This window comes from Elephas maximus, chromosome 3, assembly GCF_024166365.1.
Source record: "Elephas maximus indicus isolate mEleMax1 chromosome 3, mEleMax1 primary haplotype, whole genome shotgun sequence".
In the NCBI taxonomy this organism is placed as follows: Eukaryota; Metazoa; Chordata; class Mammalia; order Proboscidea; family Elephantidae; genus Elephas; species Elephas maximus.
Window position 1 is genome coordinate 56164249 of NC_064821.1, and position 283255 is coordinate 56447503.

Consider the following 283255-nt stretch of genomic DNA (forward strand, 5'->3'; position numbering starts at 1 on the left):
CTCCCTATGTCTCTGCCATTCTGTCTCCTTAAGCATTCCTCTGTCTTCTGAGTAGTCCTGCGCTAGCGGCAAATGAGCTATGTGGGGAAAATCTCCTACCAGAACAGTCAGACACGCCCGCCATTGTCCTCTGTCTTCACCTCAGCTGCTCAGTCTCCACCTCAGAATGCTCAGGCCCCAATATTCCACAACCTAAAGTTTTAAAGGGATAGAGACCCCAGAGAGGATCCAGCCGTCTATCAGTCCCCAAGTAGAGCTGGTTAATTAAGAACCTGGACCAGAAGAGGAAGCCCCAACCCTAGAAGAGGAGCATGGACTCAAAGCACAGAATGGGGCTTGACAAACACAGACTATGTCCACCTTTCAGAGCACTGGGTGCCCCCTTTTTTTTAACAGATTTATTGAGCTATAGTTCATTTACTGTACAATTCACGCATTAAAAGTATATAGTTCAATGGCTTGTAGTATACTCACAGAGTTGAGCAATCATCATCACAATCAATTTTAGAACATTTTCATTACCCTAAAAAGAAACCCAGTGCCCTTTGGCCATCACCACCTCAATCCTGCCATCCCACTCCCACTCCCAACCCTAAAAACCCTAGGCAACCACTAATCTACTTTCTGTCTCTTTAGATTTGCCTATCCTGGACATTCCTATCAATGGAATCTTACAATATGTTGTCTTTGTGTCTGGTTACCGTAATGGTTACAAGGTCCATCCATGTTGTAGCATGTACCAGAACTTCTTTCCTCTTTATGGCTGAATAATTTTCCAATGTATGGTTACATCACCTTTTGTTTATCCATTCGTCTGTTGATGGACATTCAGTTTTTCTACTTTTTGGCCACTATGAATAATGTTATTATGAACATTCAAGTACAATTTGTAGGTGGACATATATTCTCATTTCTCTTGGGTATATTCCATTCATAGGTAAGAGTGGAATTGCTAGGTCATATGGCAACTCTATGTACTATGCCGGGTACGAAGCCAGACTTTTCCAAAATGGCCGCACCATTTTACGTTCCTACCAGCAGTGTAAGAGAGTTCCAATTTCTTTACATCTTCACCAAGACTTGATTTTATGTGTCTTTTTGATTCTAGCCATCAGAGTGGGTGTGAAGTGGTATCTCACTGTGATTTTGATTTGAATTTCCCTGATGGCTAATGGTGTTGAACGTCTTTTCATGTGCTTATTGGCTTTTTGTATATCTTCTGCTGAGAAATGTCTATTCAAAATCCAAATGTCCGTAAATTCTTTGCTCATTTTTAAATTGGCTTATTTGTTTTTTTATTACTGTGTTATAAAAATTCTTTATATATTCTGGGTACAAATCTTATCAGATACATGATTTGGAAATTTTTTCTCTCATTCTATGGATTGTTCTTCACTTTCTTTCTCTCTCTCTCTTTTTTTTTTTTGGTGAAAATATACACAACAAAAATACTCCAATTCAACAACTTCTTGCTGTACAATTCAGTGACATTGATTACATTCTTCAAGCTGTGCTACCTTTCTCAATATTCTTTTTCAAATCACTTCACCATCATTAACATAAACTTACTGCCCCTTAAGCTTCTCATCAAACCTTTCAAGTCGCTGTTGTCAATTTGATCACATATAGGTAATTCTTTTTAAAAGGGCACAATATTCAAGGAAAACATTCTTTACTAATTAAGCTATTGTTTGATTTAAAGGTGACTTCAGGAGATAGTTTTCAGTTTAGGTTTAAGATTTCATCTGGGCAATAATTTCAGGGGTCTTTTCACTTTCTTGTTCTTTGAAGCACAAAAGTTTTTAACTTTGATGAAATCGAATCCATCTATTGTTTTTTCTTTTGTTGCTTGTGGTTTTAGTGTCATCTCTAAGAAACCATTGCCTAATCCAAGGTCATAAAGATTTATGCCTATATTTTCTTATAAGAGTTGTATAGTTTTAGCTTTTATATGGTCCATTATGCATTTTGAGTTAATTTTTGTATGTGTAGTAGGGATCCAGCTTCATTCTTTTGCATGTGGCTACCCAGTTTTCAAGGAGCCCTAGTGGCACAGTGGTTAAGTGCTGGCTGCTAACAGAAAGGTCATTTGAACCAGCCACTCCATGGGAGAAAGGTGTGGCAGTCTGCTCCCACAAAGATTACAGCTTTGGAAACCCTATGGGGAAGTTCTACTCTGTCCCATAGTGTCACTATGAGTTGGAATTGACTTGAAGGCAGTGGGTTTACCCAGCTGTCCTGGCACCATTTGTTGAAGACTCTTCTTTCCCCCATTGAATTTTCTTACATCCTTTTCCTTGTGAAAAGTCATTTGACCATAAATGAGGCTTTATTTCTGGACTTTTAATTACATTCCATTGATCTATATGTCTATTCTTATGCCACACTGTCTTGCTTCCTGTATCTTTGTAGTAATCAGGAAGTGTTAGTCCTCCAACTTTGCTCTTGTTTTTCAAGATTGTTTTGATAGTAAAGGTCCTTTTATAAGTGATTTCCCCATCTGAGAAATGGGGGACATCTCTTATAGACAGGAATGTCTATGATGTTAGGAAAATACAAGAGACAAATATGCTAAGTGACCTATAAAATATATTTTAGGAGGCCACCAAGGAAATCCTCATGTGCAACCCCCACCTTGGCCCTGGACCTACCAGAAAGCAACTGGCTGAATCGCAGTGAGATTTTACATCCCTGCTCACATCCTCACACATAGTTTGGCTCTCTCTCTGAGCATATACTCTGTCCATTGGATTGAATTGAATCCATTAGCTACATAATATAGTTAAACTGGGATTAGATGGTAGTCCAATTATTCTCAGCAGCAGATGGTTTAGGGGTGCTTTTCAGAAATGCTGAGCCATGTGACCAGCATTTGACAATAGCTCAAAGGACTGTCTGGCCCCAAGGCAGTGTAGTTTCCCTGGCTTTGTCACTGCTTCAGTGACCTCCACAATGAGGATAACAATCTTTGCCCTGCCTACCTCACAGGGGTTATTGTGTCAAAGTACACCCTTCCAGAGAGCCTTCCCTGACTGTTCTCAGGCTGAATAAAGTCACTCTTCTCTTTGCTCCCAAAGTCCCCTGAGAATTTGCTCCATTCTAACACCTTTCACTCTGTAGTGTAAATGACTGTTTTCCTCTCTGTCTCCTACAATCTAGGAGCTCCATGAAGGCAGAAGCTGCCTCAGCCTCATCTCAGTGACCCTATCACCCAGCACCTGGCATATGGCAGGTGCTCAATGCTTGCCTTTTGTCATGAATTGAATTGTATCCTCCCAAAATATCTATCAACTTGCCTTAGGACATGATTTCCAGTATTGTATGACTGTCTACCAATTTATCATCTGATGTGATTTCCCTGCGTGTTGTAAATCCTATTACTATGATGTAATAAGATGGATTAGTGGCAGTTATATTGATGAGATCTACAAGATTAGATAGTGTCTTAACCCAATCTTTTTTGAGATATAAAAGAGAGAAGCAAGCAGGGAGACAGGGGACCTCATACCACCAAGAAAGCAGCGTCAGGAGCAGAGAGCTTCCTTTGGACCTGGGGTCCCTGTACGGAGAAACTCCTAGACTGGAGGATGATTAATGAGAAGGCTGACAGAAAGAGAAAGCCTTCCCCTGGAGCTGGCATCTTGAATTTGGGCTTGTAGCCTGCTAGGCTGTGAGAGAATAAAATTCTCTTTGTTAAAGCCATCCACTTGTAGTATTTCTCTGATAGCAGCACCAGGTAACTAGACAACTTTATTAGACTGAACTGAGTTGAAAGTGTTCTGAACACATTTTAAAACCTGGCTGCCCTCAAGCCTGGGCCTGGCACAATGTAATGACTCCCTTTGGGGCCCATGAGAGGGAAGGTATACCACCTGTGACAGCTGCATGAAATGGCCCCAAATACTTACAGTGGCCCGCCTTCATGCTGATTGTCTTCCAGAATGGAAGCGATGGAACTCATGCTGAGAGTAGACACTATCCCAAAGTTCAGTCCCTGAGAACTGGCTCTAGATGCTCTCCCAGCTGGAAGTTTTTCTGACTGAATGGGTCCATGTGATACTCTGGTATACTCTATTTTCCCTATGCTTATTCACCACACATTGGTGAATGGAGTCAGAACGTGAGAGAGAATATGGTGGCTTATACCCAAATTGCCACTTGGCTTTGGTACGTAGCCAGTTAAACACGCACACACATTCCTTTACTGAGCACTTATTTTGTCCTAGGTCCTGTGCTGTGAAACATGGGTTTCAAAGGTGAGTGGGACATGGTCTGCCCTTAAGAAGCTCACAATCTAGTAGGAGAGAAGACATAAACAGAGTAATGAGAATGTGAGGGGATAAAATTGCCAGTGTGGAAATTTACCCTCCCCTTCCCTCACGAGAACTCTCCTCCTTCACCCTCTAAGGGAAGTTCTGTCTTTGCCACTCCAGGACCTTAGGAAATAAGAGACAAGACCTGCAGTACAATAGTTTCTCTTTACGTATGGCCTTTCTGGCCTTGGGTTTATAATTCTGCCAGAAATAATTGGTTAGGCCACAGCTTGCCCTGAGATTGGCCTATTTTATGCACCTTGTAGGGACTGGTCAGTTTACTATACAAATAGGGTGCATAAAACCACCTAATAAGGATTAAATGGCTTTGCAGGGATTGGTCAGTTTGTGGCCTGGGTGGGAGGGCCATGCCTTGAAATTGATAAGGAGCTTGCTTATATAAGGGCCAATCCCACAGTGGGTTGGGGGGAGTTCTCAATACCATCAAGAAGAGTAGGGAGCAGAGCGCATCCTTTGGACCTGAGGTCTCTGTGCTGAGGACCTTCTAGACCCAGGAAAAAGACAAGCAGTGGGAGAGAGAAGGAACCTCCTAAAAGAGTTTAATCTGGGTTAGGAGCTGTAACACTGACGACGGTGTGAAACAGTCATGTGAGATGGCGCAATACAGCGGCAGCAGTACGGGTGGTAGAAACCATGGGACCAGCAGATGGCTGTAGTGGTGCTTGCCAATACAGAGAAAGAGAGAGAGAGAGCTGAATGTCTTCGGACAGGAGACTTACTGGCAGAACGGGGTGCCTCCAGGCACTTGTCATTGGAGCCAAAAGAGCTGTAACACTTGTCAGAGCAGGGCAGAGGCCCAGCAAGACCTAACAGCCAAGAGAAGGGCCTCCAGCTGGCACAACCAAGAGAAGAAGATGAGAGACCTGTCTTGGTTGGAAGTTGTACTAACAAGCTGTATCCTATCTTCTGAGTTGTATCCTGTTATTTCCAAGTTGATGCTGACCCCAAGTTGTACCCTGTTACTTCCGTAGTAAACCACATAATCATGAGTATGATCTGTGAGTTCTGTGTGGCCATTGCAATGAATTATTGAATCCAGCAGAGAAGTAGAGAGTGCCATGGGTGGGGACTGCCAGTGTTAGAAATGGTGAGATTTCCACCTCATAGGAACCAGCTTTGTGCTGATCCTGACTTTCATCTCTCCTGCTGAATTTAGACAGGCTCTGATGCTAGATTACAGGACCACAAAACTAGGTAGATTAATTCTGGTGTTCTGTGTCATTTCTCAATTTCTTCCTTGTTATGGAGAATCCAGGTAATGAGGAAAGCTGAAAGGAGAGTTTAAAGCAATCCACATAATGAAGAACTTACATAGGGTGAGTAAAGGTAGAGATTGGAGAGAGTTTGGGAGCATTCAGTGAATCCGAGATTTGAAATCAGCTGTGACCCACACAAGGCGCCCTGGTAGTGCAGTGGTTAAGTGCTTGGCTGCTAACCAAAGGTCCAGAGTTCGGACCCGCCAGACGTACAATGGGAGAAAGATGTGGCAGCCTGCTTCTGTAAAGATTACAGCCTAGGAAAGCCTATGGGGCAGTTCTGTCCTGTAGAGTCTCTATGAGTTGGAATCAACTCGATGGCAGTGAGTTTTGGTGGCCCATCCAGTGCCTGACACATTATGGGCACTCAATAAATATTTGTGGAGTGAATGAGAGAGTGGTAGGGGAGGAGAAAGTATTTTGAGAATTTGACCTTAGTTAGACATTGTCATTACCCAAAAAAACCTACTGCCATCAAGCCAATTTCAACTCATAGCGACCCTATAGGACAGAGTAGAACTACCCCATAGGGTTTCCAAGGTTGGAGGCTGACTGCTACATCTTTCTCCCACAGAGCAGCTGGTGGGTTGGAACTACCTACTCTTTTTTTTTGGTTAGTAGCTGAATGCTTTAACCACTGCATCACCAGGGCTCATTAGACATTGTCATTCCAAAACTCAAACCACACCCGTTGCCATGGAGTCAATCCCAACTCCACGAACCTATAGGACAGAACAGAACTGCCCCATAGGGTTTCCAAGGAGAGGCTCATGAATTCGAACTGCTGACCCTTTGGTTAGCAGCGGTAGCTCTTAACCACAGTGCATTAGTCTGTGAGAAATCTAAGACTGGAATTCTTTTTTAATTATTTATGTTGCTGAACTTTACTTCTTTAAATGCAACTCCTTGTTGAGTCTGGGGCACATAGGGCCCTGGGCATATAGGCAGGTAACGATAGCGAGGGTCCCATGGAGGGTACCATACTGGGTAGGGGCATCCCACTTAGCCTGGTGGGTCAAGCAAGAATTTCTCTAGGAGGGGAAAACCCAGTCAAGTCTTACAGATTCAGGAGAAGGGAGGGCATTTACGCAGAGCAAGGGCAGAGGCAAAGGCTGGTGGAGGGAGATGCTGCAGTGTGAGGTGTGTGGAGGGGCTACAGCTTTGAATGTCAGCCAACTGGGCCCCAGGGTAAGAGTCAGGAGACCCACAAACCAGACCACGGATTACGGTGAGGGTCCGTCCGCCACTTGTCTTGAGCCAGAGCTTCCAGCAGAGGGCGCGCGGGCGATGTTGCGATAAGACCCGCGAGCCACCGCTCTAGCCAGAGCCTGGTCACAGAGTCACGCCGCTTCCGGCCCCACGGCGGGGAAGAAGTCGGAAGTCCGGCGGGCTCCGGGAGTCGAGATGGAGGAGAGCGAGTACGAGTCGGTTCTCTGTGTCAAACCGGAGGTTCATGTCTACCGCATCCCGCCGCGGGCCACCAACCGTGGCTACAGGTGACCTCCTGCCTCCGGGCCGGGCTAGCCCTGACTTAATCCCTTCCCAGCCGCCCCGACACACCCACTGCGGGAACCGAGGACGGGTCGCGGCCAGTTTAAGGGCGAAGGGGGAGAGAATGTTGCAGCTTCTTCCAGTTCGAGGCCGGAGCAGGGAGGGAGACCCGGACTTTCGGCCGTCTCAGTCCGACTCACTGGCCTCCTGGCGGCGGGATAGGTGTTAAAGCTGTGTCTAGTGCGTGGGGACCCCGGTGGGCTGTCGGGCACCCTAAACTTCGCGGGCGGGAGGGAGGTGGTGTCATAGACTTTGTCTTTCTGCGCTAAACGATGGCCTTGAAAGGGTCCTTGAAAAGCCTTGAAAGAGGAAAGGATCCTATCACAGGCGGAAATCCCCGCAGGGAAAGGAGGGAGCGCAGAACCAGCTAAAAGGACTCGTCCCGGGGAGCTTTAAGCTGATGGCCGAACCCCAGGGACTCCCTCCTGCCCAGCTCCCTTCGCACGAGTTTCAAGCCTGATCACCATCTGTAAGAGGTGGAGAGAAACCCAACCGCACTGCTCTGGTGTAATGTTCACTTGAGGCTAATAAACGCATACATGGTTGTAAATGTATAGCCTATCTCTGGAAGGAATTCAGGAAACCGCCGGAGGGGAGAGAGAGGGGAGGGAAACGGGATTGAAAGGAGACTCCCGTTCATCCTATACCCATTTATTCTGTTTGCATTTTATTGCCATGTATATGTATTTTTTATATGTATTACTTTTGGAAAGAAATGGAAAATATTAAAACAAAGAGAGATATACCTGATACAGACAACCTGGCCTATGGCTATTTTGTGCCGCTAGGTGGTGGTGTGGGGGATGTTGATAATTTTGGGGGTGGGCAACGCTGATCATAGTGTTTGTCCAAGTAATTTAGAAATACAAGATTGGCCTGCACCACAGTAACAAGGGAGTGTCCCCCTTTCTGATCTCTTGTTAAGGTTGCTACATCCGTGATATAATTTAAAAATAGTATGAAGATAGCAATAGTAAAAACAACCAAAACACATTTGCTTTTTATACATCCTGGAGGTAATGCAGATGCCCTGGAGATGGGCCTCCAAACCACGGGTCATCATTTACCCCATCCATCACTGGGTCTTCAGTAGGATTGGTTGGGACCCTCTTGGTCCCCAGAGAGTCAGGTGACCAAGCAAGGGTCAGGGCTGGCTGGTGTGGCATAGAGGAAACTGCCAGCCTCTGCATTTCAGCCTCAGCTCTGCCTAGCCTGAATCTAAGGCCTGTTACCCCAGTAAGAGGAACTGAAACTCAGTTTGCTGAACTGGGATTTGAGAGTTTGCATTTGTATCTCTCAAAACAACCTGCGTCTGCAGTTAGAGTGTCTTGTGGGAGTTCTTGAGAGCTGACACATGCTTTGGAATTTCCAAGAAAAGCCTGCTGAAAACACCCAAGGTTCTTGCTATTTGGAGGTTTCACCAAGCTCCTTTTTAGAACTAAAATGTGAAGTTCTTTAAAAAAGCCAGAAGAGGCAGTTGCTGTAAGTCCCTGGTTTTCCGGGTTTCTTTCTGCCTAGGCTACCTTGGAGAGTGTATTTCTTGAGCACTCATTTGCTTTTCTCACATGTACTGTTGCTCTCCTTTTTTCCTTCCTATTATTGATTGCACCTCTCTGTGCTTTTCCTCCAAGATGGTCTCGGTGGTCCCAAGTGGTCGCTCTGACCACCGCAGCCTAGCAGTGTCTTAAAGCAGAAACGATAGGCCCAGGAGCTGCTTCTGTACAGAAAGGAAACTGGAAGCCGCATTCCAGAGAGAAGGTCTTCTGTAGTCTAGAACAGGGGTCGGCAAATTATGACCCACTGTGCTTTTGTATGGGCCTCAAGCTAAGAATGGTTTTTACATTTTTAAATGGTTGGATAAGATTTAAAACAATATTTCATGACATGTGAAAATTACGTGAAATTCAAACTTCACCACCCATAAAGTTTGTTTGTTTTGTTTTTTGCCCGTCAAGTTTTATTGAGATACAGCCATGCTCAGTAGAAAATATTTGGTTAAAATGACTCAAAGCATCAACACATTGACATATTGTCTGTGTCTGCTTTCACTCTACAAAACAATGGCAGAATTGAGGAGTAGGGACAGAAACCGTATGGCCCTTAAAGCCAAAAAGATTTACTTTCTGGCCCTTTACAGAAAAAATTAGCAACCCACATGCCCTGCCCATTCTCATCCCTGGCACTGGAGTAAGTGAACAGGAGCCTCTGGCGGCAGCTCAGTGATTTTTGTCCTCTTAGGGCTGCGGAGTGGCAGCTGGACCAGCCGTCATGGAGTGGCCGGCTGCGAATCACTGCAAAAGGGCAGGTGGCCTACATCAAGCTGGAGGACAAGACCTCAGGTAAAGGCAAGGGAGGCCTGCGGGGGCTGAGGTGCCACATCTCCCACTTTCAGAAGGGAGAGGCAGCCAGGGCCTGGCCAGGCCACTCGGGTCATGGGAACCTGTTCTGGAAATCACAAACCCGAGTGTACTTCCATCTCCATCTTCTTATTTTCGTTGTAGAGACCACTATCCCCATGTGTAAAAGGGAGTGTTTTCTATTAAGAAGCACCCATTTGTTTTGGAGTCCTGAGAGAAATATTAGTTTTAGAGGCCAAGGAAAGGAGGCCTGCAGATTGATCCCAAGTAGGAAGCCCTGGAGTCTGCCATGAAGACTGGGTGAAGATGTACAGCCCCCTCCTGCTGAGCCCTAGTTCTTACTAATGGTAACTCCCCCAGATCTGATCACACCTGCTAACTGAAGGAGCCGGAAACTCTCCTAGTCATTTCTTTCTCTCGTGAGAGAACAAGCAAATCTGGGCTGTGTTGGGTTCAGCTGGCAGACGTCTCCTTTAGGGAAATCTTTCCAGAAGTCCTGGATCACCAGCGCCTCTGGGTGAGCTATGAGGATAACACTACTGGGAGCATACCCAGCCCTGGGACCTAGGGAAGGGGTCAGGCACAGTGCCTGCTGGGTTTGGTCCGATGGCATTTGGTTATGAATATTTTTTTATTACGTAGAGATTTTCCTTTGTGAGGCAGAAGAAAGTGCAGGGATTTAGAGGCAGAACTGGCTGTCTCAGAACTGTGCTACTTCTGACTGAGCTGTGGGACCTTGGCCTCTTTTTTGTTGTAGTAGAGAGCACATTAATTCCTACTCCCCAAGGCTGCTGGAAACATTTAATGAGCAGATACTTGTCAAATTGCTTTGGGAACTGCAAGGTGGCCTGAAACATTGGTTTTGTTTTTCTGAAGCATGGGTTTGGCAGAGTGAGTACTGGGTGCTGAGGAGTTTGAAGAGGCAGCCACCATTGCTGGGACACAACTCTGGCCATGAGAATTGCCTATATCACAAGGAAATGGCAGCACCTCTTGTTCTCTGGGGGCCACAGTTCAATCTATAACATTCTACCCTTTGGTCCCCCAACATTCATGTACTTTAACATGACCACCTGGTGTCACAGCCATTGCTCAGGGCTGAGTCTCACCTGTAGGACCCACCCTTATTTGCTCTTATCTCAGGGTCATGCCTGCTAGGTCATGCTTGGCTTTCACTTTCCATTGAGATAATGAATATATCAGTCCAGGCCAGCGTTTCTCAGCCTCAGCACCATTGACATTTGGGGCCAGAGGAGTCTTTGTTGTGGTGGCTGTCCTGTGCATTGTAGGATATTTAGCAGCATCCATGGCCTCAACTCACTGGATGCCACTAGCACTCCCCCAAGTTGTGACAACCAAAAATGTCACCAGATGTTGCCAAATGTCCCAGAGAGGGAGGGGGAGTAAAATTCTCCATGGTTGAGAACTGCTGCTCTAGCCTGAAGGCAGCCAGGCACTCGGGGCCCTGGGCACCAAACTGGGGGCAGAGACATTGATCAGAAGCTGCAGGCTCTAGCCCGCCAGTTTTGATTCAGTTCAGCCTGGATTACACGGTCACCTCTGAACCACAGGATCCAGTAGAATATATTTGGTTAAACACTTAAAGCTCTAACAGGTCGGCATATGAGAAAATGATACCGATCACAGAAGCACACTTAGTTACCTAGTGCTCCTATAACAGAAGTACCACAAGCGGATGGCTTTAACAAACAGAAATTTATTCTTTCACAGTTAGGAGGTTGGAAGTCCAAATTCAGGGTGCCAGCTCTAGGGGAAGGCTTTCTCTCTGTTGGCTATGGGGGACGATCCTTGTCATCAATCTTCCCCTTGTCTAGGAGCTTCTCCATACAGGAATCCTGGGTCCAAAGGATATGGCTCTGCTCCTGAGGCTGCTTCCTTGGTGGTATGAGGTCCCCCGTTTCTGCTCACTGTATTTATATCTCAAAAGAGATTGATTTAAGGTACAACCTAATCTTGTAGATTGAGTCCTGCCTCATTAACATAACTGCCACTAATCCCACCTCATTAACATCATAGACGTAGGATTTACAACACATGAAAAAATCACATCAGATGGCAGAATGGTGGACAGTCACACAATACTGGGAATCATGGCCTAGCCAAGCTGAGACACATTTTGGGGGAGCACAGTTCAATCTATGACATTCTACCCTTTGGTCCCCCAACATTCATGTACTTTCCACATGTAAAACATATTGACCCAATCATGTTATAGCAAAAGTCTTAAGTCCAAGTCCAAAATCCAAAAATTCCTCTTCATCTGTGAAATCTAGACTACAAGTTATCTGCTTCCAAAGTACAATGGTAGAACAGGCACATGGTAGACATTTCCATTATAAATGGGAAAATTGGAGGGAAAGAAGGGATGACAGGTACTAAGCAAGTCAGCAGAACACATTACATTAGCCCTCAAGGCTTGAAAATATTCTTGTGTTTTCTGAGACCGTTTACACAGTGGCCCTGCCCTCCAGACTCTAGGTATTGACCACACTCCGAGTTCTGAGTGGAAGACCCTCTGCCCTGGGCTTCAGCTCTGCCTTTCGTGCCCGCTGGGACAGCTGCTCCGCTCCCTGGCATTTGGGTGGCTCCATTCTCCTAGTCCATCTGAGTGGCAGCTCCACCCTTTGAGACCCCAGAGTTCGTGGCCGTACCTTTTGAGGCTGAGGCAGCTCTGCTTCCTGTGTTCTTGTCTCTTCTGCTTCCTGGTTCCTTGGCCTCTCAGCCCCTTGGGCCACTCTGCCCACATCTGCCCTGCGGGGGCAAGTGTCCCAAAGCTCTGTAGCTCCACCGATAAGTGCCTGGAGGCACCCCACTCCTCCAGTAAACTTTGGCCAGAAGGCACTCAGCTCTCTTGCTCCGTGGGTTGGCTCCAGTGATGTCTTACTCTGGGTCTCCTGGTTCTGCTGCTGCCATTTCTCTGCTGCTGCTTCTGGCTGTCCGTGCCATCTCCAGTGTGACAGCTCTTCCTCACTTCCTTCTGAGTCCTCACCAGAATTGCCTTTGATGTCCGTAGTTCCACCAACAGTCTCTTCAAGGCGATCTGAGCTTTTACTATTAGAAAAAAAAATTTTTTTTTTCCTAATATTTAGACACTTTAAAATTCTTCCAGCCTCTATCCATTCAGTTTCACATTTTAGGCATCCGTTAGAGCAGCACCTTACTCTTGGTACCGGATTCTTAGGTTGGGTTCTCTAGAGAAGCAAAACCAAAACATATAAACATGTATATATAGAGAGATTTAGATCAAGGAAATGGCACACGTGGTTGTAGAGGCTGGAGTGGTTGTAGAGGCTGGAATGTCCCAAGTCTGTGGGTCAGGATAGAGGCATCTCCTGATTCATGTACCCGCAGGGGCTGGCAAACCCAAGATTGACGGGTCAAAGAGCAGGGCTCTTGCCCTCAGGCTTCAAAGATCGATGAATCCCAAGATTGGCAGGCAAGACCACAGGTACACTGCTAGCTCAAGTTCTGAGAACTGGAGGTCAGACAAACAGGAGCCAGCTGTGGGATCCAGAGTGAGCAAAAGCCCACAGGCCTTGCCAGAACGTCTACTTATATTTGATACAGGTTGCACACCCAAGGAAACTCCTTTTCAACTGATTAGCTGCTCACAACAGGTAATCATGGAGGTGATCACATTATATCAGACCTCATCGTGGATGTGATGGTTTCAGCCAGCCATTCTCACACGTGAGCCCAGGATTGGTAGAGCTTTGGATTTTTTTTTGAGAGAATGTATATAGGCCTAACTCCGTACCTGTAAATGTGTGTATGGTGTGTATAATATGTATATATGTTATAGATCGAATTGTGTCCCCCCAAAATATGTGTTGTAAATTCTAACCTCTATGCCTGTGGCTATAATCCCATATGGGAATGCGTAGTCTTTGATATGCTAATGAGGCAGGATTAGCATAGGGTGTATTTTGGGTCAATCTCTTTTGAGATATAAAAGAGATTAAACAAGCAAAGGAGAGAAGCAGGGATGGGGAAGAAAGATGCCTAACCACACGAAGATCACCCAGGAGCAGAAGCGCAAAAGAGACAAGGACCTTCCTTCTGAGCTGACAGAGAGAACCTTCCCCAGAGCTGGCACCCTGAATTCAGACTTCTAGTCTCCTAACTGTGAGAAAATAAATTTCTGTTTGTTAAAGCCACCCGCTTGTGGTATTTCTGTTACAGCAGCACTATATGACTAAGACAATGTATTTTAATAATTTAATGTTGTTGTTGAAAAGATACACAGCAGAACATACACTGGTTCAGTGGTTTCTCCATGTACAGTTCAGTGACATTGATCACATTCTTCAAGTTGTGTGCCCATTCTCACCCTCCTTTTCCGAATTGGTCCTCCCTCATTGACATAAACTCACTGCCCGCTAAGGTTCCTGCCTAATCTTCCAAGTTGCTGATGTCAGAGCTTTTGATTTTAAGAGAAGCCAGAAATCTGAATTATTTTACATGTAATCTATGTTGCAACGTTTGGCAATGAAAAAAAAAATCCAAACTGGGCTGGGTTTGACCACCTCCCAACGTAAACCTTTCTGTAGTTAGATTACCTGTGTCTTCCGTTCAGCAAGACTGGATTTGATTAGAAACCCAGACTGAGGTTTGCCTGTCCACCTCACTCAGAGGGCTGACGCCAGTAGCGGGATGAAGTGTCAGGCTACGGCTCCTGGCTCACCCTGCCTTGTGCTTCCAGGGGAGCTCTTTGCCCAGGCACCAGTGGATCAGTTTCCTGGCACAGCCGTGGAGAGTGTGACGGATTCCAGCAGGTACTTTGTCATCCGCATCGAAGATGGAAATGGTACGTGTGGGTCTTGGTGCTTCCTCCTCTTGAGAAAGGTGTGTTCCTCTGCCTCTGGAATGTGGGCTTGATCATGTGTTGTCCCCAGGGCGACGGGCATTTATTGGAGTTGGCTTCGGGGACCGAGGCGATGCCTTTGACTTCAATGTTGCACTACAGGACCATTTCAAGTGAGTGGGCCCTGGAGACACGTGCTTATGCCTCCTCCCTCTTTCCCTGGACAGAGTGATTTCCCAGGTTAGGATACTGGGTGGCTGTGTGTGATTTGTCTGCTAGCAGAGCCTCAGGAAAACTCAGGAGCTCTCCTTCAAGGCAGGCCCTTCTCTCAGCCAGTCCCCATCTCTGCTTTGAAGTCACCTGCTTTTCCTGAGGCCCATCTCTGCCATCCTAGTTAGTTGGCACTGTAGTCCTTTAAGAAGCTAAAAGATGGAGCTGAGAATATTGCTCCTCCCGTCTGTGTAGTACTCCCCTGGCTGCCAACAAGTGGGGGGGGGGTGCCCAGCCGCTCACATAGGTGGCTCTGGCTCTTCCCTGACCTGGTGTTCTGCTTGAGTGGCTGCTGGATTGGTGATTACATGGAGGGTGGGAGACCTTTGTGTTACTTCCTGCTATCTGGGCATTTCTCTGGTCTCACCATCTACCTTATGAGCTTTTGGGTGAGGGGATGATAGAGACCTGTTTTAGTTCCCATGCCAAGTGCTGGGCAGGGCCTGGTTTTCAAATCTCCTGCAGGCAGTAAGTGCCACGTGGTGTGCTTAGACCCCCTGCATAAGTGGTCTCATTGAATTCTCATTGCAGTTCTTAAGACACAGAGCTGTCATCTTATCTTACTGATGAGGAAGCTGAGGTGCATGAGCTCTCAGCACGAGGATTTGAGTTCAGGCCTAACTCGCTACCTGTGCCCTTTTACATCCCTGCCTCAATAAAAGCCTCAGCCTGGGCTGATGGCAGGTAGTGAGGGAGTGAGTGAGTGCAGGGCAGGTTGTCTTGTCCTTCCTCACCTTTCTTTTCTGGTTCTCTCCCCAGGTGGGTGAAACAGCAGTGTGAATTTGCAAAACAAGCCCAGAACCCAGACCAAGGCCCCAAATTGGACCTGGGCTTCAAGGAGGGCCAGACTATCAAGCTCAACATTGCGGTGAGTACTACCCTCTCTAACTGTGTCGGCCATGGTCACGTGATACTGTGGCCACTAAATGAAGCCCAGCCAGAACCCATCACTCCTTTCTCACAATTCAGTTCCACCAGTTCCACAGATGTTTATTGAGTACCTGCCTTGTGCCAGGTACTTCACCAAGGGGGAACAAGAGGCCTCTGTTCTTACAGAACTCAGAGTTGAGCTGAGACAGGCAAGGAAAGATGCAGTTACAACATGGCAGGAGAGCTTCTATGACCAAGGATGCCCTGGGTGCTCTGGGCTCCCAGAGGAGGAGCATGCAGCCCAGGGTTGGGGGAACCAAGGGAGGCTCCCTAGAAGAGTCGACCGGTAAACAAGCAACGGGTCAGCAGGTGGTTTGAGCAGTGGGAGTAGCACGTGCAAAGCCTCTGGGTTGAGAAGGAGCGTCAGTTACTTGTCCTGAGAGCTGGCATGTCTGGCTACTAACGTGGGTCGAGGGGGTCAGTGTGCTCACCCCAAGCTGCGTCTCGGGTGCGTGTTTAGGGTGTGAAAGAGTTTGGGAGTTCCAGGAAGAAGATATACAGGCGGGTGGTGGGTGACTGGCCTTCCTTCAGGGGACATCATGGGCAGAGCAGCTTCTGCTGGTAGTGTCAGTCAGGTTCCCTGTATGTTCGTTCTGAGCTGCCCTGTACCCGGCTTTCCCCTCTTTGCATCATGCATGCAGCAGCCAGTCCCTCTGAGATCAGGAAAAGGGTTGCTAAGACTTGGTCTTTATCTGGCTGCAGGGTTGGGGTTGAATCAGAGCCCTGATTTGGGGGAGCCAAGGATCCAATGGATTTGTTTTTTTGAAAAAACTGTAACCCTAAAATAACGCTCTTTCTCCTTACTTACTGTCTCTTTCTCCTCTTTTCTGCTTCATGCTGGTGATGACTTGGGACGTTTGAAGTTGGCCAGCTGGCTCTTAAGAGAAAATACAGGTCAAAGCCAGTGGACTGGTTGGAATATGATGCTTGGTCTTGCTGGAGGAAACTAACATTTAAATGAGCATCTGCTGTGGGCCAGGTAGTGTTTTTAGGCACTTCTCATGAAATAAATGTCCTACTGTTAGACGAAGAAATTGAGGCTCAGAGAGGTTAGAGAACTTGCCCAGGGTCATAGAGTTAGAAATAACTGGCATGGGTGGATTCACAGTGAGATCTTTGAGGTCTTTGGACTTCAGAGCTGTGGTCTTACCATATGATTAAGCTGCTGCTTCCCATACAAGCCATGCAAGTAGGGAACCATGTCATCTTCATCTTTGAAACTTGCTCTGGTTTCTTGCTCATACTTGGTTGGTTTGTTTATTTGTTTGTTTTTAACCTTTTATTGAAGTATAATAAAATGCATACAAAATGTACAGATCATAAATGCAGAACTGAGTGAATTTTTTAAAAAACAACTTACCCAAGTAAATCAGCACCCAGGTCAAGAACCAGAGCGTCAGCACGCTGGAAGCTCCTCTCCTGCTCTGCCTACCCCAAGTAACCACCATCTGGACAACCCTAGATGTTGCCTCTTTAATTTTTATGAATTGAACCATACACTTTATACTCTCTTGCATATGTCTTTTCTCTTTCACTCAGTATGATTTTTGTGAGATTCGTTCATGTTGTTGCATATAGTTATTTGTTCTCACTGTTGTACCATGTTCTGTGGCAAGAATATAGCCAATTTCCTTATCCATTTTACCAATGACGGCCATGAGGCAGTTTCCAGTTTGGAGCTATTACAGATAGCGCAGCTGTGGGCTCTGGAGTCCATGTCCTTTGATGCACATATGTGTGCATCTCTGTTGCAGGGCCATAGTTCAGTGTTTGGCTTTAGTAGATCTTTCCAGTTTTCAAAGTAGTTTTCCCAATTTACACTCCCTCCAGCAGGGTACGAATGTTCCGGGCTGCTCCATATCCTTGTCAGCACTGAGGGTTTTCGTCGTAGCCATTCTGGTGGGTGCATTCTGTTGGGTGCGGAATGGCCTATCAGTTTGATTTGCATTCCTTTGGTGATTGATGAAGTCAGGTGCTTGCTTTTTAAAACATTCCTGATGGCTTTAGAATGGCAGTGTGTCGAATACGGCTCAGAATAATCAAGGCGTAGGATGGCTCCTGACCATCCTTGGGTTATACAGGTGTTCGGGGACTGGGGGGTCACATTTTCCGTCTCCCTGTGAGGTTTTCTGATAGCAGGTGGGACTGTAGCAGAACTGACTGATTTCCATTCCTCTCGTCTCTTTAGAACATGAAGAAGAAGGAAGGAGTCGCCGGGGCTCCCCGAGCCCGGCCAGCCAGCACAGGAGGACTGAGCCTGCTTCCTCCTCCCCCAGGGGGAAAGGTCTCCACCCTCATCCCTCCCCCTGGAGAGCATCTGTCTGTGGGGGGACCCCCTGCCCAGCCAGCAGTCGCTTCCAGCTCAGGTCAGTGAACAGTAGTGACTGTAAACCACTTGCTGTCGAGTTGATTCCGACTCATGGCGACCCCATGTGTGCCAGAGCAGAACTGTGCTGCATAGGGTTTTCAATGGCTGATTTTGCAGAAGTAAACCACCAGGCCTTTCTTCCAAGGTACCTCTATGGATTCAAACCACCAGCTTTTTCGTCAACAGTAGAGTGCTTAACCATTTGGACCATCCAGGGACTCAGGTGGTGACTGTACTTTATTAAATCTGCCCCAGTGGGTTCCCCTCCTCTGGCAGCAGGGGCACCACGGCTTTCCCTCCTTCATCCAGTGATTCACTGTTAGTACCTGTATGTGTCAAACTCAGTCCGGCACACTCCAGGTAAAGGGTTCCTCTGCTCCCCTCGTACCTGCTACTTATCCCTTCTGGGTGTCTGCCCACCTGGCGGGGATTCCGACTCATATGTTACTGTGAAGTCATCGGCACGTAGGCTCCTGGTTCTCTGTGTCAGCTCGTGGGTGATGGATCCCCGGGCTCTGCTCACAGGGAGCTCATATCTAGTGGGAGGGATGAGTCACGGGCACGGAGACCCAGCGTGTGGGGAGGAGACTCACTTCTAGTCAGAGTGATCTGGGGAGGCTTCACAGAAGAGGTGGCGTTGAGCTGGGCCTTGAAAGAAGGATGTTGGAGCAGGGGCAGTTGGCATTCTAGGCAGAGAGAAGAGCATAAATAAAGGTCAGACTTGTAAACACCTGATGTGTATAGAGTGATGGCTGCAGCATAAGTATGTAAAGGTGAGTGGTGGGAAGGAAAAGTGGAAATAGTTTGGCGCCAGCTCCCCAGCGAGGGCTGGCTATTGGGCTGCTATGAAGCTGAGAGTTGGCTCCCCCACCAAGCTGTGCTGGTGCTTCCAGGGTCTAAGGAGAGCTCCTGGGGCTCCTGAGAAGTTAGTGTCCAGATGCCCGTCCCTTCTCTGTCTCCCCACCCTGCCTGGCCCAGCTTGATGCTCCCCAGGCTGGGTGATGGTCACCAGCCTGCTTTCTCTACACACCTCTCACCAGATCTTGAGTTCCTGATGTTGGCTCCGCTGTCGAGAGGTTGGACTTCCAGCCTCAGCCCTCTGGGCAATGCCCCACGGGAAGAGAAGCACCCCACTAGCCCCCACCCTGGTGTCAGGAGTTAATTTCTTTAAGCATTGTTTGTCATGGTTCGGTCATGGCACCACCCGCTTGGCATTGCTTGCAGAGACAGGAATCTGCATTCTTCCTGTGCTCCCTGTGTTATTTGGATGCTCCTTAATTGGTTGCTAGCTGGGGTCTGAGAGCCACTGCCTCAGGCCTCCTCTGTTGCTGGTGTATTTTTGTTTTTTTTAATAATTTATTATTGTTGTTACTGAGAAAACACACAACAAAAACATACACCAGTTCAAGTCTACGGATCCAATTTAGTGATATTGATTACATTCTTCCAGTTGTGCGACCATTCCCATCCCCCTTTTTCCGAGTTGTTCCTCCCTGCCAGTGCATTTTCACCACTAAGATGGAGTACCTGGCACTGGGGATCCCGCACCAAGTCCCTGCCCTCCAGAGCTTCTGTTGTCACGTGCAAGACAAGGCAGTCAGCATGTCTACAAACAAAAGGGCTTCAGATAATGAATCATGAATAGCTAACATTTATCAAACACTTACTATATCCTCCAAAACCAGACTGCCCGAGTTCAAATTTTAGCTCACCAGCTGTGTGATCTTCAGAAAATTACTCACTTCTCTGTGCCTCAGTTTCCTCATCTGTAGGATGGAGATAGTAATAAAACCTACAGTTTAGGTTTCTTGTGGGGATCAAATGAGCTAATCCAGGTAGAGCACTTAGAACAATAGCTACGATACTATAATGCTCACTAAACATTAGCTTGCCTTTTGTTAGTATTGTTGTCATTATCGGCACTATGTTTCTACTCTAAGCCCTCCGCATGTATTCACTCATTTAACCCTCCAATCCTATGAAGTAGTCCTGTTTTTGTCCCCATCTTAGAGATAAGGAAACTGAGATTTAAGTGACCTACACAAAGTCACACGGCTAGCCCTGTCTTTACCCAGGCCGGTGACGAGGTTCAAATGAGATAATGTATGTTGGGTACTTGGTGAACTGTAGAACTCTAATCTATTGAGGGTCCTCATTTTATCTGGCCTCCCAGCCCAGAGCAGATAAAAAATAGCAAACTGGTGGGAAGACAGAGGGTGGCAGGCGTGGGTGTTCAGAAGGGACAGTTGGCAGCACTGGGGGAGGTACCAGAAAAGCACAGAAGCAGGAGTATAGCCTCATTCTGCTGTCCACCATGGGAACAGGCACGCAGCGGTATCAGCTGCTGTCTCACCGCTTATGGAAGGCCCTCCCCAACCCCTAAACCAGATGTCTGGCACATAATGTGCACTCAGTAAGTATTGGTTGATCCAAACCCTGAACTGAGGGCCTTACATGAGATGACCTTATGGTTTTGATGGGTGTTCTCCATTGAAGAAGCCAGGACAGCGGATCGTAAGTTTTAGACAGATTTTCAACATCAGCATTTGAAAACACAGTCAGCTCCAGGTATGATGATGATGACGTGTGACTACCCTCACTGCCACGCCTCTGCTCTACCTTGTACGTGGCTTTCTGCCTTTTCTCCAGGAGCCTCCTGGGGCTTGTGAGAAGATGGTGGAAATGTGGCAGCTCATTGGTGCTCTGTTGTCCAAAAACATGTTTCACTGTGTGTCTTCTCAGCCACCTGGAATCATTGACTGATTTTGTGATCATTGAGACATCTGACAAAACTGATAAAAAAAGATCTTTGACTCCCTGTGTCTTTCTCTTCTTTCCCAACCCCTTGGGCATCAATAGGAGGTGCCACCACGTCCTGGCCGCAGCCCAAGCCTGCCCCCGCTGATGTCTGGGGAGACTTTACCAAATCCACAGGGTAAGGAGGGTCACGTTCTTGTGGTAGGACCAGGGTCAGGGCTGTTTCTCTAAAAACAGGCATGCTCCACACGCCTCCCTTATGACTGGTTTGTTTCTACACAACAGCTCTGATTTGCATGTTTTCAGGCTAGCCAGAGCACAGAGCCTCAGCACTGCCATGTGGGGTGGAACAGGTATCTCCAGGAAGGCTTTTGACTGCTCTCCACGTGGGACCACCTTTTGCAAATCTTTCCAGTCCCTTCAGCCACCTCACCAAATGCTTTGGCTTGTCCTCAGTTCTCTTCTCTCCCCGTCGCCCCAGCTGCCCCAGAACATTGGGCTGAGATTGAGAAGACCCATCCTCATAGGACTTCTGGTAGATCTCTTGCCCTTTCTGGCTCCATAAACTATGGGGTCAGGGTGAAAAGGTGCCAAATTCCTATTGCACCGTCGTATACTATATGTTCTAGGACAGGAATCATTTTCTGTAAACATTTTCTGTAAAGAACGAGATAGCAAATGTTTTGGGCTTTGCAGACCACATGGTCTCTGTTGCAACCAATCAGCTCTATTGTTGTAGCATGAATGTAGCCACAGATAATAAGTAAATGAATGAGTATGGGTGTGTACCAATAAAACTTTATTTACAAAAACAGGTAGAGGGCCCAATTTGGCCTGTGAAGCATGGTATACGGAACCTTAGTATATTCAGGGATTGACTTCTTGGAGCTCTTTCTGCAAAGGGAAGGTTACTTTTATCTGCTTTGTATTTTCATACATATGACCTCCCTCATCACCCTATCTTCCTTTTACAGGTCAACATCCAGCCAGGCACAGCCAGGCACAGGCTGGGTCCAATTCTGACCTGAGCATGCTCTTTTCCTCATACGACTTCTGGAAAGGAGCCACTTCATCTGGGCCAGAGGAAGGAGGACGAAGCACTCCCTCCTGGCCTCTGTGTTTGGAGCATGTCTCTCTCTCCTCCTTGCCTGGCTCCTTCGACAGACTGGGCGTGTTAGGCAGTCAATTGGCACCATGTCACACTGGTGCCTGGGATCCCAGTATGTGACCAGAACGCAGGAGAAGAAAAGCTGCGGAGCCCTATGCCCTTTCTGCCCTCTTGCCATGAGAGAGACTCTGAGGCTTGACTTCTACCATAATCACCCGTATTAAACACAAGCCCCAAAAGCAAAAGAAGGGGTTGCGTTTGCTACCTGGATTCAGACAGCCCTTCTCAGGGTTAACATATGTCATGTGGTCACTGTTCCTCCCTGACTTCTAACAGGCTTGTAGGCTGCAGCTTCATTAGCCAATTGGGAGGGCATCGGGAGTATTAAGCAGCTTTTTCTTTTTTTTTTTTTAATATTTGCTTTGCAAATGTGCTGATCTGCGCTAACTTCTTGTCTTTGCAAAAGGGACTGCTCCCACGACGTGCCCCAGCAGGGGCCTCTAAGACATTCCCCTGTCAGTGCAGGGCTGCCCTGGGCCTCAGGAAGCAGGGCGCATCTCCGCCAAGATGCCTGGTCTCCGTGTCTTCCAGGCCAGGTGGACAGTGCAGGGCCGAAGCAGGTGCTGGAAGAACGTGGAACTTTGTTTGATCAGAAGGTGGGAGCTAATCTCATGGAGGTGGGTCAGCATTCCTGTCTACTGGCAGCTCTCTGGGCTGGTGGCGCAGTTCCTTGGCTGCTTGGGTTTTCTCCTTCGAGGTTTCTGAAGTGCCTTGTCTGCAGACAACCTCTTAGTTTTTTTCTCCTTCAGGGCCTGTACTGACAGACAGAAGGAGCTCAGAGTGAACTGGAAGTCCAAGGTTGCCTGGATTACTGGTTCATCAGATATAATTTTATCTGAGCACACCTCTGAAAGTCCTTTTATTGACTCATTTTACCCCTCTCAGTTGAAAGATTTCTTTTGTGAAGGGGCAAGACCATGAACTGAAAAAAGTGTTGGCCTGTTTGTGGGACCAGATTTCTAAGATAAAGAAATAATAAATACTTCTACTTCTGTCAACATCTGTCAAAGATGAAAGTGTTTTTGGCAGCGTGACTGCTAAACCTTACTTCAGGATGCCCCAGCTAGACCGCAGCCACCTGTTTCACCACTGAGCACACATCAGATTTAAAGCTTGGGGCCAGGGTGTCAGCCTGGCCAAAGTGAGAGTTAGACCCTAATCCATGAGCTAACTGGACACTTCTTTCCTGTGCATTTAGAGGAGCGGTGTCTACCGTACGTGGGACAACTGGGAAAGTAGTTGCTCAAATCATTTTCTGTGGGGCTTAATTGCTTTGTGGAACTTTGGGTAGAAAAAGTTATGCTAGAGCATCTGGCTCCTTGCCTTCTGAAGTGAGGGGGGCCTGCCTCCCCCCAAGACCTCCCTGTGGAGGCATCTCCCTGAATAGGAAGGGTGTTCAGATGCACAGAGGTGAAAACAAAAATCCCCACACTCCTCTTGCCTGGGGATTCTGTAAGAAAGTTGCAGCTCTTATCATTGGTTTTGGAAATAGCCATTCTGGCTGATAAACAGTGCTGTTATTGTTAGCTGCTGTCAAGTTGGCCCCTGACTCATGGCGACCCTGAGCACAATGAAAGGAAATGCTGCCCGGCCTTGTGCCGTCCCTATGATTGGATGTGAATCGAATCATTGTGATTGTAGGGGAAGAGAAAGAAAATAAAAACAGAGGATTTTCTTGCCAGTGGAATAAGGACCAGGCAAGCATTAGAGGGTCCTCGGTAGGACACCTGCGTCTATTTCACATCACCTTACTTCCCGCTTGGACAAGCGTTACTTTTTTCTAAGTGCTCGGAGGTTGGAAACGAGAAAGCTTAGAGGAAATCCTTCGTTAGAAGTTACTATATGCCATGAAAGGTTCTGGACACAGACCTGAGCTTTGGAGCTAGACTGCCCTGGTTAGACATGTGACCACAGGCTCCTCCTTAACTTCTGAGCACCACTCAGGTGAGGCATACACAGTGTTAGCAGGTGCCCATTGGATAGTTTGGCCTTAATTACTGTTCTCTAGAATCAGGTTGCCGTGAGTTGGAATTGACTTGGTGGTAACTGATCGGTTGGTGATAGAGTCAAGATACCCAGGACTGAATTACGAGGAAGAGGAGGAGGCAGCTGATGAGAAAGCAGCCATCAAGGAACTAATTGAAAAGCACTTTGAGTCTGGGGCAAGGGACAGTTTGGTGCTCTCCATCACCAACAGGAAAACTCTTGATACAGGGCCAAGGTCCTCAGGAAAACGCCAGATATCCAACCAGGCACCCCTTCGTTACACTCCTGACTGGAGCTTGCAAATTGGTGGGGTGGGAGGTGGATAAAATGGATGGCAGGAGATAGACATTGGGTTTGGGGGTCTGTGAGACCTGAGCTGCTGTCGGCAAAGTAGGAGGATTTGGATACGCTGAAAGGTGTGGCAGACAGACTAAGGTGGCCCCAGGGGCAGGTTATCCAATAGGCAAGGTAAGCACAGTGCTTACCTTGCTTACCAGATCATCTGTAGTAAACAATTTCACATTTTACCACATCAGAGGTTCTGTTTCTAGGTATGGATGGCATCCATCTCCCAACCCCACAACACCTTCCTACAGAATCAAAGCCTCTTTTCAAATTTACAATCCCTGACAGGGGTGGATGACCCAGTAAGCAAGGTAAGCACGGGTTTACTTGTGCTTACCTTACCTATGGGGTAATCGGCCCTGGGTGGCCCCCATGACCTCTACTTCCTGGGATTCATATCCTTCTGTAATCCCCTCCCGTCAAGTGTGGGGAGAATCTGTGACTTGCTTCTGACCAATAGAACAATGCAAAGGTGATAAGATGTTACTTCCACAATTATATAAGGTTGCAATGTTTGTCTTGCTGAGAGACACTCTTGCTGACTTTGAAGAAGCCAGGTGCCATGTTGGGAGCTGCCCTAGGGAGAGGTCCATGTGGCAGCAAATGGTGACACCTGACTAACAGCCTACCAGGAGCTGAGGCCCTCAGTCCAGCAGCCCTCCAGGAACAATTCTGCCAGCAACCACGTGAGTGAACTTGAAAGTGGATCCTTTCCCAATGAAGCTAAGATGACACCACAGCCTCAGCCGACACCTTGATTGCAGCCTGTGAGAGAACCTGAACCGGAGGACCCAGAAACACTGCCCTGGATTCCTGACCCTCAGAAACTGAGAGGGTCAGTACATGTTGTCTTAAGCCTCTAAGTTTTGGGGTGATTTGTTACGCAGCAGTAGATAACTAATACATAGAACATTACCAGTCTTTTGCTATGCCAAGCAGTATTACAGGTGATTTTAATATTTTTTGTGTCTTTCTGTTTTTAAATTTACCTGCTTTGAATCTGTTGTGTGTTGTCGAGTCAATTCTAACTCATAGCGACCCCGTGTGACAGAGTAGAGCCACCCCATAAGGGTTTTCTTGGCTGTAGTCTTTACAGGAGCTGATCACCAAGTCTTTTCTCCCGTGGAGCTGCTGCTGGTGGAGTTGAACTGCTGACCTTTCAGTTAGCAGTCAAGCGCTTACCCATTGCGCCACCAGGGCTCCTCTTTGAATCTGTTAATAAGGAGAAAAATCCTAAACTTTAAAATATCTTTCGACATTCAAGCTGCCATGAGGAAAAGTTGGTCTTGTCCACCTCCAGCCCACTCTGCCCCCAAAGCCTGAGCTCGCCCTGCTCACTGTCTGCCCAGAGGCTTCCAAGCACCTATTCAGTGGCTGCTTACCACCTCTGTGACTTTGGTTACACGTCGCTGTGCTTCAGTCTCGTTTGTAAAATAGGAATGAGTACCTACCTCAGGGAGCCCTGGTAGCACAGTGGTTAAGCATTCAGCTGCTAACCCAAAGGTCAGCGGTTTGAACCCACCAGCCACTTCATGGTAGAAAGATGTGGCAGCCTGCTTCTGTAAAGATTACAGCTTTGGAAACCCCATGGGATGGTTCTGCTCCATCCTATAGGGTCGCTATGAGTCAAAATCAACTCCACAGCAACGGGTTTGGGTTTTGTTTTTTTTTAAATATCCACCTCATCATACTCTGGTGGCTCGCATGTTGCTGTGATGCAGGAAGCTGTGCCACCAGTATTTCAAATACCAGCAGGGTGACCTGTGGTGGACAGACTTCAGTGGCGCTCCCAAACTAAGACTAGGAAGAAAGACCTGGTGATCTTTTAAAAAATAGCCAATGAAAACCTTATTGATCACAACAGAACATTGTCCTACTCTCTTGCTTTGGACATGTCCTCAGGAAGGGTCAGTAATTAGAGAAGGACATCATGTTTGGTGAGGTAGAGGGCCAACAAGGGTGAAGGAAGCCCTCAGTGAGATGGACTGGCACCATAGCTGCAGTGATGGACTCCTTGAACATGCTGGTGATTATGAGGATGACAGGACTGGGCAACATTTTGTTCTGTTGTACGTAAGGTCGCTATGAGTCAGAGTCACCGGCAGCTGTCTATCTCCCTATCTGCCTCCCTCAGAGGGAAGGTGGTTGTAATGATGAAATATGTTGAGGTATTAAGAGCGTAGAACAGTGCCTAGCACAGGGCAAGCATTTCATAAGTGAGAGCTGCTACACTGGAAAGGGGGAAAGTAGGCCCAAAGGCGCCTGTTAGTGGGCTTCCAGGGCCGTACAGCCTGTAAATCCGTCCAGACTTTTCCACACCAATTCCCACTTCAAATACTCTTAGGTCTTCTCTTGTGTTATCTATTGCTGTGTAACTGTATTACCACAAAGTTAGTAGCTTAAAACAACACATTTATTATCTCACAGTGTCTGTGGGTCAGGAGTCTGGGCATACACAGCTGAGCCCTCTGCAAGGCTGCAGGAGCCCTGGTGGTGCAGTGGTTAAGTACCAGGCTGCTGACCAAAAGGTCAGCGGTGCGAACCCCCCCAGTGGCTCCAAGGGAGAAAGATGCGGCAGTCTGCTTTTGTAAAGATTCCGTTAAACCAAACCCATTGCTGTTGAGTCGATTCCAACTCATAATGACCCTATAGGACAGAGCAGAACTACCCCAAAGGGTTTCTAAATAGTGGTTGGTGGATTCAGACTGCTGGCCTTTTGGTTAGCAGCCGAGCTCTCAACCACTGTGCACCAGCACTTCCCGTAAAGGTTGCAGCCTAGGAGACCCTGTGGGGCAATTCTTCTCTGTCCTATAGGGTTGCTATGAGTTGGAATCGATTCGACTACAAGGCTGCAGTCATGGTGTAGGCCAGGGCTAGGGTCTCATCTGAAGGTTTACTGGGGAAGGATCTGCTCCAAGCTCACATGGTTGTGAGCAGCGTTCAGTTCCTTACTGACTTCCGGATTAAGAACTTCAGTTCTTGCGTGTCTTATTGATGGATGTAACAGGTTTTCCTGACTTTTTGCTTTTCAAGTCAGGCATTTTAGAAAGGCTTTCCAAGTTAGCCTTCAGATACCCAGCAAGTCCAGTTAACCAGAATGCCTGTCCTCTAAGCCTCCTGGTTAATGTGGTTTTGCTAATGGTGGACAGAGTCCAACCCAGCCTAGCACCAGGAGTTGGCAGACGTTTGGCCCTACCAACCTTGTTTCCCAGTTACCTGAGTTGCAGATTTAGAACCCTCCGCAGTGAGCAGGCGAGCACCTGGCATAACTCCCTTCTGGTTGCTGGTCTTGGGGTCACTGGGCTGGGTGGCAGCCCTGGGGATTCAAATGATCACAGGCCAGTCTGAGCTGAGTGACAGAGTCAGCACAGCAGGGGACCTAGGCACTTCACAGAGAAAGGAGCTAGAGGCCTCCCAAGGAAGCAGCTGTAAGTATATGCCTCCCTGCAGGAGGGAGACCCAGGGCTTCCTTGAGCTGGCTCCTGTGGCTTCCAGGTGTAAGAAGGAGAGAGGAGCTGTGTTTGCTGTCTCTCCGCAAAATCTCAAGTGAGGCAGCATGGTGTAGTGGAAAGGGCATGGGATTGGAAGCAACTAAGCTGTCAGCTGTGCATCTTTGACAAGTACCTCCACCTCTCTGAGCCTCAGTCTCTTGTATAAAATGAAGATAATCTTAGAACCTGCTTTACAGAAGTGTTCAGAGAGGACCCGGGACAGAATGAGAAAACATGAGAGGAAGCAGCCAGCACTGCACAGGGGCATGGCCAGCGTAGGCCACCAGGGAAGTGCAGGTACTGGTGGGGGGCCTGGGCAAGATAGGCAACAGGCTGGGTCCTCTGAAGGGAGGGGTGAGGGCCTGAGACCAGCCCCCGTGCTGGGAGGAGCACTCTGGAGTGAGTGAGTGAGGGCTCCAAAGGGACAGGCAGGATGAGAACTGGACTGATGGGGCCATGAGCCTGTCAGGGCCTGGGCAGAGACCCAGCAGGTCTGGGGACTCCAGGTGGGGTCACAAGCCAGCCATGCATGGTCACCTGAGGGTAGGCTATACTGCAGAGGTCAGCCCTTCCTCAGCTGGGCCAGGGGACCTCAGGGAGACTGGGCCCTTCTCCTCCCAACCTTGACCTCCCCCTCACCTTAGACTCCAGGGATTGACCCAAATCTCCCTTGATTCTCTTAGCCCTGGCCCAGGTCACAGCCTTGCCTGCACCATTAAAAAAACACCGCGGCATTAGCAGCCTGTAAAACCAGGTTTCCCTTTGATAAACATAAAGCTCCCCCTTGGGTCAATTCCAACTCATGGTGATCCCATGAGTGCAGAGTAGAACTGCTCCAAAGGGTTTTCAAGGCTGTGACCTTTCGGAAGCAGATTGCCAAACCCGTTTTCCTGGGTGCTTCTGGGTGTTTCGAACCACCAACCTTTCAGCTAGTAGTCCAGCCTAACTGTTGACACCAACCGGGTACTCCTCCTACCATCTTGGAAACAGAGAACTATCAGGGCCTGTGGGCGTTTCTTTCTGGGCATTTATTGTTCTTCAAACATAAAATTCTAAAAATTAAACATGCTTTTTCAAACAAACCACACCTCTTCCTCAGCCCTAAAGATTCAGACTCGCCTCCCTGTTTGAAAAGGACTGATTTGGTCCAGTGCCTTCAAGTACAGAGGGAAAGTGAGGCCCCTGGGGGATGGAAAGTAACGTTATTGCCGTAGCAATGAGCACGGGACATCCACAGCGCTGTCTTCATCTGAAACGCATGGTTTCCTCTATGGCTGTATCCAGGCCCATTGAGGGGAAGTGCGTGAGCTTGAGGGGGCACAGTGGTTAACAGCTCAGGCTGCTAACCAAAATGCTGGAAGTTTGAATCCACTAGCTGCTCCTTGGAAATTCTATGGGGCAGTTCTACTCTGTTCTATAGGGTGGCTCTGAGTCGCAATCCACTCTATAGCAACGGCTTCGGTTTGGTTTTTTTGGTTATGAGTCTTTGAGAAGGGATGGGCAGCAGATTTCACAGGTGGACAAACTGAGGCCCAGAGTGCCTTACGTACGTACGGTCGTAAGAAAATCAGTTTTCCCACGCGTTTAATATTTCAAGCCTCTTATTGCTACTGTGGGCTCTGGCTGGGCTGGAGGGAAATCCTTCCTCGGTATGGTTGGGGGCTGGGTCACTTATCCGAGAGCAGAGTTTAGGGATTTTACGAGTGGAAATCAACTCCACAGCACCTAACAACAAAGGCTGGGCCAGGGATTGCAGCCTGGCTGGGTTCCGATCCTGCGCTGCCCCCTTGCCGCAGCGTGACCTTGAGCCACTTGCCTAATCTGCCGTTTCCCGTTTATGTAAAAGGACTCAATAATCCTTCTCTGCTCGGCTGCCCAGAGCAGCCAACACGCTCCCGTACGCGAAGCCCCTCGGCACGATGTTTGCCGAACCGCTTTACGGACGGTGCCTCCCGGGTCCTTGCTCCCGCTTGCCCCGCCCCCAGCCCAGGGCGCGCACTCCGACCCCGGGAGACGCGGGAGCCCGGGCGGTTCCTGCGCCGGCTCCGCCCCCGACCCCCACCCCGCGGTGCGAGGCCGGCCCCGCCCAGCACTGCCGGCCCGGCCCGGGCGGCGGCGGCGGCGCGCAGAGGTAGGAGAGCGGGACCGCGCGCGCGCGCGTGGGGGACGGAGCGCGCTCCCGCAGGCCAGGGTCCAGGGCACGCGCGTCCCCGATGCGAGGAGGCCGCGGGCGCGTACGCCGGCCGTGGGGCTGAGGTTGCAGTGCGCGCCGGAGGCGGGAAGGCAGGCGGGCGCGCGCGAGGTGGGGGCGGGGACGCAGTCCCGGGGATCCCGGGGCGCTCAGGACAGTGTCGGCGCCCACCTCCGCCGCTCGCTGAGGCCGCGAGGAGAGAGCCTCGGCCGGGCTGTGCCGACATCCTGTTCCCCGCGCTTCCCCGGATCCTGCCCCGATCCTCGTGGGCTGGGAAGGGCAGGGGGAGCGGAGTCCTGCCCCGGCGCAGCGGCCTAGAGACGCCCACGGACCCCTCCGCTCTCGGGGTCCTCTGGCTCCACGAGCAGGAGCTCCCGGACTGCAGCCCCCCGTGCGCTCTTCTCGTGTGCGACATTGTTTCATCTTCTTTAAAACCCTGCGAGTCCAGTTTATCTACCGATGACGAAATTGAGGCCCAGAGTGGCCAGTTGAGTTGTCCAAGGTGGCACAGCCAGCAGGAGCCCGCCACCCCTTGGGTTTCTAAAATGAGGCCTGAACAAGCTCTACCCCCACCCTGTTCCATCCCGCCCCACTCAATCTGGGAACCGGACCGAGCTCTGGGAGGACGTCTGCCCCCTTGGTAACCACATCTCCCCAGCTGCCTCTCAGACCCCGACTTGTCGTAGGGGCTGGGACATTGAGGGAGGAGTACTGTCTGTTTACATCCCAGCTTTCCTGTTTTCCTCAGCTGAACTCCCAGCAGGTGCTTAAGAAGTCAGTCCTGTGGTGAGCAGAGACCAGAGGCTGAGGCCCAGCGGGGCCCCTCAGCCAGGAGTGGGGTACAAGAGGGCTCAGGAAGGAGCAGCTCAGGAACCCGAACTGGAGTTTAGGAGTTTCCCATCCACGCGGAAACCGGAGCCCTTGCCCCAGGCCACCCACTTCCCTTACTTAACTCCTCCCCTTCTCAATCTTCTTGTCAAGCCCTGGGCACGGGAGTCAGCACTTAGAGGCTACGCACTCTTCCAGCCCAGGAGTCCCAAATGGGGGACCAAACCCAGAACCAAACCCATTGCCGTCGATTCCGACTCAGAGCGACCCTATAGGACAGAGTAGAACTGCTCCATGAGGTTTCCAAGGAGCGGCTGGTGAATTCGAACTGCTGACCTTTTGGTTAGCAGCCGAGTTCTTAACCACTGTGACACCAGGGCTCCAAACTGGGCACACTGCCTGGTTTTCACTTTGAACTCCTGAAATCCTGTAGGTGCTTACTTAGGTCTCTCCAGTGATTGCCCATTTGTGGGTAATACCCATGGCCAAGACCTGCCCAATGCGACCCCAGCCACAGGAAATTGTTTTCTTTTTCTTTCCTTTTTTCTCCCCTTTAATTTCCCATATTATTACATGTCTGTTAGCATTCATTCATTCAACAACTGTTTACAGACCTTTGGGCCTTAGGCACTGTGGAGACAACAATGAACAAGGTTGACATGGTCCCTGCCCTTGGAGGAGACAGACAACATACATGTTAAGAAAACAGTGGCCAGGTACTGACAGGGAGGTCAGGGTTAGCTCTCTCAGAAGGTGACCTTTTTTGTTTTTGCCATTTTAATTATTTTAAGTGTACAGTTCACTGTGTTGTGCAGCCATCGCCCTGTTTCCAAAAGGTTTTCATCACTCCAAACAGAAAATACCTCTTAAGCAATAACTCCTCATTCACTCCTTCACTCCTCAAGGAAACCTATTGCCATCACGTCAATTCCAACTCACAGCAACCCCATAGGACAGAGTAGAACCGCCTGGTGGATTTGAACTGCTTGGTTAGCAGCCATAGCACTTCACCACTACACCACCGGGGTTTCACTCCTTCCCCTAATAAACTTTGGTCTCTATGCATTTGCCTACTCTACATATTTCATAAAAGGGAGATCATACAGTAAATATTTTTGTGTCTGACTTATTTCACTCTGCATGTTTTCAGAGTTCATCCAGGCTGTAGCATGTGTCAGAACTTCATTTCTCTTTATGACTGACATATCCCATTGTATACGTATTCTACATTTTGTTTTTCCATTTGTCTGTTGATGGACACTTGAGCACTTGAGTTGTTTCCACCTTTTGGCTATTGTGATTAATGCTGCAGTGGACGTTGGTGTACAAGTATCTGAGTTTCTGCTTTCAAGCCTTCTGGTTTGCTCTCAGCTGCTAACCTAAAGGTTGGGGTTCCAACCCACCCTGTGGCACTGTGGAAGAAAGGCCTGGCAATCTTCTTCTGTAAAGAGTATATCCAAGAAAACCCTTGGGGGCATTCTATTTTGTAACACATGGGGTCACCATGAGTTGGAATGGACTCGACAGCGACAGGTTTTGTTTTGTTTTTTGGATATATACCCAGGAGAAGAAGCTCTGTTGGTACAATGGTTAGGCACTCGGCTGCTTACTGCAAGGTCAGCAGTTCGAACCTACCAGTGGCTCTTTGAAAGAAAAGACCTGTCGATCTGTTCCTGTAAAGATTGTTCTTGTTGTTAGGTGCCATCAAGTTGTTTCCGACTCACAGTGACCCTGTGTACAACAGAATGAAACACTGCCTGTTTCTACGCCATCCTCACAATCGTTACTATGTTTGAGCCCATTGTTGCAGCCGTGTCTCAGTCCATCTCATTGAGGGTCTTCCTCTTTTTCACTGACCCTCTATGTAGTTTGCCAAGCATGATGTCCTTCTCTAGGGACTAGTCCCTCCTGATAATATGTCCAAAGTTCGTTAGATGAAGTCTTGCCATTCTTGCTTCCAAGGAGCACTCTGGCTGTACTTCTTCCAAAACAGATTTGTTCGTTCTTCTGGCAGTCCATGGTATTTTCAGTATTCTTCACCAACACCATAATTCAAAGGCGTCAATTCTTCTTCAGTCTTCCTTATTCACTGCCCAGCTTTCACATGCATTTATGGGTCAGGTGCACCTTAGTCCTCAAGGTGACATCTTTTCTTTTTAACACTTTCAAGAGGTCTTTTGCAGCAGATTTGCCCAGTGCAATATGTTGATTGATTTCTTGACTGCTGCTTCCATGGATGTTGCTGATTGGTCCAGTTGTGAGGATTTTTGTTTTCTTTATGTTGAGGTGTATTGAAGGGTGTAGTCATTGATCTTCATCAGTAAGTGCTTCAATTCCTCTTCACTTTCAGCAAGCAAGGTTGTGTCACCTGCATATCGCAGGTTGTTAATGACTCTTGCTCCAATCCGGATGCTGAGTTCTTCTTATAGTCCATCCATACAGCCTCCTGGCCACAGGGAAGGGACAGCGAGAGGCAGTGGATGGGCCTCTGAGCCCAGAGCCCTGGATTTTTAAATGTACTGCACACTGTTTGTTTTAACTCCCCAGGCAACTCCATGAGGTAGACACCAATATTATCCATATCTTACGCATGAGAACATTGATGCTCAGAGAGGCAAAGTCACCTTCCCAGGGGCGCACAGCCAGTGGTGGGATTCAATTCCTTGCCTGGTCTGGGCAGTTCCACAGCCTGCAACTGATGTGGGAAAACTTCTCTCCGTACCCTGTTAATACATTCTTAGCTAACCATGTGACCCCGGTTTTGTGTCAGAGAAGATGGTCATTAGACTTGGAACTCTGGCCTTTCCTGCCTCCTGGTCACTGACCACACTTTCTGGGTTTGGAGGGTTCTAGGATCCAGCAGCCTCTGAGGAGAGGGTCCCCACCTCCACTCCTTCCCTCCTTCTCCCCCGTCTCCACCCCTCCCTTCCTCTCCCTCTCATCTTTCCCCTCCTCATTCTTCTTCCTTCTTCCCTTGCTCCCCTCCCCTCTTCTTCCACCCCCTCCCTGCATCCCCCTACCTGGCTCCTCCCCCTCTATGGTCACATGGGCGAGCCGCCGGATTTAAGCCTAATCTGTCCAGTGCTCAGCACAGCAGCCTGGCCGAGGGGCAGACGGGCTTAGCTGGTCTCTGGGCCCAGGGGAAGGGGGCAGGAGTGGTGCCCACAGCACCCCCCCCCCCATGAACTTAGGGCTGGAGGGCTCACTAGAGGCTCAGCTGGCCCTGGAGACGGTTATCCAGGTGGGTCCTGGGGGCTGTGCCCACGATGTCCAGGGTGAGGGAGTGTGGCTTTAGCAAAAATGAGGAAGGGTGAGTACGTTGTGGGAGTTGAGGCTGGAAGAGGCTGTGGCAGTGGTGGGGTGAACAGGGACCCTGATACGCAGCTCCTGGCCAGACTGGGGGCAAAGAAATGGGCAGGGCTCAACTGCTGTGACTTCCTTATCCCAGGGCCCTGGGGGGTGCCTACGCCCAGATTTTTGGGGTGCAGTGACCTCTGTCAGCACAACAGGGCCTCCCTCATCTGGGGCCTGTGCTGGATTGAAGCCCCCAACACTCTGTGCTGACCTGAGGGGGTTTGCTAGTCGGTTATGGGGTTTGGTTTGCTTCTCTGGCCCTTCCGGGGCAGGGGCTCCTGAGACTCCCCTCCCATGGTGGTCTTTGCCAATTGGATTCTGATGTCCAGGCTTCCCCCACGGTGGGGATTTCCTAAGCAGGTCTCCTGGGCACCTGTGTCTTGGGCAGCAAGACTTTGCTCCTCTCCTACCCAGGCCAGGGAGCCGGGGGCCCAGATCCCCTACAGACCCTCTCTTTCCCCACAGACACTGGAAAGCAGCATCCTGGGGCTCAGCCAAGAGAAAGACCTGAGTGTGCAGGACCCTGCCCAGGACTCTCAGCCCGCCAGCCTGCAGGTCCGCATCCGGGAGATTATCACCCGCAACCTCTCCCAGCCTGAGAGCACAGGTACTACTGCCTCACCCCACCCTTCCACAGACACTGACCACATTCTACTTCTTCCCACATCACCCTCCTCAGCAGGCAGCATCGATGGTAATGATTACAGCTTCCATCTTCCGAAATCCCTACAATGGAGGGACCCTTAGACAGAGGCAGAAACAGAGGCTCAGAGCTGAGGTGTCCTTTACCCAGACTTGTGCCCCATGTGATGCGGCTAGAAGGAAAGGCTAAGCATCCCCTCCCTGCATGCCTGCAGCCTGCTGCAAAGACTTGAACCCCAGACACCATATTCCTGCCCAGGGAAGGTGTGAGCTGGCAGAGTCAGAGATGCAGGGGGAGGTCAACTCAGCTCAGACCAGGACTTTAAAGTAGAGTGAGGGCTGGTGCTGTCCTTTCCCCATACGTGCAGGAAGGCGGATGGGTCCCTGTCTTCCTGTGGCACCAGAGGCCACACTCAGGGGTAGCTGACATGTTTGCCTCGCTCCTTAATAGTGTGTTGGTGCTTCTGTTGCAGTCCCTGTCCTGCTGTTGGGTTGGGGATGGGCCTCTTCTTGGAGGACTAGGGATGTTAGGGCCCCCAGGATCCCCAGATAGGGAGAAACTTAGAGAGCCCTCGCTCCAGGCTGGAAGAGCATAGCAGGCTGCAGCTGCCTGTGGCCCATGGTATGTGTCCAGTTCTCCTGAGGTAGAGGGGAGCCCACAGGAGGGGCACCCCTGCTTCTCCTTCCTCTGGCCTTTCTTTTCTTCCTCCTCGTCTTCCTTCTCCTCACAACCTGACCTGCACTACCTTGCCCAGCTTCAGAAGCTTCATGAAACCCTTCCCTTGGGTGAAGCTTTTGGGCTTGCTTGGCAGGAACTAGATACTCTTCTACCAATTTTATAGATCAGCAAAACTGAGGTCAAAGAGTAGTAATTGGAGAAGGAAGGACTAGGACCGGAGGCCTCCTCTCCTGACTCCTAGACCAAGGCTCTCTCCTGCGCTTCCTGGGGCCTGCAGGGGTCACACTTCAACTGTAGTGGGGAATGCCCTTACTCTGGCTCTGGGCCCTTCTCTTTGCCCACCTTTCTGTTCATCAGCTGTGTTTGTACAGTCTAGTGCCACGTCCACTCCTACCCAGGCTGCCCTTTGGGACTTGGTAGATCTTCCTGCTCTAAGTGATGGGTGGGGCATTGGTGAAGGGAAGATGTCCCACTGGACCCAGAAGAAAGCCAACCATGTTCCCACTGTCCCTCACCAGCTCCGCTGCCAGCCACAGAGATGGCGTCACTGCTGTCACTGCAAGAAGAGAACCAGCTGCTGCAGCAGGAACTGTCCCGCGTGGAGGACCTGCTGGCCCAGAGCCGTGCCGAGCGTGATGAGCTTGCCATCAAATTCAACGCAGTCAGTGAGAGGGTAGGTGCTTCCCCGGGGACCTGGGGGCTGGGCCAGGGCTTCCCTGCTGCAAAGGCAGGAAGACAGCCAGGCCAGGCCTGCGCACTGGCCAGAAGGTTGGGCCCTCCGGTCAGGCAGGCCTGGGTTCAAATTCTGGCTCTGCCAACCTGTATGGCCTTGAGCAGATCACTTTCAGCTTCTGAGCAGTGAGGATGGTGATATGACATGGAGTTGGTGTGGGGAATCAAAGAGATAATGAAATAAAGTGCCTGACACAGGGCTGTTTCATTCGCTTCTGTTCCAGGCCTTATTGGGGTGGAGGGCACAGAGAACAAGAACCCTAATGGGCCTCCTGCCCCCCCCCGCCCAATTCTCTGGACCTCTCCCTGTGCTCTCATTTACATGGGCCTTGGAGTTAAGGCAAAGTCCCTGGTGGCACAAACTGTGCTCAGCTCCTAACTGAAAGGTTGGTGGTTCAAATCCACCCAGAGGCATCAAGGAGGAAAGTCCTGGTGATATACTTCTGTGAGATTGCAGCTGTTGAAAGCCCTATGGGGTGCAGCTCTGCTCTGACACATGTAGGGTTGCCATGCGTCAGAACTGACTTGACAGCAATGGTTTGGGTCTAGGTGACGGCTGGGCGCTGGGGCAGGGTGGCGTAGGCACAGGCAGCTTTCCTCAGGCTCGTCTGGGCAGCCATGAGACCTGCTGCCATTTCCCATGGGGGTGAGGCTCTGCCAGGGAGGGAAGGAGAAGCCAGGGCTGCCTGCAAGCCCAGACAGGACTCACATCCCCTAGCCCCTGCTGCAGGGCCCAGGTCAGGAGGTTGGTGTGGACCAGGGCCAGGAAGCAGGATTCTCTTGGTGCACTATCTCCTTTGAGCCCCTAGGCTCATGGGAGGGACCCTGGAGAGTTGATGGTGGCTGAAAGCTGGTGAGGGAGTTGCACGAGGGAGGGAATGTGTGTGTTGTGTGTGTGTGTGTGTGTGCGTGCGTGCATGCGCAGACGGGAGATGTGTGGGTGGTAGGAACAGTTGTAATTGTGGCTGCTGTTTACTGAGTGGCTACTATGTGCTAGGTGCTTTATATTTAAAACACCAAGGCTGGTGCCATTATGATACTCATTTAACAGAGGAAACTGAGGCTCAGGGAGAGTAAGCATTGTGCTCAGGGTCACATGGCCAGTTAAGGCTAGAACTCAGGGCTCCTAACTCCCAGCCTAGGGCTCTGCATTGTGGTTTTGGTTCCCGGATTTGCGAAGAGATGACTGGGCTGGGTGTTTTGTGGGGCAGCTGGCCCTTTGAAAGCTGGACGGGCCCTCGGTCACCAACCAGTGTGTCCCTCTGATGTTACAGGTGGGGAGATTGAGGACCAGAGTGGGCAGGGCCCGGCCCAGAGCCCCCTGTGTGATAGTTGCAGAACCAGGGTTAACCCCAGGCCCCCTGAACCAGGCCATTGCACACTGGGCCCTGTGTACTATGTTAGGAAGGGAGTGTGCATTTCTGTGTTTGGCTGTGTGTGCCTGCACCCTGGTGTGTGCCTGCCTGGACTGGCCCCCGACTTGTTGGGACACGCCGAGGAGCAGGGTGGGGGTCCATGGTGGCCCCTAGCATTTGGGACAATGCAGAGCTAGTTTTCCCAGGATTTGCAGGGAGTGTGGAGGATGGGCTGGCCCCAGCCCTGCATTGTTGGTAGTGACAGGGACTTGAGCCAGCCCCTTGGTTTAGACCTCTCTTCTTTTGGCCGCTGGCCCTGTGCTAGGCCCTAGAGATCACGTTATTACAGATGGGAAAACTGAAGCCTGGAAAGGGGGTGTGATAGGCCCAGGTGAGTGGTGGAGCTGGGAGGAGGACTCAGGTCACCTGGACCTCCGTCAAGAGCTCTGCTATCCTGTGGCACAATCTTTTCCTGCTGCCCACCTGTCCCAGTGCATAAAGGTGGCCAGGCCTGGCCTTGTGGTCACAAGAGTTACACGGTAGGCTGGATTGCGGGCGGTCAGGGAGGTCGTTCTGACCCTTTAAACCCCACAGCGTCCCTGGTATGGGGAGGGGCAGGGGGTAAAGATCTGTGTCCTTTTGACTACATGTAGGGGAACTGAGGCAAAGGCTCCCAAGGGGCACCTGCCAGGTCAGAGAGAGGACCTCGTTGCCCCTGTGGAGGACCCCCCATTTCTGCACCCGGGGAGCAGGTATAGGCGAGGCAGCTGGGAAAGGGAAGAAAGGATGGCCACGCCCCCTCAACTCCAGAGGAGGACTCCCTTGGCTCCCCCAGTGTCCATGGCAACCTGGACAGAGTGAATTGAATGGCGGGCACTAGGGCAGCGGTTGCCAGGGGAGACAGTAAACTTTCTTTATCCCCAGCTTAGTGGTGGCCTCCTCCACTTCTGAAATACAAGGAAAATTGAAAGGCCGTTTTGTGAGGGGCCAGGTTTGTGGAGGTTTGTGGAAAGGGGCGAGGTGTGGCCAGGAGTGGCCTGGGCCTGGCTCTGAGCACTGCGGAAGGGGCTGGAGCACCCGGCAACTGCCTGGACCTCTCTTAATCACAGAAGCAAATAGCACCCTGGTTCACACAGATGCACAAAATATACACAACACAGACCACAATCAGATCCTACCTGGTACACAAAAGCCCCATGCCACAGAGACACAAGCCCATCCCACTGACACACTCAGACTGATGGAGTGTGCACAGTACAGCATCACTCCTAATCAGACACCACACAGTTACACACAGACACACAGAACATGTCACTCACACAAATAGTGCCACCATCACAATGTACCCATAGTGCAGACAGCACAACTGTCTTCCGTCTCACGGATACACACAGACAGCAAAAAGCGTACGGCACCACACAGCCCCACAGTCAGCCCCACAGCTATGCACAGACGCACAAAGTGTATAGTTGGTGACACACACCACAGAGACACCTAGAACTCAAACCCACCCACTCACAGTCACCCCCATGCTCTGTAGGGGTTAAGAGGGCTCCCTGGCTAGTGGGGGCAGCCATGGTGGCCCCTAGCATTTGGGACAAGGCAGAGCTAGGGCAGGGCAGGGGTTGACCTGGAAGCCAGAGCTGGGCAGGCCCACCTGTGCCTGCAGGGGTTTGACGGTGAAGGGCTGCAAGCTGCATGGGTGGTGGAGGGGGGTGGTGGTTGAAGAGGCTTCCCATGCCGTCAGGGAGGGGTGGGGACTGAGAGGGCATTTAACAAGCACACGTTGTATATTAGAACATTTGCGTGCACTTCTTATGAATCTTCACCCTGTGTGTATTGGTGGGGTGTTCACCCGTGTCCCCTGTGCGTATTTGGGAATGCCTGTGTGCGTTATGCCTGTGCATGTCAATAAGCTCAGGTATCCACACGTGTGTTGATGCCTCTGTTATGAATGTGTTCACATGTGGTCATGCCATTCATTAATTATCTCAGCAAGCCACCCCCTTTCTAGGCACTAAGAGCCAAAGAGGAACAAAACCCCAGACTTTTCTGAGCTCATTGCAGGGGGGAGGTTGAGTGGGAGTGGGAGGTTGGAGGGGAGGGGCGACGTGATTCTAATAATCACTAATACGTATTCTGGAGGAGAGGCACAGGGTGCCTGAGGGCCTCTGAGGCTTACATCCAGATGCATCTGTGTGGTTGTGTGCATACATGTTTTTGCATGCACACGTTGGTGGACCCACCTACATGTGTACATGCGTGTGTGTATTTCCTGCATGCCCAGTCTGTGTGTTTATGCACAGCTGTATTAGCCTGTGCACGTGCACGTGCATGCTTGTGCATCCTGGGCTTGCCTGGATGTGCCTGCCTCCCCAGGGTGCCAGGCTAACAGCCTGCAAGGCATTGTGGGCCTGGGCCCAGCCTGGTGCCCCCCTGCAGAGACCTGTGCCTGCCTTCCCTGGAGGCCCAGGGCTCTCACCCAGGGCCCTTCCCTGCAGCTGGAGCAGGCTGTGCAGATGGAATCAGGGGAGCTGGAGACACTGGAGCCGAGGGGGCTGGTCCGGCAGAGTGTGGAGCTGCGGAGGCAGCTGCAGGAGGAGCAGGCCTCCTACCGGCGCAAGCTGCAGGCCTATCAGGAGGGTCAGCAGCGGCAGGCTCAACTTGTGCAGCGGCTGCAGGCCAAGGTCAGGGCCACCCACCCTGCTCCTACCCACCCAAGTGCTCATCTCATCCTGCTCCTGCCCCCACCCCCAGGCACTAGTGATCACTCCCCGCCCACCCCCAGATCCTCCAATACAAGAAGAAGTGCACGGAGCTGGAGCAGCAGCTACTGGAGCGGTCCACTGAGCTGGAGCAGCAGCAGCTGAGGGTGGGTGCCAGGTGAGGCAGGGCTAGCGCTGCCCTCTGTGTGCCCAACCTGATGCTTCCCTTCCCTCCCCTCCCCCAGGACACTGAGCACAGCCAGGACCTGGAGAGCGCCCTCATCAGGCTGGAGGAGGAGCAGCAGAGGTGGGGCTGCAGCAGGGGGTCTTCCTGGCATAAGTGGGGGGGTCCCAGGGTAGGGCTGGGTAGACTTCCCCCCCATCTCCTTTGTCCTGCTCAGGAGTGCCAGCCTGGTCCAGGTGAATGCTATGCTCCGAGAGCAACTGGACCAGGTGGGTTCGGCCAACCAGGCCCTGAGTGAGGACATACGCAAGGTGACCAGCGACTGGACACGCAGCCGCCAGGAGCTGGAGCAGCGGGAGGCAGCGTGGAGGCGCGAGGAGGAGGTGGGCATCATGGGGGCTGGGAGGCGAGTTGGCTGCGCTGGGTCCACCCTGACACAAAGGGAAGGGCCACGGTAGAGCAGTGAGGGAGGAGGGCCCTGCTAGCCAGGTGAGTGCTTTAGAAAAGGTAAATAATTGTCATCATAATAGCTGGCTTTGTACCCGGTACCAAATGCCAGTACACAGATTTATTCCTCCTTATTTTTTTATAAGCATATGTGGTAGGTGCTATCCTTATCCTCGTTTTAAAGAGAGGTCATGCAGCTGGTAGCTGGGGTGCAATCCTAGGTCCGCAGTACTTCCTGTCCTTCTTTGCTACCTCTGCTGGTGAAGGCCGTGAAACCCAGTTCCCTGTGCAAGAGAGAACCACTGAGGCTTGGAAACACGAGTGTGGCAGCTCTGAAGCACAGCGCTTGTGCAGGCCCTGAGCTGGTGCATGGGAAGTCCCACTCCCTGGGTGATCAGAGTTGGGGGAGCTTTGGGAGAGGAAGTAGATGGGCCCTCACTCCAGCCCCTCACCAGACACATCTTCCCTCCAGTCCTTCAACACCTACTTCAGCAACGAACACAGCCGCCTGCTTGTCCTCTGGAGGCAGGTTGTGGGGATGCGACGGCTGGTCAGTGAGGTGAAGATGGCCACCGAGAGGTAAGATGGCCACCCAGAGGTAAGATGGCCACTCAGAGGGGAGGCCTGGCAGGTGAAGGGGCTGATTTGAGGAGAGTACGGCAGCTGTGAGGCAACCCATTCTTTAAGTTGAACTCAACTCGGTTGAACTTCTGTTCAGCTCAACTATGCCAGACCCTGTGAAGATAGAGGCGACTTGTAGTAATTAAGTCACCATGATCATGGCAATCACCATTTTTTAGGCATTTACTCTGAGCTAGCAACTTTATTTCATACACTATTAACAGCATCTTTGTGAGGTAGGAACTGTAATAATCCCCATTTTATAGATAAGGACCCTGAGGCTCAGAGAGGTTGAGTAACCTTCCCCAGGTCACACAGCAGTCAGTAAATGGATGAGTCAGAATTTGAACCCAGGATTGTCTGGTTCTGGAGCTTCTGCTTTTAAGCCACTAGAATCTCTGGCTTCTGTACCCAAGGACCTTGAAACCTCTAGTGATGAAAAGACATAGACATTCAAAATTCTAGTCGTAGGAAGTGAATGTCCAGACTTATCAATGTCACAGATAGTTTGTTTTTTTTTAATTTTTATTGTACTTTAAGTGAAAGTTTACAAATCAAGTTAGTCTCTCGTACAAAAATTCATATACACCTTGCTATATACTCCTAGTTGCTCTCCCCCTAATGCAACAGCACACTCCTTCTCTCCACCCTGTATTCTCTGTGTCCATCCAGCCAGCTTCTGCCGCCCTCCAATGTCACAGAGAGTTTTGCTTCACTTTTTGTCTTTATGGTTTGTTTGAATCAGGATCCATAGACGTTCACAAAATGAAATCGGTTAATTTGGCTTTTAAGTGTCTTATGATGGGTTTGCCTCTCCTCTTTTTCCATTATAGTTTTTATTTTATTTTTGTTGTTGCTGAGAATATACATAGCAGAACGTAGACCAATTCAACAATTTCTACATGTACAATTCAGGGACATTGATTACATTCTTTGAGTTGGGCAACCATCCTCACGCTCCTTTTCTGAGTTGTTCCTCCTGCGTTAACATAATCTCACTGCCCTCTAAGTTTCCTCCCTAAACATTTGAGTTGCGGTTGTCAATGTGATCCCATGTAGATCGATCTTAAAAGAGCACGATGCTCAAGGCAGACATTCCCATTATAATTTATTTGTTCAGGAAGTGGGGACAGTTGTCCTTAGAGATTCCCAGTTTGGATTTTGCTGTTTGCACCCCTGTGGTGTCGTTTAACATGTTCCTCTGTCCCTTGTATTTGCTACAAATTGAGGGGTGCAGCTAAGGCTTGATCAGCTTCAGGTCTGGGTTTTTCTGGCAAGCCTGCCTCATAAGCGGTGGTGTGCACTTCCATGAGAAGGCACCTTTGATGCCTGGTTGTCTCTCTTTTTGTGATGTAATGATTTTGTGACCCTTTGATGCTCCCTGCCAAAAGCCAGACATTCAACAGAGGTTGCAGAATCATGCTATTCTCATTCTCTCACTTGTGCATGTATTAACTGTAATTCTTCTATAATGAGGCACTTCCCCTTGTTATTGTCGGACACTCAGTGGTATAGTTCATTCAGGAAAGGCAAGGATTTAACCAATTTGATATATTTAAAATAATTTTATTTTTAATTAGCACTTTAAAACTGTATATTTTACTTTTGAATATATCACATATTCACAAGGGCCAAATTTCAAAAGGCATGAATGCTGGATAGTGAAGTCTCCCTCCCGCTGCTGGCCCAGCTCATCCCCTCCCCTCCTCGGAGACAAGCAGTATTACCAGTTTCCTAAGTCACCTTCCAGGGTTATTTTATTCAAGCAAATACAGCAGGTCACACACACATACACCCCCTACACACACACACACACTCCTTCTTTTATACTCTTGGTGGGGTTTCATATGCATAGTTCTTGGAGATGCTTTCTTCACCTAATCGTGGAAATGGCTCCACATCAAGCCAGGAGAAGCTTCCTCATTCTTTTTTCTTGGCTTTTTTTTTTTTTTTTTTACAGAATATGCCATTGAGTGGTTGCACAATAGCGTATTTAACAGCAGTCCCCTTTTGATGGACATTTAGGTTGTCACCAGCATTTTTAACATAAGCAATGTTGCTTTGAATCACTTTCCACACAGATCATTTTCCTTGCATTGGAGTATATCTATAGAATAAATTCTTAGAGGTGGAATTAGTGGGTTAAAGGGTCTGTGCATTTATAATTTCAGAGTGTGTCCTAACTGCCCTCCATTGTGGTTGTACCAGTTATCTCCCTTGGTGGCACAGTCAGTTAAATGCTTGACTACTAACCGAAAGGTTGATGATTCGAACCCACCCTGAGGCACCTCAGCCTTAAAAACCCTATGGAGCAGTTCTACTCTGCACACATGGGGTGGCCATGAGTTGGAACTGACGTGATGACATTTGGTTTGGTTCAATGGTTGTACCCACTTACCCTCCTACCATACTGTATGAGAGGGCTTGTTTCCCCATAGCTTCACCCACACTGTGTATTACACAACTTTCTTTTTTCCCATCTGATAGTGGCAAATGGCATTCCAGTATAGTTTGCATTTGCACTTGGGAGCCCACGCCCCCTTCCCATCCCCATCCTGTGCCCTCTCCTTAGGGACCTGCTGCAGCTGGGAGGGGATCTGGCCAGGACTTCGCGGGCCATCCAGGAGGCAGGCCTGGGGCTGAGCGCAGGCCTGCGGCTGGCTGAGAGCCAGGCTGAGGCAGCTCTGGAGAAACAGGTTCTGCTGCAGACCCAGCTGGAGGAGCAGCTGCGGGACAAGGTGCTCCGTGAGAAGGACCTGGCCCAGCTGCAGGTGCAAAGTGACCTGGACAAGGCCAACCTCAGTGCCAGGTGGGTGCCTGGTGGGTACTGTGAGAGGCAGGCCACTCTGCAGAGGGTGTCCTTGGAGATGTTGGGAGGTGGGAGTGTCTGTTCAGTGGAGATGGGCCCAGCCCCCATGTGAGCTCAGCCACTCTTCCCAGGCAGCCCATTTAACAGAGGTGGAGACTGAGGTTCAGAGGCACTTGCCCAGGACACATCAAAAGCGGTTCAGCTTCTGATGCAGAACTTGTGCTCCTAACTCCTGCTACCTGGACAGACTTTGCCGTGAGATAAAGCAGATAGTAATGTCATTCCTATTTTATAGGTGAGAAGTCTGAGGCTCAGAGAGAAGTGACTTGCCCAAAATCACGCAGCTGGGGAGGTGGATTCTAGGGCGCCTGCCTTGGGTTTGCGGAAGCATGAAGAGTGCAGGAGCTGGTAGGCTTGGGGAGAAGATGGGGTGAGCCCCCATTCACCTCTGCTGCTCTTCCCACCTCCAGAGTGACAGAGCTAGCCCTGGCAGTGGAGCACCTTCAGAACCAGAGTCTGGAGAAGGATCAGGCCAACAAGGCCCTCACTGAGAAGCTCGAGGCCCTGGTGAGATGGGGCTTCTCTGAGGGTAGCAGGGCAGGGCGGGGGACCGACCAGAGCCATGGACCCAGGCTTAGGGCTGGGCTACTAGGGCCACTCCTGAGAATCCCACTCAGACTCAGACCCAGTCCTCATTAATTGAGTGCCTAGTGTATACCAGGAAAACCCTGGTGGCGTAGTGGTTAAGAGCCAAAAGATGGGCAGTTTGAATCCACCAGGCACTCCTTGGAAACCCTATGGGGCAGTTTCTACTCTGTCCTGTGGGGTTGCTATGAGTCAGAATCTTGGAATCGAATCGATGGCAAGGGGTTTGGTTTTTTTTTTTTTTGGTTAGTGTATACCAGACTTAGCAGTAAGCACATTCACCTTCTTTATCCCATTTTGTCCTACCAGCATCCTCCCTGTAGCATGAACCCATTACACAGATGAGAAAACTGAGTCATAGAGGGGAAATGCTTGTCCAGAGTCTCAGAAATGCTCGTCCAGTCTCAGAGGCAGTAGGCAGGGGAGTCAGGGCTTGAACTCATGCCTGCTCCCCCTCAGCCCAGGTCTCTTCCTCTTGGAACTCAGCTGTCCCCCACCAGAGGGGCAATCCTCAATGGTACCATCTGGGCTGGTTACCCTTCTGTGTGGGGCTTGGCCTAGGTTCTACGTCCAACTGTCCTTCAACGGGCTGTGTGACCTGGGGCAGGACACCGGCCTTCTCTGGGCCTTGTCTGTTCAGTGAGAGCAGTGGGGCTGCTGTGGGGTATTTCAGGCAGGGCCCTAGAGACTACCTGGTGTATGGTGGGCCAGGGAGGGAGAGGAAGGGGAGGGTTTCAGACTGGGGCAGAGACCCTGACCACCTTTTCTTTATCTCTCCTACCCCACTCCATGAATCCCTGCGGCTACAGGAGCAGGCGACTCTAGAGACAGAGGATGGAGAGGGGCTGCAGCAGACCCTGAGGGACCTGGCCCAGGTACGAGGCCTGAGGAGTGGAGAGGCCGGAAGGGGTGGGAGCCCAGTGCCAGCAAGGCCCAGCAGTCCTGGGCCATTCTGCCTCCTGTGGTGGCTGTGGGCTGACTTGCAGGTAGTTCTCGGCCTGGGGACCCAGGCAGCTGTTAGACACGTCTGCTGGAAGGGCGGGGCCTTTGTTCTGGGAGGAGCCCCCAGTCTGACAGCGGAGGCACAGCTCTTGCCCTGGGGGAGCAGGGCTCATCTGTGAGAGACACTGAATGATGTCTTCGCAGTCCATGTTTGGCAAAATAAATGGGAGACCTTACCTGGGGCTGGAGGGTTGTGACCTAGTGGAGGAGATGGAATCAGGAGGACTTCTCACAGGAAGGGAACCTTGGAATGTGCTGCAGAGCCTAGGATGACGGGATGTGGGGACCGGCGACCCCATTGCCTGCCTGGGTTTCTTTACCGACCTAACCCCAGCTCCCCTCCTCTTTTGCTCTCGCCCTCACTCCGCTCTTAGGCTGTCCTGTCGGACCCAGAGAGCGGTGTTCAGCTAAGCGGCTCCGAGCGCACGGCCGATGCATCAGATGGCAGCCTACGGGGACTCTCGGGCCCGCGGACCCCGTCCCCACCGCGGCGCTCTTCGCCCAGCCGCGGTCGTTCCCCCCGCCGAGGCCCGTCCCCCGCCTGCTCCGACTCCTCCACACTCGCCCTGATCCACTCAGCCCTGCACAAGCGCCAGCTGCAGGTTCAGGTAGGGTGAAGCCTGGATCCAGGGGCGGAGCCTAAGCATCCCGGGAGGGGAGCCATGGCCCTGGAAGGAGAGCCCTGAGTATCCTGGGATAGAACTGGAGCCCTGAGAAAGGGCATCTGAGAGTCCTGGACCCTGTCAGGAGCCAAGGAGAAGGCTGAGAGCTCTGGAGCAGAATCTGAGCCCAGAGTGGGCGGTGCTGGGCAATTGAGGGAGGAGCCTGGGGAGGGAGGAGCCTGGGGAGGGAGGAGCCTGGGGAGGGAGGAGCCTGGGGCAGGGGTAGAGCCCTGGTAGGCAGGTAGATGAGTATCCCCAGTTGTACAAAGCCAGGATTCTAGGAAAAGGTCTGGGAGGAGGCATAAGAGCCTAGGGAGAGAAGAGCTAGTCCCTCTAGAAGGAGCCAAGGTAGGAAGGAGTCTGAAGTGGAACCAGGGCGGAAAGCGGGGGAGCCTGCGGGGCTGCAGGGAGCCCTCTAGTGGGCACAGCTTCGTTCAGTGAGATGCTTGGTGCTTTGGGATGCTGGGGCCTTAGATTGGGGTTGCCGGGACCCCAGGGAGAGGGGCTTGGAGCTCAGCAAAGGGCTCAGAAGGGTGGCCAGGACACAGTGAAGGAAGTGGAAACTGAGGCCTTGGGGCTTCAGTTATTCCCCTGCCCCAGGCCAAGCCCCAGTGTAGGATGGTGAATACTCCTGGAACCAGCAGGGGTCAGGGCAAGCTCTGGGAGCCTCCTTGCTCTGAGTGATTCCCTGGCCATAGGACATGCGTGGGCGCTACGAGGCGAGCCAGGACCTCCTGGTCACCCTGCGGAAGCAGCTCAGTGACAGCGAGGGCGAGCGTCGGGCCCTCGAGGAACAGCTGCAGCGTCTGCGGGACAAGGCTGATGGAGTCACCCAGGCCCATGAGGATGCCCAGCGCGAGGCTCAGCGTCTGCGGAGCGCCAACGACCTCCTGAGCAGGTGTCTGGGAGGTCTGCGGTGGGGGGCCCGGAGAGTAAGTCAGAGTCTGGGCCTCACACTGCCCAAGCCTGTAAGATGTGCATCTGCACTGCCTACTGTGGCAGCCACTGTCCATTGCACTGGGCCTCCATGGGGGTAGGTCAGGGAGAGGACAGCCAGGTTCTCTCTGCTGGGAAGAGTCAGCTCCAGAGAGTCAGCAGGAGGGACTGGCCATGGGCAGGGTCAGGGAAGGCTTCCTGGTTGCAGGTCCTTAGAGGGTGGGAGAATGTGGCCCATGGCCAGGACAACAGCATGGCCATTGTCTTCCCTGGTGCCCCAGCCTCCCCTTCAGCTCCCCTTCCCCTTGCCTTGTAGGGAGAAGGACAGCCTGGCCAACAGCCTGCAGGCGGTGCGGCAGCAAGCCGAGGAACTACGGCAGGAGCGGGAGAAGCTGCAGGCAGCCCAGGAGGAGCTGCGGCGCCAGCGAGACCGCCTGGAGGAAGAGCGGGAGGATGCGGTGCAGGATGGCGCACAGGCACGCAGGGAACTCGAGCGCAGGTGAGCAGCTTCTGACCTTAGGGTGCTTGAGAGCACCCCTGGGGGTTAGTGAGCACATGCTGTGTCCTAAGAAGTCCCTGGGTGGTGCAGATGATTAATGCACTTGGCTACTAACCAAAAGGTTGGAGGTTCGAGTCCACCCAAAGACACCTTGGAAGAAATTCTTGGTGATCAACTTCTAAAAAATCAGCCATTGAAAACCCTGTGGAGTCTTTTCCAACCAATGGTCCCAGATAGAATGGGAGTAAAAAACGTAGAACAAAACTTAAATTCCTAAAGAAGACCAGACTTACTAGACCAGTAGAGACTAGAGGAACCCCAAGACTATTGCCTTGGGATACTCTTTAAACTTGGAACTCAAACCACTGCTGGTGGTCACCTATCAGCCAAAAGACCGAGTGGCTCATAAAATAAATAATATCACCTGTGAGTACTGTGCTTCTCTAAATAATCATCTATACAAAACCTAACAGTCAGCATTTACCCTAGACCAAAGATGAGATGGTAAGGGGGGCAAGGAAGCTAGATTAATGGAAACAGAACTACCAGAATGAAAGTAATGAGAATGCTGATACATTCTGAAAAGTTTAACCAATTTTACGGAATAATATATATAGAAATTGTGAAATGAGAGTCTAATTTGCTATGTAAATTTTCTCCAAAATCACAATTAAAAAAAAAAAAAGCCTGTGGAACAATGTTCTGCCCTGACACACATGGGATCTCCTCCATGAGTTAGAGTCAACTTGATGCAACTGTTTTTTTTTTTTTTTTTCTGTGTCCTTGACCTTGTACCATCTCAAGAAGTCCTCACAATACTCTTCATATGTAGGATCTTCTAACCAGCCCCCTGTTGGGAAACTGAGGCTCAGGGAGGTATAGTCACTGATCTGGGATCAGAGAACTGGTAGGAGGTAGAGCCTGGATAATGGTAACAACCATAATTAAAATAGCAGTAGTCATATTAACAATGTCAACATCATTTTTTACATTTAAAATTACAGTAATGCTATAATATTAATACTAATGTTAGTAAGTGCCAGATGCCATTTTAAGCACTTAGGTTCTCTCATTTAACCCTCATGGTAACTCTATTGTATAGAAGCTGTTATTATCCCCATTTTATAGATGGTGAGACTGAGGCACAGAAAGGTCATGTAACTTGCCTGAGGTCACATAGCTAGTTAGTGGAAGAGCCTGGATTTGAACCCAAACATTCTGCCTCCAGATTCCCGAATTAAGCTATTAACCACTGTACTGTTTACTCCTCCAAGACATATGTAACAATGATGTTTAGTCTGTGTGCTGATGGATATTATTCTTGTTTTTAAAGCCCTTAGGGAGCTGTGACAAGCACTGTTTTAAGCACTTCATGTAGGGCATGCATCCTTATAACAACTTCACGAAGCAGGTGTTACCCCATTTTGCACATGTGAAAAGTGAGGCCAAGAGTCATAAAGCCAGAAGGTGGTGGGGCCTGGCTGTCCTTGTGGATGAGGCTCTTGCCCCCATGGCACCTGCCTCAGGCCTGACCCCTGGCTTACCTCCCTGCTTGGCTCTTTGGCTATGGGAGGCTCAGGGCAGGAAGGTGACATGAGGCACCTGCACGCCTCTATCCCATAGTCACAGACAGCTGGAGCAGCTGGAAGGGAGGCGCTCAGGGCTGGCAAAGGAGCTGGTGGAGGTGAGGGAGGCGCTGAGCTGTGCCACACTGCAGCGGGACGTGCTGCAGGCCGAGAAGGCTGAGGTGGCTGAGGCACTGACCAAGGTGAGTCCTGCCTGCCATAAACCAGACTGACCAGTCCTCGGGCCAACCTCTGACCCCAACCACAAACCTATCTCAGGCCCTAAATCTCAAGCCTTCTCACTCTGGCTACAGACTGCCCCTATTTCAGGCTGACCACTGACCCTGGTCACAGACTGATCTCTTCCTTCTGGACACAGGCTAACCTTTGACCCAGGCCCCAGCCTGACCGCTGATTCCAGTCACAAGTGAATCGACCCTTATTGGTGGCCATAGCCCTGGTTTCCCAGAGCCTCCTGAGGCAGTCCTGGACACAGGCCCTGAGGTCTATAAGAGTTGGAACCACAGTGCAGAGAGTTCTTGGAGGGAGCCTACCCTGCCCCACTCCCTGCAACTGGACTCTGAGCAATGCCTCCCCTAGATCACACTCTGGGGGGGACCCTCCCGTGGCTTACTTCTGACCCTGCCGTGGCTTACTTCTGACCCTGCCGTGTGTCATGAGCTGGGGTTGATCTGAGCTTGCTCAGCTCGCCATGTGCGGCTTCTTTTAAATAGCTGCATAGGCAGCAGGCGCCTTGAGCAGTGGTTATTTTCTGTCTCATGTGTCTCCCTCCTTGTCTCCCCACCCTGTCTCTGAGGGTCCTGCCTCTCCCTGCCCCTCCCCACTTCCTACCGTCCTGCCTTTCCCAGTCTCTCCGCCTTTCTGCCCACCACTTCTCGTCTCTTCTGTCTCCACACATCCTTTCCTGTCTCTCCCCACTTCTCCTTGTCTGTCCTGTCTCTCCCTCCCTGACCGTCTCTGGTTTCCTGGTCCCAACCCCAACAGGCCGAGGCTGGCCGTGTGGAGCTTGAGCTCTCAATGACCAAGCTCAGGGCGGAGGAGGCCTCTCTGCGGGACTCCTTGTCCAAGCTGAGTGCCCTCAACGAGAGTCTGGCTCAGGACAAGCTGGGGCTGAACCGCCTTGTTGCCCAGGTACTGTGCACCACCCACCCCACCAAGCTGTCCTCCCCACTCAGGTGTCCAGCTCAGCTCTGTCACACCCCATTGCCTATCTCGCTGTCCATCTCGCTGTATGCTTCTGTCCCTATACATCTGCCTTAGCCCTGCCCCTTCTGCCTCTGTCCCTGTCTCTTTCTGTCTCTGTTGCTCTGTCTCTGACTGTCTAGCTTCTCTCTCTTGTGGTATCAGAGAAAAGGAGCCTCATGGGCCCGCCTCTCTTTCCTTCCCTCCTCAGTATCCACATGCCCAAGTACATAGCCCCTCATCCCCCGGGAGCTTCCCTGGGCTGGCTGTGATAGGTGGGTGGGAGTAGCTGCCCAGGTGGGATCGGGGTGGCTAGGCTGATCTGCTCAGTGGTTTCCACCCCACCCCAACCCCGGCCCCCACAGCTGGAGGAGGAAAAGGCAGCCCTCCTGGGGCGGCAGCGGCTGGCCGAGCAGGAGGCCACCTTGGTGAGGGAGGAGCTAGAGCGGCTGGAGCAGCTGCGTCTGGAGCAGGAGGTGGAGCGGCAGGGCCTGGAGGGCTCCCTGCGTGTGGCGGAGCAGGCCCGGGAGGCCCTGGACCACCAGCTCCCCACACTGAGCCAGGAGCGCAGCCGGCTGCAGGAGCAGCTGGCTCAGGTGGGCCCAAGCACTGTGTGTATGTTGGGGTGCACATGGTGGGGAGGGGCCCAGATGCCCAGCCTCCTGCATCCTGTCCTGGGATAAGTTACAGGCTCAGGAGCCTGATTCTGGGTTTAAATCCTAACCCCACCTCCACTAGCTAGTGACCTTGGACAAATTACTCAACGTCTCCCTGCCTCATTCACCCCATCTGTAACATGGGACTAATAGTTCTTATCACGAGGGGCTTGTTTAGGTGAGGAAACCCCTGTAAAGTGCTTAGTAGAGAAGGACCTGGCACCAAGTCATCACTCAGTAAAGATTAATTGTATGGTAATGAGTAGAGAATTTTAGAATTGGAATTTTAGATTCACTGGGGACTAGAAGGGACCTTAGGGGTTCAGGGATCCAGTGACTTTTATACACTCCCCGTCCCAGAGGGCCAGACTCCTGGGAGGGCCTCTAGGGAGCAGGGGGTCCCCTTCTATCTGTTGTATATATTTAGCTTCTCTGGAAGTGTTGGAAAGGGTTCTGTTGCTCCCAAAACTAAGAGTGAGCACCTTCATTTTTGTATGCATGTATATAATAGGCCCAGAGAAGGCTATGATTTGCCCAAATACACACAGCATGTCAGGACAGAGCCTGGGCTTGAACCCAGGTCCCTGGCTGCCATGCCAGGGCTGGGTCAAGCCCAGGATGTAGGGACTGTGTGATGAGCAGGCTGAGGGATTCCAGGAGTGGTGCTCATGGTCCCTGGCTGGGGGTAGCTCTCCCGGCAGCTGAGCGGACGGGAGCAGGAGCTGGAGCAGGCCCGGCGGGAATGGCAGCGGCAGGTGGAGGCGCTCGAGCGGGCAGCCCGGGAGAAGGAGGCGCTGGCCAAGGAGCGGGCCAGCCTGGCGGTGCAGCTGGCGGCCGCTGAGCGGGAAGGTCGGACCCTGTCCGAGGAGGCCACATGCCTACGGTAAGGCCTTGGGCTCTGGGCCTCTGCCTAGCCCACCCTGGGGGGGAGGTCTGCCTCGGGCCACAACTGGACCAGCCACACCCTGGCATCGGCTTCCAGGGGCAGTTACCTAGGAGCAGGGCTTGCTAACATGTCCTAACTATGGCTCAGGCTTCCCCAGGGAGTGTGTGCCCGGCTGGGCAGGTAGGCTGGCACCCAGCCCACAGCTGGCCACTCCCCCAGAGCCATGGCTTCCTGGGGCTAGGGAGGCTGAGTCCCAAGACCTTGGGGATTGTGTGTGCTGCAGCCTGGAGAAAGAGGCCCTGGAGAGCAGCCTGTTTGAAGTGCAGCGGCAGCTTGCCCAGCTCGAGGCCCGCCGGGAGCAGCTGGAAGCAGATGGGCAGGCCCTGCTGCTGGCCAAGGAGGCTCTGACTGGTACGGGGGTTGGGGACGGGAGTGGGCACACCGGGCTCCAGCCTAGACTGCAACCTGCTGAGTTCTGGGATCTCTTAGAAGCTGGGGGCACTGGCTTTGGAGTCTGGCTGACCTGGGTTCCGGTCCTGGGGCTGCCACTTAGATCTGAGCCTCCTTGAGCCTCCCCCTCCTGTCTCTGAGCTGCAGGTGCCTCGTTTGATACGTAGAGATGGTAATGCCTGCTTTCTGAGGCTGTTGCCAGGGTGAGGAGAGAGAAGCGTGTAAAAGGCTTGGCACAGTGCCTGGCTCATTCAACGGTGGCTGTGGCTTAGCATTACCAGGGCAGTTAGAGAGTTCCCAGCAGAGGTATCAGCCTTTCCAGGTGACTCTCTCTTGACTCTGCAATCCCAGCCCCGCTTCTGTCCACGTTCCCCACCTAGGCTCTGAGCTCTGGGATGCTTCTCGATCAATAAACATTTACTGTATACCTACCTGGCCTATGAAAATCAATTTTTCTGTTCATGTCTGCCTGAGCCCAACAGAGCTAGGAAGGGAAATGCTGGTGGAGTCACTGATGGGTTTCCAACCCAGGAGATGGTTTTCAGATGGTCCACAGTGGGGCCTGCCCTCTCCACTGCCACCTCCATTGGTGCTGACAGGTTAACACTCGGCCGGTGTGTGAACTGCAGTCAGCCGTAAAGGAGACACCTTAGGTAAAGCTGTGCAGCTTCGGGAAGTTACTCAATCGCCTCTGAGCCTCCATTTCCTCATCTGCAAATTGGGGATGAGGATAAACTACTTAGGCATGTTATGAAGATGAAGTGAGATTAGGTCTGTAAAGTGCTCAGCCAGGGGCCTGACCCGTAGTTAAAAACCAGACTAGTTGCCGTTGTGTTGTCTCTGACTCATGGCGACTCCGTATGTGTCAAAGTAGAACTGTGTCCCACAGGGTTTTTAGTAGCTGATTATTTGGAAGTAGATTGCCAGGCCTTTGTATGGAGGCATCTCTGGGTAGAGTCGAGCCTTCAACCTTTTGCTTAGCAGCTGAGAACTTTAACTTTTATACCACCCAGGGACTCCTGACCCATCAGTGTTCCATAAATAATGGAGGTTGTTATAGTTTTGTTATCCTCCCCATTTGGGGGGTGTCTTCATCAATAATTTTATCCTGTTAATGCCGTTTCAGATAGGCAGGGAGGGTACAGGCCCAGTGGGCCCATGCAGCAGGTGGGAAACAGGCCCAGAGAGGGTTTGCAGCTTCTTCAAGGAGACCCAGCCTAGATGCCAGGTGGGCCCTCTTCCCTGTGGGCTTTTGGCCACATGGCTCTGCTCGCCCAAGAAGAGGTTCCAACCCAAGGCTGTCCCTTCCCCCCATCCCTCCCGCTCAGGGGAGCTGGCGGGCCTGCGACAGCAGATGACAACTACAGAGGAGAAGGTGGCATTGGACAAAGAGCTGATGACCCAGAAGCTTGTGCAGGCTGAGCGGGAGGCCCAGGCCTGTCTGCGGGACCAGCGGGCAGCTCACGAGGAGGACTTGCAGCGGCTCCAGCGGGAGAAGGTATGGGCAATTGGGTCAGGTGGGCAGGGCTCCGAGCCAGTGTCTCCTCTGACCTCAGGCGAGTCATTCCTCACTCTGCCTCAATCTCCACACCTGTAAAATGGGGCTTCATCTCTACTCTGGAGGCCCTGGGGACAGCTGGGAGGGTCCATGAGGGCTCCTTATCAAACATGCAGAACTCAAGCCCCAAAGGTGATCCAACTCCGGTGATCCTGATGCAGGGGGTCCATAGCCACATTTGAGTAACAGGGACCTACCGTATAGCAAGAAAGCACTTTCATTTCCTAAGAATTACTGTTTGCCTATGCAGGATCACTCTGGGACCTGAACACTAGGAAAGGCAAGGGACGAGGGAGGTCACTAGAAGACAGAACGGAGAGGTGACTAAGAACATACTGACTCTGGGGTTACGTTGCCTGGGTTTGAATCTAACCTCAGTTGTGTACTGGCTCTGTTACCTAAGCTCTCTGTGCCTTCATTTCTCCATCTGTAAAATGGAGGTAATGATAATAGAAGGTATTATGAGGATGGGATGAGATAATCCATATACAGGGTTTAGCACAGTGACTTGGATTTAGTAACTGCTCCATAAAAGCTGGTTGTTATTATTACCGTTATTAGGATGATCTCCAGAGTGGGCCTCAGGACAGGGAGCCTAAGCCACCCATCTTGAACAGGGCTAGCTCCAGCAGGTTCAGGCTGTCACACAGCTCCAGGGGGCACCATTCACCCTGCAGCCTTCATGGATTTGTGTAGATGTTATCATCCTTCTCCAGCAGGTGGCAGCAAACCATTTTGATGAAGAGGTGCACCTCTACCTTTCATGAAGTTGCTAAAGGGTCAGTGCTGATGCACGCCCCAGCACTGGCCACCCCAAGTGGGCAGTTCTTTGCCCCTGGGCTCTACTCACCCACCTACCTACCTACTGCCCTGGGAGCCAAGCTCCTGAGCCCTTCCTTGCCCCTTGTTCTGCTGAACTCAGCCTCATTAATGTCTTCAAATCCACTCTTTCTCCCGCTCCTCTGCCACCCCCAATCCAGACCCCTTCGTTGCTCACAGCAACCCTAACTCCCCTTCAGTCCCCCTCCCCCAAACCCTGGTCCCTCTTCCACAGCTGTCTGGACAACCTCCTAGTCTCAAATTCAGATTGCTCCTTATTCCCCTGACTTGAGGCCCCCCGGTTCCCTGCTGCTTTCAGGATCAAGTCCGCTCCTCCCCACAAGGCCCTGCCTGGCCTGGTGGCTGCCTGCGGGTCTGGCCCCTCCTCTCCCCACATCCCTGGTCTTCTAAACTTAAAAAAAAAAATGTTGCCATCGAGTCAATTCTGACTCAACGGAGACCCCGTGTGTTAGAGTAGAATTGTACTGCATAGGATTTTCAGTGGAGCCTTGGCACAACAGTTAACTGCTCAGCTGCTAACTGAAAGGTTGGCCGTTCAAACCCACCAGCAGCTCCGTGGGAGAAATACCTGGCAACCTGCTCCCATAAAGATTACAGCCTAGGAAGCCCTATGGGGCAGTTCTGCTCTGTCACACGGGGTCTCTATGAGTTGAAAATCAACTCGACAGCAGCTAATAACAACAATATTAACACGATTTTCAATGGCTGATTTTTCTAAAGTAGGTCAGCAGGCCTTTGTTCCAAGGTGCCTCTGGGTGGGCTCCAACTTTCAGCCTTCTGGTTAGCAGCTGAGTGTGTTAACTGTTTATACCACCCAGGGACTCCAGAACTGGTTGCTGTGGAGTTGATTTCCACTCGCGGTGACCCTGTGTGTGTCAGAGTAGAATTTTACTCCATAAGGTTTTTAATCGTTGATGTTTTGGAAGTACATCGCCCTGCATTTCTTCCAAGGCACCTCTGGGTAGACTCAAATCTTCAACCGTCTGGTTAGCAGCTGAGTGCCTTAACCATCTGCGCCACCCTGGACTCCATTCAAAGCTCCAAACCAAAAACACTAAACCTATTGCCACTGAGTCGATTCTGACTGATAGTGACCTTATAGGACAGAGTAGAACTGCCTCATAGGGTTTCCATGGCTGTAATCTTTACAAGAGCAGACTGCCACATCTTTCTCCCGTGGAGTGGCTGGTGGATTCAAACCATTGACCTTTTTAGTTAGCAGCTGAGTGCTTAACCACTATGCAACCAGGACTCCTTTCTAAGCTCCAAAAAAAAAAAAAAACCCCAAACCCGTTGCTGTGGAGTCAATTTTGACTCATAGTGACCCTACAGGACAGCGTAGAACTTCTCCATAGGGTTTCCAAGGAGCAGCTGGTGGATTTGACCTGCTGACCTTTTGGTTAGCAGCTTGAGCTCTTAACCACTGCACACCAGGCCCAGTGACCCTTAGATACTGCAGTTGCCTACATAAGGCACGCTTCTCTTTCCGCCAGGACTTTGTGGGACTTTGTTCTATCTCTTCTCCCTCTTCCCCTGGCTGATTGCTGCTCGTCCCTCCTCCAGGAAACATTTTCTGACCCCCAGGCTAGGCTGCTGCTGTTCCTTGGGGCTCATCTGGCCGTGGCGTATGCCCCGTCACAGCAGTTACCTCTCAGCCTTGGAGTTACCAGGTCCCTCATCCTATCTCTCCGGTATGGGGCGAGATGGCCCTGGCTGCCCCGAGGTTTGTGAGGGCTGCGTGGGTCCAGTCTGGTGTATCACCATGCCTGGGCCTGGCTCCACAGGAGGAGGCTTGGAGGGAGCTGGAGGCCGAGCGGGCCCAGCTGCAGAGCCAGCTGCAGCGGGAGCGGGAGGAGCTGCTGGCCCGGCTGGAGGCTGAGAAGGAAGAGCTGAGCGAGGAGATTGCAGCCCTGCAGCAGGAGCGGGACGAGGGCCTCCTCCTGGCCGAGAGTGAGAAGCAACAGGTTTGCATGCCCTGGTGGGGCCTCCACACCCCCAAGGGCCTCCTGTCCTAGTGCTGGTCCCTGTTCAGCTGCCCAGCAACTAGGAGCCCTGGGGCAAGCTACTTCCCTCTCTGCACCTGTTTCCTCACCTGCAGATTGGGGGTATTAGAAGGATGTTTGTGAAGCATTGCTGAGACTGATGTTCCTAAAGCGTAGAGCCCATGCCTGGCACACAGTGGGAGCTTGTTCATAAAGCCACAAGTCCATGCCTGGCACACTTGGGAGCTTGCTAAAAGGCGGTAGCAGCCATGACTCCATGGCGTGGGTTCCAGGAAAGCTGACCTGTGTTCTAACCCTCTTCCCCACCTTGCCCTAGGCTGGGCATGGCATCCCTATGACTCTGCCTCCTGAGCTGTCCCCAGCAGTGTCCACATGCATTAGCTTACCTTCCTCCAAATGAACCATATATCTCCTGACTTCCCGTCTCCTCCTCTCACAAGCATGTCACCCTGGGCTCATCACTTTACCTCTTTGAGCCTCAGTTTTCTTATCTGTAAAATAGGAATAATGATAGATCCTGCCTCAAATTGTTGTGGCAAGTTGGTGAGAGAAGTCGTTCCATGTCTGGGGTTATTGTTATAGCTGTGGTACCCGCTGATGGGGCTGCTGGGGCGGGCAGGCACCTCTGCCCTGGGTTCACCTGTGGTGGCCCATTCAGGCCACCAGCCCCTGATGGGCACATTTCCCAGGGAAGTGCAGGGGAAGTGTCTGAGTGCCCCTAGGAAAAACTCCCTAAGCCTGCTTCCCTGCTTCTGCCCAGGCCCTGTCCCTGAAGGAGTCCGAGAAGACGGCACTGTCAGAGAAGCTGATGGGTACACGACACAGCCTGGCCACCATCTCCCTGGAGATGGAGCGGCAGAAGCGAGATGCTCAGAGCCGGCAGGAGCAGGACCGGGTAGGGTGGGCCAATCAGGTGGGCCTTAGTCTAAGTGGGGAGGGACAACGCTGCCTGGAAGAGCCCCTGTCTGAGGGGTAGGCATGGCCTTGCCCTGGGGAAGCTCCAGTGTGTGGGGTGAGGGTCAGCCTTTCCTTTGGGAGCCCTCAGTCTGAGGGAGGTTGCATAGGCCCTTCCTTAGGAGTTCCCAATCCGAGGGAGGTGGCACAGCCCTTTCCTTGGGAGTCACCAGTGTGAGGGAAGAAGCATAGCTCCTTCCTTGGGAGTCCTCAGTCTGAGGAGGTGGCACAGCCCCTTCCTTGGGACTCCCCAGTCTGAGGGAAGTGGTACAGCCCCTTCCTTGGGAGTCCCCAGTCTGAGGAGGTGGCACAGCCCCTTCCTTGGGAGTCCCTAGTCTGAGGAGGTGGCACAGCCCCTTCCTTGGGACTCCCCAGTCTGAGGGAAGTGGTACAGCCCCTTCCTTGGGAGTCCCCAGTCTGAGGAGGTGGCACAGCCCCTTCCTTGGGAGTCCCCAGTCTGAGGAGGTGGCACAGCCCCTTCCTTGGGAGTCTCCAGTCTGAGGAGGCGGCACAGCCCCTTCCTTGGGAGTCTCCAGTCTGAGGAGGTGGCACAGCCCCTTCCTTGGGGGTCTCCAGTCTGAGGGAAGTAGGACACAGCTCTGCCCTGGAGAGTTCCCTGGCCTGAGGGGGAGACCAGCTCCATGGGTAGTGCTTACCAGGCATTGAGGGATCAGCAGAGGATCTGGCAGGCCAGCAGGTGAGGCTGTATTTGGAGCTGAGAGTGGATGGTTCAGCTGGGGGAGGGGGAGATGAAACAGGACCAAGTCTGAGGTGCCCACCTGTCCCAGAGCACCATGAATGCCCTGACGTCTGAACTACGAGACCTACGGGCCCAGCTTGAGGAGGCTGCCGTGGCCCATGCCCATGAGGTGAAGAGGCTGCAAGAACAAGCCCGAGACCTGGGCAGGCAGAGGGAATCCTGCCTGCGTGAGGTGAGCAGCCCGCCCCACACTCTCCTGGGCAACACACACTAAGTGCTGCTGTGTGCCTGTTGGGGACTGGTCCTGTGGGGACCCCAAAAAGTGTAAGATTCAGCCCTCCGTTTAGGACAAATCAATGGCCAAGTTAGAAAGGAGACAGTAAGCACTTATTTTTATTTATGTATTTATATTGTTGTAAAAATATGTATAATGCAACATTTGCCAACTTAACATTTTTCACGTGTATAATTTAGTGGCATCGATTACGTTAACATGTTATGCGACCATCACTAATATCTGTTGACAAATTTTCCATCACCATAAACAGAAATACACTGAACAACGATTTCCTCTCTCCCCCTCCCTGTCACCCCAGTAACCACAAATAAACGTTGGTCTCTCTACATTTGCAGCAAGCATTTATTAAGCACCTGTTGTGTACCTAGCCCCTCAGGAGACTCAAGGAGCAGCTGGTGGGGTCCCTGCCCTATTGATATTCATCCACAGGACAACCCTGATTATTTCAGGCCCAAACAGGGCTGACTAAAATGGCAAATGTTTTGTTATATAAATTTTGTTATTAGTTGCCAGTCAATTCTAACTCATGGCGACCCCATGTGTTACAGAGTAGAACTGCTCCATAGGGTTTTCTTGGCTGCAATCTTAACAGAAGCAGATCACCAGTCCTTTTCTTCCATGGTACAACTGGGTGGGTTTGAACTGCCAAATTTTAGGTTAGCAGTCGAGCACAAGGGGGCCCTGGTGGTGCAGTGGTTAAGCATTTGGCTGTTAACCAAAAGGTCCACAGTTCATATCCACTAGCCGCTCCTTGGAAACCCTATGGGGCAATTCTACTCTGTCCTATAGGGTTGCTATGAGTTGGAACTGACTCGATGGCAATGGATTAGTCGAGCCACCAGTGACCTTATTATATAAATTTCAGCACAATAAAATAACAACAACAACAACAAAAAACAAAACACCACAGATTTCCAGCGTGACTTGGCCCACATCATACCTCACAGCCTTGGTCTGAGTTGCTGCCGAGGGACAAACAGGGCAGGTGCCCTGTGCCTAGGGAAATGGCTGCTTTCTGCCAGGGCCCAGCTTGAACGGCCCCCCTGGCCCTGTCCTGTGGATACCGCTCTGTCTTACAGGCAGAAGAGCTTCGGACCCAGCTGCGCCTGCTGGAGGATGCCCGTGATGGGCTACGGCGGGAGCTGCTGGAAGCCCAGCGCAAGGTGCGGGAAAGCCAGGAGGGCCGTGAGGCCCAGCGCCAGGAGGCGGGCGAGCTGCGGCGCAGCCTAAGCGAGGGGGCCAAGGAGCGTGAGGCCTTGCGGCGCTCCAACGAGGAGCTGCGGGCCGCTGTGAAGAAGGCTGAGAGTGAGCGAATCAGGTAGGGTGATGTGGGGACCAGCCCAAGCCCTGTCCTCCTCACCAGCCTCGTCCCTAGAACCTAATGCCACTCCCAAGTTTCTAGGGAAGTGCACAGACAGGGATTCTCTGCCCTCCGGCCACGGTGAAAGGATCAACAAGATCCCTGGGGATCTTTTCCTGCCTGTGGGAAGGGGAAAGGTGGCAGCAGGCAGGGTTGGTCCAGACTCCAACCCTACCTGCTGTCATCACTTTGGCAACCAGGCTCCCCCTGCCCTGGAGTCATGGATCGACACCTCCCAGCTGAGCTTAGGAGGGGCCACATAAGCAGGCAGCACCTGGGGCACCTCTAGGCCAAGGGCCAGCAGACCCACTCTGGGATTCGAGGCAAGGGACTTTTGTGTAGGGCTGTAGACTATAGTCTTCCCAGGACCCGGGGCAGCCTCTGACCTCTCCCCTCTTCCCCCTCCAGCCTGAAGCTCGCCAACGAAGACAAGGAGCAGAAGCTGGCGTTGCTGGAGGAGGCTCGAGCAGCCGCAGGCAAGGAGGCCGGGGAGCTGCGGGCTGGGCTTCAGGAGGTGGAGCGCTCCCGGCTGGAGGCTCGGAGGGAGCTGCAGGAGCTCCGGCGGCAGGTAGGCCTCTCCCACTCCATCTCCCACCCCTTGCTCTCTCCCCACCCCCACTATCCCCTGCCCTGGAGACTTGCCACATGCCCCTGGGCCAGCAGCAGCTCCTTTCTGGGGCTGGGTTTCTCCATATGCAAAACCAGGGGATTGAACTAAGACAAGGCTCTTACCTAACCTTGGCACTAATGGAGGGGCTTTGAGGAGTTCTCAAAGAACCCCTGAAACTCTGGAATGGGGTGTGTGTGTGTATGTGTGTGTGTGTGTCTGTGTGTGTCTGTGTGTGTGTCTGTGTGTGTGTGTGTGTGTGTGTGTGTGTGAACAAAAGGCTCTAGACTAAGGATTGGCAAACTATTTTTATAAAGAGCCAGATAGTAAATATATATTTTTCTAAATAATATTTTATTGTGTTTCTGCTGAAAGTTTACATAGTAAATTAAGTTCCCATTTGAAAATTTCTATACAGATTGTTCAGTGACATTAGTTACATTTTCACAGTGTGTTAGCATTCTCTTTCATTGTGTTCTGGTGGTTGTTTCCAGTACTTCCTGCCCTCTTATCTTCTCATCTTTGCTTTAGAGTAGATGTTGGCCTCTTGGACTCATACTGACGGTTTTTTACTAAAGCACTGATCTTACGAGTATTATCCTTTATTTTGTGTGCCACTCTGTTACTTTGCTAAAAAGTGATCTCAGGGAATACTTTCGGTTCCAGGTTTAAAGAGTATCTCAGGGCAATAATCTCAGGGAGTCCTCTGTTCTCAACTGGTCCTGCAAGTCTAGACTTTTTAATAATTTGAGTTCTGTTTCTGTGTTTTCTCCCTTCCTATCAAGGTCCATCTATTGTGGCCCTGATCAGAACGGTTGGTAGTGGTAGCCGGGCACCATCTAGTTCTTCTGGTCTCAGGGTTTCAGTGTAGGCTATTAGCCCCGTAGACTAGTATCTTGTCTGAGACTTTGGTTTCCTTCTTACTCTTTTGTTCCTGATGAGTAGAGACTGATAGTTGTATCTTAGATGGCTGCTCTCAACAGAAAGTAAATATTTTCAACTTTACAGGTCATAACAGTCTCTGTTGCAACTACTCAGCTCTGCTGTTGTAGTGCGGCAGCAGCCACAGACAATCCATAAACAAATGGGCATGTGTTCCAATGAAATTTTATTTATGGACACTGAAATTTGAATTTTATATAATTTTCAGGTGTCAAGAAATACTGTTTGATTTTTTTCCTCAACTATTTAAAAATGAACCGTTTTTAACCATTTAAAAATGGCAGAAACCATACTTAGCTCACACCCTTTACAAAAACAAGCAACCGGCCAGATTTGGCCTGTGGGCTGTAGTTTGCTGAGCCCTGAGCTAGATGATCTCCAAATCCATCAGCAACAGCCAGCATTTAACAAGTGTCTGCTGTATACTGGGCACTGGCCTGGACACTGTGAGCTCGGGCTTTCCTACTCTGGGAGACTCGAAGAATAGGAAACAGCCCCCATCGGCTCCTAAGCTTTACCCCACCCAGAGATAACACAGCCCAAAAAAGCAATCCTTTCCACCTCCCACCCAGGCTCCCTCTACCCAGGCCCCCTTCTGTTGGGCCGAAGTCCTGGGAAACCACAGGAGTCCTTGAAAGGCAACTCACTTTTGTGGGCCAGGCCCCTGCTGGGGCTTTGCACGGTATAGCACGGGCTTATGTTACACCGGCTGTAGCTGTAGCCATGTGGGGTAGGTAGGCTTTACCCTCTACCCATTTCTCCTTTACATTCCATGTGTCTGGGATTGAATCCCAATATGCTGCTTTCTGGCTGTGTGGCCTTGGGCAAGTCACTTCGCCTGTCTGAGCCTCAGTTTTCTCGTCTGTTAAATAGGGATAATGTTAGTACCCTACCCTATACGGTTGTGTGAGGTTTAGCGTTAATATGAGTGAAGTGCTTAGAACAGTGCCAGACACACAGTAAGCACTCCACGAAGGTTAGTCATCATTGTAGAGATGAAAGGTGACCCAGGGAGCTGTGGTTCTTGCCCTGCAAATCTTCAGGTCTGATAGGGGCTCAGCACTCCCTTTTTCCTCTCCCCCTCCCCCCATGAAAGGTAGTTATGAGCCCATTGATGAATTGGTAAACTGAGGTTGTTGGTGTCCAGGCATGGCTTGAGCTCAGCCGGGCTTACCTGGACTGGGGGTGATGTTCAATGCACGTGTTCCTAGAACAGTGGGTCCTGAGTGCCCCGTGAGACAGGCCCGGACTGGGTTGGGGTACAGAGGCAGAGTTGAATGGATTGTTGTCCAAGCCTGTGGGCAGGCTGGATGGAACCATGGGTACTGAGTGTGAACCCTAGGCTCTATCTGTGGCTGCCTTCTCTCTTGCAGATGAAGATGCTGGACAGTGAGAATGCCAGGCTGGCCAGGGAGTTGGCAGAGCTGCAGGGCCGACTGGCACTGGGCGAGCGGGCGGAGAAGGAGGGCCGGCGGGAGGCCCTGGGCCTCCGGCAGAGGCTGCTGAGAGGCGAGGCCAGCCTGGAGGCAGTTCGGCAAGAGGTAACTGGTTGGGTGGGTGGGCTGCCTGGAGGTGGAAGCCCCTAGGAGGTAGGTAGGCTATCCTCTCCTTCTCTGTTCCCTATGGTGGGAAATCAGATGGGGACCCCAATGCTGGAGCCGTTTTGAGAGACCCCCTAGGACTTGTCCCTGTCCGCTATTCCTTGAGACTCTTTCTTAGTTACAGTAATAGTAGCTATGAGGATTGGGGGCCTACTGTGTGCAGGCACCAACGGGGGTGCTCCGTAGACATCATGTTATTTGATCCTCCCAGCAGCCCCATAAGATAGGTATAATTAGTCTCATTGTATTGAGATAACCAGACACTGAGACTCCGAGAGGTCAAGGGATCTTTCCAAGGTCACACAGCCTCCCAGGTCTGTCTGTACTCTTTCTACTCTGTCTTCTCTAGCTATGTCACTGCTGCAAATCTGCTGTGTGACCTTGACCAAGTCACTTAACCTCTCTATGCTTCACAGTCCTCATGGGGTAGGGGATAGTACATTGAGGGATGTATGTAGAACAGGTCCTGGCATCCAGGTGGGGCTCATTAGATGGTAGTTTCCAATGAAACTGTGATGATCATCAGTTAGCTTCTCTAAACCCGAGAGTTTTTCTTTGATTGTAATCATGTATCCTTATCAGTAAATTTTTAGTACGTGCCCCATTGTTGCAGGGTTACTTATGAATTACATGCACTGAGAGGCACTGCGGCCTAATGGTTAAGAGGACAGCCTCTGGAGCCAGAGTGCCTGAGTTTGAATTCTACCTCTGTAGCTTATTAGCTTCGTGACCTTGGGCAAGTTACTTAACTGCCCTGTGCCTCAGTTAACTCATCTGTAAAATGGGGATGAGTCATAGAGTGGTAATTAAATTTTTTGGCACAGTGCCTGGCATGTGATAAGCCCTATTTCTATGTGTAAGCTGTTATTAAGTGTGTACATTGTAAGGCATATATACAAAGAAGGAAGAGAAAAAAAGCAAATTCTAATGGTTTCCTCACACACTCCTGTGATGTTCTTTTACCCCCGATTGGGTCGAAAACACTAAAGGAACAGGTGTTGTGCAAGCCATTTAGGGGGTGGGCTCCAGGCTGGGGCCTGGAGACGGGGCATCGGGTTGGGGGGCGACCCTGCTGATCCCTTGAGCTCTATCTCCCCTCACTGTCCCTACCCCAGCTCCAGGGGGCCCAGAGGAAGCTACATGATCAAGAGGGCGAGTTCCGGGCCCGCGAGCGAGGCCTGCTGGGCTCCCTGGAGGAGGCGCGCGGAGCCGAGAAGCAGCAGCTGGACCATGCTCGCAGCCTGGAGCTGAAGCTGGAGACCGCGCGGGCCGAGGCTGCGGAGCTAGGGCTGCGACTGAGCGCGGCCGAGGGCCGGGCGCAAGGCCTCGAGGCCGAGCTGGCCCGCGTGGAAGCGCAGCGGCGAGCGGTGGAGGCCCAGCTGGGAGGCCTGCGCTCGGCCCTACGCCGCGGCCTGGGCCTCGGCCGCACGCCCAGTCCCGCCCCGCGGCCACCGCCCGGCTCCCCGGTCCGAGGCGCACCAGCCGGAGGTGAGCTGAGTGCTGCTGGGAGGGGCGGAGGGGCGGAGGGCCGGTGAGCGGGCCCCTTCTTGCCGAGGCCCCGCCCCTCGCCCAGCTCGGCTCCACCAAGGAGCCCGCCCCCGGCAGGGCCGCGCCTCCTTCGAGGCTCTGGCCCCTAGTCCCGCCTACTTCGCTCAGTCTCCGCCTCCTCGCCGAAGCCCCGCCCCTCTGGGCCCCGCCCGCCGTCTAATTCTGTTCGGCCAAAGAGCACACCCTCGCGAGGCTACGTCGCCTCACTCTCTCCACCAGCATCCCATTTTCTGGCTCCCCAGCTCCACACACCAGGCCTGTGACCCTGATACCTCCTCCAGACACGCACCCAGGGCTTGACCACCCCTTTGCAGGAACGTCTGAAGAGATCCTCCCTGCCCCCAGTGCCCAGTGGTGGACCCCGGGGAAAACCAGCCGTGTGCCTCAGGGGGCCGGGAGAGCCTTTTAGGGAGCAGTCATCTTGTCTCCAGTCTGACTGAAATCTCATCGTGATTCCTAGGACCTAGAATTAGAACCTGTTGAACCCTGGAACTGCTGTAGGGTATTGACTATCAGGTGTTGAGTTGTAGCCTTATCAAATCCACAGATTTAGCGCCAGAATCATGTTTGTTCATTCACTCAGTCAACAATGTACCTGGGGAAACCCTGGTGGTGTAGTAGTTAAGAGCTAGGGCTGCTAACCAAAAGGTTGGCAGTTTGAATTCACCAGGCGCTCCTTGGAAACTCTATGGGGCAGTTCTACTCTGGCCTTTAGGGTCACTATGAGTCGGAATTGACTCGATGGCAATGGGTTTGGTTTTTGGCTTTTATGTGCCTGGTGGGAGCCTGGTGGCGCAGTGGTTAAGAGCTTGTTTGCTAACCAAAAGGTTGGCAGTTTGAATCCACCAGCTGCTCCTTGGAAACTGTATAGAGCAGTTCTATTCTGCTATGAGTTGGAATCTACTCAGCAGCAGTGGGATGTGCCTGGGGATGCTGTGGTTAAGCGTTCAGCTGCTAACTGAAAGGTCAGTGGTTCAAACTCATCTGGGGAAGAAAGGCCTGGAGATCTGCTTCCATAAAGATTACAGCCAAGAAAACCCTATGGACCAGTCCTACTCTGTAACACATGGGGTCACCATGAGTCAGAATCAGCTTGATGGCAATGGGTTTGTTTTTCTGTCTTTTTATGTGCCAGATAATGTTGAAATTCTGGGAACGGGCTAGTCAACAAAACTGTCAAGCATCCCTGCTTTTATGGAGCTTATAGTCTAGGTGGGGATAGCGGACAGAAAGCATCATGGGTAAATTGGGTATATATTATATTGGGCCATAAGCGCTGTAGAGAAAAACAAGCCAAAGGAGGGGGTAGGGTTGTTTGTGTGGGGACAGGAAGAGCCTCTCTGAGGAGTGGTTGGTCGGGAAAGGACTGAGTTTGTGTAGGAATTGGGGTGTGTGGCCCCTGGGGGAAGAGGCTCTGAGGACAAATGGAAAGGTCCTGAGTGGACACACCCGTCTGGTGAGCAGCTGGATTGTAGTAAGCAGGGTGGAGAGGACAAGAGCTGACGTCGTGGGGACAAGGAGCCTCCCCATGTCGTCCTTGCAGGCCACTATAAGGGTGCTGGCTTTTGCTCTGAGAAGGATGGGGTCTTTCAGGAGGCCCTGGGTGAGGGATGGACATCCTGCTCTGGGGGCCTTCGGATGCTGAAGGAACTCATGTCTGCAGAGTTGCTTAGTTGTCACTTGGCAAAGTCAGGAGGATGGTAAGGGCAGGCTGATCCCTCCTGCAGTTCCAATGCTGACCTCCAGGTGCTGCCCTGTCCCTATCTGCCCTGCCTTTTCCTGCCTCCCCATTGCCCATCATCTGCCAAGCTGTAGTCAAGGTTTTCACTCTGGGAGCTGGGTTTTGTTGTTATTAGTTGCTGTTGAGTCAATTCCAACTTATGGCAACCTCAAGGAGCCTCTGGGTGGGTTTGAATGGCTAACCTTTCAGTTAGTACTCAAGTGCCTAACTGTTTGCGCTTGCTACCCAGGGACTCTGGGAGTTGGGCTGCCTGGGTTCAGATCCTGCCCCTAGAACTTCCCAGTTTTGAAACTCAGCAAATCACTTAACTGGTTTGAGCCTGCCTTGTCTGTGAGGTGGGGAAACTGGTACTTAAATGTCCTGGGGAATTACTGTGAAAATGAAATTAGTTGGCCCATGGAAAGCATGGGCCCAGTGCCTGGCACCTAGTAAACCACTCAGTACGAGGGAGGTGTTGAGGGGTGGAGTGTCCACCCCTGCACTGGGCTCTGGGGGGCACTGTGGTGGACAGGAGAGATGAGGCCCAAGCCCTCATGGTGCTCCTGGTGTGGGCAGGGAAGCAGACATCAGACCCCCACTAGGTGGGGTAAGCTCACCCCAACCCAACCTGGGGTCAGGGAGGCTCAGAGGAGGTGACATTTACATTTAGGCCTAAAGGATAGGTCCCACAAATAGGAGCCATGGGAGGCCAGGGAACAGTGTGTACAAAGGCCATGAGGCTGGAACAGAGAATGCTCTAGAACACTGGAGCTGAAGGTGGTGGAATGTGGCCAGGCTGTTAAGGGCAAGAAGGTGATGCTGGGATGGGCAGCAAGACCTCTAAGTGGGAACAAAGTTGGGCTTGATTCTGAGGGCTGTGGGGGCTGGTGGAGGGTTTTAAGCAAGAGGGTGATATGGTCTAGTTTGTGCTATGGAAAGCTCCACAGGCTGCTGGAGGTGGGAGGGATGGGAGTGAATAAGATGCCTGAGGAGCCTGCAGCCACCATCCAGGCAGAAGGGGCCGGTGGTCCCTGCCTCCCTGAGCAGATCTCTCCTTCTAGGAAGCGGGGAGGGGCTCAGCAGCCCCAGCTCCTTAGAATGTACCCCTGGGTCTGAGCCACCATCCCCTGGACCTGCCACCTCCCCAGCACCTCCAGACCTAGACCCAGAGGCGGTACGGGGGGCCCTCCGGGAATTCCTGCAGGAGCTGCGGAGTGCCCAGAGAGAGCGGGTGAGGCTGGGTGTGAGTGGCTGGATAGAGAACTGGGTAGCCAAAGGCCCTGTGAGGGCTGCAGGTTTTTCAGAGCAGGGGTCTGCCCCTTTTCCCCATGTTGGGGCTGCAGGATGAGCTTCGAGCCCAGACTAGTACCCTGAGTCGCCAGCTGGCTGAGGTGGAGGCCGAGAGGGACAACTTGACCTCACGGGCAAAGCAGCTGCAGAAGGCTGTGGCCGAGAGTGAAGAAGGTGAGTCTGACCCTCTGCGTCTCTGATCTGCCCTCTTGTGCCCTTAACAGCTGAGGTGGGAGGTCAAGGATTTGGCCTGTGCAGCTCCTGCTTCCCTGCCCTGGCCACTGTGACCTGAGTCAGGGGCTGTCTCCTCTGGGAGGCCCTCCCTGGTCACCCCCTGCACACTACCTGGACCCATAGCCCCTCAGGGCTCAGAGAGGCAGGCCCTGTGGTGGGAGGAGAGCAAGCCAGGGAATCTGTGGCCTGGTTCACTCTGCCTGGGGCTGTGCCTCATCATGCCTGACAGGCAGGGTGGTCTGCAGCCAGGCGCAGCATAGACGGGCGGCTGAGCGGGGCCCAGGCAGAGCTGGCACTGCAGGAGGAGAGCGTACGGCGCAGCGAGCGGGAGCGCAGGGCTGCGCTGGACCAGGTGGCTGCCCTGGAGAGGAACCTGCAGGCCACTGAGGCTGAGCACCGGGCGAGCCAGGTGGGCAGAGCTGAGGGCAAGCCGAGTGCAAGGGGATCTGTGCGTGCACAGATGAATGTCTGTACATCCTCTGTGTGTCTGTGTTTCTGTCTGCCTGAGGCTCACAGCAGCCACTGACGTGACCAGCCTGGGACTCTCTACAAAAGCACATGCGGATTCCACCATCCCATTTCACGCTGACATCGCAAGGGTTTAGGAGAAAGAGCTTGAGCTTTGGAGCCAGACAGACCTGGGTTTGAGTCCTGGCCCTGCTTCCTATTGGCCTGGGGCCAGTCAGCTGTCTGATTCTCTTTTCCTTTCCTTACCCTGGAAAGGGGGGACCGTGGTTGTCTCACAGAGATGGTGCTCAGAGGCTCTTGATGAAAGGTGGCGTGCAGGGGGCCTCTGTTCTCTTTTCGTGTTCTGCATGTCTCTGTATAGTCATGTGAGCGGTGTCCTGGGGTTCTTATGTGTGTTTGGGGGACGTTCACGCATAGCTCTGTGTATGAGTATGTGCTTGTGTGCGTGTGTGTCTGGGGCAGGAAGCCCAGGCGCTGATGATGCCAGTCCAGGTTGCTGCAGCCTCAAGCCCTTCACACAGCCGAAGATCCCCTTCCTCTCTCCCTCTCCCGTCCCTCCGTTACTGCCCCCACAGCCTGCCCCCTGCCTCTGGCTCCACGCCCGGCGTGAGCTGGATTGTTGTGTCTGCAGCTCCAGCTTTGGCCTTGGGCCCAGCCACAGGGTCTGCGGGAGGAGGCCAGGAACAAAGACGGGCAGGAGCCAGAGTGGGGCCTGCCGGGCCCAGGAGAGGGCAGGGATGGGGCTGTGGGGAGCCTGGTGGGAGGGGAACCCCCTTGACCCACCCCATCTCCAAGATGACAACCCTGTCTTCCTGCCCTGTCCTCAGCCCCCAAGCTCCTTCACTCTCTGACCCCGTATGGTGGAGGGAACAACATCATCCCCTGAAACTCCAGAGCAGTGGGGTCAGGGTTCCTGCTCACCAGGGCTGCCCTTGTCAGCTGAGGTTACACATTGTAGCTTCTGGGCCTGCCTCTGGAGAGAGATTCAGGGGAGCAGGGCAAGGGCCCTGGAAACTTCATTTTATACCCGCCTCCCCAGGGCTGTTGGGAATACCCAGGTTTTGGTATCTCTGGACGAATTCAGTCTCCCCACTATACAGATGTGAAACAGGGCCAGAGAGCCGGAAGGGATAGGTCTAGATTACACAGCCCATTAGACTCAGGTAAAACTGGAAGATGCTCAGGGATTGTCAAGTCCATCATCCTGTGAACAGATGGGGAAACCGAGACCATGAGGTCACAGGCTGAGCCCAGCTCATACAGCGAGTGGTTGGAGCAGCCACTTCAGGGCCACTCCCTACTTTCTCCTAAGGGTCCTGAGGGATGAGGGGGGTTGTGAGGTAGGCTTGACAGCTGGGGCCTGAGCCCTCCCCAACCCACAGGAGAAGATCAGCAAGATGAAGGCCAACGAGGTGAAGCTGGAGAGTGACAAGCGGCGCCTGAAGGAGGTCCTAGACGCCTCTGAGAGCCGCACCATCAAGCTTGAGCTGCAGCGGCGCTCGCTCGAGGGGGAACTGCAGCGCAGTCGCCTGGGCCTGAGTGACCGTGAGGTCCAGGCCCAGGCCCTCCAGGATCGTGTAGACTCCCTGCAGAGACAGGTGGGCCCCTCCCCCACTCACAGCCACACATCTGCATGCCCTGTGCCAGGTGCTTTACAGGGAGTATATCAAACCCACAACGACCCTGTGAGGCAAGTAATACCATCATCCCCATTTCACAGATGGGCAGATGGAGGCTCAAAGAGGTGATGTCACTAGCCCAGGGTCACATAGCTAATTAGAGACAGAACGAGAATTAAAACTTGGGACTGTTTGACTACAGAATCTGCGCTCATGCAGGCTTGTGGGACAGGTTAGAGACATAGATTACACTCATTTCCCTTTTTGCCTTGGCTGCCAGGAAGTTTAGCTCTAACTTGAATGTCTAGTAAATCTGCTAACCATGCTGGGTCGCTCATCTAAGACAAGAACACAGAGACTTTCAGGGTTGTGGTGGCCACCCTTTCTCTCCAACAGCAGGGAGGAGAGGGGAATGAGGGCAGGGAGGAAGCCACTGGGTCTGAGACAACCAGGTTGATGGTGTTCCGGGCGAGGGTGGTCACCTGGCAGTGGGAATGGGGCCCAGGTTGCAGTAGGCTTAGCCAGTGAGTGCAAGCCAGAGCAGCGAGTATCAGTGATGAAGAGAGAGATGGGAAGGGCTTGGGTTGCGCACACCCGGTGAGGGTCACGGCAGGAGCAGAGCCACTTGACCATCCTGTCCTCCTGCCAGGTGGCAGACAGCGAGGTGAAGGCAGGGACCCTGCAGCTGACGGTGGAGCGGCTGAGCGGGGCCCTGGCCAAGGTGGAGGAGAGTGAGGGCGCCCTGCGGAACAAGGTGCAGGGCCTGACAGATACCCTGGCCCAGAACAGCGCAAGCCTCACCAACACCCAGGACAAGAACCTGCACCTGCAGAAGGCCCTGACGGCCTGTGAGCATGACCGTCAAGTGCTCCAGGTATGAGGGTTGTAGGGGCCCGTGGGGGTTGGCCCAGTGAGAGAGTCAGCCAATAAGAGCAGGCTGGAGGGGTCCTGGTAGAGGATCAGCCAGTGACAGCTGGTTCTTGGGGGAGCTCAATAAGAGTCAGCCAATAGAGGAGGCTCTGGGGGACAATAAGAGCAAGCCTAGGAGTACAGGTTTGGGGGACCCAGGTGCAGGGTTAATGTGGGAGAACTGGGGTCTGAGTGACCCCTTCCTTACCCAGATCAGTGGATAGGCTGTGGGCCAGGCTTGCAGTCTGGTTCACTCTCCAGGTGAGATGACTACCTGTTCTGTGGACTGCGTACCTAGCCTGGAGGTAGAGTAGAGAGACACCCTTTGCCTCAGGGCCCAGGCCAGCCTGGCACCATCAGCCCCCATTCCCCAGGAACGGCTGGAGGCCACCCGGCAGGCATTATCCGAGGCACGGAAGCAGAGCAGCTCCCTGGGCGAACAGGTGCAGACGATGCGGGGTGAGCAGGCTGACCTGGAGCTGCAGCGGACAGAGGCTGAGAGCCAGCTGCAACAGCTGCAGGAGGTAAGGGCCAGCATGGGCCCCCTCTCTCCCCAGGACTGGGGGACCCTGTAGATAGGGTAGGGACCTTCCCACCCATCTCAGCTTTATCCTCAAACCCAGGCCCAGCCTCCTGTGAAGAACCCCCATCATTCAGATGCTGAAACAGAGGCTCAGAGACGAGATGAGTTTGGCTTATGGTGACAGTTCTCTGCTGTGGGCCTCACAGTCACCCTGTGAGTGACTGGGCACAGCAGGCTGGCAGCAGTATCTCCAAGCTTCACACGTACACGCTGAGACCCAGAGGGATTCGGACTTGCCTGGCTTCTGTTGCAGGTGCTGCGGCAGCGGCAGGAGGGGGAGGCTGTGGCCCTGCGCACAGTGCAGAAGCTGCGTGATGAGCGGCGGCTGCTGCAGGAGCGCCTGGGCAGCCTGCAACGCGCCCTAGCCCAGCTGGAGGCCGAGAAGCGGGAGGCAGAGCGCTCAGCCCTGCGGCTGGAGAAGGACAGAGCGGCCCTCAGGAGAATGCTGGACAAGGTGAGCCGCTGCTGCGGGACCCTCCCCTCACTTCCTCTGGGTCCTAGCCATGGCTTGTCCTGGCTGCGTGTCAACAGGGTCTGGAGGCCTGGAGTCCTAGTTGGTTCCTGGTCCTGCTGCCTCAATTGGCATTAGGTTATTTCACTGGGCACTAGAACCCTGAGCCCCCTCCCCAGGCCTCTGTCCTTCCCCAGGCACCCTGATCTCCTCTGGTCTCCCCACCTAGGTGGAGAGGGAGAAGCTTCGCAGCCACGAGGACACAGTGCGGCTGAGTGCAGAGAAAGGCCACTTGGACCGCACACTCTCGGGGGCTGAGCTGGAGCTGGCTGAGGCCCAGAGGCAGATCCAGCAGCTGGAGGTCTGGTCTCTGCCCCCCCAGCCCTCAATCCCAACCCCACCCCAGCTGAATACCAGGCAGCCCCAGGCAGAGCTGGTGGCTCAGCCAGCCCAGGGTCCTTAACCCTCATCACCAGAGCTAGGCCCTGGAGAGAGGGGTCCTCCCCAAGATGGAGAGAAAAGGGATGCTAAGGGCATGTTAGCATGTGAACCTGTGTTATGTATGTCGTGGTCATGTAATGGTATGAGTGTACATGTGTGTATTCTTGTGTGTATGGCATGGATGCTTGTGCACAATGGGGCATGTCTAACTGTTACGAATATATGTGTGTGCATGTGTTGGTGTACAGATGCCTGTTATGTATGTAGATATATTTAGGAGTATTGGGTTTTTACACATATGCGTGCATCTGTGTGAATGTAAGTATTTGCATGTTTAGCATTGTGCCTCTGTGTATATGAACGTATTTGAATATGTCTGTGTGTGTGTGTGTGTGCGCGTGCCTGTGTGCATGTCTTGAGTGGGGATCACTGGGTACCCTGACCCAGGATTCACTGGCTTACCGAAGGGTCAGAGGTGCAGGGGACAAGCAAGGATCTTGCCTGCATCCCACCTGCACTGGCCTTGCCCCAAGGAGCCACACACACACACACACACACACACACAGTGGGCCAGACCTCCTGATTAGTGCTCTCCCCTGCAGACCCAGATGGTGGTGATGGAGCAGAACCATAGCCCCACCCAGCTGGAGGCAGATGAGCAACAGCGGCTAGAGCTGCAGCAGGAGGTGGAGCGCCTGCGTGGTGCCCAGGTGCAGACAGAGCGCACCCTGGAGGCAAGGGAGCGTGCCCACCGCCAGAGGGTGCGTGGGCTGGAGGAGCAGGTACTCAGGCCTCCAGGGCTCCAGCCCCTCCCCAGGAGGTGGAGGACTCACCCCTTGGGGAGACTGGGCCAGGATGGAGATGGAGCTGGAGGAGGAAATGGCTAGCTGTGACCTCATGGGTATAAGCAGCTGAGACTCCCATAACTGAGAAGGTCCAGGGTCATCTATGCTGGTGACAAGCATGGCTGGACCCAAGTGCTCCAGTGATATCATTGGGGCTCAGTCCTTCTCTCCACGACTCTGCTCTCCTCTGGCTCCATGCCCAGGCAGGTGCTCTCCCCGGTGGCACAGATGGCCCCCAGGAGCTTCAGCCTCAGGTTATCCCATTAACCCAGAGAAGAGAACAGGCCATTTCCTGAGAGCACCAGCAAAAGTCCCAGGGATGATCCCCATTGGCCAGCTTAGGTCACTTGTCTTTTCCTGGTCATCCCTGAACCAATCATGTCTGCAAGGGTGCTCTGATAGGCCGGGTTTGAGTCACATGTATACTCCTGCAGCCTGGGCTAGGCCCACCCAAATGTTGATGGAGACCGAGAATGGGGTTGGGGTGGCCCTCCAAAGGGATGCTGAGCAGTCAGAAGACACTTGTCTGCTACATGGAGCAAAATGAGACCAGATCTTTTCTGAAATAGGGGGCATCGGGTCCCTTCTGAGGCCCCATCTGCAGCTGAGGGGCCCTCCACTAGTCACTTGCCTCCCTCTGACATCAGGCAGGGGACCTGGGCTGATCCTACCTTCCCTGTCTTCCCCAGGTGTCCTCACTGAAGGGGCAGTTGCAGCAGGATCTTCGAAGGAGCTCAGCACCCTTTTCCCCACCCTCTGGTCCCTTGGGGAAATAAGCCCCTTCCTGGGGACCCTGGAGAACAGCCCTGTGGCCAGGTAGAAGAGGGACTTCCTTTCCAGCACAAGGCCAACAGGGCCTGGCTGACAGGGCCCCCAGAGCCTGTCCCAGGGTGAGGAGGAGCTGGCTGGCAGCAGTGAGAGGTGGGGGCTCCAGCTCCAGGCCAGACCAGCAGCGGCTTCCCGGCAGTGACTACCCAGCATCACTTGGGATCCCGCCTGTGGGCCCCACCTCAATTCACCCTCCCCACCCCCTCAGTGAGCCAGTCTAGATTGTAGGAGGCCCTCCTTGAGGGTGACTGAGCCAGAGCCAGGGGTGGGGGAGACCTCTGTCTCTGGCCAGCCCTGGAGCATGGGCTTATGGGAAAAAGGAGGAGTACCCAGGCCCTGCCTCCAGCTTCCCAGAGATCTCTCCTCCTTAGTTTAGAGTGTTTGTCAGGAAACTCATCAGAGAGCACAGTCCCTGTATTTTTATACCTTTTTACAATGTTCACTGTTCAGAACCGTTGTGTTTTTGTAACAAGAAGACCCCATTTTCTACAAAAGGTTTATACAGACATGTCTCTTTACTGTACTACTAACAGGCCTCCTCCAGCTGGGAGGCGGGGGAGGGGAAACGGACAGGGCCTGGGCAAGAGGAATGGGACCTCCTGGGGAGGGGGTGCAGGGGGACAGGGGAGCAGAGAGGCCCGTGTGGAGGGGTAAGAAACTTTCCCAATCTCACAAGATGTCAGGTGGCAAGGCCACCCACCCCCCTTTGATGGGGCACTTGAGCCTTGGAGCTGTAGCAGCTCAGCTCTTTCTACCAAAGCGTTCTCATGCCTTTCCCTGGCCCCTCTTCACGGCGGGGTCCACCCTCTGGGCAGTGACAGGCCCTTCAGGCCTCAGGTCATACAAGTGCAGGCTTGGGAGTAAACACCCCTGGCCCTGCTGAGTGATCCTGGGCAACGCTGCTTAGCCTTTCCAAGCCTCAGCTTGTTCATCTGTAAAATGGGAACCTACCTGACAGGGAAGGAGCCTTGGTGGCATAGTGGTTAAGTGCTCAGCTGCTAAGCAAAAGTTTGGTGATTTGAACCCACCAGCTGTTCTTCGGGAGAAAGATGTGGCAGTCTGCTTCTATAAAGATTTATAGCTTTGGAAACCCTATGGGGCAATTCTACTCTGTCCTATAGGGTCATTATGAGTGGACAGCACACCCCAACAGCAACACCTCACAGAGTGGTTATGAGGAAGTACCCACAGGAGGTACCCAATAAACGTTTTCAAAGGGAAATTAGGCTTGGAGTCCAACAGAGTCAGGTTCTTACCCAGCTCTGCCGCTTAGTGCTTTGGAACCCCTGGGCAGGTTACGTAATGCTTCTGGGCTTAGTGTCCTTGTCTGTAAGCTTGCTGGGTGCCCTCGAGTCTATACTGACTCATAGTAACCCACATGACAGAGTAGAACCACCCCATAGAGCTTTTTTGGCTGTAATCTTTATGGAAGCAGATTGGCAGGTCTTTCTCCCAGGGAACCACTGGCGAGGCTTGAACCGCTGACCTGTCGGTTTGTAGTCTGGCACTTAATCATGGTGCCACATAGGGCTGTTCAGAATGCTCAGTAGGACTGTGTGAGGGTACCCATTCAGAGCCGGTCAGAGGGAAATGCTGTAACAGCTCACCTGCCTCTGCCCTTGAAACCGCCCCGGCCTTCTCCCCCGCTCCTGCCAAGAAGCCCTTGGTCTCGAGAGTCCACCTACCCTGACCTCCTGCCTTACACCACCCCACATATACCCAGAAGCTTCCCCATAAGCACCGCCCATCTTGGCTCACACCCCCTGGGGATGGGGGACTCCTGCCCTCCCCCAGCAGCCCTGACAGTGAGAAAGCTGTAGCCTTGAACCTTCTATGCCCCAGGCAACTCGCCCCTGCAACACAGGCACGCGTGCATCCTGAGGGACAGTTGTTGGGGCCCATCCTTCTGGGCAGGTCAGAGCTGAAGCGGGTGGGTGAGGAGGCAGGATGGGGACTGCACAATCAAGGCCACTGCGCACCTGAACTGCCCCTTCTTCCCTGGGGGCCGGGTGGCCTCTCAATGGGGACAGGCAGCGTTGGAGGCACGTGGCCGCCGCCTCTGCTTGCAACTGAAAAAGTGACTCTGAATCTTTTGTAAAAACTTGTTTTTAATTTTGTATAAAACAAAGGTGGTTCATGCCCAGGGGGCTATAGGAAATCCAAGCAGACCAGCTGGGGCGGGGGGCACATAGCCTACCTCATGGGACTCTGGGGGGTCTGTCCTCAGAGGGACCAAGAAGGCACATCAAGGCCCGCGTCCCACAAAGAGAGGCCTGGGGTGCCCCCCACCCAGGAGGCAGAAACTAGGCAGTGGGGAGCCTCCATTCTGCCCCATGGGTGGCCACAGGTTGGAGGAGGGGCCAGAGGCCCAACCTCCCACAAGCCCCAGGGCCATAGTCCACTAACGTTTACTTACAGAATAAAGGGAATGTCGGGAAAGGGAGAAAGGCACTAGGTCAGGCCTGAGGGCCCGTGGATCCGAGAAGGGTCCTGGGCACAGGTGCCAGCTCCACCCTAACAGCCTCCGCAGCTCCTAGCGCAGGAGGCCGCCACAGACTGGCACAGGCCACTGCTGGCCATCACGCCACACTTGGAGAACTTGTCGCGACACAGGTCAGCTATTGGAGGGCAAGAAGGAGGTGCGGATCAGGGCGAGGCTGGGCGATGGGAACTGCTCCCCCCCTCTACCCTGGTGATGGGTGGATGTTCTGAGAGTGAAAAGTAGATGGTACTGGAGCTCAGGAGCCCCAGGAAGTGGATAGCTGGACAGCTAACAAAATGGGCATGGGGGCAGGGGGCGGCCCGGGCGTGGGGGCCTTCCTACCTCGGAGGAGCTCCTCGTGGGCACATACCGTGCGGACACAGATCTCCTTGTTGATGATGTACATGCGGCGGAGGCTGGGGGGATGGGCCAGGGAGCTCTTAGCCCCACCCCCACTGGGAGAGCCAGCCAGACCCTGGCACTGGAGCCCAGGAGTCCTGTCCCCCAGGCCTGGGCTCAACCAGAGTGAAGCTCAACTGCCAAACTCCCACCTTGGCTGGCCGGAGTCCACAGGTCTCCCACCACCCTCCAGCAGGCGCTGGCCTGTGCTCACCTGTAGAAACAGACCTCGTGGAGACACTGTTTGCAGGGCTTGTGGATGGAGTAAAGGCGGGTGCACGGGTACTGCTCCTCGCGGCAGTCTGAGTGACATGTGGGGATCAGACTAGGGGCTGCAGCCTGGGATCCAGAGTGGGGGAAGGCTCTGGGGGTTAGCCCCCAGCCTTGCACAGCACGAGACTGGCCAGAGTCTGGGTACCCCTCTTCACCCTCAGGCCACCCAGTCCAAATACACCCACGTCCACCAACCCTCCTGGGCTGCCCCATTTTATGCAATATATTTATACAGATACAAACTCACAACCACACTTAACACACCTAAGTTCAAACACAAACTTACACCCACAAAGACACAGTTAGAAAAGTCCCTACCAACCTCATGGCATATTCATTTACACACTCAAAGGCCCAAACACACAGTAACACACACATGCAGACACACACACAGACACAGACACTCCTGCAGGCTCCTGGCCGGGACAGCACGTGGGGCACCAGCTCAGCCGGCCTGGGCTTCCTGCCCCCGCCTTGCCTCGCCACGTGCACCACTCAGTCCATCTGGCTGGCAGGAAGCCCCCAGCACACTCCCTGCCCCTCCCTTGTCTTTGGATAAGGGGCCCTTCCCAAGGCTGCAGCCAACTCAGCCTCCGGCCAGACACGGGGGGGCAGGGTGGGATCTCCCAGAGCGCCTTGGGGGGCTGGAGTTGCCAGCCTAAAGCCGGTGGGCGGGGTGGGGAGGGGGGGCTGCTGCCACCAGCAGCCTACACTGTCTACCCAGCAACAGCAAAAGGCCTGGCTCTCTCTGTCCTACTACCACCCCCCAGCTACCCCAACTTCTGGGCCATGCTGCCCTTTCTCCACTGTCAAGGAAACCTCTTACCGAGAGGCCCAGGCTCCGTGGGCTCTGTTTCTGGATGTCCTGGTTCTGGTGTTAGGAGAGGGGGAGACAAGAGTAATTGGTAGGGGTCTACTCAGGGCAGGGTGGGGCTCTTGGGCCTGTGGTGGGAAGTCTTGGTGGGGTTACCACTCCCAGCCCAGGCACAGACCCCACTTCCAGGAGTTCTGACTTGAAAGGGATTAGGGGAGGGGTGTGAGCAGGGATTTGTGGCCTACCTGAGGTGGGGGCTGGGATGACTTCCTGTTGGACCTGCTGCTGGGATTGGAACTGGAACTGCTCCTCGGGGGGCCGAGGAGTCACCTCTACAACAAGGGGATGATAAAGGCTCTGCCCCCTCCTTCCCTAGGATCCCGTGGGTATCCCCACCCCAGCTGCCCCAGCCCTTTACCTTGATAGTCATAGTAGTCTGGGGGGTCTGAAAGCAAAGATGAAGGTGGAATTGGCGGGAGGGGTCAGGCTGGCTCCAGGGACAAACAAAGTCACAACTGAGCCAGTGACCACCCCCAGAGATTTCCATTACCACCACACCCCCACCACCTCCCTGGCTGACCAGGGGACCCAGGCCTTGATGACATGGCCACTGGGGGAGGCCTGGGGCAGGCATGGTGGCCCTTACCGATCTGGTCACTGTAGTGGGTGTACTGGACATGGTCAGGGAACGGAGGCAGGGGGTCCAGGTCATATTGGCCCTGAGCCAGCAGGCCTGCTGTGAGAAGCAAAGCATGTGGGGGAAGGGCAATAGGGGCCCCAACGGGTTTCCAGGGAGGGCAGGCAGGGCCAGGGTCCCAAGGGCAGGCCTGTGAGAGTGAGAATCTTAAAACCAGATGCTCAGGCCCACAAGATCCAAACTCCTTCCTTGCCTGTGAAGGCCCTTACACGCCCTGGTCTCATGTCACCTCCCTGACCTCACCCTACCACTCTCCCCACTCTAGCCTCCTGGCTGCTCCTGGAACTTGCCATGCCCCTGCCTGCCTCAGACCTTTGTACTTGACTCCCCATGGGCCTGCAAGACTTGAGCAGCTTCTCTTTCAGGTCTCAATGAAATCTGCTGAGAGGCCACACTGGCCCACCTGCCCTCTCCATCACGGCACTCAGAACAAGCTGAAATGTATCACATCTACTTATTTTATATCTGCCACCCTTCCCTGGACTGGAGCCCTGCTTGTGCAGTAGTTAAGAGCTCAGGCTGCTAACCAAAAGGTGAGCAGTTCGAATCCACAAGCCGCTCCTTGGAAACCCTAAGGAACAGTTCTACTCTGTCCTATAGGGTTGCTATGAGTTGGAATCCACTGGACAGCAATTGGTTTTCCCCCAGACTGGTGGCTTCAATGAGGGCAGGGCCTGGTTCACTGCTATATCCCTAGGGCCTAGCCTAGCCTAGCGCCTGGCACATATGAAACCAAAAAACCAAACCCATTGCCATCAAGTCGATTCCGACTATAGGACAGAGTAGAGCTTCCCCATAGACTTTCCAAGGAGCGCCCGGTGGATCTGAACTGCCGACCTTTCGGATAGCAGTCATAGCACTTAACCACTACATCCCTAGGACCTGGCACATATAAAACCAAAAAACCAAACCACTGCCGTTGAGTCGGACTCATATCAACCCTACAGGACAGAGTAGAACTGCCCCATAGGGTTTCCAAGGAGTGCCTGATGCATTTGAACTGCTGACCTTTTGGTTAGCAGCTGTGGCACTTAACCACTACGCCACCCAGGTTTCCATATAGGAGCTCCATAGATATCCATTGAATGAATGAGTGAAATGAAAGTTAGAATTGGCAGGGCACTGGTAATCCCCGCTAACCTATTGTTTGACCAACAGGGATTCCCTCCCACCAAGGTCAAGATCGTATAGGGTAGTTGGCCCCCAAATGGGTCTAGAACCTAGGCCTTCCAACTCCCTGCCTTGGATGCCCCCTACCACTGCACATTGGCTTCCAGGAGGCTCAGTAATAGAAGCATGGATTTCAGGTACCTGGGCACCTGCCTATTCTCTCCTGAACCTTGCCTGCCTGTTGCTGTGGAGGGCTGTGGAGGAGAAGGCCCTGGGGCACCTGGCCAGTCCAGTCTGGGGTCCTGGCAGGAAAGGAGGTCTGGAAGAAGGGCAGCTGAGGACTGGCTATAGGTCACAGGGAAGGCTACTGTGAGCTCCCCACCACCGGCCTCATTCCCACCCCATAAAGGGGAGCTGCCCCCAGCCCTGGGGCCACTTACCAGGCAGGACTAGCAGGAAGAGGTAGGCAACTCTCATGGTCACAGAGTAAGGTGGGCTGGGATGGCGTCAGAGCGCTGTGGTGGGAGGAGAGGAGGGGGAGGGCTGCACCCCAGGCCTGTGCAGAACCCACCTCTGGTCCCCTGAATTCAGCCTGGAGATGGGCAGCTGGGAATAGAAGCCAGCCATCTGGAGGGTTGGGGAACCACTTCAAGGATGATCCTGGTGCTCAAGTCACAAGGGACAAGGCCTCCAACCTGGCAAGGGTGCTGATCTTGAGCAACTAACTGACCCCTCCCTCCCCTACTCACTCAGGGGACATATCTAATCCTTACCAACCCTGACCCTACTTTGCTCACCCCACCTAAGCCAACCCTCTGGCCTAGCACCTCTCCAGGCGTCTAATGCACTGACCATGTGAATCTCTGACCCCGGTCTTGTCCTCGGGACCCCAGCCCTGGCCTGGCCTTAGCAGCTCTGCCAACCCCACCACCTGCTCCCAATTAGCCCCTGGGCCCCCGAGCTTAGCAGGAAACCACATGCACACCAGCCTAGGGGGCCTCTTGAGCAGCCAGGCTGGGCAAGGCTCCCAGCCCCTAGAAGACTCCTCTCCTGCCAGACCTCCTGGCCTCCCAAGACCTGGCTGTCTTCAATGCCAATGCGGGCTCACAAAACTGAGGTCTATTTGTCTGTAGCAGCGGGAAGCCCTTAGGGTGGAGTCTAAAGAGGACTTCTCTCAGTCCTAGAATAGCAGCACTGGAGGGGACCATGATGTCACCCAGCCCAGAGGTTCTCTGAACCCCCTGATATTATATGGCAACTGTTATGTGTGTATGTGTGTGATTTTTTGGAGAGAGACCATTGGTCCATAGCTTTCACCAGGTTCTTCAAGAACTCCTGGTCTAGTCCAGCCTCCAATCTTTGGCTACAGAGAACCTGGCTGAATCTCAAGGTCCCCATGTTCAGTCCTAGCTCAATGAAGAGCAACCTCAAGACTGTCAGCCTTCTGCCTGGAGGGCTGTGAGGACAGAGTCCACGTGGCTCTCCATTTCAGGAGGGCCCCCTTTGCCACAACATAGTAAGTTCTAGCTGGAAACCCTAACTTTGCTTTATTTCCCCCCTGGGAATCCAGGGACGGGGTAGGAAGGGGCAGAATCATGGGCATGCTTCCCTTTTTCCTCCCAATCCTGAGTTTTCTCTGACCCCCTACCCCTACCCTTACCCATCTTATCCAACAGCTCACTCCCTTCCTGGTTCCCTGGGTTGTGCAAACAGTCAACATGTTTGGCTGCTAACCACAAAGCTGGAGGTTCAAGTCCACCCAGAGGCATTTCGGAAGAAAGGCGAGGTGTTCTACTTCTGAAAAATCTGCCATGGAAAACCCTATGGAACACAGTTCTACTTCTGATACACATGGAGTCGCAAGAGTGGCAGTGGACTGGTTATAGTCTGATGAGGTGGGTGGGGGAGGGCAGGGGTATAAGACTACTGCCCGGAGCTGCCCAAAAGCCAGGGCCATCTGGCTCCCCACTTCCCCATTCTGAGAACCCTTGGCTTCCTCACCATATGGAGGCTGTGATTCCTGGAGCTTCTTCTCTGCACCCTCTCCCCCCATGCCTCGCTCCCCACCCCCAGGCTGGTGGCAGAGCTGGGAGCCAGGCCAGTTGGAGCAGTTACCACTCAAGGGGAGGCCCCCAGCTGGGGCCTGAAGGGGCTTCAGGAGTCTGGAAGTCCTGTCTGCCTCCAAAGCCCCTCCTAGTGCCTCCAGGCCCCCTGCATAGAGTCTTCTGCTCCAGAAGGACTGAGACCCTGGCCCAGGCTTAGTGGGGGAGGGGCCCCCAGGGCAAGGGGTGGAGGTCATAAAGAGGAGAGTCAGGGTGGGAGTAATGGATCCTTCCCAGGGGACCTCCAAGCCCTTCCAGATCTCGCAGTTTTAGGGGTGCGGAGGTCAGGACCTGTCCCGGAGGGTGCCCTTTCTCCCTCTGACCCGCTTCCACAGCAACGGGGCCGACTCGGAGCTCCCTGCCCCCACGCTCGCTGGGCCGGCGCAGGGCTCTGGCTGCTCCAGAGGCCGGGCCGGGGCCCCGCTGGAGGAAACCAGATGTTGCACCGCCGCACAGCTGGGAGCAATCAGCCACGGAAACTCGCCCAGGCGCGCTCCCCGTCTCTGATCTCTCTTTGTCTCTCTGCGTCTCTGTCCCCGCCGCTCCCACCGGGCGGCTGCCCCCCACCACCCTCACATTCCACCCTCCCGGGGAGAACAAAAGCCGTCCATTCCCCGACGCCCCACTTCTGGCTCCCCTCAAACTCGGGTTCCCGTCCTCCCACCTTGCGCCCTTCCCTCAGAGCGACCCTAAGCTTTCCAAGTGCCCTCTTAGCACCCGCTCAGATGGCCCCGGGCTCAGGGCCCCAGTAGCCAGCCCCCAGGATCAGGGGTCCGGGCCCCCTCGCCCCTGGAGGCCCTCCGACGCCCCCGCCCGCGACCTGGGCCCCCGGCGCCCCTCGCCCGGTCGGCCGCCAGGCCCGTGCCTACCTGTCCCGTTGACTCTGTCGCCCGCTCCGCGTCCGCCCGCCGGAACCGCCCCTTTGCCCGCTCCGAGCCCCCCTCTGGGCCCCCGACGGGCCGGCGCCCGCCCTCCAGCCCCGCATCCTCTGGGTCCTAACGCGAGCGTGTCACCCAGGCCGCCACGCCGCGCCCTCGGGTCCTTCACCCTCCTCTGAAGGGGGCCCTTGTGGGAGGAGGCGCCTGCAGAGCCATGCTCACATCTGGCCAGCACTTTACACTGTGCAAAACGCTTCTCCTCATCACATCTGGTCCTCAGCCGAGGTGAACTGGGTATGTTCCTCCATTTTACAGAGGAGGAAACCAAAATCAAAAGGTGATTTACCCAAGGCCCCTGAGCTATAAAGTCCTGCTCCCCTGTGGCTTTCCCAGCTCCCAGGACGCCTGGATGTCCTCCTGCCTCTCTGGCTGTGCCTTCTGGGTCTCCGTAGCCGCTCCTCTTCCTGCACCTCCCGTGCCCTCAGCTGGCTTCCATTACCAGCGTTCCTTTCAGCCCTGGCCAGGCCCACATATCCCAGGGGCTACCAGGCCTGGCTAATCCGGTGTCCCCAAGGCACCTCAGATTCAACAACGATCCAAGCCTAAATTCACAACCTCCCATGCTCCCTCAAACCTGGCCCTCACCTGTGTCCCCAGTGCAGGTAGTGACCCTACCATCCTTCTGTTACCCAGGCATCCTCCCCTCTGTCCCTCAGCCTCTGCATTCTATCTGGCACTAGCCACTGACTTACTGCCCAATGGTCTCTCCAGTCTGTCCACTGCCCTCACCCAAGTGATGATGTGAACCACCATCATCCCTTGCCTGGATTCCGAAACAGTGTCCAGTCTGGGCCTTCCCGCAGGGACCCTTCAGCCCGATTCATCCTAGCTAGCTAGAGTGACATTTCTCAAATGCAAATCACACTATGGCCTTCTCAAAGCCTTTGGCTAGTTTCCCATGTGTCTTGGTTATCTAGTGTAGCTGTAACAGAAATACCGCAAGTGCATGGCTTTAACAAACAAATTAATTTTCTCACAGTTCAGGAGGCTGTTGTTGTTAGGTGCTGTTGAGTCGGTTCTGACTCATAGCGACCCTATGTACAATACAACAACAACGCCCAGTCCTATGCCATGCTCACAATCGTTATGCTTGAGCCCATTGTTGCAGCCACTGTGTCAATCCATCTCTTTGAGGGTCTTCCTTTTTTTCACTGACCCTCTACTTTACCAAGCATGATGTCCTTCTCCAGGGGCTGGTCCCTCCTGATAACATGCCCCAAGTATGTGAGACATAGTCTCGCCATCCTTGCTTCTAAGGAGCATTCTGGTTGTACATTTTTCAAAACAGATTTGTTCCTTCTTTTGGCAGTCCATGTATATATCCAATATTCTTCACCAACAGCACAAATCAAAGGCGTCAATTCTTCTTTGGTCTTCCTTGTTCATTGTCCAACTTTCCTATGCATATGAGATGATTGAAAACACCATGACTTGGGTCAGGTATACCTTAGTCTTCAAGGTGACATTTTTGCTTTTTAACACTTTAAAGAGGTCTTTTGCAGCAGATTTGCTCAATGCAATGCATCTTTGGATCTCCTGACTGCTGCTCCCATGGGTGTTGATTGTGGATCCAAGGAAAACGAAATCCTTGACAACTTCAATCTTTTCTCCGTTTATCGTGATGTTGCTTATTGGTCCAGTGGTGAGGATTTTTGTTTTATGTTGAGCTGTAATCCATACCGGAGGCTGTGGTCTTCGATCTTCATCCATAAGTGCTTCAAGTCCTCTTCACTTTCAGCATCCAAGGTTGTGTCATCTGCATATCGCAGGTTGTTAGTGAGTCTTGCCCCAGTCCTGATGCCCTGTTCTTCATATAATTCAGTTTCTTGGATTATTTGCTCAGCATACAGGTTGAACAGGTATGGTGAAAAGATACAACCCTGACGCACACCTTTCCTGACCTTAAACCATGCAGCATCCCCTTATTCTGTTCAAATGACTGCCTCTTGTTCTTTGTACAGGTTCCTCCTCAGCACAGTTGAGTGTTCTGGAATTCCCATTCTTCACATTGTTAGTCATAATTTGTTATGATCCATACATTCAAATGCCTTTGCATAGTCAATAAAACATCTTTCTGGTATTCTCTGCTTTCAGCCAGAATCCATCTGACGTCAGCAATGATATCCCTCATTCCACGTCCTCTTCTGAATCTGGCCTGAATTTCTGGCAGTTCCCTGTCGATGTACTGCTGCAACTGCTTTTGAATGACCTTCAGCAAAATTTTACTTGTGTGTGATATTAATGGTATTGTTCAATAATTTCCGCATTCGGCGGGATCACCTTTTTTGAAAACAGGCATAAATATGCATCTCTTCCAGCTAGTTGGCCAGGTAGCTGTCTTCCAATTTTCTTGGCATAGATGAGCGAGCATGTCCAGCACTGCATCCGTTTGTTGAAACATCTCAGTTGGTATTCCATCGATTCATGGAGCCTTGTTTTTCAACAATGCCTTCAATGCAGCTTGGACCTCTTCCTTTAGTACCATCAGTTCCTGATCATATGCTACCTCCTAATATGGTTGAACGTCAACCAATTCTTTTTGGTATAGGGACTCGGTATTCCTTCCAACTTTTTTTGATGCTTCCTGAGTCGTTTAATATTTTCCCTGTAGAATCCTTCAGTATTGTAACTTGAGGCTTGAATTTTTTCTTCAGTTATTTTAGCTTGAGAAACGCTGAGTGTGTTCTTCCCTTTTGGTTTTCTGTCTCTAAGTCTTTGCACATGTCATTATAATACTTTCTTTTGTCTTCTTGAGCCCCCCTTTGAAATCTTCTGTTCGGCTCTTTTACTTCATCATTCCTTCCTTTCACTTTAGCTATTTGATGTTCAAGGGCAAGTTTCAGAGTCTCTTCAAACATCCATTTTGGTCTTTTCTGTCTTTTTAATGCCTTTTTTGAGGAGGCTAGAAGTCCGAATTCAGAACTTTGGCTCTAGGGAAAGGCTTTCTCTCTTTGTCGGCTCTGGAAGAAGGTCCTTGTCTTTTCGGCTTCTGCTTTCTGGTTCCCGGGAGATGTCCACGTGGCTTGTTCTGCTCACTTGTTTAATCTGTTTTATATCTCAGAAGAGATTGACTCAAGGCACACCCTACACTAATCCTGCCTAATTAACATAACAAAGATAACCCATTCCCAAATGGGATTACAATCACAGGCATAGAGGTTAGGATTTACAATTGATTTAGAAAATAATACTGGAATTATTATTGCCTGTTCTTGAGCATAGAGAATGTGACCCAGCTGAAGCTGGGCTCACAAAGACTCACAAGGACACATCAACTGGGCCCTGAAATAAAGACAATAGATGGGACGATCTTAGAAATTATCCTTTAGGGAATAAAAATATTTTTAGGGAACTTTTCACATAAGCCAAACAGGACATAAAAGACTTCTCACTCCTATCTTTTTCTATTAACATTTAGTGAATAGAAGTTTGTTAGACCAATGAAGACCCTCCTGTCGGGTTACTGAAATCTACATCAATGATTGTGAAGAAAGGCAATTCGAAATATAAGACCACAGTTTCTAGCCAATCTGTGAAAAGGTGAAGCTTTCACTCATTTTTGTGATGTTAATATATACTGATGAATAAAATCCAGACCCAGTTCCATGAATATGTGACCCCAAATACTCCCCAGCATGTTTATTCCTATTTCAAAATGAGCAACTGAGAGCTCTACATAACTAATGCCATGATGAACCTGTAAGTTCTTCCCCTTGCTCTGCCTGCCTCCTCCTTAACACACCTCTGTTAATGACTTTGTTTTGACCAAATGTTAATGACTTTGTTCTTTGTTTTAAACTGATGCAAATAACCTTTTGTTATGTCCGACCACCTGTGGCCTACAACCCAGGTATCTGATATGAATACCTTTAGGCTAATAAAGAAATGTCTGGCAGGGGACTACAAAGACACTTGTAACCCTTGTCCTTGTAAGATGCTATATAAGCTGTAATGTAAAATTGCTCTTTGGGATTCCATAGAGACAGCCTGTGTTGCTGCTGGGTCCCTGGTGATGTATAACCAAACACACTGTCGACGACAGAGTAGAACTGCCACGTAGTTTCCAAGAAGCTCCTTGCGGATTCGAACTGCTGACCTTTTTGATTAGCAGCCATAGCACTTAACCATTACGCCACCAGGGTTTCCCAGTGATGTCTACATCTCCTTAATAAACTTTCTCACTCTTTCTTACTTGGAGTATGTTTCATTGGCTCGACTGCTCCAGGCCATGGACCCTAATCAGGTAACAATTCTGTGACCTTCCTCGGATTCAGGCAGCTCTGGCAGCATGCTTGTCTGCTTCCCACTTTTGTCTTTTTGAATATATGCCAAATGAAAACTTTCTTTTTGCTTTACTAAACCTTGTGATTTTTTCCCCTATAACACAACATATGTTTTTGGGGGACACAATTCAATCCACAACACCATGGCACCCAGAATCAAAGGCTGAACTCCCCTGTGCCCCCTAAGGATCCTACTCCTCATCGTGGTCTAGCCCTGCCCCCTCATTCTCTTCCTGGTCCCACTCAAGTCACAATGACCTTTTGGTGGTCTCTCATACACCCCCTTCCTGTGTTGGGGAAAAGTTAATAAAAACTAAATCTACTACCAACCCAGAACACCTCTCCACAAAAATAGAAAAGAAAGAAAAATTTTATTGTTGAATAAGCTTAAACCAGAATGTGATGCAAAGACAGAAAGGAATCTTATCCTTTATATAGCTGAGTGGAACAACCCATTACATTCATGTTTAAGGGTAAATTTCTGAATTTACCAAAGACACTAGGTAAATATGAGCCCAAGAGACAGAAATGCCCACATAAACTGGAGACTCCATCAGCCTGAGACCAGAAGAACTAGATGGTACCCGGCTACCACCGATCACTGCCCTGACAGGGAACACAACAGAGAATCCGTGATGGAGCAGAACAGTGGGATGCAGACCTCAAATTCTCATAAAAAGACCAGGCTTAATGGTCTAACTGAGACTGGAGGGACCTCAGAGGTCATGGCCGCTGGATCCTCTGTTAGCCCAAGACTGGAACCATTTCCAAAGCCAACTCTACAGACAGGGATAGACTGGACTCTAAGAAATTGATACTGGTGAGGAGTGAGCTTCTTGGGTCAAGTAGACACATGAGACTCTGTTGGCAGCTCCTCTCTAAGCGAGATGAGAATAGGAGTTGGTTGAATGGACACAGGGAATACAGGGTGGAGAGGAGGGGGTGTGCTGTCACATTAGGGTGAGAGCAAGTAGGGTTACATAAACCAAAAAACCCAAACCCAATGCTGTCGAGATGATTCCGACTCATAGTGACCCTTTAGGACAGAGTAGAATTGCCCCATAGAGTTTCCAAGGAGTACCTGGTGGATTCGAGCTGTCAGCACTTTGGTTAGTAGCCGTAGCACTTAACTGCTACCCCACCAGGGTTTCCGGGTTACATAGCAAGGTGTATATAAGTTTTTGTATGAGAAACTGACTTGAATTGTAAACTTTCACTTAAACACAATTTAAAAAAAAAACACAAGGGAGAAATTAAAGGAAAAAAAAAAGATAAAATTGCTAATTTTCCAGTATCTTTATGGAGCCACCAGGGCTCCAGATCTCTGAAAAGATCTCTCATATTTACATACTTTTCAGAGACAAAGAAAGAATTTACAGTTACAAGTTATGTAAAGTGAATTCTGAAAGAAAGAGGTGGGGGAGCGGGGAGGGGGCTCTTCCCTTATTTTCAACAAACAGAATTAAAATGTCTTATTTCAATTTGGGAAACCCTGCTGCCGTAGTGGTTAAGTGCTCAGGCTGCTAAACAAAAGGTCTGCAGTTTGAATCCACCGGGCACTCCTTGGAAACTGTATGGGGCAGTTCTCCTCTGTCCTATGAGGTCGCTATGAGTCGGAATTGACTCGACTGCAATGGGTTGATTTCAATTTGTATTTTTCTTTACACTAGCCACAAGGGCCTTTGTCCAAGCTGTTTCCTCCTGCTGGGCTCTGGTGGAAGCCCCCCCCCCCCCCCCCCCCGCCGTTTGGGTCACAGCTAAACCTCCCTTCCTCAGAGGAACCTGCCCTTTCTCCCCGTTGTGACCCTAATGCTCCCCAGCGTGTGGTCTACTTTTTCAAAATGGGCGACTGAGAGCTTGACATAACTAACTCCATGATGAACCTATAAGTTCTTCTCCTTCCTCTGTCTGTCTCCTCCTTCACATCTCTGTTAATGACTTTGTTTTGACCTAATACTAAAGACATTGTTCTTTGTTTGATCTGATACAAATAACTTCGTTTTGTTCTGTCCCACCACCTGTGACTTATACCCCCCACATGGAAATCAGAGCCCAGGTGTCTGACATGTGTATCTTTAGCCTGATAAGGAGATGTCGAGCATGTATCTCTTTAGTCTGCGAGTCTTTTGTCAGTATCTTGTAATGAATAACTCCTCCAGTCAGGCCATCTGCCCCAACCCACTGCTATGGAGTCGATTACTGACTCATAGTGACCCTATAGGACAGAGTAGAACTGCCCCCATAGAGTTTCCAAGGAGCGCCTGGTGGACTCGAACTGCTGACCTTTTGGCTAGCAGCCATAGCTCTTAACCACTACATCGCCAGGGTTTCCACGGACTACAAAGACGCTTCTAACTCTTGTAAGATTCTATATAAGCTCTAATGTAAAATTGTTCTTTGGGACTCCATAGAGACAGCCTGTGTTTCTGCCGGGTTTCCTGTGATGTGTACATCTCCTTACAAATTTTCTCACTCTGTCTGACTTGGAGTATGTTTCATCGGCTCGAGTGCTCCAGGGCACGGACCCTAATCGGGTAACACCATTAGGTACTCTCAAGCACCTTCTGCTTTACTGCACACAGCCTGTCATCTTGCTCTTCTTTCTGTGACCATTTGAGTCTGTCCCTGTCCCCGATGGGCCTGTCAGCCCCATCAAAGCAGAATGAGGTGTGTTGTGGCTCATCCTGGTTTTTGCCCATCAGGCACAGAGAAGCAGTTCAATAAACATTTGTGGAATGAATGAGTGACCTGAACACTCAATTCTCCGGAGAAAGACTGGATTTGGGGAGGGGTGGCCCCCATGTCTGGGGCATCCCCAGCCCTGCCTGGCCATAGGGCTGCAGAAATCCTGGGCCTGGGGCAGGGATGACAGCTGTGGGGACTGCAGCCTGGGAGGAGGAGACTGGGATACTCCCTGATTTCAGCCCTCACTCCTGGTCATACCCCCAATTACCTCTTCCTTAAACTCTGAGTCCTCTTAGGCAGACTGAACAGGTTCCATGCATCATTTGTGCTCCAGAGCTGGTTTGTTGAATGAATAAGTGACTCTGTGCTGTCCCCTTCTCCAGTGTCTGTCAAAGTGTAGCAGGCAGGGGCTTTTGCCACCTGGAGAGCTGTAGCCCGGGGAGAGCTGTAGCCCTGGGGGCCAGCCCAGCCCTCCTTGCCCTCCCTAAGCCCTTTACCCCTGCCAGGTGCACTCCCACTGGGGTAAGAGAGGCAACTGCCCCCAGAAATGCTTTTCCCTGCACCTAAAAAAGGGGGCAACTGTGGCCTCAGAGCTGCCAGGTCAAAGTCCTGGCTCCCAGGTCCCCTCTGCTGCTTTTACCCACTTCCCTGGCTCCTAAGAACCTAAGCAAAGGCTGGACTATTCGAGGAGAGGGCAGTGGCTGTGAGGTGACAAGAGGCAGGTTGGAGAGGGAAAAAGAGCACAGGCATCAGAACAGAAAAAAAAAACACCTGTCATCAAATCCTGCTTCTACCACCTCCTGGCTGGGTGACCTACACTTGTTACTTCAGCCCTCTGATCCCTGTCTTCCTCGTCTGTCAAATCTGGTGAAAAAAAAGCCTGGGTGATAGCCGACATTTACAGAGTGCACGCTCAGTGCTAGGGTCTAAGTACCTCATTTCTGTTCAGTCTTCACAGCAACACTTTTGGACAGGTGTTCTTTTCATCCCCATTTTACAGACAGGAAAAAGAGGCTCAGTGTGTTGTGAGCATCAGAGATAAGCAGGCCAAACACACCAGCTTGGAGGCAGAGGAAGAGCTTCCAAACACTGCTGGGTGGTGGCTGCAGCTGGAATTGAGGATATTAGGCCCGAGGGCTCTGCTCCCTGCTCCCCGCCTTCCTTCCGGAGGAGCAGCATCTTCACGCACACCCTCCACTCACTGTGTCGGAGATGGTGCCAGCTGCTTTTGTCCCGCCAATGGGAGAGCCTGGGCCCTGCAGTCAGACAGATCTGAGTTCAAAGTACAACTCCATGGCTCAAACTATCACTGTGCCTCCGTTTTCTCATTTGCAAAAAAGGAATTGTTACGGATTGAGTTGCGTCCCCTGACAAAATCGTTTTGATTCTCCTGGAATCCACATTTCTGGGTTTATGGAACTGGGGTGACCCACCCAAGCCATTTCACCCTTAGGTGCCCTTTTGAGCCTCGAAAGAACTGGACCTGTGAAGGCACCTTCAAGTCATACAATAGCTTAGTAAGCAGTTTAGCGGAGACCCTTTGACCTTAGACATTGGGTTCTTTTGGAAAATTACCTCTGTGCAGCAAGCTTTGAGAAGCAGGAACTCCAGGGTCTGATTAGAAGCTGTGTGAGGACGTATGGTTTGTCCTTGGTGACTGTTTCTGTAACCTGTCCTGTGGTTTGATACTATTTCTTAAGAAATTACCATAACGATGACCTGTATAATCCTCTTTCACGGACCCCTCTCTGGAGTGTCTTCTGGGTATGTTTGGGTGACACTCTCTGATTCAAATTGTCTCTACTCATAGTAAATATATTCTGTTACACTAATTTTTGGTGTTTCTCTAAGCATTTAGGTTTTTGATACCCCCAAAATATGTATTGGAATCCTAACCCCTCTACCTGCAGATGTAACTGCATTTGGGAATAAAATTTTTGTTATGTTAATGAGGTCCTGTCAGTATAAGTGTGTCCTAAACCTAATCACTTCTGAGCTATAAAAAGCAGCATAGACTCAGAGAAAGGCAAGCAGAAATGAGAGAAGACAGATGCCACCTGAAGGTCACCAAGGAACGGAGGAATGTGGGGGCTACAGAAGCCGAGACAAGGATCTTCCCCCAGAGCTGAAAGAGAGAGCCTTCCGCTGGAGCTGGTGCCCTGAATTCAGACTTTGAGCCATTCTTGGTAAACTAGAGGGTCAGTGGAAAAGAGGAAGACCCTCAGTGAGATGGACCAACACAGCGGCTGCAACAATGGGCTCAAACACAGCAAGGATTGTGAGGATGGTGCATGACCAGGCAGTGTTTCCTTCTCTTATATGTAAAACCCAGACTCCTGAATTGTGAGAAAATAAATTTCTTTTCTTTAAAGCCACCCACTTGTGGTATTTGTGTTTAAGCAGCACTGGAAAACTCAGACAGGGATTAAAAACAACATCAACCTCCCACAGCTGCCAAAAGCTGAAGTGAGGCTCTGGCGAGTGGGAACCGCTTTTTCAGCCTTGGTGTGGTCAAGCCCGCTGGGGGCTCAGCAGGACTCAGACTTCTGCTCCTGCCTGGGGGTGGGGTGGGCTTCGCCTCTCACCTGGGACTCAGGAGCTAGAGGAAAAGGCCAAATCCTAGGCTGGCTTCATTCCAGGGCCTTCCCAGCAGCCCAGCCCCTGCCCTCCAGCCACTCCCTCTCCCCAGCCCTGCCAGCCCCTGCCCTGGCCCCTCTCCATAGCCATCACCCCCTCCAGGTTGGCGCCTACATTTGCCCTTTTCAATAAGGGCATTTTGTTCAGTGTATCACTCAACAGGATGGAATGTTTAAAATCAGGTCCTAATTCAGGGCTTGGAAAATAAGCCCTCCTTGGCCACTATCTGGAGTCCCTGGGCGTCACAAATAGTTAAGCGCTCAGCTACTAACAAAAGGTGTGCAGTTTGAACCAACCCAGAGGCGCCTAGGAATAAAGTCCTGGTGACCTGCTTCCGAAAGGTCATAGCCACTGAAACACATGGGGCCGCCATGAGTCAGAACTGACTTGACGGCAACTGGTTTGGCCACTGTCTTGTGTTTGGTCCTGCTTCCCAGACTGGGCTCCCACCCCACCTCTCTTCTCCACATATCCGAACCTAATTTCCAAGGCCCTCTTCCTCTGAGAAGCCATCCTCCAGGCTTCCTACCCTACTCAAAGGGCGCTGAGCAGCCTCCCTCCTCTGGACCCATACCAAAAAACCAAAACTACTTCCGTCAAAACCCTGGTGGCAGAGTGGTTGAAGTGCTACGGCTACTAACCAAAAGGCTGGCAGCTTAAATCCACCAGGCGTTCCTTGGAAATTCTATGGGACAGTTCCACTCTGTCCAACAGGCTCACTGAGTCTCAGCCCATAGCATCTTGCAAATTTCCCTTTCAAGGCAAGAGTCCCACCACTTATTGTGCACCGTCTCTGGATGCACTTTATACACGATTTTACCAGGTGGGTTCAAATCATCAGGCGCAGTTAAGGAGAGTGAAGCTGGTGCCTGCCTACTGTCTAAAAACGCCTCAATACCACTTTCTGCCTAGCCCACTGCACTCTAGTCTTTCTGTTCCAGCCTCAGGGCCTTTGCACTTACCAGTCCCTCTACTGGGCGCCTCTCCCCCCATCATGTGGCGGGCTCCTTCTCACCCTTCTGGCCTCAGCTCGCCTCTGCAGAGAGCCCCCCACCCCTTTGACCACCTTACACATGCAGGTCTCCTGCACCTGGCAGCTCTTCACCCACTTCCTTTCCAAGCTCTGCTCCCATTTAGTCCTTGGAGATTTGCTGGTTCCCTGCCAGCCTCTCATGCTGGGTCCTAAGCTACTCACAGGCAGAGAGCATGTTTTTTGTTCATCGCTGTAGCCCCTGTGCCTGCATGTGACTGGCCAACAAGTTCAGGAATAATCAGCTAAGGGCAGAGGAGGGATTTGAACCTCAGCCTCCTTTAATGTCGTCTACGGCCCTGAACCATTGCTGACTGGAGACTGGGGCCCAGCGCAGGTCCTGGAACGTGCCTGATGTTACAAGTTACCTTTCACACCCCACACCCCTCCTCCCCAGTTTGAGTCAATGAAAACTGACTGAGCTCTCACTATGGCAGGCCTGGAGCTGGTGCCAGGGGTTCCAGGAATGAGGCTGGAGGGGGGACTTTTGGAGGGCAGGATACAGTCTCTCTTTCCTGTTCTACCTTGCCCAGCAGATGAGCCAGGAAACTGAGCTGCATCTCCCGAGGAGAGGGGCTTGGCCAATGTCCATGGGTGGGATGAGGTCAGGAACCCCACCCTTCCCCATGAGATGGTGTACGTGGCTCCGGCTGGGAGACGTGGGCTGAGAGCCTGGATTTCCATCCGAGCCAGGAACTGGACCACAAAGATGTCTTACAGCATTGGTGGCGGTGGTGGTGGGGGAGAGGGGCGGGTGGGCAGGAAAGAAGGTAGGAGACCTGAACTGCTCCAATTAAATGCCTACTAGGCACTGGCACTAACTGGGCACTGGCCTGATGCATCTTCTCCCCCACCCTGCAGGAGGACAGGAAGGTTAAGAGGGTGGACGCGGCAGTCAGAGATTTGGTCCCACCTCTGATACTTGTGTGACCTCTAAGCCTCAGTTTTTTCATCTGTAAAATGGAGATAGGACCTGGCAAAGCTGTTGTGAGGATAAAATGACAATGTCTGTAGGATGCTTAGCTGAATGCAGGCATGTGCTCGACATGGAGGAAATGTTACTATAGTCAGATGAGGAAACGGAGGCCTGGGGAGGGCAGCTGTCCTGTGTGATCCGAAAAATCAGAGGGTAAGGTTTGCGCTTGGCTGGTAACCGAAAGATTGGTGGTTCGAACCCGGTCGGCAGCCCCAGAGAAGAAACAAGCCTGGCGATCTGCTTCTGTAAAGATTACAGCTAAGAAAACTCCATGGAGCAGTTCTACTGTCACATGGGTCTCCTAAGTCACAAATCAACAACAAAAATCCAGGAGATGCCAGGAGCAGACACATGCCAAGGCTGGGCACCCAAGAGGGGTCCGCACTTCCTCCCAGACAGATGGGAAGGTCAGTGGTGCCCAGGTAGGAGACGTGCACGGCAGAGTCAGGAAAATATCATGATTTTATTTGCTACACTGACAGCAGCTCAGAGGGGCGGTGGCTGGCGTCTCTGTATGGGAATGATCTAAACTGGGGGACAAAAGCAGTCAGTGCTTCCCCAGGGTGGGGACAGGGAAGGCCAGGCTGGGTGGCCTTGGGGGTAACAGTGTGTGACCACCGATTCAGGGCTGCGGGAGGTGGTGGTGGTGTCTCTGGAAGATGGGTCCAGTGGGCGGCTTGGAGCCTGGGAAATCCAGTGTTCAGGAAACTGGCCGAGGCCTGCACTACCTCTCGGGACCGGCAGGCAGTGGTGGCCAGGGCTGCTCAATGAGCTCACGCTCCAGCTGCTTGAAGCGCTTCTTGGAGGCCTGTTTGGGCCGGAACCACCGCAGGCAGGCTGGGAGGCACTGGTCTAGCATGCTCTGCAGAGGGCAGGAGGGTGTGGAGGGGCAGCTGTGGCTGAGCCCCCGACACCCTCACCCCTCCCCTAGGCGGGCCCCACCTCCAGCATGAAGGCTCCCACGAAGTTGAGGGCCACGAGGCCCAGCAGCAGCAGCTTGAACCAGGTGTCGGGGATGTTCCTCAGTGCCAGCGGCCCCTGGAGGAGGCCGGGGACCAGGATGAGGCCCGTCAGGATAGAGCCCAGGAGCGCCAGGGCCACCAAGAAGGGCACTGGGGGTAGGGGAGTGTGTCAGACCAGGAAGCCACGCCCCCGGGACACACACACAGACACACAGACACACACACGTCCACTCATGGAGCCACTTCCTTCATCTCTCTCCTGCCTGCCTCCCCTCTGCCCTGGCGGCCCTCACACACATAGGCACCAGCCCCCATGCTGCTCCCCCAGCCCCTCTTTCTGCACTGTCCTTCCCCCCACCCCACACAGCAGCACCGTTGGTGTAGAGCGGCTGGCGGAAGGGAGCCCCCTTGGACACGGCCATGGCCAGGATGAGGTATTGGAAGCTGGACAGACAGAAGACCACTGTGTTCTCATAGTTGGGCAAGTTGTCCGGTGCAGGCACTGTCCTGTTCAGAGGCTCGAACCTGAGGACGTGGGGCCAGGAGGGCCAGCAAATGTGTGTGAGGAGGACAGGGTCGGGGAGATTTGAGGGGGAGCTGATCAGTTCCCTACTTACCAGGGCTGGGCCACGGTCAGGAAGTAGCCCCCCAGCTGCACACCAGCCACCAGGGCCACCTGCAGCAGCAGGCTGCTCAGCACCGGCACGCTGAGCAGCGCCCCTGGCGGCCGTGCCCGCCCCAGCACCAGAGCTGGCCCTGTGCGGCTCATGAGCACCGCTACCGTCGTGGTGATGCCCAGGTCGATGGCCAGGAACTGACTGTCACCAAGGTTGGTGTTGATCTGCCGGCAGCGGAGGGATGGGCAGAAAGGAAACTAAGTCCTGGCCTAGCCCGCCCTCAGGGAGTCCCCAGTCAGATAGGGGAGGCACAATTCCTGCCCCCACGGAGTTCCTCTCCCTAGTCTGAGGGGGAAGCATGGCTCCTGTCCTCCAATCTGACAGGGGCATCATTCTCCCACCCTTACGGAACCCTCAGTCTGACAGAAGAGGCACAGCTCCTGATCTTGGATGAGCGCCAAGTCCTATGCAAGAAGCACCGTCCTGCCTTCAGGGAGACTCCCTCCGCCCAGCCCAGTCTGGAGGAGAAGGCCTTGCTGCTGACCTCAGGAGACTGAATCTGATGGGGGAGGTTCTCCTTCCCCAAGGAACTCCTAGCCGAAGGAGGGAGGCTCAGGTTCTGCCTTGTGGAGCCCTGAGATTACTGGGAATGCACACTGCCTGCCCTCAGGAGGCTCCTGGGTTCCATGTGGACATGGGTACAGATACAAGAACAAGAGCTGCAGGGGCCCTGGAATCAGCTCATTCAGTGGGGTGAGCAGGGCAGGCTCAGAGCAGGGGAGAGGGAGGTACCCTCTGAGCAGGGGTAGGAGCCACCAGGTTTAGGGCCGAAGGAATGTGTCTGGAGGAAGAGGTAGGGGCCTTGGGTCTGGCCCTCTTCTACCTGCATCTTCTTCGCCCTGTCTGAGCTCTGCCTCAGTCTCCCCGGCAGGCAGGGATTTCCCAGGTACAGGGACAAATCCTTAGCACATGACAGTGGCTTCCATTTCTGAGGGCCTACTGTGTGCCAAAAGGAGCCCTGGTGGCGTGGTAGTTAAGCATGCAGCTGCTAACTGAAAAGATGGTGGTTTGAACCCACCAGCCTCTCCGCAGGACAAAGATGTGGCAGTCTGCTCCTGTCAAGATCACAGCCTTAGAAACCCTATGGGGCAGTTCTACTCTGTCCTCTAGAGTCACTATGAGTTGGAGCTGACTCGACGGAAATGGGTTTTGTCTTTGCTCCGGGGTCTGCTCAGTGCTTTCACTTCATACATGCCTCACCATCCGAGGTTCAGGAGTCGCTCAGCCACACAGCTAAAAAGTGGCAGTGGCAGGATTTGAACCCACATCATCTACTCCAGAACTTGCCGGGCTCCTAACCATACTGCTGTCGAGTCCTTTCCTTGGGCCTGACACGGGGCTGACACTCACCGTGTAGAGGATGAGGACAGAGATGAACTGGGTCAGGCTGTACAGTGCCATGTACTTGAAGACGCTGAATGACGTGTCCAGGGAACACCGGCCTTCCCTGGGGTAGTGGGACGTGGGTGTTAGGGTCTGGGTTAGCTGACGCCTGCAGAGTCCTCGCCCGCCACCCTGCCTGCCTTACCTGATGACCATTGGCACACACTCAATGTTGGCTATGCTTGAGGTGAAGGGTGAGACCACGGAGGCCTCAGCCTGTGAGAGTGAGATGCCCACGTCAGCTGCTTTCAGGGCCCCACAGTCATTGGCGCCGTCCCCACACATGCCCACACAGTACCTGGCAGAGAGAGGCAGGCAGGTGATGCCCGGGTCACGCCCTGGCTCTGGGCCTGTGACGCCTTTGGCTTGCCCCGAACACCTCCAAACTGGGGTCATCTGTGAGATGACCTCATCCAGCTCACAGGCTTGCTGACAGAATAAGGTGATTTCTGGACCCCTCATGTCCACATAAAAGGTCCCTGGGTGGCGCAAACGGTTTGCACTTGTCTGGTCACAGTCTTGAAAACCCTATTGGACACAGTTCTACTCTGTACAAGTGGGGGCGCCATGAGTGGGAATCAACTTCACAAAAACAAACAACAATAAAACCAAAAGGTGGGCAGTTTGAACCCACTTTGTGGCATCGTGGAAGAAAGGCCTGGCAATTTGCTTCCTAATGATTGTGGCCAAGAAAACTGTACGGAGCAGTTCTGCTCTGTTATCAAAGGGGTCTCCACGAGTCAGAATCAACTCGGTAGCAACCGGTGTTTTTGGTTTGGTTTTCATGCCCACATGGTGTTTGGCACATAGTAGGTGCTCAGTAAATAGATGCCAGGATGATTTTCAGCATGATAGACTCAGGAGTGCCCCTCCTGGTTCTTTCTGATGGTGGCGGCTCTCCAAGGCCTGGGAGGGAGACAGGATTTGCGGGGGATCTCACCCCTGTGGGCCTCACCCACGCCACCACCGAGCACTCACTGAAGCTTCTGCAGCTCACACACCAGCTTGGTCTTCTGTTCGGGCGCCATGCGGGCGAAGATGGTGCCCTGGACCAGGACCTGGGCACAGGGGGACGGGGAGGGCTGAGGGAGCCATCAGGGAGTCTGTCAAGAGGCATCAGAGCCAGGATGGCGGGGTAGCCCTACCTTTGGCAGCAGCTTGGGGAAATGCTTCACCAGGATGCCGAAGGTGGACCCGCTGAGGGCCAGGTGGCTGAAGCAGGGGTCCAGCTCCATGGTGCAGCTCACAGCCTGGCCAGGATCCTGGGAGCGCAGGAAGCGCAGCTTAGCTTCCCCTGCCCACTCTGGAGAGCTGGAACTTGGGCTAGGTAACACAGGGGTCAGGTCACTGGTGGAGTGGGGCTGGAACTCTGGCTCAGCCTCACCTTAGCTCCATTCATGGCTACAGAGGATTCCAGTGGCAGGAACTCAAGTGAGGCAGGCTGTCCCTGCTCAGGTGGGGTGGCGTGGATGATGACCAGATGCTCTTGGGGACCCACCATGCAGCAGCCCTGGGCCACAGTGATTGCAGTCTGCAGGTTATCCCCTGGGAAGCATGGGGCGAGGTCAGGGTCCAGCTGCTTCTAGGAGGTCATCCTCCCCCTGACACTTACAGATGGGATGACAGGCTGGATGGAATTCTAGTCTGTCGCACACTAGCTGGGCAAGTTACCAATGTCTCTGAACTGTGGTTTCCTCATCTATAATAAAAGTAGGCGTTGAAGGGCTCCTTAGAAGAAACCGGGGACCTGGGTTCAGGTTCCACATGGACTAATTACTACTGTGTAACTTTGCTGGAGAGAGAGAGAGAGTGTGAGTGTGTGTGTGTGTGTGTGTAGGGGCAGGGAGAAAAGACCTACTGTGTGTGTGTGTGTGTGTGTGTGTAGGGGCAGGGAGAAAAGACCTACTGTGTGTGTGTGTGTGTGTGTGTGTGTGTGTGTGTGTGTGTGTGTGTGTGTGTGTAGGGGCAGGGAGAAAAGATCTAGTGAGCTATGGCTATGCCAATCCAACTAGAATATTCTTTTCTTGATCCATGGAACTAGCACAACCTTTGAGGTTGGCATCATCATCCCCATTTCTCAGAGGTGGACGCTGGGACTTGGAAGATCACTTGGCTAGAACCCAGGCTGTCTGATACCACACCTGGGCTCCTGGAAGCATATCTGCCTCAGCTAGTGACTTTACTGCTCTGGGCTTCACTTGTGTCATCTGATAAATGGGAGTGATAATTGCCACTTGGGAGGGATATTGTGACGATCCTGTAAAATGTTTGAAAAGGGCTTGGCCTGAAACAGGGGCCCAAAAAGATGCCCCGGGAAGGGATGGTGGGTGACCCTTCTCTCTGCTTAGGATGTGGGGAGAACCAGGCCCTGCTGGCCCTGGGTACCTGTGACCATGACAGTGCGGATGTGGGTCCTCCGGAGATCCTGGATAACTGATGTCGTTTGTGGCTTCAGCAGGTTCCTCATGACCAGTAGCCCCAGGAGGCTCAGCTCCTGCTCCACAGTGTCTCTAGGGGATGGGCAGGCCCGGGTCAGAGATGCCCCCTCCAGCCACTAGGCAGGGGCATATCCCCTGGGCTCAGTCCTCAGAGGGGTGAGGCAGAGGGTGGGGCCCACCTCGTCAGTTGCTGAGCTGCCTCCAGGTTGGGTGCAATGGGCAGTGGCTTACTGGCAAGGGCTAGGACGCGGTGGCCGGTGGCTGTGTAGCTCTGTAGCATTTGGGCAAAGTCAGTGGGCACTGCCAGGGAGAGGAAGGTGTCACTGGGACGAGGACAGATGTTGGGGACCCACCCTGTCCTGTGCTAGCACCCAACCAGTGGACTCTGGGGGCTGCCCCAGTCACCTGTCTCAGGTCTGCAGAGGCCTGCTACCAGCTCAGGGGCGCCCTTGACATAGGCCTCGGGCTGTGTGGCCCTTGGCCACGTCACCACCACAGTCATGCGCTGCAGGGTGGAAGAGAAGGGGAAGCGGCAGAGGACGCTGACGGGCACCGGGGGCTCCTCCTGCAGGATGCAGAGGTTGCTTATGGGCTGTCTGGGGAGCCACCCCTTCGACCCCACACCCACAGGCACCCCCTTAGCTCACCACTACCTGAAGCTGGGGCTCCCTAAGTGGTGGCCTCATCACCGCCAAGACCTGGGTCCCGAATACTAAGTCAGCTGCCGGTGCCTCCTCCAGGACCTGGGAGGCAGGCAGAGAAGTTTGCCTCCAGGGTGCTGGGCGCTGGCTTGGCCTGGGGCGGCCAATCCTTGGCCCATGAAGAGAGGCCGCAAGAGAGATTCAAGTTAGACTCATGGAAGGCTTCCTTCCTGGGAGACTGGATAATACAGAAGTTAAGAACTTGGGCTTTAGAATTGTGCAGACCCAAGTTCAAACTCTGGCTTTGCCACCTGCTGGGCGACTTGATCATCTGATTTCAAATTTCCCTCAACCTCACTTCCTCCCTGGGAACCAGGTTTTAAGCTTCCTTCCTAGTGCTACAGGGAGGAGTCCATCAAACAAGGCTATCAGACAAAGCCTGTGCAGCAGGGTGCTGGCACAGAGTAAAGTGCTTAGCGCATGGCCTTGGCCATTATTATTATTGATGGTGGGCATAAGAGAGGCTACCCTGGGAAGACCTTGAATGAAGGCAAGGTCCCACTGCTCAGGGCCCGGAGGCAGGGGGCCGACCTGCTTGATCTACTCACCCAGCCAGTAGACTCCACCATCTTGAGGTCCATAGGGTCACCCACTGGGGTGTCTTGGAGTTGGGTGAGGGTGTGGCAGGTGGCCAGTGCTCGGAGCAAGGGCCCCACAGGCAGGTGGCGGGGCTTTGAGACCAGTGGCAGGAATGTCTGGCCCTTCAGGGGCACCACACCCATCACGTCCAAGCCTTCCTCAGTGAGGGTGCCTGTCTGCAGGGGGAAGGGGGCAGTGCAATGAGTCCTAAGATGAGCTCTGCCCTGCCCAGCTGTGTGGCCACGACCCAGGCCAGGCTGGGCCCACGGGAACCCTGGGAGCCAGACCTGAGCCAGACTAGGCACTTTCTGGCTTCTGGGCCTTTGCACATGCCATTTTCTCTGCTGGGGTAACCCTCCCCAACCTCCCATTGTTTCTCTGTCTGAATTTACTTCCTCTAGGAAGTCTCCTTAACTCCCAGGACTGGGTCAGGGCATCACTGCTTTGGGCTCCCATCCATGGCCTTTTTGCCTCCCCACCATTTATTCAGTGCAGTATCTACAGAACCTGGAAGAGGACTTGGCTCACGGACAGTGCTCAATGTATTTGTTGAATGAATGAATGAGGATGAATAAATGAATGAGTGCATTTCCCACATTGTATTCCAACTGCCCAATTATATCTGTAGCTCCTTTGCTAGCCTGGTAGCCACTCAGTTTAAAAATTCTCCATGGCCCCAGTGCCTTCAGAATCCTGTCCAAACTCTTTGGCAGGTCCCACTGGCCTTGGCCCAGTGGGGCCTTCTCCCCTGCTTACTATGTTCCAGCCACATGGTGTATTCCTCGAGGGTGCCAAGCTGTTTCCCACCTCAGTGCCTTTGCGCTTGCTGCTGTCCTAGCTGTCCCATGTCTCCGTGTGGCCCATTGCCTACATCCCTGAGGCCTCTGCTTGGAGGAGCCTTCTGTGACCGCCCCCTCCACTGACCATCTCATATATCCCCATTCACTTCCTTCATCAAGCCTATCACCATCTGCAGCCAGTTATTCTGGTGGTTGGCGCAGCAGACATCAAAGTACACGAGGACTTCTTTGTTCACTGCTGGGTTCCCCGGGCTGAAAGGAACACTGGGCACACAGTCCAAAAAAAAGACAAAACCTGCTGTTGCCGTTGAGTTGGTTCTGACTTGCAGAGAGTAGGCAATCCATATTTTCTAAATAAATGATTTTGGACACTTCATCTGACTATGCTGGGAGCTGGAGGGGGTTCCCCTGAGGGTCTCAGCCCCGGGATAGGACCTGGCACCCAACAGACCCACAGTCACCCTTGCTGAATGAATAATGCAGGTGTGGTGGCCTGGCCAAGGTGCCTGAGGGTCCCCGTGGCTGCCTCATTCCTGCCCACACCAGCCCCGCCCTGCAGCCCTCACCTTGTCAAAACAAACAAGCTGCAGCTTGCCCCCCAGGTTGATGCGCAGTGGGTGGACGCAGAATATGCCCTGCTTCCGTAGCCGCATCTGGGCGTACAGTGTGCACATGGTCATGGCGGCCGGCAAGGCGGGTGGCACCACCACCGTCAGCAGGTCCAGAGCCCGGATTATAATGTCCTTCAGTGGCACCTGGCAGAAGGCACCATGAATGGCAAGGGCCAGGCTTGGACAGCCCCCGCCTGGCCGCCAACACTTACCTTGTTCCTGTGGAGGATGACGACGCTGTAGACAATGCCGACGAGAGCTGCGGAGACAGAGCGAGGGACTGAATGGGATCTAGGAGGGGGCTTGGGGGCTACCAGCAGACCGGGGTGCAGGGGACACTCACCCAGGACAGAGAGGGCAGCCATAAACTTCATGCTGTGTTTGTAGAACTTGAAGTTGATGGGCCGGGGATGCAAGATGGAGCTTACCAGGCCCCCTTTAGCTGTGCTGAACCCTGAGAAGATGGGGAAACTAAGGCACGGGAAGCCAAGGGTTAGGACAGCTCTCCCCAACCACTACCCCAGCCCGCCTGCACCTCTGAGGTGTAAGATGTGATGCTCCTGATGTTGGCGGTCACCCGGTTCAGGGGTCACCAATGACGGCCCACAGGCCTTGCCCAGGCTGTGTAGTGTTTTTTAAAAAAATTGAACTAGTGGTCAGCATCTAAAAATGGGGTGGTTTCACTTAAAATCCAGATATGTGGCTTCTTCTCAAAAGGTCAGAAGAGCTGGTGACACGGGGTCCCATTCCCAGGTTGCAAGTGAAGTGACTGCTCCCTTTCAAACGGAAAGGCTCTTGCCTGCTTGCCACAACCCCTGCCCACTCTAGCTGAAATGCCTGACCCTGGGTGTGCCCAGCCTCTCCTGTTACAGATCAGGGAACTGAGGTCCAAGGAGCAATGGGACTTGCCCCAGGACCCACCTGGGGCAGCAGGAGAGCTAGGTGTGGGGTTCAGGACCCCAGCTCCTGCCTACCCCCTGCCACCTCACCTGTAGGTGCTGAGCCCAACATCGTTCCCCATGTCCCTGACTCCTACCTGTTCGTGTCACCACTGCCAGGACGTGGGGTCCCATGTAAGCCCGGGCCTGCAAGACGAGTGTCCCACAGAAGAGTGTATGCCGCCGGTGGGTCTCTGGGCAATAGGGCACTGGCCCCTTGGGCAGGGCTGTCTTCAGCACCGGAATGCTCTCCCCTGGGAGGGATGTGGTGTGAGGCCCATGGGGGAGGCTTCCACGCCACTCATTCCCACCAACAAAAACCAAGAGTTTTACACAGAACTGTTTCATGAGACCCAGGTCTCATTAAACTCTTTTAACTAGGTATGAAAGCGAAATTACAGTCCCATTTTACAGAGGGGGAAGTTGAGGCTCAGAGAGTGTAAAAGACATAAAGACACGAGACAATCCTGGAAGAATGTGTGCCAGCCTGTCACCGGGAACCATCTCTCAGGGGAGGCACATACAGTGTGAGTTTGAGTGTGTGTGTTTGCGCACGCGCATGTATATATGTTGTGGGGGACAGGGACTGGGGGAAGATTTTCTCTTTCTCTTGGAATTATAACAAGCATGAATTAGTTTGATAATTAAAACCACTAGAGATATTTATACTCCATGCGTCTGTCAGTTTGTCATCCTGTGGTGGCCTGTGTGTTGCTGTGATGCTGGAAGCTATGCCACTGGTATTTCAGATACCAGCAGCATCACCCATGGTGGGCAGGACTCAACAGAGCTTCCAGACTAAGACAGGCTAAGAAGAAGGACCTGGTGGCCTACTTCTGAAAAATAGGCCAGTGAAAACCTTAAGAATAGCAGCGGAACACCAGCTGGTATAGTGCCAGAATACGAGCCCTTCAGGTTGGAATGACTCATCATGTGACTGGGGAAGAGTTGTCTCCTCAAAGTAGAGTCGGCCTTAATGACGTGGATGGAGTCAAGCTTTTGGGACCTTCATTTGCTGAGGTGCCACAACTCAAAATGAGAAGAAACAGCTGCAAACATCCATTAATAATTGGAACATGGAATGTATGAAGTATGAATCAAGGAAAATTGGGAAAAAAAAAAAAACCAAATAGAATGCATAAACATCAATATCCCAGGCATTAATGAGCTGAAATGGACTAGTACTGACCATTTTAAATCAGACAGTCTTGGCCTACTATGCCGGGAATCACAAACTGAAGAGGAATGGTGTCACATTTATCATCAAAAAGAACATTTCAAATCTATCCTGAAGTACAATGCAGTCAGTGATAGGATAATACTCATATGCCTACAAGGAAGGCCAGTTAATAAGGCTGTTGTTCAAATTTATACACCAACCACGAAGGCCAAAGATGAGGAAATTGAAAATTTTTACCAACTTCTGCCATCTGAAATTCATGAAACATTCAGTCAAGATGCATTGACAATTACTAGTGATAGGAATGTGAAAGTTGGAAAAAAAGGACTGGTAGTTGGAAAATATTGCCTTGGTAACAGAAATGACATCAGAGATTACATGACAGAATTTTGCAAGACTGACTACTTCTTCACTGTGAATACCTTTTTGTCAACAACATAAATGGTGACAATACATGTGGACCCTGCCTGATGGACTGCACAGGAATCAAAGCAATTATCCTTTGGAAAGGGATGATGGAAGAGCTCAACATCATCAGTCAGAACAAGGCCAGGGACCAACTGCAGAACCGACTATCAATTGCTCAGATGCAAGTTCAAGGTGAAACTGAAGAAAACGAGAGCAAGTCCAAGAGAGCCAAAACACGACCTCGAGTATATCCCACCTGAACATAGAGATCATCTCAAGAACAGATCTGAGGCACTGAACACTAATGACTGAAGACCACATGAGTTATAGAATGACATCAAGGACATCATACATGATGAAAGCAAGAGGTCATTAAAAAGACAGGAAAGGAAGAAAAGACCAAAACGGATGTCAGAAGAGTCTTTGAAACTTGCTCTTGAATGTTGGGTAGCTAAAGTGAATGGAAGAAATGATGAAGTAAAAGAGCTGAAGAGAAGATTTCGAAGGGCAGCTAGAGAAAACAAAGTAAAGTATTATAATGACATATGCAAAGGCCTGGAGATAGAAAACCAAAAGGTAAGAACACGCTCAGCATTTCTCAAGCTGAAGAAAAATTCAAGCCTCAAGTTGCAATGTTGAAGGCTTCTACAGGGAAAGTATTGAAAGACGCAGGAAGCATCAAAAGAAGGAATACTCAGAGTCACTGTACCAAAAAGAATTGGTCGACATTCCAACCATGTCAGGAGGTAGGATATGATCAAGAATTGATGGTACTGAAGGAAGAAGTCCAAGCTGCACCGAAGGCATTGTTGAAAAGCTCCAGGAATTGATGGAATACCAATTGAGATGTTTCAACGAAGGGATGCAGCGCTGGGGGTGCTTACTTGTCTATGTCAAGAAATTTGGAAGGCAGCTTCCTGGCCAACCAACTGGAAGAGATCCACATTTGTACCCTTTCCAAACAAACAAACCAACCCATTGCTGCTGAGTCAATTCCAACTCATAGCAACCCTATAGGACAGAGCAGAACTGCCCCGTAAAGTTTCCAAGGAGCGCATGGTGGATTTGAACTGCTGCCCTTTTGTATAGCAGCCATAGCACTTAACCACTACGCCACCAGGGCCTCCATTCCAAACAAAGGCTGTCTAAAAGAATGTGGAAATTATTGAGCAATATCATTAGTATCACACACAAGTAAATTTTTGCTGAAGATCATTTAAAAGCGGCTGCAGCAACACATCAACAGGGAACTGCCAGGAGTTTGAGCTGGATTCAGAAGAGGACTTGGAACCAGGGATATCCTTGCTGATGTCTGATGGATCTTGGCTGAAAGCAGAGAATATCAGAAAGATGTTACCTGTATTTTATTGATTATGCAAAGGCATTTGACTGTGTGGATCACAGTAAATTATGGATAACATTGGGAAGAATGGGAATTCCAGAACACTTAATTGCGCTCATGCAGAACCTTTATACAGATGAAGAGTCAGTCATTCAAATAGAACAAGGGAATACTGCATGGTTTAAAGTCAGGAATGGTGTGTGTCAGGATTGTATCCTTCAACATACTTATTCAATCTGTATGCTGAGCAAATAATCCGAGAAGCTGGACTGTATGAACAAGAATGGGGCATTAGGATTAGAGGAAGAGTCATTAACAACTGCAATATGCAGATGACACAGCCTTGCTTGCTGAAAGTGAAGAGGACTTGAAGCACTTACTGACGAAGATCAAAGACTACAGCCTTTAGTATGGATTACACCTCAACATAAAGAAAACAAAAATTCCCACAACTAGGCCAATAAGCAACATCATGATAAACGGAGAAAATACTGAAGTCGTCAAGGATTTTGTTTTACTTGGACCAACAATCAATACTCAAGGAAGCAGCAGTCAAGAAATCAAATGATGCACTGCACTGGGCAAATCTGCTGCAAAAAACCTCTTTAAAGTGTTAAAAAGCAAAGATGTCACTTTGAGGACTAAGGTGTGCCTGACCCAAGCCATGGTATTTTCCATTGCCTCATATGCATGGGAAAGCTGGACAATGAATAAGGAAGACTGAAGAAGAATTGATGCCTCTGAATTACGGTGTAGGCAAAGAAAATTCAGTATTTTCTTTGAAGAACTAACAAACCTGTTTTGGAAGAAGTATGACCAGAATGCTCCTTAGAAGCGAGGATGGCAGGACTTTGTCTCACATACTTTGGACATGTTATTAGGAGGGACCAGTCCCTGGAGAGGGATATCATGCTTGGTAAAGTGGAGGGTCAGTGAAAAAGAGGAAGACCCTCAACAAGATGGGACTGACACAGTGGCTGCAACGATGGGCTCAGGCATAACAATGATTGTGAGGATGGCACGGGGCTGGGCAGCGTTTTGTTCTATCATGCACAGGGTCGCTATGAGTCAGAACCGACTCAATGGCAACAGCAGCAAAGATATTTACACGGGGAGCGGGGGATTAACTTCTATAAAGCCTGGGACATGCTGCCTGGCAGAACAGCAATTCCTTACTGAGTACCTGTGATGATGAAATTATTAAGCACCTACTATGTGCAAACTACTGGGAGATACTCGGGGACATTGGCTCTGCCTCCCAGCGGTGGACAGGTGAGGCAGGTATGGATAAAATTGTGGAGGGCTAGGCTCAGGGCACACACCTACTAATCATACCTATCACTACTATTACTATAAAAGTAAATTTCCTGCCAGAAACCTTCTCTGGAACTATCACCATCGAAATCTAACACATCCCGGAGAAAGAAATACTCGTACATACAGAGAAAAAGAAAAACAAAGGATAAGGTCACTCCTTGTGGCATTGTTTGCAGTGGCTGGAAAGCCACAATCTAAATACGCATTGCTAGGGGCTGGTTAAGTTGTGGGCTCATATGCAGTGTGTAGACCTGAGGCAGAGCTATCTGTGCTTGCAGAAAAATGCCAGGATATGGACTGTTAGGGGAAAAAGCAAAGTCTGGAACTATACATATTGCAGGATCCTGTTTAGAGAGAGAGGGATTTGCAGGTGTGCGCACGTGACACATGAATGAACAGAATAAGGTGTGGAAGGACACCTCACACTCTTCATAGTGAGAGAAGGGGAAGCGGACTGTCCAGAATGATGGGGGCTCCCTCTTTGTGCTGCTCCACGTTCTCCTACATGGTTTTGAGTTCCTGTAAGTGGGTTGTTGATATTCACACAGAAAACAGTTCACATACACCAGCGCTCACTCAGCACCATTTATTCTTCTAAGTACTTCACACAAACCTAACCAGCAGGAACGACTGATATACTCATTTTACAGAAGAGGAAACTGAGGCATGGGGAGGTTAAGCAATACAGCCCAAGGGCGCAGATCTAGCAAGTGTCGAAGTCAGGACTGTTACTTCAGAGAAGGAAAAGAAAATTCAAGCTAAAAGTTCCAACGGGAGGCAAAGGGGTCTGGGACAGGAGGGGAGGCAGAAGGGAGGCTGTGGACGGGGCTGGCGGGGCTCACCTGTCAGAGAGCTCTCATTGACCATGCACTCGCCAGCCACCAGGGTGGCGTCGCAGGGCATCAGCCCACCCTCCTGGGGCAGCACCAGGCAGTCTCCTGGCACCAGGTCGCAGGAGTCGACCCATTCCTCCTCTGGGGGCAAGCAGGAGCTTCAGCACAGGGCAGGCCACCCCAGCTGTCTCCCTCAACCTCACCTTGTCCCCAGGTCCTTACCTCCCCCTGGCCGGCACACGTGCACCTGCATGGACAGCTTGACCATGTCCCTCAGGGTCTGGCTTTGCTGTGGGACAAGGGGGGGGTGGGTGGGTGGGTGGAGGCCCACTGGGGACCCGCCTGCCCTGCAACCCCCGCCTGCCTTATGCCCACCCACCTTTCTGGTCTTGTACAGTGACAGGCAGATGGAGATGGCAGAGATGAGGAAGATGCACAGGGCGTACCAGTAGTAGTGGTCGGCCAGCCACAGCACAATGCTGAAGGCCTGGAACCCATAGTAGGGGTTCAGTGTCTGCAGGGAGGGGTGGGAGCTGGTCAGGGCCCGCATGCTCCGGGGCAGCCCAGCCAGAGACCCAGGGGAGCAGAGGCCATGGCAGCTACCAAAGGACTGAAACCATGCCTTTCTCTGGGTCAATCCCATAGTCTCCTCCCAGACCCACCCCACCCAACCAGATGTCCCTTGAGTATCTTCTCTGCTCAAACGAGGACACCAGCATTTACTGAGCCCCTACTACGTGGCAAGCCCCCGTTAAGCACTTTATCTCAGAGTCACTTAATGGTGACAATTTCACGTGGCAGGTGCTGCCATCAGCTCCATTGTACAGTTGAGGAAACTGAGTCACAGAAGGGTTAAGTCACTTGCCTAAAACCACAGAGCTCATAGCAGTAGACTGAGGTTTACACTGAGGCTGGACTCCAGGCTTCTCCCCTTCAGGGGTGTCTGCCCCTGGGTCAGAGGACTGAGACGCTAACATTTTACTCTAGATGTGGCTGGGTCCCTGGCTTCCTTTGTCCTGTGTGACCCTATCTCTGTCACTGTCCCCTCTGAGGGTCAGGCTCCTCATGTGTTAACTGAGTCTAGTCCTCGTCCCTTCCTCACAGGCTGTTGGGAGAGCAAAAGCAGGTAATTCATGCACAGGGCAGAAACATTAGAGCATGTCTCCAGGCACACAGTAGGTGCTCAGGCAGTGTGGGTTTGCTTCTTGGCCTCTAAGCCCCACATGGAGTCTCAATCTCCAGCCCAAGCCATAGGCGGAACCTCCAATTCCTTGACTTGGCCTCTTGTCAGCCAAGTTGGTGAGGGGAGGGTCCCGGATGACTCTCTACCACTGAGAAGGGGACAGCTGGTTTGTCTGCCACTGTAAAGTGGCCCAGAGAAGACAAGCTCCTGGCCAAGGTCATTCAGCACACCCAGGCCGGAGCTGGGATGAGACCCAGACAGCCTACCTCATCCACCAGTAGCTGGAGATAGGGCTTGACCGGAACGCTGATCTCATTGGGGCCATAGATGGTCTTCCTATAAGAAGGGAAGTGGCTGAGCTGCCAGATGGAGGGGACTGTTGCAGCTGGGCCCTCTAGGGATGATGGGGCTCCCCATTTTACAACTGGGAAACTGAGGCCCAGAGAAGGCAGGTGACTAGAAGAAGGCCACACCAAGGTAGGCAATATGGGTCCTCACTCTCAGGGCACCCCTGGCCCAGGGCAGCACCCACCTCACAGTTTCGTCCTGGAGGCTGAGGCCAGAGCGGGAGTGGTGGATGTCATCACAGGTGCGGCCATGGTCCAGCACGCTGGTGGGGTAGGGATGGGACACTTGTGTGGCGATGGGGCCTGGGCTCTGCAACCCCCACCCCGTGTAGGCCAGGGGGACTCGGCTCCAGGCCCCCTCTTGCCCGCTTCTGCCACATTAAGCATGCGGAAGATAACAGGTTGCCCACTAACTCTGGGCTTAACTTTCTCTTTCAATCCTCTGACTGAGCTTCAAACCATCTCACCAAGTAGAACCAAGGAGGGAGAACAATGAGCTGCTGCTGATACTATTACCAGTGACAAGGGCAGCTATTATATATTTACATGATCATACCTTAGGCAAGTCACTTAACCTAGCTGCGCTTCAGTTTCCTCACCTATAAAATGGGGGTAGTTGCAGCACCTACCTCATAGGGTTATGGGTGGGCTGACTGAGATGAAGCCATGCACAGCGCTTTAGACAGTGCCTGGCACCTACCCAGTGACACACAGGTCAGTGACTTTGCTACTGTTCTTGCTATTGTGGGGTAGAGGCTTTTGATGCCAAACCCACTCATCTCTACACACACGGCAGCCTACTGCAAACACCTGTCTGTACTGCAGGGTGTCATGGGAAAGCCGAAAGTGCTGACGAGTTAATGCCCCTAGTAGTAGCCCACCACCGATCATGGCAGGGATGACGGGAGGGAGCTGATGGATAAATGTCCCACTTCCCTACTCCTTGGGGAGGTAACTTAGCGGTGCGTGCTCACACTGTCTCCAAGGGATCCCCAGTGAGACTGAGCTCCAGGTGCCCACGGTGGTATCTGGCATGGTAACACCCCTTCATTGGCTGCTTTCCCTCCCCTGCCTCACTTCCCCAGGGGTTTCCTGGGAGACCTTCCAAGCAAACTCCCTGCACTCGAATCCTCGTCTCAGGGCCTGCTTCTGAGGGAACTAGGACATGCTGTGGGCTAACATTCATTAAGTGCTTAGGAGGCAGCAGAGAAGGGACCAGAACCCAAACGGATCATCTGAATCCAGAGCCCGTGTTCTCATTCGCTACAGCGTGACCACCTCGGGACAGATGCCGGCCCAGCTTTACATAAATCACTACAGGTTCCACCCTAGAGGCTGGGGTTGTCTTCCTCCCCTACTTACAGAGAGCCGCTGAGGCTGGGAGGGGCTCAGTGATGTGCCCAAGGTTTCAAGTGCAAAGGCAGCAGAGCTAGCGGGTGCCTGGGCCTCCTGATACCTCGGCCAGGCCACTTCACGCCGCCTCCTCTGCCCACCTGGCATCACTCCGCCCTGGCCCTACCTGACTTGGCAGAAAGCTTGTTGGGTCTCGATCCAGATATATCGCTGGCCCTGGAAGAGGTAGTATCGCAGCACAGGCTTCTGGGTGGGAGAGACGAGAGCCTGGGTGGGGTGGCAGCTGAACCTGGGTTCCAGGTAGAATGTGTGTCTCTGTGTGTGTGTATGTCTGGGGGTGGGGGATGGGAGAAGTAGGGGACAGGAACCAGTGTCACAGGAAAGAGTGTCACAGCAAGAGGCCTGGGAGGGGACAGTGGTCATGTAGCATTCCAGGAGTTTGGGACAACAGAACCAGAAGGTGCTTAGAGAACATGGAGTCCTACCCCCCGTGTACACAATGTGAGACTGAGGCCCCGAGCGGGTCAGGGACTTGTCCAGAACCCAGCTGTCTGTCCACTCACTGCCTCCTCCTTCCTGTGGAGCTGGGTGGTGTCCTTCCACGACTCCTCTGGTACTGCCCCCAGAGCTGCCTGGCTCCGGCCATCCTCCATCTGGGCCTGTGGGGGCAGGTCCAGGCTGGGGAGGTGGGTGAGGGTTACTCTGGAGCTCTGGGGCTTCCCCAGCACCTCCTAGTTCCCACAGAGCCACCGCCCCCCCTCGGATGTGAGGCACCAGGGTCAGGGCCTTTGGAAGGAGTGGGGGGAGCAGGGGCTTCTGGGAAGGGGTGAACGGGCTGCCTCACCTGCCCTCGCTGATGGCCTCAGTCTGCACCTGGACAGTGTAGAGCTGCCATGAACTATCCTGGAACACAGACGTGTGGGTTCAGCCCTGGAAGAGCCCTGCCTCCCCAGACCCCACTCCACAGCTACTGGTGGACCCTGCTGGAGAAGGCCGCGATCAAGGGTACAGCTGATCTCCTCAGGGACACCCAACAGCCCCTCTGCCCACTGTTCAGATGGGAAAGCTGAGGTCCAGAGAGGAGAATGCCTGCCTAGGGTCCCATGAAAAGTCAGTGGCTTGGCTGATCTGGTAACCTATGTTGTCACCCCCTCCTGACCCACTGCTGCCCCTCTCTGGCCCCAGCTGCCACTGCTTGGACTGACTCTCACCTCTTTGTCTCTTGTTTCGATGACGAGTGTTTCGGCGTGGGCCAGGCTGCACGGCTGGAGCCGGAGCCGCACCCCCCACATCGGCTTCCACCGGAACAGCAGCAAAGGGATCCCTGCCATCATCCAGACCATGACGTGATAGCCTATGACCCTCCATGGACTGCCACAGTAGCCGCTGAGCCTCTGCAGATGCAGGTGAGAGAGGCCAGGGTGGGGGTGGGGCAGGGCTGGAGGAGGCAGCTGGGGTGTCTGGGAGGGCGGGGCTATTATTCCCACCCAGAGCGTTTCCCCTGCCCACGCTGCCCACATACCACGGATGAAACTGAGGAGCTGAGGGGGTCGATAGATGTCTCTACCGTCAGGGTCCCATAACCGGCGCGCGGGTTGCCCACGAGAGGGTTGTTGTCTGTGGACAGAGGGGACAAAGGTGATTTGAGAGGAGGCTCCTCCTTCTCCTATTTGTTTAAACATAAGTGTAGCCATTTTATAATCTGGTCTGATAGTACCGATAACTTAAGTCTTCATGGGTCTGGTATCTGGCTGTTTCTGCTGGTTCTTGCTCACAGTGTCTTGCTTGCTTGTGAGTCTGGTTATCTCCGACGGGGTGTGGGCCCAGAATTGGGGTGCGGGGCTTGGTGTGCACCCTGACTTCCCACAGCCACTCACAGGTCCAGCTACTTGATACCCTGGAGCTGTGTTCCACTTACCTGCTCCTCATCTGGTCCCCGCCCTGTGGGCAGGGAGCAGGGCTTACCATCCTTGTTCATTCCCCATGACCAGCACAGACCTGGCAGCAATGAGATGCTGATAAGTCGAGTCTGGACTGATAAATGTCAGGTCTGCAGGGCTGTCTTTGAGGGCGGCCAGAAAAGGGCAGGCAGGGAGCTGCTGCCCACTCCGAAAGTAGAATGGGGGCAGGGAGGGACCCAGCCAGTGGGCAGAGGAGGAGGAGAGAGCCCCCCTGAGGCCTGGGGAGAGAAGCTGCTATTTGCCAGGACCCAGCTGAACAGCTGACAGGGCTCCTTATTTAACCCTCTGTGAGGGAAGGACTGTTATCACCTCCATTTTAAACAGATGGGTAAACTGAGGTGCAGGGACTAGCACCTGCCAGTGCTATTGGGGAAATTCTTTTGTCTCCTCTTCTTCCTACCAGCTGTGGTCCTAGTAGGATAGGCAGACGGTGGGTGTGCGGAGGCCCCTGGAGTGGGCTGGGGGTTCCCTGCTCCCATCCTTGGGCAGCCTCCGGTCAGGGTTTCTCTATGTATGGTCCCAGGACCAGCTGCAGCTGAACTACCTGGAGTGCCTATTAGACATGTAGATGCCCAGGCCCCTCTCTGAACCTGCTGGATCAATGCTGGAGGAGGGCAGCTCTGGATATCTACATGTTTGAAAGAATCTCTAGAAAAGCCCATTAAGGGTCCTGGAAGCCAGGTGAGTGGGGGAGGCTGTAGGGCAATGACGGCTACTTTCCTGGTTCTCTCCTCCCCTCCCCAACCTGAGCCCTTCAGGGGCCTGATCTAAGTTTCTACCCAACAAGCCCACTGTGTCCGAGGCAGCTGCCACAGTCACAACTTTCCCAGCCCCTGAGCCATGCCATCCCAAACATTTGGGCGTCTGTGGCTTCCCAGAGCCCAACAATAACCACAATAGCCACTATGTGCTCACTGTATTCTGGGCTCTGCTCCTGGCCCTTTAAACGATGAACACAATAACCCTACTAGGTAGGCGTGATTAAGATCCTCTTTTCATAGAAGGAAGCTCAGAGAGGTTAAGTATCTTGCCCAAGATCACACAGGAAGTACATGGTAGCGCCAGGATGTTGCCCAGGCAGGTTGACTCCAGGCTTATGCTTTTAATCACTCTACTACCCTACCTGGGAACACCTTGAGGCTTGGGGCCATGTGTCCCCATCAGACCAGGCAGAGTCTGCCCTCTTCTATCCTGCCCCCCTCCCCGCACCACCTCACGGATGATGGCAATAATAATTACTACGGTACTAATGATACCAAGAATAGCAACATCTGTTAGGGACTTCCTAGGTGACACGGGCTGGTCTAAGCCTCACACGCGTTAACTCATTTAACCTCCAGCCATACTATGAGGTGGGCTCTGATTATTCCCATTTTACCCAAGGGAACTCAGGCTCAAAGGTGCAGAGACTCACACAAACGCACACAGCCAATAAATGGTGGAGCCGGACAGTCAGACTCCAGAGCCTGTGCTTTTAACAACTCTGCCACTGGGCACACATGGGTACTTTCAGAGAACAGGTACCTCCTGAAGCCTCTGCCAACCTGATGACTCAAAAATCAAATCCACTGAAGTTCCACCCACGGCCAAGCCTTCCTTTGTCCATTCAGTTGACGTAGAAAACAAATGGTGGCACCACCCCCTCCAGGAAGAGTCTGGTCTCTGGGGAATCTACAAACACACACGCACACACACACGCGTGCACACACACGCTCACACTCTCACACATACTCACACTCATATACACACAGAAGCCTGCAGCTACAAACTGGCAGGAAGAGCGGAGTCTCAAGGCCAGAGGGCCAGGAAACAGGGGCTTATGTTCTTCCCTGGGCTCATGGAGATGCCAGCCTGAGACCCCCGGGATGGTGGGGCCACTTAGCTGCCAGCTGGTTTCCCTTTTCCTCTCTGGTCCTGGCCCAGTCCCCAGGTAGGCCTGTCAGGGCAAGAACATCACCTCCTTCCCTTCCTGATGACAGTCCACAGATAAGCAGTAGCCGAGGGCCCCTCTGCTCTCTGACATAGCCTGGCACATTGGGTTCTCATGTCCTTTGCCACCAATAACCACAGCTCCCTTTTGAGCCCTCTTTAAAAGGCCAGCAGTCCCATTTGCCACGGGATTCCCAGGTGTCTTTTTTGCCAGGCCCTGGAGACTTGCTCTTTGGTGTGAGGCACGGTGGGCAGTGTCTCACCCTTTTGGGCTGTTCTTGGGATGTTTCTGCAGTGTAAAGGGAAAGAGCACTTCAGGTTACAGGGGGCTTACTACCAGCCAGGTTTGGTTCCAAGGACTTTACACACATTAATTCATGTATTCCTCACCACAACCCTATGAAGCAGGCACTATTTTTAATCCTGATTTTACAGATTAGGGAACGGAGGCCCAGAGAGGTTAACTAAGTTGCCAAAGGTCACACAGCCAGCAAATGGTGGAATCTGGATGCAGGCAGCCTGGCTCGGATCCATGCTCTTAACCACTGCATTATCAGAGTGTTCTTATAAGCAAGCAGTGTTTCAGAAGGCAAGTGCCTTAGCCTCTCCAGGCTGTAAGATGATAATCCTGAAGCAGCTGGCACACAGGGGATGCTTGAGCAGCAGCCACCTGGGGTGTTTGAAGTTGCCGAAGTACCAGCCTGTACATGTGGCTGGTTGCCGGGTCCCCTGCCAAGGAGGTGTGGTTTCTGCTGGGACCCATTTCCCCAGCTCTCGCCCTCTCTGAAGACCCACATCTGCACCACTGCCCCCATGTGCTCATTCCACAAGTCCTCCCTGTGCCTGCAACCCTGCAGGCCAACAGCTCGGGCTGGGGATGGGAAAGGGACCTGTACGGGGAACACTTTGCTCACGTTGATCTGATTTCATCACGATAGGGAGGAGGGCAGTTTCTCTTACCCCATTTCATAAATGAGGAAACTGAGCCTCAGAGAGGCATTCTGCCCACGGACTTGTCTCACAGCTGGAAAAGGGTCTGTCTTAACTTCAAATCCCTTCTCTGCCCACCACACCCACCTACTTACCTCCCTGTCCCATGGAGCTTACACAGGGTTCTTGCCCGTTCTGCTCAGTGCCAGGCACATGGCTGGGCTCGGGGACCACTTATTGAATGGGTGAATGGATACCCACACATCTTGCTGACATAACAGCACATGGAGGTTACGCTGCTAGGAGCCACTGTGTCCATCCCCCTGCTTCTGGGTCAGTCTGCCATAAGGTGCAGAGCGGTGAGCCTCTTCTTAATAGGCTCTGCAGAGAGCATCTTCTGCCCCTTTGCTAACTTGCTTCCCCGGCACCTAAACAGCGTTCCCTCTAAGAAATTCTCCCGGGCCAATCTTGGGAAAAAGGAAGGAAGAGGGGCTTGAGGGAGGAAGTCACAGCTGTGGAACAATCTATACTCCCAGCAAGGGCCAAGCAAAGGGGACCCTCTCCTGCCTGACACCTGTTAAAACACGGATGTGCTTATTTCTCTCTATTCAGATCTCAGGCTCCCCAGGGTGCCTTCGGTACCACCGGCTCAGGGCAGGCCCCAGGCAGGCCCCACAGGCTGTGTGGGATGATCATTTTTTCATGGTTACCGTTGTTGCTCCTCTGAATGACAGCAACTCACATGTGAGTGCATCCAATGCAGCCTTGGACATGCTTCACTCACTGACCCACTGAACCTTCACATACAACCCTGTGAGGAAGGAACTGTTCTTATCCCCATTTTACAGCTGGAGAAAATGAGGAACAGAGCTGTGAAGTCGGTTGCCCAGGGTCTCACAGTCTGAAAGAAGCCAGAAATGTGTGGGTCTGAATGGACATATTTCTCTTAGCTCATCCTCACAACCACCCCGTGGAAAGTATGGATCATAACTCCCACTTAAAGATCAAATGTAGAGAGGTCGATCAACATGCCCAGAGTCACACAGCTATGAGTGACCAAGACTGGACTAGAACCTGGTCTGACTCCACAGGCCTGGTGCACTGCCACTAGCACCGTCGAGCAGAGGGTTTAGAGTCAAAGCCATGTGGGAAATCTCATTTCCTGCGGAAGCCCCAGCTTCCTGCTGGTGACCTGGCAGCAGCCCAGGGAGGTGGTGCTGCCTCCTCCCTTGCCTGGGACCAGGCACTACTCTCCTCTGCCAGGCTAGGGTGGGGCACAAAGATCTGCCAGTAGCACCCCAATCTTTGGATCCAGAGACCAGGCAGCTGTCTTTCCTCAGTCCTGCCCCCTCTCACCCTGAGTGCACTCTAGGCTGAGGGGGAAGATGGGGAGACAAAGACTGGGACTGAGGGATATGCTGCTGCAGAGAGGAGGCCCATCCTTGGCAGGCCCATGGCTGAGGTCTCAGGTCTGAGTGACCGAGAGATGGAGCCCCTTCTGGATAGAAGAGATTACTGGCCCCATTCTCTCTCTCTCTCTCCATCTCTCTCTCTCTCACACACACACCCACACACACACCCACCCCCACACACCCACCGCTGCTGTTGAGTGGATCCCAACTCATGGCAATCCCATGTATTGCAGAGTAGAACTGCTTCATAGGTTTATCTTGGCTGTAATCTTTGTGGAAGCAGTTCACAGGCTTTCTTTCATGGAGCTGCTGGGTAGGTTCCAATCACCAACCTTTAGATTAGCAGCCGATCACAAACATCTTGTGCCATCCAGGGGCCTCATTCACAATAGGTGATTTTTAAATTGGACTTTGGAAAGAGTGGTTAAAGACATCTGACCAGAAATGGAGGGCGTGGTCCTTGAACCTGGGCGCTGACAGGTTTCCTCTGGAGGTCTGAGGTCTGAGTGGGGGGGATGGAGCTGGTGCCCCGGATGCTCTAACCCAGGGACTAAGGAGACCTGGCTTCCTTCCATCCCATTCATTGATTTAGCCATGAGAGGCAACTGCCCAGAGGGGACCGGGAGGCTCCAGGATGCACTGGCCTCCCTGCCTCTTCTGTACACCAGCCTGTGCCGGCCCCTACCTGAACCCCAACACTAAGGGAGAGTCCAGTGCGGGTGTGGCTGTCTCCCACGTCAGGCTCCCAATCCCCTCCTGCACCAGCTCCAGGAACTTGCTCTCCCACAGCAGCCAGGATGGGGGAAGGAGGGGTCCGGGGGCGGCTCTGCGCGTTGGGGACAACGCCGGGCGCTGCCTCGAGGCTCCTGGCCTCTCTCGGAAGGGTCCTGGAGCCAACTCCCCGTGGCCGGGGAGGGAACGGGCCCGGAGACCCACCCGCCCACACAGAGCCCACTCTGCTCGTCCACGACCCCGAGGTGGGGGTGCCACTGTACAGCAGGTGCGGCGACGGCCGGGTCCGTGCTGGTTCCCTGCTGGCCGGCCCGGGCTCTGCACTCACCTGCGCTCATGCCGGCTCCTCGCGCTCATCGCTGGCCGCAGCGCTGTGCTGCCCCGCTGCGGAGGCGCGATCCGGGGCCCGGAGGCGGGGAGCTGGGGGCGGTCAACCTGGAAGAGCCGCGGCCGGCTCGCCCTGACACTGCCGCAGTCGGTGTCTGCGCGCTGCCAAGCCCCGCCCGGCCGACTGCGGCTCCACGTCCGTAGGCCGCGCCGCCCTGACTGCTGGGACTTGTAGTCCGAGCTCGGCCCCTTGCCGCTCCGGGGACAGAGACAGGGCAGCCACGCACACACACACCCACTCACGCATGCACACGCACGCACACACACATAGAGAAGCGGGACACACAGAGACATACAACCCCCTGACACACAAACACACGTGTACACAGCCACAGACACACACACACGCAGGCACACGCACGCACGCACACACACACACAGAAGCGGGACACACAGAGAAGCGGGACACACAGAGACATACAACCCCTGACACACACACGTGTACACAGCCACAGACACAGACACAGACACAGACACAGACACAGACACACACACACACACTATGCTAGAGTTGGCCCCAGATGAATTTACTGCAGTGGTCAAGGGCGCTGCATGCTGGGTTCAAGCTGGCCTCAATCTCTTCCAGGCTGTGTGACCTTGGGCAAGTTACTTAACCTCTCTGGGCCACATTTCCTCACCCGATAACATTTGACATGCCAGGTTCATAGTGTTGTTGTGAGGACCACATGAGAAAATGCATGGAAAGCACTTGGGACAGTGTCTGGCACAAGGTGAGGGCGCCACAAGGAAGACTCGCCTGCCCAGAGGCTCACACTGTCAGATGCGACTCACAGAGATACCTGCGGACACGCGGAAACCCTGTGATGATGCTCAGGAGGCCTCTAAAATGCCAGAGAAATAGCAGAGGTATAACACAAACCCTAGAAGCCTCACAGCATGACCTGCAGACACACCTGCATAGGTGGGATACGTGGAGATCCCTGAAATGTGCCAGAGATTTCATACTTGTATGTACCATTTATCACCTGCACCATGCTGACAGGCATGGACACTGTCTGCCCCTGTCCCCTGGGATGTTGGCCTCTGGACAGAGAAGCTCCAAAGGAGGAGGGTGGATCATTGAGACCCCGGGCCAAGGATGGAACTGGGCCTGATCCATCGGTCACTTATTTGATATGAATTTATGGAGTGCCAGCCATTGTTCTAGGAGCTGGGAACGTGAGGGTGAGCAAGACAGACAAGGCCTGGGGAGCAGCCAAGTCAAGCAAAGGAAAATTCCAACAATTCTCTCTAGTGGAAAGTGCTGGAAGGAAACAGAGAGCTGTGAATAGAGAGTAATGGTGGGGAGGGACCCCAGAAGGGAAAGCAGGGAAGGTCTCCCAAGCAGGCACATTCAAGCTGAGTCTGGGAAGGTGCAGAATTTCTGGGAGAGGAGAAAGGGGTGCGCAAGCCTGAGATGGAAAGGGGATTTTCTAGCAGAAGTCCATGAGGCTGGAGGTGGGGGAGAGTGGAAGATGGGGACGCTGGAGCACAAGGCGAGGGCGAGGTCGGCAGGCCGCGTGGATCTTGGGTGGAGCTGGGGTTTCATCATATGTGCAATCAGGGGAAGTCACTGAAGCAGTTATTTTTTTTTTTTTGAAAAAATTTTTTTAATCATTGTAAAAAATACATATGACATTTACCAATTCAACATTTTTCAGGTGTACAATTTACTGATATCAATTAATCATGTGTGAAGCAGTAATTTAAGCAGGAGCATGGTACATTGACATGACTTACATTAAAAAAAAAAAAATCAGTCTGGCTTCTGTGAGAAGTGACCAAAGGTGGAAGCAGGGGACCAGCAAGGGGCTGTCGTAACAACCCAAGTCAGAGGAGACAGTGGCTCAGACCAGGGTGGTGTCGGGAGGGGCAAAAAGTAGACGGGTTTGGGTATTTCGGAGGGACCTGCTTCTTCACCCCCACCAACGCCTCCACACCCTGTGACCCTTCTGACTACGACTGTCCCCCTCACTCAGGACTCTCCAGCCACTGGAGTCCCAGCTGGTCCTAGAAAACCCCAGGCCCATCCCTGCAGACATGCTGCCATCTCAAGGCCTGCACATGAGCAATTCCCGCTGCCTGGTATCCTCATTCATTCATTCACTGAATATTTATTGAGGGCTTTTTGTCTGTTGTGTTCTCTGCTGCTATCTCAAGGCCTTTGGCAGTTCCTGATGTATATATATATAAAAAAACAACCGGTTGCCATCAAGTTGATTCCGACTCATAGCGACCCTATAAGACAGAGCAGAACTGCCTCGTAAAGTTTTCAAAGACTGCCTGGTGGATTCGAACTGCTGACCTTTTGGTTAGCAGCCATAGCTCTTAACCACTATGCCACCAGGGTTTCCTCCTGATGTACAGTAAGACTTAATTAATATAAAGACTGAGGAAGAATTGACACATTTGAATTGTGGTGTTGACTCAGAATACTGAATATACCGTGGAATGCCAAAAGAACAAACAAATTTTTCTTGGAAGAAGTACAACCAGAATGCTTCTTAGAAGCAAGGATGGTGAGACTTTGTCTCAAGTACGTTGGACATGTTATCAGGAGGGACCGGTCCCTGGAGGACACCATGCTTGGTAGAGGGTCACCGAAAAAGGACAACCCGCAATGAGATAGATTGACACAGTGGCTGCAACAATGGGCTGAAACATAGCTGTGACTGTGAGGATGGTGCAGGGCTGGGGACTGTTTCATTCTATTATGCATAGGGTCACTGAGACAGAGCCGACTTGGCAGCACCGAACAACAAAGGAATAAATGTTGGCAGAACTTGTGGATAGAATGGATTGGGGGCAGTGGGGAGTGAGGAACGGTGGACTTGAGGATGCTCCTCCCCTGCGGTTTTGGTCTGAGCAGCTGGGGGAGAGTATAGCTGTGGGTAGAGCAGGTTGGGGGCATTCCTGTTGCCCACTTGGGGGATGCAGCCTGGCTTCGTTCAGGTCAACTGGGAAGACCCATTTCATCTGTCGGTGACACTTCCGGGGGGATGGTGACTTAATTTCTCAGAGCCTCCATTTCCTCCCCCAGGACTAACCCAGTGCCTGGAAGACCACTTAATCAGGGGAATCCAGACCCCCCAGGTCAGACAGGTGGCTGAGTTTAGAAATGGCTTGCTCCAATGGCCTTTCTAAGCCTCAGAGTGGTACAGTGGCAAGGGGCTGGGCTCTGGCATCAGACAGACCTGGGTTTGAATGTGCATGGCTTGTTTTTTAGCTGTGTGACCTTACAAAAGTCACTTTCCCTCCCTGAGCCTCCCCCCTCCTCTGTAAAATGGAAGCTGTTGAGAGGATGAAATGAGATGAGGCACGTAAAGGGCCTGGGAGATGGCAGGTGCTTGGTTGGAGCCAACTGCTTTCTAGGGATCCCGGTGTTGGGTTATAGGCTTTGTAAGAGCTGGGGGACTTGGGGACTGCACTGCTAGGTTGCCCCTTTTATTGTTTGCATTGTTAATGCTGCTTGCAAGCAAGAGGCTCCAACCCCTGAGCCATCTGGGAATGAGCTGGCCACATGCAGCTCAGCCCTTCTCCTTGACCGGCAGGAGGCCAGAAAAGCCTGCTTCCAAACCACAGAGGATGTGTTAGGATTTGTGATCTGCCCAGGTTACCTTTGGGGAAGTGACTCTCACTGTGTGGTCGTCCGGCGGTCTGTGGGCCGGGCTCTCCTCCTGGATAACCTTTTCTGAAATTTCCAGTCACATGTGGCCAAGGAGTAATTGAGCAGCTTCCCTTCCCGGCTGCGGCTCCCTTGGGTGAGGGCACATGGAGGACATCATACGCCTGATCCAAGTGACAAAAGGCCTGAGAAATCACTGACTTGGGCTGGTTTATTCCACAGGAGAGCCTCACTTCTCAATTTCTCTAGTTTCACTAGGAGATTTTTTCAGCCAAAGGGGATTTTCTCCCCTAGTGACAAGCCCCGTGATAGCATTACGGCTGTGAAGTGGAGTTGCAGCAATTGTCTTGTAATTATCCTGGGGGAAGGAGGGGAAGGGGCACAAGAGAAGCGAATTGATGGTCACCGAGCAACACTCCCTGCCTGCACTGAGCCTGGCTGTGTGACGGGAGACATGAGAAAGGAGCGCCATACCTTTTGCAGAAAAGCTATTCTCTGAGCAAGGGGCCCCAACCCTGCCATTCGTATCAGAAACATACCAAATTGTCGACTCCAGAAGGGCTGGGAGTTAACCACCTTTGTAGGCCCTGTAGGGACCAGCGGAAGGCTTTTCATGTGGTAGGTCACACCCACTGCCATCGAGTCGATTCCAACTCATAGTGACCGTATAGGACAGAGTAGAACTGCCCCATTGTTTCCAAGGAGCGCCTGGCGGATTTGAACTGCTGGCCTCTTGGTTAGCAGCCACAGCACTTAACCACTATGCCACCAGGGTTTCCACATGGTAGGTAGTCAAGACAAATCAGCAAAATTGAGTTTACAGAGCATTTGTGCTACTCTAGGCTAGACGTTTTCCCATTTATTGTCTTATTTAGACCTCATCACAACTGTGACAGGTGAATGTTAATTCCCATTTTCCAGATAAGAAAATGGAGGCACAGAGAGGTTCCACAAGCGGCCCAAAGGCCAGGTAGGAAACGAAGGCTGGCTTCGGCCCTAGATGCACTCTAGGCAATACACAGAGCTATTTTTGTAAATGAAGACACATGGTCTGGGCTGACGATCAGGGCGCAGAAGCAGAATAAGGGACAAGATACTGTCTCTGCTCAGGTCTGCAGTTTTATCAGAAAAGTCTTTGTGACTGTAGCGATAGGACATTTGCCTCCAATCCAATGAAAGATTAAATAAGCAGTAAATGAAACCATCAGTTGATAAAACATTCCAATTTAGCTCGGGTTTAAATGTCCTTATTAGACTGAAAGTGACCCAGCTTGGCAAGTGGATGTGTGACGAAGCTGATTTGATGTGGCCACTCCCCGGCTACCCGCTGCGTCTTTTCAGTAGCCGAATTGGCAAACTCATCTTTACAAGCCATTAATTCATTCATGAGAAAAATCCATTTTTCCCTGCAGATCTAGCAATTAAAGGCAAAATCAAAGTCTCCACGAATCCATGGAATGGGACATGCCTGGGGCTGACAGGAATCCATTTGATTTGAAGGGAATGAACAGCTGTCCCCAGACCTGGGCAGCAGCTCCTGCCCCTGGCTTTCCAAGCCTGTGGTATTGGCGTCTGCTTGTTTTTTCAGCTCTGGCTTCTTGCTTTTAGGCTTCAGTCCCTGCAGACTGCGTACCGTGGTCTTACTGAGTAGTCAAGAACCCTGAGATGCTACAGCGAAGGGCAGACTCTGTTCTCTGAATTTCTAATAATTCAATGTTCCATTTTTCTTAGTGACTTGGCTCCTACATGACAAATCTTGTTCCTTTTTTACCCCTCAGCACCTCACTTTTCACTGCCTGAAACTCGTGCTTGTGGAATTGTCCCTTTTTAAAGACAGAAATGCTCATTTAAGCTTCATTCTCCATGAATCAGACATCGTTCTTGGCTGCCTGCCTCGGGTTGCAAGAAGCCTTCATATTCTGGGGGATCTCACTGTGACAACTTAAAAACAGCCTTCGGTTATTCCTAAGAATGAAAATAGGGACCACCGCATACGCATTAGCAGAGGAACGGTTAAATAAGTTACGGTACATCCACGCCACAGAACACATATGCAGTAGTTAAAAAAGGCTAAGGTGGGCAAGTATTTACTTACACGTTTGAGTGCAGGTACAGTGACACCTGTGAGGGCTGGAACTCGATGGGGCTGCCCTGCTGGGTCTCACAAGTTTTCCACCTCTGACGGGGTGTAGTCTCACCACTTTTCTCTTGCTCTCTATTAGTGGAAAATATTTGAGTTTTCCTTCTCTGACAGGTTTCTGCTTTACACAGGTTCCAGCTTTTGCAGGTTTTACTGTACACACACACACACACACACACACACATATATATACAGTCGTGTGCTATTGAGTGGATTTTGACTCATAGTGACTCTATACGACAGAACAGAACTGCCCCATAGGGCTTCCTATGCTGTAATCTTTACGGAGGCAGATCACCAGGTCTTTCTCCCTCAGAACCACTAGTGGGTTCAAACCTCCAACCTTCTGGTTAGCAGCCAAGCGCTTAACCATTGTACCACCAGGGCTCCTTTATGTATTTATATATATGTATAAACACACATGTAGTTATGTGTATGTATATATATGTGCGTTCCCACACACATGTACACAGACTAAGGTAGGGCTTTATTAGCATCAAAGAGTCCTTTACATATCGTGGGGTAAAAACAGAAAGCTGCCTAACGGATTGTACAGTATCCTATTTTTGAAGGGAAAAGGTTTTATATAAGCCACACATCTGTAATAACACAAAGGTCTGGAAGGATACATACCAACTGTTAGCAGCTGATGTGGGACTCTAGGTAGTTTGGAGGGGCTTCCACTTTATACTTTATATACTTTTGTATTATTTGTTTATTTATCTGATGAGTATTACTACTTTTGTAATAAAAACAAACAAATAGAAAACCCCAGCCTCAGAGTTAAGGAAACAGTGGTAGGGAATGAATGCTTGGAGTGTTAGGACCCTCTGAGGTCATTTGGAATTAATTCAAGTTCATAGCTCTGTGCTGGAAGAATCAGTAAGATATAAAATGACATATCAAGATTCAGTTTCAAATAATTCTAATACTGGAAACTGTAGAAACTGGGACGCTATATAATAATAATAGTTAACATTGAACATTTGCCAGGCATTCTCACAACAGATGTGTGAGGTAGGCACGCTGATGACTCCCGTTTTACCAATGGGCAAATGGAGTAGACCAAGGTCAGCCAGCTGGTGAGTGGCAGAGCTGGGTACAAGCCCCAGGTCCTGACACCAATTCCATGCCTGAGGCTACCGCGCCCCACCCCACACAGGCCACCCTACCCCCAGGTGGCTCAGCTCTGCGGCTCTGTCCACCTCTTGAAGGACAAGGGACAAGGGCTCCTCCTGGTACCTCCACATCCTTTGCAGCAAGTAATAGGAACAGGCTTGCTTTTTTGTTAATAAAGTAGAATAACATTTATTTATTTCTTAAAGTGTTTGATTATACATGCTGTATTCATGGAAAATCAAGCCCTGAAGGGGCTCAAATTAGATATAAATTATATTCAGCTCTGAGCTGGTTACAAGTCATGGAGGAAAAAAACCAGCATGGAAACAGTTAAGCAGAAGCTTTCTTCTCCTTATAGGTTGCCATCATTTTCTTGATTTCAGCAATAGCTTTCCCCGGATTCAGACCCTTGAAAAAAGAGCAGAGAATCAATACCAAAGGATAAGTGAAATTGAATAGAGGAACTCTGTGACCTTGGATGAAACCACTCCACCAGCTGGTACAATGTCAAAGCAAGGAGAATACACATCAAGTCCCCAAAACCAAGGGCCCTGGACTAAGAGCTCTCTTCTCTCCCTACTTTTAGACATTTACAAATGCTCAGGTCTCTCTAGCAACAGCCCTGCCACACAGAATTCCTTCTGGCGTGGCTCACTCTAGCAGGCGGAAAGCTCAAGAAGAGCCACGTTTTCTGACTGCCCAAAGATACCAGGATACAGCCTCTCTTCGATGACTATAGGCCAATGTCGAAACTATCCAGACATTTCGCAATCTTGAACCGACCAGAAACTCACATCATTAGCATCATTATTAAATCAGCACCAGCAGAACTCAGCATGTATAAGCTCTCAAAAGTGTGTGGGAGAAACTGCCCTGTTAACCCTTCACAGACACCACGATGAGCCTGACTGGCCACTAGCACTGCTATTAGCTATTAGCTGGCGTGTGGCCCTACAGCTCGCTCCTGTTCTGCAGGAGGCATGATAATTAACCCCAGTGAATGCCACGCTCACAGGAGGAGGAAGGGAGCAAGTAAGCATTTGGCAAAATTAAGCAAGGACTCACCTCGGATTAGTGAAGAGTCCCCTCATTTTAGAAGAACAACTTTAACTGGAATTAAAATGTTACAGAAAGACAAAGGGGAGAGAAAAAAAAAAGAAAAGAAAGGAGGAAGGGGAGGCAGGCAGGGGTTTCATATACTGAGTTGCAATGATCTCCAAAATATATTAAATGAAAAAAAAAAAGTACAGATGTGTCTGAAGAGTATGTAACAATTTACATAAAAAAGACAACAGACATACACGCCTAAAACGGCTCAGGAAGACTACACCAGACAGCGATAACACCAGCCGCTCCAGGGATGGGGTGCGACGGAGACTCTTCTCAGTATATCCGACTGAACAGTGAGCCATGTGAATATTACTCCCCCTGCCCAGCCCATCCCCTAAAATATGTTCACTTGAAGGATTTTAGACCTAGAAGCTCAGTGCACAGGAGTACACCTAATTCAGGGTCAGGAAGAACGTGTGCTGGGTCAGGAGGCAGGAGGCCTGCTCCTCGTACTGCCCTGCCAGCTGCCTGAGGCTGATCTTGGATACCCTGCCCCATTGGGTCTCAGCTCCCCTGTCTGTAAAATGAAGGAGTTGAACTTGATGCTCTTTAAGGTCCCTTCCAGGGCTAACGATCTGAACCTATATCTCATAGCCCCAACTTACACCCCCGTTTAATGGAATGACTGGGAGGCCCAGAGAAAGGCCACAGGGAGCCCCTGTAGCTGTTTTTACCAGCCTCTGCTGCCCCCTCAGTGTAAATGTTTCTGACCAGGAATGCAGCTCAGAGCCACTTGCAGTGCTTTTAAAGAAACACATAAGCCAGGCCCAAGCCTTGGAGATGCTGTCTCCAACTGTGCCAAATAGGCCCAGCACTGTGTTTAAAAAAAATAACAGAAGGTGCCATTTCCGGACTGCTGTGTACCCTGCACTGTTCTGAGTGCGTTAGTGGAGAAACTTGCCTCAGAGGTCACAGAGTTCATTAGGGGCAGAGCCTGGATGGAAACACAGGCACGTGGACACTGGAGCCTGAATTCTCACCCACCAGGCTTACAGCTGATCCTGGGCTGCCAGCAGATGTGACGCTCCACGGCAGAGGGCGGGCCATGGGACACACATCTGGTTTCCAGGCAAGAAACAAAGAATCACCCAACTCGGATTTCAGGTTTTGAAAGCTCTGCTGCCGTTCTTCTTTTATACTACCAACTGATTATTCTAGAGTTTTCCACTTTGCTGTCTGGTTACTCACTGTGCCTTCTGAGTGAAACTGCTCTGCCCACAGTCTTCTTTCAAAGGGCAGCCCGCAGGAGGCCATGTTGTGAACCACATGACCTGGCTCCTCCCTACAATGACCAAGGCTAACTGCACCAGGGCTGGCACTGATCTAAGGGCAGCCAGTCCATAAGTTGTGGTCATCAACCTCTGACATGGGCTGGCACGAAAAGCTGAGCTGGGCCAATTGGATTCCCTCTCAGGAATTTGAGTTAAGAAATGCTGAGAAGGGATGCAGACCTCAAATTCTCGTAAAAACACCAGACTTAACGGTCTGACTAAGACTAGAAGGACCCCGGAGGTCATGGTCCCCAGACCTTCTCTTAGCCCAAGACAGGAACCATTCCCAAAGCCAACTCTTCAGACAGGGGCTGGACTGGACTATGGGATAGAAAATGATACTGGTGAGGAGTGAGCTTCTTGGATTAAGTAGGCACACGAGACTATGTGGCCAACTCCTGTCTGGAGGGGAGATGAGAGGGCAGAGGGGGACAGAAGCTGGCCGAATGGACACGAAAATAGAGAGTGGAGGGAAGGAGTGTGCTGTCTCATTAGTGGGGGAGCAACTAGGAGTATATAGCAAGGTGTATATAAATTTTTATATGAGAGACTGACTTGATTTGTAAACTTTCACTTAAAGCACAATAAACTAAAAAAAAAAAAAAAAAAAGAAATGCCAAGAGAAGACAGGCAGGCGGCTAAAGCTGAAGGCGTGCTGTGAGATAAAGTCCAGGGCTGGGTGAGCCAAAGGAAGCGTGAGTAGGAAGAGGGTGTAAAAGCCAGGTAAGCAGGTGCTCTGAGACAGAAAAGATACACAGAGCAGAGAGAAAGAACAAGCTGGTTGCTAGACAGACTAGATAAGTAGCCAACGTTGTGAGACAGAGGCAGGGAGAATCCAGTCCCCACAGTTGCATGTGTTCTAATGGCTTTCACTGTCTGGTTCCTATGAAGTCAGGGTGAACTCAGGTTCCTGCTCATGGATTTCTTGGCATCCTGTCTCCCTCAATGCCCATGCATACCCTACAAGTAAACCCTGCTCCTGAGGTGGCATGGTGAGTCTGTTCCTTGCAACCAAAAAGCAAGCTAGCCTCCAGGCTCACAGGGAGATGATCACCACACTCTGTGCTCCCCCTCCCCACAAATGACCCGGCCTGCTGCCCACCACCTCTTCATCAGCACATGCCACTCCGACGTCAGTTCCGATGTACCTTGGGACAGGCCCTTGTGCAGTTCATGATGGTATGGCAGCGGTACAGAGAGAAGGGGTCCTGCAGCTTGGCCAGGCGTTCCTCTGTGAAGTCGTCTCTAGAGTCGATCATCCAGCGATAGGCCTGGGAAACCAGAGACGGATTAGCGGAAACATCAGAGCTCTGGGTGCAAGCGAGAAGGAATTCTCCTGGCCCAGATGCCTTGTCTCCTCACTCTTTAATTCTTGCCCATCTTTTGAGGTAAAGCACCCAACTCTTTTGTGATTCCCTTTGATGAGGGAGCCCCACTGACCTCCCCTTTGGACCACACTGCACCTGCCACCATGGTGTTAATTATGTACTGCTGGGTGTCATTCTCTAAGTTTTTTCATGCTGCTGGCTCAACAGCTTCCTTACCAGATTGTGAATCAGTAAGGGCAGGAACTGAATCACATGACTCTTTTTATCCCTCTCCACAGCACCTACTAACGTTAAACTCTCATTGCCTTTGAATAACTGATGATTTGACAGGCCTGTCTTGGAGACAATGTTTGTCCCACTCATTGATTCCTTCCGTGAGCAGCCCGTGCAGAAGTCTGAGGTCGGCAAGCTGACAGGTAACTGATTGACCACATGATCACTGCACTGGCTCTCAGCAGGGTCACTGGAGAGGGCTTTTATACTTCCCAACACCTCAAATCCCCTTGTTCGTCAGTCTTTAATATGGCTGGGGATCTATACTGCTAACGTGGTCACACAATCAAATAACTTCTCTTTTTATGGAAAACGAGAAATTAGAGGTTGAGTTTTTTTTTTTTTTTTTTTTTGAGTTGCTTAGACTCTGTGAAAAACACTAACCGCAAATCTAAAAAGCAAAAGCTTTCTGGAAACAAAGGAAATGACTTTCTTTACAGCGAAATATATATATGGTGAAAGGAAATGAAAACCAAAACTACTCTGTTTCCCAGCAGCCCCTAAACTCAGTACTCCAAAAGGCTTTCATTAGCCTGGAGACAATATTCAACCTTACAGCAGGGTAGTCGCCCCTCAAAGAAATTTCCCTCTCCTTGCCTGCACATTAAAAATCTCCGTATGAGGAAGACAGGGGCCTTCTGAGATATGGCAGTTTGCGGAAAGCAGGCAAGTAGATGGGAACACAGCCAACCACACAGGAATATGTTTTAAACATCTGCAAAGCACGGTTTGCCAAAAACCCTTGAGGTGACGCTAACCATACTGAGAAGTCTTTTGTAGATGAGGCCCTTGCTCTCCTGAAAGCCAAGTGAAGAAAATGCAACCAACTGCCTTGCTTGCACTGGCTGCCAGTGAAGGAAACCTCGCCCTTCGGAATGGTTGGTTTGCAACAATACATGGTCTTCCTGGGTTTCTGGTCTTTCACTTCAACTTTTCTTACAGCAATAAAGGAGTGGCTTACCTGCATAAGAACCGCAGGTCCCAAATACTTGTCTCCGTTCCACCAGTAGCTAGGGCAGCTGGTGCTGCAGCAGGCACAGAGAATGCACTCGTATAGCCCGTCCTGCGGCAGAGGCAGGGGGTCAGAAGCACGCGAGGGAAAGGCCGTGCCTTGTTTGCAGTTACTGAAAGGCGAGGTTAGGGTTAGGGCACGAACAAAATACCTACTCCATCTGAGCTTTCTTGACAAGGTCAACAAACACAGGGATTTACCAGATTCATAGAAAGATCTCGGGATTGAAACGTAAACATCTGCTGGGCTGGAGTCCAGGGTTCTAAGTCCAAATACAATAAACTGACCCTTTAATAAACAATAACCCCTCTCTTATCTTTAAAAAAAAAAGATCATTAACAGAAACAAAAACAAGAAAAAACTCACCACCTCCCAGTCAAGAGAGGAGAAAGTAAAGAGGCCCTGGGAGCTGAGGTGTCGTGCTAGCCTATAACAGCTTCTGCACTTGGCTCAGCAGAGGCCTCCGCTTCGCCATGGGACACCAACATCATCCTATGTAACAGGAACAGCCAGCCCTCACTGGACACACTTACATACTTTACATACTTACTCTCGTTTGATCATTACGATATTCACAATAATGAGTGCTATTATGATTCCCATTTTAGAGATAAGGGCTCAGAGAGGCTCCTTAGGTCATTTGCCCAGAGTCACACCATAGGAAGTAGCAGAGCTGGAGTGTCCGTCACTCAGGCCTCTGAGTCTGGACTCCTTGGTCTTTAACACCAGCCACACTGATTCCATCTGCCCAACCGGTTCTAGCAAATGGACTTTCTGATTGTGGCAACAATAGAAACTGATGAAAAGTAGCAAAGCAGAAGGGGCACAGTTGACATGAGAAGTGACAATGATAACAGAAGAGGAGACAGAGTTGATGGTCATGATTGTAACCCTGATTCTCCAAGGAAATCTTTATTAGACTACGTTCAGATAGTAGCTGGGAGTGTAACTGGCTCCATGGTCTAGAAGCACAAGGTCATAGGACTGAGAACCTTAGTAACAGTCCCATTCTTTAATCCACTTTTAGAAAAGTCTGTAACAAGAGATTAATCAGAATTTTTTGAACAGAACTTGAAGGATAAAGATATTAAAAAACTGGCAACAACCTCATTGTTCATTGATAGTGGAATGGCTAAGTCATGCCTGGTGTACACATCTGAAGTAGTATTTAGCAAAGTTTAATTAATGCTTTTGAAGACTTTTTAAGACCAAGGGAAAATGCTCACAATAATATGAATGAAAAAGGCAGGCTACAAAAGTGTATTTACACTTTGATCCCAGCTATGTAAAAATATAATGCAGTATATATTACATCTATAACATACACAACAACAAAGGAAATTATGAATATTATTAGAAGTTATCTTTGGGTAGTAGAATTATAGATTATTTAAAAAATAGTTTTCTGTATTTTCCAATTTTCTACAATGAGCATCGAGGCTTTTACAGTCATGAAAAAAAGTTATGTTCTGTATATTAATTTAAGGAAGCAAAAAATGCTACAAAAAAAGGTTTGGTATTTAAACGAGTAAATTCTAATTATCTAGAAAACATACTCAGGGGGACCCCTCATTCCCAATAATACACATCAGTGGGGCGTGCACTAGTGTGAGTTAGCCTGGCTCAGGAATGTGAGATGACTGGTTGGCCTGAGCGGCCAATCTTACCTGGACTCTGGGAAGGCCTAAGACTCTGGGAGTTAGACATGTAGGGGCAGAGCTATGGCCTGGAAACCAGAAACTCCTGAAAGAGTAGTCAGAAGCTACCTCTGAGGTTCTAACGTGACTGTGCTGACCCTCCTCATTGCCATGATGACAGAACTGGGCATGCTGACAGGACTCTCTCCTTTCTCAACTTTTATGGGAAAGAGGAGAGGATGCTAAATAGTTGCCAAGGCATAAAAGGTAGAATTCATTTATTCATTCACACAACTAATATTTCATGATAAAATAACATGCCCCAGGGTCTAGAGATCCAGACAGAAATAAGACACGGCCTCTGTCCGGAGATGTGCTTCGTCTGCCACGTGGACAGGCATGGAAATGATTATACAAGGGTAAGTGCTGTACTGGAAGAACATACAAAGTGGTGACTGTGAGACAGTATGTGTCCTTGACCCTGTCCCTGTTCCAGGCACATAGCTGGGCTCCATTCCCACCTGGTCCCCTTCCCGCCTCTTCTTCTCCATCAGATGACTAAGTACGTAGGGAGTGACAGTGCAAGTCAGAGAAGACTTCTCAGAGGAGGTAAATGTAGTGTCGAGGGAGACTAAAAACTTGACAATGATGCCTTCCTTTAAGAACGACTTTACTGCCTCTACACAGGAAAAGCAACCCCAAGAGGGTGAGAAGGCCCCATGACACCTACAGGCCAATCACCAGGAGTGTGGTGTTGGCAAAGAACGTCAAGGTTCTGGTCCCAGTTTTGCCATTAACTAACACTTCCATCTGTAAAACAGGGTGCTGGTAGTAAAGACTGCAAATGGCCAGGTGCATTCTATTTTGCCCAGAGTGTTGAACAACTGATTTAGCTGCCAACTTTTAAGGACTGCTTTTTTTTTAACCAAAGGGTCGGCAGTTCAAATCCGCCAGGCACTCGTTGGAAACTCCCTGTCCTATAGGGTTGCTATGAATCGGAATTGACTCGACAGCACTGGGTTTTTGGGTTTCTTTTGAAAAAGATGAACACCTGGCAACATGGCAACGTCTGCCCCTTTATGCAGGACATGGGTGCACCAGCTCCTCAGTCCCCTCTGGGCCCTTCATGAGCTCACACTACCTGCCTGCGCCTGTGAGGATGGGTGTCCAAATCCTTGGACCAGATCCTCTTGAAGTTCCTTTCAGGTTTTAACGAAATACACTAAATGGTCCGCATTAGCTCGTGCTCCTACCCCCCAAACCACACTCCTGGCAAACACCTTTCTAATGCAATACCTCAGATCGGTAAGGGTACAAGAGAACATCAAGACAATAAACAGGGACTAATGACCAGTTTCTCACGATCTTCTATGGACTGCAGGTACTGCTGCTTGCCTTCCTGGGATTCATCCTTCTTCTTCAAATAAGGCTCAATGGATTTGTACTGAGCGTAGAAGTTGCTCAAATCCTGAAGTTGGGAGAAAGAAGAATAAAGGTCAGATTCCACCATTGCCTCTTAGTTTTCTTATGTCCCCTGTTTTTTGGACGATGTCTGCTTTGCTGCTCTGTGACAGACAGAAGCCTGTCTCTTACTTTGGCGTGAATACATGCAAAGATTACAAGAGGAGAAATGGCCACAATGTTAGGCAAGGTTAGGAAATCTCTCCCTCATCCATTGAAAAAACTTCCCAATCCCATAGTCGTTTCTGTCCATCCACTCTTGGAAACACTAAGTCAGTGAAGATGGTCAAATAGAGGCAGGGAGAAATTGAAGTAAAATTCATAAACAACTGCTACTTTTCCAATTGCTATTTTTCACATGGATTCTTTGTAGTGATGGCCAAATTCTTCATTTCTGGGACTGTTCCCACTCTAAAACTCTGTGTCCTGTTATTCCCGAACAAATCTCACCAAATACGCTCCTGGAGGATCTTCTAGGTGTATTTCTCTTCCACCATTGAAATGCTTTAATTAAACTCAGGTCACACCACCTTGCATCCGGGGATTTTCATAACCCTCGGAATGACACTGTGGTTTTCCTCTTGCCAGGGAGAAAGGCCAATCAAATTGTTCTACTTTCTGACTAGAAAAGTAGCTTTAAATACTTGAAAAAGCCTGTACTAAAGAACTAATAGCACAACACACACACGCACGCACACAAGCATGCACCTGTGAAATAAAAAAAAAAAAAAGAGATGCAGAAACTTACAGGGACAAGATCTTTTATCACATACATATGTGGAAGAGGGTAGATTTTTGAGACTTTATTGAGGTTGGTGTCAATCCTGCGAGTGCAAGCTAGAGTGTTGCCTCCATTGATGTTCATCGCACAAGAGCCACAGATACCTAAAATAAAGAAAATACATCCAACTTACTCACAATTCAGACTCTATCCAGCCTCAAATTCTTTCTCCTGCACTGCCATTACTTGCCCATCAGGAGTGGCACTGACACAATATATCTGTGGCAGAAGTGTCTGTTTGCCTTTCCTCCTTCTTCCTGCCTACAATGTAGATGAAGTGGCTGAAGCTCTAAACACCATTTTGTGACCAGGAGGCAGCCTTGAATCTGAAAGCTACATGTCTAGGGTGGCACTGGAGAAGGACAGGGGCCTGGGGAGCTGCTGATATTACGGACTTCCCACACCTGTTCTAGTTTCATAGTTGATATGTTTTGAACAAAAAAAATAAACCTCCATTGTTTAAAAGCCACTGTTACTTGAACTCAAACCCTAAAAGATATAATACCTAAAAGCAAATCAACGTTATCTTGGCCCATCTTAAGGTTCAGACCTGGATGTGTCCAAAACTAAGCAGGACAGTGGTCAGCCAGTACCCTGGGGACATGGAATCCACGCAAGTTGACTGAGTATGACTTTCCAAAGAGAAGAATGAACAAAGTCATTAAAAACAAAATTAAGGTGCTGACCAAGGGTCCTGAAATGAGAATTTTCTAAGCATGGTGTCTCAGTCATCTAGTGCTGCTATAACAGAAATACCACAAGAGGATAGCTTCAACAAATTTATTCTCTCAAAGTTCAGTAGGCTGTTGTTGCTTTTAGGTGCTGTTGAGTTGGTTCCGACTCATAGTGATCCTACGTACCACAGAACGAAACACTGCCCGGTCCTGCACCATCCTCATAATCGTTATGCTTGAGTCCATTGTTCCAGCCACTGTGTCAGTCCATCTCGTTGACGGTCTTCCCCTTTTCTGCTGACCCTCTACTTTGCCAAGCATGATGTCCTTCTCCAGGGACTGATCCCTCCTGACAACACGTCCAATGTAAGACGCAGTCTCACCATCCTTGCTTCTTCCAAGACAGATTTGTTTGTTCTTTTGGCAGTCCATGGTATATTCAATATTCTTTGCCAACACCAATTCAACGGCGTCAATTATTCTTTGGTCTTCCTTATTCATTGTCCAGCTTTTGTGTGCATATGAGGTGATTGAAAATAACATGGCTTGGGTCAGGCGCACTTAAGTCTTCAAGGTGACATCTTTGCTTTTCAACACTTTAAAGAGGTCCTTTGCAGCAGATTTGCCCAATGCAATGCATCTTTTGATTTCCTGACTGCTGCTCCCATGGGTGTTGATTGTGGATCCAAGGAAAATGAAATCCTTGACAACTTCAATCTTTTCTCCATTTATCATGATGTTGCTCATTGGTCCGCTTGTGAGGATTTTTGTTTTATGTTGAGCTGTAATCCATACTGAAGGCTGTGGTCTTGTAAGTGCTTCAAGTCCTCTTCATTTTCAGCAAGCAAGGTTGTATCATCTGCATAACGCAGGTTGTTAATGAGCCTTCCTCCAATCCTGATGCCCCATTCTTCTTCATACAGTCCAGCTTCTCGGATTATTTGCTCAGTATACAGATTGACTAGGTATGGTGAAAGGATACAACCCTGATGCACATCTTTCCTGACTTTAAACCATGCAGTATCCCCTTGTTCTGTCTGAACAACTGCCTCTTGATATACGTATAAGTTCCTCATGAGCACAACTAAGTGTTCTGGAATTCCCATTTTTTGCAACGTTATCCATAATTTATTATGATTCACACAGTCGAATGCCTTTGCACAGTCAATAAAACACAGGTAAACATCCTTCTGGTATTCTCTGCTTTCAGCCAGGATCCATCTGACATCAGCAATGATATCCCTGGTCCCACTTCCTCTTCTGAATCCAGCCTGAATTTCTGGCAGTTCCCTGTTGATATACTGCTGCAGCCGCAATTGAATGATCTTCAGCAAAATTTTGCTGTGTGTGATATTAATGATATTGCTCGATAATTTCCGCATTTGGTTGGATCACCTTTCTTGGGAACAGGCATAAATATGGATTTTTTCCAGTTGGCTTGCCAGGTAGCTGTCTTCCAAATTTCCTGGCACAGACGAATGAGCACTTCCAGCACTGCATCCATTTGTTGAAACATCTCAACTGATATTCTGTCAATTCCTGGAGCCTTGTTTTTCACCAACGCCCTCAGTGCAGCTTGGACTTCTTCCTTCAGTACCATTGGTTCCTGATCATATGCTACCTCTTGAAATGGTTGAATGTCGGCCAATTATTTTTGGTATAATGACTCTGTGTATTCCTGCCATCTTCTTTTGACGCTTCCTGCGTCGTTTAAAATTTTTTCCCTTTGGAATCCTTCAATATTGTAACTCATTTGAATTTTTTCTTCAGTTCTTTCAGCTTGAGAAATGCCAAGCGTGTTCTTCCCTTTTGATTTTCTATCTCCAGGTCTTTGCACATGTCATTATGATACTTTACTCTGTCTTCTCGAGCTGCCCTTTGAAATCTTCCGTTCAGTTTTTTTACTTCTTCGTTTCTTCCTTTAGCTTTAGCTGCTCAACATTCAAGAGCAGGTTTCACAGTCTCTTCTGACTTCCATTTTGGTCTTTTCTTCCTTTCCTGTCTTTTTTAATGACCTCTTGCTTTCTTCATGTATGACGTCCTTGATATCATTCCACAACTCATCTGGTCTTTGGTCATTAGTGTTCAACATGTCAAATCTGTTCTTGAGATGGTGTCTAAATTCAGGTGGGATATGCTCAAGGTCGTATGTTGGCTCTTGTGGACTTGTTCTAATTGTCTCCAGTTTCAACCTGAACTTGCATATGAACAACTGATAGTCTGTTCCACAGTCAGCCCCTGGCCTTGTTCTGACTGATGATATTGAGGTTTTCCATCATCTCTTTCCACAGATGTATTTGATTTGACTCCTGTGTATTCCATCTGGTGAGGTCCATGTGTATAGTTGCCATTTACGTTAGCGAAAAAAGGTATTTGCCACGAAGAAGTTATTGGTCTTGCAAAATTCTATCATGTGATCTCGGCGTCGTTTCTATCACCAAGGCCGTATTTTCCAACTACCGATCCTTTTTCGTTTCCAACTTGCACATTCCAGCCACCAGTAATTATCAATGCATTGTAACTGCATATTCGATCAATTTCAGACTGCAGAAGCTGGTAAAAATCTTCAGTTTCATCACCTGTGGCCTTAGTGGTTGGGGCATAAATCTGAATAACAGTCTATTAACTGGTCTTCCTTGTAGACATATGGGTATTATCCTATCACTGACAGCATCATACTTTAGGATTTATCTTCAAATGTTCTTTTCGACGGTGAATACAATGGCATTCCTCTTCAAGTTGTCATTCCCAGCATAGTAGACCACAAGACTGTACAATTCAAAATGGCCAATACCAGTCCATTTCAGCCTACTAATGTCTAGGATATCAATGTTTATGTGTTCCATTTCATTTTTGACAATTTGCAGTTTTCCTAGATTCATACTTCATACATTGCACATTCCAATTATTAGTGGATGTTTACAGCTGTTTCTTCTCATTTTGAGTCGTGCCACATCAGCAAATGAAGGTCCCAAAAGCTTGACTCCAACCACATCATTAAGGTCGACTCTACTTTGAGAAGGCAGCTTTTCCCCAGCCGTCTTTTGAGTGCCTTTTAACCTGGGGTCTCGTCTTCTGGCACTATATCAATGTTCCACTGCTTTTCAAAAGGTTTTCACTGGCTAATTCTTTTCAGAAGTAGACTGCCAGGTCCTTCTTCCTTGTCTGTCTTAGTCTGGAAGCTCAGCTGAAATCTGTCTACCATGGGTGACCCTGCTGGTATCTGAATACCAGGGGCATAGCTTCCGGCATCACAGCAACATGCAAGCCCCCACAGTACGACAAACTGACAGACAGGTGGGGGCTTGTAGTAGACAAAAAGTCCAAATTTGGGGTGTTAGCTCCAAGGGAAGGCTTTGTGTCTCTTCTGGCTCTGGAGGAAGGTCCTTCTCATCAATCTTCCTCTGGACTAGGAGCTTCTCTGTGCAGGAACCCTGGGTCCAAAGGACATGTTGTGCTCCTGGTGCTTCATTCTTAGGGGTATGAGGTCCCCACTCTCTGCTTGCTTCCTTTTCCTTTTACCTCCTGTAAGATAAAAGATGGTGCAGGCCATACTCCTGGGAAACCCCCTTTACACTGGATCAGGGATGTGACCTTAGTAAGGGTGTTACAATCCCACCGTAATCCTCTTTAACATAAAATTACAATCACAAAATGGAGGACAACAACACAATACTGGGAATTGTGGCCTAACCAAGTTGACACATATTTTGGGAGAACACAATTCAATCCATGACATATGGACTTACTTGCTAGGTGTTTCAACAGTTTAAAAATGAATATGCAATCTAAATCCTATGGGGCCACTTCTCTGAAGCTGTTCTTTGAAGATGATCAGGCCAAAGAAATGTGATTACTTGTGAAATGTGCACTGGCGTTATCACTTTATAAGACCATACTCTCTCCCACTTCTATAAATCTTCTTAAGGAGAGTATAAAAGAACACAATGATCTGTCTTAAGCAAATATTCCTAAAGTTTCCCAAGAGAGGGAATATTATCAATAAGTCTGTGTACTCCTGGCATCCAACCAGAGCAGTATGCTCATTTATAAAGAAACGGCATTTGATTCAAACATTAAATCTGATGACCTTTCTCTTAAAAAGGCTCTTCTGGAAATTCTCTTAAGAAAGCAATAATACAATCAAGAGGATTGGCAATTAATATAATCCTGCCTCCTATTTCTTAGTCCAGATGGGTCATATCTTATTTCTTGGCCCTGAAACAATCTTGCAGGAGCGAGGTTATTGCAGAGCGTCTGCACTTCCTATGCTGCCAGGACCTTCCTGGGGAGGGCTGCTGAGTAATTACAGCAGGAAGCTCTCTGAACAGCAGCACTCAGATAAACCATCATGATATCTGGCAGCATTTGACACACTAAACCATTTCTGCAAAATCAGCTGAGTCGAAACATTTAAAAAGGACTTTAAACATCTGAAACGTACAGCAGGACAGACGAAAAGCGATAGACCAATATCTATAGTGAATTTCCCTTTATTGGAAGATCATTTTCGGAAGGAAGTTTTCCCATTGCCCTTGGAGCACCAAGTTCCCTTAGTTTTTGCTTTATTCCAAGTTTTGAAGTCTGATCGACAGAGTGGAGGGCCTGAGAGTGCCAGTCTGGGATCCGACTGCATTGGTTGATTCCTGGTCTCCCAACTCACTATCTCTGTGTACTGCAGAAGCCTCTTACCCCATCCCCCCCAGGCCTTAGTTTCCTCACCTGTACCCTGGGGGTAAACAATACTGGCATCTATTTATCTCACGTAAAGTGCCCAGAACAGAGCCCAGACCACAGTCTGTGCTCCACGGCCATCACTGTCACTCTGTCTTCATGGCACCCATGTGATATCTGCCACATGTGAGCACCACTCAAATGATTATTTAAAAGTTTTCCTCAACTTGTTTTTATTTAAATAAATTCATAGTAAAAAAACACACAAATCACTGTTACGCTGTCATTAATAGTTAGGTTTTTCTAATTCAGAAAATATTAGAAATGTACACGATGGGTGATCATCAAAACAGAACTGTACAGTACTTAAAGTGTGTAAGAGTGTGCAAAAATAAAACTACGGAAAAAGTCTGCACGTGACCTGAGAAGGCCACATGAACAAGAAGAGCAGCTAATATGCCCAGCTATTAAAACAGGAAATGTTGGGTCTGCACACCCCTCAAACCACCTCCTGTGGCTTCGGCAGCACCTGTAACCACACTGTGGGAAACGCTATTCTGGCCAATCTAGAACCGGCCTCCCGAGCATCTGCTCTGTGCACATGCAATGCTGGGAACTGGAGGGGGGCACACACATCCCCTCTGCATAAGGACCAACTAGGAACTCCCCACTGCTCCCCAATAAATCAGCTTGGTAGTGCAGAGGGGGAGCAGCTAGCATACCCGAACTCGTCCTCGAAGGGTGCAGAGGCTCACAGGGACTGTCAGATCCAGTAACCACACAGCAGAATCTCAAAGCTCACAAAGAGAAGTAAACACAGAAACCAGAACCCGCACCAGTGTTTGGGTTTCAGACACATTCACCAAAGAAAAAGAAGTGTGACATGCTTGGCAGAGTGCCTGCTGCTGCTCTCCTGGTATCACTATCAGCTGTGTCCAGCCCAGACCTCTTTTGAGAACCAGAACCTAGATGTCCTGAGCATAACAGGAAGGAAATGCTTACCTTCTCTGCATGATCTTCGAAAGGTCAAGGTAGCATCGATTTCATTCTTAATCTTGATCAAAGCATCCAATACCATAGGACCACATCTGACAAAGAAAAAAGCCCAGCTGTATTTGTGTAAAGTTCAGCCTCCCTGGGCTTTATCCTCATATGATCGAGACACCTGGCTACACTAGCTGCTCTTCCTACCCATGTAGCCTTCTCAGGTCACATGCAGATTTTTTCCAGTTTTATTTTTGCATATTCTTACAAATTTTAAGTACTGCACAGTTCTATTTTGATGATCACACTGCATATACATTTCTAAGAAATGAAACGCTAAGGAGTTGGAGAAGTATTTAGGGTAGAAAACAACATCCATACACTGTTTAGCTTTCGCTTTTGTTTCTTTTAAAATTCCCTGCATAGTTTCCCCCAATAATTTATTTTAAATTTTAGTTTTATTTTTAGGATCTAGACAATTGTTGTTAGGTGCCGTCGAGTTGGTTCCAACTCATAGTGACCCTATGTACAACAAAATGAAACATTTGCCCAGTCCTGCGCCATCCGCACAATTGTTCTTATGCTTGAGCCCATTGCTGCAGCCACTGTACCAATCCATCTCATCGAGGGTCTTCCTCTTTTTCGCGACCTTGTACTTTACCAAACATCATGTCCTTCTCCAGGGACTGGTCACTCCTGATAACATGTTCAAAGTATGTGAGACGAAGTTTCTCCATCCTCGCTTCTAAGGAACATGCTGGCTGTACTTCTTCCAAGACAGATTTGTTCTTTCTTCTGGCAGTCCATGGTATGTTCAGTATTTTTCGCTAACACTCTAATTCAGAGGCATCAATTCTTCAGTCTTCCTTATTCACTGTCCAGCTTTCACATGCATATGAGACCGCTGAAACACCATAGCAGGGTCAGGTGCACCCTGGTCTTTAAAGTGATGTCTTTGCTTTTTAACACTTCAAAGAGGTCTTTTGCAGCAAATCTGCCCAATGTAATGCATCATTTGATTTCCTGACTGCTGTTTCCACAGGCCTTGATAGTGGATTCAAGTAAAATGGAACCCTTGACAACTTCAATCTTTTTTTTTTTTTAATTTATTTATTGTGCTTTTTTTTTTTTTTAGGTGAAAGTTTAAAATCAAGTCAGTCTCTCATACAAAAAGTTACACACACCTTTCTATGCACTCTCAGCAGCTCTTCTCCTGAGACAGCACATTCCTCTTTTCCTCCCTGTGTTCCCTGTGTCCATTCAACTAGCTCCTGTCCCCCTCTCCCTTATCATCTTGCTATCAGACAGGAGTTGCCCACATGGACTCAAGTATCCACTTGAGCCAAGAAGTTTACTCCTCACCAGTATCACTGTCTATCTTATAGTCCAGTCCAATCCCTGTCTGTAGAGTTGGCTTTGGCAATGGTTCCAATCTTGGGCTAACAAAGGGTCCAGGGACCATGACCGTCAGAGTCCCTCCAGTCTCAGTCAGACCATTAAGCCTGGTCTTTTTATGAGAATGTGAGATCTGCATCCCACTGTTCTTCTGCTCCATCAGGGATTCTCTGTTGTGTTCCCTGTCAGGGCAGTGATCGGTGGTAGCCGGGCACCATCTAGTTCTCCCAGTCTTAGGCTGATGGAGTCTCTGGTTTAGGCAGCCCTTTCTGATCCCTGGGCTCATCTTTACCATATGTCTTTGGTGTTCTTCACTCTCCTTTGCTCCAGGTAGGCTGAGACAAATTGATGCATCTTCGATGTCTGCTTGCTAGCGTTTAACACCCCAGACGCCTCTCACCAAAGTGGGATGCAGAGTGTTTTCTTAATACATTTTGTTATGCCAATCCACCTAGATGTCCCCTGAAACCATGGTCCCCAAGTCCCTGGCCCTGCTACTCTGGTCTTCTAAGCATTTGGTTATATTCAGGAAGACGTCAATCTTTTCTCCATTTATCATGAAGTTGCTTATTGGTCCAGTTATGAGGATTTTTGTTATCTTTATGTTGAGGTGTAATCCATACTGAAGGCTGTAGTCAATGATCTTTATCAGTAAGTGCTTCAAGTCCTCTATGCTTTCAGCAAGCAAAGTTGTATCATCTGCATATTGCAGGTTGTTAATGAGTCATCCTGCAATCCTAATGCCGAGTTCTTCTTCATATAGTCCAGCTTCTCAGATTATTTGCTCAGCATACAGATTGAATAGGTATGGTGAAAGGATACAACCGTGACACACACCTTCCTTGATTTTAAACCATTGCAAAAATGGCCGGGGGGTAGTGTCTGACCTCCTAACTTCACAAGGGGGAAGGAGAACCAAGACTAACAGCCCAAGGCTGATTCCTATGAGGCAGAGGTCAGACATGCCTCCTTTCTCTGCCCTCTTTACCAATTCTGACACCAACCGCTCCCCCCACAGTACTCTCTACTTTTCTGCTGGATTCCATAACTCACTGCAATGGCCTCATGGAACTCACAGACAATATTCATGGTTATGGGGTTTATTAGGGAAATAACAGGTTACAATTCAGGCTCAGGAACACTCAAGGATACATTCTTCCATCAGGATAACCTCCTTCCAGCCATGCTCGCAGGCATGCCTCTCCCTGGCTCTAGGCCTCTGCCCAAAGGTACTGAGCTTTCTCTCTGTCTTCAGGGTTACAGCTTGCTCTCTCTCTCTCTCTCTCTCTCGTCTCCTACTTAAAGAATCTTCTCAGCACAGGGACGCTGGGTCCAAAGGATGTGCTCTCTGCTCCTGGCTGTTCTTCCTTGGTGATGGTAGGATCCTTCTCCCTGCTCTGGAATTGGCTCTCTTTTAAGGCAAAACTGACCAATCCCCTTGGTGAACTGCAATTACCCTATCGCACAGTCCCGCCTAATCACCTAGGTGGGAGTTACAAGACCATGGCTATAAAGGCCACACACAAAATTAATTAATCACATAGCAACCACTCAGCATCCCCTTGTTCTATCTGAATGACTACCTCGTCTATGTGCAGGTTCCTCATGAGCACAATTAAGTGGTCTGGCATTCTCATTCTCTGCAATGTTATTCATAATTTGTTATGATCCACACAGTCGAATGCCTTTGCATAGTCAAAAAAAACACAGGTAAACATCTTTTTGGTATTCTCTGCTTTTCAGCCAAGATCCTTCTGACATCAGCAATGATATCCCTTGTTCCAGGTCCTCTTCTGAATCTGGCTTGAATTTCTCGCAGTTCCTTGTCGATGTACTGCTGCAACCACTTTTGAATAATCTTCAGCATAATTTTACTTGTGTGTGATATTAATGATATTATTCGACAATTTCTGCATTCTTCTGGGTCACCTTTCTTTGGAATGGACACAAATGTGGATCTCTTCCAGCTGGTTGCCAGGTAGCTGCCTTCCAAATTTCTTGGCATAGACGAGTGGGCACTTCCAGCACTACATCCGTTTGCTAAAATATCTCATTTGACATTGTGTCAATTCCTGAAGCCTTGTTTTTCACCAATGCCTTCAGTGCAGCTTGGACTTCTTCCTTCAGTACCATTGGCTCTTGATCATGTTACCTCCTGAAATGGTTGAACGATGACTAATTCTTTTTGGTATAGTGACTGTGTATTCCTTCCATCTTCTTTTGATGCTTCCTGCTTTTTAATATTTTCCCAGTAGAATCCTTCAATATTGCAACTCAAGGCTTGAATTTTTTAATTTCTTTCAGCTTGAGAAATGCCAAGCATCTTCTTCCCTTTTGATTTGCTAACTCCAAGTCTTTGCACGTTTCATTATGATACTTTACTGTCTTCCTTAGCAGCCCTTTGAAATCTTCTGTTCGGCTCTTTTACTTCATCATTTCTTCCTTTTGCTTTGTTCAAAAACAAGTTTCAGAGTCTCTTCTGACATCCATTTTGGTCTTTTCTTTCTTTCCTGTGTTTTTAATGATCCTTTGCTTTCTTCATGTATGATGTCCTTGATGTCATTCCACAACTTGTCTGGTCTTCAGTCATTAGTGTTCAATGCATCAAATCTGTTCTTGAGTTGGTCTCTAAATTCAGGTGGGATATATTCGAGGTCTAGAAAGTAAATAGCTTTAAATGATTACTTAATAATAAATAATATATAACCATTACAGAAAATGTGGTACAGTGCATAACAATCGATCACCCATAGTCCCCTAACTCGGATCACTCTGAGTGTTCTGGTACACATGGGACAGTGGTGTGACGGCACAGGTGTCACCACTTGTGAGAAAATAAATTTTGTTCTTTAAAGCCACACACCTGTGGTATTTGTGCTACAGCACCAGTAGCTAGGGAAGAACCCACATATTTACCATTTCTGTTCTTCTCGAAGAGGTGAGTTTCTACCTGGTATTGTTTTTCTTCAGCCTGAATAACTTGTAGCATTTCATGTAGCACAAGTCTTCCGGCTGTAAATTCTCTCACTTTTGGTTTTTCTGAGAACGTCTTCATCCTGAAGGATCTTTTTACTGGACACGGAATTCTGGGCAGTCATTGTTTTCCTTTAAACACATTAAAGATGCCTTTTCCTTGTCTTTTGGCCTTGAGTTTCTTATCAGAAGCCAGAGATCATGCATATTTTTGTTCACCTTTATGTAATGTGTTATTTTTCACTGGCTGCTTTCAAGACTTTATCTTTGATCTTCAGCAATTTGACTATGATGTGCCCGGGTGTAGTTTTCTTTGTATTTATCCTGCTTGGGGTTCACTAAGCTTCTTGGATATGTAGATTGTATCTTTCACAAAGCTTGGGAAATTTTTGGCCCTTAGTTCTTCAAATATATTTTCTGCCCTATTCTTCCACTGCACTTCAATTACATGTATTTTAGACCTTCTGATACTGTTCCATACATCATTGAAAAATCTTTTTTAAAAATCTTTTCTTCTCTCTTTTGAACGGGTCATTCTATTGGTCTATCTTTAAGTTCACTGAATCCTCCTTCTGTCATTTCTAATCTGTGAAGCCCATCCAATGAATTATTTATTTCAGATATTGTGTTTTTCAGTTCTAGATTTTCCATCTGATCCGTCTTTTAATAATTTCCATTTCTCTGCTGGTTATCTCCTATCTCATTACGAGCACATTTTCCTCCATCTTTGAGTATAGTTATAGTGACTGCTTTACCATCCTTATCTGCTAATTCCAACAACTGGGTCACCTCAGGGTCAGTCTCTACTCACAGTCTTTTTTACTTGAGTATGGGCCGTACTTCAGTGTTTCTTCATATGACTAGTGACTTCAGGATGTATGATGGTCATGGTATGTTACATGACACAGAAACTCTAGATTGTATCACGGTCCTCTGAAGAGTGTTGACTTTTTTGTTCTAGCAGGTAATAAATATGGCTGAACTCAAGATTTGGGTAGAATTCATAAACAACATTTGGGCTTCCCTTTTGCGGTTCTAAGATTTTTTCCCTCAATTTCCAGTTGCAATGGTAGCCCCAAAATGTATTCTCTAGGTTATTCAAGATAGTAAGACTGCGGTTTTCTATCCAAGTTTTAGCCCTTGCACCTCCTACACCAAAGGGGGCCTGCCCTCAGGCCAGAACAGTTTACTCATCAAACGAGACACCATGCTTCCAAGTGTCAACTCCCCGCCAGTATCTGCCTACTCTCGGTTGCTTCCCAGTGCCTTCAGGTAGTCGTTTCCTCTATTTTGTCCGGAGTTGTTTATACTTATTTATGGAAGGGTCAATCTGATGAGGCTACACTGCAATTACTGGAAGTGAACCCAAACATTCTCTCAATTTTTTTATCATTAAGAACAAGGGTTATGAATTTAATGTTTCTAGTTTTAGATACAGTCTATAAGTTTTGATTTGCAATGTTTTCACTTTCTAAAGAGCTAATGATATTTTTTATACTCTCCTTGGTCAAACAGTTATTTTGAAGAATGCTTTTTAATTCCCAATTAGTTGAGGTCTTTTGTTTATATTTTTAATATAAATTTTTAGTTTAGTGGCCTGTACTATTTCCATTTCTTTGAATTTTACTAAGTGTTTTTGGTTGCTGAGTATTTGATAATTTTGTCTATTTGAGAAGAAGGTATAGTAGAGGACAAAGTATAACATACATCAATTAATTCTACCTTATTAATAACATCTATGTGTTGACACATAGAAACCCTGGTAGCCTAGTGGTTATGTGCTACAGCTGTTAACCAAAAGGTAGGCAGTTCAAATCCACCAGGCACTCCTTGGAAACTCTATGGGGCAGTTCTACTCTGTCCTATAGGGTCGCTATGGTTGGAATCGACTCTATGGCAACAGGTTTATGTGTTGACACAGAAAGTCCAAAAAAGCATACTAGTGGTTTTCATGCTCTTTTTGGTGCTACGTAAGCTTCTGTTCAAATGAAATAAAATGTTTAGTCCTTTACAAATAAAATAGAGAACAGTTCTGGTTGTATTGTGGGTGGTAGGGTGGAACAGTGGGAGGCTAGAGCCTAGCTCACTAGATTCTCCTCTCCCCTTTTCTACATGTGGAATTCCTGAGAAACTTCTAGAGATCTGATGTTTGATACCTGGCTTCAAACTCCTGCAGAAAATTCACATTTCTAACAAGTTCCCAGGCGATGCTAATGCTGCTGGTTAGGGACTAATTCTAAGAACCACTAGTAGAGCAGTGGTTCTTAAAATTTATTAAACATAAGAATCACTTGGGGATCTTGTCAAGCAATAGACTGTGATGCAATATATCTGGGGTAGAAATGCAAATTCTCAGCAGGGGTTTGAACTAGAACAGACCAGCTTGACGCCCTGGTTTGAAATTTAGAACGGAAAAGGGAGATTTTTAATTTTTACTTAAAAAAACAAAAACAAAACCCATTGCTGTCGAGGGGACTCCGACTCATAGCGACCCTATAGGACAGAGGAGAACTGCCCCATAAGCTTTCTGAGGAGTGGCTGTTGGATTCAAACTGCCAGCCTTTTGGTTAGCAGCTAAACTGTTAAGCACTGTGCCACTGGGGCTCCATTTTTTACTTAGGAGGGAATGTACTTCTTTGTTAAATTAAGCAGATAAATTAAATTAATATCTGCTTCTCTGTAACTTCTATCTATGATTCATACTTCTCCAGAGCTAAGCAGATACAGGTAAGTCTTTGTATTCTCTCTTCCACATATTCTTTATATATCTGAAGTCAGTCTTCTACTGGCTAATCATCATTCAACATTTCTCCCAAGATATATTTTTTGGATCCTCACTCCAGGTTCTATTTTGCTGAGCTTTTTGATCTACAAAAGACTCTACATAGATGCTCGCTCAGATCTTTCCTAACTCTTAAGAGTCTGACTACAGAGAGGTCACTTTTTCCCATAATCTAAATATTATACTTTTATTAAAGCATTCTAGGATGGCATGGATTTACTTATGTATATGTTTGTGTACAGGCATGTTTTTAAAGCACTGCTGGCTCATCATGTGACTGCAGTCAAGGACCCCACCCCCAGGTCTTTTACACGTGGCTTGCCATCAAATTAAGTCTCCTTTGTTGTATATGTGAGCATCGAATTTTCACCTTAAATGGAGAACTCACAGATTTACTGCCATAAGATAGCTTCATCTTGGTTGGATTCTAGAATTCTATCTGCCCTTACGATTATACGCCTTGTATTTGTCATTCTTTCAGGTTTATGTCATACATCAATTTGCTAAGTATGCTTTTTATATAAGTCACTGATAATAATGCTGGACAGGTCAGAGCTGAGGACAGATTACTAGACGCCATTCTCAAAGATCACACTGTAATGCATATTCTATACATGTTAGGAAAAATGTATTATTGTTAAATATCACAATGATACATTAGTAACATAGTAAATAAAAGGCTTTCTGCAGTGCAGAAGTTAGGAACACTATCAAGTTAGTTCTCCCAATGAAAAGCTGTAGTCTCTCATCAATATTATGAAAAATTAGAATTATAGGCTGTGGCAGGCAGAATAATGGCCCCCCCAAAGATGTCCATGTTCTAATCTCTGGATCCTGTGAACACAGGACAAAAGAGAACTTGCAGATGTGATTAAGGCTAAGGACCTTGGGATGGGGACAGTATCCTGGACTATTTGGGTGACCTCAACATAATCACACAAATATTAAAAGCAGAGGCTCTTTCCTGGCTGTGGTCAGAGGGAAATGTGGCTATGGAATGAGAGTGGTTCAGAGCAATGTGATGTAAAGGACTCAACCTGCTGTTGCTGGCTTCTAAGATGGAGGAAGCGGGCAGCAAGCTGGGGGAGGCGGCAGCCTCAAGACAATGGCAACAGCCTTCAGTTTGGTGCCAGCAGGGAATCGGGGCCCTTGGTCCTACATTCCTAAGGAACTAAATTCTGCCAGCAACCTGAATGAGTAGAAAATGGGTTCACTCCTAGTCTCCAGAAAGGAAAGCAGCCTGCTGATATCCTAATTTTAGGCTGGTGAGACTCTACCAAACGTCTGACCTACAGAAGTGAAAGATAATACATTTGTGTTTTTTTAGGCTAAGTTTGTGGTAATTCGTTATGGCAGGAACAAAAAACTAATACAAAGGTCCAGAATAATTTTAACATCTTATCCATACCCCACCTTGTCTTTTCACCATCCCAGCCAAGTTTATGGTGATTATTATAGAACACATAGGTCCAGGCACAGAAAATGTCCATGAAAACATTCAGCATTTTGAAATGGATAATGTGCTAAAAGACTTCAGATACTATGCATAAAGGCAGCTCTACCAGTATTCCCAGAAGTCTGTCAAAATTTCATTTGGGGGAAGGAAAGGGATTTTATAAAAGTTATTTTTCTTGGAATTATCCTTCTGAATCAGGTACCTACCTCTTTCTTGTTTTAAAAACAGATGACAAATTCCAGCAGCAATGGGTGACTTCAGATTTTCAACCCTTCCAAGGCTGGGAAAAACATGTCCCTGGATCAACTGGGTTGTTTTGTTGTTTTGTTTGGATCAAATCAAGAACTTACCTTCACTTACCAAATAGCTGGCTTTCACAGAGATACTCACTTATTCAGATCAACTTCGTAAGTTTGCATGTGAGGCTTATCTCCGGCCTTATCTGGATCCCACCGATAGATGGCAAATTTCTTGATTCGGGGAGCTACGGCTGCAGCTGTTTGGGCCCCACGGCAGGCCTGAAATTTTAAAAAGTTCACAAAAAGGAAAGAAAGAAATTATTAAAAATGCAAGATAAATCCTTCCATTTAGCTGGCACTATAAACTACAGCAGTGGGTATAAACCCACACATTACAGACACAAAGTCTATTTCTCCAACAAACAACAGTTAAGCATCTACCACATACCAGGCCTGGTGCTGGGGCCTGGTGCTACAGCACTTAACAGACAAAAGCTTTGCCATCATCGAACTTATTTTGTAGTGAGCAAGAAAAAAACCAACCAAACCCGTAGCTGTCGACTCAATTCTGACTCATAGCGACCCTATAGGTCAGTAGAACTGCCCCACAGAGTTTCCAAGGAGTGCATGGTGGATTCGAACTGCTGACTTTTGGTTAGCAGATGTAGCTCTTAACCACTACACCACCAGGGTTTCCAGTGAGCAAGAGAGGAATTAAATATTTACAATAAAGTGTAAAGAGTGATATTTATGGGAAAGTACGGGGTGCCTGGATGAATATAGCAGAGACTTTAAGTTAGCAAAGGCCTCACAAAGTGTTATTAAGCTGAAGCATGATGAATAGGGATTAAGGGGAAAGGGAAGTGGGTGTTACAGGTGTTAATGGCACAGTCCGGGGAGCACAGTGCAGCTGTGAGGAACTGAGAACCTGGCAAAGGGCAGGTGGTTTGAGTTAAGGACAGAAGAGTGGCAGAGATGAGGAAGTCAAGAACGACTTAGAGTTATGTTTTCATTTTATCCCAACAGCAATGAGAAGCTAAGAAAAATTTTACTGAGGAGTGAAATAATCATTTTTATTTTTTGAGAAATATCTCACTGGTTTGAAGGGAGAACAGAGATCAGTCAGACATGATCTGGGAAAACCAGTTAGAAAGCTACTGCAGTTGTCAAAACAAGAGATGATGGGGTTTCCAGCTAGGGCAGAAAACAAGATAGAGACTACTGTATGTGAACACAAATAAGTCTAGGGACCTAACAGCTGAGTCCTCCTTTCTGTGATGATCCTACTATATCTTCCCAGCATTTACGGTCTCTATCAATGGGCTCATGTGGCAGGTGCCACCTCAGGGGATGCTGTGAGAGGGTCAGGTTAAGCTGCGGGCCTCTGCCTTCCCTCTGTCCTTCAACCAGAGCAGTTTTTCCATAAGAACACTTTTGAAAAAAGGCTGCTTTTTGCTGAAAAAGATAAATCCAAACTCATTTTTAAAGTCACTATTTATTACTGCCAGGAACTGTATTAATGCTTTATATTAGTTACTCCACTGGATCTTCATTTTAAAGATGAGAAAAACGAAGTTCAGGGATCAAGTGATGAGCCCACAATAACACAGCTGGTGACTGGAGGAGTCAAGATCAGAACCCATGTCTGTCGGGCTCCAGGCCTCATGTTCCTAAACGCTGCGCTATTCTGTTTATCTGTGAGTACGCTCAGGTCTCCTCTTGGTACTGTCTTCTCTTTAATTAGGTCCAAACTCCTGGAGTGCATGGAACAGGTTGTGTATTACAACTCCCAGCATACCCTGTTCAGACCTCAATTCATGGTTAGGAAAAATCGAGGACATGAGCAAAAACTGAACATCAGACTAATGTAAACATGTAGTTTACTTTAAATGTACCTTAGAAGGCTGAACAGTACAACTCATATCAAGACATTAACAAACAAAACCAAAGCACCCTCTGTATGTGGCATTTACTTATAATGGTAAGTCAGCAGCTAAGCAGCCCCATTCCATAGTCCTTGAAGCCCTTTCCCACTTAAACAGAAGAAACAAGATAGAGACTATGGGGACGGCAGAGGATTGCTGTCTGTCAGTCCAAAGAGCAATTATAGGCTGAACTCTCTATTTGCATACAGAAAAATTCAGACTGTATTCCAGGCCAGCTAACTCCCTTATAAACTGTTAAAGAAAGTAAAAACTCTGAAGGTTAATTGGCTAATTACAAGGAATGCCCCAGTAAAAAGTACCCACAATTAGGTGAAGCTGAAAATATAAATATTAGTAAGTCCCTGGGTAGTGCAAATGGTTAATGAGTTTGGCTGCTAATCAAAGGGCTGGAAGTTCCAATCCACCCAGGAGCACCCTGGAAGCAAGGCCTCGTGGTCTACTTCTGAAAAATCAGCCCCTGAAAATGCAATGGGGCACAGCCCTCCTCTAACAGACATCGGGTCACCACGAATCAGAATCCACGCCCCAGCAAATTTTTTTCCTTTTTTTTTTTTTATCAATACACTGAAGAAAATGAAAGTGAAGGTGAAGACGAAAGCTGTGTTTGCCCTGTCACAAGCTGGCTAAGATAATTAACAGTAGGGAAGTCATTTCTACAAACATATTTTTTACGGTTGCTAGTTCCTGTCCAGTCAGCTCTGACTCATGAAGAGGGACCCCATTTTACACAACGGGAAACAGGTGGCGAGTGCCCCCTTGTGGTATTCAAGAGGAAGCAAAGGAAGTAACTGAAGAGAGGAACCCCCTTAGCAATCACTGATCTGTGTTCATTTCTATAGTTCTGTCATTTCGAGAATGTTATATAAATAGAATCATCTAATATGTGTAACTTTTCGGTATTGGCTCTTTTCATTCAGCACAATTTCCTGGAGATTCACCCAAGTTGCCGTGTGTATCGGTAGTTTGTTTCTTTTCATTGCTGAGTGGTATCTATGGTAAGGCTGTGTCACCGTTTGTTAAAGCATTCACCCACTGAAGGACATTTGGGTTGTTCCCAGTTCCAGCCTATTAGGAATAAAGTGGCTATACACGTTCATGCACAGAATTTTGCGTTAATATAAACCTTCATTTCTCTGGGGTAAATGCCCAAGAGTGCAAATACTGCATTGTGTAGCAGGACATGTAGCTTTGAAGGCAGCTGCCAAACTCTTTTCCAAAGTGGGTGGCTGCTGTGCCTGAGGTAGGTGACAGGGGGAAAATGTCTTTTTAAAATTGTGACTCCAAGTTTTTTAAATCTTTTTTTACCAAAACATGAATATAACTGGGAGTTTACACAGAATCCATGCTTTGGCGTTCTCAGCCCAAACGCTATGGTTCTCATCCTGATTTAGTGGTACTGTGTTCAGCACGCACCTGGATCTATCAAGCTCAGTTTCACTCCCAAAAGGCCTGTCAAAGCTGCCTATGGTACCTGCAGCAGGTCCTCACTTCAACACCTCTTTCCAATCTTAAGTATCTGTATCATGTCTAGTCAACAAAGACACCTGACCATGCCTATCATTCCCAAAAAGGTTAGGAATGTTCGGAAATTATGCAGAAAAAGCCTTAGATGAATGGTGTGTGACAAAGGCCATGCAGGGGTGCATCACAACTGAATGTGACAAGGCAATAAACCCCAACATGAGTTTCAGGATACCCCAAAGTGTCACCCTCCCCCCGCCAAACAACTAATTTAATTCACTCTGAGGTAAAAAATATATTTTATACATTTGGTGGACCGAGGGAAAGCTAACAAGAATGAAGGGAGAACATACTGAAATCAAAATGCCCAGAGGCCATGGTTTAAAAGCGATGAAGCTTTGCTCATCTTGAGGGCTGCACAGAGTAGAGAAATCTAAAAATTGGTTATGGAGGAGGTGTGGCAGAAGTACAAGCAGTAATGACAGTAATAATAACTGCTTTCGTCACTGAGCCCTTACTATGTGCCAAACTAAAAAACCAAACCCATTGCTGTCAAGTCGATTCTGATGCATAGCTACCCTATATGCTTCACATTTCCACCAGGAGAGCTGATTATTCTCAGTTAAAAGATGAGGACAAGATCATAAAACAGAAGAGTCAGGATTCAAACGCAGGTCATGTGACTCCAGAGCCCAACTTTTTAGACACTACAGCAGTGGTGAAAATGCAAGCGCAAAATAAATGGCACAAAGAGAATTCCTTTCCCCAAGCTGATCCAAGGAACAACGGAAGTTGTTACTCGACTCACAGGATCAGCAAGATCTTGGGCAATAGCTGGCCTAGACATACTTTCATACATTCATTTATTTGTTTAATAAATAATTGTGGAGTGCCTACTATGTTCCAGGGACTGTTCCAGGCTCCGGGGATCGAGTACAAATAAGACAAATATTCCAACCTAGAGGAGCTTACACAGTAACTGGGGGAGAGACACAAATAACATCTATAGCATGTCAGGGGGTGATAAATGCAATAGAGGGGAAAAAAAAGGAAGGGGGACGGGGTCCCGAGTGGGGATGCTAGAGTTCTAAATGGGAATACATCACTGAAAAGGTGACAGCTGAGCAAAGCCCTGATGCAGGTGAGAAAGCAAGCCAAGCATACACCTAGGGGAGGAGCCAATCAGGCATATGGGACACTGAGCACAAAGACCTTCAGGTGTGATGTGTTTGAAGAACAAGAAGGTGGCCAGTGTAGTGAGAATGGAATGAGCCCCAGGGACAGGAATAGGTGATAAGATCAGAAAGATAATAAAAGAGCCAAAATCATGTGCGGCCTTGTAAGGATTATGCCTTTCATTCTGAGTAAGATGGAAAACTCCTGAAAGGTCTGGAGCAGAGGAGTGACTTAAATTTTGAAAGGATCATTTTGGTTACTGTTTTGAGAATCAACTGTACAGATACAAAAATGAAAACAAGGACACCAGGTCTTAAGAAGAAATTGTAGTCATCAGCTAAGAGATGATGGTGGCTTGAACCAGGCTGGTGGTTATGGAGGTGGTGAGAAGTGGTTAGTTTCCAGATACATTTTAAGAAAGAAATGGCAGGATTTGCTCATAGACTGGCTATGAGAATGAGGGAAAGAATCAAAGATGACTCCAAAATTTTTCACCCAAACAATATGAAGAATGGAAGTGCCATCAACCGAGATGGGAAGAGAAAGCCAATGTGTGTGCAGGGGGTAGAGGGGTGGGGGAAGAGAAGAAGTGCCAAAATGTTGGTTTGGGGCAAGCAAAGCTTAATATGTATATCAGACATCCACGTGGAGATTTTGAGAACATAATTGGGTAACCATCTTAATCTGGAGATCTGGGGCAAGGCCTGGGCTGAAGACATAAATTTGAGAGTTATCAGCATACAGGTTGTCACGGATTGAATTGTGTCCCCCAAAGATATCTGTTGACTTGGCTGGGTCATGATTCCCAGTGTTGTATGACTGTCCACCATTTTATCATCTGATGTGATCTATGTGTTGTAAATCCTATCACCATGATGTAATAAGATGAATTAGTGGTAGTTACAGTGATGAGATCTACAAGGTTAGATAGTGTCTTAAGTCAATCTCTTCTGAGATATAAAAGAGGGAAGTGAGCAGAGAGACATGGGGACCTCATACCACCAAGAAAGCAGTGCCAGGAGCACAGTGTGTGCTTTGGACCTGAGGTTCCTGCGCTGAGATGCTCCAAGACCAAGGGAAGGGTGATGACAAAGACCTTCCTCCAGAGCTGACAGAGAGCCTTCCCCCGGAGCCGGCACCCTGAATTTGGACTTGGACCCTACTACACTATGAGAGAATAAATTTCTCTGTTAAAGCCATCCACTTGTGGTATTTCTTTTATAGCAGCACTAGGTGACTAAGACACAGTTAGAGGTAACTAAAGCCCCAGAAGAGTGAACGTACACAGAAAAAGAGACCTAAGGACTGAGCCCTAGTGTTTATAGCTTAGGGAGATGAGGAGAAATTAGGAAAAGGAGAGAGCAGGAACAGCCAATGTGGGAGGTGGAAAACCTGGAGACTGGGATGTCCTGGATGCCAGGCGAAGAAAGTGTTTCTAGGAGGGAGTGAACAGGACCGACAGACGCTTCAGAGAGAAAAGTAAGAACTGACTAAGAAGTGACCACTGAATTTAACAAAGTAGAGGTGACAGTGAAGTGACGAGGATGAAAAACCTGACTGGAATATGTTAGAAAATGAGAGGAGACAAAATTTGGACAGTGAGCTTAGACATCTCTTTTGAGAAGTTTTCCTATAAACATGAACAGAGAAATGGGATGGTGCCTGGATTAAAAAAAAAATATATATATCATTTAATTCAATCAACTTAAAAAAAAATTCAATATGCAGGCTAAACTGATAATTCAAGTCCCCTATTTACACAGAATTATATTTTAAATTTAAATGGCTTTGAACATTAAGTTCTTTTTTTTTTTTTTCCCTTAAACTCCCTATTCCCTATGTTGTACACAGGGTTGCTATGAATTGGAACTGACTCAACGGCACCTAACAACATTCCCTCCTTACAGCCAGAATGCTCCTTAGAAGCAAGGATGGCAAGACTTCATCTTATATACTTTGGACAAGTTATCAGGAGGGACCAGTCCCTGGAGAAGGACATCATGCTTGGTAAAGTAGAGCGTTAGTGAAACAGAGGAAAAGCCTCAATGAGATAGACTGACACAGTGGCCGTGACAATGAGCTAAGGCGTAACGATTATAAGGAAGGCGCAGGACCAGGCAGTGTTTCGTTCTGTTGTTGCCATGAGTCAGAGCCAACCCTACAGCACCTAACAGCAACAACCACCACTACCCACCATCCCTGGTAACCGCTAATCTTTTGACTCAATGGATTTGCCTATTTTAGATGTTTCATGCAAGTGAGAGCATACAGTCATTTGTCCTTTTGTTTCTGACTTATTTCAGTGAGCATAATGTTTTTATTATGGTCCTGATAGGAATGACAGAATTTGTTCATAAATTGGATATGGGAGTGAGCAGAAGAGTCAAGGATGACTTCAAGACTTTTGACCAAAGCAATATGAAGGACAGAACTGCCATCAACTGAGATGGGAGGAGAAAGCTGATGTGTGTGCAGGGGTTAGAGGGGTGGGGGAAGAGAAGTGTCAGGACTTTGGTTTGGGGCAATAGTTGACGTTCAGCCATTTCAGGAGGCAGCATATGATCAAGAACCAATGGTACTGTAGGCACTGAAGGCACTGGCAAAAAACAAGGCTCCAGGAACTGATGGAATACCAACTGATACCAATTTCAACAAAAAGATGCAGTGCTGGAAGTGTTCACTCATCCTGTCAAGAAATTTGGAAGACAGCTACCTGGCCAACTGACTGGAAGAGATCCATATATGTGCCTACTGCAAAGAAAGGTGATCCAATGGAATGTGAAAATTATTGAACAATATCACTAATATCAGGTGCAAGTAAAATTCTGTTGAAGATAAATCAAAAACAGTTGCAGCAGCACATTGACAGGAACTGCAAGAAATTCAAGCCGGATTCAGAAGATGATGTGGAATGAGGGACATCACTGCTGATGTCAGATGGATCTTGGCTGGAAGCACAGAATACCAGAAAGATGTTTATCTGTGTTTTATCGACTATGCAGAGGCATTTAACTGTGTGGATCATAAGGAATTAAGGATAACATTGCAAAGAGTGGGAATTTCAGAACACTTAATTGTGCTCATGCAGAACTTGTACAGAGACCAAGAGCCAGTTGTTCAAACAGAACGAGGGCATACTGCGTGTTTTAAAATCAGGTAAGGTGTACGTCAGGGTTGTATCTTTTCACCATACATATTCAACCTCTATGCTGGGCAAATAATCTGAGAAGCTGGACTATATGAAGAATGCAATACGCAGATGACACAACCTTGCTTGCTGAAAGTGAAGAGGACTTGAAGCATTTATTGACGAAGATCAAATACAGCCTTCAGTACGGATTACACCTTAACATAAAGAAAACAAAAATCCTCACAACTGGACCAATAAACATGATAAATGGAGAAAATACTGAAGTTGTCACAGATTTCATTTTACTTGAATCCACGATCAATATCCATGGGCACAACAGTCAAGAAATCAAAAGACGCATTGCCTTGGGCAAATCTGCTGCAAAGGACTTCTTTAACACGTTAAAAAGCAAAAATATCACCCTGAGGACTATGGCGCATCTGACCCAAGCCACGGTATTGTCAATTGCCTCATGCATGTGAGAGCTGGACAACAAATAAGGAAGACTGAAGAAGAATGACGCATTTGAATTATGGTGTTGGTGAGGAATACTGAATACACTATGGACTGCCAGAAGAACAGAAACCCTGGTGGCTTAGTGGTTAAGTGCTATGGCTGCTAACCAAAAGGTCGATCAAATCTGCCAGGCACTCCTTGTAAACTCTATGCAGCAGTCCTACTCTGTCCTATAGGGTTGCTATGAGTTGGAATCGACTCGATGGCACTGGGTTTGGTTTTGGTTTTGCCAGAAGAATGAACGGATCTGTCTTTGAAGAAGTACAGCCAGAATGCTTCTTAGAAGTGAGGATGGTGAGACTTCATCTCACATACTTTGGATACGTTATCAGGAAGGACCAGTCCCTAGAGAAGGACATCATGCTTGGTAAAGCAGAAGGTCAGTGAAAAAGAGGAAGACCCTTAATGAGATGGTCTGACACAGTGGCAGCAACAGTGGGCTCAAACATAGCAACGACTGTGAGGGTGGAGCAGGACCAGGCAGTGTTTTGTTCTGTTGTACGTAGGGTCACTATGAGTCAGGATCAACTCGATGGCCCCTGACAACGTTTTCAAGGTTCATCCATGGGGTGGTGTGTATCATAACTTCATTTCTCTTTATGGCTGAAAAACACTCCATTGTATGTATATACCACATTTTGTTATTCCCTTCAACGGCTGATGGCCACTTGAGTCGTTTCCGCACTTTGGCTATTGTGAATAGCGTTGGAATGAACATAACTGTACACGTGTCTGAATTGTTGCTTTCAACTATTTTGGGTATACATACCCAGGAGTGAAACTGCTGAGTCATGTGGTAATTCTATATTTAACTTTTTAAGAACCGCCAAATCCTTTTCCACAGCAGCTACACTAGTTTACATTCCCACCAGCAATGTTAAGAGTGTTCCAGTTGCTCCACATCCTCGCCCAACATTTGCTATATGCTTTTTTTTTTAATTAATTTTTATTAAGCTTCAAGTGAACATTTACCATTCCAATCAGTCTGTCACATGTAGGTTTACATACATCTTACACCCTTCTCCCACTTGCTCTCCCCCTATTGAGTCAGCCCTTACAGTCTCTCGTTTCGTGCCAATTTTGCCATCTTCCCTCTCTCTCTATCTTCCCATCCCCCCTCCAGTCAAGAGCTGCCAACTGCTATATGCTTTTTGTTTTATTTTTTAATAATGGCCATCTGAGTGGGTGTGAAGTGGTATCTCACAGATATGTTTTTTTAAGATAGGAGAAATTACAGCACGCTTGTGTGCAGGGGATAATGATCTGATAGAGAAGAAAAAACCACTAATGCAGGGGGGAGAGGAGAATTATTGGAGAGGCATCCTTGAATAGTGAGAAAGGCTGGGTGCTAGTGCATATGTGAAGGGAGGAGAGCATTGCTAGTGCTCTCAAGTAACAGGAAGGAAAAGAGGGCATATGAGTAGAGGCAGGCAGGTAGGAAAAAAGTTGAGTTTTTTTCCCTTGTTGCTTGCCCAGCAATTTTACACTACAAATCCACAATAAATGAGGGTCGTTCAAAAGCATGCCTATCTCAACCTACAAGACTAATGAGTATTCAGGGCAGGGAGTATATTTCTAGGAAATCTTAGGTAAGATTAACTTCACGGTTTGTAATTTGAGGAAAGAAGCAAGATAATCAACAACTGGACTGAGCTGGACTGAGAAGGATAAGAGGGGTGGATTCTGGATCGTGTTGAGGGCCGGTTGTTGTTCCTCTAGGAAAACTTTAAGGAGCAGGCTTGGAGCTGGACAGAACGGATAGAGATTTGGAGGCGGGGGAGGAAGGTGGGAAGGAGTGGAAAAAGGCAAGGTGGTCTGTACCAAGATAAGCCTGACTAACACAGAAAGGGCAGGCTTGTTTCTGAAGTGTGTGTGTGGCATTGTATAATATTCGGAACTCAAGCTCTGGAGCATGGAAGACCTGCATTCAAATCCAGACTCTACCACTTACTAGCTGTGTGTCCTTTGGAAAATTACTTAACCTCTCTGATTCTATATTCTCCTTTGTAAATGGGCGGGGGATATTAATATCTACCTCAAAAGATTATTGGAGGGTCAAGCTCTTAGCATAGCTTAGAAAATAATTTCTACTTTTCAATACTGGCAAAATCACTAGTTCTTGTATTATTTGGACTGGCAGATTGGTATCCCAAGCCCTGTCAGTGCTAGGAGTATAATTAGAAACACAACTGTAAGTAGGTGGTCCTTGCCTTGAAGGAGTTCATGGTTTAGATTAATAAATAAGGCAACATGAACAGCAGTTAATATATTACAGTTAAATACTTAAACACAGAATTGTGGTTCAGTGGTTCGTACTATATGCATAAAATGAATCCAGAAGGTGAATCCTGCTGTGTCTAGAGTCTTAGGACACAGGTTATACATCAAGTTCACTATTGATTCTTTTGAGGTGGCTTTTGTGGGTCTGAATGCATACTCCTATTTGAGAGACTTTATTTCTGTTGCTCTCAGGAGGCCCTGAAATGGCCCTGCCAGGAATTACAACACTGACCTATGAAACTAGCTTTCTCCACACTTCATTCTTGGAAGAGAGGCCTGAGCTTTAGAACTCACTCTCATTGGTGGGGCTCTCACAACGCAACTGTTTGTTTAGCACCTATAAAAGGAATTGGCAAACAAAGTCACTATCAATCATCAATTTAATGGTCTGAGGACATGAGCTTGAGGCTCTGGTAGGCAGTCCTCTCCCCCTTACAGAAATACTGATGCAGAAGGAGTGAATGACTTATCCAAATTCCCATACAGTATGTTGGAAAGAGCCAGGATTAGAAAGCAGGCCACATGTAATGTTACGCAGCCATAGCAAGCACTTAAGATGAGAGATGTTCTCATGTAAGTGCAAGACACAAATCTGTTTTGGAAGAAGTAGCGCCAAAACGTTCCTTGGAATTGAGGATGGCGAGACTTTGTCTCACATCTTTTGGACATGTGGACCAATCCCTGGAGAAGGGCATCATGCTTGGTAGAGGATCAGCGAAAAAGAGGAAGTCCCTCAAGAGACGGAATGACACAGTGGCTGCAATAATGGGCTCAAACACAGCAATCATTGCGAGGATGGTACAAGATCAGGCAATTTTATACATAAGGTCGCTATGAGTTGGAGCCAACTTGATGGCACCTAAGAACAACAAGTGCAAGAAGGGGAAAGGAACTAATATTTCTTGTATACCTAACACGTGCCAGGATCTGTGCTAGTTTTTCATGTGTTGTGTTTAAAAAAACTAAGTTTAGGTCCTGGATCTGCCAGTTCTTGGGTGTGATACTTTGAGTATGTAAAAAATTTTTCTTTCTAGAGCCTCAGTTTTCCAGTCTTTAAAGAGGAGGTAAGAATACCTGCTTGCCCACCTCACAGGGGTTGCTGAAGAGCTCAGAAGAAATTCAAAAGGGATATGTAAATCCTTAGTCCCTTATTAGGGAACTCTGGTGGTGCAGTGGTTAAGCACTTGGCAAGGTCAGCGGTTCAAACCCACCAACTGTTCTGTGGGCGAAAGATGTGGCAGTTTGCTCCTTTAAAGATTTACAGCCTTGGAAACCCTATAGGGCAGCTCTACTCTGTCCTATAGGGTCGCTGTGAGTCGGAATTGACTCAGCAGCAATGGGTTTGGTTTTCTGGGTTTTAGTCCCTTATTGAGGAGCTCTGTTGGTTCAGTGGTTAAAAGCTAGGCTGCTAAACCGAAAGGTGAGCGGTTTGAACCCATGAACTGCTCTGCGGGAGAAAGATGTGGCAGTCTGTTTCTACAGAGATTTACGGCTTTTCTAGGAAACCCTATGTAACAGTTCTATCCTGTCCCATAGGGTTGCTATGAGTCGGAACTGACCTGACAGCAAAGGGTTTATTTTTTTCGAAGTCCCTTATTACATAATGGTAATTTCCCTTCTTCTTCTAAGTGGGAAGGATGCAGATAGGAAGTGTGTAGTTCCCTGACAATACAAGGGATTTGAGAAAACCTGTCACTGCACGCTGAATTATGGATAAGAACAGCGCCAAGTTCTGTACCTATGTGACTCCTTGACAACTGTATGAGATCGTTATTATTATACCGTTTTAATAGACAGGGACACTGAAAGGATACCAGTGTGACTTTGGATGACACTGGTTTAAGGAGCCCAGTCTTTCCTGCAGCCCCACACTGGGGAGGGGTCCGAATCCTTCAGTGAGTGAGTGGATTTCCCCCATCTCTCCCTTCCCATACCCTTCCCTGGCAATTTACCTGTCCTTTCCCTACTAATCCCACTCCAGTTGTTCTTTACGGGGTCTTCAATCTTGCACTCTGGAGGAGTGAGTGAACTCGCTTCCCAGTTCCTGTCCCTTACACTCCTGCAGGTCTTCCTTTTCCACAGTGGCAGAAAAAAGCCTTGGAACTCGTTTGCCATATGACCTTGAGCAATTCAAGTCCTTTCTTTGAACTTCAAAAAAAAAAAAATCTCTAAAATATCGCCTACGCCTGACCCACCGTTGCAAGACTCAGGAGAATACAGGACAAGGATGCTCCAAGTCAAAACCAAATCACTGCAGGTGTGAGGGGGTCTCCCCCTTCCTGAGGCCTTGTCCTGTGCCCCCCAGCTTCTATTTCTCCCGCCGCCCCCTCAGCTCCAAGCAGTCTCCGTGACCTTCAAATCTCCCCTCTTCCCGAGGTCTCGCGGCTCACCTGCAGGCAGGCTCCGCCAAGGGTAGTGGCCGGGAACCAGCGCCTCAAGGAGACTCCAACCACGGCTGCCATCTTGACTCCTGACGTCGAGCCCCACCCCTTCGCTGTCCGCCCGCGTCCCACCAAACACCGCGGCGCCGAGCCAGCGTCCACCAGGACCCGCTAGCCGTGTAGGAGCCACCGAGTGCGAGGTGACTTCCGGTTTCCGCGGCGGGAGGCGGGAAGGCGGAGAGAGCCAAGAAGAGCATGCGCATTTGGACGCCTGGCTTTCCGCGTTACTGAGGTGACCTTAAGAGACGAACAAAGAGGGAAGGCGGCCAGAAGTGGGTGGGACTAAGACCAAGAGAAGGCGGAGCCATTACTTGAAGTCGCCGTCCAGGTTTTAACCACCCTCTTTCTGAAATGAGTCCTGGGGGCACAGTGGTTAAGCGTTCGGTTGCTCACCAAAAGGTCGCAGTTCGTACCCACTAGCTGGTCCTCGGAGACCCTATGGGGCAGTTCTGCTCTGTCCTATGGGGTCGCCATGAGTCGTAATTGACTTGATGGTAACGGTTTTTATTCTGAAAACTTGGCAGTCACATCTCTCTTTCGCCAGTGGCTTTAGTAGTAGACACAGTGCTGTTTGCCTGGTAGTGTACAGATGTTAGCACTAAGACTCCGTGGCTCGGAGAAGCCACTCTCGGGTAAATCGGGACGGTTGGTGAATGAACTGAGGTGATCTCAGAGGTGACTGGCAAAGCTGTCATTCCTTCATCCATTCATTCATTTAAAAATATGCGTCCAGCATCTACCGTGTGCCAGGCGCTGGACTGTGGGGCGTTACAGTGAGTGAGCAAGCTGGCTGCAGTCATTACCCTCACTGAGGTGGAGATGGGCAATTACAATTGGCAATTACTATCCAGTGAGCTCTGTCCTGTAGAACAGGTGAGCACAGAGAAGGGCACCTAGACGTTGGGGGCTTAGCCATTTAGTGTCAGAAACTGTTTTGAGCACCTAAAAAAAACTCCAAAACCAGTTGTCATCAAGCTGATTCCTACTGATGGCGAGCCCATTGTGTCTGAGTAGAACTGTGCTCCACTGGATTTTCAGTGGCTTCTTTTTGGAAGCAGATTGCTAGGTCTTTCCAATCTTTGAGTTAGTAGCTGAGTGGGTTAACTGTTTGCACTCACTATGTGCCAAACATTATGATCTATCACCTCACCTAATCCCCACAACACTCCTGTGAGAGAGTTTTTTTAGTCTTTATTTTTGTCATCTCAACTGGTTTTTCCAGACCCCTCAGTGGGTCATCTCAGAGCCTGCCTCACTTTGGGAATTTAATTACCTTGTGCAGGGCACTGGAGTCCTCCAAGTCACTTAGTGTCTCCAGTCACCTCAGGCATTTATGTAGGTTGTTAACTTTGCAAGTACCTGTGTTTCCCAGGAATGATGGTTTTTCCTCTCTGCCAGTTGTTTTTTCACATACGAAGGACACCTTTTTATGGTCTTTGGTTTCCAGATTCACAGCTCATCTAGATGCCGCTGGAGAAATTAAAAAGACTAGACGAATTGGTTAGATGGGCCTGAGATTCTGGATTCCTCCACTGGAATTTGGCTACATTGCTAGTGTGGCCTCATTACAGGAAATGTGTAGTGAGGCCATGAGAAACAGCCTAAACCCTTTGGACGAACTGTGAATGTTCCCCTCACAGCCATATGACCTTTGTCATCTCTGGCCTATAGCTTTCTTGCCTGTATTATCAAATGTTGGGCCCACTGACTCAAGATTCTGTGATGCACGTGGCTGCCTTGGGAGGCTGCCTTGGAGGTGGTAACTGGTGACAAGGCTAAGATCACCTTGACTTTTCACTGGAACTCACCCAACATTGGAATAAGGCTCTCTGTGTCTGCCCCCTCAGCTCCTCCTCTGAGGAGCCTTGGTGATACAGTGGTTGTAATGCTTGGCTGGTAACTGAAAGGTCAGCAGTTCTAACCCAACAGCAGCTCCTCAGGAGAAAGATGTGGTAGTCCGCTTCGTAAAGATTTCAGCCTTGGAAACCCTATGGGGCAGTTTTATTTTGTCCTATAGGGTCGCTATGAGTTGGAATCGACTTGATGGCAGTGGGTTTGGTTTTTTGGTTTTTGGTATCTGCCCCAAGGGACCTCTTGGGTTACCCAAATTAGCTGAAATTGTGGGAAGACTGTCATTCTCCCTGTAGCCCCGTCCTGGCTGAGTTGTCTTGTTTTCTGAGATGAGGGAAGACTGTCCTCCCTGCCAAGGGACATATTGTAGAGAATTGGTCCCCTTGGCATTTTCAGAGTTCTTTTATCCCAAAGGCAGATATCCCCTAGATAACTATATTTTTCCCAGGTCACCTTGGAAAAAACAGTCTGAGGCCAGTAGAAGTGAGACCTTGATTTATGGAGGGGCTTTTGGTGCCAAAGGACCCACGCGCCCTGCAGTCACATCATTCCTGGGCGTCGTGGGGATTTGGGGAGCTCAAAGTTGTGGAGAAATAAAGTCCCGGGCGGCTGCACCTCCGCCCTGAACTTTGGGATTCCAGAAAAGCACAGCTGCAGAGAGACTCAGAGATTTTCATGGTCTGTCCCTGACGTGTCTTCCCAAGGTGTCCTTGTGATAAGACCCAGGTTCTTTTGTTTGTTTCCACTTGTCTAGAGAGTGAAGTATTGCTTTTCACCAGTCTGCTAGGTATTTTATATTTATAATGAACCTCATCACTTGCAAATATGTTTATATAAATAGTTATATTTAGTCCCACAGCAACCCTTTTGGGTTGGAGTAACTCTCCCCATTTTACAGACTCTCTTAGTTTTTGGGTAATGGGAAAGGTGAGCAACCCTTTAGGAGCTGTTTCGCCCCTAAGGGCTTGAAATCACATCCAGAATTAAAAATTAAAGACAAAAAAACATAGTGTTCTATCAAGTGTCCTTTGTACGATCAAGTACATTTCTAGAATCTTGTGATTTAGGGCAACCTGAACGGTTTCTCCCCAGCTACAGGGCTGAGGAGAGTTGGTCTTCAGGGGAAATGTCAAATGATTTTATTGCTTGGAAGAATGGTATTTATTTGTCTCTGAGAAAAGACTACTTCACCCCAATTGATACCTGTAATGGGACTTTGGGGCCATGCAAAATTCAGGATTTCATTTGCCTTCTCCCTCTCTCTGGCTGATTCTTCTTCTGTATCCAGCTGTCTCCTGGGCATCTCCATCTGGGTGGCCCAATGGCCCCAGAACTCAACCTGTCCCAAACTGCGCACATCACCTGAGGAGTTTTCAGCTCGCCCCCTGACTAGCACCACCATCTCCCCAATCTCCAAGCTGAAAATCTGGTGGTGTCCTTGATGCTTCTCTTCCCTCCACATCCAGTCAACCATCACCTCCAGCCACAGCCTCCAAGGCTCTCCAGGAGTGGCCTAACCCAGGGCGCCCCCCCACCCCAGTTCTTCCTCTCCCTGTGACAAAAGTCAGCCAGCTCCCCTTCTTGTTCCTCAGTGCCACACCTTTGCTCATGCTGTGCCTTGGGACCGGAGTGCCCTTTCCTTCTTTCTCACATGGCCATTCCCACATCATTTAAGATTTAGCTCTGATTTTCTCCTCCCTGGGAAACCATCCCTGACCACTCCCTCCGCACATGCTATCAATAACACTGGTTTCATAGTTGCCCGTTTACATGTCTCTCCAGACTGTGAGCATTTTGATGTTGGACCATTTGTGCTATTTTATTTTTTTCATATAACTTGTTGCTCTCTGAAAATTTTCTTACTAAAAAAAGCCATTTTATTGTAAAATATAGCATACAGAAATCAACGTACAACGTAAATGTTCAGAATATGAATAATTATAAAATGAACACTAGTATAAAAGCCACCACCTAGGCTAAGAAATGACTAAAAAACAAAAAACAACCAGGTGCCATGGAGTCGATTGTGACTCAGGGCAACCCGACGTGTGTCAGAGCAGAGCTGTGCTCCACTGGGCTTCAATGGCTGAGTTTTCAGAAGTAGGCCACCGGGACTTTTTTCCAAGGCGCCTCTGAGTGAACTTGAACTTCCAACCTTTCAGTTACAACTGAGCGATTTAACCATTAAAGTTTACTTAAAAAAAAAAAAAATACTGTTTCAGGTGGAAGTTTACATAGCAAACTACATTCTCATTTAACAATTTTTATACCAATTATTCTATTACATTGGTTACAATTTTCACAATGTGTCAGCATTCTCATTATTTCCATTCTGTTTGTTCTGTTTCCATTGATGTAACTTCCCTACCCCTCTTACCTTCTCATCTTTGCTTTTGGGTAAAAGTTGACTGTTTGGTCTCGTGTAGTTGATTGTTGAAGGGAGCACATTATTCACAGGTGATATTGTTTATTTAATAAGCCAGTCTATTATTTGGCTGAACGGTGACCTCCAGAAATACCTTCAATTCCAAGTTCAAAGGTTATCTTAGGGCTATAGTCTTGGGGGTTTCTCTAGTCCTTATCTAGGTCTGGCTTTTTTTAGGAATTTGAATTTTGTTCTACATTTTCCTCCCATTCTATCAGGGACCTTCTATTGTGTCCCTGGTCAGAACAGTCGGTAGTGGTAGCTAGGTACTATCTAGCTCTTCTGGTCTCAGGTTAGAAGAGGCTGTGGATCATGTGGGCTGTTAGTCCTGTGGACTAGTTTCTTCTCTGAGCCTTTGATTTCCTTCATTCTATTTTGCTTCATACAAGTAGAGACCAATAGTTGTATCTTAGATGGCTGCTCACAAACTTTTAAGACCCCAGGCACCTCATCAAACAGTGTCTTTATGAACTATGTTATGCCAACTAAGTTGTCCCCCAAGACTATGGTTCTAAGCCTTTTAACCCAGTCAACCCATCCCATGAGTTGTTTTGGATATGTCTAGGAAGGCTCCGTAACTGTGTCCCCTATGTGCTTTATTATACATATGGATATATGTGCAGCGCGCGCACACACGCACACACGTAAACTCGCTGCCGTCGAGTCGATTCCGACTCATAGTGACCCTATAGGACAGGGTAGTACTGCCCCATAGGGTTCCCAAGGAGCAGCTGGTAGATTCGAACTGCTGGCCTTTTGGTTAGCAGCCAGATGTTTAACCACTGCGCCACCAAGGCCTCGTATATATGTACCTACAGATACACCTATACCTGCATGCGAATTTACTTGCATGTGCCTTTTTATACGCATACATGCATGCACATCTGCCTATGTAACCACGCGTATTTTTTGGTTGTTGTTACTGTTGCAAAATTGTATGTTATAGCCTTTACCAAAATTGTCCTTTTTTTCTTTTTCTTTAAAGCATAATACAGACTTTTATGAAGATTCCAGAAGTTGGTCAATAGTACCATGATAAAGGGCTTTATTTGAAAATGTGACTACTTGTTTGGTCTCCTGTTATAAACCAAGTCTACATGATACCAACATTTTGAATCTGAGAGAAACAAGTTCATTTGTAAAAAATAGGCAGTACTTTCTTTTTTAAAATTTTATTGTGCTTTAAGTGAAAGTTTACAGTGCAAATTAGTTTCTCATTCAAAAATTTATACACAAAGTGTTTTGTGACATTGGTTACAATCCCTGCAATGTGTCAGCACTCTCCCCCTTTCCACCCCGTTTCCATTCATGCAGTTTTCCTGTCCCTTCCTGCCTTCTCATCTTTGTTTTGGGCAGGTGTTGCCCATTTGGTCCCGTATACTGGAATGAACTAAGAAGCACGTTCCACACGTGTGTTATTGTTTGCTTTACAGAGCTGTCTAACCTTCAGCTGAAAGGTGGACTTTGGGAGTGGCTTCAGCTCTGAGTTAGCAGGATGTCCCGGAGCCATAGTCTTGGGGGTTCCTCTAGTCACTGTCAGACCAGGAAGTCTGGTCTTTCTTTTGTGAATTTAAATTTTGTTCTACATTTTTCTCCCACTCTGTCTGGGACCCTCTATTGTGATCCCTGTCAGAATGGTCAGTGGTGGTAGCTGGGCGCCATCTAGTTCTTCTGGCCTGCTGGAGGCTGTGGTTCGTGTGGTCCTGTCCCTTTTTCTTGTGTACTTCTTAGTGTTCCCTTGTTTTGTCCCTATGTTATCTTCCGAGAACTTTATAGTTTTAGCTTTACCATTTAAGTCTTTGATGCATTTTGTCAAGTTTACTTTTAATTCTCTGTGATATAGTTATTGTCTGAACCTCCACCCCAGAGGTCAAGGACTTGCCTTGTTCACTGTTGTATCTCCAGAGCCTGGCACCACACAGTAGGTGGCCAATAGATAGTTACTGAATGAGTGAATTAATCTTTGTTTCGTGGCTTCGGACCTAAGCACATAGTAGGTATGCAGACAGTGTTGGTTGGTTGAATGAACAAATAATAAAAATGGAGGGCAAACTATCCTTGTTTCTCTTTATAGAAGGTGAAAGGAGAGACCGGGGCTGAGGAGGGTGGTTAGGAGAGGAGGAAGTCCAGTAGAGACTCAGATGGCCCCATTTCTCAGGACCAGGGCTAGGATGAGGCAAGTGAGGCCCTTGGGCACAAAATTTATGAGGATATCAAAAACCAAGTAATCAAGATAAGTAATATTTTAATGTAATACTTAAAAAAATCAACACTAATGCAAATGATAAAGAAAATATAAAAATTTTAATTTAAGATAGTATTGTCTAAGAAAAACAGGAGAAATGAGTCAGTAAAGGGAACTGGGAATAATCACTGGGCTCCTTTTTATCTTTTATTGTGCTTTAGGTGAAAGTTTACAGCTCAGGTTTATTTCTCATTCAGAAATTTATACACATATTGTTTTGTGACATTGGTTGTAATCAATGTGACAGCATGCACCTCCTTTCCACCCTGGGCTCCCTGTGTCCATTTGTCCAGTTGCTGTCCATTCCTGCCTTCTTCTCTTGGTTTTGGATGGGACCTGCCCATTTGGTCTCATATTTGGTTGAACTAAGAAGCACGTTTCTCATGTGTGTTATTGTTTGCTTTATAGTCCTGTCTAATCTTTGTCTGAAAAGTGGGCTTTGGGAATGGCTTTCGTTCTGAGTTAGCAGGGTGTCCAGGAGCCATAGTCCCGGGGGTTCCTCCAGTCTCTGTCAGACCAGTAAGTCTGGTCTTTTTTCATGAATTTGAATTCTCTTCTACATTTGTCTCCTGCTCTGTCCGGGACTCACTGTTGTGATCCCTGTCAGGATGGTCATTGATAGTAGCTTCATTTTATCTTGGTGAAGACCAGAGACTACTCTTCCACTGACACTTTTTTTTTTTGGTCTTATCCTTCACCAAAGTTACCACTTATCTTTTTTTTTTTTTTTTTTTTTTATTGTTCTTTAGACGAAAGGGAAACCCTGGTGGTGTAGTGGTTAAGTGCTATGGCTGCTAACCAAGAGGTCGGCAGTTCAAATCCGCCAGGTGCTCCTTGGAAACTCTATGGAGCAGTTCTACTCTGTCCTATAGGGGCGCTATGAGTTGGAATCGACTCGACGGCAGTGGGCTTGGTTTTTGGTTTTAGATGAAGGTTTATAGACCACAAACTAGTTTCTCATTAAACAGTATACGTATTGTTTTGACATTGGTTACCTAGCCCACGACATGTCAACACTCCCCCTTCCTGACCTTGGGTTCGCTATTACCAGCTTTCCTGCCTTCTAGTCCTTGCCCCTGGGCTGGTGTACCCTTTAGTCTTGTTTTGTTTTATGGGCCTATCTAATCTTTGGCTGAAGGGTGAACCTCAGGAGTGACTTCAATACTGAGCTAAAAGGGTGTCAGGGGGCCATACTCTCAGGGTTTCTCCAGTCTCTGTCAGGCCAGTAAGTTTGCCATTGACTATTTTTTGAACCTTCTCCATTGTACAGTAAAACCTTTGAAAGCTGAAACCTGCGTAAGGCAGAAACCTGTCAGGGAAGGAAATCTCAAATACTTTCCACTAAAATGAGCTGTAGAAAAGTGGGAAGACTGTACCCTGTCAAAGGTGGAAAACTTGCAGGACCTGGAAAAACAAGGCAGTCCCATGGAGTTCCGGCTCTCACAGGTTTCAGTGTATACGAGTCTTACTAACCCCTGTTTGTTTTCCTAAAGTTAGAGCATTAAAGCACTTTTAGGACACATCAGGGTGCTGGGTGCATTTTCAGGGGACCAGAGAGGAAAGGAGGAGAGAGTCTGGGTGGACGGGGATGAGGATGAAGGGGATGGTGGTGACCGCACATCAGGCCTCCTCCACCTCATCAAGCCCTGTGACCTACGGGGATGGCTGGAGGGGGAAGCAGGAGACCCTCACCGAGAGGCTGGGGGCTGAATCGTGGCAGGACACGCAGCCTCCCTCTTGTCCTTCAGCTGCAGAAGGAGTCTCTTCTGTGGATCCATGCAAGTAGGGCTGCCATCCCCTGAGATCTGCAAATGTCTGGGCTCCTCCAGGCACATCCCAGCTGTCTGGCTGGGGTATCTTTCTCTAGAGAGCAATGTAACCAGGCACTGTGGGGCTCTAAGGAGAAGAGAAGATAAAAACAGTCTCCCAGCATTGGAATAGACATAGCTGGCGAATCAAAATGCCCCTTGGCCACCTGGCCCAGATCCCCTCCGGCCCCCACCCGACCCTGCCTGCCCTCTGTCTCAGAGAAGCCCTTCTCCCTTATGCTCGGTCACTCAGCGGTCATCTTAGCTACTGCTCGTGGTGGTGATGACAGTAAAGATGGGGCTGTTACTGCTGCTGCTGATTGTAGCTGGCCCATCTGGAGGACTTACTGTGGACCAGGCCCTGTGCAGAACACTTTGGGTACATTTTCTTTCTCTAATCATTACAGCAATACTGCAAGGCAGGGATTATTGTCCTTCATTTGCAGTTGAGGCAGTTCAGCCTCAGAGCACGTCAGCAACTCACCCCAGGGTGCACAGCTTCAGTTAGGAAGATGGCTGGGCTGTGGGCACACACCCAGCTCCTGGGAGCACAGTGATCACAGTTACTCTGACCCACCCACAGGGGGCGCCCCTGCCACAGAGAACTGCTCAGGCCTTCCCAAATGACCTTCCCACCCTGCCCTTAGAAAGGGCTCATCTAAGCCCCCTCTCCTCTGCCCTCATCCCCTGCAAAACCCACCGTATAATTAGACTTCTCAAAATATTCTCTTTGAGTGGGATGGGGAGAATCATATGCTACAGACTTCTCCAATTTCATGAGCAGCCTTTATGGAACGCCCGGAGCATAGAGTCACGAGCCACCCCCACTCCAGATGGGGCTGCGTTTCACACAGCTGAAGTCAGCTCAGCTGCTGGGACTTAGCAAGTGGCCCAGGGCCTTCCGGGGACTGTCACGCCGCTGGACCCTGTAGCACCACACACGCGTGCGTGCACACACACACGCACACACATTTAGAGCTCATCCCCCCTGCTAACCTCAGTCTCCTTGATGTCCACTTCTGTCTGCCTGCCACATCACCATACTCTCAGATTAGCAGTTAATTTGGTCCTCTGGAGGTGTGTGGGTGTGTGTTGTATAAACACAGTGAACTACACACCATAAAACTCCCTTCCCAGCTGCATCTGGACTTTGAGCACCTCTTTCTGGTTTTTTTTTTTTCGTTTTTTTTCTGTTAGAGACAGAGCCATGTAAATGAAATGCAAAAGAAATAGTGGTATGTATTCATTAGTAGTAGCTAGATACTGTCTTACTGGAAACAAACAATTCAGAGGGATGCAGAATGTTGAAGGCAAGTTGACCTTCTAGAGAGGCAGGGCAGTGGAGTGGTTAAATATACAGGCCTTTGGGGGTTCAGATTCAGTTGTATCAGCCACTGTGTAACCTTGGTTAAGTTACTTAACCTCTCTATGCATCTGTTTCCTATTGTTAAAACAGGAAAAAAGAGTTATAATCACCTCACAGGGAGAAGGAGGATTAAATGAATTAGTGTCTGTAAGACGCTACCGATCTTAGGAGTCCCTGGGTGGTGCAAACAGTTAAGCACGCAGAAGACAGGCCTGGCAATCTGCTTCTGAAAGGTCACAGCCTCGAAAACCCTATGCAATGTAGTTCTACTTTGCACGCATGGGGCCGCCATGAATCGGAATCAACTCGAGGGCAGCTAAGAACACCACCCAATCTTAAGCTGATGGTAGGAAGCCCAGCTGTGGAAGGAAAGAGGTAAAAGAGAACCGTGAAGTCTTGGGGGCACAGATTGTGCTCATCAGGAGGACTTCAGCAGAAGTAAGATGCCAAGGATTTCATGAGGCTTTAAGAATTATTGAAAAGTACGTATGTAATTCTCATCAGGTAAAAGGTTCAAGTAGTATAGATAAAGTTTAAATACCCTCAGTCTCAGAGGTGATTACTGTTGCCAGTTTCACGGGGTCGCTTCCATATTTTTTTCTTTGCTTGTAAAAGCATGTGTATGTTTCTATAGACATCCATGGCTTTGTTTGATGGTCTGTTTTTTACGTGAGTGGTAATATACTATACTGCTCCGCAACCTGTCCCTTTTCCATCAAGTGCTCTGTCTTGGAGTTCTTTCCATGTCAGTACCTACCTTCCACCCACCAGTTGCTGTGGAATTGATTCTGACTCATGGTGACCCCCTGCGTGCAGAGCAGAACTGTGCTCCATAGAGTTTTCAATGGCTGTGACCTTTTGCAAGTAGACCGCCAGGCCTTTCTTCCGAGGTGCCTCTGGGTAGGCGGATTTGAACCTCTAACCTTTTGGTTAGCAGCCCAGGACTTAATCTTTTGCACCACCCAGGGAGTTATGTCAGTACACATGAATCTGTTTCATCTTATGTGCTGCACAATATTTAAATGTAGGCATGCACCATGGTTTTGTCATTCTTTACGTGATTTCTTAAAAGTGTTCTTCATATCAGCTTCATTGCAATAAAGAAATATATATTACTGTCCTTTTTCTAAAAAACAGGATGAATCAGTGACTACAGTGGCCCCAAACTTTCAGTGTGTCTTCATTGCTCAAACCCTAGTGTTTCCAGCATGACTTCTGTCTGCACCTCAGCCACACTCCGAGATCACCATTTCCCTAACATGTCGCTCACTTTGCATCCCTACTCAGCTTGGCAGCCCTTCTTTCCTTCTCTGCCCAATTATTCATTCCTGCATTCATTCAGTAGTCACTCACCCTAGCCCAAATGAACACTATGGTCTTCTCGTCCCTCACCTAGCTGGAAAGAATTATTTGTGTGTGTGTGTGTGTGTGTGAAATAGAGAGACAGCGAGAAATATTCCGTAGCTTTTTGTGCTTTACTTACTCATACTCCATTCAGCAAATATTTATCGAAAGCCTATACCATCAGTCTGCCTCTTTGGTCTCCCATCTGTCTCACTGACTCAGCTGTCAGTTCCGTGAGGGATGAGGCCATGTCTCGTGCATGTGTCTCATCCATGGGGCTTCTGGGGGAACAGACGTGCTAGCTTGCCTTGTTCACCTGTGGTCCTGGTGGAATTGTGTGTAGTGCTGCCTTTCACTCTCAGAAATGTCCTGCTTTAGATGAAAACGTATTTCATCACCTTAGTTTTACACACAGTAGATGCTCAGTGAACATCAACAAAAAAGAATAAATGGATGGATGAATGGATATAATTTGCCCTTCATGACTTAGAGATTCCGCCCTACTCTGAGTGGAAGAGCAGAGAGAGCATATTCTGTGCTGTGTAGAGGTTATTTCATTCTGGGCTCTATCGCCTTTGCAGGATTATAGGAATCCTATAATCTTCAGACATGCTGCTCACAGACAGTGGGGGGTTTCTTGTTGGTAAGAGTCTTACAGGATAACCGGCATGCTAAGAGATGACTAGTGAGAAGGTCACATTTGTAAATAAAAGAAGGAGGGCTCATTGAACTTGGGTTAGGAAGTTTATTTCTAGGATAAGTGTGTTACTTTCCTAGGGCTGCCGGGACCAATTACCACAAACTTGGTGTCTTAAAATAACAGACATTTATTCTCTCACAGTTCTGGAGGTCAGAAGTCTGAAATCAAGGTGCAAGCAGGGTTGGCCAAGGGAGAAATCTGTTCCATGCCTCTTCCTAGCTTCTGGTGGCTTCCGGCAACCCCTGGGGTTCCTTGACGTGTAGCTGCATAACTCCAGTCTCTGCCTCCGCCTTTGCATAGCCTCCTTTCTGTGTCTCTCTCATCAAATCTCCCTCTCCTTTCTCTTATAAAGGGCACCAGTCTTTGGATTTAGGGCCCAACCTAAATCTAGAATGACCTGATCGTCGGAACTTACTTCATTACATCTACAAAGTCCCTATTTCCAAATAAGGTCACATTCACAGGTACTGGGGGTTAGTACAAGGAGCCCTTGTGGCATGGTGGTTGAAGCTCTCGGCTGCTAATGAAAAGGTAGATAGTTCAAACCCACCAGCCGCTCCGCCAGCGAAAGATGTGGCAGTCTGCTTCTGTGAAGATTCACAGCCTTGGAAACCCTATGGGGCCGTTCTGCTCTGTCCTGTAGGATTGCTTTGAGTCAGAATCGACTCAGTGGAGGTGGGTTTGGCTTTGGGGTGGGGGTTAGGGCTAGGGTGGAAGATGCGGTTCAACCCACTTCAATGAGGTAGTCAGACAAAAAACCAAAAACAAACCCGTCAGCTGGTGGATTCGAATTGCCAACCTTTTGGTTAGCAGTTGAGCTCTTAACCACTATACCACCAGGGCTCCTGGAGTCTGACATCTATCTGGGTGTGAATCCAGGTTCTGTTGCATCCTGCTGTGTGACTTGGAGCATGTCCCTTCCTTTCTCTGAGCCTCAGTTTCCTCATACACGAAGTGGTGACAGTCACTTCTAGCTGTGTCGTGAGAATGAGATGAGATGAGGAGCGCGGGACATCAGGTTCCACCCCGTGAACTGCTTCCATTTGGCCACCTTGACCTTCAAAATTCATGCCATGTCGTTCAGCTTGGCTGGTGCTTGACCTGTAATCAGCATTCAAGAAGTGGTGGCTATTTGTCTTAGTTTCTTAGTGCTGCTTTAAGGGAAACACCTTCTAAAGCCAAGTGGATGGCTTTGATGAACAGAAACTTATTTTCTCACAGTTTGGGAGACTAGAGGAGCCCTGGTGGCATAGTGGTTAAGAACTCAGCTGCTAACCGAAAAGATTGGCAGTTCGGCTCTCGATCATTAGCCATTAGAGGAATGCAAATCAAAACTACAATGAGATTCCATCTCACTCCAACAAGGCTGGCATTAATCCAAAAAACACAAAATAATAAATGCTGGAGAGGTTGTGGAGAGACTGGAACACTTATACACTGCTGGTGGGAATGTAAAATGGTACAACCACTTTGGAAATCGATTTGGCACTTCCTTAAAAATCTAGAAATAGAAGTACCATAGGATCCAGGAATCCTACGCCTCGGAATATATCCTAGAGAAATAAGAGCCTTTACACGAACAGATATATGCACACTCATGTTCATTGCAGCACTGTTTACAATAGCAAAAAAATGGAAGAAACCAAGGTGCCCATCAACAGATGAATGGATAAATAAATTATGGTATATTCACACAATGGAATACTACACACTGGTAAAGAACAATGATGAATCCATGAAACATTTCATACCATGGAGGAATCTGGAAGGCATTATACTGAGTGAAATTAGCTGCAAAAGGACAAATATTGTATAAGACCGCTGTTATAAGAACTCGACAAATAGTTTAAATAGAAAAGAGAATATTCTTTGATGGTTACAAGATGGGGGAGGGAGGGAGGGAGAGGGTTTTCACTAATTAGATAGTAGATAAGAACTATTTTAGGTGAAGGGAAAGACAACACACAATACAGGAGAGGTCAGCACAACTGGACTAAACCAAAAGCAAAGAACTTTCCTCAATAAACGGAACACTTTGAAGGCCAGCGTTGCAGGGGTTTGGGGACCATGGTTTCAGGGGACATCTAAGTCAATTGGCATAATAAAACCTATGAAGAAAACATTCCTCATCCCACTTTGGAGAGTGGCGTCTGGGGTCTTAAACGCTAGCAAGCAGCCATCTAAGATCCATCAATTGGTCTCAACCCACCTGGAGCAAAAGAGAGTGACGAACACCAGAGATGCAAGGTTATTATGAGTCCAAGAGGCAGAAAGGGCCACATAAAGCAGGGACTACATTAGCCTGAGACCAGAAGAACTAAATGGTGCCCGGCTGTAACAGATGACTGCCCTGACAGGGAACACAACAGAGAACCCCTGAGGGAGCAGGAGAGCAGTGGGATGCAGACCCCAAATTCTCGTGAAAAGACCTGACTTAATGGTCTGACTGGGACTAGAAGGACCCTGGAGCTCATGGTCCCCAGACCTTATGTTAGCCCAAGATAGGAACCATTCCCAAAGCCAACTCTTCAGACAGGGATTGGACTGGACTATAGGATAGAAAATGATACTGGAGAAGAATGAGCTTCTTGGATCAAGTAGACTCATGAGACTATGTTGGCATCTCCTGTCTGAAGGGGAGATGAGAGGGCAGAGGGGGACAGAAGCTGGCTGAATGGACACGGAAAGAGAGAGTGGAGGGAAGGTTGTGCTGTCTCATTAGGGGGAGAGCAATTAGGAGTATATAGCAAGGTGTTTATAAATTTTTGTATGAGAATCTGACTTGATTTGTAAACTTTCACTTAATGCACAATAAAAATAATAATAATAAAAAGGCTGGCAATTCGAACCTTGGAAACCCTATAGGGCAGTTCTACTCTGTTCTGTAGGGTTGCTATGAGTCATAATCAATGGCAACTGGTTTGGTTTTAGTTTAGGAGGCTAGAAGTCCAAATTCAGGGCACCGGCTCTAGGGGAAGGCTCTATCTGTCTGCTCTGGGGGAAAATTCTTGTCTCTTTCAGCTTCTTTCTCGGTTCCTTGGCAATCTCCACATGGCATCAATCTTTCCTTCCATTTGTGTCTCCTGGTGCAGTGGTTAAGCATTTGGCTGCTAACCAAAAAGTCAGCTGTTCAAATCCACCAGCCACTCCTTGGAATCCCTGTGGGGCAGTTCTACTCTGTCCTATAGGGCCGCTATGAGTAGGAATTGACTCGATGGCAATGGGTTTGGTTTTGGGTTTGGTGTGCTTCCTTGCATTTGTGCCTAATTTGCTCCTTTTATATCTCAAAAGTGATTGGTTTAAAACACACCCTACACTGATATAGCCTCATGATCGTAACAAAGAAAACTCTATTCCCAAATGGGATTATATCCACAGGTATAGGGGTTAGGATTTACAGCACATATTTTTTGGGGACACAATTCAATCCATAACATTATTATTACCTCGCATCTGGTTGGGTTGATTTTTCTGCTTCCATTGCCTGCCTGTACAGATGTTTCATTCTTTCATTCGAATTATATTTGTTGAGCACCGACTATGTGCCAGGAACTGCCATCAGGAGGAAAACAAACCGTTTCTTTTGGAGGCTAAGTGTATTTCTTAATCACTTCAGTGGCATGGGGGTAGGGTCTTGGAATGCTGGTCAGAGATTGTCTGAAAGAGCCATCTTGGGGTATAATCATGACTGTGATAAAGCGTACCTTGGCTTGTGGATTAGAGGGCAGTGGTGGTTCAGTGGTAGAATTCTTGCCTTTTATGCTGGAGACCTGGATTTGATTCCTGGCCAACGTACCTCATGCACAGCCATGACCTGTCTGTCAGTGGAGGCTCGTGTGTTGCTGTGATGCTGAACAATTTTTAGCAGAGTTTCTAGACTAGGAAGAAAGACCTGTGTCTACCTCCCAAAACCATGCAGTGAAAACCCTGTGGATCATAACAGTCTGATCCATTGTACATGGGGTCACCATGAGTTGAGGGCCAACTCGATAACAGTTAACAACAACAATAACAACAGCTTATGGATGGTAAGTGGTTGAGGCAAAAGCAGGCTTGACCTAAACATTGCTGAGAGACTAGCCAGAGAAGACTTTTGCTTTCTCAAAAATCACAGCTGAGCAAGAGCCTAGCTGGCTAGGGGTGGGAGTTGCACGGGTGCGAGAGTGGTGGTGGGCTGATAGTATGCAGAGCACCATGGTGGGTGAAACAGGTGAAAAGTAGATTTCTCACATCAGCCAGGCTTGAGACAAGGCTGCCTGTCCATATCCTTTCTTGGTTGTCCATTTGGAGAAGACATCACAGGTATTGCCATTTGGTGTTAGTCAATAGATTTTGTTACAATAACATTGCCATCATCTTCACGGACCTCATATTACTTGGGTGAGAATCCTGGATGGGTGCTGCTGGGGAGGCAGGATTTATCACTGGCTATGTTTTTTCACTTTTTTATAGGAAACCCTGGTAGCAGAGTGATTAAGAGCTATGGCTACTAACCAAAAGGTTGGTAGTTCGAATCCACCAGGCGCTCCTTGGAAACCGTATGGGGCAATTCTACTCTGTTCTATAGGGTTGCTGTGAGTTGAAATTGACTCAATGGCAATGGGTTTTTTCTCTTTTGTATTGGGGGAAAGCCCACTTCCACAGGCTTTTGTGTATGCAAAGGTGTGGCTCAGGTATCACGTGGAATGAAGAGGCTGAGATAATGAAATGCGGACCTCAACTCCCCTGATCTGGGATCCCCAAGACAACATTTTATATTAAAATGCATAATCGAGTTGTATTTTGTAGAATGGTAAGGGGAAGGAGGCTAGAGGTGAGGGAGTTACGTTTTCCCTTTCCATTGGGTCCAAGAGAAAGTTGAGTGGTGGTGTTTCAGGCAAGAAGACCTTCTGGAAGGGCACGTCTTCTGCACCTCAGAGATAGGGAGGGATTATATCTATTTTATGTTTCTCTTATCAATATTATAATAAATTTTTTTCTGTATTTTTCATTGTACTTTAGATGAAGGTTTACCGAGCAAATCAGTTTCTCATTAAACAATCAATGTACATATTGTTTTGTGATATTGGTTGTCAACGTTATGACATGTCAACACTCACCCCCTCTTGACCTCGGGTTCCCCGTTACCAGCTTTCCTGTCCTCACCTGCCTTCTCGTCCCTGCCCCTGAGCTGGTGTGCCTGTTTGGTCTTGTTTTGTATTATGGGCCTGTCTAATCTTTGGCTGAAGGGTGAACCTACGGAGTGACTCCAGTACTGAGTTAAAAGGGTGTCCAGGAACCATACTTTTAGGGTTTCTCCAGTCTCTATCAGACCAGTAAGTCTGGTCTTTTTTTGTGAGTTGGCATTTGTTCTATATTTTTTTCAGCTCTATCTGGGACCCTCTGTTGTCAGAGTAGTCAGTGGTGGTAGCTGGGCACCATGTAGTTGTGTTGGACTCAGTCTGTGGAGGCTCTGGTAGTTGTGGTCCATGAGTCCTTTGGACTGATCTTTCCCTTGTATCTTTGGTTTTCTTCAGTTTTTCCTTACTCCAGATGGAGAGGGACCAGTGGAATATCTTAGATGGTTGCTTACAAGCTGTTAAGACCCTTAGACACTGCTCATCAAAGTAGGATGTAGAAGATTTTCTTTATAAACTGTTATTACAATTGAGCTAGGTGTCCCCTGAGACCATGGGCCCCAGTCCTCAGCCCAGTAATTCAGTCCCTCAGGGAGTTTGGGTGTGTCTGTGAAGCTTCCATGACCTTGCCTTGGTCAAGTTGTGCTGATTTCCCCAGAATTGTGTACTGTCTTATCCTTCACCAAAGTTACCACTTATCGATTGACTATTTAGTGTTTTTTCCTCCCCACCAATCCCTCCCTAGTAACTATCAAAGGTTGTGTCTTTCTGTGTATAAACCTTTTCATGAATTTTTATAATAGTAGTCTCATACAGTATCTGTCCTTTTGTGCTTGACTTATTTCACTCAGCAGAATGCCTTCAAAATTCATGTTGTGAGATGTTTCACAGATTCATCATTGTTCTTTATTGTTTCACAGTATTTCACTGTGTGTATGTACCATAGTTTGTTTATCCATTCATTTGTTGATGGGCATCTAGGTTGTTTCCATCTTTTTGTGAATAATGCTGCAATGAACATGAGTGTGCATATGTCTATTCATGCGACGGCTCTTATTTCTCTAGGATATATCCCTAGGGCTGGGATTGCTGGATCATATGGTATTTCTAAGGAAACACCATATCATTTTCCAAAATGGTTGAACCATTTTACATTCCCACCAGCAGTGCTTAAGAGTTCCAAGCTCCCCACAGCCTCTTCAACATTTGTTACTTTCTGTTTTTTTGATTCATGCCAGTAATGTTGGGGTGAGTGGTATCTCCCTGTAGTTTTGATTTGCATTTCTCTAATGGCTGGTGATCTTGAGCATTTCCTTATGTGTCTCTTAGCTGCCTGAATGTCTTCTTTGGTGAAGTGTCTGTTCATATCCTTTGCCCATTTTTTAATTGGATTATTTGTCTTTTTGTTGTGGAGGTGTTGAATCTCAGTATTTTAGCAAACTTTTGCCAACCACTGCAGTCAGACTAACTAGACTCTGGGGATTTAAGGAAGGGGCCTATTTCCATAATTGGGGCTTATCCTGGCAGAGCAGATTGTAGAAGTATGCCTTTCAAAACAATAGCCACTAGCCCTTGTGGCTACTGAGCACTTAAAATGTGGCTAGTCCAAATAGATGTGATATAAATATAAGATATGCATCAGATTTTGACGACTTAAAAAAGAGAAAAAGAATGTAAACCATCTCAATACTTTTTCATTCTGATTACATGTTGAAATTATAATATTTTAGATGTATTAGGTTAAATAAAAATATTATTAAAATTAAAGACCTATATAAAATAGGTGCTTTTATTATGAGGAAACTGAGGCATAGGAAAGTTAGGTAATAACTTGACCGAGTTCCCACAACTAATAAGCAGAAAACACCTGGATACAAACGCAGGCATTTTGCCTCCAGAGTTTGCGTACCTAACTACTGTGCTATGCTGCCACTGTGAATTAGAATGTGGCGTTTAAAAATCATTATCAGTAATCTTATAGTCACACAAAGCCTTAGAGTTTATGAAGCTTTTACATCCACAATCCCATTATTCCTTATGTCATGAGAAAGGTAATGCAGAAAATATTGTAGCCCTTCCACAGGTGAGCAGATGCCCAGGGAGGCTTAGTGTCTTATCCAAGCCCCCACAGGTAGTGGCAGGTCTTTTTTTAAAAAACTCATTTCATTTAATTTTTGGTGTAAATATACACATCAAAACCTGCTCCCGTATAACAGTTTCTACACATATTGTTCAGTGACACTCTTTATACTCTTCACATTATGTCAATTTTCTTGTTATTTCTGCTGTGTGTTTCACTCCTGTTAATTTAGGCTCACTGTCCCCTAAGCTCTTCATCTATGTTTTAGAGTCACTTTTGTCACTTTGGTCTCATATAGATAATTTGTGGCAATTCTTTTTGACCTAAGTCTTTTTATCTTTTTGACTCTGAGTCCTGTGGCCTTTTTATAACCTAGCAGTTGCCTCACCTGGAAAGCAAGATAAAGTGGACCCACCAGTTCCTGATGTCGGTTTTCTTAAATAAGGCACACAACTGTTTTATACCAAGTGGGGACAAATGCTGTGGCTCTGTAGGACAGTAGTTCCCATGCCTTCACGCACAGGCATACACACAGGGGGGTGTGTGTGTATAGGAGTGGTGGTATTAAAAAAAAAAAAGAAAAAAAGGGAGAAAGAAAAAAAGAGAGTAGTTTTCCAAGAAAAATATATGGAGAGAAGCAGATTCAACCATTTATATTCTCTGAATGTACCGTAATAAAAGACTTCCCGATCTAGTTAAAAAATGAGTTTCACTTTTTTTTTTTAATAATTATTGTGCTTTAGGTGAAAGTTTACAGCTCAAGTTAGTTTCTCATACAAAAATTTGTACGCACAGTTATGTGACCCTAGTTGCTATCCCGATAATGTGACTGCACATTCCTCCTTTCCACCCCAGGCTTCCCGTGTCCATTCGACCAGATCCCATCCCTTTCTGCCTTCTCATCCTGCCCATTTAGTCTCGGGTATCTATTTGAATTAAGAAGCACACTCTTATGAGTATCATTTTCTGTCTTATAGTCCACCTTATTCTTTGTCTGAAGAGTTGGCTTTGGGAATGGTTTTAGTTCTGGGCTAACAGAGAGTCCAGGGGCCAAGTCTTCTGGAGTTCCTCCAATCTCAGTCAGACCACTAAGTCTGGTCTTTTTACTAGAATTTGAGCTCTGCACCCCACTTTTCTCCTACTCTGTCGGGTGCTCTCTGTTGTGTTCCCTGTCAGGGCTGTCGTTGATGGTAGCTGAGCACCATCTAGTTCTTCTGGTCTCAGGCTGATAGAGTCTCTGGTTTATGTGGCCCCTTTTGTCTCTTGGGCTAATATTTTCCTTGTGTCTTTGGTATCCTTCATTATCCTTTGCTCCAGGTGAGTTGGGACCAATTAATGCATCTTAGAGGGCCGCTTGCTAGTTTTAAGACCTCAGACACCACTCACCAAAGTGGGATGCAGAATATTTTCTTAATAAACTTTGTTATGCCAGTTGACCTAGAAGTCCCTGAAACCATGGTCCCCAGACTCCCACCTCTGCTACACTGTCCCTTGAAGTGTTTGTTGTGTTCAGGAAACTTCTTAGCTACTTTTTTTTTTTTAAGCTTTTTAAAATGTGGTTACTAGAAGAATTGAAATTACATATGTGACTTGCATTATTATTTCTATTGGAAGGTGCTGTTCTAGAAGTCTCAGGGTGACCTTCAGTAGTCTTGACGTGGGTAAGCGGCCAAGATGTGAAATTACCACCAGAGTGAATTTGTCTAACACACCAGCATCGCTTCGGGAGCCTCAGAAACAGGAAACCCATTAAAGACTGGCCTTGCTGTGGCTTAGACCACATTATACCCATACCCATTGCTGTCAAGTCAATTCTGACTCACAGTGACCCTATAGGACAGAGTAGAACTGCCCCATAGGGTTTCCAAGGAGCGCTTGGTGGATTTGAACTGCTGACCTATTTAGTTAGCAGTCATAGCTCTTAACCACCATGCCACTGGGATTTCCTAGACCACATTAGTTGAATATAAAAGGGAAGGATTATCTCAGAGGGCTGAATCCACAGGTTACACTTAGAAGTAAAAGAACTAGGCATCATCATTTTGACATGGTTCTTTTGCAGTGGCCTCTAAAAATGGCTGCAGCAGAATGCTAGTCTAGAAGTCCAAGATGGGGCTTAGGAGCGAGAAGGTCCTCAGAGGTATCCTAAAGAGTCTGAAAATGGCTTCTAAGCCCAATAGTTAGCCAGATGGTTCCACTTTGGGGCCTCAGAAAGTTGCTCACAAAGACCCCGTATGATACGGATTTTTTACCATGGATCAAATCACAAATGCCTATGTGTAACAATTCCATGTTGTCAGAATCTGACATTATGCCGACCAGTGGACACTGCCCTGCCGAGATACTTTCCTGGCTCTCTGAGCCCATTCCCCAGCTCCTGTGACTTTGGTGCTAATAGCTCTCAGCTATGATCTTCAGATGATTGCCTGTGAGCTACTAGGGGCCCTAGTCCATTCAGAGAGTCCAAGTCCTCATAGCCAACGACTAGTGCAGGTATCAAAAACTCAGCCTCAGGATGGGACAACTCTGACGTGCCACCTCTGCTCTGGAGCCCCTCAGTGATCAGGCTGAGGCTTCACACCCTTGTTTGGCTTCTTCTCCTTCCCTGTCCTGCTCCCTCCACTCCTTTACTGGTTTCTCCTGGAGGCACTGTCTTAATAAGTCACTTGCTCCCAAATCCTCATCTCAGGGTCTGCTTTTGGGGAAGCTCCACCAGAGAAACATAGCCAGATTTTATTTATTGGTATTGATCTTGACCTTGGATGCTGGCCATGTAATAAAACCAAAACCAAAACCAAACGAGTGGCTGTTGAGTCGATTCCAACTCATGGCAACCCCATGTGTTGCAGAGTAGAACTGTGCTCCATAGTGTTTTCATGGCTGTGGCCTTTTGGAAACAGGTCTTCAGGTCTTTCTCCCAAGACACCTCTTGGTGGGTTCGAACCACCAATCTTTCACTTAGTAGCCAGGCGTTTAATTATTTGTCCCACCCAGCGTCATGTAATATGTGCCTATTAAGTGTGCAGAGGGATTCTGAACCTCTGAGATAACCTTTGCTGAGAGCCCTGATCCTGAGCCCAGAACAGTGAGGGCCGCAGGACCAGGAGAGGGCCCATGTGTGGTCTGCATCACCCTAGCCCATGTCTACGAAGCAGCAAAGAACATCACACCAACAGCCACCTGCTTCCCCTTTGGCCATTTACTTTATTGCTGTTTAGTCAGAGGCTCTCCCCCAAACATTTTTCTAACTCCATCATGGCCTCTCTCCAGAAAGTTGAAACTGTGCCCTGCTTCATGCCATTTGCACGATACTTCCTGCCCTCTTACATAAATTATTTCACAATAAAGATTGAAACGGGAACTTGGCTGAGTTTTGCAACACGGAAGTGTATTATTCTAGGCCTACATTTATATAAGTGGGGGGTGGGGAAGAGCGATGTGTCCACGGGGAATGTTCACACTGAAGGTAGTCACACTGGCTGCGCTAGCGAGCTGCGAACACGTCTCTGAGTCCCAGCAGCTTCAGAAACACCAGAAATTACTGACTTATCAATAAAGCCAGAAGAGCTTTAGAAAAATCTAGAAAGACACACTGTTTCCACATAGGAGGCGCTCACTTCCCTTTTAGACTAGGAAAAAAAATGAACAAACCCACATTAGCCAAACTCACACACATGACAAACCCTAAATCTCCAGAAAAACACCCTCAAGTAGGCACTTGGTGTCTCCAGCTCTGGGGCTGGAGAGGCTGGGGCTTTGGCCCAAAAGGAAAGGCCACTGACCCATAGGGAGGACCACAGCTTCTAAGGGTTTTTGGGGCTTGACCGGTCAGGTGGTGCTGACACAGGTGGATGGGAAAGAGGCCTGTTTAAAGGTGCCTCCCCTCCCATTTCACTGAGATAGTGACTTGCAAGAAGTTTTGGGCCCTGTGCATTTCCTGAATAGAGCGGCTGGCATTTCTGAAGAGCACACCACTGAAAGGGCAAATGCTGGCCATTTAAGCGTGGGCATTGCATGTCAGGGACTGACCAGCTCAAGAAGGGCAGGGGCCAGGTCCAGTTTGCTGATGCTGCATCCTCAGAGCCCTGTGCCGGGCACTTAGTAGGCATGCAATAAATATCTGCTGAATGATTGAATGAAATAATCCAAAATGAAAATCTTGTTCTTCCAAAAATACAAATTTATAACCTTTTCACTGGTTGTAAACTGTTTTGTTTTTTTTTAACGTTCAAAATGGAATTATGTTTCACTCATTCTCCTGATATCAACTGGCCCTTTTTTACAGTTAAAACTGAGTCTTTTCAGCTGGTGCCAGGGAATTGATCTGGTTATATCCCAATGAAAAGGTCTTCAGCAAATGTGCTGGTGAATATCAATGAGATGATCCATCTCTAAGGCCAGCAGCTGGTCCAGAACTGGCTGTTCAGGCAGGAGGCCTAGGCTAGGGTCCATGTGTATTGGGTCTGATGTCTGGGGAAGAGGAGAAGGTCATCATTTATGCCCTGGGGGAAGGTTTGGGCCTGAAGTGTAGTGACGATGGTATGCCTGACCCCAGGGCATGTTTACACACAACTCTTGGGCCAGAAGGATGCTGGTTTGGGGAGAAACCCCCATGCGTCTGAGAGAGGTTGTGTCCACGAGAAAAATGAGGCATAAGTAGCATCTCTCAAATGGAGAAGCCTGCTCTGATAACGTGTGTTTCCAGGGAAGGTTCTAATCTAAGCTAGGTTATTGGACCCTCCTGGAGTGGGGAGGCCTAGCCAGGTGTCCACACTACAGAGAGAAAGCCAAGAGGGTTTGAGAGAGGCTGGTAAGGAATGAATAATTGGGGGCAGCCATCTGGAAGCCCTGAGGGAGGTGAAATTAAAATGATGATGATGAAGTGATGATGGCAGCTTAAGGTATGTCTGGGGTCCCATGTGTTCTACCTTGAACTTCAGGGCAAGGCTACTGGAAGAACTGGCGATTCCGGACCTTCTTTCCTTCTCCCCTTATTCAGTTTTGGACCAGACACTAAGGATTCTTTGGGAAATGGATTGGGTGCATGGCTCTGTGTTTGTTTTTCATGTCAGGGCTATGCACACACTGGCCAGATTCCCAGTTACTTTTAAGAAGGACAGAGTTGAGGTTCACTGTGGTCGGTGGCAGTAGATGCTGAGGCCTTTCTCAGGGAAGGCAAGGTACAGATGCCCCAAATCCACCCCACTTCCTGAAGGTCTCCCCATGGGGCAGTCCAGCCCATGTCAGGCAGGTGAAGCCTCTGGGGGATGGGCGCGAGGGGTCTGGAGAGCTCAGGGAAGGAGGAAAGCGCCAGTGGCCCCTGCAGGTCAGGGCACCATGTGCCACCACTTGAAGGTGAAGGGCATCCGGCGGACGTTGGTGCCGCAGTGGACCTCCCCCAGAAACTTGTGGTAGGCGGAAATGTCATCGACGAAGGTGCAGCAGAAGCCCAGGGGCTCTAACAGGGAACGCACGTGCGTCTCCAGGCAGCACACGTCCTCCACTTGGGGCCCGAACGGCTTGGGGATGCCCAGGTCCTTGTTCAGCACGATCATGTTCACCTGTGACAGGGGATTGCAACAACAGCTCCTGCTGAGTGAGCACCTACTGTGTGCCTGAACTTTTCTAAGCTCACTGAACTCTCACAGCAACCCTATGAAGTAGGTGCTGTTGTTATCCCCACTTTATAGATGAGCAAACAGAGGCACAGAGGGGCTAAGAAAACCAGGCAACCTGCCTCTGTATGGATGTGTGTGCAAAGGTAGATATGTGTGTGCATTATGTGTGCATGTGTATGTCCAGGTACCTGCACATGGCTCTGTGCATTGCGTTTGTGCATAATCTACGCGGGTGCATGTGTGTGCATGATGCATTTGTGTTTATACATATATGTATGTGTGTGCATGTATATATGTATCTGATTATTTACATGTTGTCAGCTGTCATAGAATCGGCTCCAACTCATAGCAATCTCATGTATAACAGAATGATATGTGCCACCACCTGTTGTCAGTTTGTCATGCTGTGGTGGCTCACATGCTATCCTGATGCTGGAAGCTATGTCACTGGTATTTCAAATACCGGCAGAGTCACCCAAGGGGGACAGGTTTCAGTGGAGCTTCCAAACTAAGACAGACTTAGAAGAAGGCCTGGCAATCTACTTCTGAAAATTAGCCCATGAAAACCGTATGGATTATGTATATGCATGTGTATTTATGTGTGTGCATGTATGTATAAAAAAAAATTTTTTTTTATGTATAGATGTACCTAATTATGTTTATATGTGTGAGAATGTGTGTGTGTGTCTGATTGTATACGTATCTGTATATATGCCTGAGCACGTGTATGTGTACGCATCTGATTATGTCTATGTGCATGTATATGTGTGAATGTGTGTATATATGCATCTGATCATACACGTGTATGTCTGTGTATATTATTCTAACCTCTTTCTATCTCACGGAGGACTGACTTCTATAATAATAAGAATCCCTCCTATGCATAAAACCCAAAACCAAACCTCTTGCTGTTGAGTCAATTCCGACTCATAGTGACCCCGTAGGACAGAGCAGAACTGCCCCATACAGTTTCCAAGGAGCACCTGGTGGATTCGAACTGCTCATGTTTTGGTTAGCAGCCAAGCTCTTAACCACTGCGCTACCAGGGCTCCTTCCCTTGCATAAAGGGCTTTTTAACTTTTGCAAAACCCTTTTCTATCTGTTAAGGTAAAGGATCCCCCAGCACCCCAGTGAGGAGCAGGACAAGTCTATCACCCCTAGGAGGGAACAGAAGCCCAGAAAGGGGAAGCGCCTGGGATGAGCAGGATGAGGCCACCCTCAGCTGAGGGCCCTGTCTGCATCCGGCTGCCCCTATTTGGTCTGGGGTGATGGTTAAGGACCCTCACCATATTTGGGAAAAAGGCTCTGGCCTGGCGGTCCTCCATCTTGAACAGAGCGGGCAGGTCGATGATGTCCTGCTCTGTCAGCCCCAGCTCCTTCTTGAGGACGTCACGGTTCCAGTCCAGGCAGCGCTGGGCAGGGGTAAGGAAGGAGGGCAGGCGGGTGAGGGGTCACACCCCTGCCACCCAGGCCTGTCCCTGCTACCTTCGTCAACCCCACCCTGTCTGCAGCCTCAGGCTAAGGGCCCTGGGGCTTCAGAGAACTTCCAGCACTCACTCGGCACCCTACCACTTCCTCCAGCGCCCCTCTCCACCAGGGCTCAGTACTAGTAGTAATAATAACAATAAAGAGGAAGGCCACAGAAATGATAATAAAAAAAAAATTTTTTTTTTTATAATAGCAGCTGTTATTTACTGAGCACTTACTATGAGCCAGACCCTGTGTTAAGTACTTTCTACACAGTATCTCAATGACTCCTCAGGCCACCCAGAAAGGTAAGAACAACACTGATGATGATTTTGATAATAATAATAAAAGCTAATATGTACTAAGCGCCACTCACTGTTCTAGGTGCTTTACATATATTCCTTATTTAAGCCTCACGACAACTCCATGAGGTAGATGCTGTTGTTATTCTGTTTTCTTAGAGAAGAAAGAATCAAAGACAGTCCTTGGTGACTTGCCCAAGTTTCACTGCCAGGAGTGGTGGGGTCAAGATTTAACTTCAGATCTACCTAATGCCAAAAAAATGACCACCAAGGGGATAGTCTTAATAAATTTAACTTGCAAACAGCCAGAGCCCAAGCAGTGCAGAGAAATGAAGTTGGAGCCCTTATCAGCCTCTGCCTGAAACGCACGGCACTGGTGGGCTTTCCATTTACGTGAGTGAATAATGCCTTTGTGTTTAAACCCACCTTTGTGAACTGTAGTGCACAAAACTGCAGCAACTGCAGTTCCATCCTGCCCCTCCCCCTGCACTGTAACAGCCATTTCAGTTCCATCCTGCCCCTCCCCCTGCACTGTAACAGCCATTTCAGTTCCATCCTGCCCCTCCCCCTGCACTGTAACAGCCATTTCAGTTCCATCCTGCCCCTCCCCCTGCACTGTAACAGCCATTTCGTTAGGTTGGATTGACCGTACCCTCACCTCCAAGTGAAAGCTGATTAGTGGACTCTCACCTCTGTCTCTTTGCCCTGGTGATTGATTCAGGGATGGGCAGTAAGCCAAGAGTAAGCCAATCAGCATATGGAATTCCCCTGGCCACAGTGATTAGTTCAGTTTGGCCCAGTCAGAGTAGAATGCAAGGCTAATGTTCAATTGCTCAATTGCTCTCTAATCGTGGATGGTGTGCTAGGTGAATGTGAGCCCTTAAAATTTTCCAGCCATGTGCCTACCATGAAGGCACCTGCAGAGCCCGAGAAGTGCAGAGAAATAGAGCTGGAGCCCTGATCAACCTACGCCTGAAACCCACACTACTGCTGGGCTTCCCTCTTAAATGAGCCAAAAATGCCTTTTTGTTTAAACCAGTTCGAGTTGAGTTTTTTGCTTATTTTTTTAAACTTGGTCCTTTTAAATATGCCCACACAAATAAAAGGAGATTTAGCTCAGATAAATACAATCCTCTTGATTAGCTTCTACATCTGGATACAACCTTTAGGACTTAGGGGCTCAGAAAGTGGGGTCTATCCATAGACAGAAAACTTCAGAGATCTGTGATCCCCCTAAAACTATTTAAAATTTAAGGCATATGTTCATATACTCATTTTTTTGGAGAACAGGTCTGTAGCTTTCATCAAAAAGGGTGTGCCTCCCCCAAATGTTATGGGCTCTAGCCTTATGGAGACCTTGGCTATTTGCCGAGAGTGCCTTCCTTTCCAGGTCTCTGCCTGCTTCAAGCCTCTGCTGACCTGCACATCCCACCTTCCATCTCCGCCTTTACTGTCCAGCTTCAGCACAGGAGTAAAGTGAGGGGCCTGGACTGAACACTTGTCAAAGTCCTTTCCTACGCTTACGTAACTGGGCAGGAGCCCCTGAGCTCTTGGTCATTCCCATGGAGCCCCAAAGACATGAGGGGTACCATCAGGCACAACCTCGTCCTTCCTGGTGGCCCTCTGCCCCAGCCCCCCAGCACCACTAGGCTCCCGCCCCACCCTCACCTGGAAGTACTGGTTCTCCTGCAAGAGGCTCTCATTGGACAGAATCTTGTTGATGGTGATTCGCTTGCTGCTCATTCCACCCAAGCCTGTGAGGGTCAGAGAACAGGGGAAGGTCCAGCCTCAGGAACTCAAGCTGGGTGCCCCCTCCACCAAGGTCCCCCCCAACCCCTAAGCTAACTGCTGGGCTGGGGTGGGGGACGGGGCTGAGGACAGGCTGGGGCATAGGAAGGCGACTGCAGGAGAAATCAGGCCCCCTCTGCCTGGGAACGGTAGCACACACTCCCTTCTCCAGAGTCAGCCATGTCACCAGGGCCAAGGAGAAGGGGTAGCTGCTTTCACTCTCTCTGGCCAGTGGGGTGGGGTGGGGGGTGTAGGCAGCCACCTGAGCCTCTTGCCTAGAGCCCAATCCTAAGGATGAGCAGCTGACCAGGATGAGTGTGGCAGGAGCAGAGGTAGCCCAGAGGCATCACTTCCTTGTTTTCTAGCCCTGCCTCATGCTTGGGCCCTGCCCTGGGCTGTGCCTGCCTCTGCCTCCTATTCCACTATGATGGCCCATGTAGTTTCTGGCCTGATGAGTGACACCTAATCCCCATTGAGCACCTACTATGTGGCAGGCACTCTTCTAAATGCTCTACACGGATTAACTCATTAATCCTCCCCTCAGTCATAACATAACAGCCCTATAGGACAGAGTAGAACTCCCCACAGGGTTTCCAAGGAACAGCTGATGCATTTGAACTGCTGAGCTTTCAGTTAGCAGCTGAGCTCTTAACCACTGCGCCACCAGGGCTCCTTCAGTCCTGTGAAGTAGCCACTATCATTAAAGATGAGCAAGCTGAGGCACAGAGAGGTTAAGTGACTTGTCCAAGGTCCCATAGCCAGCAAGTGGCAGAACCAGTATATAGACCTAGGCGGTCTGACTCAGAGCCTATGCTCGTGACCATTTTTTTTGCCTGATCTGGGGTGCACCTGCTGGTCCGTTGCATCTCCCAGGCTTGTTCTTGTCAGGGGCAAAGAGCTTGGGCTGTTGGACTTTGTACCCAAGCTGCCTCCATACCACCACTCAGCCCCACTGTACACAGATAATGGTCCCTACATCCAGGTGGTGCCAATGGCTAACACACTTGACTGCTAACTGAGAGGCTGGAGGTTCTAGTCCACCCAGAGGTGCCTTGGAAGAAAGGCCTGGTGATCTATTTCCCAAAAGTCAGCTATTAAAAACTTCATGGAGCACAGTTCTACTCTGACACAATGGGGTCGCCATGAATCAAAGCCAACTGCACAGCAACTTGTTCATGGGTCATTTTTGGGGTTTAAAGAAGCCTCCAGAAAGTCAGGACTTGTGCCTGGCAATCCAAGAAAAAAATTTCCATCGGTGGAGAACTTAAAAAGGATGATGGTCTTAAATTAGCCTTGTCTGTCTTGGTACCAGTCAGTGTCAGAACACTGTCTTTGGAGAGGGAAGACAGGGGGAAGCAAGGAGTGAGGCATATTGGGGATACCAACCTGAAGAGTGACAAAAGTCATTTAAGAAAAACTGTATAAGGGATTGTCATGGCCTCTTGAGCCTGGCTCATTGTCCTCACTTGATCAACTTTCCCTCTTTCCATAATTAATTCAAGCACAAACCTGATCCCTGTCCGTCCTAATTCTGTGGGCGTCTAAATTAAGCAGATAGTTTCTCCCTCTGGGGCCGACTGTGCTGAATGGTGTCTGACTGCCTACTGGTGTCAGTAGGAGCTCACTTTTCTTCCTGTTCACAACCACACTCTCTATGTTTTTCTCTCTTATCTCCCTCTCTGTAAGTCCCTTGAATCTAGATCCCATGTCAGTTTTGAGCCACTTAACTCTCCTCTGGGTCTGGTGCCGTTTAAACATATGTTGTTGTTGTTAGGTGCTGTTGAGTCCATTCCGACTCCCAGCAACCCCATGTGACAGAGTAGGACTGCCCCATAGGGTTTCCTTGGCTGTATTCTTTCCGGGAGAGGATCACCAGGTCTTTCTCCCACATGTAAAGCATATACTAGGTCTTTAAGAAGCACCTCCTTCTGTTGACGATAAGGAACATTGGGCAAGGTTCATCGGACCCTTGTCACAACAAGGGTCACGAGAGGGCAGGGCTGCTTCCCACCAGGCGACCTCACAAACCATGGAGTGAGACAGATGCCCCAGGGAGGTGGACCTGGGGCTCAGGGACAAAGTGCTCATCCCCCCAGTCCTCCTGAGGGTCTCACTGGGAGCTCGGGACCTCCTATTTCTGCCACGAGTTCATGAACATCATGGACTTGTCCACGTGGCCCACTCACCTTTGAACATGATGGCCTCCCCATGGCCCTCCTTCTGCTTTTCTCGGAAGAGTCTGTAGCAGGCTGAGGTGCTGGCCATGAGCATCCGGAATTGCTGTGAGGGAATCCAGGGGGACAGTGTCAGCAGAGGGAGCCCCTGCCCTGAGGATCCCAGCCCCCTCTGCACGTGGCCTCCAGCCTCCCCACACAGAGTGGCAAAGGCTGCCTGGGAGGGCGCTCTCTGTTTCAGAGGAGTATGCCTCACCCTCCTTGCTACAGACATTCCTCCATCTCAGCAGAATGCCATCAAGGCAAAGCTCAGAGTGGAGGAACTTCTCCGTGGGGCCAAGAGGCCAGGCCATGTGCACATTTCCAGAGTTTAAAGTCACAGTCATTCCTTCCACTTCAGGAAACGAAAGAATCTCTTTCCAGAACCCTAGGTCCATACCCCATTGCTCTCTAGAATATACTGGCCAATATGGTTGCCACCAGCCCCGTGCAGCTATCAAGCACTTGAATTGCATCTAGTCTGAACTGAGATGTGCTATGTAAAAACCCCACGGAGCGCAGTTCTATTCTGAAGCACAGGGATTCACCATGAGTTGGGGTCACCATGAATTGGCACCAACTTGACACCATCTGGTTTTTGGTTTATAAGAGTAAAATACACATTAAATTTTGAAGACAGTATGAAAAAAAAGAACGTAAAATCTCATTAATAATTGTATATTGATTATATGTTGAAGTGCTAATTTTTGGCTATATCAGGTTACATAGACGCTATTACTAAAATGAACTTCACATGTTTCTTCTTACGATTTAAATGTGGCCTCCAGAAAATGTAAAATTACATACAGGGCTTGCATTGTGGATTGCATTCTATTTCTGTTGGTCTCCACTGTTCCAGAGTGTCCAAACTTCTTGGAGAGCTCTAGGCAGCGTCCATTTCCATGACCATACCACAGTGACAACATACAAACCAATTTCAGCCTACTTCCTTCTTCCTTGGAAACCTGATGGCGTAGTGGTTAAGAGCTAAGGCTGCTAACCAAAAGGTCGACAGTTTGAATCCACCAGGCGCTCCTTGGAAACCCTATGGGGGCAGTTCTACTCTGTCCTACAGGGTGGCTATGAGTCAGAATCAACTCAATGGTAATGGGTTTGGGTGGGTTTTCCTTTTTCTTTCTTTACTGGTTACCTCCTCTAGACCCTGCCCTCTGCTGGCAAGGGATGGTAGGACATGGGTTGTCCCCCACCCTGTTGACCCCAGCCTCGGGAGCTAGCTCACCTTTGTGCCTGGGATGGGGACAAAGGTCATGAATTCATCCACGTGGCCCACAGTCAGCCAGTCTGAGTAGAGCTCCACAGGTGCCTGCACCTGCTGGGCCTGGAGGAAGTCGCGTACCACCTTGGTCATCCTCCGGCCACCGGACCTGAACAAAGAAGAGGCTGGGGGGGTCACCTGGGCAGGGAGTGTGTGTGCTGTGGACATGCCAGGGAACCAGGGACTCATGCTCCTGGGGCAGGGCCATGTCTGCTCATGCGTCTTCTGTTTATGGGCAGCTCAGAGGGTTCAATGGCGTGCTCCCACCCATCCGCTGCTGTATTCCTTCCCTGGACTCCTCCACCCCTTCCCCACCTGGCTGATAATCTCACCTTAAACTCGTTGCCTTTGAGTCAGTTCCGACTCACAGTGATCCTATAGGGCACAGGAGAACTGCCACATTTTTCTACTGCAGAGCAGCTGGCGGGTTCAAACTACCCACCTTTTGGTTAGCAGCTGAGTGCTTAACCACTGTACCACCAGGGCTCCTTTATCTCATCATATACTTTCTCATTTTGGGAAGAGAGTTATTTAGTTTTATATTGGATCCTAATTCATACTAAGATGTAAAAGCTAACTTGGTTTTCTTTCCAAGATTGTCTATATTTTATAAGAGGGTCATGGGAGGAGGGTATTTTCCCAGCCAGTCACTCTACATTTAAGCAACCCAGGCCATCCCTAAAGAAAACCAGCGACTCCCCCCACCTTGCAGCCCCCACCCGCCTGGCTTCTCTTACAGAGGAAAGCTGCTGCCGATGAGGATCCGGCCCAGGGGGTACGCCTTGCCGTTCACTGTCACTGGGGGACTGACCTCCAGGTTCCCAAAGGAATCAAGGCTGGTGACAGGCTCAAAGAGGGGTTCCCGGGTCACGTAGCCGAAATCTGGGCCCTGGGCAGAGGGCACACATCTGTCATTAATCTCCGCAACCAGCAGTCTTCAGCCGCCCCCCCTCCCCCCGCCCCTGCCGACTCTGACAATCTTTCACCACCTTCGGCCTGGCACTGTGGGCCTTAACCTCATGGTCTCATTTCTACCAAAGGGCAGGAGCCTGGGCCCAGGGAGGCTAAGCTTGTGAGCATCTCAGTGTGAGGGTGGGTATGAGTGTAAGTATGTGACCGTGTATGTGAGCATAAGTGTAAGCATGTGAGTATGTGTGAGCGTGTGTCTGAGTGTGGGTACGAGTTTAAGTATGTGAGTGTGAGTATAAGTGTAAGCATGTATGTGTAAGTGTGTGTGTGTGAGTGTAAGTATGTGAGTATGTGTGTGTGAGCATGTGTGTGAGTATGGGTATGAATGTAAGTATGTGTGTGTTAGCCTGTGTGTGAGTGTGGGTATAAGTGTGTGAGCATGAGCGTATGTGGGTGTGTATGTGTGCACCTGGGTCTCCATAAGTGCCTCTAACTCCATCCCCAATGTCACAGACACATAATGGTGACTTCAGGATTAGTCCTCCTTTGTGCGATTGCTGTCCCTGCTCATCTCTTAATGTCTCTGCCCTCAATTTCCCCATCTCTGAAAGAGGTGTCAGCGTAGGGAACTTGAGGCAGGGTAGGAGATTACATTATTGTCCCCAAAGATTTGCTACACACTTTCCAGTAAGGATTTTGCCTCCCGACCCCACGGCCTTGTGATCTGGGTAGGAATACACTTCCCCACCTGAGGGCAGACTTGGTCATGTGACTTGCTTTGGCCAATGAAATGTGAGCAGAAGTGATACATGCCAGTTAAGAGTGGAAGTTGTAAGAAGCACTGCATGAGTCTGCCACCTGCCTTTCTCTTCTCCCTGTGCCAGGGAATGGCATTTCCCTGGGCTCTAGAATGAGGACGACACAAGGAGGCAGAGCCACATACCACTGACCAACAGTCAATATGGAATGCAAGCAAGGAATAAACCTTTGCTGTTGTCAGCCACTGAGATTTGGGGGTTGTTTGTTAAGGCAGCCTTGCCTAGTGAAAGCTGACCAATATATGTGGGGATGGTAGATAAGTACAGATATTTAACATGGGAATGTGACCCATTCCCAATTAAACATCTTTTTGGACTGAACCCAGATGCAGCCTCAGAATCCTTCTTAGCACAGAGCTCCAACAGACTGGGGTTGGCACTTGAGATGTAGCTCTATTGACCCCTTGAATATTAAGGTTCAGTTCATAATTTTTTGATTAAAAAAAATAGGGACCTTGTTTGGGAGCTTGTACAGCTTGCTGGGTCTAAAGCTTGCTGACAATAGCCCTGTTGGTAAAAAGCAGTGGAGTAGGAGGATGTGGGTTATCCTGGCTCAGCTGAGAGGCTCAAGGGACAGCTGTACCCGGTAGGCTGGGTCTCCTTAGCGCTTTCTCGCCTGGGAGCCCCAGCTGGCAAGGTGTGAGCTCCCTGGAGGCTGGGGCAGCTGGGGCTTTACAGCATCATACTGGTGGGTGGGCAGGAACAATGCCGCCTGGGGCCCTGGAACCAGGCCAGCCAGAACGCCGAAGGTAGGTGGCAGCCCGGGGAAGACAGAAAGGGCAGAATCTGGGAGGCCTCCATTCTCGTGCCTGCCGTGACCACTGTTGGTGGCCAGTTTGACTTAGCCTCTCATGATATATGGGGGACGGAAATGGGGACAGTAAGCTTATCAAGGATGGCGTCCAAGGCTGCAGAATGATAATCACAACAACAGCTAACAATGGTCATTACATCAGGTGCAATGCCGATGTGTGAGCACCTTCAGTCTTCACCACAATCCTATGAGACCTGTATGGTTTCTATCCCCATTTTACAGATGAACAAACTGAAGCTCATGGAGCTTAAGCTGCTTGTTCAAGGTCATATTGCTGCTAAGGGGTAGAACCAGGATTCAAGGCCAAGTCCATATGACATTCCAGAGCTTTGCGCTCACACTATTGGCTCTACCTTCTCTCTAGGGTGAGGGGACTAGGTTAGTGAATGTTCTCAAGAAGCAGGCGTGAACCTGGCCGGGGTCACCTCTGAGCAGGCCTGATGTCTAATGGGGAGGCTGCCTTGCATGTGACCTTGGGAAAGCCACCTGACCTACCTGGGTCTCATCTGTGTCCAAGCCTCCCCCTGTCTATTCAGGGTGGAAGGATGAGGATGAAAGGGAGACTGATTTCAGTTCTGCCCTCATACAGTAGACTGTGGAGGGTATACGAGGGGAGCAATAATGGTGTCTAGAATTGGGGAGTCAGATTGCTTAATTAAAAAAGAAAACCGGGGTCTCAAGGTCCTCATGAGCTTTGAAGCTGGAACCATGATTTTCAACAATTGTATAACTATCTTTTTCCCCTTTGAAAGCTTATTTTGCTGCAAGTTGGAGGTGGGGCAGCAGCAGGGGACAGAGCCCTGGAGCCATGCCTTGCTCAGCCTGTCTCCTGCAGTTGACATGTCTTGGAACAGTATCAGTTATCTGAGCAGAAAAGGACCTCAGGAAAGGTATTACCCCAACTGACCCATTTTGTAGAAGAAAATGGAGGCTCCAGGCAGCTGACTAATTTGCCTAAGGGCACCCAAGGTCTCCTGACTGCTCTGTCCTGTAGAAGTCCCCGGGATGGTCCAGCCAGGTGGCCTTTAGCCTCTCACCAGGAGCTGTTTCACTGGGAAGTCCTTCAGGCTTCCATCTCGGGGAGAGTCCAACACCACAGGGAAACCTTTGTGGGGGGCCTCAATGTAGCCAAACTCGATTTCATCCTGTGGGGACACCAAGGAGAGCCGTCAGATGAGCCTGGAGGGCAGGACAAGCCCGTGTGGAGGCCTCTCCCAGGTGCACCAGGGAATACCAGCCGGCTTGCGTGCGGCTGGGAGGAGGTTTGTGAAAATGCAAATAATTGGTGCAATAGGCAAAAAACTCAAAAAGCACAAGAGAGTATATTGTGAAAAGTAAGTTCCCTGTATTCTGTCTCCCGGTCCTCAATTTTCCTCCTCGCAAGCAAATGACGGCAGCAGTTTCGTACATATCCTTCTAGAAATAGCCTCAGCATATTGCAGGCGTGTTTGTACGTAAGTCAACCCCGTTTTGTAACTGTGGTGAAAACATACACGCTAAAACATCTGCCAATACAACAACTTCCAGGTTTACAATTCAATTATATTGATGACATATTTCATGCTGTGCCGCCGTTATTGCTATTCTTTTCCAAAATATTCTGCCACCATTAACATTAGCTCAATGTCCCCAAACAAAAACTCCCCCCTTCCCTTTTCCGTGGTTACTCCCAGGTAACCACGAATAATCTTTGGTTTCCATATATTTGCTTATTTCATATACATGAAATCATACGGTATTTGTCCTTTTGTATTATTTCACCCAGCATAATGTTTTCAAGGTCCATCCATGTTGTGGCATGCATCAGGACTTCATTTTGACACCATTTTTTTTTTTTTTTTTAACATAAATGGCAGCATCTTGTATACATCTTCCTACAAGTAACAACCTAACTTGGGACTCATCCTGCCTTCGTACTTATAGAATGGCCTCCTTTTCTTGAGCTGTTGCACAGCGCTCCATGGTAAGGTTCTTCCAGATATATTTGACCAGTCTCTTATGGATGGACACTTAGGTTGTTTTTCAGTCTTTTGCTCTAAGAAGCAACACGGCAGTGAACTGCTTTCTCCATTCCCATCTTTATGCACGTGTGCCTGTATTATCTGAGGGAAGAATTCCTATATGTGAGTGGCTGGGTGTGAGGTACTCTTCTGATCTGGCCCCTGGGCCCCACCCTTCCCAGCCTGGCCCCTCACCTGGATCCAGCGGTCTCCCCGGTTCATGTACTGGAAACAGACTTTCAGTTCGCAGTTGGTTTTCTCCACTAGGTTCTTCACCTCTTTCAGGAACAGGTAATTGTCCTTCATGCTGAGAAGTTGGGGGGAGGCGAGGCAGAAGTGTGAGGAGGGACAAAGGCCCACCCTACAGAGGTTGCATTGCGCTGGGCACCAGCTGTGTTCTCCGTCCCCTTGGGAAAGTTGCCAGGATCCAAGGCCAAGTTCTCTCGTAAACCCACCTGCTCATGTGGTGTTTTGTCAAGGGCATGAGCAAATAAAATGGGGAGGGGACTCTCACCCCCACCTGCCCCAAAGCCTCACATCTCTAAGTGCCCCCAGATTTTTGAAAAAGAGTTATTCCTGGGGGAGCATAGTGCCGCCTAGCATGGGGGTAAGGGATGGACCCAGGGCCTTGGTGTCCTCTTCGGTGCTGCAAGCCCTCCACCTGTAGGCACTTCTTGCCCCTGCTTCTCATCTTGTTGTGTCTGCCTAGCACATACTAACCATTGCCTTCGAGTCAATTCTGACTCCTAGTGACTTTACAGGACAGAGTAGAACTGCCCCATATGGTTTCCAGGGCTGCAGTCTTTATGGAAGCAGACTGCCACATCTTTCTTCCACGGAGCGGCTGGTGGGTTTGAACTGCCAACCTTTTTGTTAGCAGCCAAGTACTTAACCACTGTGCCACCAGGGCCCCTTAAGCACATAATAGGTGCTCAGTAAAATTCTGCTTAGTGAACAAGTAAAATGAGCTGAATATCCACTGCACAGAAGGCTCCTGACTGTATTGGTACTGGGCCAGGCTGAGAAAGGAAAGGGTAGCTATTACTTTTAGCACACACACTCTGTGCCAGGACCACGCGTAGATGCTTTGCCTTTTTCATCTCATTTGATCCTCACAGTGATTCTGTGAAGCAGGCATTTCAGAGACACCAAGGCACAGAGAGACCAAGGGAGCTGCTCAAGGTCACACAGCTGGTAAGTGACAACACCAGAATTCTAACTTAGGTCAGTCTGACCCTGAAGTCTCAGCTCTTGGCCACCCCTTACCAGCACACAAACACCGACACTGGAGGCAGGATGTTAGGTGTCATGATCCACGGAGCAATCCGGAATGTCACGGTGTCTGTGAAGATGGGTGTCTGGGGAATCCCCTGGGTGTGGGAGAGAGGGGGGAGATGGAAAAGTCTCATCATGGTGCCTTTCAAAGAGATGAGACTGCTAACAATAGCACATACATTGAGCACTTACTGTACGCCAGGCCCTGGGCTAAGTATTTGTACATGAACCAATTCATTTCTGCCTTACAGCAGCCCCAGGGATAGATACTACTATAATCCTCATTACACAGAAGGGGGAACTGAGTCCCAGAGATGCTGAGTAACTGTCCACGGTTACATGGTTGATCCAGGACTTAACCCAGATGGTCTGACTGCTGAAACTCTTAGCTACCGTCCTATCTTGCACTGATCAAAGTTCTTTTCCTGAAATTGAGCACATGATGACGGCTGAGCCAGCTCCGTGCCTGCTTCTGTTTTCTCTCTGGGCACCTTGCTCTTTTCTATGTGTGAGCATTTTACAGTTGTCTGGTAGAAGTTGTCTGCTATAGCCAGGCTGTTCTTTGTTTTAAGGAAAGGTCCAGGCAGTTTGCCTGGAACCTGAGGGAAAATTCAAAATGATTATAGGGTTCCTTTGAACAGGTGCTTTGAAAAGCTACCTGAAACCAGCCCCTGCTCTTGGCAAAGGAGGACAGGGATGGGGGCGAGGCGAGGCAACGGGGATGGGGATACGAACAGAGGGGTCGAGGGACGGGACCGTGGGTGCGGCTTGCCACATGCACCAGGCTGCTTGCCTTTCCTGCCCAGGTCTGCCTTTTGAGTCTCTGTTGGTGCCTGCAGACAGTGCCACTCTGAGAAACCCTGAGGGCAAGGCTGCTCTGGGCATGAGTGGGAGCAGAGAAGCCCCTTCCCATGCCTGGTCCTGTAGCTTTGTCTTTTCTGCCTTCATCTCTTCCCAGGAGCACAAGGGTGATTTTTTTTTTTTTAATGATATTTTATTGTGTTTTTGGTAAAAGTTTACGCAGCAAGTTAGGTTTCCTTTTGACAATTTCCACACAAATTGATCAAAGCCATTAGTTACATTTTTCACACTGTATCATTCTCATCATGTTCTGATTGTTCCATTTTAATATTCTAGATTCCCTGCCTCCTTACCTTTCTCACCTTTGCTTTGGAATAAATGTTGACCTTTTGGACTCCTGAAAAAACCAAAAGCAAAACCCATTGCTGTTCAGTCAATTCCGACTCATAGCGACCCTATAGGGCAGAGTAGAACTGCCCCATAGGGTTCCCAAGGAATGGCTGATGGATACAAATATGCCGACCTTTTGGTTAGCAGCTGAGATCTTAACCACTGCACCATCGGGGCTCCTATTACAGGTTTTTGTTTTTTTTTTTTTTTTTAGTACAGCACCGATCCAACAGGTAATATCCTTTATTTGTATGTCATTCTACTTTTCTGTTAAAAGGTGATCTCAGGGGGTAGTTTTGGTTCAAGGCTGGAAGAGTGTCGTCTCAGGGCAATAGTCTTACAGAGTCCTCTGATCTCAGTGGTCCTGTTAATCTGGACATTTTTATGTATTTGAGTTTTGTTCTGCATTTTTGTCCCATTCTAACCAGGGTCAGCTATTGTGGCCCTGGTCAGATCAGTCAGTGGTGGTAGCGGGGCACTATCTAGTTCTTCTTGTCTCAGGGTAGTTGGGGTCATGGTTCTTGTAGGCTGTCAGCCTTGTAGAGTTGTTTCTTTCTGTGAGTTTGGTTACCTTCTTATTCTTTTGCTCCCGATAAGTAGAGACCAATAGTTGTATCTTAGATGGCCACTTGCAAGCTTTTAAGACCTCAGATGCTATTCACTTCACTAGGATGCAGAACATAAACTTTGTGAACTTTATTATGCCAATTGACTGAGTTTTCCCATGAGGCTAAGGTCCTAAGCTTTCAAACCTAGAAAACCAATATCTCAAGGTTGTGTCTGAGAAGTATCTGTAATTGTGTCTTCTATGAATCAATGTGCCTGTACACACATATCTGTACTTACACGTGCATATAGATACTTTTATCTGTGCATACTTATGTGTATACCTGTACCCCCGTATACCTATATGCCTAGACACATACATATGTGACCATACACTCATTTTTTGGTCATTGTTGGTATTGTTGCCAAATTATATATGTCAATTTCTTTATTACAAGCAACCTTTTCTCTTGAGAATCTCTTAGTGACATCGTTTACTTTGGTCAAGCTGTGCCTACTACACCCACATTCGGTGCCACTTTTCCTATCACCAAAAATTACAACTATTTACAAACTAGAGCATGGGTGTGTGGGCCTCTAGGCCTCCAAGCCTGGGCACCCTCTTTGCGCTTTGAGGGGGTGAAGCACAGTGTGGACTCCTGGGAGTGGCCGTAGTAAGAGTGGCCAACAGAGAATTTTCAGACCAATTCATAGCACATGTATTGAATTACTACTCTGTGACCAGCATGGGCAAGGGCCTTTAGGGGAGATGGAGATGATTAAGATGTAGCATCTGCGGGTCTAAGAACCTGACCCCCAGGGGCAGCCACCCCCTCATGGCAGAGGCCTAGAGCCCTCACCTCAGCAATATACTCCAGCAGGCTGACATGGATGGAGACCAGGCCTGAGAAGCCCTCGTCGGGAAAACGTAGGCCTTCCACGAAGAATAGCAGCTCCGCAGAGCCACCTGTATACTTGACCACATGGTAGAGCTTCCGCCGGCCTAGGATGTGGATATAGCGCTGGCCGAAGAATGGGTCTGGAGAGAAAACAATCAACATTAGGTCCCCAGCACCCACCAGGAAGAGGTCAGTGGGGTGGGATCATTGATAGGGGACAAGATGACAGAGCAACTTGTTCTCTAGATGCAGACAGAAAAGCACAAGCAGAAAATGCCACCAAAATGACGGTGGCCAGGCCACTGTCATCATCTCAGCACTGCTGTGTAGAGGTTCTTGGCATTGAACCAAACAACCTCTCTGGCTCTGGCTTCCTTCTCTATGTGATGGACTAACTCTTATGAATGGCACATATGAAAATGATAGCAGATGATAACTGAGCAGCCAGTGGTGTCAAGGAAGGATATTATTGTTTCTATTTTACAGATGAGGAAACTGAGTCTCGGAAAGGTGAAATGGCTTGTCCAAAGTCAAATAGCTCACTAAGTGAGTTGCTAAGTTGGAACTCCAAGGTCCCTTCCCCTTTATATAAATAAAACAGAAATATATCCATTTGAACCAAAAACTCCCCTCCATATAATGGGAGCCACATTGGCATAAAGACCCGAGCATGGGCTCTGGCTGCACATTTCGTGGCTATGAAGAAAAGTAGTTTTCCTGCCCCACTGAACCCTTTCAGCTTTCCACAGTGCTGTCCCCTCTTCTTGTGACAGTCATCTCCCTCCCTCCTTCAGGTCTTGATTTGTGTCACTTCTAGGAATCCTGCCCAGATTTCTAAGTTAGGGGCTCTGGAGCTTCCATACTCCCTTGCCCTTTCCCACCATAGCCCTTAACACTATGTGTGATCTTGCATGCTTAGTTTGCCACCCTGTGAGACTGTCAGCCTCCTGACAGCAGGGACAATGCCTACCTCACACACTTGACAGGCCCAGCCTGGGCCCAGTGCCTACTAAATGGCAGTGTTTAGTACACAGCTACTGATTGAACATATGACTCCCACATCACTCCCTATGGGAGAGGCCAACAGAGAATTTTCAAGCCAATTCATAGTACATGTATTGAATTGCTTCTCTGTGCCCAGCATGGACAAGGACCTTCAGGAGAACTGGAGATGATCAAGATGCAGCATCTGTGGGTCTAAGAGCAGTGCTAAGCCAATGATAAGATCAAGTGGATGTGGGAAGCATCATAAGGCAGCTATGAGTGAAAGATCATTTCTTGTTATCCGGAATGGGGGAGGAGAGGCAGGGCGGAAGCATCTATGCAGAGGAAGGCAGCAGTTGAGGTGCCCTTGCAGGTAGCAGAGATGGGGTGCAGGTGGGAAGAGGAGATACTTGCATTGGCAAAGGCATGGAGGTAGTACCCTATGCAGCTCCAGAAGGAGTTTCTTTATGCCCTGTAGAGCTAGAGGGGCAGAATCAGGCTCGGCTTAGTATGATTGTCAACAACAATGGTAACGGTTAATGACTGGTCACCCAAGAGTTAGAATATGTAATGAGAACTGTCCTGGCACAAACAAGGTGCTTGATTAGAACTTGCAAAATAAATGGATGGACTACTGAAGCACTCAACTAGACCCTGGACGAATATTTCACAAGTGTATTTCCGTGGCCGCCAGGCACAAGAAAGGGGTGGGTTACTTTAATAGTTAGGACCTCCAGTGTCAAAGAGACCTGAGGTCAGATCCCACTCTGGTCTTAACCAGTTGGTGTTGAGTTGATTCTTACTTATGGTGACCCCATGTGTGTTAGAGTAGAATTGTGCTCTATGGGATTTTTAATGGCTGAATTGTTGGAAGTAGATTGCCAAAGCTTTCTTCTGAGGTGCCTCTCGGTAGACTCAAACCCCCAACCTTTTGGTTAACAGCTGAGCATGTTAACAATTTGCACCACCCAGGAACTCCATTCTGGCCTTCTAAGCTGCAAAACCTCAGGAATTCACTTAAACTGAGTTTTAGTTTACTCATATCTACCTCATAGGGCTGCTGCAAGATAAAACGACACAGCGTGGGTAATAAATGGAGAACTCACTGCTGGGACCTGCTGGGATTACTATTCTGAGAGCCTGTGGATGAGGCAGTGCACCCTGACTGCAAAACTCCCAACCTTCTCACAAACATCTTGTGAACAGCTTCCAAATAAAAGGCGAAGAAACAATAGCCTCCCTTGGGTGGCTCCCAGAACTGAGGCGAATAGATTCTGACACGCTGAATTTCCCAAGGAATTTGTCACACAAAGGTGACATCCTTCTCACCCAGAAATGACAGTGTGTGCAGTGGGGCCCAAACACTGGGTAGACAGCTTGATTTGTATCATGAAAAATATCCTCCCCCAGGTACTTGAGGCCTTCCACGTGCACATGTCCTGGGCTGCACTTGAACTAATGCTCTGGGGGAGAGATGCAGGTCTAGAAAGCCACCTTGTTTTTTACAGAAGTGGCAGCTCCAAAGCTTTCCCAGGGTTTGTGGCACCGGCAGCTGTGCCAGGCTCCAGGGTAGGAGAAGGGGTTGGGCCAGTGGAGCTGGGCCACTGGAAGGACATGGTTCTAGTCTAACTGCCGGCACCTTTCTCTCTCCCCACGTGGCCTGTGATTCACAATGTGTCTCTCTTTTCTGGGTCTCTTTCTGGTGGCTTGGGCCAGCTCTAGGCAGATTGATTCCTCAGTGAGAACAATCTGGCCATTGTCCTGAGGAGCTTCTTTCCTGCATCCCCAGCTTGGTGCAGACTGGCCTGAGCATGGGTGGCTCTCTCTGCAGGAACAAACAATGACCCTCTGTTGAGTGGCCCACGTGCCTTGGGCTGGTCCCGCCGGTCACTCTGACCTGACCCCAGCCAGCCAGCTTCAGGTTATGGCTTGGCAAAACCCTATCAGTCACTCTGGAGCAATTCCACCTACTAAGAAGCTTCCTTGATAATGTGACCAACTGACTCGGTTCGCCCAGAACAAGGGAACTTCAGTGCTAAAACCAGGCAAGTTCTGGGCAAAACGGGATCAGTTGGTTACTTTATCATTTTAGGAAGAGGTGCCCCAACTTTGGGGGCTTTGAGGCAGAATCTAAGGCTGGAGGATAGACACCTGGGTCTTCATCACAGAAGTAGCGACTTCTATCCACTCCAGTGATTACAATTAATCATCACTGTCACCATAATCCCAACAAAAGCAGCAACTGCCATTTAGAGAATGTTCCACAACCGAGGGACTGAGCTGAATGCCTTATCCCTCATTTAATTCCCATCATGATCTGAGCAGTTGGGACTATTGTTATTCCCACCAAGGCCGGATCCAGGACTTCAACTCAGATTTCCCTGCTGCCAAGCTCCCTCTCAGGGTCCCTAGGTCCAGCCCAGCCCCACTGTCCTTGAGGAGTGCTGGGCCATCTCTGCCAGGACATAGAGGTCACGTGACATTCATGTAACATGGCCCATTCTCACCCACGGGTATACTTAGATTTTGACAAAACCCCAAAATGTTTGCAAGGAAGAAAAAGAAGCTGTGCCATAATTATTTTTTCATTGTTCTTTTGGTGTAGTGCAGTGTTCATCAAGAATTCCACATTTTGTGTGGAACAGAATTTCAATTCTCATGGAATCCAGACTTTCTGGAGCCCACTGAGGCTGGATGAACCCCTGAAACTATGGCCCAGAGATAATCTTTAAACCTGCAACTTTAAACCAGAAATATTCCCTGAAGTCTTCTTTAAACCAAAACAACAGTCTAGCTTAATTAGTAAAGAATGTGTGCATTGAGCATTGTGCTCGTTTAAAGAACTATCTATACGAGATCAAACTGACAACAGCAACTCAAAAAGTCAGATAAGAAGCTTAGGGGGAAGTGAGTTTATGTCAATGGGGGAGGAATAAGTTGGAAAGGGAAGGTGAAAATGGCTGCACCATTTGAAGACTGTAATGTCAATGTCACCGAATTGTACACGTAGTAATTGTTGAACTGGTGTTTGTTTTGCTGTGCACGCTCTCAACAACAATTAAAAAAAAAAAGAATTCCACATTTTGTGGGAAGCTATGCTGGGGTCGTCAGTGTCTCAGTAGTGGTCACTTCCCACAGGATGGGCAGCCCAGATAGGGCAGCTGCTGGGGGTGGGCGTTCTCAAAGCGCTTGCAATAAACAGTTCCTCTTTTATTGTGCCAGCTCAGGACACGTCTCGGACAGCAAGGTAGGCGGAGGGATGTTATGGGGCCCGACCTGAATCCATTCCCATTAACAAAAGGAGAAAACTGCTTGATAATGTCCAAACCTGATTATTAGCAACAGGTCTCTGCAATGGGCCTCCCAGGTGCTCAGGCCACTCTGGGGTGTCATGACACTGTGGTTGAGTACCCCAGGTTGAGGTTCCGCCTGCACCCCTCCTACCCCAGCTGATGGCCTGGTCCAAAGTGGCAACCCTGGCCCGGATGGGGTAAATATCCACATCTCCGGCCCCCTGGGGCAGCAGAGACAGTCTGACATTCCAACCTGCCTGAGGTCACTGCCCAGTCCCAGGGTGGATCAGGAGGAGGCTGGTATTGAGTGGTAGCTATCTACAGCTGTCCTGGCTAAATCACTCCCTAAGGTGAGGGTCCAGGGCCCCCATGACCTCATGGCCACTGTCCTGGCTCTAATGGCCTGTCCAGAGAGGGGCATCTGAGCTGGGTCCAAAATCCTGGGTCCCCCAGACAGCTAGGCAAGAGGGAGCCCCACCCTGCACCTAGGCAAATTGCAAAGTTGACTCTTCTGCTGAGAGAGCTTTTTAATACATAAATCAAACCTTGACAGTCCCTTGCTGAAAACCCTCTAAAGACTTTCCATTGCACTTAGAATAAAATCCAAACCCTCTCTGCATGCTCTGTCCCCTGCCTAGCTTGCTGACCTTGTTCCTAACACGTTCTCCCACTCTGCCTTCTTTCTGCTCCTCCAATGCTGCTCCAACCTGGTTCCAGCACATGCTGTTCCCTGTGCTTAGAACACCCTTCCCTCAGTGTGAATGGCCGCTTCCTTCTCATTGTTTGTTTAGGTCTCAGCTCAGATGTTACCTTTCCTGACCACCCAGGCTCGGGTATCCTTGCCTCTGCCCTAGCCATTCTCTCTTACTTGGTCTATTTCACTTCCTTCAATTGTGCTACTTATTCAAATGTCTTCCTCACTAAACTGTCAGCTCCTCAAGGGCAGGATGCAATTTTCTTGTTCACCTCAGGGACCCCAGCACCAAGACAGCACCTGATAGGGACATTGGTAGTTCAGTGGTGGAATTTCCACCCTTGATTCCAGGCCAATGTACCTCAAGCACAGCCACCACCCATCTCTCAGTGGAGGCTTGTGTGTGGTTATGGTGCCGAACAGGTTTCAGTGGAGCTTCCAGACCAAGATAGACTAGGAAGAAAGGCTTGGCAATCTACTTCTGAAATATCAGCCAAGGAAAACCCTATGGATCACAATGGGCTGATCCTGTTGTGCACTGGGTTGCCATGAGTTGGGGACTGACTCAGCTGCAGCTAACAACAGTTAACAACAACAACAGTGCCTGGCACCAGGGGGCCCAACACATATTTATAGAAAGAATGACACAGAGTGGGCTACTATGAGGAGTAGCTCTATGGAAAAAGCACTTCCCAGCACAGCTGGGGCTCCCGGTGCTCTGTTGCCATCAAGAGAACAAAGCGTCCGCTCCTTGAGGAAGCCCACAGTATCTCCAGGGAGTCTTTAAGTTGGAGGTGGTTCTCAGCTTCAGAAAGTCTGAGATGGTCAGAACACACCTGGAGGTGGTGCTTGCCTCAGGTCTCATGGAGGTGATGTGACTCCAGAAAAGAGGGCTCTCAAAAATCCTTCCTCCCCTGGGTCTTCAGGAAGATGGGCCTCTGGGTTCCACATAAACACAGGTCACTACAAACTCCTTTGAGATAAGGAGAAGTATATCCTTGTGGAGTATGTTGACTTCACAAGACAACAGCATTTCCCAGTTACTGTTACTAAGAGGAGTCCCTGGGTGGTGTAAATGGTTATCCCACTCAGCTGCTAACCAAAAGTCTGGGGGTCCAAGTCTACCGAGAAGTGTCTCGGAAGAAAGGCCTGGTGATCTACTTCCAAAAAGCAGCCATTGACAACCCTATGGAGCATAGTTCTACGCTGATGCACAAGGGGTCATTGTGAGTTGGAGCCAGCAACCGGTATATATTCCTAAGAGGCCCTATCCTGGCCTTTTCCTGTCACCTGCACCTCCAAGGGCCATGACTACTGACGGAGGGTCCTGAGTGGGAGTGGGCAGCTTTGGAGGATGGTGCTGGGCCCCAGTGAGCACTGAATGGGTCAGAGCTACCGGAAGGACTGGGCTGGGGTCACTCACTCTCTACGTAGAACACGCCCACTTTGTCTGAGTCCGACACGGAAATGTAGAGAACTATCTCGTATCCGGCTGGGAGGCGGTCAGGGCCCTTGGTCCGCAGGATCATCTGGGACATGTCCTTGAGGTCTGAGGGACAGGCACACAAGGGGGTTAGAATGAGAGACCTGCTGTGGGAGTGTTGCCTTACAAATACGTTCTACTTTTATAATCAAAAAACAAAACAACAACAAAAAACCCTGACATATGTGTACCATGGAAACTACAGAAAAGCATAAAGGAGAATGTAGAAACCAGTCCTCATCTCCAATACCAGAGACAAACTCCTGTAAGTCTTTTGGGAATTTCCTTCCAGTCTTTATTCTACCTGTGTAGAAAACATAGTTGCAATTGAACTGTATTTACAGTTTTGCCTTCTGCTTTAAGTGAGAGTAGATATCTGAGTCCACCATCCCCAGGAGACCCAAGTCCACACGTGCCTCAGCCTCAGCAGCCTGGGACTTGGCATGAATATTTCCATTGCTCCTCCCTCCCTCTCCCTGTACCTTCCCCCCCTCTCCCTCCCACTGAGTTCAGGTCTTGCTGGCACCTTCCTTGCTGTAGACCTTCTCATCACTGCAGTCCTCCTTAGGCAGCCAGGGCGTGTCTCGGTCACAGTTCACCAGCAGGATGGCCCCCTGGCCATCGGGGCCCCAGGTCCAGGACCCCTGCAGGGACATGGGGAGAGGTCACTCCCATCTTCTCTACCTTCCGACAGATAGTCCCAACTCCAGTGCAGGCCCCGGAGGACACGGGAGAAAGCTCCAGGATGAGATGAGAGAGCAGCCACCACTTATTGGGGCAGCTTGTGACCTGGCAACCGTGAGTCCCAACTCTGATGCCCGGAGAGGATCCACTCAAGAGTCAAAGGCAAGTTCGAGAGGTGGACGTGGCAGAGAGAGACAGGGATGCTGACTGGGTGTTAGTGAGCACGTCGGGTGGGGTGTGGGCAGGGAGGGAGAGGGCAGCCAGAGAAATGAACAGATAGACATCCTAGACAGGCCAGGGGAGACACTTGGGTGGACAGATACCCAGCTCTTTCTGGACATGTTTCCAGTGTTTCAGGGGGGACATAGAAGGTGATCGGCTTTCTATGCTGCAGCCAGAGTGATCCTAGAAAAAACTCCATCAGATCATGTTGTGTCCTGCTTTAAGACCGGTCAGGGCACCCTGTTGACTTAGGATTAAGCCTCAAATCCTCATGTGGCCTGCAAAGCCCTTCGAGACCTGCCTACCTCTCCAGTGCATCCTCTCTGCCTTCCCCCTTGTTCGCCCTGCTTCCGTTCCTCAAAGACTCCAAACTCTTGGGTCTTTGCCCATGCTGGTCTCTCTGCCTGGAGCACTGTCCCGACTGCCTTCGCCTGGCCAACTCTACTCCTCCTTCTTGTCTCAGGTAATCCATTCGTCTCTTCTTTCAGGAAGTTGTTCTGACTCTCCAGACCAGAGCAGCTTCCCTGGGCTTACATCTATGGCAACGTATACATCCTTTGTCAGACGACACAGGACAATTGTGATGACACAGCCACCATGTCACTGTCTATTTAATGCAGGTCTCCCCCACCAGATCGTGGGTTCCCTGAGGGCAAGAGCTGTATCTCTCTCATTCTTTCTGCATCTCCAGGGCCTGACAAAGGACTGGAATAGAAAAGATGCTTGTCTTAGTCATCTAGAGCTGCTATAACAGAAATACCACAAGAGGATGGCTTTAACTGACAGAAATGTATTTTCTCACAGTTTGAAAAGCTAGAAGTCCAAATTCAGGGTGCTGGCACTAGGGGAAGGCTTCCTCTCTCTGTTAGTTCTGGGGGAAGGTCCCTGTCTTTTGAGCTTCTGCTCCTGGGTGATCTTCATGTGGCTTGGCATCTCTCTTCCCCCATCTCTGCTTCTTTTATCTGTTTCTTTTTATATCTCAAGAAATATTAACTCAAAACACACCCTACACTAATCCTGACTCATTAACACAACACGGATAACCCAGTCCCAGATGGGATTATAACCACAGGCTTTACCAAAACTAAACCAAACCCATTGCCATCGAGTGGATTCTGACTCATAGCCACCCTATAGGACAGAGTAGAACTGCCCCACAGGGTTTCCAAGGAAGAGATGGTGGGTTCAAACTGCCAACCTTTTAGTTAGCACCCAAGCTCTCAACCACTTAACCAGGGCTCCAATCACAGGCAGAGAGGCTAAGATTTACAGCACACAGGTTTGGGGAACACAATTCAATCCGTAACAGTGCTCAACAAATACATATGAGTGAAGGAAATATGACGTCACTGACCCAGGTGGAGACATCCAGGCCAAGTTCAGGTCCATAGGGCTTGGTGACTTTGCCAAAATCACAGAGCACTTAGGGAGGATGTAAACCTCTCCCCAGGGCTGCTGGGCTCAAATGCCTTGGTGGGGTTGGTTGTCACATGCCTTAGCTGAAGACCCAGAGAATGTATGTGCAGGGCTGACCAGGCTTCTCATTGAGGGGGGCTGCCTTGGGAAGGGAAGGCTGAGGTGGCACCCCACTGAAGAGCCTGGAAGAAGGGACGAGGCCTCCTCCCATGCTTCCCAACACGCCTGAGGTTTCCCTGCCCCATGTGCAGAGAGTCTGGGCAGACTGCTAGGCCCCAGGCTTCCCACTGGCTATATTTATTTATTTTCTAAAGTATCAGTCTATTTACAACTTAATCTAGGCCTTTGTTTGTTGTTATAAACGTAACATATGCACGTGGCAAATGTTTAAATGACACAGAAGGGTAGATAATGGAAAAGCGTTAGAGCAACAGCCTGGGTGTGCACAGAGCAAAACTGGTGGAGCTTGCAAACTGGGTGGAGGTGGAGGGGAGAAGCAGGAAGCAGAATGAGATCGGGAACACCATGTTATTTGCACAAATTAAAAATACATGCACACCAACCACACCTTGTGTTCTACAAGAATCATAAAAAGAGACAGAAACACATTAAACCCATTAAAATGGTTGTTTGTGGGAGAAGAGAATAGGAATGGGAAATGTAGGATAAAAGAGAATGAATGAGTGAATGAAGGAATGAATGAATTGATCAGGAGAGGGGCTGTGCATGACCCATCAAAGATAGTGTACCTTGAACACCAGTGGATGGGAAAACTGAGACTCCAGGACCTGCTCAGTGGCTATTGATTTGCTGTGTGTCTGGTAGCTTGTCTTGGGCCTCAGTTTCCTCATCTGTGAAATGGGGGTTCTCTGTGCTTGGTGAGAGGACCATGCCTCTTGCAGGATCCAGTCTGGGGCTCTGTCCTTGGGAATCCCTCCCTGCCCCCAGTTCAGGCCCATGTCTGCCCGGAGAACTAGGTACCTTCCTTGGGTTATTCTTTTCCACCACACCATCCCGGTCAGCGTCCACATCCAGGGAGATCTCTGGGGAAAAGACACATGGGTAAGTTGTTGAATGAAGCCTGCCAGATAGAATAGGGCAGGGACAAGAGGAAGACACATGGCATTAGGGGACAGCTCACCCATTTGCTTGGCCACTGGGAAGGGGGGAGCTTGTTGAGGTCATCTTCGCCTATCCCTGCCTCAAGACCCCCTCCTTCCCAGGGCAGACCCTGTGCAGGATGTCACAGCTTACAAAGCATCGTCAGGGGCAGGCGAGGGGTCTCCCACCTTCTGTTCTTTCCTCAGTCAGTCAGGTCTGCGCGGTGGGCGGGATGGTCCTCCCTGCACAGAGCTTGGAGGCCCGGTTCAGAAAGGTGAAATTGCATGCCAAGGTCACACAGGTGGCATTGGCAGAACTGAGGTGCACCGCAGATGGCCTGACTCGAAGCCTATATTTGAAAACGTTTAGGCATAGGGTTCCATAGCTGCCTCTCTCAATCCGCCCGGGCATGTATGCATGCGTGCACATGTGAGTCTGTGTGTGTGCACATGCGTGTTTGTGTGTGCACACATGTGCCTTTGTGTGTGTGCATGTCTCTCTCTCCCCCAGAACTTCCAGTGGTCTAGATCCCACCTCTAAGGACTGAAGGTTTTACTTGGGTGGGAAACTGCAGCTCCACGTGCTTTCAACCTGAGGGTGCCCATGAGGCCCGACCTCCAGATAGAGGACCCAGGGCGGGGCCCCTGCTTCTCCTTTCTCTTGGGGAAGGGACCTTCGGTATCCCTAGGCCTGTCATGGGACAGGCTTCATGTGGGGAACAGTGGAAAGATTCCAAGTTTCATCATAGTTCAAACTCTGGCTCTCTGCTTACCAGCTGTGTGACTTTGGGGAGGTTAGACAGTTTCTCTCAGCCCGGTTCCTCACCTGTAAAATGGGGCCCTTTCTGGTTACGGCAGTTGCACTAACTGCAAGTGTAGGCACTACTGACATTTGGGACTGGATACTTCTCTGTTGTGGGGGCTGTCCTGTGCATTGTGGGATGTTCAGCAGCATCCCTGGTCTCTACCTGCTAGACGCCAGTAGCACCCCCCATTTGTGACAACCAAAAATGTCTCCAGACATTGCCAAATGTCCTTTGGGAGGCAAAAGTGCCCCCTGACTTAGAGACTAATGGGGCAGGGCAGGGGCGTTGTTGGGAAGGTGTTGGGAGGGTCACACCAAATGAGACGATCTGGTTCCAGGCTCTAAGAGCTGCCCAAGTGGGGTTGCCCTCCTGCTGAGCGTGACTTGGACCGCAGTGGGAGTTGGGTGGGAATGAGTGCCCTGGTCAGTCCCCTTGGCAGGTGCATCCTCACCCTCATGGGTGGGGAGGAAGGTTCTGGCACAGGAAAGGCACTGATGTTATCCTTGCCTGGGTGGCTCAGCCTGACTGAGTCCAGGGATCACATTCGGGTCCTCCCTTTGCCTACAGCCTTCCCAACCGTGAAGGTGGCTTCTCTGGGTCTAGGAGGCAGGAGGGTGGAGGCTTTAAGGGTGCCTGGCCTTTGGGAGAGGCAGTACTCCAATGTCCCAACCTCTGCAGCCCTACAATGAGTTAGAAGCTGTAGGGCACAATTTCATAAAATCTTCCCACTGGTCCCAATCACTTATCCCTTACTCAACAAATAATTGTTGAGCATTTACTATGTTCCAGGCACTGTACTGGGCACCGGGGATCTAATGCTGGGCAATCGAGGCACAGTGTCTCCTCTCCAGGAGTCTACAGTCCTAGGAGATAAATATTGTTCCCATTTTACAGGTAAGCAAGCCCAGGATCAGAGAAGTCCTGTGTTGGCAATTTGGGCTGATAATCTGGGAGGCTGGCACAGGATAAGGATTCTACGGTGAAAGAAGGGAAGGTGGTACCACTGTCTGCTATTAAAGAGACTGAAGGCTCAGATCCGGGAACAATATTGGTTTTGGCTCCCAAGACATTTACGAACTTTCCAGGTGGACACACCCCAGTGAATGCTGCCTTTCAGGGAGGTCAGCTTTCCTAAGCTCTGCTCTGGGAACTAGCTGCAGACCCAGCCATGTTGGTAGTCCCTCTCTTTGCTTTTCAAGGTAAAATCTCTCTCGTGGGGACAGTTCACTCTGCCAGCTACAGCGTGCGTTCCATCATGTGATCACCTGGAATTCTCCTCTCAACCACTGCAGGAATGGGGTAGGCATTATCACACATCCCCAACTCCACAGATGAGGAAACCGAGGCTCCCAGCAGCCAAGACCACAAAGTCCCCAGAGCGTGCAGAGCAAATATCCCACCCCAGTCTGGGATCCAGACCCTTTCCTTTGCTGTTCTCTCCACTGATCCAGGCTGACCTCTGGGTGACTCAGGCTGACCTCAGCTGACCTAGGCTGACCTCCAGCTGACTCAGGCTGACTTCCAGCTGGCCTAGGCTGACCTCTGGCCTGGGCTCTGTTTCCAAATGTTACATCTGCCTTCAGAGACCCAAGATTTGTTCCCTGAAGGCCATTCCCAGAGGAGCCTGGCCATGTCCCCACCTTGGCAGCCCCTGTGGCCTTTATCTCCAGCCTGCAAGGTGACCCCGGTGAAGAGGCATCAAGGCTCCTTGTGGAGTGTCCACTAAAGCAGTGGATTGTAAGAGAGAAATTATGAGGTGCTTTATGATACTTAGGAGCCCTGGTGGAGCAGTGGTTAAAGTGCTTGACTGCTAACCAGAGGGTCAGTGGTTCAAACCCCCCAGCTGCTCTGTGGGAGAAAGATGTGGCGGTCTATTCCTGTAAAGATTTACAGCCTTGGAAACCCTATGGGAAAGTTCTACTCTGTCCTATAGGGTCGCTAGGAGTCGGAATTGACTCGACGGCAGTGGGTTTGATTTTCGGTTTTGGTTACAGTGCTTTATGTCATTACGAATTTCTTAAACTCTTAAACTTTTCATGTACTATTTGCACACAGTATAAAAAATCAAATAGTACCAGAAGGCTTCTAAAGAAAAACTGCAGTTCCTTTTCCAGCCCATCTCCTCACCTGAGGCAACCTCCCTAACTCTAAGGAATATGCTCGTTGCTATTTCTTGATATATTAATTTGAGATGTTTTAACTGACTTCCTGTTACAAAGTTTGAGTATTTCACAACTTGTGTCCATTATCATTATCACCTTCCTCCCAACCTCCCACATGGCTTCACAATTTCTTTTTTTTTTTTTTTTGTGTATGCAAAGAGACCTTTAATATGTTCTGCTGCACTTGTTTGTTTTTTAGGAAGCTCCTATGACTTTGCCTTGGACAGGTTGTACTGACTTCCCCTGTATTGTGTGTTGTCTTTCCCTTCACCAAAGATGACACTTGTCTACTATCTAGGTAATGATTTCCCCTCCTTACCCCTCCCCTCGTAACCATCAAAGAATGTTTTTTTCTGTGTGTAAAATCTTTTCTTGAGTTTTTATCATAGTGGTCTCATACAATATCTATCCTTCTGTGATTGACTTATTTTACTCAGCATAATGCTATCCAGATTCATCCATGTTGTGAGATGTTTCACGGTTTCATCATTGTCCTTCATCATTAACAATTTCTCTCTGACGACCCAGTAGCCCGTGTCCCGTCCTCGTAGCCAACCGGAATGGCCTCTGCCCCCCTACACTCCTTCAAGCTACAAGCCATCCCTGTAGGACTTTTGCTCCCCTTCAAGGGTGCCCCAATGTCCTATTTGGCTAGATTCCAATAGGGTGATCCGTGCAGTGAGAGAGAATGAGATTGGAGTGACCTGCCTTTTGGGACAGTTCTGCGTTGCCCAGGGAGAGGAAGGGGAGGGCATCTGGGCTCCAGATGACATTTCTCAGAGGCTCTGGATCCTACCTCAGCTCCCCAGAATAGCTCCAGGGTGTCAGGTGGCACCTAGGTTGTGGGGCAGATTAATGGGAAATGTCATCAGGATTGGGTTCAAGGCAGTCTGCCTGGAGAATCAAGACACTGGGGCCTTAGCTGTGGCCTAGGAATTCTGGCAGGCTGCTGGCCCCCACAGACAGTGGCGGGATGGCCAGCTTTTTTGTCTTGCCTAGCAGCTTGAGGTGTGGTGAAGAGGACGGGCATCCCCCACCCCCATAGCCAAATGGGGCAATTACCCTAGGCTCTGGGGAGAGAGCAGAAAGAATGAGCTCCTTAGGTTGATGCTAAAAATTCCTGAGGCTTGTGCATATGTACATGGCCAGGACCACAGCAAAGAGGGTGGGACCACTCCTACTTCCCCATACCTCTTCCTTTTCTACTTTCCCCTTTAACAGGGAAAAACCAAACCAGTTGCCAATGAGTCAGTTCCGACTCATGGCAACCCCAGATAGAACTGTGCTCCACTGGGTTTTCGTGACTGAAATCTTTTGGAAGTAGATTGCCAGGCCTTTCTTCTGAGGTGCCTCTGGGCGGACTCAAACCTCCAACCTTTCAGTTAGCAGCCAAGCATGTTAACCTGTTTACACCACCCAGGGACTCCTTTTAATAGCGAAGTCTTTGTCGTCAGACCTAATCAGGTCTTGCAGTCTGCAAAGTCCTCAGGGACCAATTAGCTCAACACTCTTGCTTTATAGGTGGGAAAAATGAGGTCTAAAGGGGTGGGTTACTTGTCAAAAGTCACATAGCAAGTCTGTAGCAAGACTGGAAGGAAGATCCAGGGCCTGGTTTGACCAAGGGCACCACAGGTTCACTCCCAAATCCCCAGGGGGAAAACCGAGGGTTAGTCAGGCTCTTCAGCTTCAGACAGGAAGTATGGCTATCCCAAGAGGAAGCGAGAAAGGAGAGCATGGACTGAGCACCTACTCTGTGCCAGGCCCTTTGCACGCACTGCTGAATTCTCATCATCGCCAGGCAAGGGTGCACTGTGAACCCCGTTTTGCAGATGAGGAAACTGCGGCTCAGGGGGGTGATGTGACTTGCCCATGGTCACAACGTGGCAGGAAGGAGCAGCACCAGAATGTGGATTAATTTCTGTCTCCTCTAAAGCCAGGGCTCTTTTAGGACAGAGGCGAAGACTGGGCACCCCCTCCATGCAGACAGTGGGATAGGGTGACCAGCAACCAAGCCTGTCTAGAAATTCGCTGAGGAGTGGAAGAGCTATTGTTGATCCTATTTCAGCAGCAAAGAGTGCAGGGCTGGAGCAGGAGAGGCTGGCGTGGGAGCTAGTGCCCTTGTTGAGGGGGAGTTCCAAGACTCCCCAAGGAATGTGAGATAACTGAACCGACTTGGGGTCCAAACAATCGCCTCCCAGCTATGTGGCCTCAGGCAAGCTCTTGTTTGTTTTGCTTTTTTTTCTGAGCCTCCGTTTTCTCATCTGTAAAATGGGGATAATAATAGGGAACCCTGGTTGTGCACTGGTTAAGAGTTCAGCTGCTAAACAAAAGGTTGGCAGTTTGAATCCACCAGCCACTCCTTGGAAACCCTATGGGCAGTTCTACTCTGTCCTATAGGGTAGCCATGAGCTGTAATCAACTTGATGGCAATTAGTTTGGCTTTTTTAATCCTGGGAATAGTGATAAAAATACATGGAGATCATGTCAGTAAACACATCTAGTATTGGAGCCTGGCACACTGTCGGTGCTCAATAAAATTTAGGTGTTTATCATCCTTATCATCGTCATTGTTGTCATCCTCAAAGCACCCTGCGGGGTCCTGGACACACAGTAGGTGTTCAATAAATTGGAGATATCATTATTTTTAAAGCATTTGGCACATAGTAGGTCCGCAACAATTGGGAGTTCCCTCCCCTTGCCATGTGGTAGCCGTGCCAATACTAAACAAAGGCTGGATAGCTAAAATGACCCTCTGGAATTTCCTTCCGGCATAATTAAACATACTATGATTTAATTTTTTTTTTTTTTAATTATGAAAGTATCACCACAACTGCAGAAGAGTCCAGTGACTGAGGGTTCAGAGGACCATATCCCTGGACCCTGCTACCCTAGGCTGGGCTTCAACACCCCTTCCGCCTCCCCAAGCAGGCCTGGCCCCAGGGCAGGGCAGTACGGTGCAATGGAAAGAACCTGAGAGGAGAATAATCCTGAGCTCTGGACCCAACCTACCACTGAGTGGCTGTGTGACTTTGAATGAGTCCCCTAACCTCTCTGGGCCTCACTGTGCTTGTGGGTCAAATGAGGAGCTTGCACTAGGTGAGTTAGTGACCCAGGGCTGCATCTCTGTGCACCCAGGGCTGGGTGTCTCAGGAGGGCAAGAGGGTATCTGGGATTATCAAGGTCAACAGCAGGCTTTGTAGACTGTGGCCATTGCCCTCACCATGTTTTCTCCAGGCTGGGGAGGGGGTGAGATAGGGATGGAGTTCCCTCTTTCTCCTCCTTGGCCCACAGAGCTGATGGTGACTCTGACATGGGGGTGAGTCACTGGCAGACCAGGGCGCGCCTCCTCCTGCAGGAATTCCTCTGCCCCTAGTACAGAGGTGCCAGGGCCCCGATGGTATCTCTCCATGGGCCTGCATTATTCAGAAGGAGCCACTAATGTTAGGTCTGCAGTGCTGAACACTTGCCTGGCCTAAGTGTCACTGAGAAGGTGGTAATGCTAGGCCCTGGGGGATGAAGGCACCCAGACCAAGCCATGCTAACTCACCAATGGCCGTGAGGAAGAGCCCAGCTTGGTCGATGGGAGTGTTCCCCTCCTGCTCATAGTAGTTGACGGTGACCTTGGTGGGAAGGGGGCACATTGGGAGGGAGAGAAGAGCAGAGATCACAGATCACAAACAGGAACAACTTCCCAGCTCATACCTCACAGCCTGTCAAACCAGCCATCTTTGGATGTCCCAACCATTTCCCCCAGGAAGCTCTCCTGGGTTGGTGAGCAGCTGCTCCCAGATCACTAAACTAGATGGTGGACTCTCCTCCTCACAGACAGCATCCAGGTGCCATGTGCCTACCTGTGCTCACTGTGGGGCCCCACACCTGCCATGTTATATGTCTAGCTCCTGCTAGGCTCCCAGGGAGTGGGGCTAACCTTTTCCTTGTACAATGCCCATTGCCGTCACTGTGATGGGGCACGTGGCAAAGGGATTGTGCATAATTAGAGAACCCAGTAAGGAGACAGTTTGGGTCCCAGCTTCACCACTAAATCACTATGTGGCCTTGGGCACATCGTTTCACCCCATGGATCCTTGTTGTTACTTGTGGCCATTGAGTCAGTCTCCAACTCGTGGTGACCTGATACCCGATGGAACGAAACACTGCCCAGTCCTGCACTGCCCCCACGACTGGTTGCAGAAGGAATGACTGGGATCTATAAAGTCATACTGACTGACTTTCAGATGTAGATCACCAGGCCTTTCTTCCTAGTCTATCTTAGTCTGGAAGCTCTACTGAAACCTGCTCAGCATCATAACAACAGGCAAGCCTCCACTGACAGACAGATGGTGGCGGAGCATGAGGTACATTGGCCAGGAATTAAATTCAGTCTCCCCACATGGAAGGCATGAATTCTAGCACTAAACCACTGCTGTCTCCCTGTGGGTCCTTAGCAACCTATTTTACAGACAATGCAACCAAGGACCTCATGGTTGTAACTTCCAAGGATTCTAATATTCTATGGTTTTGAGCTTCTAAACTTTTTAGTATTCAATGGTCCACAATTATAACCCTCTATGAAGTCACTGGGAATTCCAGAACACTTAATTGTGCTCATGAGGAACCTGCACGTAGACCAAAGGCAGTCATTCAGACAGAACAAGGGGATACTGCATGGTTTAAAATCAGGAAAGGTGTGTGTCAGGGTTGTATCCTTTCACCATGCTTATTCAATCTGTATGCTGGGCAAATAATCCGAGAAGCTGGACTATATGAAGAATGCAGCATCAGGACTGAAGAAAGACTAATTAACAACCTTCGATATACAGATGACACAACCTTGCTTGCTGAAAGTGAAGATGACTTGAAACACTGATGAAGACCAAAGACTACAGCCTTCAGTATGTATTGTACCTCAACATAAAGAAAACAAAAATCCCACAACTGGACCAATAAGCAACATCATGATAAATGGAGAAAATATTGAAGTTGTCAAGGATTTCATTTTACTTGAATCCACAATCCACAAGGAAGCAGCAGTCAAGAAATCAAAAGATGCATTGCATTGGGCAAATGTGCTGCAAAAGACCTCTTTAAAGCGTTAAAAAGCAAAGATGTCACCTTGAGGACTAAGGTGCGCCTGACCTATGCCATAGTGTTTTCAACCACCTCATATGCATGTAAAGGCTGGGCAATGAATACAGAAGGCTAAAGAAGAATTGATGTGTTTGAATTGTGGTGTTGGCGAAGAATATTGAATATACAATGGACTGCCAGAAGAATGAACAAATCTGTCTTGGAAGAAGTATACTCAGAATGTACCCTAGAAGCAAGGATGATGAGACTCTGTCTCATGTAGTTTGGACATGCTATCAGGAGGGACTAGTCCCTGGAGAAAGACATCAAGCTTGGTAACATAGAGGGTCAGTGAAAAAGAGGAAGACCCTTAATGAGATGAATTGACACCGTGGCTGCAACAATGGGCTCAAGCATAGCAACGATTGTGAGGATGGTGTAGGACTGGGCAGTGTTTTGTTCTGTTGTACACAGGGTCGCTATAAGCCAGCACCGACTCAACAGCACCTAAGAACATGAAGCCATTGTCCCAGGGGCTAACACTGCACTGTCCAATACAGTAGCTACTAGCCTCGTGTGGCTGTTGAGCACTTAAAATGTACAAATCTGAACTGAAATGTGCTGTAAGTATAAAATACACACCGGATTTTAAAGACTCAGTCTGAGTAATGTAAACTATCTTGTTATTATTTTTCATATTGATGGCATGTTGAAATAATAATATTTTGATACACAAAGTTAAGTAAAATAGATTATTGAAATTAATCTCACTAGACAATGGAAAGTGACGTATGTGGCTTCCACTCTTTCTGTTGGTCAGCGCTGGTGTAGCCTGCCTCGATTTCAACATGGCCACTGGTCCCCTGCAGCCCACGGAGAGTGGGCCTCCCTAGCCTGGTACCTTGTCGCTGCTGGCCTCAATGCTCGCCTGATTCATGGTGAGCCGCAGCGTAGTGGTGGGTGAGAGAAGCCAGCGCTGTTTGCCATTGGTGGCCACCTCCTCGGCTTGTCCATCACGTACCACCTCCACCCGCACGCGCTCCGAGTGCTTCAGGCTGAAGGTTTGGGCCTCGGCTGGGGCGGCGCTGTAGGGACATAGAAGAGAGGGTCATAGGGAGCCCTGGGGTAGGTAGGACAAAGGGGTGTAGGGAGAGGCTCCTGGGGGGGGCGATGCTACAAGGGCCCTCCCAGCTCATCTGATCTGGGGAACCCTAAAGAAAGCAGCTGCATTGTCATCACCTGGTGGGACAAGAATTTACATTTCCAACATGTTCGTAGGCACTGTTGATGCGCAGCTACAGGGGCCACACTTTGAGAATCACCGGTCTAGACATTTAGCAGTGTAGTATCGTGGTTAGAGCCCTGTGGTGGCCTAAGCCATGAGTGTGAATCTGTAGAGGCCACCAGGCAGGACTCTCTGGCCCAGGCCACAGGCTGCAGGGAGTCCTGGCAAAGACCACTGGTCACAGGGACTGGCAGGAGAGAGTGGGCAGGGATCCAGGCAGCTCATGCCCAGTGCTGGGAAAGGAGCTCAAAAAAGAAGCCCCAGGGCCACTCCGTTTCTTGTCTCTCTGCCATCTGCCATCCTTCTCACCCTGTCGTGGGGATGCAGGGTCCCAGGAAAGATGGTGAAAGATGGACCACCTCTCCACACTCATTCCCCTACCAGACATGAGCTGATCTGAGGCTTGTTGGCTGGGGCCTGCTGCCTTCTGTCCACACCCATCATGAGGAGGGGTACAGAGTCTGGGCAAAAACCCTGGATTAGGGATACATGTGCAGAAGATTTGGGGTCAAGCCCAATTTTGCCACTGACTTGATGGAGGGGTCTTGAATGAGTCTCTTCTCACTTCTGAGTGTCCATTTGCCCACCTGTAAGCCAAAGCATGAGCACTTGCCTTTTTGTCCACACATCCCCTTCCTGTCCACATAGCCCTCGTTTCTTATCCTTCACAGGGCACGGGTCATATCCTGTCTGGTGATGTTGCTGTTACCTTCCTCCTCTGGATTATAAACCCTCTAAGGGCAGGGCCTAAGGTCCCTGGGTGGCACAAGCTGTTTGCAATGGGCTGCTAACATAAAGCTTGGCAGTTCAGACATATCCAGCAGTCCCCTGGAAGACAGGCCTGGTGATCTGCTTCCATTAAGGCCATAGCCAAGAAAACCCTATGGAGCAGTTCTACTCTGTAACACATGGGGTCGCCATGAGTTGGAACGGACTCAACGGCAACAGATTTGTTTTTTTGGTTTTCTTTGAGAGCACGACCTACTTTATCCCACCCCTCATCCTTCACAGAGTCTAGCACAGGAAACGTATTGCACACCCCCAGCAAGAGTGCGGAACTGAGCCTGATAGAAGGTGAGCCTTTCAGAGGACATAGCCAGCATTTCCCAGAGGAAGCTGTGGGTACCACCCGAGCACGTAATATGCTACGTAAGGTGGCAGATGGATGAGCATTTTAAAAGACTTATTCCGACTCATGGCAACCCTGTGCGTGTCAGAGTAGAACAGTGCTCCACAGAGTTATCAATGGCTGATTTTTGGAAGTAGATCACCAGGCCTTTCTTTCGAGGTGCCTCTGGGTGGACTTCGACCTTTCAAATGGCAGCTGAACGCATTAACCGTTTGTGTTACCCAAGGACTCCAAAAGAAGATTTATATGTTTATTAAATGCCTTATCTCTTTATGGCGACTTTATGGCTTTCCATTTATTGTTTAAAATAAAGTTGCTAAGAAAAATGTGTGTCGGTTTAAAGAAATGTTGTAAGTTGTACTACAGGTGGAATGTGGTTTTGGCAAAATTGTGAGAGTCTGGGAAAACGTGGACTCAGTTTGGGAACATTCCTCAAGTGCAAGTCCCAGCTTCGCCCAACTTGCTTGGTGGCCTCGGGCAAGGTGCTTTCTCTCTCTCAGTTCCTTTAAATGTAAAATAAAAGGATGGGACCAGGTCAGAGGTGGCTGGAGTCTGGGGAGCACAGACAGGGCATGGCCTAGGTGCAGGAGTGGGGGGGGTGTGGGAAGCTGAAAATCTGGGATCTCTCTGCCCAACCCCCCAGCCTCACTTTAACAAGAGTCTCTGTTATTCATTTGGTTTTATAGAGTGGGTCTTCTGCAAACAATTCTATTTAAAAAAAAAAAAATCTTTACCAACTCACATGATCTCATAAAAGCCAGACTCTAACAATAGTTGCTGTAAGTGCTGCTTCCTGCCAGCCTTCATTCCTCTGGGTTAATGAGAAACTAGAGGAGACCTTGAAGGCCCAGGGGGTTCATGCCCAGCCCACACTGGAGCTCAAAGGCCCCACACCATCCCATGCCCCCCAGGAACAAGCCCCATCCAAGCTGAGCATACAGCTATTCTTGGAGCAGCCCTGGCAGAAGCAACAAAGGTGCCCATTGTCCCCTTGTGGGTCCTGTTGGTTGCTTCCCTCCCCTAGAAGAGCCTCTCAGAATTCCCCACAGAAACCTGAGAGCCAGGGGCTGCGGAGGCTGTGGAGGGGCCCAGGACAGTATTGAGGGAAGTGGAGTATGTGTGGGAAGAATGGTGGTAGTGGTTGTGACATCCTTGCTTATTGGAAAGAGGCTAAAGACAATGTGGACAGGAAGGGCTGCCAGTCCCTGGACCATGTCTACTACGCCCATCATTGTGTCTTAGCGCCCAGGACATGGCCAGGCTCAATACATACTCTGTGAATAAATGCGTGAATGAACCTACCCCTCTTAGCTTTCCAAACTTGGTTAGCAGAGTGATTTATTTTTTTTTAAAGAAATCAAGTCACTTGCTTGCTTGAAAATATTCAGTGGCTCCTTGGTGGCCCACCTGTACAATAAAATCCAAACTCTTCAGCTTGTGTTCAATCAGTGGTATTTGGCCAGTGCATCTCAACATGACCCTCCAGCCTCATTTCCTGCAACTTCTTCGACCCCGTAAACTCCCTCCATTCTTTCACTTACCATGCTTTTTTCTTTCTTTTGCATATGCTGTTCCTTCTAACTAAAATGCTTTTCACTAACTTCTCTGCTTGGCAAATGTCCACCCCTCCTTGGAGACCCAACTCAATTGATTGATCCTCATGTTTATTTTTCTATGTGGCAGTTAGCTCCTTGAAGGTAGGGGTCATATCTTCTTCTTTTGTTTGTTCCAGCACCTGCCCTCGCACAGGCACATAGTAAGAACTCTATAGATGTTTGCTGTAGGAAGGGCTGGAAGAGGAGGGCTTGCTTATGTGGTCGTTCATTCACTCAACACATATTTATTGAGCACTTACTCTGTGCCAGGCACAGTTCTTAGTGCTGGGGGTAGATTGGCCCCAAGATAATATGTTAGATATCTTAATAATTTAAAGGTCATATGTTCCCTGGGTCCACTGAGCTTATATTCTAATGGGAAAGAAAGACTTTCAATAGATTGCACAATTAATTGTGTGATTACAGCTGTGATAATTACCACACAGGAGAAGTATGGGCTGTCAAGAAACCTGTCCTGGTCTGGGAATAAGGGAGGGTTCCCTGAGGAAGTGGCATTTGAGCTGAGATCTGAACTCTAGACTCTAAAGCATGGACAAGAATGAATTTGACCAGCAGTTCTCAAACTTTGGCATCCCTGGGTGGTACAAATGGTTAATCCTTTTAACTGCTGACTGACTAAAAGGTTGGAGGTTCCGATCTACCCAGAGGCACCACAGAAGAAAGGCCAGGCGATCTACTTCCAAAAAAATCAGCCATTGAAAACCCTGTGGAGTCCAGTTCTACGCTGACACACATGGGCTCGCCATGAGTCAGAGTCGACTTGACGGGACCTGGCTTGGTTTCTCAACTGTCAGTAGCATTGTTAAAACACAGACTGCTAGGCCCACCCCCAAAGTTTCTGATTCAGAGGTCTGAGGTGGGGCCCAAGAGTCTCCATTTCTAACAAGCTCCTAGTCTGATACTGACGCTGCTGGTCTGGGAACCACACTTTGAGCTTTGAGTGTTGCTTAAACTGGACAGAGAGAGGAGAGGAAGAGGAGCGGAGATGTCCAAGCGTTTCCATGTAAGCTTGGAAGGTGGAAGCTAGCTCAGCATGTTCAAGAAACTGGAAGGAGGGCAGTGTGGCTGGGGTCTGTGAGCAAGCGGGAAGGAGCGTGGCAGGAGGAGAAGCCAGAGATAGTGAGGACTCGGTCTTTCTCCTGAGAGTAGTGGGGATCACCGAAGGCTTCTAAGCAGGGATGACGTGATCCTTTCTGCACTGTAAACAGATCACCCAGGTGCAGGGTAGGGAAGGGATGTCAGGACAGCAATAGTGAAAGTGGGGGGACCACTGAAGAGGCAACTGCAGCTGTGAGGTGAGCCATGATGGTGGCTCGGGACAGGGTGGTGGCTGTGGAAATGGAGAGAAATGGCTGCTGGCTAATGTCAAAGAAAGGAGCTTTGAGAAAGGCCTGGAGAAGAGTGACAGACATAGAAGAGGGGTGTTTACTAAGCCCAGCCCAAGGAATTCTGGGGCTTTGTGACCTAACATCTGCTCAGCCCCATGAATGCTGTGTGACTTCTGGGAAGCCACCCAGCCTCTCTGGTCTCTACTCAGTGGGGAGGGTCACTGGCTTAGCCTTGCAGGGCTGGGATGGCTCACTCATAGCTCTAGACTTGAAACATGACATGCCTGCTCCTAGCTGGTATCTGGCTCTTTCAGCTTGTCTACCTGCTCTGGGCCTCATTAACACCAGCCAGGGCTCATCCCTAGAGTGACCCCAGCTCCTGGCAGCCTGGCAGTTACGTCCTGCCCTCAGGTCTCCGGAGGAGCATGAGGAGGGAGTTGTTGGTGCCAGCATGGTGTGTAACCCCATGGCGAGCACCTTCGAGGGGAAGGGAGGGATCAAGGGAGCGAGGCAAGGCCAGGGTTAGGATGATCCCAGCTCAGGCCTCACACCTGGTGCTCAGTATGGTGGTGGCTGGAGCCCTAAGGGCACTGGTGGAGGCAAAATGATGACATCTGTCTTCAGCCAGGCTCCTTCTTCTACCTGGTAACCTCAGCAGCCCCTCTCACCAGTGCCTCCAACTGCCCTGGGTTCCCCCCTTAGGGAAGAAACAATCAAATCTACTGTCACTCCTCTCCTCAGAAAACTTCAATGACTCCTTGCTGACTAAAGAACAAAGTCCAACACGTCTGAGCCCTGCATTCAAAGCCCCTGGTTCATTGATCTACCAACTTATAGTCCAGGCCACTGAAACTATACCCTTCTACCTCTGTGTGACCTATATCTTTCGTGCCTTGGTGCCTTTGCTCCTGCTGATCCATGTGGCATGTCCTTGGTCTCACTCTGAATCCCAACCTCTAAGACCCAGTTTGGCTGCCACTTCCTCCAGGAAGTCTTCCCTGATCTCAGAGCCAGAACTCATCTCTCCCTTTCTTTGCTGGTGCCTCAGACAACACTTTACAAATGTTCAACTTTTCCTCCTGCATTATGAACTCTTTGAAGGCAGAGACCATGTCTCATTATTATTTGTCTTAATAATATAGTAACAAACCCCAAAGTAATTCATGATAACTACATACTGAGCACTTACTGTGTGCCAGGCACTGTACCAGCCCTGGACCCACATGAGCTCAGTCCACTCTTTTAATAACGCCATAAGGCCTGTACTAATGTCAGCCTATTTTACAGATGAATACACCAAGGCTCACAGAGGGCGGGCACTTGTTTCAATTCTCAGGGATGGTAATGGCAGAGCTGGGAGGGAAGCTCAAGCTCTCTGAGCTCTGGGCCTGGTGCTCTCTCTGTAGGAGAGAATTCATAGGTTAGAATCCTCCCTAAAAGTCCTCCAAGTAGGAGCATTAGTTGGGGGAGGGGCAGGCTGATTCAGGAGAGGGCTCAAAGGAGAGGCCCACAGGGACTTCTAGAGTAGAGTCCCCTGCTTATTTTGTAGGTGTGGGTCAGAGGCCCACAGAGAGGACAACAAAGGCTGATTTCTCCCCTGGCCTCTTGGATGAATGACCCACATAAGCAGATCTCAGGCCAGTCAAAGCCCCTGGGTCCAGGATCTTGCAGGCCCGGCATGAGATAGCTACCTCCAAAAACAGCCTCCCCAAAGCTTATCAGGTGTGCGTCCAGCTAGAGGGTGGGCATGGGGTGAGCCCCTGCCACCATGCTCCAGCCCTGACTCAGGGCCCTGTGGGCAGTAGGGAAGGCTCTCAGGGACCCCAGCTGTGCAGGGGGCTGTGAGCTGGGCATGCGGGGTGCCACCAAGTGCTCCTCAGGCCTCCACCTGGGAACTAGCTCAAAACTGGAGCAGCTCCTGGCAGGGCCTCCCTTTTAGGGTTGAGGGCTCTGGGTGTTGTCCTAATTTATGGGGCCACCTGACCTGCCCTGGATCCCTTCCCACCGACACTCTCTCGGGAGCAAGTGTATGTAGCTCTGGCCAAGCTCGGCCACATGCCCTTAACCTTCTACAGGCTGTACTACCCCTGCTGGTCCCTTGAGGCTGAGGGTGGAGAGCTCGGCCCAATGCGAGGCCATTCACCATGCATCTTTGGCACATCTATTCGTTCATTTACGCAACCAAGGTCACTGTGTTGACTCGGGACTGGATTTGCCCATGAACAAGGCGGGCAGGGGGCGTGGACGAGGACATGCCCAAAACACCAGTCCCAGGAAGGGGGCCCAGCTGAGGGGCTCTGCTTGAGTCTGAATCCCACCCCCACCATTTACTAGCTGTGTAATCTTGGACAAACATTCCTGACCTCAGCTTCCCCAAGTGTAAAAGGAGGGCAATAACATTAGCTAACTCATGAAGTTGTTGTGAGCTTTAAACACATGTAAGGTACCAAAACATGGGAGATGAACATGCAAAGGGCTAAGGAGGCTGCCTGGTGGCTAGCAGGTGCTCAGTAAATGTTACCTACCGATACTACTTAAATAAGATTGAAAAGAAAAAGAAAATAATGAGGTAGAGAGTGCCTACTGTTTTGGGTAGGGCATTACAAAATGTGGTGGTCAAGGAAGGCTGCTCAGAGGAGGTGACGTTTGAGCTGAGACTTGACTCATGAGGAGCTGGGCGTGTGGTGGTCTGGGGGAGAGTGTTCCAGACAGGGGGAAAGTGTTCCAGACAGGGGGAACAGCAGCTGCAAAGGCCCTGAAGTGGGTCTGAGCCTGGCACATTCAAGGGCTAATGGCATCCACAAATGCAGAATAGATCGCATGCAGGGGAATAGGCAGGAGACCGGGCCTGCAAGATGAGGCCTGGTACACTATGGGAAGGGGAGACCATGGCACCTTGAGCTCCCAGCACTTCACACTGGATCTCGGACTCCCCCTGAACTTTGTCCTAAGGATACTTTAAAAAACAATCAAGTAAATCCCCCAGCACTCACCTCAACCAAGGGGCAAAGAGAGAAAGTCTGGGAGTCAGTTAGAAATGAGGAAGAACTGAAATTCTCTGGGCTCTTCTCCGAGGCAGGATACACATCTATGCTTGTTTCTTTTTCCCCAGCATTTTACTGTGCCAATGTCTAGAACTCCCGCCCTGGTACCCTCTTCCTATCTTCTGCCAGGGAGTGATGGGCAAGGACCTGCCTGGAAAATAGCTGGTTGGTCCCTGCCCTGTGGTATCCCTGGGAAGATGGACAGGCGGATCACCCCACCTCCCACCTCATGGCTCATGGTGAGGTCAAAAGAAAACAGAACAAAGAGACAAGAGATGACCATTAACATCATCCCTATTCACTGAGGCTCCTGCAACGTCTGGACACAAATCCTGTCCTTCTCTCTCCAGCAAGGAGAAAAAGGGGACACATGCCTTATCAAGGAACTCTCACTCCCTTGGACAGACACACAAACCGAGGTGGAGAAAGGACAGACTGTATCCAAGGCTAAGTTTGTGGGTCAGTGGGAGAGCTTGCAGAGCTTGGCCACCCCTCCACTTTATTCCAAGGCTGCCCGCCCTCCACGCCCTCCCAGTCTCCAGTGGTGACCAGGGCTCCAGAACAGGGACGAGATCATTCACAAGAGGTGGGTGGGGAGGGCAGAACCAACCTGCAGACGGCACTCACTCAATACCCTCTCTCCAAGTCAGAATCACATGGGGACCCAGGCTAGCTTCAGTGAAGAACTGGCCGCCAGCTAAATGGACCACCGGGGGAGACTGTGTGGACCAGGCACACCCATGCCAGATCAAAGACAAGTACATGTAGGGGTACCAGAAGGAAAAAATCCAGTATCTTTAATAATGACTACAAAGTACAACCTCTAGAAAAAAGCCTACTTCCTTCTTTCTGTGCATCTACTCATAGCTTGCTGGAGGCTAGCAGGCAGAATGTGGCTGGGGTCAGGGCATCCATCCCCAAAGGGGCCAGTTTTCCTGGGAAAGGTGGGTGGCCCAGAACACCTCTTCCCATGGTGGCCTGGATGACCGTAACCATGCCCACAGTTTCTACCAGGCACCAGATTCTTCCTCTTATTTTCTGATTGACCCTCATACATCCCCACTGTCCAGATGAGGAGGTGGAGGCACAGCAAAGTCAAGTGATTTGCTCAAGGTCACATAGAGTAGGTGGAAACCTAGTCTGGGCTACCTTGAATCCTGCCTCTTTCTACTACCCACCTGCTTCTCAAGCCCTGAGAGCAGCCTTCACTCTGAGTGCCTCTTACAATTGTAGGGAAGGACGGAGGGGAGATAACACTTATGGGGCAGCTCCTGCCAGGACCACGAGGCCTGCTGTGGGATGGGGCAGATGAGGCCCTGCTGTGTGTCTGAGAGGGGAAAGGGGCCCAGAGCCCTTGGGAAGAGAGAGTGTGGGGTGGAGGCCTGTTCACTAACCTTTGGGACCCAGAAGGAATGAGGGGTCAGGGAAGCACTCCTTAGTTAACTGGGTCCAGGACCCACCAGGCTTTGTCCCTTTGGGACTACTTGGAGGTCCTGGGGGCATCATTTGGGGTTCTGAGTGTGTTTAGGTGGGAAGAACTCAGTGGGATGTGGTTGGAAATTGAGGGCAGAATGGGGGTGGAGGGAAGTTTCTGGGGGCACCGGGCTTGTGGCCCTGGTGGAGGGTGGAAGGGACACAGGCTGAAAGGGTCATCCAGTTCAACCTGCTCATTTTAGGGTCGCATGGGACAGAGTGGTGGATCTGAGTCCTGCGTGATATCAGGCAAATGGCTTCACCTGTCTGAGCCTCACTCTCCTCATCTATAAAATGGGGATGTTCCCAGCAAGACCTCCGAGGTCTGTGGTGAGAATGAAATGTGATAATGCTTTTGGTTCTTAAGTGTTTATTAATATCACCTGGAGAAGGACATCATGCTTGGTAAAGTAAAGGGTCAGTGAAAAAGAGAAGGCCCTCAATGAGATGGATGACACACAGTGGCTGCAACAATGGGCTCAAGCATAGCAATGACTGTGAGGATGGTGTAGGACCAGGCAGTGTTTTGTTCTGTTGTACAAAGGGTTGCTATGAGTCGGAACCAACGTGACAGGTCCTAACAACAATAACAGCAATCATTAACACTGACAGTAAGTAGCTGTTATTGTTGCGGATATTAGGAGTAACAGTAGCAGTCAAAGCTTAGTTCCAAAAGAGGCTTCCCTCCTCTCGACCAGTGGTTCTCAACTAGAGGTGATTTTGTGCCTCCATCCCCATAGGGGACATGTGGCAATGTCTGGAGTCATTTTTGGTTGTCACAGCTAAGGGGGTGCTACTGGCATCTAGGGGATAGAGGCCAGGGATGCTGCTAAACATCCCACAATCCCCAGAGTGGCTCCCATGACAAAGAATAATCCTGCCCCAAGTGTCAATGGTGCCAAGGTTGAGAAACTCAGCTGTGGCCCTGCACTGTCCAGTACGGTGGCCACCAGCTACATGTGCCTACTGAGCACCTGACTTGTGGTTAGTCCCCACTGCAATGTGCTGGGTGCTGTGAGTGTGAGACACACACCGGATTTCAAAGACTTAGAACGAAAGCAAGAATGGAACCAATCTCACTGATAATTTTTATATTGATTGTACATTGAAGTTATAATGTTTGGATATACTGGATCAAATATATTATTAAAATAATATTATATTATTAAATTAATTTTATATTGTCAAAATAATTTAAATTTTATATTATTAAAATTAATATATTATTTTTAGCACATTATTTGTATATATATTTGTATATATAGTTTATGATTAATTTCACCTGCTTAACTTTTTTAAAAATGTGGCTACTAGAAAATTTAGAATGACAGATGTGACTATTTGTGGCTTGCATTCGATTTCTTTTGCGCAGTGCTGGTCCAGACTGCGCCGCCTCTCTTGGTGGTGCTGGGGAATCTTAAGTGGAGGTGGGGGGTGGTGGTGGCTGTGCCTGGTGTCTTCGGGAAGGACAAAGGGAACCATCACTTCCCTGCCACCTGCCCACGCCTCCCCCCCAATCTCTGCTCCCCCAACCCCCCAGCTGGGCGCTCAGTGCTAGGACAGAGACAGGGTATGGGACCTGAGGATCCAGCACAGTGCCAGTCTTGCAGGCTGCACAAAAAGTGCCCCAGTGAACAAACAGGCGGGTGGTGACAGCTGAGGCTTACAGACCTGAGTGCCCTGGCTCTCAGCCCATTCCCCAGCAGTTCCCAGTTCAGAGCTGGGGTGGCGAAGGGAGGGGCACTCCCTCAGGCCACTGGGGCCTGGACCACACTCCTCTGCTGTGTTACCACCCTTGAGACCACCCAGTCCGCCCTGAGCTTTATATGTGGGACGGCTCAGGCTGGGGCCAGGGGTGAATGAGTGGAGAGCGTCCCAGGTCCCAGGGGCCGGCTGGGTCAGCAGGTGGGGTGACTGGGCTCTCGCCTTCCAGGAGGTTGGGCTGTGGGAGAGGTATTTGGCTGGGGCTTGATGGTATCAGCACATGGCTAGTGCGTGCAGTGGACGTTGCAGGAGACTGGCTGGGCAGGGTTGTCAGGGCCCTAGGAGGTGAAAGAAGGAACAGGGCTGCGGGAGGGCATGTGGGGAAGACAAAGGGATGGGGTTCAATGGGGGCCTGGGAGAACCAGGGCACTCTGAGCAACCTCCAGCTGACAGAATGATTTGGGAGCAATAAGCCATGTTGGCACCTACATGTGAGGTCACCTCAAGGCACAGAGAGGTAGGGGACCTGTCCAAGGCCTGCATGCTCCCTCCCCTCAGCAATGGGAAATATTTCAAAGGGCTGGAATAGAGGGCTGTAGGTAAAACCTCAGCACTATCCTACCTGGGCTCTCTCCACCAATTCATTCACACCAGCCACACCTTCGCCAGGTCCTGCCTCACACACTACAGGGGAGATGGGTCAGTGGACTTGGCCGAGTCAGTGGTGGCACCTGACCTCGGTTTCCCCACCCCAAGTCCTGTTCTCTCAGAGATTCTGTAAGTCCCACTTCCACCAAGTCCTTGGACCGGGACAAGAGGGGAGGGAATAGGATCCAGAATGAGGAGTGCTCTTTGCTCTTCCAACAAGGACCTTGTCTTGGTATCTGGAGCCCCAGGCCTCAGCCCAATGGAACAAGGCCTCTCTCTGAGCTCAGGGTGAAGTCAAGGGAAGGCATCTGGGGACAAGGAGTGCACCGCCAGTGCCTGGGGACAGGCCACCAGCAGCGGCCCCCACAGGGCGAAATCGGAGCCTGATCAACACCTGGGGCCAGATACCGCCCAAGAGCAGATCCCCTCTGGCCCTGCCTGGACCCCAGCAAAGCTGAGAGTGGGAGAACCGGGCAGGAGGAGGCTGGGCTGAGAGTGGGACAGGGATGGGGGAGGCTGGGCTGGGGCAGTCCTGAGTCAGGAGGGTCTGAAGAGAAGGGAGGGCCCTAAGGGGGAAGCAGGAATGTGCTGAGAGAAAAGTGGGGAAGTGAAAAGGTGGTGGGAGAAGCTGGGGCCATGGGGACTGAAGTCTCTCTGGGAGAGGGTCAGGAGGTGGGAAGAATGGGCTGAAGGGAAGGCGAACTGGGGAAAGGTATTGACACAGCAGGGCGGAGGCTGTGTCAGCGTGTGTGTGGGTGGTCTCAGGATGTCAGGGAGGCTGACACAAGGTTTGGGGGCTCTCAGGGTTTCTAGGTGGTGTTCTTAGGATTTCTGGGAGCGGGGGCCTCAGGATGAAGGGCAGCTCGGGGCAGAGGAAGACTGTCTATGTCCCTGAGTCAGGGGAGGTCTCAGGGTGCGATGTGCGGGCTCCCAGGGCTTCTGGGGGCGAGATCTCAGGCCTGAGCCTCAGGATTGGGGCAGGGTGTTTCCGGCTGGCGCGGAAGCCCGCTCACCTGTAGACATCGGTCCAGAGGTAGGTGCCCAGCACGTACACCGCCTCCACGCGGCTACCGTACTGCAGCCGCACTGTCCGCTCGCGCAGCATCTTCCCCGCAGTGCCAGTCCTCGCCCCGTTCCGCTCCCGGTCCGCACCGTGCCACCTGTCGCAGGTGCACCCGCTCCAGCCGCCTGCGCCCGCCGCGGCCCAGCGCGCGGCCTTATCCGGCCACCAGTGGGGCGGGGCGGCCCGCCTGCCCGTCAAGCGTGGCCACGCCTTCCCCAAGTCGGCGGGCGCCCCCGTGGTCCGGATGAGGTTGGCGGCTGCCAGTTAGTTCCCTCCATTCGGTGTTGGTTTGCTAGCTCATTCATTCATTCGTTCATTCATTCATTCAACAACTCTTCAGTGGGCGCCCAGCTGCTGGGCGCTAGGACACGGTCCCATCCCCCTCCAGCACTCCCAGGCTAGTGAGGCAGACAATGAAACCGTGGAGGGGCCGTGCGGGCGAGGACCCGAGTTGATGGAAGCACAGAAGGGGTGCCCTAACTCAGCTTGGGCATCCAGGAGGCTTTCTGGAAGAGGAGCCAAGTCTTAAGGGAGGTGTTTGCCAAACTAAGTGGGGAGAAAGGGCGGCCTGATCTCCCCCCTCCTCTTTCTTTCTCTCTGACACCAACAGTTGAGTATCACTAGAGGGAAAATGGGAACAGGGGTGGGAGAAGAGAAGCCAGCAGCCCACAGGGTCCAGACTGCCAAGGAAAGGTACTGGGTGGATTGGTGGGTGATGGGAGCTCTGGAAGGCATCCGCACAAGAAGCGCTGTGGTCAGAGGTGGAAGTGAAATGGGTAGTGGATGGAGGTGGATCCAGTGAGGAGGCTGAGCTTAGGAGGGGCAGTGAAGACCCCAGCTGGGAGCAGCATGAGAGATACAGAGAAGAGGGAGTTGATCTGACCTGCGTTTATGGACTGAGATATTGGGGCCGCTTGGTGACTGGCAGGCTGTGAGAGTAGAGGGAAAGGAGGAGCAGGGGTGGATTATCCAGTATGCAAGGTATGCCCAGTGCTTACCTTGCTTACCAGATCATCTGTAGTGAACAATTTCCCATTTTTTCACCACATCAAAGATTCTGCTTTTAGGTATGGCTGGCATCTGTCTCTCTCCCAACCCCACAAGACCTTCCTACAGAATCAAAGCCTCTTTTCAAATGTACAGTTCCTGACAGGGACAGATCACTCAGTGAGCAAGTTGGTGACAGGGTGAAAAACACGTGAAATTGTTCACTACAGATTAGGAAGTAAGCACAAGTAAGCCTGTGCTTACCTTGCTTATTGGGTGATCTGCCCTTGGCAAGGGGGCAGGACTGAGGGCCCCATTCTGGTCTGGGTCACCACTGCAGAGGCCAGTTTGTGTCCTGTGGAGGCGGTGGTGCAGGGTGACATCAGTGGGGACTTGTTCAGGCCACCTAACCCCAATCCTGCTGGCTCTGAAGCCAGTTGAGGGCCTGTTCAGACAGTTCAGGGGTGTGTGTGTGTGTGTGTGTGTGTGTTTGTGTGTGTGTGTGTGAAGAGGAGGGCATGGACTGGCTGCTAAAGAGTGGGCAGAGGCTGTGAAGGGGAAGGGGTGGGGAGAAGGGGGGTCTTTGGGACGGAGATAGGGCTGATGGGGAGCCGAGAGTGTGGGGGTGCACCTGAACAAGAAGGATTAAGCTCAGAAGTGCCTAGGCCCTCTGAACCCAGCGGCCTCCTGGAACAGCCCAAATTAGGAGGCAGCGAAGAGTCCAGCTGCTCCTTGGGAGGATCTGGTAGGAATGTGCTAGAGGGGACTGAGGGGTGGTGGAGGGTGCGCCTCCCAAATGCACACAGATCCAGGGTGAGGCCCATCACTACTGACTCACTCCTGGAGGCTCTGCTGGGCGTATCGTCCAATCAGGAGGCAGCTTGCGCATGGGCCCTTCCGAAGATGGCAAAAAACATGCAAGTCTGCGGCCCAATTTGGAAGCCGCGGAGGTGGGGGTGTCAGGGCTGCACTCGCCCGAGTTACTGTTTCGGCTCCTAGTATGTGGCAGATGCTAGGCATCTACCAGGGTCCCTGCCTTCCTGGGGCTCATAGAGCAGGATTTTCATTTCATTGTAGGAAAACTGGGGCCAGAGTGTGGGAGGGATGTTGCACCCCCACAAGCCCCAGAGGAGCAGAGTACGTGATAATATCAAGCACAAGGGGGTCATTTCCGGGAGAGAAGTAATGACAGCGTGCAGTTACTTCGTGCTTTCCACGTGCCAGGCATTGCTCCAAGCCGGCACTTTTCATGCCTTAGAATGAGGTCATTATCCTCTTCCAGTAACCCTGCCATTTTACAGATGAAGAAAGTGAGCTGCAGAGAGGTCAAAGAAGTTACCCTTTTTTGCATAGCTCATAAGGGTGGCAGAGCCAGGATTGGAACCTGCACTGTGGCCCCAGGGAGGTAGGGGTGATCTGGGGTGAGGGCAGGTGAGAATGTTGTCTCCTGTTACGTAGATGAGGACATCGAGCTTCTGGACCCAGCCTGGCCTTTGTGCAGCCGCGGTCAATGTACCCACCTTGTCTTTTGGAGCCTCTTTTTCCTCATCTGAAATGATTCATCTCTCAGCAAGATGGAAGGATATTAAATGAGACAATGTACAGAAAACTCAAGCACAGTGTTTGGTACAAGGTCAGTGTTCAAGAAATGAGACCCCCTCCTCTTTAATCCCCTTAAAAAATCCAGTCTGGGCCAGGCTGACCCACACTCCAGGCTCCTGCCCCTGGCTTACAGCCCCTGAGGTTGGCCCAAAGCGCCTGGTTGGTGTGACGGGAGCCACCTGGTGCCCAAGGGTTTAAAATAGCTGAAGTGGTCACAGCTGCTGATGGATTCAGGGCCGGAGGTCTCACACAACACGGCTGCTCCTGCTACTCCCCTGGGGCCGGGAAGAGCCATGAGGCATCTCACTGTGCCTTTTGGGGAATGCCAGCAAAGGGCAGGCTTAGCCTGGGCCCATTCCTGGCGCCGATTCACATCCCCCCGCTTCCTGCCCCTGCCAAGCATGTGGCTGGAGCACCTGGACCTGGAGGGGCTCTTTTGAGCCATTTTCTGCCATTGTCCATTCCTGGGGGTCTTCTCTGTGCCAGGCCTTAGAGGCATCTGGGAGGTGACTCAGACACAGGGCCAGCCTGCCTTAAAGCCCACCGAGGGCACAGCCCATGCAAGAGTTAAAAAAGTAAGAAAAAAATTATACAAGTAATACTTGACCATTGTGGAAAAATCAGAAAAGCAAAATCAGGCAAGCAAAATTAAAGTAATAAGGATCAGCATGGCTCCAGGATCCACAGGAGATTCACTGTTAACTTAAAAAAAAATTGTTTTTTTGTTATTGTTGAGAATATACACAGCAGAACATACACCCATTCAACAATTCCTACATGTATCATTTAATGACATTCTTCCAGTCGTGTAACCATTCTCACCTCCTTTTCCTAATTGTTCCTCCCCCATTAACATAAACTCACTGCCCTCTAAGTTTCCTATCTAACTTTTCTGGTTGCTTCTCTCGATTCGATCCCGTATACATAGTTCTTTAAAAAAAGAGCACAATGCTCACAGCAGACATCCACTGTTAACTTTTTTGAGTGCGATCTTGCAGGGCCTGCCCAGAGGCAATAACGCTGCTGCTGCTGCTGACCTGGCTCACATGTCCTGAACCATACACTGTGCCAGGGGCTGTTCTAAGGTCTTTGCATCTCTTAGCTTGTTTAGTCCTCGCAATAACCCAGTGAGATGGGGGCTATTATTATCCCCAATTTACACAGAGGCACTGCCCAGCCTGGTGTTGAAGAGTATAGGGTTTGAACTCGGACAGACCTTGGGTCAAGTCCAGCTCTGCCCATCACTAGCTGGGGGACCTTGAGAAACGGATGGCTTCTCTGGGTCTCGGCTTCTTCCTCTGTAAGAGAGATAATAGCGGTACCCATCTCAGAGGGTTGTAAGGAATAAATGAGGTGATACACAGTCAAATGGTTAGCATATTGTCCAGTACAGACTCGAGTCCCAATAAACAGTGGTTATCTTCTACCAATTGCTGTCAAGTGGACTCTGACTCATGGTGACCTAATGTATATCAAAGTAGAACTGTGCTCCATAGGGTTTTCAATGGCAGATTTCTCAGAAGTAGATTGCCAGGCTTTTCTTATGAGCCACTTCTGGGTGAACTTGAACCTCCAACCTTTTGGCTAGCAGCTGAGCACGTTAGCTATTGGCACCATCCAGGACTCTTGTATCCCCCACCAAAAAACCAAAAAACACAACTGCTCCTGTTATTAGCAACATCTAATTATTTTCAGAACCAGGAGCCCTGAGTCTAGACATAACTTTCTTCTCTGTGTGACCTTCACCAGCTCACTCCTCCTCTCTGGGCCCACTGTAAGATGAAGAGGTTGGACTGAGTGGTCTCAGGTCTCTGACACTCTGGCTTTCTCAAATGCCTGAAGGCAAGTGTGGACAGTGCCTGGTGAACAGTTCCTCCCCTCCCCCGACATCCAGGGGGTGGGGTGCAATGGTCCTTCACCCGCAGCCCCCATCGCTGCCCCTACCCTCAGCTTCCACCCCAGGAGTGCTTCTCCTGCTCCTCTCTCACCCAGGCAGGTTGCCCCCAGTGAGGATCCTCCCCAAGGGGTACTCTTTTCCATTTGCCACCACCGGGGGGGCTGACCTCCAGGTTCCTGAAAGTGTCCAGGCCACTCAAGGGCCTAGCTCATGGCTCCCGAGTCACATAGCCGAAATCTGGACCCTGGTAGGGGAAACTTAGTCAGGCTGAGGTTTGAACCAGGAAGAGCATGAACCAACTTGCTGGTGAAAGACAGGGTGAGGACTGCCTACCCATTCTTCATATGGGGAAACTGAGTCAAAGAAGGCATCTAGCCTAGTCAATATTTTATGCATTCTCAGTGTTCAAAGTTGGGAAGTGCTCAGACTCTGCTGCCTTATTAGGGCCAGTGTTTATCTTCAGGGTCACGAGGAAATGGCAGGAGGGCTCTGGTTGGTCCTGTACTCCCTGTTAGACTCAGAGCCCAAGGCCATGGCCACACCAGCCTCACACCCTTACCCTCTGCACCACCTTCCTGCCAAGTCCAGCCCAAGGGAGTATATCCGTCTGCCCTAGAGAGGCCTGTCCCTGGGGCCAAGAGGCTGGTGAGGCCCTTCTGAGCCTCAATCTTCCAACTCTGGAAAAGGGAAGAACCCCCCAAGGCCATCTCCTAGAAGGAACTTAGCTAACATTGAGGGCCAGGTAAGGGCCCCTCACACCTTCATGGTCCAGCAGGAGCTTGAAGGGGCCTCTGTCTTCTGTGGCACGGAGGGAATCTCCCCTCTTTCCTCAGAGGGGCGTCCTGATCAGCATTGTCATCTTCACTGTTCTTATTATTACCAATAATAATACCAGTTAATGGTGTTGTGCTCATGAGGAACCTGTACACAGATCAAAAGGCAATTATTTGGACAGAACAAGGGGATGCTGAGTGGTTTAAAGTCAGGAAAGGTGTGCGTCAGGGTTGTATCCTTTCACCATACCTATTCAATCTATGTGCTGAGCAAATAATCCGAGAAGCTGGACTATATGAAGAAGAATGGGGCATCAGGACTGGAGGAAGACTCATTAACAACCTGCATCATGCAGGTAACACAACATTGCTCGCTGAAAGTAAACAGGACTTGAAGCACTTACTGATGAAGATCAAAGACCACGGCCTTCAGTATAGATTGCACCTCAACATAAAGAAAACAAAAATCCTCACAACTGGACCAATAAGCAACATCACAATAAAGGGAGAAAATTTTGGAGTTGTCAAGGAATTAATTTTACCTGGATCCACAATCAACAGCCATGGAAGCAGCAGTCAAGAAATCAAATGCAAGATGCATTGCACTGGGCAAATCCACGGCAAAGGACCTTTTTAAAGTGTTGAAAAACAAAGATGTCACCTGACCCAAGCCATGGTATTTTCAATCGCATCATATGCATGTGAAAGCTGGACAATGAATAAGGAAGACCAAAGAAGGATTGACGCCTTCAAATTGTGGTGTTGGCGAAGAATATCGAATATACCATGGACTGCCAAAAGAACGAACAAATCCGTCTTGGAGGAAGTACAACCAGAACGCTCCTTAGAAGCAAGGATGGCGAGACTGCATCTTACATACTTTGGACATGTTGTCAGGAGGGATCAGTCCCTGGAGAAGGACATCGTGCTTGGTAAAGTACAGGGTCAGCGGAAAAGAGCAAGCCCCACAATGAGATGTACTGACACAGTGGCTGCAACAATGGGCTCAAGCATAACAATGATTGTAAGGATGGCACAGGACCGGGCAGTGTTTCATTCTGTGGTACACAGGGTCGCTATGAGTCGAAGCCGACTTGATGGCACCTAACAACAACGACTATGGTGTTGTGGGCTCCCTCTGTGGCAGGCACTGCAATAAGTGATTTAGGTGGGTCCTTAATAGCCCTGTGAGGCTGGGGCTAAAGTATCATTTTTACTGATGAGGAAACTGAGGCTCAGAGAGGGGAAGTGAGTCTTGCAAGGTCACTGTCTTAGCCTGGGTTCTCTAGAGGAGCAAAACCAGTGAAGTATAGATATAAATACATATAGATTTACTTCAAGGAAATGACTTGTGAAGTTGTCGGGGCTGGCAAGTCCCAAATCTGTGGGTCAGGCAGCAGGCTGAAGGCTTCTGCTGGCTCACATGGTTGCAGGGACTGATGATCCCAAAATCTACAGGTCAGGTGGCAGCCTGGAGGCCTCTGCTGGCTCACAAGTTTGCGGGGGTTGGCGAATCCAAGAGCTGCAGTCCAGCCAGCAGGCTGAAGACTTCTGCAGGCTTGTGTCCCAAGAACCAGAAGTCAGGTGATGAGAAAAGTGCCCGGTCAAGAGAGAGCGTAAGCCTTGCTGGAACATCCATTTTTATACTGCTGACAGGCCACACCCCCAAGGAAACTCCCCTTTCACTGATTGGCTGATGACATCAGCTCACATCATGGAGGTGATTACTTTATATTACATTATGGAAGAGCAATCAGGCCAATGTCTGCCAAACCACTGAGTAATCATAGCCTAGTCAAGTTGACACATAACCTTAACTATCCTAGTCACACAGCATGTGACTGGCAGAGCCAGATTGTCCCAGTCTTAAAGCCTGGGTTCTTAACAACAGACTGTCCTGGCTCCCGCATCTAGGGCTACCAGATTTAGCAAATACAAATACAGGACGACCAGTTAATTCTGAGTTTTGGATAAGCAACCATTTTTTTTTAGTATAAGTATGTCCCATGCAATATTTGGGATATAATTATACTAAAAAGGTATTTGTTGCTGTTCTGAAATTCAGATTTAATCGGTATCTTGTATTTTATCTGGCAAGCCTATCCCCGTCCCTAAAAATGAGGCTCCCAGTGCTGTCCCCTGTGCTCTACACCTTGGCATGGCCCTCGGGGTAATGGTTCCTCACCCTTGTGGCTGGGCTATGGCTAGGACCACTCACTGGTATTCTAAAATGTTGGAGGTTTTAGTCCACCCGGAAATGCCTTGGAAGAAATGCCTGGTAATCTACTTTTGAAAAGTCAGTCATTGAAAACCCTATGAAGCACAGGTTTCTGATACATGTGGAGTTGCCGTGAGTCAGAATCAACCCAATGGCAGCTGGTTTATACCCCACATGGTAGTCAAACTCTCCATCTCTAGGATCAGTCCACCTGGATTTAAACCCCAGCTCGTCACGTGCTGGTTTGTGAGGCACTGGACAAGTCATCCTCTGTGAAACGGGGGACAAAATACTGGCACTTACTTCCCAAGTTGTCTGAGGTTTACATGAAATAATACATAAAAAGGGTCTGCACATAGAAAATGCTAGATTAATCTTGCAAGTGGTTTTAACAGTTATTACCCAAGGCCTTGGTGACCAACGCTACAGCAAAGGCAGTGCCCAAATAGCTAGTGTGGGTTCCCCTGGAAGCAGATCCTGAGACAGGAATTCAAGTGCAAGTTGTTTATTTGAGAGGCCACCCTAGGAAACCCCAGTAGGAGAGTGAGGAGTCAAGACAGGAAAGGTTAGGGAGTCAATAAAGAGTGCAATGTCAAGCAATTTACAGCTATGGGCAAATGAAGCTTAATTTCATGTGGGGATGTCTGGGAGAGGGTGCGGGGCACACACCTCAGAGCTATTTCAGCTGAGGGAGGAGGGGGGCTGTTCATCCTCTAGCTCCCCTCAGTCAAGGGTTCAAGGCTTCACCTCGGGGGGTGGGGGGGTTGGGGGGTCATTCCCTGGCACTCCTGGTCTGCTGTGTGCAGAAAGCCCTCAAAGAGAGATGCAGATGCTGCTTGGAAACTGGGCTGGTGCACACAGCCTCTGCCTCATAGAGGAGGGAAAGGTTAATTACAGCTGAGGAGAGAATGGAAGGCTTCATGGAAGAGGTGGCCTTTGAGCTCATCTTTGGAGGATGGTTAGGAGTTTGGCAAGCAGAGGTGAGGGAAGGGCATTTCTGGAAGGAGCACAGCACCAATAGGCAGGGGTGTGTGGAAGTTCGGGGGGGTGGAATGATGGGGGATGTTTTGGGGGGCAAGGCTGGGAAAACAGCCTGGGGCTAAACCGTGGAGGCCAACTGCCAGGCCAGAGGATGTCCTGGCTGGATTCTGGGGGCAGCTGGGAGCTATGGAAGGGGAAATCCCTCTGGCTGCTGGTGATGATGTGTGGGTGGGAGGGATTTGGGAGAGCAAGTGGGAGACTGCTGTGGGTGACAAGTGATGAGGGTCCAGATGGGACAGTGGGACTGACCTAAAAGAGAGGAGAAGGAGAGGTTAAAAAATTTTCGGGGCCCTAGAAATCTTGGAACCCTTTCTGCCCCATTCACATGTCTTTCCTTCTCTGGGCAGAAACCGCAGATAAGTGTCCTCGCTCGGTTGTGTCATATGCCCAGCCTCCAGCAGGAGACGCCATTGACACAAGGAACCCAACACAACCTCCTGGCGCTCAAAGAAGGAAAAAGGGCTTGCTCAGAGTGAGTTAATAGATGGATTCCATTCTTGGACAGGAGAGGCGGAGACGGTTAACTTGAGAACCAGCAATACTGCCGTGAGAGCCCTAGGGCTGTCTGGCCTGGGCTTGAATCCCAGTTCTTCCACTTCACCTTTTTGTGCCTTGGTTTCCCCGTCTGTAAAATGTGGGAGATAAAAATACCCTCTTCAGAGGGTTCTTATAAAAATGAAATGAGATAAAGCACATGAAGCCCTTGGCACATAGTAGGTGCTTAGAAAATGGTAGCTGCTTCTGTCGTTACTGTTGTTGGTGGGTAGGATCTGGAGACAGACACTACCCATGCGGACTCAGATGAGCCTGGTCTATCTGGAGAAGGTGATATGAGCAGCCCAGACACTCAGGACTTTGTCTGAAGATGCCTGATCCATATGGACTGTGTGATGACCCTAGAAGGGAATTCAAGTCACTGGGAAAGTGGGAGTGGGCAACGTGATTTTAATTTCTACAGCTATTTTTACATGGGAGCCCAGGTGGTACAGTGGTTAAGCATTCACCTGTTAACCAAAAGGTTGGCATTTCAAATTCACCCGCTGTTCATTGGAAACCCTATGGGGCAGTTCTACTCTGTCCTATAGGGTCGCTATGAGTAGGGTTTTTTTTTTTTTCTTTTTGGTTTTATTGTAACATGAACATCAACATGAGTTTTTGCTATCCTGAGGGTGGCTTTTGTGCTTAGAAAAGGTTATTCAGAGTCTTCTCTGGTTTTCAAAAATTAATTTTCAACTTTAGTTACAAATTCAACAACCTCTCTTCAACTTTGAATTCAAGTTAAAAGTCTTCTTTTGTGAATACAGAAACTTTTAATAATTTTTAAGGGACCCTGGATGGATATTTGGCTCCATTTACAATTTCGATTAATTAAATGTGTTTAAACAGTTTAAGCTGTGTTTATAAATTTAATATATTCAGTTTCCTTTTTATAGACTTCAATGGCCTTAGTAACAAACCTTCTTAAGTGCTTAAGTAGCTCTTAGATGTCTAATAACTTAAATTTATAAATATCCCACTGCTGTGGAGTTGATTCTGACCCAGAGCGACCCCTGTAGGACATAGTCGAAGTGCTCCAGAGGGTTTCCAAGGCTGTAATCTTTACGGAAGCAGGCTGCCACATCTTTCTCCTGTGGGCATCACCAAGGAACCAACGAAGAGAAGCTGAAAGAGACAAGGATTTTTCCCCAGAGCAGACAGAGAAACCCTTCCCCCTAGAGCCGGCACTCTGGCAGGAGGGTTAAGTGCTCAGCTGCTAATGAAAGATCAGTCCCACCAGCCCCTCCTGGGAAGAAAAGACCTGTCAATTTGCTCCTTGTAAAGATTACAGCCTAGCAAACACTATGGGGCAGTTCTTTGTCCCATAGGAATCGACTTGATGGAACACAATAACAAAAAACTGTGAGAAAATAAATTTATGTTTCATAAAGCCACCCACTTGTGGTATTTCTGTCCTAGTAGCACTAAGAGACTAAGACATAGGCAAATAAAAATATAAGATACCCAGTTAAATTTTAATTTCAGATAAGCAGCAAATAATTTTCCCATGTTCCACATATGGAGTCCCTGGGTAGTGCCAATGGTTAACACACTTGGGTGCTAACTGAGAAGTTGGAGGCTCAAGTCCATGCAGAGGCGACTCAGAAAAAAGGCCTGGAGAGCTACTTCTGAAAAATCAGCCGTTGCAAACCTTATGGAGCAGAGGTCTGCTCTGACACATTTGGGGTTGCCGTGAGTGGAAATTAACTGAATAGCAATTTTTTTTTTTTTAGTTTCAAATATTGCATGGGACATGCTTGTAGTAAGCAATTCTTAGTTGTTTATCTAAAATTCAAATTTAAGTGGGCATTCTGTACAGATAGTCTCTGATTTATGACAGGGCTACATTCTGATGACTCCATTGTAAGTCGGTTCGGACCTAAGTCAAATGCCTCATTTTTTTTGTTGTTTTCATTATTATTGCTTTTTATTATCAGTATCTTTATAAATCATAACACTGGATATCTGTGAGTGAACATCTGAGAACGATAACATCAGCAAATAACACGCTGCAGCAGTGTATGTAGTAAGTATTACTAATGATAAGATGTACAAAAAAAAATAACCAAATGCTTGTAAGTTCAGTCCGTCGTAACTTGAATACGTAAATTGGGGACTACCTGCAGTTTATTTGGTAATCCTACTTATTTGGCCAGTGATTTTGTCCCTCACCCTTCCCCAACTATGAAGCAAGCCCCTGAGGATTCAGTCTGTGTCTTGCTTACTGCCATGTTCCTGGTGCCCTCTACAGGGCCCAACCAATGGTAAAATAATGCTCTATTAATGAATGAATGAATGAATGCATGCATGAGTGAACTCAAGGCTGAGAGAGGCACCTGTTCAGCCTGGCCCGGTGGCTGGAGCAAGGACCAGTGGGGGCACGGGTGTTACCTTGGAGGAAGTCTTTGGTCTCCCCATAAAGAGTTCTCTGCCCCAGTGGTGTGACTGAGGCTCTGGCTGCCTCTGGAGGGCATGTGCCCACCACTCAAAGGCATTTCTGGGTCAGACTGGATCCCCCTTTTGGGGAAGATTGCCCTTGGTGACTTCTTAAGAAATCAGAGTGAGTGCCCCACAAGTTGAATTCAACACAGAGTTTTTTCTTGGGGCTACTTGGGCTCTGACTGGGTTTTATCTCACAGAGGTACAACCTGGACAAATTTTCTGAGCCAGGTTGTTCCAGTGTCATGTGATGAAATTTAAGGTATCAGTATTTCCTGCCATTTCTATTGTTTGGGACCAGTGGGGTACCCTGGCCCAGAAGCCTCTGAGGTGCCTCTGAGCCCCAACCTTGTGCTCTGCTCTACCATCCTGAGGCCACTAGATGGCCACCTAGAGCAAAGCCAGGTGCATACCCAAGCCCTGTGGAGGGGTTGTGCCAGCATGTAAGTAGTCCCACTTGTAACCATCCCATGTCCACTCTGGGTGTGGCCTCTGTGGGCTGAAGAGAGTCCCACACGTGGCCTTAAGGAATGTACTGTCTGCTGGATCAGGAGGGTCACCCACCTGCCCTCAGGTTGTGGGCTCTGAGTTGGGGTTCTGGGGTCCCCTGAAGGGCTGGGCTTCCTGGAGCCATCCTTATGCCCTGGCCAGGTTTGGAGTAATCATCTGGCTGGTGGCTGAGGAATGGTGGCCAGGTCTGGGCAAATTGGAGCCCTGTGAGGGGTTAAACCCTCAGCCTCTGCTTGGAGGACCCAGATTCTGTGTGTACAGACACACCCTCCCTCACATCCCGGCCCTCCCGCCACAGCCCCCAAACCTGAAAAGCCTCCTTGTGGCAGACAGACAGACAGACCGACACACACCCTCAAGTTCCATGTGGACTTTGTGCACAGAAGCCTTATGACAACCTCAAGTTGTTAAAGTAGAACTGTGCTTCACAGGGTTTTTGAAATGGCTGATTTTTTGGAAATAGGTTGCTAAGCCTTTCTTCCAAGGTGCCTCTGGGTGGACTAGAACCTCCAACCTTTTGCTTAGCAGCTGTTTGCAACACACAAGCATATCCTGCCCCATTCTTTAAGCCTCAGTTTAAATATCAACTGCCAAGAAGCCGCCCTGACAATCTTTGTGCCCCTTCCTCCTGGACCTCTAGAGGGACGCTGCACCCTGAATGGCAGCAAAGGGTTGGGGGGTCTGGGAAGGCTGCCACACGCTCATACCCCTCAGTGTGCTCCCTGCATGCAGGAGCCTCTAATTCATCTCTGTCTCCAGTGCAGGCAAGGGCTTGGCAGGTGCTCAATAAACGTTTAATGAAAGATAAAGAGACCTTTATCCCCCACATAGCAATAAGACCCACTTTGTGCCAGGCACTGCTTTAAGTGCTTCCCATGTCTGAACTCACTGAATCTTTGTGCTACCCTTAGGAGGTAGGTACTGTTATTACCCTCATGTTACTGAAGAGGAAACTGAAGCACAGAGATGTTAAGTAACTTGGCCAAGGTCACACAGCTAGGAAGTGGCAGAGCTAGGGTTTAGTCCTAGACCATTTGGCTCCAGAATTTGTGCTCCAGGTGCTCTGCTCCTCTGCATCTTGTACCACCATGCACCCTCACATGCATCCACAACTACACACAACACGCACAAGAAACGCAACTCCCCACCGACGTTCTCACTTCTGCACGCAGGCTCACGTATGTGCCCATGTTCCCACAGGCCCGTTCCCCCCACAGGCAACTCATCTTCACACAGGTGCACACACACCCACACAACCACGCTACACACACACACACACACACACACACACACTTACTCCCAGTCTCCCCTACCCAAGACAGTCATGTTCTTTGTGCTCAGAAAAGGAAGTCGAGAGTGGAAAGGCTTGTGGCCGGCTCTGACCGTCACCCCACTCTCCCTTCCTCTCTCTACGCCTGCTGGGGGTGCTAATCCCCACGCCCTGCCCATGATCTCCCAGGGTGACTTCCAGTCTGCTATCACATGCTCCTCAGCTGGCGATGATTCAGGCCCTCAAGGCTAGGGGGCAGGTGGGGGGCTCCAGCAAGCAGTTAGACAGTTAATGGGACTGGGGTACCATGGGCTGCAGACCCCAGGATCTGGTTGGCAGTTGCGGAAAGAAGACCTGACCTGTAGAGACATTTGATCAGCCCCTCGAAGGCAATGCTCCCCTCCCCCTCTTGAGAGGAGGAGCCCGGGGCACTGGGCTTGCATCTGGGTGTGACTCCTTGCTCTGCCATTTGTCAGCTGGGTGGCCTCTCTGAGCCTCAGATTTTTCATCTGTTACATGGGAATAATAATGACAAATAAAGAAGAAGAGTTACTGTTTATTGAACACTTACTATGTGCCAGACACTGACTGGGCCAAGGAAACTAGGTGAATTAATTTATTTAATCCTTCCAATAACCTGTCAGGGTAGATTTTAAGTCAAGCCATGTGAAATTGCCATTTTCATGGGTCAAAAATAGTCAAATGTCAGCAAATTTATTTGGTTTAGCCTGATGTTATTATCCCTATTTTACAGATGAGGAAACTGAGGCTCAGAAGGCCACATAGGCAGCAAGTGGCAGAGCTGGGGTCTGAACCCAGGCCCACCTGGCTCTTCTGTTACACTTCAAATTTAGGGCTTCCTACTCAACCTTGCTGGGCCTTGATGAGGACTGTATGGGTCCACATTAAGCACTTAGCATGGAGCCAGCTACAGAGTTGTTGTTGTTAGGTGCCGTCGAGTCAGTTCTGACTCATGGCGACCCTATGCACAACAGAATGAAACACTGCCCGGTCCTGAGCCATCCTTAAAATCGTTGTTATGCTTGAGTCCATTGTTGCAGCCACTGTGTCAGTCCACTTCGTTGAGGGTCTTCCTCTTTTCTGCTGACCCTGTACTTTGCCAAGAGTGATATCCTTCTCCAGAGACTGATCCCCCTGACAACTCTTCCAAAGTATGTAAGACGCAGTCTCACGGTCCTTGCTTCTAAAGAGCAGTAAGTGCTCAATAAATGTGCCATTTCTTTCCTTGCTGGCTTGGGTAACTTTCAGAGCTAAGATTTTAACCTCAGGCCCTCTCTCCCCTGCCAGGTGAGATGATTGACCACTCTCCCATCCCAACTCCAGCCTCTCCTCCTCGCCGTCACTCCCTCTAGTAGTGGGCTGACTTCATGCACTGACCTCGCACTATACCTGACCACAGCTTCTAAAAAAAACCCACCATCATCTAAAAGGTTCCAGGCAAAAGCAACCCATCCTCTTTCAGGGAGCCTTCCTGGATGGGCACCTCCCTGCCAGGTGCACACTCCTTTTCTTCCTGGGTTCAGGTTCGACACCACCTTCAATTGCATCTGCATTTGCCCACGGAGGCGGTGTGCCCGGTGTAACCAGCAAGAGCTCTGGAGCCAAGTGCCCCTGAGATCTTTAGCTAGCACTGGCTGTGCTCTTCTTATGTGTCAGGCACTGGGCTGAGTGTTTTGCATGCTATCTAGTTTCATTCCTACAACCCTTTGGTGGTGGTGGGGTGCTTTTATTTTCCCCATTTTGCAGATGTTAAGACTGAGGCTCTGAGCACTGAAGTGATTTGTAGGTCTATGCGAACCTGAAGACAGGGTTACCAGAGCATGGAGGTGGAGCTGAAACCTCACTGAGGGGACTGGAGGGAGGGATCTTGGTGAAGGTGATATTTGGGGACACTCTTGATGAATGGCTAGCACATCAAAAGGCAGAGGTAGGGAGGTCAGGTGAGCGGGGGAAGGGCAAGAAAGCAGAGGAGACCACGTGAACATGATTTGAAGACAAGAACAGCTCTGGGTGTCTTCAGGGAGCCAGTGGAGAGGGTGGATGCGAAGCAGGGCCAGAATGTGAAGGGCCTCAAGTGTCAGTTAAAGATCCAGAGGACATGGTCTTGGCCACCAGGAAGGGCACTGAGTGACTAGGCAATGAGACCCTCTATAGAAATCAGGCAGAGGAAGAAAGGGGCCCAGTCAGATGGCCCAGTTGGGGCTAGTGTCCAGGTAACAAGTGGGTCCCTGACCATCTAGAAGGCCCCTTCCACCCGGAACACTCTACTATTCCATTGTCCTAAGAATCTGCTATTCTAATGTATCCAGGTTAAACAATTTCATAATTTTAGCATTTTAATTTTTAAAATAATTTGGCACTCTAAGATTCTCTAATCCTAACATTGTAAGTGTCTAAGATCCTGTATCCCTTCTATTCTAAGCTTCTACTAACCCAGGAGCTTAAAAGCTAGGAGGTCCTAGATGTCAACCATGCTGCGGAGCCTTTGTGTCTCAGATCCTGTAATTTGAAGATTCTGTGATTAATTTCAGGAAGATGCTGAGCATGTGGGTGGGGAAGGCAGGGACAGGTCTGGATGCATAAGCATCAACCCCTCTCTTCAAGTGTCACCTTCCAGAGGGCTGGGTACAGAAGAGGCATCAGGAAGTATTTGTGGAATGAATGACTGGACGAGAAAGGACACGGCTGGGTTGAGGGTGGGGGTGGGGGCTGGGGGTGGTTCTGGGCCGGGGCGGGGCTTGAGTTGGCAAAGAGGAAGGGGTCAAGTGCATTTGCAGGAAAGCCCATGCAAAGTTGCATATAAAAGTTGAGCAGTTAAGCTTGTATTTGAAATGGGAACCGTGCAGACGTTGGTATGCAACCAAGTGCAACTGGTGATCCTGCCAGAGGCTGCTGTGAAGCCAGGATAAAACAAAAACCAAAAAACCCAAATCAAAGCTCATGTTTCAATTCCAACTCATGGTGACCCCACGTGTGCCAGAATAGAACTGTTCTGTAGGGTTTTCTTGGCTGTAGCTTTACTGAAGCAGATTGCCCGGCCTTTCTTCCATGGCTTTGTTGGGTGGGTTCGAGCTGTCAACTTTTAGGTTAATAGCTGAGTGCAAACTGTTTGCGCCACTCAGAAGCCTAAACAAACAAAAAACTGGGGTCAGCGTCTTAGTTATCTAGTGCTGCTATAGCAGAAACACCCAAGTGGGTGGCTTTACAAACAGAAATTTATTCTCACAGTTTAGGAAGCTAGAAGTTCAAATTCAGGGCGTTTAAAACGCTCGACAGCTAACTGAAAGGTTGGCAGTGAGAAACCACCAGTGGCTCCGCGGGAGAAAGATGTGGCAGTCTGTTTCTGTAGAGATTTATAGCTTTGGAGACACTATGGGGTCATTATGAGTTGGAATCAACCCAATGGCAGTGGGTGGGTGGCTCTAGGGGAAGGCTTTTTTTTCCTATCAGCTCTGGGGAAAGGTCTTTGTCTCTTTTCAGCCTCTGTTCCTTGGTTCCTTGGTGGCTTTCATGTGGCACCTATCTTCCCTGACCTGTGCTTCCTTGTCTTTGTGCCTAATCTGCTCCTTTTATATCTCAAAAATGATTGATTTAAAACATGTCCTACACTGATATAGCCTAATTAACATAACAAAAGAGAACCCTATTCCTAAACAGGGTTATGTCCACAGGCATAAGGGTTAGGATTCATAGTGCATATTTTGGGAAGGGATACAATTCAATCTATGACAGTTGGGGTCATTTTCTATAAAGGGCCAGACAGTAAATATTTTAGACTTTGTGGGCCAAGACACATTTTGCAAACTTTCAGCACAGTTATAATGTCATTTCAGGGAGCCCTGGTGGAGAAGTTGTTAGGCGCTAGGCTGCTAACGGGAAAGTTATCAGTTTGAACCCACCAGCCGCTCTGTGGGAGAAAGAGGTGGCAGTCTGCTTCCGTAAAGTTCACAGCCTTGGAAACCCTCCGGGGCAGTTCTACTCTGTCCTTTCAGGCTGCTGTGAGTCGGAACTGACTCCATAGCAATGGGTTTGGTTTTGAATGTCTTTGCATAGCGAACACAATACTTTGCCCTCTACTTCAATAAAAAAAATAATCCACAGTTCACTATGCCTTAAAAGTGTAACATTCAAAGTTCGCTTTGCTTTTCTTGTTTTGACGTGATGGTATGCACTCGTAATAAAAAAATAAAATGCTGTACTAGCTTGATATGTGTGCTGTCAGTTTGCAGCTGTGTCACTGTGATCTGTAGGGGGCTGAGCAGCCGGGCAAAGTGACAAGAGCCACAAGTCTCTGTCGCAACTACTCAGCTGTGCCATTGCAGTGTGAAAGTGGCCACAGACAACGTGTGATGAATGGGTGTGGTTGTTCAAATAAAACTTTGTGGACACTGAAACTGAATTTCATTTAATTTTCACGTATCATGAAATATTCTTTTTTTTTACCCATTTAAAAATGTTAAAACTGTTCCTAGTTTCGGGCTGTAGGAAAACAAGTGGTGGGTCAGATTTGGCCCAGGAGTTGTAGTTTGTTAACTCCTGATCTGTTGGGTGCTGGCTGCAACTCACAGTGATCCTCTGCGTGACAGAATGAAATGTTGTCCGGTCCTGTGCCATCTTCACAATTGTCGCTATGTTTCAGCCCATTGTTGCACCAGTATGTGAATCCATCTCATTGAGCGTCTTCCTCTTTTTTGCTGACCCTCTACTTTACCAACTGTGATGTCCCTCTCCAGGGACTGGTTCCGCCTAACAACATGCCCTAAGTACGTGAGACCAAGTCTCGCCATCCTCAATTCTAGGGATTATTCTGGCTGTACTTCCTCCAAGACAGATTTGTTTGTTCTTCTAGCAGTCTATGGTATATTCAATATTCTTAACCAATGCCATAATTCAAATATGTCAATTCTTCTTTGATCTCCCTTTTTCATTATCTAGCTTTCACATGCATGTGAGATGGTCAGTCATACCCTAATCATTAAAGTGACATCTTTGCTTAAGATTTTAAAGAGGTCTTGTGCAGTAGATTTCCCCAATGCAATACATCATTTAATTTCTTGACTGCTGCTTCCTTGGGTGTTGATTGTTGATCTAAGTAAAATGAAATCCTTGACAACTTCAATCTTTTCGCCATTTATCGTGATGTTGCTTATTGGTCCAGTTGTGAGGATTTTTGTTTTCTTTCAAGGTGTGATCCATACTGAAGGCTGTGGTCTGTGATCTTCATCAGTAAGTGCTTCAAGTCCTCTTCGCTTTCAGGAAGCAAGGTTGTGTCACCTGCATACGGCTCTAAAATCCTGCTCTAAAACATCAAAATTCTCCATCAATTGGCCAGTGGTTTCCTTGGGGTATTGATGTTTTGGTGAGTTGACCTTTGGTCCATTTGTTCCAGGTAAGCTGCCTCCATGTGAACAGGAAGAATTCAATCCAGCATGGCTGCCACCTTCCCTGACATTTCCCTCTTGGCAGGGAGGAGCTCTGAGCTCTAAATATCTGTCTTCTGGTGTACCATGGCCCATGACAGCTCCCTGAGGGAGGAACTTGGAGGATCAGGGCCAGGACAGGGTCTCAGTCTTGGGTGTTGGGGCAGAAGACTCATTGACTGAGGATGCTCTTCAGTAGCTCTGTAAGTTTGGGTTTCTCATTTCCTATCTCAGTTGCCTCAGCTGTAAAATGGGGTCACAGGGGACATTTCAGTGTGGGTGGTCCCATGTTTATTGTACAAGCAGAGAACCTCATATCAGGGGGTCAAGATGGACACTTACAGAACTCTGTGGGTAGCAGGTGGGTCTGAATATGGCTAAGAGTGGGATGGGGCAGATTGGAAGAGGCTGGCGGATTCACCACCCAAATAGCTCCCTCATAACTATAGTCCAAAAGTTCCGTCATTAACAATACCATTGTAACCGCAAAACACGGATTCGAGCCACCTGCTGCAAAGCCAGTACTGAAACAGGGATGAGGTAAGCAGCAAGCGGGCTTTGTTGTATACCAGTATACAAGAGACAGAGGGGAATGGGCTCTCCCAAAGTCTGTCTGTCTGCTGGAGACCAACTGGAGGGTTTTATAGGGTTAGGGCTTAGGCTTGAAGAATCTGGAGAATGGCAGTTCCCCCTTGAGGAGGGGCATGTTGACCACATTTCAGACATGTTGACCTTCTGTGGGTATTCTTTAAAGGTCCTCTGATGCCATCCTAGTTTCGGTCACAAGATGGGCCTCCATTGTCTAGTTGTCTCATCCCAGATCTTATTGATCATTGTTCTGCTTGTTCAAGAGGAACATAGGTTAATTTTAAACTTTATGGAATCATGGAGAATGGGAGAGGGAAGGGAGGAAACAAACCACAAATCACAAAATCACCCGAGTATGCAAAAGCTAACGATGCAAGCCATGCAGAGACAGTGCTACACTACCCAGGACGCTAGGCCCCTACAATCTCTTTCTCACCGCTGCCCCTCTCACCATCCCCCAGACTGTAGTGTATTTCCCAACGTTCTAACTTTTGCCACATCAATATAGTACCTGAAGTATTATCTACTTATTGTTTTTCTTTGCATTAACTCGCTTTTTAAACTTAAGGTTATTTAAGAAGAAAGTTTACATCCTAATGGAAAATCAGTGACATTCGCTCTAAATACCAGTTGCCATGAGTTGATTCAGACTCATGGCAATCTCGTGTGTCAGAGTAGAACTGTGTCCCATGGGGTTTTTTAATGACTGATTTTTGGGAAGTAGACTGCCCGGCCTTTCTTCAGAGGCACCTCTGGGTGGACTTAAACCTCCAGCCTTTTGCTAAGAAAGTGGAATAATTTTTATTAAAGTCACGCCAGAGATGTTAGCCTGAGGCCTGTTTTTTTTTTGCTAGAGAGAGAGGTTTTCAAGTGTTAAAGAGAAGACAAACACTAACTCGAGAGGTAATCAAAAGGGATGGAAGAGAACTAAAAATGGAATAATTTGTCCACTGGGGGAGCTAAAGCTATTTAATGCTGTACTGGCTTCCTGTAGCACCTAGAAGCACCTGGGGGTACAACTTGTGGCATTTTTTACATTTTTGAGGAACAATGGATAAAGCCCTGGCCCTGTATTATCAGAACTAGACACGTAAGAGTAAATGATGTTATTGGTTTCTTCCCAGTGAGAGCTGGTTGAGTGAAGGGAGGCGGAAAGATGTGTTGTAAGAGGAGCAGTTTGGGTGGGAATCACTGGGCAAGGGGGTGGAGGTGGGAGAAAGGACCCAAAGAGAAAGTGGAACAATGAGCTTGGGATCAACTCCATGGTAGCTAACAATAACCTACCAAATGGAAGCAAGCTTGCCCTTGATCCTGGGGGGAGATGTTAACCTCATTTCTCCAGGACACTTGCTGCAAACACAACCCTGAGAAATGGCCTGGGTAAGAGGGGCCAAGGCCTTGCATTCTTGGCATATCCAGCAAGAACGTGTGGGGACACTCAGGGCCCGTGATGAATTGCCTCACCCAACAGTGACGTGGATAGATGCAGATCTCCCTGGGAGCGGGGGAAGGGAACAGGCTTTTTCCGAAGGGGCTTCTGAAGGGCAAGTAGGAGTTTTCCAGGCAGAAGACAGAGAAGTGTGTTGCTGGCAGAGGGATGGGATGTGCAGTCTGGAGATGTGAGCAGCCCCAGAATGTTCCGAGGAGCAGGTCTAGCACACTGACCCTGGATGCAGAGCCTGGATCCTGCTCACTCAGCCACGTGCTTATTTAGTCATCAGCATCTGGGGGGAGTGGGGCGGCCAGCCGAGGGCAGAGGGTTGGGTGCCCCTGCTCTTGAGGATGTACAAGTTCAGTCTCGCACAGGATGGACTGTCCACACGCGTCCTTGAGAAATACCTAGCAAGGGAGGGGATGAAGGAGAGAGAACCGGTTGGGGAAGACTTCCAGAGGGAGTATGTCATTTGTATTTCGGAAAGCAGACTGCCACATCTTTCTCCCTCAGAGTGGCTGGTGGGTTTGAACTGCCAACCTTTCGGTTAAGCAGCCAAGTGCTTAACCACTGCAACGCTAGGGCTCCTTCATTTTAAGGAACATTTTAAAAATTATTATTACGGAAATAACACATGTTTATTGTAAAAATATAGAATACAGAACTATATAAAGAAGTGAAATCTCGCCCTTCCCACAATCCTCCTCAGAGATGACCACTTTTCTTTTTTTTAACTGTACTTTAGATGAAGGTTTACAGAGCAAACTAGTTCCTCATTAAACAATTAATACACATATTATTTTGTGACACCAGTTGCCAACCCCATGACATGTCAACACTCTCCCCTTCTCAATCTCAGGTTCCACATTACCAGCTTTCTGGTCCCCTGCTGCCTTCCTGTCCTTGCCCATGGGCTGGTGTGCCCATTTAGTCCAGTTTTGTTTTATGGGCCCGTTTTTTAAGAAAAAAAAAATTTTTTTTTTTTTTTTTTTTAATCTTTGGCTTAACGGTGAACCTCAGGAGTGACTTCATTACTGAGCTGTAAGGGTTTCCAGAAGCCATACTCTCGGGGTTCTCCAGTCTCTGTCAGACCAGTAAGTCTGGTCTTTTTTTTTTTGTGAGTTAGAATTTTGTTCTAACAGGTGACCACTTTTAATTGTTTCCTGTGAATCTTTCTAGAATGTTCCTGTTGTTGTCTTGTGCCATCGAGTCAATTCTGACTCATGGTGACCCCATGTGTTACAAAGTAGACTGCTCTATAGGGTCTTCTTGGCTGTAATCCTTACAGAAGCAGATTGCCAGACATTTTTTTCTGCGATGCTGCCAGGTGGGTTCGAACTGTCAACATTTTGGTTACCAGCTGAGCACAAACTGCCACCCAGGGACTAAACCAAACCAAACCCATTGCCATCAAGTTGATTCTGACTCATGTTGTTGTTGTTGTTAGGTGCCATCGAGTTGGTTCCGACTTAGAGTGACCCCTATGTACAGTAGAATGAAACACTGCCCAGTCCTGTGCTATCCTCACAATTGTTGCTATGTTTGAGCCCATTGTTGCAGCCACTGTGTCAGTCCATCTCTTTGAGGGTCTTCCTCTTTTCCACTGACCCTCTACTTCACAAAGCATGATGTCCTTCTCCAGGGATTGATCCCTCCTGACAACATGTCCAAAGTATGTGAGACATAGCCTGGCCATCCTTGCTTCTAAGGAGCATTCTGGCTGTACTTCCTCCAAGACAGATTTGTTTGTTCTTCTGGGAGTCCATGATATATTCAACATTCTTTGCCAACACCGTAATTCAAAGGCGTCGATTCTTCTTCAGTCTTCCTTATTCATTGGCCAGCTTTTGCATGCATATGAGGTGACTCATAGTAACCCTATAGGATCCAGTAGCACTGTCCCATAGGGTTTCCAAGGCTATAATCTTTCCGGAAGCAGACTGCCACATCTTTCTCTAATGAAGTGGCTAGTGGTTTTGGACCACTGACCTTTTGGTTAGCAATTGAGCACTTAACCATTGCACCATCAGGACTCCTTACTGAGGGATTAGTATATGTACAAACATATCTATGAATTTTTTCCCAATGAAATGAGATAATGCTAATATTATATATATGGTTCTGCAACTTATTAGTCATTCATTCATTCAGCAAATATTTATTGAGCACCTACTCTTTGCCAGGCATAGTATTAGACTCTGGAGTAAAAGCAAAGAACAAGTCAGGCAAGGGAACTGCTTGCATGGATCTTACTTTATAGAAAGAGCTAGATAATAAACAAGTAAACAAATGTACAAATAAAATAATTACAGGTTATGATAAGTGTGGTGAGGGATATAAGCAGAATGCTGTCACATAAAAAAATAGATGAGATCTAGTGTATATGGAGTACTTAGGGAAGGCTCTCTTCAAAAGGTAGTATTTGAAGTGAAACTCAAAAGAGGAGAAGGAAGCAGCCTGAAAAGCCAGGAAACCAGCAAGGATTACAGGAAGGGGGAAGAGAAACACTGGAGTGTTTATGCCAAAGTGCACGACCTGAATCTAATTATGAGGAAACATCCGACAAACTCAAATTGAAGGACATTCTATGAAACACCTCACCTGGACTCACCTGGACAATGTTAATGTCATGAAATACCAGGAAAGTCTGAGAAATTGCTTAAGATTATAGGAAACTAAAGAGATCTGATGACTGAATGCAGGGTAGGATATTGAATTTTCTTTTTGCTAAAAAGGGAATTATTTGGATGATTAGTGAAATCCCAATTAGGTCTGTGCGTTAGATAATAGTATTGCATTGATATTAATTTCCTGACTTTGATAATTATACTGTGGTTATGTAAGAGAATCACATACGTTCAGGAAATACATATTAAAGTATTTAGGGTAAAATTGTATCCTGCCTGTAACTTGTGCAACTAAGTGGTTTGAAAAAAATGTATGTATACAGAGAAAGAGAGAATATGCTAATGTAGCAAAATGTTAACATTTAGAAAATCTATGATCTGAATGAAGGGTCACTGGGAATTCTTTGCATTATTCTTGCAACTTTTCTGTAAATATGAAATTATGTCAAAATTAAAAAAGTTTAGGACAAAATATAGGGGTTGATTATTCTGTTCTGTTCTGTCTATTGAGAAATTGCCTTCCAAAAAGATATTACCATTTATCCTTCTCACCAACAGGGAATTCAAAGTGCTTGTTTCCCTACATCTTCACCAGTACTGAGCATTATTAATCTCTTGAATCTTTGCCATGTTGGCAGATAAAAAATATATCTCATTTGTTTTATTGGGCATCTCTTCTATTATAATTGGGGCTGAGCACATCTCTATGTGTATCGGCCACTTATATTTTCTCTTTTGGGTAAACCGGCAAGAGAAGGAGGCCCAGGACAAGACCTTCGGACCCTTCAACATTTGGAGAAGAAGCAGAGAAACTGAAGGAAAACCAAGACAGTATGGCGTTGTGGAAGCCAAGGAAAGAAAGCACTCTGAGGAGGGAAAGCCAGCTGGGTCCAAGGCTTCTGAGAGGGCCAGTAAGATGAGGGCTGACGAGTGACTGTTGGATCTAGTGGTGGAAAGGTCACAGTCTTAGTGGAGTATTGGGGCTGAAACCTCATTAGAGTGGATGGAGGAGGGAATGGGAAGTGACATTTTGAAGAGACAGACCATCCCAACTCTGTCAAGAATTTTGCTATGAAGGTGATCAGAGAACTGAGGTAGGAGCTGGAAGGGGAGATGGCACCAAGTGACAGTGACACTCTTTGTGGTTGCTTATGGGAATAATCCAGAAAAGAAGGAGAAACTGGTGATGCAGGAGAGAGTGGAGATAACAGGAGGAACGAAGTCCTTGAAAAGAAGACAAGGATGTGACATTCTCCCTAGGTGGCCTCATCGGTCCCATCTAGACATCAGTAACTCCCAGTCATTAGGTCCCTCTCTACCCATACTGCTCACCTGAAGCATGGACACATCCATACACCTGCCTGCTTCATATCTCTCTATGGGTAATCAATAGGCACTCAAGTTCAACTTGGCCAAAAAAGAAATCATGATTTTGGATAAGTTACTTGACTACTCTGGGTCTCAGTTTCCTCATCTGTGAAATGGCAATGATAATAGGCCTTGACCTCGTAGGGTGGTTGTGAGGATTACATGAGAGAATTCATGTAAAGCAATGATTCTTAATCAGGGTTGATTTCAATGGTTTCTTGATTGATGTTTGGTAATGTCTAGATACATTTCTGGTTGTACATCTGGGGGGATGCTAGGAGGTAGAAGTCAGGGATGCTGCTAAACGTCCCACAGTACATAAGACAGCACCCCAGAACAAGGAATTATCCTGCCCCAAACTGAGAAACCCTAATGTAAAACATGTCAGGCACAGATGAAAAGCTCAATGAATATTTTATTACTACCATTTTGAAATTTCTCTCCAGACAGGCTCTGTCTCTCCTGCCCCAAACTTTTCCCATTTAAGTAAAGGTACCACCATCTACCCAGTCGTTCAAGGCAAAATGTAGATGATATCCTTGACTCCTCTTTTTCCGTCATCCCCAAATCCAGTCCATAATTAGCAAATCCTGTCAATTTCTACCCCCTAAACACCTTGAAGGAATACATCCAGAATGCTCCTTAGACCATTAGAGACTTCGTTTCACTTACTTTGGACGTGTTATCAGGAGGGATAAATCCCTGGAGAAGGACATCATGCTTGGTAAAGTAGAGGGTCAGTGAAAAAGTGAAAGACCCTCAATAAGATGGACTGACATAGTGGCTGCAACAATGGGCTCAAACAAAGCAACAATTGTGAGGCTGGTACAGGATTGGGCAACATTTAGTTCTGTTGTACACAGGGTTGCTATGAGTTGGAACCGACTTGACGGCACCTAAGAACAACAACAAACATCTTAAGTAGTGGTAGTTCAATGGTAGAAGTCCCACCTTCCATGTGGGAGACCCAGTCTGATTCCTGGCCAATGCATGTGCCGCCACCACTCGTCTGTCCGTGGAGGCTTGCATGTTGCTATATGCTGAACAGGTTTCAGCAGAGCTTCCAGACTAAGACAGACTAGGAAGAAAGGCCTGGCTGTCTACTTCTGAAAATCAGCCAATGAAAACCCTATGGAGCACAGTGATCCAATTTGCTCTACTGCGTTTGGGGTCACCATGAGTTGGGGTTGACTTAACAGCAGCTAATGACAACAACCATCCTGAATCTGTACACGTCTCTCTTCCTCTACTGCTAATCACCTTATTCCAAGTCCTCATTCATTCTCCCCTGGACCAACATATGAGCCTCCTAACTAGACTCCTGCTTCTGCTCTGGCCCCATTTTTGTCAAGTCTCCACATGCAGCCAAAGTGCTCTTTTAAAAATATAGCCAGGTCTGTGGGAGATGGTCGCACAACATGATTAATGTAACTGATATCACTAAATTGTACCCCTGAAAAATGGTGAACTGGCAAAGGCTGTACTCTGCATGTTTTTATAACCATTATATCATACATACATACATATATATGTGTGAAACCAAGTGTCTTAGCCATCCAGTGCTGCTAGAACAGAAATACCATAAACGGATGTCTTTAACAAACAGAAGTTTATTCTCTCACAGTCTAGTAGGCCAGAAGTCTGAATTCAGGGCGCCAGCTCCAGGGGAAGGCTTTCTCTCTCTGTCGGCTCTGGAGGAAGGTCCTTGTCATCAATCTTCCCCTGGTCTAGGAGCGTCTCAGAGCAGGGACCCCAGGTCCAAAGTACGAGCTTTGCTCCTAGGACTACTTTCTTGGTGGTATGAGGTCCCACATCTCTCTGCTTGCTTCTTTCTTCTATAATTCAAAAGAGATTAAGACACAACCTAAGCTTGTAGATTGCGTCCTGCCTCATTAATATAACTGCTGCTAATCCCACCTCATTAACATCATACAGGTAGGATTTACAACATACAGGAAAATCATATCAGTTGGCAAAACGGTGGGCAATCACACAATACTGGGAATCATGGACTAGCCACACATTTTTGGGGGGACACAATTCAATCCATAACACCAGGTCACGTCACTCTCCTGCTGAAAGTCTTCCAATGGCTTCTCACTTCACTTAAATCTCAACTCTCTCCCTGGTTTACACAGTCCTGAACCACCTTTTACCATCACTACCTCTCCTCTTTATCCAGTTCTCTGTAGCCATACTGGCGTCTTGAACATTCTGAGCTATTCCTACCTGGAGACCTTGCACTGATTCACTGGTCTCTCCCCTGGAATGCTTCTATCCTTGACAATTAGATGGCTGCCCCTTCTTGTCATTCAGAACTCTGCATAAATAACACCTCCTCAGAGAGGCCTTACCTGACCACCCCACCTAGAGTAGCTGTGTCACCTCTATGATATCATCCTATTTTTATTTTGCTGCATAGCACTTATCACTCTCTGACATATGAGATATATATGTTTGTTTCCTTGTTTGTTCATGATTGTCTGTCTCCCCTCACTAGCTCATTCCATGAAAGCAGGAACCTTGTCTTGTTCACCACACACTTCCCATGTCTAGAACAGTGCCTGGTATACAGTAATTACTGAGCGAATAATCACTGCATTGATTTTAAATTGTGTGGCTTGCCTCTTTGTGAATTTGGCCTATTTTTTTAAGATAATTTTTATTGTGCTTTAAGTGAAAGCTTACAAATCAAGTCAGTCTCTCACATAAAAACTCATATACACCCCGCTACACACTCCCAATTACTCTCTCCCTAATGAGACAGCCCGCTTTCTCCCTCCACTCTCTCTTTTCACATCCATTTCGTCAGCTTCTAACCCCCTCCACCCTCTCATCTCCCCTCCAGGCAGGAGATGCCAACATAGTCTCAAGTGTCCACCTGATCCAAGAAGCTCATTCCTCACCAGCATCCCTCTCCAACCCATTGTCCAGTCCAATCCATGTCTGAAGAGTTGGCTTCAGGAATGGTTCCTGTCCTGGGGCAACAGAAGGTCTGGGGGCCATGACCACCGGGGTCCTTGCAGTCTCAGTCAGACCATGAAGTCTGGTCTTATGAGAATTTGGGGTCTGCATCCCACTGCTCTCCTGCTCCCTCAGGTGTTCTCTGTTGTGTTTCCTGTCAGGGCAGTCATCGCTTGTAGCCGGGCACCATCTAGTTCTTCTGGTCTCAGGATGATGTAGTCTCTGGTTCATATGGCCCTTTCTGTCTCTTGGGCTCGTAATCGCCTTGTGTCCTTGGTTTTCTTCATTCTCCTTTGATCCAGGTGGGTTGAGACCAATTGATGCATCTTAGATGGCTGCTTGCTAGCCTTTAAGACCCCGGACGCCACTCTTCAAAGTGGGATGCAGAATGTTTTCTTAATAGATTTTATTATGCCAACTCACTTAGATGTCCCCTGAAACCATGGTCCCCAGACCCCTGCCCCTGGTACGCTGGCCTTCGAAGCATTCAGATTATTCAGGAAACTTCTTTGCTTTTGGTTTAGTCCAACTGTGCTGATGTCCCCTCTATTGTGTGGTGTCTTTCCCTTCACCTAAAGTAGTTCTTATCTACTATCTAATAAGTGAACGCCCCTCTCCTACCCTCCCTCCCTCCCCCCTCTCATAACCACGAAAGAATGTTTTCTTCTCAGTTTAAACTATTTCTCAAGTTCTTATAATAGTGGTCTTATACAATATTTGTCCTTTTGCAACTGACTAATTTCACTCAGCATAATACCTGCCAGGTTCCTCCATGTTATGAAATGTGTCACACATTCCTCATCGTTCTTTATCAATGTGTAGTATTCCATTGTGTGAATATACCATAATTTATTTATCCATTCATCTGCTGATGGGCACCTTGGTTGTTTCCATCTTTTTGGTATTGTAAACGGTGCTGCAATAAACATGGATGTGCCTATATCTGTTCGTGTAAAGGCTCTTATTTCTCTAGGATATATTCCAAGGAGTGGGATTGCTGGATCGTATGGTAGTTCTATTTCTAGCTTTTTAAGGAAGAGCCAAATCGATTTCCAAAGTGGTTGTACCATTTTACATTCCCACCAGCACTGTATATGTGTTCCAATCTCTCCACAGCCTCTCCAACATTTATTTTGTGTGTTTTGGATTAATGCCAGCCTTGTTGGAATGAGATGAAATCTCATTGTAGTTTTGATCTGCATTTCTCTAATGGCTAATGATTGTGAACATTTCCTCATGTATCTGTTAGCTACCTGAATGTCTTCTTTAGTGACGTGTCTATTCATATCTTTTGCCCATTTTTTAATTGGGTTATTTGTCTTTTTGCAGTTGAGTTTTTGCAGTATCATGTAGATTTTAGAGATCAGGCGCTGATCAGAAATGTCATAGCTAAAAACTTTTTCCCAGTCTGTAGGTAGTCTTTTTACTCTTTTGGTGAAGTCTTTGGATGAGCATAGGTGTTTGATTTTTAGGAGCTCCCAGTTGTCTAGTTTTTCTTCTACATTTTTTATAATGTTTTGTATACTGTTTATGCCATGTATTAGGGCTCCTAACATTGTCCCTATTTTTTCTTCCATGATCTTTATCGTTTTAGATTTTATATTTAGATTTTTGATCCATTTTGAGTTAGTTTTTGTCCATGGAGTGAGGTATGGGTCTTGTTTCATTTTTTTGCAGATGGATATCCAGTTATGCCAGCACCATTTGTTAAAAAGACTGTCTTTTCCCCATTTAACTGCTTTGGGGCCTTTGTCAAATATCAATTCTCATATGTGGATGGATTTATGTCTAGGTTCTCAATTCTGTTCCATTGGTCCATGTATCTGTTGTTGTTCCAGTACCAGGTTGTTTTGACTACTGTGGTGGTATAATAGGTTCTAAAATCAGGCAAAGTAAGGCCTCTCACTTTGTTCTTCTTTTTCAGTAATGCCTTATTTATCCGGGTCCTCTTTCCCTTCCATATGATATTGGTAATTTGTTTCTCCATCTCATTAAAGAATGTCCTTGGGATTTGGATCAGAATTGCATTAAATGTATAGATCGCTTTTTGTAGAATAGACATTTTTATAATGTTAAGTCTTCCTATCCACGAGCAAGGTATATTCTTCCACTTACTTAAGTATCTTTTGGTTTCTTGCAGAAGTGTACTACAGTTTTCTTTGTATAAGTCTTTTACATCTCTAGTAAGATTTATTCCTAAGTATTTTATCTTCTTGGGGGCTACTATAAATGGGATTGATTTGGTCATTTCCTCTTCGATGTTCTTTTTGTTGGTGTAGAGGAATCCAACTGATTTTTGTATGTTTATCTCGTATCCCGATACTCTGCTGAACTCTTCTATTAGTTTCAGTAGTTTTCTGGAGAATTCCTTAGGGTTTTCTGTGTATAAGATCGTGTCATCTGCAAATAGAGATACTTTGACTTCTTCCTTGCCAATCTGGATGCCCTTTATTTCTTTACCTAGCCTAATTGCTCTGGCTAGGACTTCCAGCACAATGTTGAATAAGAGTGGTGATAAAGGGCATCCTTGTCTGGTTCCTGATCTCAATGGGAATGCTTTCAGGCTCTCTCCATTTAGGGTGATGTTGGCTGTTGGCTTTGTGTAAATGCCCTTTATTATGTTGAGGGGAAACCCTGGTGGCATAGTGGTTAAGTGCTACCGCTGCTAACCAAAGGGTCGGCAGTTCGAATCCACCAGGTGCTCCTTGGAAACTCTATGGGGCAGTGCTACTCTGTCCTATAGGGTCGCTATGAGTCGGAATCGACTCAACGGCACTGGGTTTGGTTTTGGTATTATGTTGAGGAATTTTCCTTCTTTTCCTGTTTTGCTGAGAGTTTTTATCATGAATGAGTGTTGAACTTTGTCAAATGCCTTTTCTGCATCAATTGATAAAATCATGTGATTCTTGTCTTTTGTTTTATTTATATGGTGGATTACATTAATTGTTTTCCTAATGTTGAACCATCCCTGCATACCTGGTATGAATCCCACTTAGTCATGATGAATTATTTTTTTGATATGTTGTTGAATTCTACTGGCTAGAATTTTGTTGAGGATTTTTGCATCTACATTCATGAGGGATGTAGGTCTATAATTTTCTTTTCTTGTGGTGTCTTTACCTGGTTTTGGTATCAGGGATATGGTGGCTTCATAGAATGAGTTTGGTAGTATTCCATCCTTTTCTATGCTCTGAAATACCTTTAGTAGTAGCGGTGTTAACTCTTCTCTGAAAGTTTGGTAGAACTCTGCAGTGAAGCCGTCCAGACCAGGGCTTTTTTTTTGTTGGGAGTTTTTTGATTACCTTTTCAATCTCTTCTTTTGTTATAGGTCTACTTAGTTGTTCTACCTCTGTTTGTGTTAGTTTAGGTAGGTAGTGTGTTTCTAGGAACTCATCCATTTCTTCTAGGTTTTCAAATTTGTTCGAGTATAATTTTTCATAGTAATCTAATATGATTCTTTTAATTTCAGTTGGGTCTGTTGTAATATCGCCCGTCTCATTTTTATTTGGGTTATTTGCTTCCTCTCCTGTTTTTCTTTTGTCAGTTTGGCCAGTGGTTTATCAATTTTGTTGATTTTTTTCAAAAAACCGGCTTTTGGTCTTGTTAATTCTTTCAATTGTTTTTCTGTTTTCTATTTCATTTAGTTCAGCTCTAATTTTTATTGTTTTCTTCTGGTGCCTGTGGGTTTCTTTTGTAGCTCTCTTTCTATTTGTTCACGTTGTAGGGATAATTCTTTAATTTTGGCCCTTTCTTCTTTTTGGATGTGTGCATTTATTGATATAAATTGGCCTCTGAGCACCGCTTTTGCTGTGTCCCAAAGGTTCTGATAGGAAGTGTTTTCACTCTAATTGGATTCTCTGAATTTCTTTATTCCATCCTTAATGTCTCCTATAATCCAGTCTTTTTTGAGCAGGGTATTGTTCAGTTTCCAAGTGTTTGATTTCTTTTCCCTGCTTTTCCTGTTATTGATTTCCACTTTTATGGCCTTATGGTCAGAGAAGATGCTTTGTAATATTTCAATGTTTTGGATTCTGCTAAGGCTTGCTGTATGACCTAATATGTGGTCTGTTCTAGAGAATGTTCCATGTGCACTAGAAAAGAAAGTATACTTGGTTGTTGTTGGGTGGAGTATTCTATATATGTCTTCGAGGTCAAGTTGGTTGATTGTGGCATTTAGATCTTCCGTGTCTTTATCGAGCTTCTTTCTGGATGTCCTGTCCTTCACCGAAAGTGGTGTGTTGAAGTCTCCTACTATTATTGTGGAGCTGTCTATCTCACTTTTCAATGCTGATAGAGTTTGTTTTATGTATCTTGCAGCCCTGTCATTGGGTGCATAAATATTTAATATGGTTATATCTTCTTGGTGTATTGTCCCTTTAATCATTATACAGTGTCCTTCCTTATCCTTTCTGATGGATTTAACTGTAAAGTCTATTTTGTCAGAAATTAATATTGCCACTCCTGCTGTTTTTTGATTGTTTGCTTGATATATTTTTTTCCATCCTTTGAGTTTTAGTTTATGTCTCTAATTCTAATGTGTGTCTCTTGTAGGCAGCATGTAGATGGATCTTGTTTTTTAATCCCTTCTGCCACTCTCCGCCTCTGTATAGGTGCATTTAGTCCATTTACATTCAGGATAATTATAGATAAGTACGAATTTAGTGCTATCATTTTGATGTCTTTTTTTGTGTGTTGACAGCGTCTTTTTCCCACTTAATTTTATGTGCTGAGTAGATTTCCTTTATATATTGTCCTTTCCTCATATTTGTTGTCGTTGATTTTGTTCCTGCTGAGTCTGTATTTTTCCCTTGTATTTTATTTTGATGAGTAAGATAGTTTGTCTCCTTTGTGGTTACCTTATTATTTACCCTTATTTTTCTAAATTTAAAACTAACTTTTATTTCTTTGTATTGCCGTATCTTCCTCTCCATATGGAAGATGTATGATTACATTTCTTAGTCCCTCTTTATTATTTTAATGTTGTCTTCTTTTATATAATAACATCACCGTTACCCTGTGTTGGGCTTTTTTTTTTTTTTTTAATCTTGCTTTGTTTTTTTGGATTTCCCCATCTGGGTTGACTTCTGGTTGCTCTGCCCAGTGTTCTAGTCTTGGGTTGATACCTGATATTATTGATTTTCTAACCAAAGAACTCCCTTTAGTATTTCTTGTAGTTTTGGTTTGGTTTTTACGAATTTCCTCAACTTCTGTTTATCTGGAAATGTCTTAATTTCACCTTCATATTTAAGAGACAGTTTTGATGGATATATGATTCTTTTCCTTCAATTTTTTAAATATGTCATCCTATTGCCTTCTTGCCTGCATGGTTTCTGCTGAGTAGTCTGAGATCTCCTTTGTAGGTGACTTTTCGTTTATCCCTCACTGCTCTTATAATTCTCTCTTTATCTTTGGTTTTGGCAAGCTTGATTGTAATATGTCTTGGTGACTTTCTTTTAAGATCTACCTTATGTGGAGTTTGACGAGCATCTTGGATAGATATCTTCTCATCTTTCACAACATCAGGGAAGTTTTCTGCCAACAAATCTTCAACAATTTTCTGTGTATTTTCTGTTATCCCTCCCTGTTCTGGTACTCCAGTCACTTGTAGGTTATTTCTCTTGATAGAATCCCACGTGATTCTTAAGGTTTCTTCATTTCTTAATATTCTTTTATGGGATTTTTCTTCAAATATATTAGTGCCAAGTGACTTATCTTCGGGTTCAGAAATTCTAGCTTCTACTTGCTCAGTTTTGCTCCTCTGACTTTCTATTGAGTTGTCTGACTCTGTAATTTTATTGTTAATCTTCTGAATTTCTGATTGCTGTCTGTCTATGGATTTTTCCAGCTTATTAAACTTTTCATTATGTTCCTGAATAATCTTTCCAATTTCTTCAGTTGCTTTATCTGTGTGTTCCTTGGCTTGTTCTGCATATTGCCTCATTTCCTTCCTGATGTCTTGAAGGGTTCTATATATTAAACTTTCATATTCTGCATCTGGAAACCCTGGTGGCGTGGTGGTTAAGTGCTACAGCTGCTGACCTAAAGGGTCAGCAGTTCAGATCTGCCAGGCGCTTCTTCGAAACTCTGTGGGGCAGTTCTACTCTGTCCTATAGGGTTGCTATGAGTCGAAATCGACTCGACGGCACTGGGTTTGGTTTTTGGTTGGTATTCTGCATCTGGTAATTCCAGGAATGCACTTACATCTAGAAGATTCCTGGATTCTTTGTTCTGAGAGCCTGTTGAGGTGATCATGGTCTGTTTCTTTATGTGACTTTACATTGACTGTCTCCAAGCCATCTAGAAGTTATTGTATTAGTTTATGCTTGCTTACTGTGTCATAGCTGCTTGCTTTGTTTTGTTTTTGAATTCCCCTATGGGTTGCTTGAGTGAGCTAGCTTGATTATTTTCACCTTTGGAGCTCTGGTGTCCTGTCCCCAGCTGGCTAGAGCTGTTATCAGGTATATCGGTCTAGGAGTCCATTCAGTTTTCTTGTATGAATTCAGCTCAGGTTTCCAGGTAGCTGCTATCAAGTGTGTGGTATAGGCTCTGTCCTATAGTCTTAGAGGGGCAGGGGTGATTGGCATATATACCGGTATCTGATTGCAGCAGGGGGTCACACTCTGAATAAGGCAGGGGGCTGAGAACGGACCCCCGAGTGTCTCTGAGGAAAACGTGTCTCTGTTCCTTAGAGTGTGCTGGTGGGTGGGTTCTGCAGAGGGACCATGGGCACCCAAAGTTTTTGGCTGTAAGGACTGGGAGGTACCAGTTATATCTGGACTCCTGTCGTGGGTGGCTGGGTGACCTGAGTGGAGCTACCAGTCCTTAGGTCCCTGATGTGGGTAGGTGAGGACCTTGTTTAATAGGCAATGTCAAACATCAAACACCCGCCTCTCCACTGCAGAGCTGAAATGGTTGGAGTTTGCCAACGAGGGCCTATTCTCTGGAAATAGGCCCACACAGGTCCATGCAGAAGGGAAAGGTGCTCAAAGTCCGTGGACGGTTTATGCCTTGACAGGAGCCGCTTCTATCCTGAGCTCCCCCGGTTAATGGAGCTAGCAAATTATCTTTTCCCCTCAATTGCAAATTTTTTCCTTCCCCAAGGCTGGGAGGATGGCTCCAGGTGCTCACCAGGGTCTATCTCAGGCCTAGGGATTCAGCTGCTGAAGCCGGCTTGGGGGTGGGGGGGGGGATGCGGTAAAATATAGGCAAGTACTTACCTTTTGCCGGGAGCACCGTTCTCCTCAGGTCCTGGAGGTGTGAGTGGGCTGTGTGGCTGCTGCTTCTCCCTGAGGAAACTGCAACGGAACGCTAGGACCAGCCCCCCGCCGCTGCAGCTGCTCCAGGAATGACGCCTGAGGGCTCCCCGCGATTCAGGTCCGGTAACTCCTCTCCACTTCTGAACAGCCTCTTCCTTCCCCTGCCCCTCAGTTTGTTGTCTAAGCTTGCCTTTGATGCTCAGGGCTCCCAGCTTGTCACAAATATACTCCTTTCACTTGTTTTCTCGGGTCTTTGTTGTAAAGAGGGCTCAAGGGAAGCGTCTGTCTATTCCGCCATCTTGGCTCCGCCTCGAATTTGACCTGTTTTTGTACTCTGTTGTTACTCTTATTTATTTATAAAGGCTCTTTATTTATTAAGGGTATTAGCACTTTGTCTTTTGATTTCTTAAAAGGTGTTTGCTGAAGCAAATAGTGCAAACTTTTGACTATGGGAGTGAGTACTTAGCTCTAACCACTTGGATTAACTGCTCCAGCCTCAGAATATAAACAGTGAAAAATACTACCGAACACTTAGGGTTGGCCACCTCATATGCAGAATCAAAGGGAGGGACCACTTCCCCTCCTCGGAATGCTGAGGAGCTTGGACTCCCAGGTCCTTGCCCTGATTTAGCCAGTGGCATAGCAGGTGACTTTCTGGCATGTGTCTTTGCCTGATCTGAGTCACCTGCAAATTGGAGATAATGATGCTGTCCCTGGCTTTTCAGCTTGGGGTGTTTAAGTTTTTTAAGTAGTAGGATTTGAGGTTGGATCAATAGGTCTGCAAATATGTAGTGACGTCCCTCCCTGTGCTAGGGCCCTGGCGATCCTTATGGTATAAGACATGGTTCGGTCCTCAAGGAGTTTACCGTTCAGAGAAGGAGAGAAATATAAATACGTAAATCACTATAGTGATCTAATCATTAATTAGAGCTTATATGAAGGAGTCCTGATATGTACATACATATTCATATATATACATATACCATATACTCACAAACACACACCTGTGTGTGTTGTGGGCAAAGCACAGGTATCATACCTAAGAATAAGTGAATGACTGCCTAGAGGCAGAGTAAGGGAGGCTTCCCAGAGGAGATGACATCTGAATAGGGTTTGAAGGAATGAACAGGAGTTCTTCAGGCAGACAAGGGGTGGGGGTAGTCATAGCAGAGGGAACTACATGTACAAAGGGTTGGGAATCCCATGGATATAGGAAAGCTACAATTCTGTGGGAAACAGGGAGGTTTGTCCCTGGCAGGCTGACTTCAACAATTCCGTAACTTCTTTTCCTTCCCAACTTCACCCTGAGCCAATGTGGACTTGGTTCTAGTGTGTATGGGGGTGTTGGACCTCTGTGGGGAGGGCCAGGAAGCAGCCTTGTTGAGGCACTGCCTGGGGGAGTAGGGCTTTAAGGGGCCTTCCCAGTCTCCTTTTCTGCACCACGGTAGGGGAGAGGCCAAAGGAGGCTCTGCCCAGTGGCTCTCTGGGTTGGCCTAGCAGTATCACCCATCACGGGGGAGGGTCCTTTCCAGGAGCAAAGAAACCACAGAGCATGGTACCATGGAGGGATTAGAACATTTGGGGCTAAATGACAGAGCTGGGCAAAACCTGAGTTACCTTAGCCTGGGGAGAGGAAAATGTTTCGTCTTCTCTGGCATCTCCAAGGGATGCTTGGTGGCAGCTGGAAGTTATGCACTGAGAAGGATTTTTGAGGTTGAGACGTGGTTCAGCAAGGAGGTGTGCTGTGATCAATTAGCAATGTCTGCCATGAGTGCTGTAAGGGATTGAAGGGCCTGAATGCTATGTATCTGCCATCTCTGACCTAGTCAAAGGCTCTCATTTTACAGATATGAGGCTGAGGGGCAGAGGGTGGAAGTGTTTTATTCATTGGTCTATCTCCAGTCGCAGCACAATATATGTCACACAGTTAGTGTCAGGAAGGGTCTGTGGAATTGAGTTGCATAAGACAAACAGCCCAGTTCTCTTGAGCCTCAGTTCTGTGTTCTATTAAAACTGGACAAGTGCTGTTTAGTGCATGAACTCTTACACATTTCCTGGGAGATTTTCTGCACAGGAACAGCCCCCAGAGGTAGCTGGGGAATCAGAGTGGTGCTTTTTCCTGGAAGATTTGGGTTGACCTGGGCAGAGTTCAGTGGCTGGGAAGGGACTGTGGGGAAGCTGACTTTGCCCTTTTCAAAAACATCTATTCAAAAATATTAAATACAACACCAGAGCCACAGAACCTCCAGCTTGAAAGCCCTTGACATTTAGTTCAACTGGGAAAAAAGCAGGGACCTAGGTTCAAATCTCAGCTCCACCTCTTTCTAGCTGTGTGACCTTGGGCAGGTGACCTAATCCCTCTGACTCCATTTAGTTTTCTCATCTGTAAAACAAGGATAATGTCATCTCCAGCTCAAAAGAATAAATGAAATATGTAAACAAATTGCCAGCCCAATGCTTGACACAGAAAATAGGAGTTTCCATTTTACAAAGTAGGGGAGGGGCAGAAAAAGAAAAGGAAAAAAAGAAGAACGGGCAAATTTCAGTTTCAAAGACACTAGTGGCCATATTTCTAGCAAATATTCCTATAAAATTGGCACATTTTATTGGTCTATTCTACTCCTTCCAGAATGTTCCATACTCTCTTCTCCCTACTTAAGGCTTCAGACCACAGTCTTTTTCACCAGTTCAATGTGGAGTTCTAGGATGACCCCGAAAGCGTAGGTTCATTCATTCATCACTCAACACCTACTACGTGCCGGACCCCAGACTAAGCCCTGGGGCATGAAGTGAAAGAATGAGTTTGGCCCTCAAGGTGCTCAATGATCTAGCTGGGAATCGGCGACTGCAGCCGGCTGACCAGGGCTGCGACGGAGGACGTTTAACTCTGCTGGCCCTGGGCAAGTCCTTTCTTGCGGGGCCAGAGTTTTCCCACCTGTGACACGGGATGTCAGCCTGGATCCCGTGGCCTCCGGGGCCCTTCGTGCTCTGGCCAGGTGCGGGGAGCTGGCGTTACTGTTGGGGGTGGGGAGAGGGGAACAGAAAGGCGTGAGCCGGCCGAGGGAGGTGCGCCTGGCTGGGCCCTGACCCGTGACCGCCCGGCCGCGGCCCCGGAGCGAGGATGTAGCGAGAGTTTAGCGAGGTATTAAACCCGGATTACGGCGGGCGGCTAGAGACTCAGTGACTAAACGCCGCTTTAGCGAACAAAGCCGCAGCCACGCCCCGGGCGCCCGGACGGGCGGCGCCCTCCTCCAATCACAGGTCCGTTCTCAGCCCGCCGCTCCGGCCCCGGAGAAACGCCGGAGCTCATTGGCTGGCAGTACCTGGGAGGGGGCCGCCAAAATGCAGGTCTGGAGCGTTGGGCGGCTGGTTCCCCCACTGCCCACGGCTATAGCAGGGCGCTCGGGGCGTGCGGAGGCCCCAGCCCACAGCCCCCAGCTCCCAAGGGCCTGCGTTGCTCTTTGTGGAAATCTGCTTTCTTGGAGTTAGCAGACATCCTTCGGTTTGGTGGCAGCATGGTGTAGAAATGCGATTGTGGGTCCTGGGTTCAAATCCCAGCCAAGCCATTTGTCTGCTTGACCTTGACTAATTAACCTTTCCAAGTCCCCAGTTGCCTCACAGGTTTGTGGTAAAAATTATTATTATTAATAATAATACCAACACCTCTTGCCATCGAGTTGATTCCGATTCATGGCGAGCCCACGTGTCAGAGTAGACCTGTGCTCCATAGGGTTTTCAATGGCTGGTTTTTTGGCGGTTGATCACCAGGCTTTTCTTTCCAGGGCATTTCTGGGTGGACTCAAATCTTTTAGTTAGCCGTTCGAGTGGGTTTACAGTTTGTACTTGTTAGGTGCCGCCTCCTTAGTTCCGACTCATAGCCACCATATGTACCATAGAAGGAAACACTGCGCCATCCACACAATTGTTGTGCTTGAGTCTATCGTTGCAGCCACGGTATCAATGGAGGGTCTTCCTCTTTTTCGTTGACCCTCTACTTTTCGAAGCATGATGTCCTCCAGGGACTGTGTCCTTCCTGATATTGTGTCCAAAATGTGTGAGATGAAGTCTTGGCATTCTTGCTTCTAAGGAGCATTCTGGCTGTACTTCTTCCAAGGCAGATTTGTTCATTCTTCTGGCAGTCCATGGTATATTCAATATTCTTCGCCAACACCTAATTCGAAGGCATCAATTCTTCTTCAATCTTCTGTATTCATTGTCCAGCTTTCGCGCGTATATGAGGCAACTGAAAAACACCATTGCCTGGGTAAGGGACACCTTAGCCCTTAAAGTGACATCTTTGCTTTTTAACACTTTACAGAGGTCTTTTACTGCAGATGTGCTCAGTGCAACATGTCTTTTGATTTCTTGACTGATGCTTCCATGGGTGTTGATTGTGGATGCAAGTAAAATGAAAAACTTCAGTGTTTATCATGATGTTGCGTAGTGGTCCAGTTGTGAGGATTTTTGTTTTCTTCATGTTGAGGTGTAATCCATACTGAAGGCTGTGGTCTTTGATCTTCACTAGTAAGTGCTTCGAGTCCTCTTAATTTTTAGCAAGCAAGGCTGTGCCATCTGCATATCGAAGGTTGTTAATGAGTCTTCCTCCAATTCTGATGCCCTGTGTTTCTTCATATAGTCCAGCTCCTCGTATTATTTGCTCAGCATACAGATTGAATAGGTATGCTGAAAGGATACAACCCCAACACACACCCTTCTTGACTTTAAACCACAGAGTATCCCCTTGTTCTCTTTGAATGACTGCCTGTTGGTCTATGTACAGGTTCCTCATGAACACAACTAAGTGTTCTGGAATTTCCATTCTTCACAATATTACTCATAATTTCTTATGATCCACACGGTCCAATACCTTGGCATAGTCAATAAAACAAAGGTAAACATCTTTCTGATATTCTCTGCTTTCAGCCATAATCCCTCTGACATCAGTGGCATACACAGTGTATTCCTTTCATCTCCTTTTGATGCTTCCTGGTCATTTAATGATGTCCCTCGTTTCATGGTCTCTTCTGAAGCCAGCTTGAATTTCTGGCAGTTCCCTGTCTATGTACTGCTGCAACTACTTTTGAATGACCTTCAGCAAAATTTTACTTGTGTATGGTATTAATTATATTGTTTGATAATTGCCACATTCTGTTGGATCACCTTTCTTTAGAATGGGTACAAATATGGATCTCTTCCAGTTGGTTGGCCAGGTAGCTGTCTTCTAAAGTTCTTGACATAGATGAGTGAGCATCTTCAGCAGCGCATCCATTTGTTGAAACATCTCAGTTGGTGTTCCATCAGTTCCTGGGCCTTCGTTTTTCACCAATGCCTTCAGTGCAGTTTGAACTTCTTCCTTCAGTACTGTGGGTTGATCATATGCTACCTCCTGAAATGGTTGAATGTGGAACAATTCTTTTTGGTACAGTGACTCTGTGTGTTCCTTTCAACTTCTTTTGATACTTCCTCTGTCATTCAATATTTTGCCCATAGAACCCTTCAATATTGCAACTCGAGGCTTGAATTTGTTCTTCATTTCTTTCAGCTTGAAAAATGCTGAGTGTGTTCTTCCCTTTTGGTTTTCTAACTCCAGATCTTTGCACGTGTCATTATAATACTTTGTTTTCTGAAGCCACCCTTTCAAATCTTCTGTTTAGTTGTTTTACTTCATCATTTCTTACTTTTGCTTTAGGTACTCTCTGTTCAAGAGCAAGTTTCAAAGTCTCTTCTGACATCCATTTTGGTCTTTCTTTCCTGTCTTTTAAATGACCTCTTGCTTTCTTCATGTACGATGTCCTTGATATCATTCCATAACTCGTCTGGTCTTTGATCATTAGTGTTCAGTGCATCAGATCTGTTCTTAAGATGGCCGGTAAGTTCAAGTGGGATATGCTCAAGGTTGTACTTTGGCTCTAGTGGACTTGTTATAATCTTCTTCAACTTCAGCTTGAACTTGCATATGAGCAATTGGTGGTCTTTTCCACAGTCAGCCCCTGGCCTTGTTCTGACTGATGGTATTGACCTTTTCTATCATCTTTTTCCACAGATGTAGTTGATCTGATTCCTGTGTATTCCATCTGGCGAGGTCCACATGTATAGTCGCTGTTTATGTTGTTGAAAAAAAGTATTTGCAATGAAAAAGTTATTGGTCTTATAAAATTCTATCATACCATCTCCAGCATCGTTTCTGTCACGAAAGCCATATTTTTCAACTACCAACCCTACTTCTTTTTTTTCCAACTTTCACATTCCAATCACCAGTAATTATCAATGCATCCTGACTGCATGTTCGATCAATTTCAGACTGTAGAAGTTGGTAAAAATCTTTACTTTCGTCATCTTTGGCCTTAGTAGTTCGTGTGTAAATTTGAATACTAGTCGTATTAACTGGTCTTCCTTGTAGGCATATGGATATTATCCTATCACTGACAGTGTTGTACTTCAGGAGAGATCTTGAAATGTTCTTTTTGACCATGAATGTGACGTCATTCCTCTTCAATTTGTCATTCCTGGCATAGTAGACCACTTGATTGTCTGATTCAAAATGCCCAATACCAGTCTATTTCAGCTCACTAATGCTTAGGATATCAATGTTTATGTGTTCCATTTCATTTTTGACAATTTCCAATTTTCCTAGATTCATATGTTGTACATTCCAGATTCCGATTATGAATGGATGTTTGCAGTTGTTTCTTCTCATTTTGAGTCATGCCACATCAGCAAATGAAGGTCCCAAAACCTTGACTTCATCCATGTCACTAAGGTTGACCCTACTTTGAGGAGGCAGCTCTTCTTCAGTTGTATTTTGAGTCCCTTCTAGCCTGAGGGGCTCGTCTTCCCCTGCTATATCAGACAATATTCTGCTGCTGTTCATAACGTTTTCTCTGGCTACTTTTTTTCAGAAGTAGATTGCCAGGCCCTTCCTAGTCTGCCTTAGTCTGGAAGCTCCACTGAAACCTACCCACCATGGGTTACTCTACTGGTGTTTAAAATACTGGTGGCATAGCTTCCAGGATCACAGCAGCATGCCAGCCACCACAGTACTACAGCACTATATACTGGAAATTCAAATTGTGGTTCATGGGTCAGCGGCATCAGTATCTCTGGGATCTTGTTGGAAACGATGCATCAGAAGCCCCCAGCCATACCTACTGAGGCCAACTCTGCATTTTAAGATCCCCAGGAGATTCATGTTTGTGTTAAAGTTCCAAGTGTGTTGGTCTTGAGGAGAGGTTAAGAGCAGAAACTCTGGAGTTCAAGACTTCAGATCCCTGTTCTGCCACCTACCAGCTGCTAACTTTGGGCAGGCTAGTCTGGGTGAGAGCTTCCTGCTCTATAAAATGGGATAAGTAATAGTATACTTTAGAGAGCTGTTGTAAGGATTAAACTACTTAAAAATTAAAAAAACTGTTAGAACAGAGCCTGTTACAGAGTAAATAAACAAACACCAAACCTGTTGCCATCAAGTCAATTCCGACTCATAGTGACCCTATAGAACAGAGGAGAAATGCTACAAGGGGTTTCCAAGGAGCGGCTGTTGGATTCAAACTGCTGAGCCAAGCTCTTAACCACTGCACCACCAGGGCTCCTGATACAGAGTAAGGGCTCTATAAGTGATAGCTGAGCTTATGGGCTCCCACTTCCTACCTTTATTGACCTCCTTTCCCAGAAAGCACTTCCCTGGCCCCAACCTCTGCCCCTCTGGGCTGTGAATCCCCTCCCTTCTTCCAGAAGTCCCTTTCTCCCTCTCTTCCTTGCACCTCACTCTTGGGCCAAGTCCCTCAGCAGTGGAAGGGTGCATTATTCCTCCTATTTCCACCATGGTATGCTTAGGGCCTCTGAATAGTAGCCATTAACAAGCATTTGTTCAATTGGATTGGGCTAACTCTGTCTTTGCTGCTTTCTATGTGTGGGGTGGGGGTAGAGTTTAAAGGCAACTTAAAGATAACCTTTATTAAGGAATTATTACGTTCATAACTCTTGCTAAATACTTTACATGATTATTCATTTAATGGTAAATAAGCAACCCTATAAGTGAGGAAGGCATTCTTATTATCCCCATTTTTCCAGTGAGGAAATGGAGGCTCAGACAGATGCAGTCATTGGTCCGAGTTCCCACAGCTGGTAGATGGCTGATCTTTATTTTTTCTGCCCTGCTGTGTGCCACAGTCTCTACTTTATTAGGTCTCTGGGGGCAAAGGGTAGTGAAAGAATCAGAGAGGGAGAGGTAAAGAGAATGATGGAGAAGATGAAAGAATGAGGATACACATGAATCAGAGTTGGCTATTTCTAGAACTCTTCTTCCCATTTCCCAGGTCGGGTAACTAAGGCTCAGAGAGGTTAACTCCCTTTCTGGTAGTCCCACAGCCAGAAGCCGATGAAGCCCATTGAGCTGCACCTTTGAGCCCTTGTTTCCCTCCCCTGACACTCTGGCTGCTCCAGGCATCTGGGCCAGAGCCCGGGCCCTGCCCATGTTTCTTCTGGTCCTTCCCAAGACTCTCCCTTAATTCTTTCTGCTTTGGGCTGGCCAGGTGAGGTGGCTCAAGATCAAAAGCCCAAAAGAAGGGTTGTGGTGGTGCCCATCCCAGATGGCCTGGGCCTCAGGCTTCCTCACTGTGGTGGGGGGTAGGCTTCCCTGGGGTACGGGGCAGGAAGAGGGCCAAACTGCTTGCCTGGCTTAGCTAGAGGTGGGCGAGACCCTTATGTAAGCTTGGATTTGAACCCTGGACTTTGTGATCTCAGGGGCTGAGCACTCAACCTCTGGTTCTTACAGTAATCCGTGGAGGTCAGTGTTATTTGACTTTTTTCTCAAACGGGGAAACTGAGGCTCGGTGGCTGTATTTGTTTCCTATTGTGGCTATAACAAATGGCCACAAACTTGGTGGCTCTAACAATATAGATTTTTTATCTTACAGTTCTGGAGGTCAGAATTTTGGCACAAGCCTCCCTGGGGTAAAACCACAGTGTTGGCAGGGCTGTGTTCCTTTCTGGAGGCTCTAGGGGAGAATCTGTCTTCTTGCCTTTTCCGGCTTCTAGAGGCCACCCGCATTCCTTGGTTTATGGCCCCCTTCCTCCAGCTTCGAAGCCAGCAATGTTTTGCCTCTCCAACCATTCTTCCATAGTCACATTTCTCTCTGACCACAGCCAGGAAAAGCTCTTTGCTTTTAAGAATTCATGTGATTACATTGGGCCCACCCCAATAATCCAGGATAATCTCCCCATTTCAAAATCCTTAATCCCATCTGCAAAGTTCACAGGTTCTGGGGATTAGGATATGGACACCTTTGAGGGGGACATTATTCTTCCTGCAACAGAGGAGTTAAGCAATCTGCCCAAAGTCACATAGCTTAGACACAGCAGAGCTTGGACTTGAGCCCAAATCCCAAATCTTGGTGACTTCTCTCATTACCTCTCTCATTATGCCCCTCTGCCACTCTGGTTCTAACTTCTATTGACCAGGCAAGGGTTCATTTGAAGGTTGCAGGCACCTTGGACCAAGCCTAAATTAATAACTCCTTTTATGAACTAAGAGGGCTCAGTAGGTACTCGATAGATTTGATTAGTTGGAGGACAGAAATTCCAAGGACGGGATGGAGGAGGACCACCCACGTGTTTCTGCTGCCCATGGAAAGTTGGTATTTCTACCAGGGCTGGCAAGAGACAGAAACTTGTTTGTGAAAGGGAAGTGGCCCCTGTCAGATGGCAGTGGGGAGATGGGCCTGGTCCCTACCAGCATCCCCATTGTGGATGCTCTCGCTCTGCCTCCACACTTACCCAACAGTCTCGGGGTCTTCACCCCAGATTTGCATTCCGGGATATAAACTTGAGGCCATTGTTCAGCAAAACTGTAGAGAAAAGTGGCATTGTAGGTAGAGCTGGGGGATGAGCAGCATCCCCTTCCTGATCTCCAGGTACAACCTACTGTAATAAGAAGTGGGGTCAAGCGAGCCCCACGAAACTTAAAAAAAGAAGAAGAAAAAAAGAGAAAGCTCTATGAAAACAGCCACTGTGTTTGTTGTGGGGATATTGTTGAGACCATTTATATTTGTTAGGATGCTTTTCAGCAGTTGTAGAAAACCCAACTCGACTAATAAAGGGAATTTACTGGCTCATGGGACTGAAACCCGGGGTCATGTTAGCCTTCAGGCACAGCTTGATCCAGCAGCTCATACATTCTCAGCTCTGTAACCTCAATGTTAGTGCCATTCTTAGTCAGATTCTCCTTTTCCCCCCCAAAGATGGTTACAAGAAGCTTCTGGGACTCTGCTTCTAGGTTCAAATGCAGTAGAAAAGGGAAAGTTTACCTCCGTGGCAGCTCAAAAAAGTTCTGGAGTGGGATCTTTTTGGTCCTGATTGGCCCGAGTTAGGTCATCTGTGCGTTTCCCAGTCAATAACTGTAGTCAGGAGGATGGGACATGCTGATTGGCATAAGTCAATCGGTTCCTGTCTCTGAAACTGGGGGTGGGGTAGGGTCAGTTCCTCCCAAATCACCAGGCTGGCAAATCTGGGATCCTGTTAGAAGAGGGGAATGGATGTTAGGGAGTCTATGGTTTCATTTCTCCAGTTATCACTGTGTCCCCTTTGTGAGGACACACAGCTTTACTCTGTCTGAGCAATGGACTCCCTTGTGTCTACGGACACCATGACTCCTATATGTGTGTGTGGTGTGTATGTGGTAAAGAAATTAAAGGGATGAGATAATAAAGGCCAAGTAGTAGGATAAAGCCAGGGAGGATTATCACATAGGAATGAATGTCACAAGCTTGTACTTCATCCCAACCTCTCTGAGCCTTAGTTTCCTCATCTATAAAATGGGGATACTAATCCCAGCAGTATGAGATTAAATGAGAGGAGGTTTGTAAAATTTGTATAAAAAGAAAGGGATGTCTAGCCTACTATGTGCCAGGACCCATGCCAGGGATTGAATGAAGGGCAGGATGGACATAGTCCCCACCTAAAGGGCCAAGAGTTTTATAAATATAAGAAGTTGTTATTATTATTATTAAAATACGCCAATGTCAGAAGGGTACCACCCCCCCAACCAGTCATGGATGGGTAGTGACTTCCCCAAGTCCTAGTGGTGGAGCTGGGACTTGAAACTGAGCTCCCCAGCTCTTTCTCGTGCACCTGCCAGCCTCTCCCCTCCCCACATGGTAGCTGCCTCCTGGTTACAGGCCAGACTTCCCTCTGCCACACTTAAGAGCTTGGTTTGATGTTGCCCATCCTGGCTCCAGGAGCATACAGGCCCCTCCCAAATTACTGCTGGTAATTGGGGTGGAGAATTAATCACTGCTTCGTGGTTCCACTTTCCCCGCCGGCAGCCAGCACTGCTGCCCAGACAGGAGGTAGAGCATGAGCACCAAGTAATGATTTTTGGATTCTGGGATGAAGCCACCAGGAGGAGAGAGGCCAGCCCCCTCCACGGGTGTGTATGTCTGAGTGTGCATGTTTGGGCCTGCATGTTGTGTCTTTGTCGGGGGTGGGGGGAATCTGTGAGTGTTGGCAGTATGACTGGACAGGGCCGGGTCCTCCCCAGAGGAGACCTGGGTCTGGTTCTTGTTCTACAGTTTCCCAGTCTTCCTCTTACTCATGAAATGTTTGTCAACATCAGATAAGACTGGATGGCAACTCTGGAAAGGGGCAAGGACAGGACACTCTCACAGAGGCAGGATGGCTTCGTGGTTAGCACATATACCACCCCTGTTCACATCCCAGCTTTCCCACGTATTAGCTGCATAATGTTGAGTAAGTTACTTCACCTTTCTTGGCCTCAATTTCCTCATCTGCAAAATGGGTGAGAATATTGGAAACTGCCAATGTTTGTCAGATTTAAGATTCCATCAATTTTTAGACACAAGTATTTTATGTACTATTAAAAACGGAGGGGGAAAAATCCCCACCAATTAAACTAAGACACAATGCTTCCTTCTCACTTAACATTCTCAGTTCCTACTTACTGAAAGAGCTCTTTTAAACAACAGTCTTTATCCCATGTCAGCCTTATGCATACATTCAAAGGAAAACCTAAGGCAAATGAATTTGTTCAAATGATCCTCAAATGTCTTCCCATTGATTTTCTGAATCACTTTTCAGCTCAGGCTTCTGGGGACCGTGTTTTCCCATGATTTCATCCTCTGTGCCCACGGAGGTATGGGGAGTGGGCAGCATTTTCACAAGAGAGCTTGTCCTGGGTTTGTACTTCCTTTTGACTTCCTGGTTGTCCTTTATTTGGGTCTTCGAGATTCAGGAGCAAAGGCAGAAAAAATGTGGCCACTGCCTAAGGCAAAAAGATTCTGAAGAAAACTCACAGGTTGCAACGTGTTCTTACCCACCCCCACTACCTCTTGAGAAGAGACTAGGTCTCTCTGGGGGCTGGGAAAGGAGTATGGGTGTAAGAGACTGATGCTGGTAGGAACCTCCAATAGGCTCCCCCCTCCCCAGGTGAGCTCAGAGGGCAGGGGATGAGGCCACGGGCGTTGGGGGATCCGAGGGCAGAGAGGACGTGAGCCTGCACTGTCTGGAACCTGGGAAGCAGCAGTGATGACAGGAGGGCTGCCTGGCAGCACCCTGAGTTCTCAGACCTCAGATGGGGTGCAGACCAGCTGAGACTTGAAGGAAAATTTGCAGTTGGCTGAGAGAGATAAAACCTATGATGCTGTGGGGTTGTGACACGGGCCAAGACAGCTGGAACCCCACAGTTGGAAACCATGTGGGAACACAGATTCTTCAGAAAATAGGTCATCAACCAGGTGGCATGATGTCTATCTCCATGTCTTCAATCCTCCTGAATGCCAGATGGCTCCAGCCCGTGTCATGGATGTTGTGAAGCTATACTTAAATACCACTGTAAGGAGAAATAGGTGGGGAACAGGGGGGAAGAACCTTAAATTGATGGAACTCACTCTGATTTGCTCAAGGCAAACGAATCCTGACTTGACTGAAATTAATCCGAAATGAAGGGAAGAGCACATCTTTTGGATTGTGACCTTTAATAACCTTCCCTTCCTTCCCTTCTCACCAGTTAGAATGCAGATGTGATGGAGGGCGCTGGAGCAGCCAGATTAGATCATGAGGTAGAAGCCAAGGGCAGAACAACAAGGCAGAAGGAGTCTGGGACTGACATGTCAGCTCCCACATCAATCCTAGACTGTGAACATTCCACCCATTTTATGGTTAGTTAGAGGAGCCCTGGTGGCACAGTGGTTAAGAGCTCGGCTGCTAACCGAAAGGTTGGCAGCTCGAACCCACCAGCTGCTCTGCGGGAGAAAGATGTGGCCATCTGCTTATGCAAAGGTTTACAGCCTTGGAAACCCTACTCTGTCCTACAGAGTTGTTACTTGATAAAAGTAGGTTTTTATGGTTAGTTAAATCATTCTGCCCTGTGTTGCTGATTCCATTTTTATGTTTCTTCCTTCCCTGTCTGATGGGAAGCAGTGTGATGTAGAGGGAAGAATGAGGCTCTGACCTGGGTTCAAATTCTGGATTTGCCACTTTCTCACTGGAAAACTTAGGGCAAGTCATTTACCCTTTCAGTAGTGGATGCTGTTGTGTGCTGCCCAGATGCTCCCTCAACCAAAAAAAAAAAAAAAAAAAATTATCCCCAAGTACACACCCCTCCTCTGTGGGGAATGATGGTGGCTGACAGCTCTCCACTGAGTCCCTCTCCAGAAATTGCCCTTAGCCAAAGGGAGCTGATTCCCCCAAGGGCACAGCCCTTTCCTGGGTCACCCTCATCCAATGACTCCTCCACGTGGCGATACAAACCCGCACTCTTTGCTTCGATGCAGGACAGGTCTGAAGGGCCCATCTAACCTCAGGGCTTCCTGTGAGGTTGTCTAAGGCCTCTATTCAACT

General features: G+C 48.9%; 6 protein-coding genes across 24 annotated transcripts; 2 read left to right on the forward strand and 4 right to left on the reverse strand.

Annotated features, from left to right (window-relative positions):
- The first annotated feature begins 6946 nt into the window (after window positions 1-6946).
- On the forward strand, window positions 6947-21784 carry NECAP2 (NECAP endocytosis associated 2). 2 transcript variants are annotated; one of them, XM_049878062.1, is made up of 8 exons: window positions 6947-7086; window positions 9380-9480; window positions 14222-14326; window positions 14415-14496; window positions 15353-15461; window positions 17712-17889; window positions 20751-20826; window positions 21623-21784. In XM_049878062.1, exons 1-8 carry the CDS (start codon window positions 6995-6997, stop codon window positions 21669-21671), a joined length of 792 nt encoding a protein of 263 aa, XP_049734019.1. In that variant the 5' UTR covers window positions 6947-6994; the 3' UTR covers window positions 21672-21784. The 2 variants fall into 2 exon arrangements, with proteins under 2 accessions (XP_049734019.1, XP_049734018.1); XM_049878061.1 differs by lacking the exon at window positions 21623-21784 and adding an exon at window positions 20955-21615.
- A 48-nt stretch (window positions 21785-21832) lies between these two features.
- Window positions 21833-75025, forward strand: CROCC (ciliary rootlet coiled-coil, rootletin). 12 transcript variants are annotated; one of them, XM_049878045.1, is made up of 37 exons: window positions 21833-27575; window positions 34477-34618; window positions 35851-36005; window positions 39921-40106; window positions 40208-40291; window positions 40370-40431; window positions 40526-40691; window positions 41228-41334; window positions 43949-44185; window positions 44656-44752; window positions 45640-45705; window positions 46207-46440; window positions 47193-47392; window positions 47747-47929; window positions 49553-49697; window positions 50500-50646; window positions 51063-51293; window positions 52043-52236; window positions 52523-52650; window positions 54018-54187; window positions 56872-57051; window positions 57851-57985; window positions 58833-58976; window positions 60122-60360; window positions 60811-60970; window positions 63325-63492; window positions 64668-65040; window positions 67882-68051; window positions 68164-68284; window positions 68578-68753; window positions 70195-70410; window positions 71081-71305; window positions 71715-71864; window positions 72177-72377; window positions 72604-72735; window positions 73418-73597; window positions 74350-75025. In XM_049878045.1, exons 3-37 carry the CDS (start codon window positions 35871-35873, stop codon window positions 74434-74436), a joined length of 5829 nt encoding a protein of 1942 aa, XP_049734002.1. In that variant the 5' UTR covers window positions 21833-27575; window positions 34477-34618; window positions 35851-35870; the 3' UTR covers window positions 74437-75025. The 12 variants fall into 12 exon arrangements, with proteins under 12 accessions (XP_049734002.1, XP_049734004.1, XP_049734006.1 ...); XM_049878047.1 differs by having other exon boundaries at window positions 73418-73576; XM_049878049.1 differs by having other exon boundaries at window positions 68590-68753; window positions 73418-73576.
- Window positions 75026-76571: 1546 nt separating this feature from the next.
- Window positions 76572-83316, reverse strand: MFAP2 (microfibril associated protein 2). Of its 2 annotated transcripts, none has more exons than XM_049878065.1 (9): window positions 83235-83316; window positions 80704-80778; window positions 79103-79189; window positions 78875-78901; window positions 78702-78788; window positions 78469-78513; window positions 77584-77671; window positions 77313-77386; window positions 76572-77106 (listed from the first exon to the last, which is right to left on the reverse strand). In XM_049878065.1, exons 2-9 carry the CDS (start codon window positions 80738-80740, stop codon window positions 77003-77005), a joined length of 549 nt encoding a protein of 182 aa, XP_049734022.1. In that variant the 5' UTR covers window positions 80741-80778; window positions 83235-83316; the 3' UTR covers window positions 76572-77002. The 2 variants fall into 2 exon arrangements, with proteins under 2 accessions (XP_049734022.1, XP_049734021.1); XM_049878064.1 differs by having other exon boundaries at window positions 76573-77106; window positions 79103-79192; window positions 83235-83315.
- Window positions 83317-95358: 12042 nt separating this feature from the next.
- Window positions 95359-119428, reverse strand: ATP13A2 (ATPase cation transporting 13A2). 6 transcript variants are annotated; one of them, XM_049878060.1, is made up of 29 exons: window positions 119259-119428; window positions 113489-113583; window positions 113178-113360; window positions 112811-112869; window positions 112530-112644; window positions 112133-112212; window positions 110799-110876; window positions 110533-110602; window positions 109463-109597; window positions 109306-109372; window positions 109093-109224; window positions 104102-104257; window positions 103409-103519; window positions 103278-103324; window positions 103021-103209; window positions 101624-101830; window positions 101028-101117; window positions 100780-100939; window positions 100554-100674; window positions 100322-100446; window positions 99321-99481; window positions 99082-99198; window positions 98915-98994; window positions 98082-98234; window positions 97904-98000; window positions 96494-96717; window positions 96250-96401; window positions 95857-96026; window positions 95359-95776 (listed from the first exon to the last, which is right to left on the reverse strand). In XM_049878060.1, exons 1-29 carry the CDS (start codon window positions 119266-119268, stop codon window positions 95639-95641), a joined length of 3522 nt encoding a protein of 1173 aa, XP_049734017.1. In that variant the 5' UTR covers window positions 119269-119428; the 3' UTR covers window positions 95359-95638. The 6 variants fall into 6 exon arrangements, with proteins under 6 accessions (XP_049734017.1, XP_049734012.1, XP_049734013.1 ...); XM_049878055.1 differs by having other exon boundaries at window positions 98915-99018; XM_049878056.1 differs by having other exon boundaries at window positions 101022-101117.
- Window positions 119429-126381: 6953 nt separating this feature from the next.
- SDHB (succinate dehydrogenase complex iron sulfur subunit B) lies at window positions 126382-163357 on the reverse strand. Its single transcript, XM_049878063.1, has 8 exons — window positions 163151-163357; window positions 150403-150530; window positions 141425-141510; window positions 135042-135178; window positions 134184-134300; window positions 131145-131246; window positions 129731-129853; window positions 126382-126609 (listed from the first exon to the last, which is right to left on the reverse strand). Exons 1-8 carry the CDS (start codon window positions 163220-163222, stop codon window positions 126532-126534), a joined length of 843 nt encoding a protein of 280 aa, XP_049734020.1. The 5' UTR covers window positions 163223-163357; the 3' UTR covers window positions 126382-126531.
- Window positions 163358-185326: 21969 nt separating this feature from the next.
- PADI2 (peptidyl arginine deiminase 2) lies at window positions 185327-234608 on the reverse strand. The gene is made up of 16 exons (XM_049878066.1): window positions 234405-234608; window positions 222066-222249; window positions 219645-219717; window positions 213011-213072; window positions 210234-210351; window positions 209648-209773; window positions 203215-203393; window positions 200609-200712; window positions 199538-199649; window positions 198380-198487; window positions 195539-195690; window positions 194766-194910; window positions 193499-193592; window positions 191193-191278; window positions 189042-189167; window positions 185327-187698 (listed from the first exon to the last, which is right to left on the reverse strand). The coding sequence occupies exons 1-16, from the start codon at window positions 234494-234496 to the stop codon at window positions 187465-187467; spliced, it is 1995 nt and encodes a 664-aa protein (XP_049734023.1). The 5' UTR covers window positions 234497-234608; the 3' UTR covers window positions 185327-187464.
- Window positions 234609-283255: the final 48647 nt, after the last annotated feature.

What these genes read in the sequence shown, in the direction of transcription:
- NECAP2 (XM_049878061.1), top strand. Translation starts at nt 6,995, where the DNA reads ATGGAGGAGAGCGAGTACGAGTCGGTTCTCTGTGTCAAACCGGAGGTT. An exon ending in GCACTACAGGACCATTTCAA is followed by an intron (nt 14,497 to 15,352) that starts GTGAGTGGGCCC and finishes TTCTCTCCCCAG; the next exon opens with GTGGGTGAAACAGCAGTGTG. An exon ending in CTATCAAGCTCAACATTGCG is followed by an intron (nt 15,462 to 17,711) that starts GTGAGTACTACC and finishes TCGTCTCTTTAG; the next exon opens with AACATGAAGAAGAAGGAAGG.
- CROCC (XM_049878052.1), top strand. Translation starts at nt 33,839, where the DNA reads ATGAACTTAGGGCTGGAGGGCTCACTAGAGGCTCAGCTGGCCCTGGAG. An exon ending in GTGAAGATGGCCACCGAGAG is followed by an intron (nt 41,335 to 43,948) that starts GTAAGATGGCCA and finishes CCCTCTCCTTAG; the next exon opens with GGACCTGCTGCAGCTGGGAG. An exon ending in GGGAATCCTGCCTGCGTGAG is followed by an intron (nt 58,977 to 60,121) that starts GTGAGCAGCCCG and finishes TCTGTCTTACAG; the next exon opens with GCAGAAGAGCTTCGGACCCA.
- MFAP2 (XM_049878064.1), bottom strand. Translation starts at nt 80,740, where the DNA reads ATGAGAGTTGCCTACCTCTTCCTGCTAGTCCTGCCTG. An exon ending in AGACTACTATGACTATCAAG is followed by an intron (nt 78,789 to 78,874) that starts GTAAAGGGCTGG and finishes CCCTTGTTGTAG; the next exon opens with AGGTGACTCCTCGGCCCCCC. An exon ending in CACGGAGCCTGGGCCTCTCG is followed by an intron (nt 77,672 to 78,468) that starts GTAAGAGGTTTC and finishes CATGTCACTCAG; the next exon opens with ACTGCCGCGAGGAGCAGTAC.
- ATP13A2 (XM_049878054.1), bottom strand. An exon ending in TCCACAGGAAGGAGGAGGCA is followed by an intron (nt 112,213 to 112,529) that starts GTGAGTGGACAG and finishes TCTCCCACCCAG; the next exon opens with AAGCCTGTGCTGCGATACTA. An exon ending in TCCAGCTACTGGTGGATGAG is followed by an intron (nt 109,598 to 110,532) that starts GTAGGCTGTCTG and finishes CCCTCCCTGCAG; the next exon opens with ACACTGAACCCCTACTATGG.
- SDHB (XM_049878063.1), bottom strand. Translation starts at nt 163,222, where the DNA reads ATGGCAGCCGTGGTTGGAGTCTCCTTGAGGCGCTGGTTCCCGGCCACT. An exon ending in TCGAAGATCATGCAGAGAAG is followed by an intron (nt 135,179 to 141,424) that starts GTAAGCATTTCC and finishes TCTTTATTTTAG; the next exon opens with GTATCTGTGGCTCTTGTGCG. An exon ending in GACCTGCGGTTCTTATGCAG is followed by an intron (nt 129,854 to 131,144) that starts GTAAGCCACTCC and finishes CTGGTTTCCCAG; the next exon opens with GCCTATCGCTGGATGATCGA.
- PADI2 (XM_049878066.1), bottom strand. Translation starts at nt 234,496, where the DNA reads ATGCTGCGCGAGCGGACAGTGCGGCTGCAGTACGGTAGCCGCGTGGAG. An exon ending in CTCTGGACCGATGTCTACAG is followed by an intron (nt 222,250 to 234,404) that starts GTGAGCGGGCTT and finishes ATGTCCCTACAG; the next exon opens with CGCCGCCCCAGCCGAGGCCC. An exon ending in TCCCAGTGAAACAGCTCCTG is followed by an intron (nt 195,691 to 198,379) that starts GTGAGAGGCTAA and finishes CCCTCTGCCCAG; the next exon opens with GGCCCAGATTTCGGCTACGT.